Below are 288,358 nucleotides of genomic sequence, written 5' to 3'. Positions count from 1 at the left end.
AGTTTTGTCTTCTCTTATGCAACTGGATTTTATAGTCTTCAGGAATATAGGTTTCCCTCACCTAGGTTAACATGCCCTTCCAAGTAGCTATGGGGTTCTTACCCTCTTTTTTCCTCTCTTCTTGGATAAATTTCCACCAAGTTAAGGCTACTCCTCTCAATCTAGACTTAGCTAGCTTCACCTTTTGGGCTTCATTGATTCCATCACACTCAAAGTGATTCTCTATTCCTTCAATCCATTCCATAACTACTTTAGGCTCCATTTTCCCATGAAAAATTGGCACTCCTAAATATTTTCCTCCTAAGGCTTTGATTTCTTTACGGAAAGGTTCTTCAGGCATAACAGGGTTTGGTTTAGGTATCCTATCCTCTTCCACCGATTCTTTACCCTTCCCTTCATTGACCTTAGTTCTTACTTTCTTAGTTTTATCCTCAACTACGTCCAGTTTTCTCTCCAATTATAGCAATCTTTCTCTCAGGAGTCTATTCTCTTCCTCCTAATCTTCTACCTTCTTGGCTAACTCTGCATTGGTCACCATTTTATGACTATTTTCTCCTACATATTCAGTGTTTGTCATCAACAAGTTTCTTTCCAAGTCTTAACTTGCTCTGATACCATTTTGATAGGGAGATTCCTAATTTACCATCAACTAGAGTTCTTTGATGGTGTAATCCTATCCACTATTAGGTGCCATAGTCTTCTCCTATGTACTCCCCTACTAGTAGTTTTCTTGCACCTCCCTCTAGCTCACAAAGTAAGCTTGCTCACTATATCCTTATAGGGGAGTAGGATAGTCAACACTTGTTCTCTCTTTTCTGCAAAACCACCCTTCATGTTTGGTTTGGAAAACTCTCACTTTTTTGTTACAAAATGACAAGGTTCTAGGGCTAATAACCTTCTAGATCTTCTTCTAGTTCTCAATAGATTCCTCCCCTGCAAGTTATCTCCTTCACACTACTGACACCTAGCCGGACTATTACCAAGCTTGCTTAGGGCTAGTTTGTAGGAATAGCTAATGCCATCTCCTAGACTTCCACAAATAAAACCTACTATACATGATTGGCTTTTCTTGACCACCTCCAATGGTCATGTGGAGTTTCAAGCCAGAGCCAAGCTATTATTTACAAATAGAGAACCAAAACTGAAAAAGGAAAACTTATTTACAAATTTTGAGCTTATTCTTGGGTTCAACTCAGTAACACACAAAACGGAGAAATAAAGTGTTTACATAGACTGCAATAGTGAACTTAAAGGTTTTAAAACATTATTGCAATTCACAACAACAACTAGACAGTGAATGGAAACCAGAAAATAGACTTCTCTTTTTATTCAGGAAAACAGATGCATTCTCTGTGGCAAGTTATTACATTCAACAACAACAACCAAACCGTTTACAGATGCCTATTGGGTCTTTTATAAATTCCTCCCTCTTTCGGTAACTCCTCCTATTGGACATGATTGATTTTGTTACCAACGGTTTCTAGTGGCAACTGTTGGGAAGGTTCTATTGGAGCATCGGGGTAACATCCAAACAAGGTTACCGATGTCCAATGACACCCTCCAACTCTTTGCACTTCCCATCGGGTCATCAGGTGGCATGAAATTGCGCTGTTCCGATGGCTGATGTCTCCAAAGTTGACCTCCTTCACTTGCACTTTGTTATCGAGTTATCAAGGTAAAAAGAAAACACTTCTCCTAATACTCAATAACTCTTTCCCCGACTAGTACTTTCCTATCGTGTCTGCAGGATAGCTTGAAACTCTGTCCACTTTCCTATCAGGTCCATAGGATAGCTTGAAACCATTCTCCCCAATAGTCGATGACAATACTCTGCACCTTCATTTGCTCATCGGGTCATCGGGATAGCTTTAAACCACTCTCGCCAATAGCCGATGACAATACTCTGCACCTTGTTTTCTCATCGGGTCATCGGGGTAGGTTGAAACCACTCTCGTTGATACCTGATGGCTCCGCTCCAAGACAATGCTAACTCATTAGAGTAGGTTATCTCTATGCACTTATGGGATGCTATTTCAAACTGAGAAACATACCTTTGAACCTAATCACACCAAAATTGTAAAAACTTTGAAAATGCAACGAAAACTGGGTGCTCCTGCACAATACTCCCCCAATGAAAAAGAAGTCAAGTGACTCCTTGCAGCAACACCGAGGGGGGAATTCTGAGCTTCAAAAATTATACCTCAGGGACCCAAGTTGCCTTAGATTCTGGAAGATGTTGAGATTTAACTAAATGCTCCATATAGGCAGTAATCCTGGTCTTCTTGAGGACTCGTGAATCCAGCACCCTTTCGGCTTGTGGCCTGTTTGCTGGTAGTAAAGTTAGGTCTGAAGGTGCCTGTGAGACCTTTGAAAATCACTGACATTCTTTTGGAAGTGTACCCTTATACGACACCAAGTCTGTAACATTGAAAATAGGAGATAAAGCCATGTCTCTGGGTAGGTCAAGTTTGTAGGCATTGTTTTCATATTTGGCCAAAATCTTACAAGGTCCAATTCTCCTCATTTCAAGTTTGCTAGGGACACCTTTTTGAAGCCTTGATTTGTTCAAGTGAGCCATTACCAAGTCCCCAACAACAAATTGTAAATCTCTTCTCTTTTCATCTACTTTGTCCTTGATTTTTTGACAGTTGTCGAGTAAAGTTTGCCTAACTTGCTCATGAATCTCCTTCATGGATTGAGCCATGTCAACAACATGTCCACTCTATTGTACCATCTTCTCAATTTATCAGAGCTCCAAAACACTTATGGGATGAGGGCCATAAACTACTTCAAAAGGACTCTTACCGGTTGATCGATTCACATTGTCATTGTAAGCAAATTCAACTTGATGAATGATCTGATCCCAAGCTTGCCCATACTCCTTTGTCAAACATCTGAAAAGGTTCCCCAATGTTCTATTGACCACCTCTTTTTGGCCATCCGTTTGGGGATGATATGCTGAGCCAAAAGACAAGTTAGTTCCAAATCTCTGCCATAAAGTTCTCTAGAAATGTCCAATGAATTTCGTTTCTCTGTCTGAAACTATACTAATGTGTAAACCATGAATCCTAATGACTTCTTTGAAAAACAAATGAGCAATATGACTAGCGTCATGAGTCACCTTACACGGAATAAAATGGGCCATTTTACTGAATCTATCTATGACAACATAGATGCTATCAAATCCAGATTTGGTCTTGGGTAAACCCACTGTATACATATAAAAATGGCTATGAGCAATTAAATAAATAAATATATTTTAATGATTATTCTTCTATTAAATAGTTAATTGGAAAAGATTAATTTATTTGATTTATTTTTGTGTCTTTCTATTAATTAATATTTTATTAATTAATTCATCTATCTTATTCCTCTAATTAATTAAATATCTAATATTTAATTATTCCTCTAACCAAATTAATTAAATATCTAATATTTAATTATCCTTTTAACCAAGTTAATTGAATATCTAAATATTTAATCATCTTCTCCAAACAATTAAATATCTAATATTTAATAGTTATTCCCCTATCCTATAGTCTCAAATATTAAATAATTTCTAAATTATTTAATCCCTTTTCCAATCCACCTTCCATCTCCACTTCATCTTCCCTTTGCCAACTCATCAAACATGTGGCTAAGGAAATTAATATATCTCAAATATTAATTCATCATTTATCTCCAACCTCCAAATTTAATGAATATTGTGTACGTACACATATTTCATAACCATTTCCTATATTCTCTCCAACACCCCCTACATCTTAGGAAGGACTTAAGTGCATTTGTCCTATCATGCCTAAATTTCCTCTAACCATTCCTAGATTCTCTTAGTCAACAACCCAGTCAAGGTGAGATGAGTGACACTTGTCTTCTCCTTCCCACTTTCTCTCAACCTTCACCTTTGCTCATAGCCATTCAAATCTGCAGATCTGATCAGAACCAGTGATCTAAGCCACATCATCTAATCCTCTCAAGGTCTATAAAATTAAGAGCTTCAGTTGAGAGAGAGTTAGTATTCAAATCAATCATATGCATCCATGAGTTTTTGAAGCAAATAGCAAATAGTAATAGCAATAGAAACTATCATATAGGATCATAGCATAATCATTTTAGCATAATCATGTAGTATTTGCATAGCATAATCATTTTAGCATAATCATGCAGTATTTGCATATCATAGCATCAGTTAACTACAAGTTATCAATCCATTCTTCATATGCCATCTTGGAAGCCATCAGTACATTATCTGAGAGCACACCATATGAAACCAGGAATAGTGGAGTTAAGACACAATGAGACATAAACCATGAAGGTAATATTAGTATTTTATTTCATATGTACTTCATGTGGTTTCATTGGTTGAATTTGGATTTCCTGTAGTATTTCCATTTGTATTTTGTGAAACTAACTTATTGCAGGTAACATTCTGAGGATGAAATTCAAGTTGACACCATTTTGGCACCCACCGTGGGGCTCATAAACCTCGCATATACCTTTAAAAATCTTGCAAATAGTAAAATTAATGCATTTGTAATGCAGATTCAGGCATGTGTGAATTCTGACAATGCTTTTGTTCTGCGGGTTAGTGCATTTGCATCCTAGGTTAGCGCATTTGCCTTCTAGGTTAGCACATGAACATTTTAGGTTAGCGCTTTTGTCTTAAAGTCTATGCATTTGCTTTACAGGTTCATGCATTTTTGTCCTAGGTTAGCGCATTTGTCAAAGAAATCACGCTTTTGTATCCACAAAGCAGCGCTTTTGCAGCCTAGTTTGGTGCTTTTGACCTACAGATTAGTACTTTTGAGCAAAAAGATAGCACATGTGTTAAATTAGTGCTTCTATTTACAAACTAACAAAATTCCTTATAGGTCTGAATGTCCAAGAAATCATATTTTTGAAACTACTAACATGCATGTGCAGGATGGTGTTTAAGGCAAATTTTATGCATTTCCTCATCTAGTTAATTAAAAGTCTTCTTTTGGGAAGTAATATATCATATTTTGTTCATTTAATCTAACTAAGAGGGCAAATTGACAACATGCAACTTGCATTTTTAATATTTTCTCAAAAATAGTTGCACATAGAATTTTAAGAGGGCTAAAATAAACACCATGCTTGTTGGAGCAACATCTCCAAATAGGACTTAGCCAACAATTGCTCTGAAAAGGTTAAAAAGAACACTTGTATTCTGTGTCTCGAAAGTGGTGGGTATATGCTCTTCCCTTAATTGGGTGACCAAAAATCCAAACCCACTCTTTTATGCTTTCTTTACTTTCAAGTAATTAAATCTTTTAGAGGGCTTGCCTTCCCGAGCTGCCTTGAGGCGGCCAGTGAGAGGGGAATGACCTAAAGTGGAAATGAGCAAATACCAAGTCCTTCCAATCCATTATAAATAAATCATGTTTGTGATGAAAGTCCCAAACAACATGTGCTGATAAGTTCATACCGACACTATGTTTCCCCATAAACCCTATGGAGCGTAACCTCTATAGGCTAGGAACCTTTTGTATTTATAGAGCTGAAATTGCCACATGTATGGCCACATGACTAGAAGCCTTTACTAAAAACCACTTGTACTAGTTGCCAAAATCCTTCTAGTTGTTGGCGCAGGAGGTTGGACCTCTGAAGCGACTCACATACATACGGTTCCTAGTAGAGATATAAAGTTTGCCATTGGGAGTTTTCATGGAAATTGGTGCTTGGCTGCCCCGAAGAAGTGAGTGCCGAGGGTGGAGCCAGCGTGGTCAAACATCTAAATATCTGCTTTGAATAGCGTAGCCTTGGGGGAAATCCCATGTGAGATTCAACAACTATTGTCTCAGCCTGCCATAGGGATTGTACTTGCTTGTGCATTTTGTTTATTAAACATTGTGTCTTCTATGTCTGTAACATGTTCCAAATGGTCAAAAATTGAAGAAAATTATCATCTACAAGAGAGCAAAAATCCAACAAATTACTGAAAAAGTGTGATCAAAAGGGTAATACAAAAAGCATTCCAACACTTGAAACACCAGATCAAAAACAAAGTGTCAAAACATCAATATCAAAATAATTCTTGAAGTAGATTTGTCTCTAAATCATCACATATTTTCAAACTAGCTCAAACAACTAGGTCACTAATCCAAGAGGTTATTCCTAAAAAGTTCTATAAACATCAACATTCAACAAGCTATTGATTCAAATATCTTACGTGCAAAAATCGACATCCTTGTCAAGTCTCTCATCAGGATAATCAAATCCTCTATCACAAAGCTTGATCAATCTATACTAGGTTCCTAATCTTGGATATATCTTTCCTATTTTGAACCTAGGTTATATCAAAACCAGAATCGCACCAACATTGGAATCAAACAAACTTGTGAATTACCAAATGCTTATATGACTTTTAAGTATCACCTTAAGAAAAGAAAACCCAATTATAAAGCTACTTAGAAAAAGGATAAGATTCTTGTATATCAATCGCAAGATCTTATTAAAACATAGGACATTCCTACACCGTTTTTGTCACTACTTACGTGGCTACGGTACAGAATTTGACGGTGAAATTTTGCAAAGATGTGATTTTCAATAAAGAGATGCTTTATCACAATGAACAAACAATAGTGGTAAAATCAACAAAGCATATCTTCCTAAACCAATAATCACTTATTGACTTTGTCCATTGGAAATTTCAACAACTTTGAAATAAACACATGCCAGTTTGGACTAGAGCCCAACATGAACAACTTATAAAACAACAACAAATGGAGGAAGAAGATAATACTATATTCCAAACTTTTGGATTTACCGCTGTTGACAAAGAAGTAGTCAATAGCACCATTAGAGACCTTGAGCAAGATTTCAAATTTGACAGGCTAATGGAAAAATTGTTGGCAAAACAAAAAGAAAAATATCTATTGATGTTGGAAAAATCTGGAGCTAAACTACCACAAGACTTTAACATATAAAGTTTGAAACAAGATGTGGAGGCAAGTAACACCCAAAACACAAATGAACCAAATAATGAAGACATGAACAAATAAATCAATTAAGAAATAAGGAAAGAAAGAGATAACAAAAGAAAAGAGCGTAGTGATAAGAGAACTCACGAAGAAACAAGGAGAAACTATTTGGATAATCCATTGTCAAACCTTACTCAACAAAGACAAACTCTACAACAACAGATACAGGACATGCAAAATGGGACAAGCTCCAAGAAGTATTCATTAGAAGATATATGCCCATATCCATTAGATAAAAATCTGAATATGATACCATTTCCACAACATTGCGAGATTCCTAAATATGACAAATACGATGGAAAATATGACCCTCAAGATCACATTAGGGAGTTTTGTACTATGATCATGGAATTTTCGCATGATGAAACTTACCTTATGTGTCTTTTTCCTAGGAGTTTAAATGGACAATCAATGGAGTGGTTTTCAAGATTACCATCCGGAATCAAATCCTTTGAAGAACTTGTGAATAGGTTTATTTCACAATACTCCTACAATATAAGGAATGAAATAACAATGCTGGATCTCTGCAATGTTAAACAAAAGAATGGTGAATCCTTTATGATTTTGTTACAACGATGGAAACACATGTTTAATAGGTATCCCCGAGATGTACCTGATCAAGAAAAAATAGAAATATTCATTGATAATCTTATCAGTGAAATGAGTTATCGACTAAGGATGCAATGTCCTCCCTCTTTTGCCAAAATGATTGAGAATAGTCTGAAAATAGAGAACACAATGGTAAAGAAAGGAGAACTAAAACTTTACAATAATTCATACAACACCAACGACAACAACAATGACAAACCCAAGTTCTGGTCAAAGAATAGGAATGTCAGCAATGAAGGGAATGACAATAATAGCACTACAAAACAACAACAACCAATTTTTAATCTATCAAGTCAAATCCCAAGCAATAACAATCCAGAAAACAATAAAGCCAAGTCCATTTTCTCCAATCCTTGGAGGAAATTCACAAACATTGGAGAATCTTTGGAATCAACTCTAAAAACTTTGCTTGCCAACAAATTGATTATTTTACTAGAAGCAAGAAGTTATAAACTACTAGTCAAGCCCAATTGGTGGAATGACAATCATTTTTGCAATTGTCATCAGAATAAAGGACACCTAGCAAATGATTGTCAGAGATTGAAACACCTTATCCAAGATCTAATTGATAATGGAACCATCACAATAGATAGCCATAAGACAAACAAATCATACTTGGCTTTCAAAACTCCACTTCTGAATTATGAAAAAGGTGAATCATCCTAATTAAAATATGACAAAGGAAAAGCCAAAGTGAATTACACTTATACATACGATGATGTGGTAAATGTGATCATTGTTAACAAAAATTCATCTTCAGAACCAATCAATGTTATCACGAGAAGCAAAGCAAAGGTTACCTTTATAGGTATAGCAAAAGACCCAAAACCCAATCCACAATAATATAATTTAGTAAAGCAATTACAAAGAATACCTGCTCAAATATCAATTCCTAGAACTTCTCAAGGTTTCACCTATACATAAGGAAATTTTGGAGAAAGCTTTAGTGGAAATAGCAGTTTCAAAAGATTTGGATGTAGATCAGTTCCAAAACATGGTAGGACACCTTACAGCTCCTCATTGCTTATCATTTTCTGAAAATGATGACACATCATTACAACATCCTCACAATGCTCCCTTACATGTTGAAGTCTCCATTAATAAAACTTGTGTTAAACATGTACTCATAGATGGAGGAGCTGGCTTAAACATTTGTGCATTAAGTTTGATAAAAGCTTTGGGATATTCAGAGAATGCAGTAGACCCAAAAAACAAAATAACCATCAAGGCTTATGATGAAGTAGACTGTTCTTCTAAAGGAACTGTTGTACTACCCATAAGAATAGGACCTGTGGAAAAGGATACATTGTGTCAGGTTTTAGATTTGAACCTCTCTTACAACATTCTTCTAGGAAGACCATGGATTCACAAGTTGCAAGCAGTTCCTTCTACGTATCATCAATGTGTGAAATTTCCTCATGAAGGAAAATAAATCATTGTAATTGCAGATTCTAGTCAATATTGCAATAATTTGAAGCCAATACAAGATACAAGAGTTCCACATAATAGAGAATCAATATATCCTACCAAATAAATTCAAGCAAAGTTATGGGAAACTTTTGAAGAAAAGCTCAAATTAAATGAAGGAATGGGAAAATATTCTTTGTAAAATTTTCCACTTTCCCCTAAGTCATATGGAAAGCCTACAGATATTCAATCAAAGCCATCAGAAAGATCAAAACATATGTTTAAAGGAACATTTGTTAGTGCTGGAACTCTTGAAGAAGAAAATGAAGACAAAGACATCTTGGTTGGTTGTACAAGGATGAAGACAAAACTATAGCAATAGCAACAAAAGTCAATATTCCCATAAAACAATATGGCAAAGGATATGAAATCATGCAAAAGATGGGATATGGAGGGAAAGGACCGATTGGTAAGAAACATCAAGGTATTTCACAACCTATTTTTCTGCACTCACAATCCACAGAAGATAAATCCAGGTTGGGATATCTAAAATTAAATCAAAAGCAACATAATCATCAACATCAAAAGTGGAGAAAGAAATCAGTTTCTACAAAAGAAAATTGGCAACAAAAGCTACATCAAACGACCGAAATAGTAACTAATAAACAAAAGAAGCAAGAAGAACATAAAAAGAAAGAAGAGGAGATTACCATCAAAGGTGAAGAAAAATCTTGTCAAACAAATGCAAAATCTGAACAAGATATTCCAGAAGCAGTAAAAATAGAGATGACAGAAATCAGAGAACTTTTTGCACCATACAACATTCCAGTATGGTATAATGGAGTAATCTTAGATCATGATTCAGAGACAGATTCCAATGAGTATGAATGGGGTCCAGATGTCTTATCTACTACAACAAGTAAGGAACACAATGAAGACCAAGCAGCTATCACGAAAGAAGATTTGTCTTTTACAAAACAAAAGATGAAGTTAGAAAGAAGACAAGAGAAACTCAGAATTCAGAGAAAAGAGGCGTATACAAAAGGAAAAGGGAATGACAAAGACAGAGAAGTAATTACACAAGAAGCACAAACAAAGATCAGATATGGCAAAACCATAGAAGAATTAACAGATAGTCAAGTTGGATTGACTATTAGTCCAGAAGAAGTTGAATTTGAAAGAAGACAAAATCTAGAAAAAGAATCCTCTTTATCACATACACAAGTATGTCAACTCCAAAATGTAAATGAGGTCAATCAAGAAGGAATTTGTAGTATTAAAGATGTGTGTATTGATATAATCCATTCATTTAAGGGACAAATGTCTATTGAAGAACCACTTGAGTGTGAACTACAAAATACTAATATTAATTTTGTTAAGACTAATTTGGAAATGCTTGAGATAGACAATTATCAAAAACATTTAATCTATGATAGTAACTATTATACACCAAGCTATGATCATTATGTCATGAACATTGAAACACGTAATGATGATAGTGATTATGATTTACCCCTTCTTCATCCTAAACTAATTGATTGGGATAATTTAGACAACCCCGAGTTGAATGTCTTTTCCAATGATCATGACTTAGCCATGTACCTTAATGTTATTGAACCCATCCATCCTAAGATATATTTCATTGCAAAATCAAGTGATGTTTCTTATAGTCAGGAAAATGCCAAACTTTCCAGTCGCAAAAGTGAAATAAAACAAGGAAAGAGACCTATTGTTGAAAACCATTTCATGGCAACATTCAAAAGAGAAAACAAAGGACATATCTGATGGTGAAAACCTCTTTGAGGCTCCAGAAGATGGAAGGTTTGACATTCTTCTTGCATATTTTCAAGAGAGATCTGCTATCCTGATAGAACCAATAGAAGTAATAAACATTGGTACATCAGAGGATCCTAAAATACTTCATTTTGCTGCCTCATTATCAGAAAGAGAGAGGAAATAATACATGGAATTCTTTAAGCAAAGACAAATAAATTTTGCTTGGTCCTATGCAGATATGCCAGGACTTAATCTAGATCTTATCATGCATCATCTTAATGTGGATTTAAATGCAAAACCCGTTAAGCAGAAGCTAAGAAATATGCATCCGCACATTGCTCTTCTTGTAAAAACTGAGCTGAAGAAACTATTAGAAGTGGGTTTTATAAGACTAGTTGCTTATCCAGAATGGGTTTCAAGTATTGTACCAGTATCAAATCTAGACAAAAGCATAAGGGTCTGTACAGATTTCAGAGATCTAAATAAAGCATGTCCAAAAGATGATTTCCTGCTACCAAACATTGATATCACAGTGGACCTATCAGCAGGACATGAGATGTTTTCTGTAATACCCCGCTAGGAAACCCCGAAGGGTGAAAGCTAAAACACTCAAATGGAGTGTAATTTTTTTTTTTTTATAATAATAATAAGAGTGTTAATAATAAGACACAACAGTAAGATACATTGGACTTATCTAAAGCTTAGATAACACAACGGAAGACTAAACGAACCTAAGGAGTTTCCCAACGCGATTACGAAACCTTACTCCTAACCCAACTCGCGACATCTCATCCAATTAAGCTGGATTTCTTAATTACAAGTTAATACTTAAGACATGGATATGGTATGTTCGATGAATAGACATTTTGGGATTTAGGAAGCATTCATCTATTATGATTAGAGATGAGGCTAACATGAGGATATTTGCTCAATCAATTTAAAATGTAGGCAACTTAAGAATTCTCCCATTAAGGTTTAAATATGGTTAACTTGGTGAGCCATCCATTTTAGATACAATGCAACTAATATATCGAAGTTCATTTATAGGGGTTAAAATGTAATTAGCCATTTGAGTTCATTCATTGTAGTTAAAATATTGCTAAGAGATGAAGTTCATTCATTAAGGTGAAAATGTAATATAACCACATGAGTTCATCCAATTAATTTAAATTATGACTAATAAGAGGAGATTCTTTTATTAGGGTTTAAAATGTAAACTAACATAATGAGGTTCATCCATTAGGGTTAAAACATAACTAACTAATAAGTTGTAGTACATTTATAGAGGATAAAATGTAAATAGCCTAATGTATTCATCCCTATAATTAGAATATAACTACTATGATGCAATTCATTCATTAAGGATTAAAAATGTAAGTAACATAATGAAGATCATCCATTAGGGTTAAAATATAACTAACTTGATGAGTTCACTCTTTTTAGCTAAAATAATGTTAATATGAATAAATACATTTGCTAAGATTAAGATATAACAAACTAAATGAGTTCTCCCCCTTTAGATCAATTATAGCTATTATGATGAAGTGTATTTAATAAGGTTGAAATAAAAATAACTAAATGAATTCATTCAATTTAGTGAAATAAAGCGAATATGACGATGTTCATTTATGAAGATAAAAAGGTAAATAACTAAATGAGGTTCTTCCATTAGATTTTCATTTTAGATATTATGACAGTTAATCCAATATTTGTTATCCATTCATTACATTCCAATTACAAGCTTTATGACAAGTTAATCCAATAGTTGTAACCTAGTGAGTTTCTTTCCATGCTTATTTCTTTTCATTAACATTATCAAAATACTTTCCATAATCATATTAACAATCTTTTATGACCCTAATTACTACATTTAACAAGAGGACTTTATTCATACATTCAAGAAATAACTCCATTAAATCCCCATTATACACTTACAAAATGCAACCATACATGCTAGCTCTAAGTATAAAACATGAGAGACAAAAGCATCGCATAACTCAGATATGATCTCGGAGTTCACCCCTAGAGGGTTACATCTCCGGGTCTGCTCAACCGCAAGACTCCTCTGGCAATTAATTAAGTTAAGATTACATAAGTTTCATGCTATTTACATCTCTACCATTTAGGCGAACACAACCACTATACAACGACCACTTTGGTCAATAATTACATAATGATCCCTTTTTGAAGTGGATCCAACTATACACATCAAAAGAAAATACAAGGGTTTCTTGTCTGACGGTACCCTAACTAGGGACTTGACCCACTATGTCCAACCACAAACCCACCAGACGACAGGGTCCTAACAAGCGTATCAAGGTTTTGCCATTTCTTAACAAAACAAATACATAAATTTAAAACATCACCGAATAATAAATATGATTTAATTCAAAATCTCAAAGAAAAGAAAGTTATTCTATCTATTCCCAAAGGGTATTCCCTCGTTTATACAAATTCTCCAAACTTAAATATTAATCATTATATAATTATTAGCCCCTGGATAATAAAATATAAACAATTAATAATTTATTAATGGACGAATTTCAATTAATTGTTATTATTAATATATATATATATATATATATATATATATTAATCCCATTAATAATATATATATTTTAATAACGAATTGAATAATTCAAATATCTCAAATTTAATATTAATTAATATATATTTATTAACCCTTGTTAATAAAATAAATATTAATAATAATTAACATTAAAAATAAAATGAACTTTGCTTTAAAAAGAAATACATTATGCAATACTGAAAGTTTTATTTTCTTTAAGAAAAACTATCTTTTTTAAAATAATAAAAAAAAGGAAATGGGGGATCCACTGCGGGGCCCACCTCCCATCACGGGAGAGGCCCGCAGCTCCCCCCTATGGCCACCCTGCGGCCACCGCGACGCAGCTCCTTGTGGCTACCGCTGGCGCAGATCCCTGCGAGTGTAGATCGCTGCGTACCTGCGGGGAAGGAGGGGAAGGGGGCGGCGGCACGAGCCGAGCTTTGACTCCTCCGCCGTCAAACCCTAACCCAAAAATATATATTTTTTTTCAATTTCGTTTTCTCTTTTTTTTTTTAAATAAAATAAAAACCTTAGGATTTATTTAAAAAAAAGAAAAAAAACAAAAATATAAACTAAAATAAACTCCCACTTGTGAGGCCCTACCCCGATTCAGTTTGACATTTTCAGTTATTTGTATATTGAGACTATTATGGATGCTTTATTTTATGCATTATGGACTTAGAACTTATATGATACCATGATTTGGACCGCACTGACATTTGTTGATGTTTTATTTCATGCATGATGATTATGGAACCTTAGATATGTTACTAGAATAGAATTACATTATGATGGTGAATGTCATTTGCAGGATTTTATTTTGATAAAAGAAAAATGATGCATATTTATGAATGGTTCATTTTTGGGAAATTATGTTGTTTGCTTATGTGAAATTGAATGTGAAAACAAATGAGGAATTGAATTATTGTTGCCTAATGTATGAGTGTTTGATTTGCAATAGAATCCATGTATTTGATTATGAATAATTGTGATTATTTGGAGTTACTAATGTGTTAATTGAGATGCGCAGGAAATTATCCATGTGACCATGGAATTTATGGAGAATCAAGCCTAGACCAATGTGCGTTTGTTAAGCCGGGAGTTGTCTATTTGGAGAGACAACACCCCTCCCCTTGTAATGTATTTTATTTGTGATGTGTATAATGCTTGAGTGTAAAATTTAATTTATATGTAATTATGTAATCCTTCAAGAGACATATTCCATGTGTAATTTTTATATTGTATTTTTGTTGTGTCACTTGACACATGTGCTGATTAAGTGTCATTGATGTTGACTTGTCTCTTGGAGGGAGTTTTGTTTCTACCCAAGCCATTCAAAAACATGAGTGTGGTCCCAAATTTGTCTTGGGTAGGGAGTCATGGGAGTGGTCAACTCATGCTTGACCCGTAGGTAAACTTCAGTGGGGTTTCCAAAGGGTTTAATGGACTCCTAGGGTAAGTTTTTAGGCTTTTCCAAAGGTCCTAAGGGTATACCTATGGGTTAGGGGTGTTATGCAACATGTGGCTTCTCCCATGTGACTATGAAGTCACTTCAAAAAGTGGTGTTTTCAAGATGCACGAAAATTGAACTTAGAAAGTTCTTCCTAGGATAGAGAACCTTCCTTTTAGAAGTTAAACTCTCTTCCCCATCTTCTTCCACCTTTTCAGTTTCCAATTTGAGTAATGTGCAAGAGTTTGGGAAGGGCAACCAATGGGAACTCACACCTCACCCAAGGGGTTGGGAAGTGTGTGAGAGGCCTTCTTAGGCAAGAATTTGCAAATTTAGTGAGTAATCACCCACTCTCCTTTCTAGGAGATTTTGCTTGTTTTGGAAAAAGTTAGTAGGAGTTGGCATTTTTAGTGGAATTTTGGAGAAAGTTAGTGTGGAATTGGGCAGCTCATCCCCAACTAAAGTTAGCAAACCTTTTGGCAGAATAAGGTTGGTTACTCCCTTCTTTCTCTTATTATGTTGTAAATGATAATTTGTGTTGTTTTGTGAAATGAAAGAGTTGTTTGTAAGATTGTGCTTATGAAGTTTTTGGTTGAAGTTAATATGTGTAGTTTCTTTTCTATGTATTTGTTTGTGTTTCTTGTGGTTTTTTTGGGAGTGTCCAAGATCTCCTATCCTTGGGAGGGTAGGAAGATCTTGGGGTGGAAGGAGTTTGATAGCCATGGGTGAGAGGCTCTCCTTATGGAGAGTGTTCTCAAGGGAGTCCTTGGTGACCCTTGATGCATAGCCTTGTGTATGCATTTGGGGGTCATAAGGGGAGCATATATGGCCTTGAGCCTTTTTGGGGGGCATAAGGTTTGTGAAAGTATTTGGGTTGCATTTGTGTTGCCATGAGGGGGGGCTAATGTAGTATTGTTTTTGGCATGCATTCTCCCCATTGGTACTTGGTCCACTTCCACCCATGGAAGAGTCACCATGAAAGTGGTGAATGTGAAGCTTGGGAAGGGGAAATTTGATTGTAAATATGTCCTATGTCTTGTAGTGGTTTTGCATGTTTGTAACCCGTCTAGTGCTTGGTTCTCCAAGCTCGGGGGTGGCTTCTAGTAAGCCTAGGCTGGGAGGTGAGCTTCCCATGGTCAAATGTGTTTTATCGCAGGTTGCATGAGGAAGGGGAAAAGAAGAATCAAAGGGTTATGTTGCTGTTTTTGTGTTGCAGAAAAAGAAATGTTTAAACAAAAAAAAAAAAAAGAGTTGTATTATTTCCAAGTTATTATGTTTAAAAAAAAAAAAGCATTGTTGGGATTTCATCCCATTTGTATTAATATTTATTTTGTACCCTTATCAACTTTGTATTTATATTTGTCAATGAATAAACCTGCTTTTCCCTACTTGGTAGTTTTGCAAAAAAAAAAAAAAGATTAAAATGTTAGTTTGCATCTTGATTTTTAATGTTTTGCAAAAAAAAGTATGTATTTTTGAGAAACCTGAATATTATTATTAGCTGTAAATCCATGTTCCTCTTTAGTTGAACTTGCTGCTGTAAATTTATTTAAAATCAGTCTTTGTATTTTTCTGTTTATTGCAGAAATGAAACAAATTGTTATAATAGTCTATTCCTTGCAAAGAAAAGAAAGGAAGAATATTTAGCTTCTAGTTTATTAATTTAGGGACAAGAAAATAATGAATGAAGGAAAACTCCTTAAATGTATTATGTTGTTATTCATAAAAATAACACACTCATAAAAGAGTTTATGTGAGCTATAGTTAGATCTGAAAATAAGATATAATTATAAAAAGAGCAAAAGGGAAATATATTTAGGCATGTTCATCTAAACATATTTATCTCATTAACTAATAATCTGTTATGCTGTTATTAAGCAAAAAAAATATATATATATATATATTTCTGTTCCAAATAAAAGAAACAAAACAGGTCAGAATTGATTTATTAATCAGGTTATTCAAAAACTTATATATATATATATATATAAAAACTGCCTATTTTTATACAGTAAACATTGAGCATGTTAGTTCACCAAATCATATATATATATATGTATATATATATATGTATATATATATATATGTATATATATATATATATATATCCTTAATATATATATATACATATATATATATATATATAAATATATATATATAAAACCCTGTATAAGAAACCGCCTGTTTTTTTTACAGAAGTTATTATGCATGTTATTTTACTAGAACAGATATATATATATATATAAATATATATATATATATACATACATACATATATATATATATATATAATTTCTTTTAAAGCACAAAAAAAAACATGTTAAAAAACACATCACACATTTCGGGGTTTTTAAACCCGTTCTTAACATCATCGCAAGGGAATGTACACAGAAAAGAACGAACTAAACGCTAACTCAGGGGGCGTGCGGTGCTAGGCGGCGGCGGCGGCCGCAGTCTGCAGCACCCGCAGACCGCGGGCGGCGACGCCGCAGCCTGCGGCGACGCCGTCCGCAGCCGGCGGTGCCGCTGCCGGCCTTCCCCCGTTTTCCCCCCTCCTTGCCTTGACCGCGCTGCGGATAGATGTAAACCCTTCTCCACGCTGTGTGCAAGCCTTTCACCGCCGCGTGAAACGTTGCCCCGCTCGGCCTCCCTTCGCCGTCCAACCTGCACACGACACAAACAACAAAAAAAGAAAGAAGTATGGGCGTTATTCAGTTTGCCCTAACCCTAATCTTTGGGTTAGGGCAACACCCTCACCTTTTGTTTTTAAAAAAAAAAAGAAACATGTGAATATTTGGATTATAAGATTAAAAAAAAAAGAAATTCTCTTACATGGGGTTCATAACTAATATATAAATGGATATATAAAACTTATGTATATCTATGTGAATATATATATATATATAATTATATATATATATATATATATATATATATATATATATATATATATATATATATATATATATATATATATAAGTAGTCTAAAGTGATAGTTAATAGGGATTGAAATTAGTTAGTTAAACTAAGCCTTACAATTTTGACCAATGTAGGAGAAATTTTATAAAAAGGATTTTTATATCTAGGTGGAATAGATAAAAAAAAAAATAAAAAAATTAGTAATAATAAAGGGGTGAGACCACTAAGATTTTGGTAGGGCCAAGGAGGGCCAATTTAAGTATATGATTATTGCGTAGTTTTAAATTATGGGGAACTAAATTAACTAAAGTATTTTATTTCAAGAGGTTTGTATTTTAGTAAAGTATTTAGATGACGAGGTTATCTAAACTTAAAATTTCTAGCGGATGGGAAGATAAGCTATATTTTAAAACACCTAAATTTTGAAATTAGTCGTCACACTTGGACTTTTAATGATTTATTAATGATGCTTAGTGGTTTCCCTTTTTGGAAAAATATTTGCTCGTTGATAACTTAGTAAACCATGTTTCCCAAATGAGTTTAGTTACTTAAATAACACGAATATGGTTAAGACCTAATCCAGAATGCATTATTTAATTAAGTTAATCGCACTAAGTTGCATTATTTAAATTTAGTTAGTCGATAATTAGTTAAGTATTCAAAAAAAAAATTTATTCCGTTCGTGCCCAAAAGAGTGGGCATGACACCACTAAAAAAAACCCATCACTACCACAGTCATATATATATATTTTTCCAGAATGTTAAAACAATAAAATGGGGAAAATTTTCTCAACAAGATCATGATTCTCCAATACACATATGGATAAAATCCCATCTATCTATTTTTTTTTTAAAACAATCTTGGCTCAAAAACAAATCAATATTCTCAAACTAAAAACTTAAATCTTAAGAGCATTCATGGATATTTTAAAACCAGCATATCATGAAGAACAACCAAATACCATTTTTTTTAATTTAGCAAAGAACAAAAGGGAAAACCAGAATCCTACCTCTTTAGCATTCCTGGTAAGATTCGAAGAAGAGCCCCCAATCCTGTAGCTGTAGAAATCCATCCTTGCAAAAATCCCCAAATCTCCATCACAATATTTATCTTTTCCAAAAATTCAACAACCCCCAACAATATTTTTCAACCTAGGTTAAATGGGAACCAATTTTGACCTAATTTCTAATTTCAAAATTTAAGCCCTTTTAAAATAAAAAGAAATAATAATTCTTTTCAACTATTAAATTAATTTAACTTGATTTTCTAATTAATATACTTCTCTCTTATTTAATCTTAATTTTAATTTCTCAATATTAATTAAGCCAACATTTATATTTTGAACTATTGACAAGGGTAAAGTATTTAAATTAAATTAATTTCCAAAATCAATCTTTTACACTATATCAAACTTTACAAATTAAAAATGATTTTCTTTAAATAATAAAATTTACCCTTTCTTTTCCAAAATGCAAAAGTGGTTAAATTAATTATATTTCAAATAACTTTAAATATTTCCTTTTTAAAAAAAAATGCATAAACTAATTAAAGTCATTATTTAAAACTAACCATTAAATTAAATTCGCTACAACATAAATAAAGCGATCTTTTTAATTAATGATTAATCACCTAAAAGAAACCTATTTATTTTGATTTCTCAACTACTAATGTGTAAATGAACACATTAATTCAAATTACATACTTAAGCTTGCTACAAATATAAATAAAGTGATCTCTTAAATTAACGATTAATCATATAAAAGAAAACTATCTATTTTAAATTTATCAATTACTAATGTGTACATCCACACATTAATTGGAATTAAATACTTAGGATAACATACTCCATTTACCACACGCAAGGCACACAAACCAAGAAAGTCCACCAATCATACGACACGCAACCCAAATGACAAAGGAACCCTACAGACCACACACGACGCTCACTCGATCATGGCTAAGGCAAGATGAGAGTTTTATGACCACCTAATCCAAATCCTAAGGATGAAGAAGGTATACTCAACCCTACGAATCCCAATGGAGATGAACCTCGCACCTAGGCAGTATAGTACCTGCAATCTCCTACACCCATGAGTCACGCAAGCATACATATATATACATATTCAATGAAGGCGTTAGCTCGAGATTTATAACAAGAATTAGGGAACAATTACATTTACACAAGAATCGATGCAAAAGCACAATAATAGGTATGTACAATATTCATATAGTCTAATCCACAACATTACATAACGGTAAATCCACCATTCAAGAATGCCATGAGGAAGTCAACCAAGGTCAAATGGGTTTTACAAGGCCGACTAGGGTAGGGGCAATACATTTTCATTAATGGATACTTTCTCAGGATATAATCAAATAAGAATTGCACCTGAAGACCAAGAGAAGACAACTTTCACCTATGCATGGGGAACATATTGCTAGAATGTTATGCCATTTGGGCTTAAGAATGCAAGAGCAACTTATCAAAGGACTATGACGACAATTTTCCATGATATGATGCATACATTTATGGAAGATTATGTCGATGACATACTTGCAAAATCTCACACAAGAAAAGAACATTTGAACATTTTAAGCAAGATTTTTGACAACCTGGAAAGATATCAGTTGAGATTAAATCCAAAGAAATTTGCCTTTGGGGTAACCTCTAGAAAGCTCCTTGGGTACATTATATCAGCTCGTGGCATTGAAGTAGATCCTGAAAAAGTCAAAGCTATCACGGAGATGGAGTCACCTAAGAACATAAGTCCATTGCCATCTTTACAAGGAATATTGCAATCAATTAGGAGATTTGTTTCTCAGTTGGCCGATAGATGTCTTCCATTTACCCATCTTCTACATAAAAATGTTCCATTAAAATGGGATCTAAAATGTGAAGAATCTTTCTTCCAAATAAAAAAATATCTTATGAGTCCTCTAGTACTGATATCACCAGCCTAAGGGAAACTATTGTTGCTCTATATCTCAGCAACAAGTGTATCATTTGGCACTCTCCTAGCTCAACATGATGATGAAGGAAAAGAAAGAGTAGTTTATTATATCAGCAGAACACTTGTTGGCTATGAATTAAATTATTCCTCAATCGAAAAGATATGTCTAGCAGTTGTATTTGCAACTCAGAAGCTGCGACATTATATGTTGATTCATTCTGTAAAACTAATAGCAAAGATAGATCCTCTCAAATATCTATTGAGCAAGTCAACATTGACAGGGAGACTAGCCAAATGGGTTATGATACTGAGTGAATTTGACATAGAATATGTTGACCGGAAAGCTATCAAGGGACAAGTCATCGCCGATCAATTGGCTGATGCACCTTTACAAAATGACATGCCTTTGTACATCAAATTTCCTGATGCATATATCTTGACAGTAAGTACAAACTTTTGGGAATTGTACTTTGATGGTTCTTATACCCAATATGGATCAAGCACAAGAACCTTTTTTATCACACCTCAAGGACACACAATTCTAAAATCATATAGACTGCGGTTTCCATGCACCAATAATACTGTAGAGTATGAAGCATTGGCTATAGGGCTCAAAATGGCCATTGAATGGAATGTTAAAGAACTCCATGTCTATGATGATTCACAACTTATCATTAATCAAATAAATGATGAATACCAAACAAAGGATGATAAGCTTATGCCATACAAACAGCTAGTGGAGGAGTTTAAAGGACACTTTAAAGAAATCATACTCACCCAAATTCCTAGAAATGAGAATAAAGCAGCAGATGCAATGACTACAATAGCATCTCTCTTGCAAAATAAGGAGAATCAACAACGTTACGAGTTTCTCGTGGAAGATATCTTAACCCTTACCATTCAATCCCAGCATACCTATCGAATTTTCCATATATCAGGAACCAATCAATCCTTATACGGTCAAACCTACCAATATTTGAAAGATCATATCCTTCCTCTTGAATTATCTCATAATTAGAGATGAAATTTTATTCGTCAGTCCTCTTGCTATACTATAATTTCTGATATCCTATATAGGCGTGGTCTAGATGGTACTTTGTTGAGATGTCTTGAAAAAGATGAATTTGAGAGAGTTCTTAATGGCATTCATGCAGGTATTTGTGGGACACACTCACGTGGTTTAACATTGGCTAAGAAAATTCTTCGTATGGGTTACTTTTGGCCTACTATGGAAAGAGATTCATTCACCTATGCTAGAAAATGTAAACAATGTAAGATACATGGGAATCTTATTCATGCGCTAGCACAAGATTTATATCCTATGATAGGATCATGGCCATTTTCACAATGGGGCCTTTATTTGGTAGGAAAGATCAATCCCTCTTCTTCTCATGGACATAAGTTTATTTTGATTGCTACTGAATATTTTACTAAGTGGATTGAAGCAGTGCCTTTAACAACAGTGACAGGAAAACAAATATCATCATTCATTTTGAATTACATAATATATCACTATGGAGTTCCTATGACCATTATCACTGATAATGGAAGACCATTCAAAAATCAAGATGTGAAAGAGCTATGTGAACAGTTTCATATCCAACATAGGTTCTCTACTCCATACTATCCACAAGGTAATGGTCAAGCTGAGGCATCAAACAAAACTATCTTGAAAATCTTGAAGAAAATAGTCAATGAAGCTGGAAAGGACTGGCACATTCAGCTAAATCCTGCTCTTTGGGCATATCGAACTAGCATCCACACTCCAATAGGTGCAACTCCATATTGTTTGGTCTATGGATCAGAAGCTATATTACCTATAGAATTAGAGATACCTTCTCTATGAGTATCCTTGCATGGTTTTATACCAGAAGAACAACAACGAGTCTCTCGACTTCAGGAACTAGAACTGATTCAGGAACGTTGCTAAAATGCAACAAAACATTTGAAATTATACCAACAAAGAATAGAAAGAAAATATAACCACAGAGTCAAACCATGTATTTTCCAGATTGGAGATATAGTTCTAAGGGAGAATCCAAGAAATCAGCAAGACTAGGAAAAGAAGGGAAAATTTGAACCGAATTGGCTAGGACCTTTTGTCATAGTAGCAACATATGGATCAGGAGCATACAAGTTATCTACCCCTGAAGGTGATTGGTTTGATGAACCTATCAATTCTATCCATCTCAAGAAATTCTATCCTTGAGATATAAAGTCCTGAAAAAAAAAAAATCAACAAAAAGCATATAAAGTCCTGAAATAGTCATTAAAAAAAGCATATAAAATCCAAAAAATGCAATAAATTTAGATGGTGAAAACCTGGTAAAGAGGCGCTATCTAAGAAGTAGGTTCCTCCATCTATGAGATCACTTTGCGCACCTATCCACTCCATCCTATCACATCTATCACTTCCATCATATCCTAGCTTATTCATTCCATCTTTCACATCCATTGCTCTGAACCATCAGAAAAAACATGCAGCTTACCAATAGTTATCAATCTTTGACATACTTGTCATAGTCATTGTCTTAGATTTCATCAAAATCAATAATATCTGCATTTCTATTCGGCCATGGTTTGGATCTTGATCAATTTATACATCCATAATAAATTTTTGTTTCCGCTGGGGGGAAAATCCTAATTCCTTTTGCTAAGGTGATCTTTTGAATCTTTGAAAACCCAAAACATTCAAAAAACTTAGAAAAATACAAAAAACACCTAGGATTTTGAAACAGATAACGAGCAACAAAGCAATGAAGATCAAGGCATTTCATCATTAACTGAATCATGAAACTCAAAAACCAAAGAATCAACTAACAAGTAATAAAGGATTATCAAAGATCATTCGTCAATATGATTATATCAGTTAATGACCATAAGAACATGTGAATGACATACAAGATTCAGTGTTTCTATCTTGATTTTATTGCTAATCATGTACTCTATGCAACTCAAGGATGTCCATGACTAGAGAAGCTATGATGAGGCATGATTATTTTCTTTGATCATTGTCTGTGGTTTATCTCTTACTAAAATATGTACTTGTCTAAGGATATGATCGGCAAAAGATCAAGGAGGACGTTCCAAGTCATGCATGAAAGGAGATAATCCTTGTCTGTTCTGCATGCAATACTCAGGTCAACTTGATCCGTTATATCAAGTTGCTTGTATTAACTTGCTATATCAAAATCCATGTAAGAAATACTCAGGTCATCTTGAATCATTATGTCAAGTTGCTTGTATTTTCTTACAACATTTAAAGCTCAATGATGAAATCAAGCACTGTTACAAGATCACATATGAAGAATGGCAGTACAATTTTTAGTTAGCTCATTATTCAATTGCATTATAAGCATTCATTTGTCAGTTGCATTATAAGCATATCATTTCATTAACAGATCAATGGTCATAAATAAAGATTGAGTATACTTGGACAAACAAAAACAATTTGCATTTAATCATTATAGGTGCATTCATTTTAGAATCATTTTAATCATCATCCATTTTAATTTAGTTGTATATAAATCATTTGCATTAGTTTGCATTCAATTAAGTGCATTGCATTAATCATGTAGTATCATTATTATTTACATTACCATTTCATTAAAGATCATTTAGTTGCATCTTTGCACTTAGATTCATAATCATTATAAACATTACATATAAAAATCAAAAACATTTCATATAGATCATTTACATCATCATAAAATAAACCACATCAATCATTCATTTGCATTTCCATCATTACATTTTTGCATCATTTACATATCATTTCAATTAGTAATCATTTTCATTTACATCCAAAATCATCAAAATCGAAAAAAGAAGAAGAAAGAATATTTATCATTGCATTATCATATATAGTTCATTATCCATCGAATCACTGCATCATCATATAAAGCATCATCATCAAATAAGAGTAACATGCATATAAATCATCATCATCATCATTTAGAATCCATGTCTGCATATAGATCATCATAAAACAATAAAATTCCAAGTACACAATGATATCGAATAAACAATACAAGTGCCTCAAATCAAGTCACGACTATCCTATACTAGTACCACCTGACTCTGTCCATCTCTGTGGATGTGGGTGAGAAGATCCTCCAGATGCCTGTCTCCCATGGTTACTAGTCCTCTAAGGAGGTCCCATGACCCCACCACTACTAGTATCCATCAACACGGTGGTATGATAACTACCTGCTCTCTGGCTCTCTGTAACTACCTCCTCATATTGTCGTCTCCAGTGGGAAGTCTCCTTCCTAGCCCAAACTAATGCTCTAACAGTGTCAGTCGAGAGAGTACCTGATCCAACCCGCTAAATGTGATCAAGAAGGCCCTGAGTATCCTGATGTCTCCTAACAACTCTATCCCTCTCAGTCATAAGATTCTGCACTTGTGCTCGAAGCTGATCAATCTGTGCTCTTGGACTATCAATGGTATCCTGTTCTGGCACATCATGCACTGGTGCATCTTGCTCTAGCATATCATGCACTGGTGCATCTTGCTCTGGTAAATCCCATTGTGGTGCATGAACCCCAATCCTCTCCTCACCAACAACCTATCCAACTACTGGAATCTCAGTCTGAGTAACTCTCCGAACTCATCATCTAATCAAGGGAACATGATCCTCATCATCTCCACCATGTGCTGCAATAACCCTAGGGTCTAGCTGAATCTGTCCAAAATCAATTCCTCTCCCGCAACCCCCATCCAGCCGAGTCACCCTACCTCCTCCTATCAATGGCAACCCTATCGGTGATCTCATAACTGCTCTGCCATGCTCCCTCCCAATCCGTCCAACATCCCTCCCACCTATAGGACGTGGTCTCCCAATCCTGCCAACTGGTCCAAACGGTCCTCCATGGACTCTCAGTCGACCTCCCCTCCGTCCAGGTCTCCTACCACCACCACCTCCATCCCCACCCTCATCTCCACCTCCCCCAATCTCATGAGAAGCTCTGAGCTCTCGTCTCCATCTCCAGCTCCTAGAAACTAGATCATCTGAGTCATCATCCTCATCTCCTGAGCTAGGAGGAGGATCTATTGGATCAGTAATGTGAGGAAGTGGATGAGCTAATATGTACTGAGCATAATTTGCAGTAACCCCAGGATCAAGAATGTGCAATCTCATATCATAAGCCACTCTTGAAGTAGCAAGAAAATCTGCACGAGCAATCTCAAATGACAAAGAAGGTCCCCAATCTCACCTATCTTTGTACCGCTGAGCATATATCACCACACCAGTAGGCATAGGCTGGATGATACCAAACTGTCTCAAAATGTGACCAATCAACTGCCGCTCAATAATGTAAGGTGTCTGACCAATGAGATATCTACTCTACATGATAAATGGCAATGTTTGTGCATCATCCATCCATGGCTCACAATCAAATATGGTGTCCAAGTATTGCTATCCAATGAATCAAGAACCCAACACCAATACTCCATCTTACCCAGCTTATGCTGAGTAAGGATACCTACATAGAAATACACATATGGCTGCCTCTCTCCACGAACTCTGTGATGGATAGGGCACGTAATAGCAATGTGCTCCCAACACCAGATCTGCAATAAAGTGCATCTTGTAGACAAACTCGCACTCTCATCAAACACTACCTGGTGAAGATCATGATATAAATGAGCCAACATGCAAACACCCCAAGCATATCGAGTACGATGCTGCATCATACTGAGGAGAATCTCACCCCATCCAACCGAAAAACCTTTTTTTCACCTATCAGGACATGTACATCCTCCAATTAGACCAGTAAGAATAATGGGAAGAGCCTCGTAATACATCACCATATCAACCCATCAGATCTCTCCTCTGCCAATGCTATCATCAGCAAACATGACTCTGCAAGCCTCTGTACCAACACGATCCTGAAATCATACTGCACTAGCTTGCTAGTTACTGGAATGTGCAGAATCCTATAGACATCCTCAAGAGTCACACTAATCTCACTTGTAGGTAGGTGGAAAGTGTTATGCTCACTATGCCATCTCTTGGCTAACACCGTCAACAATCCTGTATTATGCGTAATCTCATGCATATACAACAAATGGCATAAACCATAGGCATCTATATGTCTAATCTTAGTCTGTGTCAACTCTGGCACTAAATGATGTATTGCTGGTAATTTATCCCGACACTGGAGAACATCAAGTTTCTCCTATTTATCAAGAGAAATAAATCAATCATGAAATCATCATCTATCTATCAAATCAAACTGAAGAAATATATGCTATCTATCTATGAAATCAAATTAAAGCAATCTATGCCATCTATCTATCAAATCAAACTGAAGCAATCTATGCTATCTATCTATCAATTCAAACTGAAGCAATCTATGCTATCTATCTATCAAATCAAATTGAAGCAATCTATGCTATCTATCTACCAAATCAAACTGAAGCAACCTATGCTATCTATCTATCAAATCAAACTGAAACAATCTATGCTATTTATCTATCAAATCAAATTGAAGAAACTTACGCTATCAAATCATTTTAAAACCTATCAATCATGGTTTTCTATCAATTACTGAGTTCACTCAAAACTCTGCTAAGCTCTTACATCAGAAACTAAATCGGTTTCTTAGAGCTACTCACACAATCAAGCTAATCAAAGCAATCTATCAATTATGCAATCAAAACAATCTATAAATCATGCAATCAAAGCAATCCTATCAATCAATCCAACAATCAAAGCTATCTATCAATCTATCAATCACGTAATTGCTCAATCAAGTCCCTATTTCATTATCAATAAGTATTAAACATGTTAAATCTAATCATCAAAGTGATTTTTAGCCTTTGCACTTATAAAAAAAAATCAAATTTGAGCAAAAGCGCTATCCTATTGAGCATTTGCGCTAAACTATAGCAAATGCACTAAATCTAAAGGCATTTGCGCTAAACTAGTGCATATGCACTATCTTTTTGAACAAATGTGCTAAATATACAAGCATATGCGCAAACCATGCAAAAGCGCTACCTTATTGAACAAAAGCGCTAACAAACGAATCATTTACGCTATCCTATGCAAAAGCACTAAAATCCTTAACATATGCACTAACAAAAAGACCATTTGCGCTAAAACATGCAAATGCGCTAATCCTAATTGCATATGTGCTAAAACAAAATGCAAAAGAACTAACCTAACGCCGAAAAAATTCAAAAAAAATTTAAAAATTCAAAAACGCGCCTAAAACATGAAAATTTTCGCAAAAAGTTGAAAATAAAGCTCGGGATAAGATACATACCGGATACCCATACTCAATAGGTCGTTGATATCGCCGAACACGCTCAAAATGATGGTTCTCCATGGGAATCACCATTTCGCCACCTCAGTAAGAATATTTTCTCCACAAGCTGACAAGTATAATAATGAAATTAAAATTAGCCTTGGTTAATTTTATATTTACTATTTAAAGAGTAATTAATTAATGGGGCAATTTAATTTTTTTTTTTTTACAAATGAATTTAATTGACTAAATTTTTAATCAAATATCATGAGATCAATCGTTCAAACTAGAGTTTTCAACAAATTCACGATCAATCTTCTGAGGGATTCCACAATCAGGATTTTCAATCTCCATCAGGCGCATTATCGAGACTTGATTTAATCTTTGAAACAATGTTGTCTCGACATCATTTCAAAGAGGGGCAAAATGTATACACATAAAAATGGCTATGAGCAATTAAGAAAATATTTTATATTTATTTAATGATTATTCTTCTATTAAATACTTAATTTGAAAAGATTAATTTATTTAATTCATTTTCGTGTCTTTCTATTAATTAATATTTTATTAATTAATTCATCTATCTTATTCCTCTAATTAATTAAATATCTAATATTTAATTATTCCTTTAACCAAGTTAATTAAATATCTAATATTTAATTATCCTTTTAACCAAGTTAATTGAATATCTAAATATTTAATTATCTTCTCCAGACAATTAAATATCTAATATTTAATAGTTATTCCCCTATCCTATAGTCTCAAATATTAAATAATTTCTAAATTATTTAATCCCTTTTCCAACTCACCTTCCATCTCCACTTCATCTTTCCTTTGCCAACTCATCAAACATGTGTCTAAGGAAATTAATATTTCTTAAATATTAATTCATCATTTATCTCCAACCTCCAAATTCAATGAATATTGTGTACGTACACATATTTCATAACCACTTCCTATATTCTCTCCAACACCCCCTACATCTTAGGAAGGACTTGAGTCCATTTGTCCTATTATGCCTAAATTTCCTCTAACCATCCCTAGATTCTCTCAATCAACAACCCAGTGAAGGTGAGATGAGTGACACTTGTCTTCTCCTTCCCCCTTTCTCTCAACCTTCACCTTTTCTCATAGCCATTCAAATCTACAGATCTGATCAGGACCGTTGATCTAAGCCACATCATCTAATCATCTCAAGGTCTATAAAATCAAGAGCTTCAATTGGGAGAGAGTTAGTCTTCAAATCAATCATATGCATCCATGAGTTTTTGAAGCAAATAGCAAATAGTAATAGCAATATCAACTATCATATAGCATCATAGCATAATTGTTTTAGCATAATCATGTAGTATTTGTATATCATAGCATCAATTAACTACAAGTTATCAGTCCATTCTTCATATGCCATCTTGGAAGCCATCAATGCATTGTCTGAGAGCACAACATCTACAACCAGGAACAGTGGAGTTAGGACACAATGAGACATAAACCATGAAGGTAATATTAGTATTTTATTTCATATGTACTTCATGTGGTTGCATTGGTTGAATTTGGATTTCCTGTAGTATTTCCATTTGTATTTTGTGAAACTAACTTATTGTAGGTAACATTCTGAGGATGAAATTCAAGTCGACGCACCCACAACAAAATCCATACTTACACACTCCCATGGCCTGTTTGGGATAGGTAAAGGCTAATACAGTCCAGCATTAGAAGACATTCCCTTATCTTTTTGACAAATTACACATTGCTCCACATATCTCCTGATATCCCTTTGCATCTTTGGCCAATGGTAGAATCTTTGAACAAGTTCCAAGGTCTTATTCAAACCAAAATGTCCACTCAAGAATCCATTGTGCTTTTCTTGCATCAAATTTTCTCTCATAGACCCTCTAGGTACACAAAGATGTCCTCCTTTGAACAAAAGTCCATCCTGCAAAGTGAAATCTGCATATTCACTATGAAAATGATTCCTAAACTCTTGGCAAACCTTGTAGGCAACAACAAAATCTTAATCTTCTTTATACAAATTCTTGAAACTATCCAGTCCAATTCTTTTGAGCTGCACTTCTTGCATTGTTAGTAATTTCCTACTCAATGCATTAGCTACCTTATTACATTGACCTTTCTTGTGTTTGATGGTGAAAGTATATGACTGTAAATACTCTATCCATTTGATATGCATATGGTTTGACTTTTCTTGAGAATTAAGAAAGCTAAGAGCTTGATTATTAGTGTAAACCACAAATTCCTTAGGTAGCAAATAATTCCTCCATTTTCTAAGGGACTGGACAAATGCATACAATTCCAAATCATTGAGTTTCTCACTGAAAAATGCAACTGGTCTATTGTCTTGGCTCAAAATTGCTCCAACCGCTATGTTGCTGACATCACATTCAATTGTGAAAAGTTTGTCAAATCTTGGTAGGATTAGTACCAGTTGAGTAGCCACCTTTGTCTTCAAGATTTCAAAACCTTTTTGTGCTTCCTTTGTCCATAAAAACTTGGTTCTCACACCTCACTTGATTGTTTCTAGTATAGGTGCACATATCTCACTGAACCCTTTGATGAACTTCCTGTAAAACTGAGCCAAATCGTGAAAACTCCTTACTTCACTTGTTGTTTTAGGAGTATGCCAATTGGTTATTTCTTCCACCTTTGAAGTGTCCATCTTCAAATCACCACTTGATATTACAAACCCAAGATACACTAATTCCTGTTTCATAAACTCACATTTCTCCAAATTGATGGTTAGCTATTCATCATATAATTTTTCCAATACAATTTCTATATGCTTAAGATGCTCATATTTACACTTGCTAAAAATTAAGATATTATCTAGGTAAACAATAAAAAATTTACCAATGTAGTCCCTGAGTACTTCATTCATAAGTCTCATGAATGTGATAGGGGCATTTGTGAGTCCAAATGGCATAACAAGCCATTGTGGTCTTGAAGGTTGTCTTCCATTCATCTCCCTCCTTGATTTGGATTTGGTGGTAACCACTCTTGAGGTCTATCTTTGTAAAATACTTAGCACCCCCTAAATAATCCATCAAATCTTCAATTCTGGGAATAGGAAATCTATACCTGATTGTAATCCGGTTAATGGCTCTCGAATCAGTGCATAGTCTCTAAGTACCTCCCTTATTTGGTTCCAACACTGTGGGCATGACACATGGGCTGATGTTTTCCTTATCAGACCATTGTCCAAAATATCTTGTATTTGTTTATCTATCTCTTGATTCTTCTATGGTTTCATCTTATAGGCTGCCTTATTAGGCAAAGAATATCTAGGTATGAAGTCAATTTGGTGATTGATGGCATGTTGAGGAGGCAATGTTGCAGGTGTTCCATCACTAATTATCTCCTTGAACTGGTTTAGTATCTACTATACTTCATTGGGAATGCATACTTTCTTCTCCTTGCTTTCTTTTTTTGGTTTCACTACAAGTGCAAACCCCACTCCTTCTCCTTCCTTGAGGGTGTTAATGAAATCCTTCTCACCAACTAGTAGCATATTGGAACCCTTAGGTTTGCTTCCTTCTTCATCTCTTAAGGACTAAATTTTGTAAGTAACTCCATCTTTTTGGAAAGTATAGGAATTCTTTTCTCCATGGTGTACTGCTTTCCTGTCAAATTTCCAAGGTCTACCTAAGAGTAGGTGGCATGAATCCATTGGCAAGATATCACACAAAATATTGTCTTTGTAACTTCCTATAGTGAACTCCACCCAAGTTTGTTCATTCACTAGAACATGTTGCTCCTTATTGAGCCAAGTAACCCCATAAGGATCACTATGTGAGATTCTTTGCAGGTTAAGTTTACTTACTACTTCTTCTGACACAATATTGTCAGTGGAACCTGAATCTACCACCACTTTGCACACTTTACCCATAATATTGCATTTTATCTAAACAAGGATCTTCTTTAGATAGGTTCCTCCTTAACCGGTTCTTTGATCAAGACTCTTCTCATCATGAGATTCTCTCCACTCTCAGAATCTAAACTCATTTTTGATGCCTTCACATGTGTTGCATCTTCTTGAATATAATTTACTCTTCTTTCACCTCCTTGGGATGAAGAAGACTTCTTAGGACATCTATAAACTACGTGTCCAAGCTGATAGCACTTGTAGCACTTCATTGTGGCAAAATAGGACCCTCTTCCTGATCCACTAGACCTTCCTCTATTAGAGTTGCTAGATCCCCTTCCTCTATATCTTCTCTTGTCGTTGGAATCCCCACTTTTCTCTACCAACTTGGATTCCTCTTGGGACCTTTTGTGTACACCTCTACCACTATAGCTACCTCTATGACCTTTGCTATCTCTTTCTCTACCTCTACCTCTATTGCTTTGTTCTTGTTTCTTCTTTCTCTTTTCCTCCACCTTCAGTGCCAATTGAAAGCACTTATTTGTGGTGTTAGGACATAACAAACTTAACTCTTCTTGAATATTCCACCTCAAGGCATTCAAGTATCTGGCTAACTTAATACTCTCATCCTCTACCACCTTAGATCTCAGACACAACTTCTGAAATTCCTTAGTGTAGCTGCTCACATCCAAGTCTCTTTGCCTCAAGTTTTGTCTCCTCTTATGCAACTAGATTTCATAGTCTTTAGGAATATAGGTTTCCCTCACCTTGGCTAACATGCCCTTCCAAGTAGCTATGGGGTTCTTACCCTCTTTTTGCCTCTCTTCTTGGATAAATTTCCACCAAGTTAAGGATGCTCCTCTCAATCTAGACTTAGATACCTTCACCTTTTGGGATTCATTGATTCCATCACACTCAAAGTGATTCTCCATTCCTTCAATCCATTCCATAACTACTTTAGGCTCCATTTTCCCATGAAAAAGTGGTACTCCTTCTAAATATTTTCCACCTAAGGCTATAATTTCTTTAAGGAAAGGTTCTTTAGGCATAACAGGGTCTTGTTCAGGTATCCTATCCTCTTCTACTAATTCTTTACCCTTCCCTTCATTGACCTTAGTTGTTACTTTCTCAGTTTTATCCTCAACTACGTCCATTTGGCTCTCCAATTGTAGCAATCTTTGTCTCAGGAGTCTATTCTCTTCCTCTTGGTCTTCTACCTTCTTGGCTAACTCAGCATTGGTCACCATTTTGAGACTATTTTCTCCTACAGATCCAGTGTCTGCCATCAACAAGTTTCTTTCAAAGTCTTAACTTGCTCTAATACCACTTTGATAGGGAGAGTCCTAATTTACCACCAACTGGAGCTCTTTGATGGTGTAATCCTATCCACTATTAGGGCCCATAGTCTTCTCCTATGTACTCCCCTACCAATAGTTTTCTTGTTTCACCTTCCTCTAACTCACAAAGTAAGCTTGCTCACTATATCAATATAGGGGAGCAGGATAGTCAACACTTGTTCTCTTTTTTCTGCAAAACCACCCTTCATGTTTGGTTTGGAAAACTCACTTCTCGGTTACAAAATGACAAGGTTATAGGGCTAATAGCCTTTTGGATCTTCTTCTAGTTTTTAATAGATTCCCCCCTACAAGTTATCTCCTTCACACTACTGATACCTAGCCGAACTATTACCAAGCTCACCTAGGTCCAGTTTGCAAGAATAGCTAATGCCATCTCCTGGACTTCCACAAATGAAAACCTACTTTACATGATTGGCTCTGCTTGACTACCTCCAATGGTCATGTGAAGTTTCAAGCCAGATCCATGCCATTATTTACAAACAAAGAACCAAAATTGAAAAAGGAAAACTTATTTACAGATTTTGAGCTTATTCCCAGGTTCAACCCAGTAACTCACAAAACGAAGAAATGGAGTGTTTACATAGATTGCAATAGTGAACTTTAAGGTTTTGAAACATTATTGCAATTCACAACAACAACTAGACACTAAATGGAAACTAGAAAATAGACTTCTCTTTTTATTCAGGAAAACAGATGCATTCTTCATTGTGCAACGGTCATGAGTTCACTTGTTTTAAATTTATGACAACTAGACTTCATTTATTTTTGGAATGATTTTGCGACACAGAGTAATTGCCTCATCTAATGGTTCCTTTTCCCTTTCTTCATTGTTTTGTGGCAGGCAAGGTGCTATTGTTTACTTTGATGAAACATTGCTCTTCAGCACCATCCATTTCTTTCTCATCAAAAGACCTTTTCTCATTGAACTCACCTTTGTTTCGGTGAGATTATTGTTTTCACCAATATGCTTTAAGTTTCCATCAAAACATTGTTTTTCATCGAGATGGGTCCCACTCCTTCCTATCCCGAATGGGTAATTCTAATGGTATTTTTGTCACTTTCCTTTTTGATGAATCCCAACTCGTCGTTATATTTTGAAATGATTTGTTCGAAATCTGAGTTTTCATCGATGAGTGGTCTTCTCATCTCACTCAATACCACCATTTCGATGAAACTCTTCATTTCGACAGGAGTAAAAAAAATTTCACCAATGATCAGTCCTTCTTGGATGTCCCTTTTTACTTTGTCAGCCTATTGCTGTATTGGTTCTTTGGGGCCCACATTTCTTTGAAATAATATAGCTACTAGCTTCTTTAATGTATTTTTCGATGAGGAAAAAGAATTCGGTGAATCCCTTTCTGGTCTACTCGTAGCTACAATCCCTTCGATGTTATATTTTATTGAGGAAGTTTTCAACCATTTCTTTGACATAATGGGAATGTCCTTTTTTGGTGGAACTAGGCCTTTCGGTGAGAGTTAGTTGTGCTTATCAGATAGTTGAGTTTGGCCGATAAGGGTTGTGAACCTAATGTCAATGAAATTTTCAATGGTCTTTATAGGAACTCTTAAAGGCACACTTAATCATTTTTTTAGAAAACTTATATAGTTTCAACATGAACTCATGGTTTATTGTCACTATAAATAAACTGTTCAACAGTGGCTCTGACTGGGGACAAAGGTATGTTACAAATGCCTTTGAGAACTCAGAATATCTGGTTTAGGGAGAACATACTAATGGAAAACTATGGTATCTACAATGGGAGGACATGTCCTAATCTACTGTACATGGAAAAATATCTTGTTATTAAGAAAAGAAATATTTTTGGAATTGTCCATGTACCGACAATTCTTGGATCTCTAGTATAGCACTCTATAGAAAATAGAAATCTTTCCTTGCTTTGTTTACAATTACAAATGGCCCTAGCCATAAAGCTTCAAATTTTTCGTGCTTTCCTTTCTCTTGATTTCTCGCATCCCACGTGAGAACCAAATCACCTACCTCAAATTTTCTATTTGTCATCCTTTTGTAATACAACCTCTTCATTTGATGTCATGCTTTGATATTTTGTTTATGAGCTTCCATCCCGATTTCATCTAGTTCTATTAATTGTACAAGTCTTTCTTGCAGAGGATCCTCAATATCAATTTCTTCTCGTATGATAAATTTATGAATAGGAAAGAGATTATCGAGGGGGAGTCTAGCCCTTTTGCCATAGACCAATTCAAATGGGGACCTTCTTGTGTACTTTTTTAATAGTTATCTTATCTGCCCAAAGTGCCAAACTCAGTTTTGAGTTCCATGCCTTCTTATTCTGTCCCAACACTTTCTTAATGATCTTGAGAATATTTTTATTGCTAGATTTGGCTTGTCTATTTCCTTCAGGATGGTAAGGGGATGAATGTGATACCCTAATGCCATACTCATCACAAAAAGTATTAAATTCTTCAGATCTAAAGCACATACCATTGTCAGTAATGATTCTCACAAGGACACCAAACCTGGAAATAATATTTTCCATCATGAACTTGATTACCACTTTACTAGTAGCTTGTCTAGTAGGGATTGCTTCTACCCACTTGGTAAGGTAATCAATAGCTACCAATATCCATATATGTCCTCCACTCGATCTATCAGACATTTCTCCTATAAAATCCAATAACCATTGTTGGAAAGGTTCTTTTGTCTACATGGGTCTCAATAGGAATGCTCCTTGGTATTTTATTTTTCCTGAGAACTTCTGGCAGGGTTCACACTTCCTAACATACTTATAAGAATCATTGAAGACATGTGGCTAGTAATATCCAACCCTTAGTATCTTATGGGTTGTAGTTTTAGCAAAGAAATGAACCCCACATACCCCACTATGCATTTCTTGCAAGATTTTTTTTGCCTAGTGCTCATCTAAGCAAAGTAGCAATATTCCATCTCTATTTTTGATGCAGAGGTTGGCAACAGTAGGGTGATAAACCCAAACACACACCTCTAGTCTTCTTTTTCCAGTTATGTTTCACACTTCAACGATGAAATCAACTTCTCACCACTAACCGGGCTGACACACACTCCTACCCACTTCCTAAGACCTATCAAGGTCTTCCACAATGCTTATTTAAAACACAAGACAAGTATTGGGTTTTGAGGACTAGACAAGCCCATCGGTATAGGTCTACCAGTACAGGTTTCATAGTTTTACCGATACTGGTTTCACAGTTTTATTCACAGAGTTATTGATACCAGTTTATCGATTAGTAGCCCTATTTCACTATCTTTTGGGACTTTTCTCCAAACAACACCAAACAAAATTTTACCCAAATTTAGGTTTCAAACACCCTTTTGGGACCACTATCATATTCAAAAAGATTGGATTTCCACCCTATTCCTGTACTCTTCAACACCTACTTGGTTATAGACCTAATTGATTAGGTTAGACCGGTCTCACAAAAGAGGTAGGGAGAATGGGATCACAAGAAGGTTCCAATTTTCTGGGAAGTTTCTCCTATGTTCAAATACCTAGTTTCAACACTTCAACTCATCTTTTCATCATTGTTCATTATCTATTCAAAGAAACTCATCTAATCTAATCTAAACCCTCAACCGATTTAGACTAGGGATTGGTGGTACTATACCAACCAACTCTTTTGACCTCACCCCTCTAGAATCTCAAAATACACATCCCTAACTAACATTCTACCCATGGCCATCAGATCCCAATGAGTAGATTGCAAATTAGGGTTTTACTTGCATTATAAACCTTGAAAATGGAGGGTTTCAACCTGCAGAAAATAAATGTTTGTAACTTCTACTAGACTTTACTTCGAGAGGTCAGACTTGGTGCATTGGAAGGGTGTTTTAGAGTTATTCCTAACCAGATCAAAACTTCATGAGTAATTCTCACACTCTATATGGATCATACGGAAAAATCTCTGTATGGTGAAATTAAATTTTGTCTTATTTACTTTCTCCCCCAAACTTTACAAAACCTTCGACCTACCTTCCTATGGTTGTCCACATATATATAAACCTCTTCCAATGTCCATAACCAACTTTTGAATAGTTAGGACTATTGGAGAAGTAGTTGTCATCCTACCGGCAACTTTGAAAAGTTGCTTGACAACAAATGCAAATTTTGCAATTTAGAACAACACCGGTTATTAACTACCTAGACCGGTCATTTTTTACTCCAACACCTAAGACAACATCCTAGACATATTAACTTTGACAAAATCCAAATTCCAAGCCTTCATGGCCTACTAGATCTCTAGGTTTATATGCTCACCTAAGAGATTATTGACCATACAAAATAGGCATTTAGTTACATCAAGGTTGATCATTGATCCAACCCACAATTACAACATAAATGAACTTGTAGACAACACCATGTGATTGAAAATTAGCTATGAAATAAAATGTGCTCTGTACCAATTTTTCCAATATTTCACCATTAACTATCACATACTTCAAGGACTACAACTCTCTTTTGATTGCCAGTCATACTGTCTGAACACTTCATGTATTTGAGGTAATACACAATGTCTTTATACTAAATTGTGTGTTCAATAGTAAAATTAACTTCTTCTATCCTAATTTCATTTATCTGTGATTCCTCAACATTTTCTTTAGCCAAGAGTCTAGCCAATCCCTGTCCTTTTATGACTTGTGAAATCTTAAACTCAATATCAAACTCTTGGATTTGGTTTATCCACTTACATCTTTTCCCCATGACCTCAGTTTGTCTAAATATATCCTTCACTGCTGCATTAGGGACATAAGCTATCACTTTTGCCCCTACCAGATATGGCCTAAAGTGTTTGACTTCTTTCACCAAGGCATAGGCCTATTTTTCATTTATATCATACTTTATTTTAGTAGGGCTTAATGATTTACTAAAGTATGCAATGGGTTGTTCACAACCATATTTATTCTTTTGTAATAGCACCATTGCTACTGTGTGACAGGAAGCAAAGGAAAATATAAAAAATGGTTTACTAAAATCTGGTGACATCAACACAAGTGCTTTAGTTATTGCCTTCTTGATGGCTACAAATGCATCCAATGCTTCAATAGTCCAGTCTATTCTAGCTCCCTTTTTCAACATCCACACTATAGGTTTCACAATATCTGCAAAATTCAAGATAAATCTTCTGACAAAATTTATTTGGCCAAGGAATGATTGAATAACTTTAATGATTTTTGGGATGGGAACTTCATTAATTGCAGACACCCTCTCTGGATCAATTCTCACTCCTTCCTTAGATACTATATGTCCTAAAAGCTTGCCCTCCTCAACACTAAAGTGACATTTCTTTGGGTTGAGTGATATTCCATATTCCAAGGCTCTTTTGAAGATTTTTTCCAAGTGATTACAATGGTCATCTTCCCTTTTTGAGTAGGCAATCATGTCATCTTGATATACCACCATGATTACATCAATAAGTTTTGCAAACACTACATCCATCGCCCTTTGGAAAGTGGCTCCCGCATTAGTCAACACAAAGGGCATTCTAGTATACACATATGTACCCCATGGTGTCGTAAAAGCAGTCTTGTACTCTTCAAATTCTCTGACCTTCACTTGGTTATAGCCTAAAAATCCATCCATCATAGATAGCAATTCGTACTGAGTTACTTTCTGCAATATCATATCCATGTTGGGCAAATGATAGTTATCTTTCAATGATGATATGTTTAGGTTCCTGAAATCCACACATAGTCTGATATCTCCATTCTTTTTTCTGACAGGTACCAAGTTTGAAACCCAAGTAGAATATCTACAAGGTTTAATTATCCTTGCATCTTTCATCTTAATTATTTCTTCTCTCATCTTGGGTAACAATGTAGGATTTATAGGCCTCTATTTTTGTCTGAATGGTTTAGCATATGATTTGAGTGGTATCTCATGCTGAAATAAATATTATATGTAGGCTTTAAGATCATCATAGGACTAGGCAAACACATGTTTGTACTTCCTGAGTAAGACCACCAATTCTTGTCCAATTTTTGGGGTTAACCTTTCCCCAATGTACACATGTCTTAGGGACTCTTCATTTCCTAAGTTAATCTGCTCAACATCATTTTCTTTGGCTGGAGATACTTTTGTTTCCATCTTGTCTTGTGCATTGAAGGTTCTTTCTAATTCCACTAGACCTCTTGGTAATTTATTGGATTTCAATTGTATGATTTCTTAACCAAACAAAGTTTCTTTCCCATTAGTCCTCTCGATAATGTCATTGAAATTAATGGCTTGTGCTTGATAATGATCGACACATTATAGGAAGTTTAGTAAATCAACATCATCCTAGAAGATCTGCCAATTGTACAAATTATCAGGAATAGAGGGTCTAACTTTGATCTCTACTTCTGATACTCCATTCAGAGTCATATCATTTTCTTTTAACACAATATTTGCTAAAAAGTCAGCCATTATATTTTTTGACCTATCAATTCAACTGATTTGGAAAGCGTCAAGCAGTTCGATTGTATCCCATACTGCATTCATGTACTGCCTTAGTCTGAGGTGTTTAGAAGAATATTTTTCTTTAATCTTAGACACTATCAATTCTGAATCCCCAAACACACTAAGAACCTTGATTCCACATTTAACTGCCAAATTCAATCTAGGGAGTAGGGCTTCATACTCAACAATGTTGTTCATGCACTCAAATGCTAGTTTGAATGAATATTTGAATGTTTCTCCATTCAGTGAAATGAATAAAACTCCAGCCCTACTCCCTTCCTTGCTACATGATCCGTCAAAGTAAATGCACCATAATTGGTCATCATTTTCTTGGATGCAAGATTTGATTGGGGTCGATTCTTCTGTTTTTGGTTTTGTCAACTATACTTTAAAATTATCCATATCTGATTGGATGAAACATATTTTCTCAATTGGTTCGATATCCTCAATGATGTGAGGAGAATGAGTCTCTCTTTCAATTTTAACCTCATGTCCATTTATTGGTATGGTAGCATATGAAAAATCCAATTGGACGTGCCCACCTATCAGAATTGACCACTGTTTGGACAACAACATCCCATAATTAGGAGGAACATCTAGTACTGTGATATCTATCTTGTAAGAGGCTTCAGGGCATGCTATTAACTTGAATTCTACATCTCTCATGACACCTACTACTGGAACATATCTGTTATCCATAACATAGCATTTACCAAATATAGTTTCTACATCCATTCTAAGTTCCCTCATGACTCTAATAGGCATAACATTTATTGCTGCCCCTGAATATATCATGCAATTCTTAATTCTTTTGTTATTGATTTCCAAAGTTAGATAAAAAGGGTCCACTTGAGTAGGGTTTTTTGTTATTGTAGATCCCAAATATATCATTGGGGCTTGATCAACCTCATTTCCTTTGTTGTTATCATTATTCTTGTGCCCTCTCACCTTTTCCTCTGGGATGTCTGTAATCATTTTCAATGTCTTTTCTCTATACTCTAGGAACTTCATCATATCGAGAAAAGGAACATAAAAATTCATTTGTGTCAGGGCATTAGTAATGTCAAGTGACATGGTGATGGGTACCATTGGGGATTTTATTGCCTCACCCTTTTCACTCCTTTGCAATTTTGTAGCTTTAGGATCTTTCTCTTTAGCCTTTTCTGAATTTTCTTCTTGGATCTTGTTTCTGATTAAGGTAAAAATAGGTTTTGAAGGGGCCCCAAAACTCTTTACAAATAGAGCTTAACAGAAAAAGCAACAAGAGACAAAAAGGAATAGGCCAACAAAAAGCCAGTAGAAAACCATAGAAAATTGACTAAAGCCCCACAAAGCCAGCAAAACTAGCCAGACCTAAGAAGAGAAACTAATTGATTTTTTTTAGGGCATTAGCCAGGGTGTTGCTAATCCCATGCAGATCTTTGATGTTATCCCTGAGATTTGGGAGACCCTTAGCAAAAGCAGCCACAATTTTCTTGACACTCGCCCTGGTCCTCTTAGTAGCACCACCAACTAGAGTAGCTTCACCACTGCCAATCTGCATAGTCTCGTCATCCATGTCAAGTTCCACCACTGGTTTAGGAAAGCTGGTATGATCAAAGACCTTAGCAATATCCTCCAAGTTTTTAGTGACAACTGACAGGATATTTGGGATAATGCCCAACAAATTTTTCATGGCCTCTCTCCCTTCTTCCAGTGATTTAACCTTCTCCTCCATATCCTGCTTCCATTTTATCTGCTCCTTGTCATCATTCTCCCTCTTCTCATCTATATTTTTCCCCTTTTTTCCAGGTTCTTTAAGAGTTCATACGCCCATCTGTCATAATCCAGTTTTGCCTCAGTGAGTTTTTTGAGGTTATCCAGGAATAACCCTTTATCTGCACTTTCCTTGTCCTCGCTTAAACTATCCTTAGTCATATCCTTCTTAGGTTCCTTTTTCCTTTCCCTCTCAGAATTCACATCTATTTCCTCATTATCCTTGTAATCCACATCCTCCATAGGATGGCAGTTGTCCTTGCCAGGGCAGTCACTGTGGATAGTGCTTTCATTGTTAGACTCATTATCACCACTATGGATCTTGTTCGGCTTAGTTGTTTGCTTGAGTATTTTTTTATCCTCTCTTAGGAACATACCAGAGGGATTTCCTTGTTCAGGGTTTATAATTATGTTCCTTAGATTATACGTCCTCTTGGCTTGTTCAACTACAGTTGCTGTGATTCTCTTTCTTTCCTCCTCAGTAGGGATCCTGAGCTTGACTTCATCTTCTTCATCCAAAAATCCTATTGTATGCAATATTGCTGACTGATTCATCTGGAGTTTACATCATACTCTTCTTCTTCTGATGAGTTATATTCTTCAAATGATAACATGTTTATAGTTTTATCATTGGCATACTCCTCATAGTTTTCCTCCTCTTCCTATAGCTTCTTTGCCACTATACATTAAGAAGGAAAACAAGTCATGTCACAAGAAAAACACCACATACCATCATCTATCATATGATTCATAGGTCTTTTCAACAGATCTGGGGGTGGTATGATATTTGCCTGATGCTTTTCTACCAGTTTTCCATCCTTCCATGTAGTATTGTAAGGCATGTCATGTAATCTGGGTCTGTCATGATGGTAGAACTGTTGTTTTTCTATTTTGTTCACCTTCATAGATAAGTCTTTCAAAGCACTCAATACTTTATCCATTTTGTGCTCCTCCTTATTTTTCTTGGGGGCTCATGGATTAAATAGTCTAGCTCATCTCTCTTTCCAACCCTTCCAGTAGCTTTCCTATTATTTTCTATAGTTAGAGAAACCTTCATTACCTCTTGAAGAGTTGTAGGGTTTTTTGTTCTGAGTTCATAATTTGTCTTTCTATCAAAAGAATTTATGTAGTAGAGGATGCTCACTTCAGGTACTAGTTTTTTCCTATTAGGAATTTTGCTCATGACTTTGTTAAATTTTTTGTTGAATTCAACCACTATTTCATTTTTCTCCTTCTTGATACTTATGATCTCATGTAATGCAAACTCTGGGCTATTATGATCCCTATACTTCTCTAGAAAAAGCCTTTTGAATTCTGTAAGGTTGCTTATTGAAGCATCAGGAAATGTTCTAAACCAATCCCTTGCATCTTCTATCAGTGATTGCATGAACAACTTCATTTTGACATCTTCATAGGGAAGCCAAAAATCCTCCATGACTGTATCAAAAGCTTTGCAGTGCACTTCCCTAGTAATAGTGTTGCTGCTTGTGAATTTCAGGATCGAAGTTCTGACTTCATTTGGGATGGGATGAGGACACAACATTATTCCTAAGAAATCAAATTGCTTGATATGTTTTGTTTTAACCACCCCAAAGATTCCTTGGAAGTAATTCCCATAGTTTTGGTTTGCACTGTTCTATGGATAAGTGAACGGAGGAAATTGATTTTGCTGCTGATAGTGATTTTGATAAGAGAAGTTGTTGAAATGATTATACCATTGCTCATAATGTATGTTATTGTTAACATGTGCAAAATTGTTCATCTTTTGGTGGTGTGTATGATACAAGGGATTGTCACATGTTTTAAAATTTTCACCCCCTGTATTTGCTTCACTTCTGGGATTCTTTTCTTGTTTCACCACTTGGGTTGTATTAGCAGTTGCAAATTCTTCTTTGTGTTTATTCAAATCATTATCAATGTCATCTTCATCAATTTTGATGCCTAACAACACAAAATTCAACAGCCTCTCGTGACCTCCTTGTATTTTTCATTTCTTTAGCCACCCCATAAAGCTGCTTCAAAAGTCCTGCAAAATGTTTAGGTGCATCTATCCCCCTTGAGCTGGATGAACTTGTTGAATTCATTCTTGAATTTGGTGATGGTTTCCAAAACTAGGAGGGACCTTGCTTTTTCCCTTTCATTCTTTGTTCACAGCTGCCAGATCTTCACTCCCTTGATACATAGGAAATACATTTCTTTGCTTGTTCCAAGATGAAGGTGGATTAGTCTTAGAGAAATATTGGTTATACCTCTCATACATGAAATCAACCATTTATCTATTTGGTGATTCTTTCTTTTGATTGTTCTGGCTTCTTTTTCTATTGAACTCCAACTGCACAATAGGATGACCTTGTGTTAATGACCTTTTTTCGTACATAAAATTTCTTATTTCAGAGTCGCCACCCTTCTTCTTGAAGGGAGAATTGTGTTTTATATATGATTTCTTTCCCACAGCAAAGCCTTTCTAAAATGAATACTGTCCCCAGCAGAGTCGCCAATTTGTTGGATCTGAAATCAACAGATTGGATAAGTTCTAAGGAAATTACAACTCCTATGATCAAACCCTCCAATTGGCAACTTATAGAGTGAACCTATTTGGTTACTAACTCCATCACTTTCGGCTCTGTAAGACCTAGGCGGGTATACCTATTCACTAGTCATTTTTGATGACTAATGCTTTTTATAGGAGATTGAGTATCTTGATCTAAATTTTTCCCTATCTCAGAATAGCATAGGTTCCTATGATAGGTGGCTTTTAGATGAGTTCAAGATTATTTTTGTGAAAGCTATTCAATCTTTGTGCTTGAAATTTGTATGTATACACTATTGCTAATTGATTCTATATATCCTACTCAACTATTCCTATTTGTTTAAAGTAAAGGTAATTGATATGGTAAAAAGTTATTGTTTATAAATGATTAGTGTCTTTCCTCTTGTTTGGGCCACAAAGTCTATTACTTCAATAGGACTTATTGTATGCTTCTATGAGACAATTTTGAAATCACCCCCCAAGTAGATCTGTCAGTTACCTTTCCTCAAAAATATCCATTTTAATAGTCTTATGCTATAATTTTCTCAAATGAATTTAACCCTTACTTTAAGAGACCATTCAAGGAAGACTTACAAGGAACAATTACAATCCACAAGCAAGCCTTTTATTCAAATTAATAGCAACAGGAAAATAAAATTCACTAGGAAGATACAAGCAACCTTATCTTCTATGAGACAATATCATAGAACAACTACCAACTAAAATAAACAACGCACAACACATATGTAAAGGAAAAAATAGCTGATTATATTGATAGTTTTGAAAGTTACAAAAAACAGCCAGAGTATATTGTACATCTATTCTTGAATTCCCTTTTTTTTTAACAAAAACCTCTCATATATATGAGAACAAAACCTATCCCTCACGAAGAGTCACGTCTCTTCCCAATATTAACAATTTGTTTGTACATTCTTGACAAAGCTAAAAAAAAATAAGTTAAGCATTCCTAAATGATTTATGTAATCATCCTCCTTGTAGCCCTTGGTGTTAGCATTCCGCTTCTTCAATTCTTCACCCATCGAGATATACTCAAAGATTATCTGATTGGTGGTAGGAGCCAAATCTTTGTCCTGGTCCAACCCTGAGATGGTTCATTCTTTGATACCAGCCAGCTCATTCCTCCATTTCTCTAGTGATATCAACTCTCCCTCCTTGTAGATTATCGGCATTCGTGAGATGCTCCCATCATCTAGTGCTTGGAGATCTCTACTCAAGGCATCTGCATATCTATCATGCTTCTCCAAGTATGCCATCCTCTCTACTCTATTTTTAGGTGTCATGGTATCCACAATGTTCATCACAACCTGTAATCATTCCTTTAGTCTTTTATGCTCCTTTTGAGCCTTGACAGTCCCAATATATACTTTCCGATATTGATCCACATGTATCAACATTGTTTTGAACCTGTGCTATGATTTACTTTAACCAATTTATTTGTTTTTTGCAAGACACTGTCCACTTGTTTGACTAATTTCTCACTCTTGGTCTTCCAGTAGATAGTGTTTGTTAGAGAATCCATGACCTTCTAGTCAGTCTTAAGTGCCATGTCTAGTCCATCGATGCTTGGAGCAGAGCTTTGTTGCAGTAGTCTCTCTTGTAGCCGTTGTACTTCCTCATTGGACTTTTCATATAATCCTTTATAAGTATTGTTCTCTCTGACTAGAAACTCAATCTGATCTTGATTGAGTTTTTCCACATCCAGATTCAGTTGGGCAGTAACCCTAGGACCAGTCTTCCTAGCCTACTGGATCATTAGATTCTCAAAGGCCTGATCAGTATCCGTGAGAAAGGGCCTTTGTTCATTGGGATACAGAGCCTACAACATAAGATCTTTCTGATCAGGATCATATCATGATCCCATAAAGATCTTACCCACCTCTTCAGGCACAATCTAATTGTCTAGCCCTTAGTTTTTAAAAAAAACCATTGAACAATAGGGCAGATCTCATATCCCATCCTAGGTATATTAGCACACCAACATCCTTGAGTAACAACCTTCCTTTCTTAGGTGTTGTCTCCTTCATGGCTCAGTCCACTTACTCCTGGAGTATCCCAAGCATCTCTTCTTCAATTATTCCTTTAGTGTTAGCCCTGACTAACACCCCTTTGTGCTGGTACAAGAATGTACTAAATTCCTTAGTATGAATAAAATTACTATAAGAAGTAAACTATTCATGCTCCAACAATCTAACATTATTGACTTCCTGGATGTCACATTTGCCAGTTGCTAGATTCATTTGTTCATAGTGTTCATATCTAGGTGGATACTCCTCCCTTGGTGAATCAACTGAAATAGATTCAGAGACAGATCGGGGAGACATATGTGCCAGAGGCTTTGTATCCTTGACGTTCTATTTTCCGTCCCTAAAAACATATGCAGAAACACCCTCTAAAATTTCCAACTCTTGTTCCATAAGTTTTTTGGCTCTAGCCAAGGGGTCTTCCATTCCCTGCATGATACCTTCATTTATCTTTCCTTATCCAAGTTGCCACTCATATTCTCTGGACACTGTCATATTTTGTCATTCTATCAATGGCTTCCTGCCTTTCCATATTCCTTATGAAATCATCAGGCATCAATGGGACATGCTCTCTAGCCTTTAGCTTTTGAGATTCTCTTGCCTTCTTTATGTAACCTTCGAGATGAAAGTTTGGCCTAGGATCACCCTCTACCGTTTTATAGTAACTTAACTTGTTCTACAACAATCCATAGCTCTTTTAAATCTTAACAATAAAATCTAAGAAAACCAACAACCTAGGCACTATGGACTGCTTTCCATGATCTGTCAAATGTTTTGGCACTGGCTATTGACAATTGCCTAATAATCTCAAGTTAAGCCACTCTATAAGGCACCATGAGAGGCAATAAATAGGGTTTTCCTTCAAACCCATACACCCTTATTTGAGTATAATCTAAAAATAAATACCAATCCCCCCCAGTTATGCGTAATCATGGTTTCTTCACATAATTCCTTGGGCCTGAGGAAATCTCCAAACCTCTAGAGATACAAAGTGATTACATGGCTTCCCCAATAATCTTCATAGTGTCTTAACAAAGAATTCTTTGAAATGCCAATACTGGTTGTTGTTGTACCTTCGATCCCATGCAAACAACCATAACTGCATGAGCTTTCTCACTTCGGCTTTTTCATAAGCTCTGACACACAACCCGTCTGGCCATAATCCGTTATCATGCCCAACTCTCAGTAATATGTGCATGAGGAAAGAGTAATACTTGAAGTGGACATTGACCATATCTCCCTTCAACTTTTCCAACCCGTAATTCACAACCTTGGATAGATAAGCAACAAAGTCAAACATCCTAGTATCTTTTGATTGTATGTCTGCATAGATTATCATAGCCATTATATCCATTAATGGGGGGGCTTAAATTCCTAAAACCTAGGCCACACAGTAATACGTATACTTGAAATATCAAAGGAAAAGATTGACATCAAAAGGAGCTTTATCTCCTCCACCAAATGACACTATTGACCCTGCAACTTTCGGTCTATGGATGGGGAGCCTCCACCTTTTATAGATATCTTCCATATTGAAATACTCCCAGGTGAGCTTGCTGGTATCTACATTTGCTTCAAACCCCCAATCCAAATCAAATACACTTTCTATAATCTACTTGGTGATGGACACTATTGGCTTTCCCATATAATCATATATGGTCTTTGTCTTGGGATCATAATTGTTAGCCAGATACTTCATAAGTTTGACATTCACAAAGACATTTGGTACTGCTAGCTTTCCAAGATTCAATCTCCATAAGTTATTTATAGGTTCTGGAGTATTTCTCTACACATACCCAAATATGAACAACTCGTTCCCTCTAATCTCTATCCAGATGTCTCCTAGGTTGTCAAATTTGTCTTCTAGGATTTCATCTTCTGACTTAATCTTTTTTGATCGGTAGCTTGAGGTAGGAAATTGATCTAATAGATCCTAGTCTAATGGGTGACCCTCCTTCTTTTTCCTCTTTGGCTTTTCCTCTGCAGATTGGGCTTCCTTCGGATTCCTAGCCCTAGTCTTCTTAAATGAAGAAGTTTCCATTATAATTTTAGAGACTAGGAATGGGGAATTTACTTGGTGCTATAGGCTTTCTGCTCTTCCTTGAAAAACTCTTAGTGAATTCTCTAGCCATTGTTGCCTAAATCGCCCTCTATCTTGCTGTTTTATTATGATCTTGCAATAGTTTCATCGGTTACATCCGTCTATTGTGCAATGGTCATGAGTTCACTCATTTTAAATTTATGACGACTAGACTTCATTTATTTTTGGAATGATTTCGTGGCAGGGAGTAATTGCCTCATCTAATAGTTCCTTTTCCCTTTCTTCGATGTTTTGTGGAAGGCAAGATGCTATTGTTTACTTCAATGAAACATTTCTCTTCGGCACCATCCATTTCTTTCTCATTGAAATACCTTTTCTCATCGATCTCACCTTCATTTTGGTAAGATTATTGTTTTCGCCAATATGCTTTAAGTTTCCATCGAAACATTTTTTTTCATCGAGATGGGTCCCACTCCTTCCTATCTCGGATGGTTAATTCTAACAGGAGTTTTGTCACTTTCCTTTTCAGTGAATCCCAACCCATCATTATATCCTGAAATGATTTGTTCGACATCCGAGTTTTCATCAATAATTAATCATTGATGAGTAGTCTTCTCATCTCGCTCGATACTACCGTTTTGATGAAAGTCTTAATTTTGCCAGGAGCAAAAAACCTTTCACCGATGATCAATCCTTCTTCAATTTCCCTTTTTACTTTGTCAGCCTATTGTTGTATCAGTTCTTTGGGGCCCACATTTCTTTGAAATAATATAGTCACTAGCTTCTTTAATGTATTTTTTGATGAGAAAAATGACTTCGGCGAATCCCTTTCGGGTCTACTCGTAGCTATAATCCCTTCATTGGTATATTTTATTGAGGAAGCTTTCAACCGTTTCTTCGACATAATGGGCATGTCCTTTTTGGTTAAACTAGGCCTTTCAGTGTGAGTTAGTTGTGCTTATCTGATGGTTGAGTTTGGCTGATAAGGGTTGTGAACCTAATGTCAATGAAATTTTTAATGGTCTTTATAGGAACTCTTAAAGGTACACTTAATCATTTTTTCAGAAAACTTCTATAGTTTCAACATGAACTCATGGTTTATTTTCACTATAAATAAACTGTTCAACAATTGGCAAATGACATCTGAATGGAGAGGGGGCCAACAATGGTCAAATCCACCTTCTAGCTACCTAGAGCCACCACAACAACCACAACAGCCTACTATAATTCTACCCCCTGCTCCTAATTCTACTCCACCTAAAGCTACTCAACTGCCATTGCAACCCATACCAAATCCAAATAGTAAACCCCAACTATAGAAACAATTATATTCTACTGATCCTAACCAGTACCTTGTATATTTTCTTAATATAAGCGATATTCATCTTAGATCAGGGACTAGTTTGCCTAATCCATCTGCTCTAGTCATTACTGAAGTACCATAAGAGAAAACAGTATCAGATAACCCACCAAATCAGCCAGCTTAGTCTACCCAATCTCAACAACCTATAAGTTTTCCTTCACTTAATAAAATAACTTGATTTCTATTGTCCTCGATTTCAGCACAGCCAAAATCATGAGGCAACCCTATAAAACTAGTATGTTTCATACCTTACGACCTTTGGGAGAGCTTGATCGACTCCATTGGTTAGCTCATTTATCTTTTCGCTTTTCATTTTTATTGTTTTCTAAGATTTTAAGATTTGTAGTTTTTCCTACAGGTTAGACTTTAAAGTCCAATTTGTGGGGTTCCTTCTTTCCAAAGGGAATTACACAGATGTGCAAAGGTTTGTTTTTCTCCTGCAGATTGAACTTTAAAGTCCGACCTGTAGGTAATCCTTCCCCTACAGTTCAGACTTTAAATTCTGATCTGTAGGTTGTTTGGTCAAAAAGTTGCATGTCAGACTTTAAAGTTAGACTTGCAAGGGTCTTATTCCTACATGTCAGACTTTAAAATCCAATATCCACAGCGTAACTAGTAATTAATGGCCGCATTAATTGCTAATTTAGGGGTTATTTATTAATTTTTTGGAGTTTATTTCTTCATTTTTGTTTGTGATTTCCCCTCTGCGCGTGCCTCCTCTTTTCTCCTTCATTTTCACTCGCCAACCTTGCAGATTTATCAAGTCTCCATTGAATTTTTAGATCACCGTAGCAGATTGAGGTAGGCTTATGGTTTTATTTCTATTTATTTTGGGTTTTTTCCCCTTTGCTTTGTTTTCTCTTTTCTTCTTCTCTGCCTTTTTCCTTTTGGTTTTTTGTCGATTATATGCATATCGAGCGAAGAAATCCATTTTATTTTCCCTTTTTCCTCACCTGCACGACAGGTTTTAAAACCCAATCCGTAAGCTGTGTGCGGAGATATCTCCGCATATCAGACTTTAAAGTCTGATATGCAGGATAGTGAACCTCGCATATTGGCCAAATGAGATTGTTAGATTGACATGTCGGGCTTTAAAACTCGACATGTCAATCGATTTCCCTTCTCCAGCACGTCAGAATTTAAAGTCCGATGTGCTGGTCTTTTTGCAATGTTCTACACCTGCACATCGGACTTTAAAGTCTGATGTGCTAATGATTTTTCCCAACTTGCACATCAGACTTTAAAGTTCGATGTGTCGATGACTTTCCCCAACTTGCACATCAGACTTTAAAGTCTGATATGAAAGTAAAGATGTTTTATCTTCGCACATCAGATTTTAAAGTCCAATGTGCAAATTTTAACTCCTAAGGTGCGGATTGGACTTTTTTCCCCGACCTGCCATTTTTAACAATTTTGCTCCCAAGCCTATTCTGAGTCCGATTTTCGAATCTGATTGATAAAATTTGGTTTTATTGATGATGATAATTGTCAAAGAAGTGAATCCTTGGTGTTGAATGCAGTCATTTGCAAATTTTAAAGCCCTCTCACGACAAATCAGAGCCTTCTTCAAGTTAGTTGGAATCTTCTCCGGGTAAAAAATCAGCAAAAAAGATGAAATAAAAGTATGATAAGTACTTGAATTTGTACCCGAAAAGTTCAGTAGATTCAAACATCAAGGAGATCAAAGATACAGAAATTGGACATGCCAGTATGCAGGAGTTTATTGATCGAGTTGAGAAAGCTCCTGCCTACCTAACAAACCTGATCAAATCCGAGTTGCATAAATATGCTTCCTTCCTAGTTGCAGCTCATGATCTAGATTTTGTACTTGCAGTAGCAGATCACTTCGATCCAAATACAAGATAGGTTAGGGATGATGATCAAAGTGTGATCATGACTCTGGATAGTGTTTTCTTCAATAGTGTTTTGAAAGGTTCTTCAGTCAAGGAAGTAGCCGACATTTCTCAAGAAAGTGCTCAGGAGTACTATGAGAAAAATGAGGTCAAATGCAAGAAAGTGATCAATACTATGTACCTCATTTCTGCCAAAATTGTTGACCTTCCTTGTTATCTATATGATGAAAATCAAAATCTCGTTACTAGTGATGCCATCACACAGGAATTTGTTTCCTTAATGGATCACTGCATGGGACAAGATTTCTCACTTGGTGCATTCGATAAGTTACTGGAGATCCAAGTCAATTTTGAGGTCCTCGCATCCATGCTAAAGGGTGGGAAAAAGAAATATGTAGAGGCTGAAGATATGATCTCTCGTGTTTGTGTGATCACAGATTCTACCTAGATGCCAAACCAAGTAGAGATGGAGGCCATCCTGACTAAGTTTGAGGAGTTCCACAAATCAAACGAGAAGGAGAAAAATGAATAAAGTGTCTCTTTTTGACATTTTCTTTTCATGTAGTTGCATTGTTAGATGTTGCAAGTTTTCTCGCAACTGCATATTTTCTTTCGGCTGTAGTTGTAGTCAAGTGGGACTATGTAGTTGAAATAGTCAACTCTGCCCACATTTTTCTCCACTTTTCTTATATATAAGGGGGACCCTCATTTGTATATTTTTATCTTGATTATGCTAAGCAAAACTTTGCCAAATTTTTGCCTCAACTAAGACTTTGAGCTTTTGTTGTGAATATTTGATTAAGCAAATAAAGAAAGCAATTTTATTTGATCCCAAACTTTGTGTTGTGTTTAAAAAAGTTGCTTATATGAGTTGATGTTCTTACGTTCATGACTTATATATGTTCTTGAATTTATTGATATAGGAAGTATTGTTAAGTGGATTAAAGAGCTCTTGAATTGTGAGAGTAGACTTTTTGCTCCTTGAATATTTGAGAAATTTTCTATTTTTAAGTGATTAGTAGTAGGATTTGTATAGCTACTATTGCTTGTAGTTTTTAGGATTAAGGAATTATACTTGAAGACTTTGAGTTGCAAGTTGAATTCCTTATCATTGTATGAATTAGTTTAGTTAGTGTTATATTCAAGAAAGGCTTTGTGCTTCTTGTTTGTAAAATCTTGATATAGTTTGTTGGATAAATTCGTTAATTTCCTTAAGTATCAAACTGATAGGGAAATTGTAACAAGGTGAAGGGAGAATACATTCTCTGAAAAAAAGAGAGTTATATGCCCATCACTAATCCACAAATTTTAGTTTCTTATTAATTAGAGAAGAGATTTCGAAGTGAACCTCCCCTTGATGAGAGGAGAGATTGATTTCTCAACATAGTTGTGTGTGAATCATATATTTTGTCATTGGTACGCTAGTGACAAAATATTCACACAATAGTTTTTTGGCGACTCTGCTGGGGAGCAACATGCAACCGGTATTTTCCCTTTGGGTTGCAGTGCTCCTTTCATTGTAATATCTATTTTTGCTGATTTTCTCAAAGAATCATAATCTGGCTGATCAAAGTTACACTCGTGGGATGCATTCTCCTTTACATTAGACATGAAGTTTTCCTCCTTCTACACGGTGATCTCCCGTACCAAGTGAGGCATCAAGTTTGCAAGTCTTATTTATTCCACTTGTAAGTCATTTTGTAATACCACCATATAATTTGTTAAGGATGGCTGCTGGTGGCCCTTGGGGTATTGCTTTTGCTCCCTTGAAGTTGACTACACCTTTGCATGAACTTCCCAAAAGTATGCAGAAAAATTTACCCAAATTTTTGGGGGATGGTTCTCAACACCCGGACGAACACATTGTTGCCTTCTACATCACATGTGGAGTCCTAGGTGTTGAGCATGAAGACGTTTCAGTGAGATTGTTCATTGAGACTTTGCATGGAGTTGCTGCTGATTGGTTCTATCATCTTCTAAATGCTTGTATCACAAATTGGGCTACTCTCAGAACACTATTTGAAGCAAGGTTCAAGTTCACTGAAGATGATCATGTGATACTAGCTCAATTAACTCAAATGAAAAAAAAAAACTCAGGAATCTATGCGTGTGTTTGTAGCAAAATTCAACAGATTGCACAATCCCATTTCGATTTCTTCACAACCAACCATTGGAAATTTGAAATCCTTATTTATCAATGCTCAATTTCCAGAGGTGAGCTTTCTTTTGCAATGGAATAATCCTACAGATTTGGTCGCTGTGCAACAATTGGCTATATTGGTTGAAGATGATCTTATCCTTGTCGGTAAGATAAGGAGAGATCCTAACAAGGTTAGGAATAATCAAATTGTTGATTCATCTTTTCCTTTAATGAATTTTGTTGATCCCATGATACAAAAGTTAGCAAATGAGTTGTTGGCACTTAAGAAGAAAATTTCCTCACAAGGAAATACTTCTTACCATGATGTTCCAAGAAGGACTTATCCAAATAATGCTTCCAATTACACCATGCGTAATCAGAATAAATTGCCTCCCACTCCAAAGAGGCTTGCGTTGGAAGCACCACCCAAAAATTCAGCTACAGGTTATTATGAAGCTGAACATAATGATCTTCCACTTTTTGGTGAAGAAGATGCCAATTTGCATCAAGAAGATGATGCATTGTTGGCTGGCGACTCTAATATCAGGTTTATGTAATATCAAGAAGATGATACGCTAGACACACGTGATGGGGATGTCTTTGCAGTATTCACCCATTCGTAGGCACAGGCATCTGAGCCACCTGTCATCACGAAGAGTGACGATCCTATTCAAATCAAGGATTCTCAATGTTTGCCAATTTATATTGCTAAGCGTGGGACTCACATACCAAATCCTGCAAAAGACAATGCTATCTCAATGGACGCTGCAAAGGGTAAATGTGTAAGTGATTCTTCGACTGCTATCAATTTTTCTGCACCTGTCAATTCTTCTAAACCTGCATCAAAGACTAGTGTACCTAATATTTTAAGTTCTCAAAATGAGAACCCAAATCAACCTTTGATGAATTCCTCTTACTCATTTGATATTTTAGACCATGCTAGGAAAACCAAAATACAAATATCTGAGGTTGAATTTTTAAGATCTAATCTAGATCAATTTGATTGTTTGGTCAAGTTTGTTAAAGAAAGAGATACTACCCCTAGTAATCTTCCCAAGTCTAACTTACTTCAAAATAACTTAGTAACTTCCCCTTCTCCTATAGAGAAGATAGAATCATTATATATCTCTTTGTTGATAAATGGTTATAAGCTTAATAACTATGTAATCGATTTTGGGGCATCCGGTAATGTTATGCCGTCAAAAGTTGCCAATGCCCTTGGCTTAACTTTGACCAAAAGATTTGGAAGATGTTTCTCTATGGATAACAAGCAAGTCACCTTGATAGGTTAGATCAAGGATGCACAGTTTGCTTTTGCTGCATTCCCAAAAAAGAAGATTAAGATGATAGTACTGGTAGCCGATGTGCTGGCTTCCTATGGTCTATTGTTGGGAAGAAATTTCCGTAGAGATGTGGGAGGTGACTTAAACATGGATATGATTGAGGCTCGTATTCCCATTAAAGGAGTTATCCAAAAGTTGCTTCTAAAAAAACAATCAAAATACACAATTGGCAAGTCTGATAATCAGCGGGTGCAGATTATTTTTGAATTATCAGGTATGGGTAATTATTTCTTGCATGCTGATGATGGTTTGGAGGTGGTTCCTGAGATTGCAGATGCCATTCCACTCAATGATGTTCCAATTGATTGTGAAAGTATTGTTATAGAATCAGAAAGATCTTCAACTTCACAACAAGAAATTCTCAATTTTGATACCATCAGCATTGGTAGTCTAGATGATGTTTGGAAGCTAGAATTTGATGGCAACTATTCTTCTGCTAGACCAGGAGCTGGTGTTGTGTTAGTTTCTCCTACTGGAAATTTCTTCCCTTTCTCCTTGAAATTGTAGTTTGGTAACACAAATAACACTGCTGAGTATGAATCTCTTCTTTTGGGGATGAATGCTGCCCAAAGGAAGGGGATTAAAAATTTACATGCTCAAGGAGACACTGAGTTGATAGTTTGTCAGGTCAGGAACATATATCAGACAAGGAGCGATAGGCTATGAGACTATCGCAACCTTTTATATGATCTAATAGAGGCATTTGATGCTTTTGATATATCTGTGGTTTCCTATCAATTTAATGATAGGGCAGACTCATTAGTGGTATCAATAACCTCTTTGGTTTCTCACAAATATTTGTCTAGATCAACATATATTGTTGAATTGGTCTTTCGACCAAGTGTTCCTGACAACTCTGATCATTGGCAAGTGTTTATTAACAATCATCATGTAATTAATTGTTTTGCAGACAGTTGACAATTTCAATGATTTGTATTTTGAAGGTAGTCACTACCCTTTAAAGGATGCAATTGAAAGTATTGGTGCAGAAATGGGAGAGAAATTTCTAAAATTAAAAGGAAACAAGATCCCCAAGGGTTTAGTTTCTTTAGAAAATCTTTTTGACAAACATGACCGTTATGTAAAAAAGCAACAAAAATCAGTTGTAAGATCAATGGAATATGAGCGAGTAAATATCGTGACTGAAGGCAATCCAAAAATGATCAACATTGGAAAGTATTGTTCACAAGATGAAAGGTAGAAATTTTTTGCATTATTGCAGCAATATGTTGACGTCTTGGCCTACTCCTATGAAGATCTAAAGTCTTTTCGTCCTGAAGAACTCCATCATGACATTCCATTAAAGTCGGGTATCACGCCTTTCCATTAGAAGAAAAGTCAATACAACCCAAAGATCTTCGATACTATCTTTGCTAAAGTTCAAAAGATGTTGAAAGCCAGGATAATTTTTCCCATTCATCATTCTTCTTAGATAGACAATATTGTACCTGTACGTAAGAAGAATGGTGAGATCCAGATATGTGTTGATTTCCAGAATTTGAACCAAGAATCCTTAAAAAATAACTACCCTTTACTTGTCATGGATCATGTCCTACAAGCTGTTATTGGATTAGAGATGATGTCCATGTTGGACAGGTTTTTGGGTTATAACCAAGTGGAGGTTCTTGAAAAAGATCAACACAAAACTACATTTACCATACCTTGGGGCACTTTTGCATATCACATAATGCCTCTTGGGTTGATAAATGCAGGAGTGACTTTCCAACGTGCAATGGACTTGGCCTTCCAAAGTTTTCTTGGTAAGTTCATTGTAGTCTATTTGGATGATTTGATTGTTTATTCTAGGAAATGTCAAGCTCATTTCTATCACTTGCAATAGGTTTTGGGTAAGTGTCATCAGCATGGAATTTCCCTCAATCCTGAGAAATTTGTCTTTGGGGTTACCGAAGGTAAGTTACTTGGGCATATTGTCTCAAAAGAAGGTATAAAAATTGATGCTGAAAGAGTGAAAGCTATTTGTGATCTTTCCATGCCAACGAGTAAGACTGTTGTCCATTCTTTCTTCGGCAAAGTAAATTTCTTGTGAAGATTTTTTCCAGACTTTGTTGAACAAACTCGTTACATAGTTAACATGATGAAAGGAAATTCTATTTTCAAGTGGACTCCCGAAAGAAAGAAATATTTCCATCAAATCAAGGAGGCCATGGCGAACACCCCAGTCTTGGTATGCCCTGATTATACAAAAGAGTTTATCATGTATAGCTATGCATCAGAGCATACCTGTTCGGCCATACTGATGCAGAAAAATCATGAAGGCATGGAATCACCTATTGCATTCATGAGTTATCCACTAAAGGCTCATGAGTTGAAGTACTCAGAAATGGAGAAGCATGCTTTTGCCATGGTAAAAGAGGTGAAACATTTCAGGTTTTACATTTGGAATTCACATGTCATCACCCTTGTTTCTGATGCAGTTGTCAAGTCAATTTTGACACAACAAGAGTGTGGAACTAAAAGGCACAACTGGGTTGCCAAGATTCATGAATATGACATGGAAATCAATCCCACTAAGTTGGTTCATGGAAAAGCTCTATGTCAGTTGATAGCTGACAATAAATCAATTGATGAAATGGTGCTGGAAAATGAAGGTATGAATCAAGATCTTCCCAAGGTTCTATTTGTCAGCACCACTGATGAGTGGTATTCTAACTTGGCATATCTCTTAACATATGGAGACTGTCCTACACACCTGCCACATAATGAAAGGTGAACCCTAAAGCTTAAAGCGGTGAATTTTGTCCTATGGGACAATGGTTTGTATAAGAAAGGTTTAGACGACAATTTCCTGCGATGCGTGGACAAACAATAAGTAAGATTACTTCAAGCTTTTCATGATCTTGTTTGTGGTGGAAATTTTTCTACCCCTGTCACTGCACACAAAATCATGTGTGCTAGATATTATTTTCCGGCATTGTTTAAGGACACATACAGTTGGGTTCGCAAATATGAGCAATGCCAACAATTTGTGGGTAAGCCTAAACTAGCTACACTCCCTCTTAAACTAGTTGTAATTGAAGAGCCCTTTTAGTTATGGGGATTGGACTTCATTGGACCTATCAATCTGACATCTAGTGCAGGTCACATATACATTCTCATAGCAATAGATTAATTCACCAAGTGGGTAGAGGCAATCCCAACTAAGCAATCTACCTCGATGGTGGTTTGTCAATTTTTGAAAGAAAACATCATTTCAAGGTTTGGTGTTCCTCATAAGATAGTAGCCAATAATGCTTCATGTTTTTCATCTTATGAGATCATTGAATTTTTCTTTGATCATGGTATTACTCTTTCACACTCATCTGACTATTATCCACAAGGAAATGGTCAAGCCAAGTCAAGTAACAAGAATCTAGTTACTATTATGAGGAAGCTTGATGATGAGAGACAACAGAATTCAGATAAAGCTCTTTATGATGCGCTATGGGCGGATCGTATAACTCAAAAAGGAGGAATTGGTATGTCACCTTTTCAACTTCTATATGGGTTAAATGTCAAGATTCCAATCACTATGGAACTTCCAGCATTAAAGCTTGCCAAGGCCATTGAAGATGAAACCTATCAAGATTCACTAGATAAGCGGATTATGTTTCTTTCTTAGTTGGAAGAAACAAGAGAAGAAGTGGTTGATAGGATTGTTGCACATGAAAGCCAAGTGAAGGTGTTGTTTGATAAGCAAACAACTTCCCATGAGTTCTCAGTTGGTGATCACGTCTTGTTATGGGACAAGAGGAGGGAACCAAAGGGTTTACATGGAAAGTTTGACTCCTTATGGAGAGGTCCCTTCACTATTCATGAATTATGTTGCAAGAATAGCTACTTACCTGCATATGTAGATGGTACCCCATTCTCGCTACCTCATAGTGGAGGACATTTGAAGCTCTTTACTCAATAAAGAGCAATGTAAAGGGAGTTGTACTTATTGTGAAATTTGTATAGTCTTTCCTTTTTACTCTTTTCATCGCCTGACTCTATAGCCCAATGGATACAGGCACTCAGAGTTTTGGATTCTACAAGCTTCAAGTGGTGTAGCTTGTTCCCCAGTCAGAGCCAACTGCTATCCTCAATTTCAGTGTGGCCAAAATCATGAGGCAACCCTACAAAATTGGTCATTTTCGTACCTTACGACCTCCAAGAGAGCTTGATCGACTCTGTCGGTTAGCTCATTTAGCTTTTCACTTTTCATTTTTACTGTTTTCTAAGTTTGTAAGATTTGCAGTTTTTCTTGCAGGTCGGACTTTAAAGTCTGACCTGCAGGGTTCCTTCTTTCCTATGGGAATTGCACATCGAACTTTAAAGTCCAATGTGCAAAGGTTTGTTTTTCCCCTGCAGATCGGACTTTAAAGTCCGACCTGTGGGTAATCCTTCCCCTGCAATTTGGACATTAAAGTCCAATCTGCAGGTTGTTTGGTCAAAAAATTGCATGTCGGACTTTAAAGTCTGACTTGCAAGGGTTTTATTCTTGCATGTCATACTTTAAAATCCGACATGCACAGCGTAACTAGTAATCAATGGCCACATTAATTACTAATTTAGGGGTTATTTATAATTTTTTTGGAGTTTATTTCTTCATTTTTGTTTGCAATTTCCCCTTTGCGCATGCCTCTTCTTTTCTCCTCCATTTTTGCTTGCTAGCCCTGCGGATTTGTTGAGTCTCCATTAAATTTTTATTTCACCATGGCGGATTGAAGTAGGCATTTGGTTTTATTTCTATTTATTTCGGGTTTTTTCCCCTTTGCTTCATTTTCTCTTTCCTTCTTCTTCGCCTTTTTCCTTTAGGTTTTCTGTTGATTATAGGCATATCAAGCGGAGAAATATCTTTTCTTTTCCCTTTTTTCTCGCCTACACGACAGGTTTAAAAACCTGATCTGCAGGCTGTGTGTGGAGATCTCTCCGCATATCAGACTTTAAAGTTCAATATGAAGGAGGGTAAACCTTGCATATCGGACTTTAAAGTCCGATATGCAAGGTGAGATTGTTCAACTGACATGTCGGGTTTTAAAACCCGACATGTCAATCGGTTGCCCTTCCCCAGCAAAGTTTGATGTGCTGGTCTTTTTGCAATGTTCTACACCTGCACATCAGACTTTAAAGTCCGATGTGCTAATAATTTTTCCCAACTTGCACATCGGACTTTAAAGTCCGATGTGCCGATGACTTTCCCCAACTTGCACATCAGACTTTAAAGTCCGATATACAAGTAAAGATGTTTTATCTTTTCACATCAAATTTTAAATTCTGATGTGCAAATTTTGACTCCTAAGGCGCAGATCAGGCCTTTTTCCCCGACCTGCCATTTTTAACAATTTTGCTCCCAAGCCTGTTCAGAGTCCGATTTTTGAATCTGATTGATAAAATTTGGGTTTTTTGATGATGATAACTGTCGAAGAAGCTAATCCTTAGTGTTGAATGTAGTCATTTGCAAATGTCAAAGCCCTCTCATGACAAATCAAAGCCTTCTTCAAGTCAGTTGGAATCTTCTTTGGGTAAAACATCAACAAAAAAGATGAAATACAAGTATGATAAGTACTTGAATTTGTACCCAGAAATTTCAGCAGATTCAAACATCAAGGAGATCAAAGATACAAAAATTGGACATGTCAGTATGCAAGAGTTTATTGATCAAGTTGAGAAAGCTCCTGCCTACCTAACAAACCTGATCAAATCCGAGTTGCATAAATATGCTTCCTTCCCAGTTGCAGCTCATGATCCGAATTTTGTACTTGCAGTAGAGGATCACTTTGATCCAAATACAAGATAGGTTAGGGATGCTGATCAAAATGTGATCATGACTCTGGATAGTGTTTTCTTCAACAGTGTTTTCAAAGGTTCTTCAATCAAGGAAGTAGCCAACATTTCTCAAGAAAGTGCTCAGGAGTACTATGTGAAAATGAGGTCAAATGCAAGAAAGTGATCAATACTGTGTACCTCATTTCTACTAGAATTGCTGACCTTCCTTGTTATCTGTATGATGACAATCAAAATCTCATTACTAGTGATGCCATCACACAAGAATTTCTTTCCTTAATGGATCACTGCATGGGACAAGATTTCTCACTTGGTGTATTCAATAAGTTACTGGGGATCTAAGTCAGTTTTGAAGTCCTCGAATCCATGCTGAAGGACAGGAAAAAGAAATATGTAGAGGCCAAGGATACGATCTCCCATGTTCCTGTGATCACAGATTCTACCCAGATGCCAAACCAAGCAGAGATGGAGGCCATCTTGACTAAGATCAAGGAATTCTACAAATCAAATGAGGAGGAGAAAAATGAATAAAGTGTCCTTTTTTGACATTTTCTTTTCATGTAGTTGCATTGTTAGATGTTGCAAGTTTTCTCACAATTGCATATTTTGTTTCTATTATAGTTGTAGTCAAGTGGGATTGTGCAGTTGAATTAGTCAACTGTGCCCACATTTTTTTCCACTTTTCTTATGTATAAGGGGGATTGTCATTTGTATATTTTTATCCTGATTATGCTAAGCAAAACTCTGCCAAATTTTTGCCTCAACTAAGACTTTGAGCTTTTGTTTTGAAAATTTGATCAAGCAAATAAAGAAAGTGATTTTATTTGATCCCAAACTTTGTGTTGTGTTTAATAAATTTGCTTATATGAGTTGATTTTATTACATTCTTATATATGTTCTTGAATTTATTGATATAGGAAGTATTGTTAAGTGGATTAAAGAGCTCTTGAATTGTGAGAGTAGACTTTGTGCTCCTTGAATATTTGAGAAATTTTCTATTGTTAAGTGATTAGTAGTAGGATTTGTATTGCTACTATTGCTTGTAGTTTTTAGGATTACGAAATTATACTTGAAGACTTTGAGTTACAAATTGAATTCCTTATCATTGTGAGAATTAGTTTAGTTAGTGTTATATTCAAGAAAGACTTTGTGCTTCTTGTTTGTAAAATCTTGATATAATTTGTTGGATAAATTCATTAATTTCCTTAAGTATTAAAGTGATAGGGAAATTGTAACAAGGTGAAGGGAGAATACATTAACTCTGAAAAAAGAGAGTTATATGCCCAACACTAACCCACAAAATTTAATTTCTTATTAATTAGAGAAGATATTTCAAATGGAACCCCCCCTTGATGGGAGGAGAGATTAATTTCTCAACATAGCTGTGTGTGAATCATATATTTTGTCATTGGTATGCTAGTGACAAAATATTCACCCAACAATTTCCTCAAAGGTAAAAAGCTAAGGAGACTGAGAAAAGTGAAGACATAACTTTTGATCTCATTGATCAGCTAAAACACATGTGTTAAGATTCCATTGTTTCAAGCTATCAAGGATGTTCCCATCTATAGTAAAGTCATTAAGGAAGCATGTTTGAAGAAACCTAGTAGGAAAAAGAAGGATGCACAAACAATCCATTTGATGGGACAACTACATGGTATTATGTTGGGCAAGGTTACAATACCTAATTACTATGATCTAAGTATCCCTATTGTGGGAATAGTCATTAATGGCACTCAGATTAAGAATTCTCTAATAGATCTAGGAGCAGCCATTAATGTCACGACTAAGGATATCATGAAACAACTTAATATAACCAGTCTTTGACCTACTCCCACAGTCCTGCAGATTGCTGATAGCTCTACTGTCCGACCCGATGGTATGGTAGAAGATGTTGTAATTACTTTGGATTCTTGGGAATATCCAGTAGATTTCATGATATTATCTCCTAAGTCAACATTGGTAGGATATTTAGTAATCTTAGGAAGGCCTTGGCTTGCTAAAGTTGATGCATACATTGGATTACGGTTAGGAGATATGACCGTTTTAGATGGAAATTCCACTAAGAAATTAGCTCTTTATTCACCTGCACAACCTCAACTTGACCAAGAATAGGTCATGTGGCTTGATGTGGGGGAAGAGACAAAAGAAGAAGTCAACTTTGTTCATCACCTTATGATGATAAATAGAGAACCGTTTATATAGATTCAAGATGAAGATCAATTTCTTTCCAATATTATAGAAAATCATTATGGCTCAGAACACCAATCGCATGAGTTTTTCTTTCCTCCCTGCTCATCATAACTTCTTGCAACCATAGATATATTTCACACTTTGTTACCACAAGAGGTTCACACTTCTCTCATTGAAGCGGCTCAGATTGACCTAACCACCAAGGAAAAAGTTTCTCTAGACAATAATTTAAATATTAATAGTCAGCTCACGAAGGCATAAAAGGCAACCTTGGTTGATCTACTTAAGCATCATAAGAAGGCTTTTGCATGGGACTATCGAGACATGAGGGGTTTTGATCCTAAGTTGTGTACCCATAGGATATATATCAAGGAATAATGCAGACCATTTAGACAGTCACAAAGGAGAATTAATCCAACCTTAAGGGAAATAGTTAAAGAGGAATTACAAAAAATGTTAAATGTTGGATTTATCTATCCTATATCAGATAGCTAGTGGGTGTCACCTCTAGTTATAGTTCCTAAAAAGGGAGGTAAATGGAGAGTTTGTGTGGATTATAGGGAACTCAACTCAACAACTAAAAAGGATCATTTTCCATTACCGTTTGTAGATCAAGTGTTAGATTCCCTGATAGGGACACAATACTTTTCATTCTTGGATGGATTCATTGGTTATAATCAAATTAGAATTTCTCTAGAAGACTAGGAAAATACCACATTCACTTTCCCTTGGGGAACATATGCTTACTCCATTTTTCCATTTGGGTTATACAATGCTCCAGCTACCTTCCAAAGAGTTGTCCTTAGCATATTCTTAGACATTTCAAATGATTTCATGGAGATATACATGGATGATTTCACCACTTATGGCTCAGAGTTTGAAATGTTTCATGATGATGCAAGAAGGAATTTATTCATGGGACATCATATTTCTAAATCTGGTATTTAGGTTGATCCAACAAAGATAGAGGTTATTCTTAAACTTCCCATTCCAACCAAACAAAAGGATATTATAATTTTTCTTAGACATGTTGGGTATTATAGAAGGTTTATCAAGGACTTTAGTAAGATAGCTGGGCCTTTATATTATCTCTTGTTTAAAGAAGCTGAATTTGATTGGACCCCAACATGTGATGAAACTTTCCTAAAGCTTAAAAAAACATTGACTTAGGCACTAGTCCTCAAGGGCCCAAATTGGTCATTTCCCTTCCACATTCACATGGATGCATCAGACTATGCTATAGGTGCAGCTCTAGGACAGAAAGAGAATAATTTATAAAATGCAATTTATTTCATCAATAAGAATTTGCAGGGACCAAAACTCAATTCCATCATTCCACAAAAGGAGATGTTGGCATTATATCATAGGATATGAGATTTTTGTTCATACAAATCACATGACAATACAATATTTTATGAACAAGTCTTCCATCACAGGAAGATTGGTTGGATGGTTGTTGATAAACTAGGCAAAGCCAATGTAGTGGCAGATTACCTTTCTAAGCTTCAACTACAAGAAATTTCTGTAGCAATAGATGATTCCTTCCCAGATGAGCACCCGTTCTTGATAAATATATAGACTCCCTGGTATGCTGATATAGCGAATTATTTGGCTTCTAACATGATTTCCTTCTCACTTTTCTCCAAAAGAGAGAAGACTCTTGGTTGAGAAAAGCTTCAATTTCTCTTGGATTGCAGACTGTCTATTTTACACAGAACCATATCATATCCCAAGAAGGTGTGTTAGAGAGGATGAAACCTATTATATTCACACTTGCCATGATGATCCATGTGGAGGACATTTTGCTGCCAAGAGGACAATAATCCATGTGGAGGATATTTTGCTTCCAAGATGACAACAATCAAAATTCTTAATGCAGGATACTATTGGCCAACTTTACATAAAGATGTAGCTAAATACAGTAGAAAATGTGATAGGTGTCAGAGGATGGGTAAGCCTACCAAATTTGATGAGATGCCATTATATCCACAATTCATGGTTACACCATTTGACAAATGGGGATTAGACTTTGTAGGGCCAATTGACCCTCATTCCAATGGAAGATCCTACATAATAGTATGCATTGATTGTTAGAATTTTGAGTTTATTGGCATTTTGCATAGAGAATGCATTAATGATATGTTGTCATTGATGTCAATTGAACAGGTAAATGGTATTCATGTTATTGCTGATATTGTTGTTTTTGATATTGGCTAGTAACCGATAAGAAGAGAGTTATAGATGATGTTGTAATCGATATGTAAAGTTTGTTAGTTGAACTGGTGAATCATTGTAAAGGGTCAAACCTTTCCATGTAATGTAACCGGTAAACACTATCAGCTGTTAAACCCTAACTGATCAAGTTTGTAGGTTTATTATCTGATGAGCAATAATGATGGAGACATGTGTAATCATTGTATGAGGATAAATTCAAATTGGTTTGGTGAATTTTATTTGTCTAGGGAAGGAGAAAAGTGGATTGCATTAAATGCACAACGTGTGATGAGCTACAAATTCCAAGGGAATAGTGATCATGGAGTGGTTGGAATTGTCTTGAATAATGTGAAGAGATTGTCATAATTTCTAACAGTCAAGATTGAACCAACTTGTTTGTAATCTCAATGATAAGAATTAGGTTTTTGTTGTGTTGCCGACCTAATTGATTTGTATTTAAGGTCAATGAAGTTGTTTGTAAAGGTTGTTGGAAAGGTTGGTAGAAAACCTATTGAGTGTGTGGTTGCCTAAATAGTGAATGGATCTGCACTTTGAGTGAAGGAAAATTGAAGCTTAGAAGGATCTGATCAAGAAAATGTAGTGCTACTCAGACAGATCAAGAAAACCTGTTGTTTTCTAACAATTATAGCAGAAGTAAAATCCCTTAACCGGGTAAGCTCTAACAAGCTTGGTTACTCATTAAATCCTCTAACAAGGTGGTCCATTAGCTTAGATTCTTAAATCCTCCAGCGAGGTTACTCCTAACAGGGTATTGTGCTTCTAACAAGGCATATTTGGAAATCCCTTAACCGGGTGATTCCTAACCGGAATTAGTTCTTAACAGGACTTATTGTAAATCTCTAATAGGTTTTGGCTCCTAATATGGAAAATTGTGAAAGAGTTCAGATAGCTATCCTTGTGATTCCCATCTCACCATGGTTTTTAACTATTTGGGTTTTCCACGTATAAACACTTGTGTCAAGTGGTGAATGCTTTTTGTGGTTGTGATCTTATTTGTTGATTTGGTTAACTTCTGATAAGGCATGTTAAGTAGAAGCATTGAGAGATTAATAGGTTGAGTTAAGATTAAGCATTGTTGATGTTTACAATATTGAAGGTGTTTACTATTAAAAGTTGTCATAACAGTTAAACCGGTTAATATCAAGTATTCCTAAGAATATTAATCTTGACTAAGATATGTTTACTTTGTTTGACTAAGTTTGAGCTTGGGAACTTTGTATCATTTTTTCAATATACTGATTCACCCCCCTCTCAGTATTATACCAGATACTTATTCAATCATCTTACCATCAATTGGTATTAGAGATATCCAGGTCCTCTTAATCTAAAAGCCCAACAACTTGAGGAAAATATCTTGTAGATCATGATGAAGAAATAAGGTCTCAAGTTTAACAAAGATAACTATAGAATATGGAGTGACATAATGAAGATTTATATTAAGAGTCTTGGTAGTCAGTATTGGGATCATATAGAGCATAAGTATACTACACCTAGTGGACCCCTGACTAATGATCAGAAGAAAGAACAACAAGAAAATCACCAGGCATTAGAAGCTATTATCAGTTCCTTGTCTGATGTTGAATATGTAGATGTTCATGATCTTGAAACTGCATATGAAGTATGGAAGAAACTTGAAGATATCTATAGTGGTGATGAGCATGTCAAGATTGCTAAAGAAGAGAGTTTAAGAGGCAAGTTTGTTGACATGAGAATGTTTGAAGGTGAGAACATCCAACAGTATGGTCAAAGGATCAAAGAGATAGGTGGAGAGATAAAGAGTGCAGGAGGGAAAGTGGAAGATGCCACAATAATTAGTAAGGTACTGAGAACCTTGCTACTAGTCTATGCTATCCGAGCTGCAGCTATTCAGGAGCTAAAATCCATTAACAAGACAAAGGTAACTCTTGACTCTATTATTGACAAACTTACTGCTTTTGAACTAAATGGCTATGATGGTAGTGTACAAAAATCAGAATCTGCATTCAGAGCTTCTGTCTCTAACCCATATGTGAGAAGAAGTAGAGATACCAGTAATAGCTATGAATCTAGATCCAACAGAGATGCCGATGATGAAGACAACTTAGTGGAACTTGAAGCATTGTTGGAAAAATGACTGCCTAGAGGCACTGGTAAATATAGAGGTAAGCTACCTTTAAAATGTTTTGCATGCAACAAGATTGGTCATATAGAAAAAAACTTCCCTAATAGTGAAAATGATTACAAAAGAGACAAATTTAAGAAGTACAAGGGTAAAGGCAAGAGATATTGTCTTGTAGCTACTGACAGTGGTATTACTGGTGATGAATCTGATGATGATGTTAGTGAAGATATTGTGTTTGTAGAAATTAAGGAAGAAGTATCAGATCAGAAGGCAATAGTATCCAGAATGGATAACTCTAATGATTGGATCATTGATAGTGGTTGTTCACATCACATGACCAGTGATTGGAGAAAAAATATTTTCCTAAAGGAATTTGATGGCAATGTTGTCATATTTGGCAATGACTCACCCTGTATGGTAAAAGGTAAGGGAGTTATTTCTCTTAATGAGAAGAGTAGTGCTAATGATGTCTATTGGGTTGAAGGCCTAAAGCACAATCTGTTAAGTGTGGCACAACTTAATGACAGAGGTTACCCACTAGAGTTTAGAAATGGTATATGCAAAATCTTTGACAACAAAGCTGAATTAATTGCAACTGGGAAACAGACCAGAGGTAATCTATTTCACCTTAGTCCTAAAGTTAGCAACTGTTTGATTGCAAAAATAAATGATAGTTGGCTTTGGCATAGGAGATTTTATCATATACATTTTGACAATATTATTAAAGTTAGCAAGTCTAAGACAGTAAGAGGTCTGCCTTAGCTAGAAAAACCGGTTAATGCTCTTTGGAAAGAATGTCAACTAGTAAAGATGACTTCTTCAACTTTCAAGAGCAAGTCCTTCTCAATAGAGAACTTGTTATATTTGGTTCATACAGACCTATGTGGACCAATAAGAATAAGAAGCATTCAAGGTGACAGATACTTCATGATCTTCACTAATGATTGTTCAAGGATGATGTGGGTCACATTCTTGAAGGATAAGAATGAAGCTTTTGGCAAATTCAAGGCATTCAGAGCCTTAGCTGAGAAAGAGAGTGGAAAAAAGATAAAATATCTAAGAACAAATCAAGGTGGTGAATTCACTTCCGCAGAGTTCACTAAATATTGTGATGATAATGGTATGAAGTGACAAATTTTTGTACCAAGGACACCACAACATAATGGTATATCAGTGGTTGAAGCTGCTAGAACTATGTTGATACAAGAGGGTGTATCAAAAACTTTTTGGAAAGAAGCTGTAAGTACAACTGTCTACACAATGAACCGAGTTTTGGTAAAAAGAGGTAAGGACAAGACCCCATATGAGTACTGGTATGGGAGATCACCCGATGTTAGCTATTTTAAAATATTTGGTAGCAAATGTTTTATTAAAAGAGGTGACTATAGAAGCAAGTTTGAAGCTAAGAGTGATGAAGTCATATTTCTTGACTATTCCACCAAGAGTAAGGCCTATAAATGATTCAACAACTGGACACATAAAATTGTTGAGAGTGCTGATGTTCATGTAGATGAGTGTCCTAAAATTTCAGAAGGAACCAGTTCAAAGAAGAAGGATGAAGATACTTGCATTTTGATTTTAGAACCTAAAACTGCTAAACATATACCGGTAAAGAAAATCTTGATGTACTTGTTCAACCAAAACAAATAAATTCAGAGGAACATGACAATGGAGAAGATGAACCTGAAGAGAATGATCATGTTATTCCTAGGTATGTGAGATTGAATCACAGTCCTGAACACATAATTGGGGATAAGGATGCTAGAGTACTAACTAGAAGGAGAATACAAGAGAACTCTTACATGATATCCACCTTTGAACCCAGAAATGCTAAAGAGACATTTGGCGATGGTCATTGGGTGAAAGATATGGAGGAGGAGTTGGAACAAATTGAGAAGAACAACACTTGGACCCTAGTACTCTGATCAGTAAATAAGAATGTTATAGGTGCTAAATGGGTATTAAAAAATAAGTTAAATGAAGATGGTGTTGTAGTTCGCAATAAGGAAAGATTAGTATGTAAAGGTTATGCAAAAGAGGAAGGAGAAGACTATGGAGAAACTTTTGCACCAGTAGTAAGACTGGAAGGTGTTAGAACACTACTTGCATTTGCAGCTCATAAGAAGTTCAAAGTATACTAGATGGATGTCAATTCTGCATTCTTGAATGGGATACTGGAAGAAGAGGTTTATATAGAGTAGCCTAATGGTTATGCATTGACAGATAAGGAAGACATGGTATGCAAACTCCATAAAGCTTTGTATGAATTAAAATAGGCACCCAAAGCATGTTATGAATGACTTTATACTCATCTGATGAAGATAGTATTTGCTAGAACCAGTGATGACAACAACATTTATCTCAAGTCTGAAGGAGATGATATACTGGTCAATGAAGTATTTGTAGATGACATTATATTTAGAGGAAATGATGACATGAGTAATTGTTTTGGAGATGAAATGAAGAATGAAATTGAGATGTCATTAGTAGGGGAAATAATTTTTTTCATAGGCTTACAGATACAACAGATGAAAAATGGTGTTTTCATTACTCAATCCAAGTATGTGAAGAATGTTTTGAAGACTTTTGGTATGAGTGACTATAAACCAGTTGGAACCCCAATGGTTACAGGTTATAAATTGTCCAAGGAAGATGCATCTAAGTCTGTAGATGAAAAGGAATTCAGGCCAATGATTGGTAAACTACACTATGTTATTCACAGTTGATCGGATATTGCCCATGCAGTTGGTATTGTGGCTAGATTTCAGAAGAATCCAAAGGAGGTAATGAAGCATGCTAGAGATAACAAAGTAACTAAATTCCTCTATGAAGAAATATTTATAAGATATGGAGTGCCTAGGAAAATTGTTACAGATCAAGAAGCACAATTTACCTCCACCTTAATCACAACTTTGGTGAATGAGTATAATATCAGGCATAGAAAGTCTACCCCATACCATCCTCAAGCGAATGGTCAAGTAGAAGTCACCAACATGGAGTTGGAGGGTATTCTAACAAAGACAGTAGCTCTACATAAGAGATATTGGTCAAGCAGGTTGACAAAATCTATTTAGGCATATACAACTACATGGAAAACAACTAATGGTTTTACTCCTTTTGAAATGGTGTATGGGAAGCTAGCCATGATGCCCATTGATTTTGAACATAAAACTCTTATGATAGCTCTATAGCTGAATATGAATCTATCTGAGGCTCAAATAGCTCGGATCATGCAACTGAATGCCTTGGATGAGATAAGGAAGATGACCCTCTAGCACACAAAAGTTGTTCAAAATCAACGTATTAAGTGACATGACAAGTACATTAAAGAAAGAAAATTCAAGCCTGGAGATTGGGCACTTCTATATGATTCTCATTATAAGGATTCAATGGGGAAGCTACAAACTCATTAGCTAGGTCGATATGAAATTGTTGAAGTCTTTCAAAATGGAGTAGTTCAGTTAGCAACTTTTGATCCTGTTCAATTTAAGCTTTTGGTCAACAGTCACAAATTACGCCTATATCACAAACCTGCCACCATAGAGGAATTCCTACAATAGTTTGCCATTCAGCCACATGCCACAATTCCCACAACTCATGTAGGGAGACTCTCTATCTGAAACCCTTGAACCACTCTTTGCATGCAACCATAATAAATATTCCCACTTCTTGTGGGAATACCTTTCTCCATCAATAAATTATCCATCTTCATGTCATCCCATATCTTTTCTACCTCATTTCACTTCACTTCACCTCACCCCACTTCAATTCATGATTACGTGACCCTTCGGTTGCTGTATTAATTTGCACGATTTCAGGTACACACATTCTCCATTATTCTTAAACATGAATTTATTTATTCCTTATGATGTTATCATCTGTGATTCACATAGTTAATTATGACACACAAGGTGATTTTCCACATGTGTGGACACATGTGTCACCTTAGGTTGGGGGGGAGGTGAGTTATTAATGTGAATTTACAAGTTTACAAAACCCTGATTGTGTGTCTTGTCCATGTCACTTAAGTTCATGTTGTAAATTTTGTTTTCAAATTTTGGAACCATTTCAAAGTGAGTTTAGAACTGATGTAACAGTTCACAACAATTTACACCTGAAAATATTTTCCAAGTGTGTTTCTCTTGCTGCCATTCTTAATGCATGGTACTATGGGATAACTTGCAATAAATATTTGTAATGAAAATAGAGAAGGCCATAGGATATGGTAATGTGAATTGGGAGGGAAGTTGGCAGTTTTTTTAGTTTCACAGTGCTCCAACATTCTGCATTTTTTTAGCATTTTGTCAGGAACTTCTTTGTTTAAGTGACCATGGGAGGTGCACCCATCCAACATGAACCTATTGTTCATGATGCTTTGATGCAAGATTAATTGTGTTAACCTTACTTTCAGAATTATGGGTGGTTGGGTTATTTCTTGAAGCTAACAAATTTTAATGAAGAAATGGCACAAGAGTTCACATAGACATTCAACAGTGGTGAAGCTACAGTTAAGGGGCTATGAGTTGTCGCCATGGAAGAGAGAATACCAAAAGTTATAGGGTTGTTGAGGGATGGTGATTTGTTTCCCAAAACTAAAGATGCCTGAAGCGCAAGCATAGAATTCACTCATCCATAAGACATACCTCTTATTTTACAAGAAAGGGGTGAGGAGAACATCTCTTCCAGAGACATGACAACTAGAAGCACAACATTTGATGAAGTATCTAACATGCGAGGGTAGATATTCCAATTTTCATTCCATTCATTTTAAGTTATTAAGTCATTTATGGCATGGGCAAAGAATGAATGTGCCAAACATTTTGTACAACCTTCTCTCTATCAATGCCGAGGAAACACAGAGAGGTAGCTCATGGTCTGTAAGTCATCATGGTTTAATTAAATTGCTGGTAGAACATGTTGGTCATTAGGAGGAATTGATTATGTGTTGCATTGATGTTTTGTCATTGATGTCAACACTATCTTTTTTGGCTGCTTTACTGGTATCCTTTTGGTCCTAGTAAGTTGTTTGGTTTCTGGTTGGATTAGATCATGGTGATCCGGTATGCTCCGATATATTTTGGCTTTTGGAATTGGCTTAGATATTCTATTCATGCTACTTAGATTCATGTCTAGTCAGTTGTTTTGATTTGGTGATCAGATGCTATCATGTATGCTGGTAAACTTGGTTTGTTGATTCGGTGAGGGTTTCACCACTAGAGATTGGTTGAAGATCTTTGATATTATGCATAAGTAGTGTTTTTGTGGCTTTTAGTAGAGGTTCATGATGTTGATAGTGATCGTGTTTGAGACTTGGCTGATTGGGATCATTGCTTTAGTGTGTGTGGACCTAAATTGGGTCCGGTTCTATCTAGGTTTTGCACCAGGTTAATGTAACGTGTTGATTAGACTTCTCGATGTGTTTTCGGGATGACTTATAGATTGGATATTATTTATTTGGTCTTAGGCCGACATGTTTTATAATTATGTAATTATTTTATTATCTGGTGGCCGACCTTATTTTTTGTGGTCGAGGGTTTGTATATATATGATGTAATATCTCATTGTAGATCATATGAGAATGGTAAAGGAGCAAATAATGTAATAATAATTCATATAGAGGATTTGGGCGATCACTAGTGATCGAGTTGGGTTTATGTAGGAGGATTTAGTCCTCTAGTATTGGGCTTAATCAGAACTGTATTTAGGCATAGGAGATGCTATCATTATAGTTCATTCTTCCTTCTGAATTGTAGTCGGGATTTTAATATAGTCAGTGGGACTCCCTTTATAATGAGCAGTGTGCTCTACGCTACTGTCCTTCCTGCAAGTGAAGGCCCCTCAATTTGTAATCACATACTTACTATAGAAGTATTATCTAACTGTGGCTAGGCTTCTGACCGTGGTTTATCCCTTTACCGAGTTTTCAACGTACAAATCTTGGTGTCATGTGGATGGTATTTATTCTCTAATTGTTTCTTTTTCTTAACTGGTATATCTACTATTTTGGTAATTGGTTTATGTATTCTGGTATTGATATTTTGGGTTCTGATATTAAAGTTTTAATTTCTTAAGGTTCTGGTAATCTGGTGACAACTGATTCACCACCCCCTCTAAGTTGTCTTTTGGTTATTTGAACTGTCTAACAAAATGGTCTTTAAGGGATGTTTCCCAAATGACCTGGGGGGAATTTGAACACATTAGAAGGATCGGGGAAAATAATGCCTCTGTTATAGGAGAAATTCTAGATCAAGAAGGGGCCATCAAAGGAGCCTCATCATCTAGGGTTCCCATGACTACAGATCCTCTTGCTATTGAAGATGTTCCACTAGGCATAGGTGAGACCTCAAATGAACCAAGTGCCAAGCCTTCATCAACTCCAATTCAGACTAGAGTTTTTGCCCATAAGGAGAAGGAAAAAGTGAAGAAAATTTCAGTGAAAGGAATTGATGAGAAACAAAATGTTGTACAAGCCACTCTTATGGCCAAGAAAAGGAAAGTAGAGAAAGATTATTCTCGTGCAATTGACCCTCTTACAACCACAAAGGAACCATCATTAAAGAGGAGTCATAGGATTAGACAGAGGTTGCTGACAAGAAAAAGTAAAGAGGTGACTACTTTTGTTGAGTCACCTGAGCGAGGGCATGATAGTCTATCAGAAAATTAGTCGTAGAAGGGTCAGGGTTCTGAAATATTGAGAAACCTAGCTAGTATTGTAGAGAAATTTACATAAACAAGCGACGAGGGTCTGAAACGCTTGGTAACTACTCACAGGCCTCCCTCTTCTATTTCCAATCTATCTGTTGCTCTTTCATTTTATAGGGAATGGGAAATAGAGAAAGCTAGAATACAGGAAATAATTGACAAACAAAACAAGGAAATTGAGGAGAAAGATAGATAAATTGTTGAATTGCAGACCAAAGTAGATACCGTGGTAGAAATGATTCCTTAATTAAGGCAATGTAGGTGTAGTGTCATAAAATTGTGACCCCTACAATTTTAACCACATTTGAGGTGCTCACCTTGGTGATGATATCTTCCTTCCCAACCAAGACCTCTTTCTGCATTTTCACCTCATGAACCCTTCTAGTTTGAGCCCTGAGATAGTCTTAGGACTCTATCTGGGCCCCAAGATAGGGAAAGATAGAGGCATGGCACACCTATCCCCACCTCTTAGGGTGGCCCTTAGATGGGTCTGCACGATCCCCTTTGCATAATTTGTTCTTCGGGGATTGCACTCCTCTTTTTTGACCTTTGGTGGATGAAAATTAATCCTCTAAGCATATATAAAAGGAAATTCAATCCTCTCATTCAAAGATAGATGACAAAGAGAGGGATATTGGAGAACAATACAATAATTCAAGTAAAAGGTCTTCATCAAGCTTTCAAGCATTCAATTCTTCTTCATTCATCCTTTGGAGAAACATTACAACATTCATTTGCAAGCATGTGTGTGTTAGTTTTTTGTCATGTTACTGTTATATAATTCAAATAATCGGAAGACAACTGAGAGGGGGGGGGGGTTTGAATCAGTTATCATAGATCACCAGAACCATTAGAAATTTAAACATTAATACCAGAACCAAAAACCTTAATACCGGAATAGCAGATAAACCAATTAAGCATAAACAATAATCATAGAATAAATACCATCCACATAGCACCAAGATTTGTTTGTGGAAAACTCGGTAAAGGGAAAAACCATGGTGGGAAGCCTACCCACAGTCAAATAATACTTCTGCAGTAAGTATGTGAATTACAATTGAGGGGCCTGCACTTGCAAGAAGGCCAACAACCTAGAGTGCACTTCTCATCATAAAAGGAGCCTCACTAACTACATAGAAATCTAGACTACAATCTAGAGAAGTGTTGAACTAGAAAAGATAGCATCTCCTATGCCTGAGTACAGTTTCGGTTAAGCTCAATACTAAAGGACTAAATCCATTAGTTTCTAGTCTTCTTCTTGTCATCACTTCTGGTGCAGGTGCACCCAAGCACACTATCAAGACCATGAAGAGTTATGAATCAAGACAGGTGAATTGGAGTGTTTTGAAGCCAATAATGTCAATTTGTAATGATCAATATGATTTTAAAGTTAAATGTCTTGAAGGTCTTAATAAGGGCTTTAGGACCAAAATTATGTAAGGGAGGCCAATAGTGCCTAAATAGGATTTGGATGGTTAGATAAGTTTGTTTGGATCCTAGGAGTAATAAAACATTAAGTTTGATAGGTTAGACTTTAAATTATTCAATAAACTGTAAGTTAGAAATTCAATTTTTGAATTCTAACAGTTAGTTGTTTTTAGGTGGGAAAATGGATTTTAGAGTCTAAACAAGTCTATAATGATAAATAACTGATTAATTTCGGTTTTGGGAGTTGGGGGAAGGTATTATAAAATATTTTAATTCCATTTTGGTGTGGTTGGATGCTATAGTACGGATGTTGTACGGATTTAACAGAAAAAGTGGAAAAAACCTTCATTTTCTTGCAATTTCTTGTGTTTTGTTGCTTGAAAGTGATTGATCTTTCATGGTATAAGCCTTGGGAAATCATTGAGCATTGTAATAAGTATTTTTGAATTCTTTTGTAGAGGTTTTTGATCAGATTTTTTCCATTTATTGCTGACTGTAGTTAAATTTCTGGGTTGTGTCATTGGCATTGAAGGCCCAAAATGCAATTTGGAGCCCTTCTATGGATGTAAGGTCCTGTTTCTCATAGATGTGGCTCTATCTAACATGTACCATATGAAACTAACAAGTTCCATGCAGGAAAGTTAACAAAAATTGGGTGTACACCATTGGAAAGTGCAGGTTGAGAAGGGGAAAGTGGTGACTAACTTGTAGCAGCAGAAGATCTACCCGAAGGAGGCATACTTTTTATGAAAAAAAGTCAAATATAAGGTTGTATACATGCTATATGACCTTTGGTTGAGGTCTGGAAGTGAAGGGAAGTGCCTAAACAAAAAGGCCCTTGATTTTGGAGCAAGATGGTGAGGGGTTTGGGGTTTGCACATAAAACAAGATCATAGAACCTAAACAATTGGATTTTCCTTGGTTTGGAGTAAAAAAAAACTACTTTTGAAATTTGTAGGGTTTGAAGATAAGTACTTCTTATACTTGCTTTGTAAAAGTGGGGTTCTTGCATAGGAAAAATAGTCTCAGTCTTAGGACAGCAGAGGCATGGTCCAAAACAACCCTATCTGATTTTGATATATGTTGTAATACTCCAAAATGGGTGTTTGAAAATATAATTTGTTTGGTGAGTTCTTTGGGAAAATCTAGAGAAAACTAATTTTTTTCAGTCTCAGGTGGCCTAGTAAGGGCTAGTAGCCTAATTGAGGCTTAGAAGGGTTTGAGTGTTTATTGGTGGGCTAGAACTTTGTAACCTATTGATTATTGTTGAAATAGGTGTGAATAGGTGTTTGAAACCATTTGGAACCATTGTAGGGTGTTAAAGTGAGAAAAGCCTTTCTTTATCCATTAAGAAGCCTTTGAAACACTAGGTGAATTCAAGAAGTTGGAAGCATTGAAACAAACACATTGGCTTAGATCAATTTGACCCCTGGACCCTCTGCATCAACTTCATTTCTCTTATCCCCAATGATTTGATCTTCTAAATGATTCAATCTCACATACCTAGGTGTCTTATGACTTTCAGTTCCTCTTCCCTGTTCTTCAGTTACTGTAGAATTCTCTAATACTACTGGAGTAATTGGTTCAAATCTCTATTCTAGTAAAGGTGCTATTGGTTCAGATATAATCATTTCCACTATCGGTTCCTTCTCATAAACTTTGATTTGACTTCTGTTCAGCTCATCTACTTTGACATTAGCACTCTCCACAATTCTCTACAATCTCTTGTTATAACATCTATATGCTTTTCTTTCATTAGAATAAACAAGAAATATGCCTTCATCACATCTAGGATCAAATTTCCCAATAATATCATCTCTCCTGATATAACATTTACTACCAAAAATTCTGAAATACTTAATTGTAGGTGTATTGCCAAACCATAACTCATAAGGTCTCTTACCGGTTTCTCTTTTGATATGTACTGTGTTGAATGTATAAACTGTTGTACTCACTGCTTCTCTCTAGTATATATGAGGTAGAATAGCTTCCATTATCATTGTTCTAGCAACATCTAAGATAGTTTTGTTCTTCCTTTCCACAACTCCATTCTGCTGAGGTGTCCGGGGAGCAGAAAATTGTCTTCTTATACCATGATTGTCACAAAAGTTGTTAAACTCACCGGATGTGAATTCTCCACCATGATCCGATTTGAAACATTTAATCTTCAATCCTATCTCAATTTCCACTTTAGCCTTAAAGTTTTTAAACTTTTCAAATGCTTCAAATTTTTCTTTCAAAAAAGTAACCCACATCAGTCTGGAATAATCATCACTGATTAGCATAAAATATCTATCACCTTGAAAACTTTTAACTCTAGCAGGGCCACATAAATCAGTATGAATACGATCAAGAAAATCATTTGACTTATCTTGTATACTCCTAAAAGAGGTTCTGACCTATTTACCCATTTGACATTCTTTACATATCGGATTATAGGGCTTCATAATCTTAGGTATATCCCTAACTGCCTTAGTTGAATTGATCTTCACAATGCAATCAAAATTCACATGACACAACCTTTTATGCCATAGCCAACTCTCATCAATGTGTGTAATCGAACATGCCTTCTCACTGGAGTTCAAATGAAATATATTACCTTTTGTCTATGTGCCAGTTGCAATCTCCAAACCATATCTGTTAATGATTTTGCATTTTCCATCCTTGAACTGTAGTTGAAATCCATTATCTACCAATTGTCCTACACTCAAAAGATTATGCCTCAAACCTTCAACATAATTGTCAATATTGTTCTTACCATCCAATGATATAGCTCCTTTTTCTCATACATGCTTTGTCATCTCCAAATCTAACTAGACCACCATCAAATTCTTGCAAAGACAAAAACTTCCCTTTTTCTCCAGTCATATGTTGTGAACAACCACTGTCAATTACCCATTCATCCTTATCTTCAATTTTAGCAACAAGTGCATTTATTCAGGTACATTCTCTTCCAGTGCTGAATCATCTTCCTTGATAGCTAGGAATACCCATTCCTTCGCATTGTTAGATCCACCAGTAGAGTCTTCTATCGATTCATCATCAAAATCAGTAATGCCTTCCTCATCCACTATGTAGCATGATTTGTCTCTATTTTTCTTGTATTTATACTTGTTTTGATATCCAGGGCTAGGCTTAAATGATCTTCTAACTCTTTCTTCAAATCTTGAATTTCTTTCAGGATATCTAGATGCAAAATGACCAATCTTATTACATGCAAAACATTTAAAAGGTTGTTTTCCTTCATACTTACTTCCTACTAGTCCTTTAGGTACTCTTTGTTACAATAACCGGTAGACAACTAAGAGAGGGGGGGGGGTTGAATCAATTTTTAACAGATTATATTAATCAAACCAATTTATAACTTTTAACCAGAACACATAAACATTAAATACCAGAATAGCAAAAATGGAACTGGTAAGCAACAAAACTTAAGTATGAAACAAAGAATCAACACAATGCAACCATAGCACATAAAACCATGATTTGTACGTGGAAAACCCGGTAAAGGGAAAAACCACAGTGGGAAGTCTACCCACAGTCAGATAATACTTCTACAGAAAGTGTGATACAATAAGGCACCTGCACATGTAGGAAGGCACACTACCAACAACATACTACTCATTACAAAGGAGTCTCACTGACTACAAAGAAGTTATAACCACCTCAATATAATTGGACACCAATCTAGAAGAATGAGCTGCCAATGATAGCATCTACCATGTCTGATTTAAGCTCAATACGGGAGGTCTTTGACCTCTTACACAAACCCAATCCGACCACCTATGATCGACCAAATGTCCTTCGCATACGATCTTTTCATTATTGACACATTTCATTCCATGACATAATCTACAAAGAGATCTTACATCAATTTATACAAACCCTAAGGCCTAAACCAATTTGGTCGGCCACTTAAAAGATATTACATTAAGATCATTACATACATCCACATTACAATGATATACCATGTTGGCTTTAGACAAAAACAACATTAACCAATCCATAAATCATCCCAGTAACATGTAGAGAACACTTAATAGCACGTTACATGATACCAGTCCATAACTTGGACCCAAATAGATTCACCATGCCAAAGCAATGTCACCAATTAGTTGAGGGATGAACAAATATCACCTTCTGCATCCTGAATTCTATCTAGAAGCTGCACCATCACCACTTATGCATCTTGTCAAAGAGTCTCAGTAAAAGCTCTGTTGGTAAAACCCTAAACCCTTACCGGTATAGGCTTACTAGAGTGTATGATAGCATCCGATCATCAAGTCAATACCAAATAACCAAAAAATACTTGAGAAACATGCAACACATTAAACCAAACATATTCCATTGATCCAAACATGTCAGTAGTATCCAATTGGTAGTCCCTTCTGTCGGTAACACTAGTTCTTCTACTGGTAACCAAAATATGTTTGTCAGTAACCAATCATAACAGCTAGTGTTGACATCAATGACAAAACATCAATGCAACATATAATCAATTCCTTCATATTTCCAACAATCTCCCCCTTTGGCATGATGGCAACACTAGATGTGAAAAAGAAAACATCTAAGTGCCAAGAAATGCCAAAAAATTCTCATAGAAGATCTAACAATGAAAACCTGAAAAATCCCAACAACTCCCCCTAAGGAGTGCAATCCAATTTGAAACTAATCTAAATCTCTCTCCCATATGACATATTATGAAATTATTTTTTACATTATGTATCTCTCCCCCTTTGACATCAATGCCAAAGATATGACATAGATATCAAAATCCTGTGAATCTCAAAGATGATCAGTCCCCCTGAGGAGTAGCACCACTACATCAATATGAAGCAAAGGATAAAGTTGATAATGCATACTAAAATGATTCTTTGCTACATCAATTAAGTTTTTTCTGGAGAGGTAGATACCCCTAACCTATTTCTCAAATACTCAAATGATTCTTTAGACAATGATTTAGTGAATATATCTACAATCTTCTCTTTAGTGTTCACATAAACCAATTTCACTTCCTTTTCTTCCACCTTTTCCTTTAGAAAGTTATATTTTATTGATATTTGATTAGTCTTAGAGTGAAATACTGGATTCTTAGATATGTCAATAGCTCCAAAGTTATCAGAATAAATAACTACTAGTTCACTGTAATTTACCTTGATATTCTTCAACATTTGTTTCATCCACAAGACCTGAGTGCAATTAGTTGCTGCTGCAACATATTCAACTTTTTCAGTAGATAAAGAGATGCATGACTATTTTTTTCTGATCCATGAAACTAATTTCTGTCCAAGAAAGAAAGCTCCACCAGAAGTGCTCTTTCGGTCATCAGTATCTCCTGCCCAATATGCATCTGTATATGCACATAAAGTAAAGTTATCATCTCTAGAGTACCATAAGCCATATTCTGCTGTTCCTTGCAAATACCGGAATATCCTTTTTACTACACATTCATGGTTTTCTTTAGGATTAATTTGATATCTTTTACTGCATTCATAATATTTGATCTAGTCTGAGTTAGATATAACAAGTCACCAATCATAGACATATACCTTGTCGAAATTATCAGTGCAGATATGTCTTTGATAGATAATTTCTCACTTGTCACCATAGGAGTACTTACCGGTTTGAAATTATCCATACCAAACTTCAAAAATTCCCTTAGATACTTAGTTTGACAGATAAAAATGCCTTTGTCAGTTTGATTAATCTGCAAACCTAAGAAAAATCTCATCTCACCAATCATAGACATTTCAGATTCATTCTTCATATTATTAGAGAATTCCATGCACAATTTATCTTCACCTTCAAAAATGATATTATCAACAAATACTTCAATATTCATAATATCATCATCAGTGATCTTTTAATATAAATTACTATCAACACTGCCCTTAGTAAAACCAAGCTTCAAAAGATATTTATCCAACCTTGCATACCAAGCTCTAGGAGCTTGTTTCAATCCATATAATGATCTCCTTATCCTGCCCATATATTTGTCATCTATTAGTGAAAATCCATAAGGCTGATCAATGTATACTTCTTCCTCAATTTTGCCATTCAAAAATGCACATTTAACATCCATTTGATAAACCTTATAGTTCGTGTATGTTGCATAGGCAAGAAATAGTCTAACAACTTCAATTCTAGCTATTGGTGCAAATGTCTCACCATAATCAAATCCTTCCATTTGAGAATATCCTTTACAAACTAGTCTAGCCTTGTTTTTTACAACTTGACCATCCTCATTTAGCTTATTTCTAAAAACCCATTTAGTTCTAATAACATTCTTATTTTTAGGTCGGGGAACTAAAGTCCAAGTCTTATTCTTCTCTATCTGATCTAGTTCATCTTCAATAGCTTTTAACCAGTGTTTATCTTTACAAGCTTCAATAACCGATGCCGGTTCAATTTGAGAAATAAGACATACCTCTTCATTTTCCATTTTTCTTCTTGTCATAACTTCCTTGTTCATGTCTCCAATGATTTGATCTTTAGAATGATTTAATCTTACATACCTCGGTGTCTTATGAACTTCAGGTTCTTTATTCTTATCATTAGTCATAGTTGAATTTTATGATTGTACTGGTGTAACCATCTCAGTCTCTTGTACCGGTTGAGGCATTATCGGATCAGTTATGATCATTTCCACTGCTGGTTCTCTGCCATATGATATAGATTGATCTCTGTATTTCTCATCGACTTTCACATTTGTGCTCTCCACAATTTTCTGCAATCTTTTGTTATAACATCTATATGCTTTGCTCTGAATTGAATATCCAAGAAATATCCCTTCATCGCATCTAGGATCAAACTTCCCAATTGAATCATCCCTTTTGATATAACATTTACTTCCAAAAATTCTGAAATATTTAAGAGTAGGTGTATGTCCAAACCACAATTCATAAGGAGTCTTATCGGTTTCACCTTTGGTATGAACTCTGTTGAATGTGTAGACTTCTATACTCACTGCTTCTCTCCAGTAGATGTGAGGTAATTTGGCTTCCATCATCATGGTTCTTGCTGCATCCAAAATGGTTCTATTCTTCCTTTCCACTACTCAATTTTGCTGAGAAGTCCGAGGTGTACATAACTGTCTCCTAATTCCATTTATCTCACAATAACTATTAAATTCATGAGATGTGAACTCACCACCTTGATCTAATCTTAGACATTTGATTTTCAATCTAGTTTCTATTTCCACCATTTCTTTAAAGATATTGAATTTCTCAAAAGCTTCAGCCTTCTCCCTTAGAAAAGTCACCCACATCATTCTAGAATAATCATCAACTATTAGCATGAAGTACCTATCACCTTGAAAGATTCTGGTCCTTGCTGGACCACAAAAGTTAGTATGAATCAAATCAAGCACATCATTATATTTATCATGTATTCTCTTAAAAGAAGTTCTAATTTTCTTTCCCAATAAACATTCCTTACATACCAGATTATGAGGCTTTATAATCTTAGGTATATCTCTAACTACCTTTGTTGAACTGATCTTAAAAATACAATCAAAATTAACATGACACAACCTCTTATGCCATAACCAACTCTCATCAAAATGAGCAATCAAACATGTCTTATCACCGACGTTCAAGTGAAAGATATTACCTCTAGTTTGAGTACCGGTTACAATCTCCAAACCAGTTCTATTAATGATTTTGTATTTTCTATCTTTGAACTAAAGTTGGAATCCCTTATCCACCAATTGATCAAGACTTAAAATATTAGGCTTTAAACCTTCTACATAGTAGACATTATCAGTATTATGCTTACCATCCAGAGAAATAATACCTCTACCTTTGATCATACATGCTTTGTCATCCCTAAATCTGACTTGACCGCCATTGTATTCTTGTAGGGACAAATTTTTTCTTTTATCTCCAGTCATATGATGTGAGCATCCACTATCAATTATCCATTCATCCTTGTCTTCAACTTTTTTTGCCAAGGCCTTTTCTTCATTCTTTATAACTAGTTCCGGTTCATCTTTCTTTATAGCATAGAACTATTGGCATTGCACACTCCAATGAGAATTGACGGTGATTGAAGGTGTTTTCATTGATGACAACCTTGCAATCTTATGGCACTGGCAGACACCAGCACCGATAGACTCTACACCGGTAAACACTTCACCGACAAGTGACAACAATGTTCACCTGTATCCCAGCCGACATGAACAAGTTTTGTATATTGTATTTAACTGTAATATCTTTTGTAAGCCGACATGGCATATTGTAATAAGACTCATATATGTATGAGGTCTTGTAAATCATTTTCATATGATAGAGGACATGATAGGATAAACATGATGAGCGAATATTAAGGCATATTTTGTATAAGGGTTTATGGTTATTGTATGAGCTTAAATCGGTACTGAACCTGGCATAGCAGATGTTGTTTTGTAGCAATACATTATATTGGATTCTCATAATCCATTTTGTAAGTCAATGAGACTTCCTTTTGTATTTGAGCTGTAAGCTCTAGGTAGTTGGCCTTCCTACATGTGCAGGCACCTCATTGTAAGTAATTTCCATTCATTGGCTAGTGAGTGAATATTGTGGATCACAAATCCCATCGAGATTTTTCCCACACCGAGTTTCCTCGCCAAAAAAAATCTTGTGTTATGGTGTACTTTCTATGTTGTCTTTCTTGTTCATATTTACTGCATTAATTCTTGTTTACTGGTACATTGTTTTGGAATGCAAAATATATAATAAGGTCAAATATTTTGTTAACTGGTTAGATACTGATTCACCCCCCCTCTTAGTATCTTTGGGACTATCATCAATCCTAACAAGAACAACCATTCCTTTCCATTTCCAGATCCACTAGTAGAGTCTCTTGTTGGTTCATCATCTGAGTCATCACTTACTCCTTCCTCATCCGCTATGTAGCATAGTTTTTTTTCTTGAATCTATATTTGTTCTGATTAGGCTTAAATGATTTCTCAACTCTTTCTTAAAATCTTGTATTCCTTTCAAGATATCTAGATGCAAAATGACCAATCTTATTACATGCAAAACATTTAAAAGGTGCTTTTCCTTCATACTTACTTCTTGCTAGTCCTTTAGGTTCTCTTCTAGCAAATAAGGCTTCAAGTTGCTCAAATTGTTCACATATCTTCCAATTCATTTGCATATAGGACTTTCCAATCACTTTTGCTGGTAGATGATGATGCATGAAAAGCAAGTTCAGATTTTGCAGTTCCAGAGGGTCCAAATTCTTCAAGCTCAAAAGCAGATAATTTCCCAATCAGAATGTCTTTGTTGACTGAAGTGTTTGCCATTGTTCTCAATTCATTAATTGTTGTAGCCTTCATCTTGTAAGCCGGTTGTAGAGCTCTCAAAAATTAGAAAAATATTTCATCTTCACTCAGAGATACTCCACAACATTGAATTCACATGACAATCTCATTTACTCTTTCCATAAATGTAGCAATTCTTTCATTATCTTCCATCTTCAAGTTTTCATATCTTACCTAGTAACCATGAAGTTTAGCAATTTTGACAGTAGGTTCACCTTCATTCAGAGTTTAAAATTTACACCACATAACCTTTTCAAATGATTTATCAGTCAATCCCATGATTTTCTGATCAGTGAGTGCACACAAGAGGGTTTCTCTTGCTCTGCAATCATTTTGAATATTTTTGTCCAAGTCTGCTGGATCAGGATTGCCGTATGTTGGATCATAAGGTGCATATCATTTCTTAGTGATCTCCCAAATATCCTTGCCAAGAAATCTAATATGAGTCTCCATTCAAATTTTCCATATCCCATAGTTTGTTCCATCAAGCTTAGGGATTTCTCTTCTGAAAATAGTTGCCGATGGATTTGAATTATTAGTTGCCATAGGATCTACCTCAAGCGATTAAGCTTCTGCAAAAGAGGACCAAAGCTCTGATACCAATTATTAGAATAACCCATGGACAACTGAGAGGGGGGTTGAATCAATTTTCAATAGATTATATTAATCAAACCACTTTATAACCTTTAACCGGAGCACATAAACATTAAATACCGAAATAGCAGCAACAGATATTGGTAAGAAATAAAACTTAAGTATGAATTAGAGAATAAACACAATGTAACCATACAACATAACACCATGATTTGTACATGGAAAACTTGGTAAAGGGAAAAACCACGATGGGAAGCCTACCCACAGTCAGATAATACTTCTGCAAAAAGTATGTGATACAATAAGGGGCCTACACATGTAGGAAGGCACACTGCCTAGAGCGTACTTCTCATTAAAAAGGATTCTCACTGACTACAAAGATGTTATAACCACCTTAATATAATTGGAAAACAATTCAGAAGAATAAACATCTAATGGTAGCATCTACCATGCCTGATTACGGTCCTGGTTAAGCTCAATACTAGAGGCCTTTGACCTCTTACATAAACCCAATCTGATCACCTATGATCAACCAAATCTCCTTTGCATATGATCTTTTCATTATTCGCACATTTAATTCCATGATATAATGTACAAAGAGATATTACATCAATTTATACAAAGCCTAAGGCCTAAACCAATTAGGTCAACCACCTAAAAGATATTACAATAAGATCATTACATACATCCAAATTACAATGATATACCATGTCAAATTTAGACCAAAACAACCAATCCATAAATCATCCCAGTAACATGTAGAGAACACTTAATAGCATGCTACATGATACCAGTCCATAACCTAGACCCAAATAGATTCACCATGCCAAAGCAATGACACCAATCAGTCGAGGCATGAACAAAGATCACCTTCTGCATCTTGAATTCCATCTAGAAGTTGTACCATCACCACTTATGCATCTTGTCAAATATTCTTAGTAAAAGCTTTTCCGGTAAAACCCTAAACCCTTACCGGTATAGGATTACTAGAGTGTATGATAGCATTTGATCATCACGTCAATAACAACTAACCAAAACATACTCTAGAAAAATGCAACACATTAAACCAAACATATTCCATTGATCCAAACATGTTGGTAGTATCCAACTGATAGTCCCTTCCGCCGATAACACTAGTTCTTCTATAGGTAACCAAAATCTGTCTGCTGGTAACCAATCATAATAGTTAGTGTTGACATCAATGAAAAAACATCAATGCAACACATAATCAATTCCTTCATATTGTCAACACTCTTCTAGCAAATAGTGCTTCAAGTTACTCAAACTCATCATCTTCTCTCTTCATATCTTCCAATTCCTTTGCATATAAAGCTTTCCAGTCTTGCTTACTGGTTGTAGATGTAGATGAATGAAAAGTAGGTTCAGACTTGACAGCTCCAGAAGGTCCAAATTCTTCAAGCTCAAAAGAAGATAGTTTCCCAACCAAAGTATCTCGGTTGATAGATGTATTAGCCATTGTTCCTAACTCATTAATAGCAACAACCTTCATTTTCTAAGCCGGTGGTAGGGCTCTCAGGACTTTAGAAACAATTTCATCTTCACTCAGAGTTCTACCACAATATTGAATTCCCATAACAATCTCATTTAACCTTTCCATGAATGCAATAATCCTTTCATCTTATTCCATGTTCAGGTTTTCATATCTCACCTAATAACCATCAAGTTTAGAAATCTTCACTGTAGGGTCACCTTCATCAAGAGTCTCCAACTTATCCCATATAGCCTTTCTAGATGAATTTTCAATTAATCTCATTATTTGTTGATAAGAAAGTGTGCACAAGAGGTCTTATCTTTCTCTAGAATCATTCTCAAGCTCCTTGTCTAGGTTTTCCGGAGGAGGATTGCTAGATCCCAAATTATACAGTGTGACACCATTCTATGTGATCTCCCAAATCTCCTTGCCAAGATGTCTCAGATGAGTCTCCATCCGAATATTCCATACTATGTAATTTGTTCCATCAAGCCTCAAAATATCCCTTCGAAAGGTAGCTCCAAAATAACTAAATGAACTTGAACTATTAGACACCATAGGATATTCCTCAAGCGATTAAGCTTTCTGCAGAGAGGACCAAAGCTATGATACTAACTGTTATACAGTTCAAATAAGTAGAAGACAACTCAGAGGGGAGGGGGGCTGAATCAGTTGTCACAGATTATCAGAACCATTAGAAATTTAAAATTTAATACCAGAACCAAAAACATCAATACCAGAATAGAAAATAAACCAATTAAGCATAAACAATAATCACATAATAAATACCATCCACATAACACCAAGATTTGTATGTGGAAAACCCAGTAAAGGGGAAAACCATGGTGGGAAGCCTACCCACAGTTAGATAATACTTTTCCAGTAAGTATGTGAATTATAATTGAGGGCCCTACACTTGTAGGAAGGCCAACAACCTAGAGTGCACTACTCATCACAAAAGGAGCCTCACTAACTACATAGAAATCCAGACTACAATTCGGAGAAGTGTTGAACTGCAAAAGATAGCATCTCCTATGCCTGAGTATAGTTTCAGTTAAGCTCAATATCGAAGAATTAAATCCTCTTACATAAACCTAAGTCAATCTCCAATGATCGACCAACTCCTCTGCTTGAATGATATTACATTATTCACACATTACATTCATTGACCATGACCTCTAAAATAACCATGATGATCTACAATGAGATCATACATTATTTATACAAAACCCTCGACCATAAACAATCAGGTCAGCCACCAGAAAATAAAATGATTACATAATTACAAACCACGTCAGCCTAAGACCAAACAAATAATATCAACACATAAGACATCCTGGAAATACATAAATAGGTCCTATCCACACATTATATTTAAGTCAGTCCATAACCTAGACCCACTATAGGTATACATGCCAAAACAATGATCTCCATCTACCAAGTCTCGAATATGATTAGCAATAGCATCCTGGAACTCCATTAGAAGTTGCACCAACACCACTTATGCAATTTATCAAAGATCTCCACCAAAAGCTCTGCTGGTGAAACCCTCATCGGAACCAGAAACCAAGCTTCTAAGCAAGCAGGGTAGCATCGATCTCCAGACCAAAACCAACTAACCAAATATGAGCACGAGTATCATGAATAAGCCAATTCTATCACCAGACTATACTGGAGCCTACTGGATCATGCTGGATCCAAGTTAACTAGAAACCACTCATCCAAACAGCTAGTGTTGGCATCAATGACAATACATCAATGCAACACATAATCAATTGCACCAAATGGCCAGCAGTTACATGCTATTTCATGCAACATTTGTGATTACATTCAATAAGAATAACAACCATCATCAACAAATTTCTAGATCTACAATGTATACATTTCCATTGTTTACATTCAAGCATTTACAATTACTTTCTTTCAAGGTTGATTCCTCAATAGGGGTTTGGCTAAGGCAAACACCTATCCATAACCCTTCTTCCCTTCTTTCTATGTGTAGGTTGGAGGTGCGCAACTGTATTTTCAGATTTGGACTCCATTTACAGAGGTGGAAAAACCCTTTTCATTTCACGGATTTTGCGGATGACCATGTGCACTTTCAACATGGTCCCGCCAAATTTTCTCCAAATTTGTAGGGCATATCCGTATCAGTTTGAATATCTCATATCTGAAGTTAAAGTGTGATCCAGAATTGATAGCTCCTCATTTCACTCATTTTATCTCTCTTTCCTGCATAGTCAACAAGTCAACTTTCTCATTTACAAAAGAGGGAAAATCACACTTTAACCCTTGCAATCCACTTGGAATTCACATCCTTGTTTCCCTTGGATTTGGATCTAGTGGATTCAAGCCCCTCTTTTGAATGTAAAGTTCCTCCAAGCGAAAATCACCCTAGTGACTTCCTTTCTCTCTCCTAGGTGAAGAGTCAGTAGGGTCGAATTTTCCACTTTACATTTTGGTGAACCCGACGTCTTACACATTAATTTTGATTTCCCATTATTAGATCTGATTAAGTGAAATTTGAATTTGAAAAATTCATTTCCAAGTTTGATCTATTTGCAGATTTTAGAGGTTAATTGCATCGAAACCCTATTTTTTTTCATTTTGAGGAAATTAAGCTTGTGAAGTGCAAAATTTTAATTGCTTGTTTCAGATTTGGTTTTTATTTCAAAATTGCAATTCAAATCTACCTTTTTATTCTAAAAATTCAGTGGTTAAAAAGAAAAACACTAATTTTTAAGATCCTTCTATTTTCGACCTTTGACTTCTTATTTGATCGATCTAGACATCTTCAAATCAACTGTTATTTTGGATTCTTCAATAAAATCATAATATTTATCATCCCTGAAAAATCTCAAAAAAAGTTGGTCAGACCATGTGCACTTTAAACATGCTCCCTGACTTTTTTCCCGAAATTTCAGGAGACGAAATTGCCTGTATTTTTATGCTTGAATCCAAAAAATTGGCATACTTTATTAATTTTAACACCTCCTAAGGTCGAACACAAATTAAAATTTCATCAAATTTAAATTTTAAATTAATTTTCATAAAAGATCCTAATTTTAGATCTTCTTTCCTAGTAAATTAAGATTTTAATTAAGAGACTTTCAAGGGCAATTAATAAATTGAATTTAATTTCTCTTTCGCATATGATTACATTGTTTTTCACATATATTTATTACAATCATGTGTCAGATAAAGGTTTCTTTCATTTCATGTTGTTTCTCTATATTCATAGAACTTGATCATATTGTGTTGTTAGGATTTCCAAATTATTCTATTTTCAATTAGATCTCAAAGCTTTCATGTATCATTTATGTTGCATTATGGTGATGTTGTTAACAAAATGTATTTCCTATGTTAATCAGCTTAAATATTTTGTAGATCCTAACTCGTGTACCTCTCCTAGGGTATCTTGCATGGATGAGATGAGACCTAATGCTCTCTTTAAACAAGTGCAAGCATTGGAAAGTGAAAGGGATCCATCTTCTTCTACACATACCCTTGAGAAAGGGGGGCAAAATAAAAACATTAACATTCTTACATCTTTAGATACTCCTTATTCTCCTAAGACCTATCTTGAACATTAAAGTATATGTAGGGAGGATTATGTCATGCATTTTATTCATGATCTTTCCCCTCGCATATAAATAACTAAAATGAGCTTCTAGATGATGAATATGTTCATCCCCAATCTCCCAAAAAGGATAAGCTTGATAAATGAAAGGAGATTGTGATTTTGCATGATACTCCTTCTTCATCCATAAATCCTTTTCTTCCCCCTTACACATCATATTTCAAATAAATTCATAATCTTATTCCTCCATCTAGTCAATTGTAACATTCTTATAGTTGGGGCTTTCATATGATAACAAAACAAGGTTTTAAAGGACAAGGAATTGGGAAATTTGAGAAAGGAATTCATGTCCCTATAAATCCTCCTACACAAACTACTACAAAGGTCCAAGAAATGATGCTCCTCTTTCTATGGATGAATTCCTTAGGCTCCAAAATTTTAAAACTTATCTTCAAATACAACAAATCAAAAGAGCCCGCAAGAATTCTTCTTCTTCAAAATGTCCTTTTTGCTCATTTCATCAAACCCATGACCATAATCCTGCTGATTGTCTTGATTTTCAGAAATCTATTCAAGATGGAATAGACAGTGGAAAAATTAGAGTTGTGGATAATAATCCTTCTTTTTCTAACATTCCTTGTTCTTTATGTCAAGATGATATCTATCATCCTGAAAGACTAGCTACATGAATTTATTGAAAATTTAAATATGATAGGAATATTTCCTTTCCTCTTTAAAATAATCTTAAGCAAGTGAAAGGTATTGAATATTGAATTTTTCATTGTTCACACTCACAGTCTCTTGGGAAATGTTATGCATTTAATAAATTTGTTCAAAAGCAATATGATCTTGCACGAATTTCTCTTACAATAGATCTAGCTATCTTCATTGACATCAAAATAATGCCTTAGCCCTTATTTTCTCTTCATGTTTCTCCTCACCCTTATCACATAAATAGTCAACTTAGTTGGGGGATTTGTATCATTTGTGGTGGTGTTGTTTTAAGTTTACATACTTTGGGGCAACAACATGAAATTCATCTTTCCTCATTCTTTCCATATATTCATCTCTATCTTGGTGCATTATTAATTATTAGATGTGTTTTCTTGCATAAGAACCATCCCTATGTGAGCATATAATTGTTCTTGAGTTTTCCTCATTTCTTGAGAGATGTTTCTTTAAAGAGTAGTGCCCTTCTTCTCTTTTATTCATTCTTTTGGAAAACTTACTTCTTTTATGGTCTGGATTATTTGCAAGTAGGATATGCTCCTTGACATGGAATGATCTCTTGAGAAGTATGTATCCCTTCCTTGTGAGGATTTTCTCCACTAGGAAGGCATATCACTTGCCAATAATCACCATCAGAAGATATGTAATGTTTATCCTTGTTCTCCTCACTGGGGGGCGTGGATTTTTACTATTTCTTTCCTTCTTTTTAACTCATGTATCATTGTTTCCTTTAGGGGCTGCATTTTTCATATGTGATTATCATTTCTTACAATGGTATGTTTTTATGATTAATCCCCATTGGGAAATATGTGATTCTTTTTCTCTCCTCCTTTCGAAGATTACCACTTCTTAAGACGTGCCTTTTACATATACTAATGTCTTTCCTTCCATGTATTCATGAAAGTGCATTGTGCATTTGATTATGTTTAATGTATCTCTAGAAGATTGTGTAAGTTCTTCTCATTTTCCCTTTGCTTGGGAGGCAATGACCCCTCTCTCTCTCTTTTTTTAGGGATCCATTTTTCTTTATTTTGTGAATGGTGTGAGTTATATTACTTGATTTCATTCCTTGTGTGAAATTGTTGGTGGTTTGCTCAAGGGTTCTCTCTCATATAAGAGGTGTAAGTCCTTGACTACAACTTCTTTCACACTTGGTAATGTACATTTATAATAAATTCACCAATCATTCTTGGGGCTAAAAGTGAGTCATCCCTCATCAAGAATCCCTTTCACCTAGGAATAGGAGGAAGGATTGCATTCTTGTTCTCTCCTTTTCTTTGTTCTAGAAGATGTTATATTTGTCTAAGACAACTCCTCTTGGAGGAAGATGTCTTTTGAACAAAGATCTTTTCTCCTCCAAGGACCCCCTTTACACTTACAACAAGATATCTATTTTCAACTATCCTATATTTTCTTGAAGAGTATTCCCTCTATTGATTGGATTTATGACATTTTTGCATATTGAATATCTTCTTTGTGTTGAAGGTAGGTATCCTTGTTCTACTTTCCTTAAGATATCCACATCAAACTATATTGACATCCTAAGGGGGGGTACCCACACCGCTCCTTTGTACTATACTTCTCTCCTACATTGTATAGTGAGACATTCCTCAAACCAGAGGGTAGCCTCTTAGAGAAAGATGTCATCACTTTTCTCTTGTACAATGAGAAATTCTTGGATAAAGGGAAAGCATCTTAGAGAAAGATGTTGTCACTTTTCTCTTGTACAATGGGTCATTCTCAGAACCAGAGCAAAAATCTTAGAGAAAGATGAAGCTTCTTTTTCCTTGTATAGTGGGTCATTCTCAGAACCAGAGCATAAAATCTTAGAGTGAGATGTCTTCACTTATTAAATTCTTGTATAGTGGGTCATTCTCAGAACCAAAGCACAAACTCTTAGAGCAAGATGATACCACTTTTCTCTTATGCAGGGTGATTATTCTTAGAACTTGAGCACAAACTCTTAGAGAGAGATGTCATGCCTTTCTTGACACTTTTACTATACATTATATACAAGTTGTAGTGTACTCGGGCATAGACTCCTATGAGGCACTTCAAAGCTCACTTGCACACACACGCGATTAAGGTTGGGTGGAACTAACGGTGCTCTCACTCTCCTCCCTTACATGGATCACCTAGACAGATTCTGGGAGCTAGATTTCCATGTCCTTTTCTCCATGGATCACCTATTTTTAGGGGTGAGATGTCCATGGTTTCTCTCTTGTTTTCCTTTCTTCTCATGGATCACCAAAGTGTGTATTCATGTCCTCTCTCTCCTTCCTCTCATGAACCCATAGTTTTTCTATTGATGGTTCATGAATGATGTTATCTTTTCTCTTTTATGTGATCACTTGTGTTTATGAGATGGCATTTGTTCTTGTGTTTCAATTAGTTATTGGGACATTTGAGTATTGAGGTATCTTCAGCTAACTGATTTGTGGTCTTGATTCTTGTGTTTGTTGTGTGTCTTTTGTGCTTGGTCTTTTTTTTTTGTCTTGTTCCTTTTTGTTTTGTATGTTTTTAAATATCTGAGAGTGAGTTAAGATCCTAAGATTGGGGGCCTCGTTCCTCAAGATTAGTGATGTCTTATACTCCTTGTGGTATTTCTCTGCATATTTAATCTTCATCTCTCTTCTCCTTTACCGACAATAGTGGCATAGGTCATACTCCCGCTAAAGTGGGGGCTAAATGTAGTGTCATAAAATTGCGACCCCTACAATTTTAACCACATTTGAGGTCCTCACCTTAGCAACGACATCTTCCTTCCCAACCAAGACCTCTTTTTGCATTTTCACCTCATGAACGCTTCCTATTTGATCCCTGAGATAGTCTCAGGACCATGTCCAGGTCCCAATATAGGGTAGGATAGGGGTGTGGTGCCCCTGTCCCCACCTCTTAGGATTGCCCTAAGATGGGTCTGCCCGGTCTCCTTTGCATAATTTGTTCTTCAGGGATTTCAATCCTCTTTGTCAGCCTTCGGTAAATGAAAATTAATCCTCTAGGCATGTATAAAAGGAAATTCAATCCTCTCATTCGAAGGCAAATGTCAGAGAGGGGGATATTGGACCACAATATAGGAATTCAAGTAAAAGGTCTTCATCAAGCATTCAAGCATTCAAGCATTCAAGTCTTCTTCATTCATCCTTTAGAGCAACATTACAATATTCACTTGCAAGCATGTGTGTGTTAGGGTTTTTTCATGTTACATGCCATTTCATGCAACATTTGTGATTACATTCAAGAAGCAAAGCAACCATCATCAACAAATTTTAGATCTACAAGGTATACATTCCCATTGTTTACATTCAAGCATTTGCAATTACTTGCTTTCAAGGTCGATTCCCAACTAGGATTTGACTGAGGCAAACCCCTATCCACAACCCTTCTTCCCTTCTTTTTTGTGTGTAGGTTGCAGGTGTGCAACTATATTTTCAGATTTGGACTCCATTTACAGAGGCAGAAAAACCTTTTCATTTTGCGGATTTTGCGGAGGACCATGTGCACTTTCAACACGGTCCCGAAGAATTTTCTCCAAATTTGTAGGGAAAATCCATATCAGTCTAAATATCTCTAATCCGAAGTTACAATGTGATCTAGAATCGGTAGCTCCTCATTTCGCTCATTTTATCTCCCTTTCCTACATAGTCAACAAGTCAACTTTCTCATTTACAAAAGAGGGAAAATCACACTTCAACCCTTGCAATCCACTTGGAATTCAGATCCCTGTTTCCCTTGGATTTGGATCTAGTGGATTCAAGCCCCTCTTTTGAATGTAAAGTTCCTCCAAGCAAAAATCATCCTAGTGACTTCCTTTCTCTCTCCTAGGCGGGGAGTCACTAGGGTCCAATTTTCCACTTTACAGTAGGGCTCCACCAAAGGTTTATGCTTCGTATTTAAAAGAATAACATTTGTTTTTAAATCTAACAAGCATTGTTAGAGAATTAATTCCCTCTTTGGAGACCCCACAAGTGTTTTATCATGCTTATCAAAGTTCTCCTGCAACCATTAGAAATTTACCGTGTGAATTGTATTTGCACAATTATGTTGTTCCTTTTGATACTAAATGGAAACCCCTATTATACATTGGAGATATTCATTTGAGGGTGTTAATGTCTTGGATACAAAATGAAATCAACATGCAGGAAAAGTCTAAGGCACACCGAGATATGGAGCTTAATCTTCCACTATCACTTAGAGATGAGGCCAAGAATCCATGACTGTTGTACTATGATTGGTAGGAATTGTTGTACCAATCTAAGAATAAAGGATGAATTTTGCCTCTAAGGGAGGATGCAGTCCAAGAGTATGCAAAGATGATTGAGAATGAAGGTGACATTGTAATTGGACATTTGGTCTAATGATAGAATTTTCTTTGTGGAGAACTTAAATAGGTTGAGCCCCATTCCTTGCCTAATTATTATGCGACAATACACGGAGCCCTCAAATATATCCATTTGGGCATAACAAAAGAGAGTAGGTTACCTTTAATCTTTTAGCTACCCATTCTCATGTGGCCACTCATAGGATGCAGGGCTAATATTAAGAAGAAGTCAGGTAGACCATATTGGAGAAAATGAAAGAGTTCTATTGGAGCTTACCTACAAGAGGCACTGGATAGGGTACCATTGGTAATTTTAGAATTAGTACCCATGTGAGGAATTTTCCTATTACTGGAAGACCAGCAAAAAGCTAGGTTGGGGGCAAAATGATGAGCTGAAATAATAGCTCTTTTGTGTTCATATCTGTTATGTTTTTCATGATTTAAATTATATAATTGGATAATGTCGAGGGTATAGGATGTGTCTATCAGATAATCTTGCTATAAGTTTTGATCCTATGCATGTTGGGCATTAACTAAACTTTGTATTATTTTGGCTAATATATTCTTGTACCTATGCAAATTATTATGATAACTTTATATGTGGATGAATGAATATTATGGTTGATAGAAAATGGATATATATGTGTTTGTGTGCGCTAACTCATGATGTAGGAATTATTAAGTAGAAGGAGACGCAATCAAACCATGCGAGGAAGGAGGATCATGCCATTCAAATCATTAAAGGTTAAGTCGAGGAGGTTGGAAGCATTGAAGATAGTGAGGGAAGTTGGTAACTAAGTGGCTGAAAGATAGAAGAGTAGTTCAAGAACTTATTTATGATTGTTCTCAATGAGAGGCAATCTAGCAGGAATCATGTGCTATATTCTTGGAAATATAATGATAAACATCCCACAATATTTGTGGTTGACTCTCTCCTCTTTGTTTATTGTAATAAAAACTTCCATCTATTCTTTTGGGTCTAGTCTAGGTAGTTAGTAGTTTTATTATAATTTTCATATAAATAGTGTTTCAGACCTCCTCATGGGGGTAGATGAAGTTTTGGAGAAGTAGATAAAATTTCTCTCTATTTTTCATAGACTGTAACAACTTTTGAGATGATGGATAAAGTGATGGTGTTTTAAACATGTGAAGGTATTTGAGTTTTGGACATGCTCATCCAACGGGGCCCACTTGGTAAGCAATCTTGTGTATTTGTTACGTTAATTTTCTTTTTCTATAGTTGTTGTTCTAGCAGTTGACTATAGCCACTGGAACTAGAACCTGTGACTATTCCTGCAGCCAAGATAGACAAAGTAGTTCCTATTTGTTAGCTTTGAACATTGGTGATAGTTAGTTGCTTAAATTACCTTTCATCATTAAGATTTCCTATAGCATTCTAGTCATTACATTTCTGTATGTTTATTCCAATAATTTCATTTGCTACAGTAGAATATAATGACTTTTTTTGGAACTTAGTGCACAAACCGTGCTAGCCCATTTCAAGTAATATGTCCCTGGGTTGACAAGTAAATGGAACCTCAGCCATAAGAATGCTAGCTATTCAAGATGGATGTCCAATCCCTGAGTTAATATTTTAAGTCGAGTTATTGTTTTAATTGGGAAGGTCGACAGACTCCATACATCTTGATTTTTTTCCTACATCTTCCCTTCATGATTGGAGAGACTTCATGGATACACCTTTGGTTTTGTTTCTATCATTGGTACAAATTATACCTTGAGGGGGGGCTACTTGGTCTCTCTTCTTCTCTCTTATGGGGGAGGAATTTTTCCTCTCATGGGGTTTTTTCCTTCTCATTCTTCTTTGAGAATTCTTGTATTTTATTCTCTCTTTTGGGGGAAGTTTCTTCCCACGTGGTTTTCTCCCTTTATTCATTTTTTAGAGATTGCATTGCATTTTTACATGGGTACCTAACATGTCCTAGTAGTTAGGACCCATCTTGAATTGTTAGCTTGAGTCTACATTCCCCTAAGTTGTACTTAAGGCAGGGGTATTGTTGTAAATTATGTCACATAATTACACTTTACTTAAGTTGACTTAGGGTAATACATTTCATAGTAGCTTGAATATGAGACACTTAGGGAAGTGTGCACATAGGGAAGTTACTTGTAGGAGAAATTCCACCTTTTGTGATCTTATCTTGTTGTTATATTCCACCTTTGATGGATGATCCACCTCTTGTGGAATACTTTATTATTTCTCCTACCTACCCTCACCTACCCTTGTTTCTCATTGAGCCACATGTTATTATCATGTTCTCACATATCCATATTGCCTTGCCTTTATTTAAGCGGGGTCATCTACATTTTATTAATCCAATTGATGGTATTTTGCATCTTGATTAGAATACAATTTATTCTTATCAGTATTTTATCTCTCTTAATTGTGCTATTCGTTGAGCTCTTGATCTTGGCTATTTTTGACAAATTCTTTTAAAAATAATACACAGAACATTACCTATCATTCAAATATACACCTAAAAGTGGTAGACCAATACACTAGGCAGAATATTCCGAACATGTGTCCTACAACCTAAGACTTCAAATCCCATATCTAAATGCTCTTCAAAAGTGTTAGATAGGTGAAGAATCGATATAGTCTAGGGGTATCCGCTTGATAAAAAATTAGAACTGTAGGTGTCGGTTTGCACTTTGCAACTTTGAACGATCAAACTTGTAATCTACACACAAAAAGATGGGAAAAGTGTTGTGATGTATAGGGGCATTAAATTTCACATTCATATTTTGTATTCCTTATTCTAAACCTCCATGAGGGACAATCATATATGTCATGGTTGTCCCACTCTTTGTATAATCCATAAAATACTAATTGGGTCTTCCATGTGTAGTGTTGTAAATTATATCTATAGACAAATTCCATCCTCATCTTGTCTTCGCCTTGGTGTTCTATCTCTTAGTACCTAATGTTTTCTTTGATCCTATTTACACCTTCTGAAAAAATGTATTTACAACTCCCCTTATATCTCCTGTCTAAATCTGAGTCCTGATTTCCAAGACCAGAGAGCTAGAACACCATGGTCCTAGCTCAATGATGAGCTTTAATCATATTTTTTGCTTAAAACTTTTAATACTTTGTAGACTAATATTTTTGGTGGTAGATTTAATGCATGCATATTTGCTCTTTGATGCTATTATATACTACTAATTAGGAAGTATATTAGAAGTAATATCTTGTGATTAAATGATTCACTTTTTGCTTATTAATGTGGATGAATGGCCAAATATTCAGAATAATTATAATTATATTTTGTTCGATTTTCTCAAATGCATTTACGAATGTGTTTGAAGCTAACAAGAAGACAAAGAGTTATGAAGTCTAGTTCAACCACTGTGCGGATGATGATCACTCTTGATCATTCTATCTACAGATATTTCCTTAATCTCCTCTATGTCTATTTTATTGGTTGTCTCTGTGAACGTCAACTTCTATTTGAAGTTATTAATTTGGTGTTATATCTTCTTCAGTTCAGTTTTTAGTCATTACTTTGTTTTAAGCGGGTAACCTAGTTTTTGAATTTAAATAAGGATATGTATAAATATCCCCTCACTTTCTTTAGAAAGCTAGCTAGTTGGTGTTGGATATTGTTGGTCATTGCTACTTCTACAATATGTTGTTGTCATTGTTGTCAACATATTCCTATGTATTGGTCCAGTGATTTCAGATTGGGAAGATCTTATGATCTGGTTTCTAGTGTTCTTTTGTTGATCACTATTTTTGCAGAGTTTGGTTTATCCTCCGGTATATTTTGGTGTGATCATATATTGTGTTGTCATTTTGGGATATTATTTGGGATGGTCTTGTGTATCTTTATTTTAGATGGATCATGATTCGGTGCTCCACACATTATCTTTCTCCACACATTATCTTTCTTTGTGACAATTGTTGATTGGTTGTGTACTTGAGCTTTAAGATGTTGATGGATGAAGATTTAATAAGTAGTGTTGGTGCAACTATTATTGATGATTCTAACGTGATTTCTTGTGTTTCCTAATCGTGTCCTATTTTTTTTTATCTACATTTATTGTTGTGTGATTTTTTGGTGGTTTCCATCAACTAGTAATGATTTTCATGTTATGCAATTTTCTTGGTGATGAAGCATGTTGCGGTTGATCTTGGAGTGATTTTCGGTGGAGTTGAGCATTTGGAAATTTGAATTAGGTCCATTTTATGTCATTTAAATCATTGTATTGGTTCGATGGTTGATATTTGTATTGTGTGATGTAATTTTGTATTTGAGGATTGAGGGTTTAGCCGACCTTGTGATCAAGGTTGATGAATTGTATATATAATTGATATATTCATGTAATTTAGGTGTTGTTGTTATGTCTGTTGGCATTGTGTTGTCATTGATGTCAACCAATATAGGATGGAAACTGGTATGGGAGATTGATGGGTAGTGCTAGCATTGATGAATACTGGAAATAGTGTGTAATCAGTAAGGAAGAGGTCATCTATTATAGTGGCCATTGGAGTCACCGATACAGAAGTTAATGTTGATTTGTGTTGAAGACATAAGGACTACAAATCAGTGACATATTGGCAGTGCATTGTTGCCAACCAACAAGAGAGAAAGATGTTGCGCTGTTGATTGTGATGAAGAGGGGGAATGTTACCTAAATCACATCAACACTAGAGGTGAAGTATGTGCAGTCCACTGATATGCTATGTGGATGTGAAATAGAAGGACTCCCACTAGATAAAGATGCAATCACCAAATGAAGAGTTGAATGACAGTGAATGTGCTCAACTGGTTCACATGTGCCTATTTGAAGATATGCTGCTCAAACAAGGAAGCCACATTGGTGCAATGTAGGATGTAGATGATAAGGATCCACTTCCACTGGTAAGTGGAGATTAACTCCTATTATGCATGGAATGCATCATAGTCCTCTGAGATAAGAGAGAATAGTAGAAGGAAGGTGATTGAAGGCTCACACTAGATGAACTAGTGAAATAGTAAGTTGCCTTAGGTGCATGAGATCAGGGATAAGCACTGGATCATATAGGTAGACATGATGAGTTGCCGGTAAAGAGATTGAGGGATATGGTTGTCACTTTGACAAACATGTTATTAGCAAAACTGATCTATTGATGAAGAAGGCAAGGTTGAGCAGTTGCAGACAAAGGATGTTGCCAGAATGCAGATGAAGTGTGGTGCCAGCAGTGTGCATGGTATCTTACCAGTATACATGCAGAAGAGACCATTGGCCATTTGGTGGAATTGATTATGTATTTCATTGATATTTTGTCATTGATGTCAACACTAGCTATTTGGATGCTTTACTGGCACCATTTTGGTCCTAGTAGGATTAGTGGTTTCTAGTTAACTTAGATCTGGCATGATCTGGTAGACTCCAATATAATCTAGTGATGGAATATGTTTGTTCATAATGCTTATACTCATATTTGGTCAGTTAGTTTTGGTTTGGTGATTGGATGCTATTCTGCTTGCTTAGAAGATTGGTTTTTGGTTTCGGTGAGGGTTTCCTTGGTAGAGCTTTTGGTGGAGATCTTTGATGAATTGCATAAGTCGTGTCGATGTAGCTTCTGATGGAGTTTCAGGATGTTATTGGTGATCATGTTTGATACTTGGCATTTGTAGATCATTGCTGAAGCGTGTGGACCTATACTTGGTCCTAGTTGATCTAGGTTATGGACTGACATTAATGTAACGTGTGGATATGACCTATTGTTGTATTTCCAGGATGTCTTATGTGTTGATATTATTTGTTTTGGTCTAAGGATGACATTTTTGTAATTATGTAATTGGTTTATTGTTTGGTGGCCAACCTGATTGTTTATGGTCGAGGGTTTATATAAATAGATATAAGATCTCATTGTAGATCATCATGGTTAATGTAAGAGGTCATGGTCAAGGAATGTAATGTGCGAATAATGTATTATTATTTAGGCAGAGGAGTCAGTCAATCATTGGAGATCTAATTGGGTTTATGTAAGAGGATTTAATCCTCCAGTATTGAGCTTAACCATAACTATACTCAGGTATAGGAGATGCTATCTTTTGCAGTTCAACACTTCTTAGGATTGTAGTCTGGATTTATATGTAGTCAGTGAGACTCCTTTTGTGATGAGCAGTGTGCTCTAGGCTATTGGCCTTCCTACAAGTGCAGGCCCCTTCATTGTAATTCATATACTTACTACAGAAGTATTATCTGATTGTGGGTAGGCTTTCCACAATGATTTTTCCCTTTACCGGGTTTTCCACGTACAAATCTTGGTGTTGTGTGGATGACTTTTATCATGTGATTATTGTTTATGCTTAATTGGATTAATTTCTATTCTGGTATTACTATTTTGGGTTCCGGTATTAAAGTTTAAATTGCTAATGCTTTCGGTAATCTGTGACAACTGATTCACCCCCCTTCTCTGTTGTCTTCTGGTTATCTGAATTGTCTAACAATTGGTATCAGATCTTTGGTACTCTTTGCAGAAAGCTTAACTGCTTGAGGAAGATCCTATGGTGACTAATAGTTCAAGTTCATCTAGTTCTTCTTGAGCCATCTTTCGAAGGGATCTACCAAGGCTTGAATGAATAAATTACAAAATATCAAAGATTTAGATGGAGACTCATTTGATATGTCTTGGCAAGGAGATTTGGAAGATCACACAAAATGGTGTCACACCTTATAATCCAAGATCTGGCAATCCTCCTCTGGAAAACCTAGACAAGGAGCTTGAGAATGATTGTAGAGAAAGAGAAGCCCCCTTGTGTGCACTTTCTGATCAGCAAATAATGGGATTAATAGACAAATCATCTGGAAAGGCTATATGGGATAAGTTGCAGACTCTTAATGAAGGTGACCCTATAGTGAAGATTGCTAAACTTGACGTTATATTCAATGACAATCCCAAAGACATTGAGAGGGGAGGTGTGAATCAGTGTCTAACTAGCTGATTAAATATTTGAACTTATTTATTACTTTGCAACCCAAAACAATGTACCGGTAAACAAGAAATAATGCAGTAAACATAAATAATAGAGACAAAATAAATGCACGCCATAACACAACATATTTTAATGAGGAAACCCGGTGTGGGAAAAACCTCGATGGGATTTTTGACCCACAATATTTACTCACTAGCCAATATGAATAAATACTACTTACAATAGGAGCTTGCACATGTAGGAAGCCCAACTGCCTAGAGCGCACTACTCAAAAGAGTTTCACTGACTACAATATGGATATTTAAATCCAATACAATGTACTGCTCAAAATCGCATCTCAAATGCCTGGTTCAGTATCGATTTAAGCTTAGTCAAAACCTTCACTGTCCACTATATCACCTCATACAATAATTTCCTATTGCATTCAACCATCTTAAAATGACCTATGAGATCTCATACATATATGAGTCTTTACAACATACCAAGATGGCTTAGAAATAATTAATTACATTTACAATATAAATCTTATAAGCAAAAATTTATCCCATGTTGGCCTGAGTGTCGGTATACTTCATTTCTGGTGTGATCTGGATGTCAGTGAAAGTGTTTGCCAGTGTTGGTGCCTGCCGGTGCATGTGTAGAAACCTGTTGCCGGTTGGTTGCCTGTTGGTTTCCATCAATGACAATATAAACTATTCTCATTAGAGTGTAGAATGCCAACAATCTCTCCCTTTGGCATTGATGGCAACACTCATGAGAAAAATCCAAAACTACTATCAAAGAAGAAGTGTGCTCCCCCTGAGCAAGTGATCTCCTTTGTGCATTTATTTTATTTCTCCATACTATTCCTTGTTTTTCTCCATACTACTACTCCCCCTTTGACATCAATGACAAAGGATGTCAAAAAGAATCAAAGAATACAAAAATGCTATCTCATCGCCTGTAACCGGTTGGTTACAATTTGAAAAATGTCTGCCAAAACTAGATTTAGGCTCTACATGAATTTGTTGTTGTCGAAGAGAATGGTCTTAGTCTGCTGGATCATGTCGGTTAGATAGTGCATTTGCTTCTCTGGTAATCATTCTCCTTGAATTGTTTCCTTTGGTAGCTCAACCCATTGAGTAATGAGATAGTCCAATTTTGAACCAAGTTTACTTTTGAGTTCCTAGGCTTTTGACCTTATCCTTGCTTTCTCTTTCTCAAGTTTCTCTAACTTATCTTCGGAAACTGCCATTTCCTGCTCAAAAACTGAGATGTCCCGAAGAACCTATCAAATTATTTGCAATATCATCAATTTCTTTTAGTGTCTTCTTGATTTCCTCATCTATATCCTCTATCAAACAATGAGGTTTACATGCTTCTCTATTGAGTACTGCTATTAATGAATCCATATGCTCATTACAGTTTTTGATGGTTTTCTCAAAGAATTCTCCTTTCTTTATTTACTCTTTCCTTTATAGTATCCTCATTCACCTTATCTATAGTTATGACATTATCAGTAATGAATTTGGACAATGTTTCCAATTTACCTAAAGAATCATTAATGCGATCTATCTTACAAGTAGGTGCAATCATTTTTAAGATAGGTATTGTGTTATCAATAGCCTTAAATGCTAAGGCATTACAATCTGTTATCCTCTTGATAGAATCCAATAGAACCTCTATTATGTTAGTACATCTAAATTCACTTGTAGATGTGCTCGGTTTTGCTATGGGTTTCCTCTCAACAGATGCTTGCCCAATTACCTTTACTATTTCCTCCTTATTTCCATCAGCTGCTTCCACTTTACTTACATTCTCTACTGGTTCCTTTGTTTGTGTTTGTACTTCTGCTTTTGATTTTTTAGTCTGTATCAGTACCTCTTTAACTGTCAATTTCTCTAATTCAAGTTACTCTGTGTTAGTCACCTTATCCTTTGTTGGTTTCTCAATCTAGTTGCTCTTCTTGTGTCGGTATCTCATTTTTCTGAGAGTCAATAGTGTGTGCTAGTATCACAGAGACCTTACTATCCTTAACATCATCTGCCTTAACCTTTGTAGTCTCTTTATCCACAACAATGTTTATGTCCTGTGTATCCACATTCATGGTGAATAAGTATTTCAGACTTTGGGTTAGTATCATCATGAGTTACTTCATCAGTTGCCTTATCCAGTTGATTTTCTATATGTACCAGTGGTACTGAAGTTAATGGAGGGGTGTCCTGAGCTGGTGGAGGGATTTTATCTATTACCTTTATAGCAGTTACACCACTAATCTTTCCTTTCCCTTTGTCCTTTTGGTACACCTTAGCAAAAGATTTGTCTATTTTTTGTCTTTCCTTTTCCTCTTTCTTTTCCCTTTCAACAAAAAAAGATATCCCATTTGTCTACAGTCTCATCAACAATCTCCTTGATGCAGAGGTCTACTCAAACTCCTAATGACAAGCCCAAACAAGGTTAGGCTAGTGACCCCCTAACTACACACAAGGGTCCTGAAAGGAAGGACTCTACACCTTGGATGAAACTACACACTCATTCACTATGATTAGGCCTACTCAAGATGAGTAAAAGGCTTCAACTCCCCATACATGCTTTACCGGTGACCTCTACTCCTTGAGATTTTGAAGTTGGACAACACATGTCATCTAAAGACTATTTCAAACACTAGTTTTGGTTCATGGCACCAATTCCTTATACCTCCTTTGTAAACCTACCCCCTCGGCTTATAGCCCTATTAGACGATAGAATGGACCTTAAATCAAAAATATTCCACACACCCATACAAAAAATTTATCATTTAACACACCCTTTTGGAAGTTGTATTCATCCCCCAAATGTTTTGGAAAGATCTATAGATACAAGGTATGTTCCCTTCAAAGGCTAAGAGACCCAATATGGGCAATTAGCTCTATTTTCCAAAGCAACTACTTCTACTAGTACACCAAATGAAAATTCAACTCTGTGGGCATCTAGGGGGTAGTTAGAAACCTTTAATTCTAGGGTTACACAACTGTAATCCACCACTATGACAACTTATGATGACTGTCCTAAAACTTCTCCTAGGTAGTCACATAGAGATGCCTACCTAATCTTGCCCCTTTCTCCTCACAAAAACATTTACCCTATAGAAAGCCATGAGAAAAATAAATTAAAGTGTCTTATCTTGCATCCCTCCAAAGGAAGAGTCTTTTAATGGACTGGAGTGCAAGAAAAGGCCATTTTATTCAAAACCCTCTCCAAACCCTCAATTTTTGGGTTACAATTAGAAGAATGGAGGGTTCTCTCTACTCTGAAAAAGTTAAGACCTAAAACCACCACCAAAATAAGTATATTTCATCTCCCTATCTACTCTATGGATGGTGGGGTTCCACTTAATCTGTATAGGCATGTACAACTCTTGCAAACTCAGAATTTCTGAGAAAACTATAGTATTTTGTGTATTATTGATTCTCAAACTCCAACTCCAACATCAAAAACCTTGGTAATCATTCCCACAAGGATTATAAAACTCTCCAATAGTTTCCCACTAAATTTGGAGTAGTTTGGAGCCATTGAAAGGCTTCCCCAAACTGATTTACAAAAAAATACACTTTTGCACCAAAAGTTGCATTTTACAAAAGTTGCATTTTTTGCAATTTTGCACAAAAAGTTCTCATACTCTCTAAGGTTGGGATCCACATAAATGAACCAACCAAACACACATAAAACATGTCTAAAACCTATCAAACATAAATCTAGACCATCTATTACCCCTTTTTACCACATTGTCCCAATTGGCTTCTCAAATTGCCTAATTGATGACATGGGCTTACATGGTGGGGTTTATTGCATACTAGAAACACAAGACACACTAAGACATCCTAATGATCCTAGTATTCATCCTTAGGGTCATGAATATATTTTTGATGAGGTGCTCCTACACCATACTCCATTGGAGAAGAGATTTCAAGCTCACTTGAGATCAGAGTTTGTAAATTTGTACCATGATTAGATATTTGTTCACTTGTCATCCAAACCGCCTCAAAGTTTGGTTTGTCTTGCCAAAGCACCAAGTACTCAATGTACTCCTTGTTCCTTGTCTTCTTTGTGACTCTAGTATCTAACACTTTTCTCAACTTAGGTGATTCCTGCCTTGGAATGTCATTGTCTTCTGCAACCTGCATTGGTTCTTCTTCCTCATTGCCATCACCATTGAAAAGTGTAAGATCACACACATGAAAAATGGGTGATAATCCAATATTAGGAGGAAGTTGGATCTCATAGGTATTCTATCCACACTTCTTCAATATCTAACATGGTCCAATCTTCCTCTGCATGAGTTTGGTGTATTTACCTTTTGGGAGTCTCTCCCTCCTCAAATGTACCCATACCAAATCCCAAACATTAAATTGTAAATCTCTCTTCTTCTTATCAGCATGAGCCTTATACTTCACTGTATATTGTTAGAGATGAGACTTGACATGGTCATGCACCTCCTTTGTGGTTGATGCAAAAGATTCACCATCTGCACTAATGGCTTCTTGTTTGGGTAAATCTCTTAACTCCAACACTCCCCTTGGGTGGATTCCATAAACAATCTAGAAAGAAGATTTACCAGTACTCCTATTGATGGTGTTATTGTATGACAATTCTGCCTATGACAAAATGTTATCCCACTTCTCTCCATGTTGCCTTGTCAAACACCTAAATAGGTTTCCCAATGACCTATTGACAACTTTAGTTTGCCCATCCATTTGAGGATGGTAGGCTAATGAGAAAGTTAGGTTAGTTCCCAACTTCTTCCAAAGAGTCCTCCAAAAGTGACCTATGAATTTCACATCTTTGTTTGAAACAATGTTTAGGGGCAATCCATGTATCTAGACTATCTCTTTGAAGAATAGGTCTGCAACATATGATGCATCACAAGAAGTCTTACATGGCAAGAAATGAGTCATTTTACTCAACCTATCCACCACTACAAAGACACTGTCAAATCCTCTCCTTGTCCTAGGTAGACCCAATGCAAAGTCCATACTTATGCTCTCCCATGGCCTAGAAGGAATGGGTAAGGGTTGATACAAACCTGCATTTGTAGACTTCCCCTTGGCTTTCTGACATATAACACATGTCTCCACAAAATTTCTTACATCTACCTACAACTTAGGCCAAAAATAATGTCTCTTCACAAGGTCTAGGGTCTTGTCAAGACCAAAATGACCTGCCATGGCTCCACAATGCGTCTCCCTAATAATATTCAACCTCATGGAACACTTAGGAATACAAAATTGCACTCCTTTAAACAACAATTCATCTTGTATCAGAAACTCAAAAAAATCAATATGATACCAGTCACCAAAAGTTTCACATACCTTGTAGATCTCTCCAAAGTCTTCATCAGCAACATACATACTCTTCAAGGAATCAATACCAACACTTTCCATCTTAATTTGGTTGACAATTAAGACCCTCCCATTCAAAGCATCTACAACTTTGTTCTTAACTCCCTTCTTGTGTTTGAGGGTGAATGTGAAGGCTTGCAGGGTCTCTATCCATTTCATATGTCGGTGGTTTATCATCTCTTGGCTATTTATGAAACTGAGTGCCTGATTATAAGTAAAAACTATAAACTTCTTTGGTAATAAATAGTGCCTCCACTTCTTCAAAGACTATACTAGATCATACATCTCCACATCATAAGATTAGTATCTTTTCTTAGCATCATTTATCTTTTAATTGAAAAAAGCAATAGGCCTTCGTTCCTAACTGAGCATTGCTCCATTAGTCATGTGGCTTGCATCACATTCCACCTGAAATATCTTATTGAAATATGGTAAGGCAAGGATTGGTTAATTTGCAACCTTCTTCTTCAATGTCTCAAATGAATCATCTACCTCTTTCGTCCAACTAAACCTGCACTTTTGTCCTCCCTTTACGGTGTCAAGCATGGGTGCACAAACATGACTAAATCCTCTTATGAAATTCCTATAAAAAGTTGCTAACTCATGGAAACTTTGGATATCATTCATAGTTATAGGTGTAGGCCAAGAAATTATAGCACTTATCTTCTCTTGGTCCATTTTCAACTCACCTTGTGAGATTACAAAACCCAAGTAGATGATCTCCTCTTGCATGAGCAAAAACTTATCCAAATTGATTATTAATTTCTCTTAATGTAACCTGTTGACAACCATATCTATGTGTTTGAGGTGCTCTTCCCTTGAGTGACTAAAGATCAAGATATCATCTAGATATACTATGATCAAATTTCCTATGAATTCCACCAAAACTTCATTCATTAACCTCATAAAGGTACTAGGGGCATTGGACAACCCAAATGGCATGACTTTCCATTCATACAACCCTTCATTAGTTTTAAAAGTTGTCTTCCATTCATCCCCTGGCCTTATTCTAATATGATGGTATCCACTTTTTAGATCCATTTTTGTAAAATACTTGGTACTCCCTAAGCAATCAAGTAAATCCTCTATTCTAGGGATTGGGAACCTATACCTTATGGTTATCTTGTTGATGGCTTTTGAGACTGTGAAAAGCCTCCAATTTCCTTCCTTCTTGGGTGCAAGGACTGCTAGTACTGCACATGGGCTTAGACTCTTGCCAATCAGTCCTGACTCAAGCAACTCTTCAATCTGCCTTACCATTTTTGCATTCTGGTCTAGGGTGAGCTTGTAGGCTGCTTTGTTTGGCAATGTAGATCTAGGGATTAGATGTATGCAATGACTAATGTCCCTTACCGATGGTTTGGACCTTGGCATTCCATCTAAGATGATGCATTGATACTTATCAAGTAATTGTCTGACTTCTAGGTCTAAGTGCTTGGGTCCTCCTTCTTTCTCTTCTGCAAACTGATCTTTCCTTGTCACCTTGGGACTAGGCATGAGGGCATAGAAAAATGCACCTTTCTCTACAATCTCCTTCATGAACTGTTTTCCTTCTACTATCAACACTCTTGTATCCTTCCCTTTTGATTCCATCTCTTCCTCTATCAGAGGTAAGAATTCTATCACCTTCCCATCTTTGGTGTTTGAGTAGGTGTTTCTCAACCCATCAGGATGAGATTTCAAGTCATATTGCCATGGTCTCCCAAACAAGAGATGACATGCATCCATTTTTTCTATGTCAAATAGCAATCTATCCTTGTAAGATCCAATCTGAAACTCCACCCAAGCCTGCTCTTCCACCACTGCTTGTTGACCTTGGGTGAGGCATGAGACCTTATAGGGATAAGGGTGAGGCAACTTCCTAAGTTTAAGTTTTTCTACCATTTCAAGTGATACAAAATTTTCAGTGGATCCAGAGTCTATCAGAACCTTGCATACCTTTCCTCCTACCTTGCAAGTGGTTTTGAAAAGAGATATCCTTTGTGTAGGATCCTTATCAGGTACCTTCATAGTGGTTACTTCTCTCCTCATCATTAGAGCCTCTCCTCTTTCAAGATAGCCATAGCTATCAGGAGCATTAACACTTTGATAAGTGTTTGCACTTGCCACACTTTGACAATCAGATTCCTGCACCAAATTGCTTCTCCTTTCTCCCATGGAGTTAGAAGCCTTCTTTGAAAATCTATTGGCCATGTGCCCTTCATGATTATAGTTGTAGCACCTAGGAGGTCCTCTACCTTGGGATCTTCCTCTAGAGGGTGTTCTCCTACCCCTAAAGCTTCCTCTTGGATTGTAGCCCCCTCCTTGGTTGTAACTGCTCTCTCCTCTATTGTCTTCTTGGTTAGAGTCTCCCTAGTAACCAAAACCATTTACTCTACCTCTGAAAGGGCCTCTTCATCTTCTTTGATTTCTCCCTTTACCTCTGCCATTTTGCTCATGCCTTCTTTTCAACTTCTCCTCCACCTTGAGTGCCAATTGAAAGCACTTTTGGACTATCTCCGGGGTGTGGAAAATTAAGTCTTCTTGGATTGTAAATCTCAACCCATTGAGATACCTTGCTACCTTCTCATCTTCACTCTCTTTCACCTTAGTCCTCACACACAACTTCATGAAATCCTCGATATGGGAACTCACATCCATCCCCTTTTGTTTCAAATTTTGTCTCCTCCTATGCAATTAGATATTGTAATTCATTGGGACATAGGCTTCTTTCACCAACACCAACATCTTCTTCTATGTAGCTAATCTTCTCTTTCCCTCTTTCACTCTCTCATCCTAGATGAAAGTCCACCAAGTTAGTGCAGACCCTTTCATCTTGGATTGGGCCATCTTCACCCTTAGATGGTTAGGTATGTCTTCACTTTCAAAAAAATTGTCCAAGGAGTCTATCCACTCCATCACTGTATCAGGCTCCATCTTGCTTGCAAATACTGGAAGATCCATCTTCACATCCATTTTTCTTCTCTTGATGGACTTGAGGACACTCATCAGGGGTCTCTAGTGTGCAGGTACCTCTATCTCTTCCTGCATAGGGATCTCCTCTTCATCCCCTTCTTCACTAGAGTCTCTCTCTCCCCTCTCCACTTTGTCCTTCAACCGATCCATCTTATTTCTCAAGGAATGATTCTTAGCCCTGACTGCTCTTCTCTCTACCATATTCTTCTTCACTAGGACATTCAATTCTACATTGGTCATTCTTGATAGTGCCTCATGGGATCCTTATTCTATCGACATCTTATCTTCTCCTTCTCTTCCAAAGGACACTCCCAAGCTCTGATACCACTTGATGAAGAGGCCTACTTGAACTCCTAATGACAAGCCCAAACAAGGTTAGGCTAGTGACCCCCTAACTAAACACAAGTGTCCTGCAAGGAAGGACTCTGCACCTTGGATGAAACTACACACTCATTCACTATGCTTAGGCCTACTCAAGATGAGTAAAAGGATTCAACTCCCCAAACATGCTTTACCGGTGACCTCTAGTCCTTGGTATTTTGAATTTGGCTAACACATGTCATCTAAAGACTATTTAAAACACTCATTTTGGTTTAGGTCACCAATTCCTTATACCTCCTTTGTAAACCTACCCCCTCATCTTGTAGCCCTATTTGACGATAGAGTGTACCTTAACTCAAAAAATTTCCACACACCCATACAAACAATTTATAATTTCATACACCCTTTTGGAAGTTTTATTGATCCCCCAAATGGTTTGGCTAGATCTATAGATACAAGGTATGTTCCATTCAGAGGCTAAGAGACCTAATAGGGGCAATTAGCCCTATTTTCCAAAGCAACTATTTTTATCGGTACACCAAATGGAAACTCAACTGTATGGGACCAACCAAAAACACATAAAAAATGTCCAAAACCTATCAAACACAAATCTAGACCATCTATTACCCCTTTTTACCACATTTTCCCAATTTGCTTCTCAAATTGCCTAATTGGTGACATGGGCTTACATGGTGGGGTTTATTGCATACATGAAACACAAGACACACTAAGACACCCTAATGATCCTAGTATTCATCCTTAGGGTCATGAATAGATTTTTGATGAGTTTGTCCTGCACCACTCCTTAACTCTACCAGCCATTAGGCTTACTTGTCGACATCCACTGACAAAAATTGACCGGTTTGCCTCGTAGATTAACTCATCAATTTCCTCTCTAGAGTTTATAGGGTGCACTTCCAATACTAATTCAACTTTTATCTTTTTATCCAGTTCCATTACTGACATTCTTTTAGCTTCTAGCCTTAAATATAAGTCATTCGGTAGATCCTCTACAACTTCAATCAAAACCTTTTTATAGATATCTAAATGTAAAATTATATTGGCCTCTATAGTGTCCTTGTCTGAATATTTGTAGGAATGATAGTACTTATTCACATTGCAAAAATTTTCATCCTGTGTGATTTCATTTACCAGTTCCTCCAGTGTCAGGGTATCCGGTGTCTTAGTTTTTTTCTTCTTTGGTGTTGGTTTCTTTTTAGGTTCCCTAACTGCCTGTTGCTTCTTCCTCAAAGTTCTAGTCCTTTTGGGAGAAGGAGAGGGTATCGATGAATATTTTCTCTTCCTCCTTTCTACTCTTTTGAACTCTGCAGCTTTCCCACTGTCAGTATCTGAAGAAGTAACAACCGGTGAAACATGAGCTTCTGGTTTTAATCCTTCTAAATCACTGACAGATATACCACTTATGTTCATCACATTTTCTTTGACCTCCTTGGCCATCTTGGATGCATCTCTTATAAGATTTTCTCTTCTTTTTCTTTGTTTTTGCATTATAACAACACTCTCAATGGTCTCAACATTTCCAAAAATTTCTTTAGTTGGTTCTCTAGGTGCTTCAAGTAATGTTTTTGCATAATATTCCAGAATGTGTGAATCAACTTTATAACCCATTTCAGTAACCCAAATATTTCTAGGGATAACTGCTTCCATCCATATCTCATCATGTTTAATTACAAAGCAGATTTGCTTTCCATACTTGTCTACTATGCTCTGGGGTAACCTTTCTCTATCTCTCATCTTATTCTGAAAGTTTTTGAAGTAATCTGTTATAATATTGTCACTATTAGAGTCCATACCGGTGATAGCTTCCTTGATTTGTTTGCCTACCGGGATGTCATATCCAAATTCCTTATGGCCAATGTTGGGTATCTCTTTGGTGAAGTAAAGAATTAGACACACAAGAAGGTTTCCAAAATGAAATGTCCCTTTCTTGTCACCCTTAATATATTTTAGGTTGTCTATTAATTCATCTTTAAGCCATTCACAAACATCAATCTTAGCATTGTTCTTTACCATCTCATATGCATTATGAATACATAGGCTGGAAACTGAATTCAATCTATTAGCATGAGTTACTTTGTATCCAAGTACCATACTCACATATCTCACATTAGGATCAGTAATGTCATTAACCCTAAGAGATCTATTATCAGAAGTAGCTCTTGTTAACTCCATAACTCCCTTGTTAGGTATCTTCTTAGTTTTGTTGGGCCTACTACTGGTTGAGGATAAAATAGTAACTACCTTGATTGCTTCCTTAGAGATTTTAAAAATAGAGTCAAGCCACATGAACTCTCCATGAACTCTACTCAGAACTAGATGGACTACCTTGTTAGGAAATTCACATATGTTTAGTATCTTAATGAATCCTAGGTCTTCAACTATCTTATGCTCCGGTTTGATTAAACCTTATTTGTCAATAATGCCACCACTATACATGTTCTCCAAATCATCGATTCCTAGGTTTTCTATGTTGCAATGAATGTAGATTCTAGGGTCTTCGGCAAAAGTGACCCCCTTCAGAATTTTCAAAATCCTCCGATAGAATCATCTTGCTTGGCAATTTTAGGGATGATTTTAAACATGGGCCTAGGGCACTTAACGTTTTCTACCATAGTAGGGTTTGCAATAAACTCAGGTGTAGAAGATAAAGATGCCATTTCAAAAGATAAATACCTATTACTCAAAATTTGAATGCTTGAAAATCACTTCACTACTTCGACTTAGAATGCCTTTGCTCAATTTAATGCTCTCTGAATGCTTGAATGCTTGATGAGTCAAAATGAGGGTTTTATGGTGTTATATAACCAAAAAGTTCTTCAAAAACCGTATTAAATGCTCGCCGGTTAAGTGAAAACTTAACATATCTGTCGATAAAGAAGAAATGTGTCTTCTTCCCATAAACCGAGGGTAAAATGCATGATTTTGAATTTTCTACAATAGCCCCTAAGGATTATTCCTTAGTTAGATGAAGAATCTCATACCGGTGGAGGGTTACTTTGTTCTACCGGTACAAAGATAGATTCATCAACTTTATGATCTCCCTTCTTAATCCATTGTTTTGAAAATTATTGCTTTATTTCATTTACCTTTTCTTTTCCCTTCACACTAGATCCTTTATTGTTCATCAGTATAGTGTTGCTTCTACAAAATTTTGCAATATGTCCAATCTTGTTACATTCATAAAAAGTTGCATTATTCCTCTGAATAGCTTTTCCATATCCTTGACCACTTTGTGTTCTGCATTGATTAGATAAATGCCCAAATCTACCACAAACATAGAATTTCACATTCATTCTGCAACTTTCTGAATTGTGACCAACTTTATTGCATTTGGAACATTGACTGGTGGTAAGTTTGTATTCTAATTATTTCTAAATCTACAGTGATTTTCTCTATGACCAAACTTGTTGCAATTAAAACATTTCCCATTAAATTTATAAGCATTAGGTTGTCTTACCGGTTTACTGTGATCTTGATTGTTTGCAGTCCCGGAAATTTCTCCATGTTCAAATCCAAGTCCAATTGTATCTCCATCAGGTTTTTGTCTTTTTAGCATGTCATCAAGTCTTTCTAAACTTTTCTTGAATTTGTCTTTGTGTTCATTTGCAGTGATCAACTCATTTTGTAGAATTCCAACTTGTCTCACAAGCTCATCTTTATCATGTTGCATGTTAATCAGATTTGTCTTTATCATATCAATTTCATGACAAAGTCTCATATTTTCATTACCTCCGTCATTAAGTCTCCTAGTTAAGTCTTCTTCATTCTTCTTTCTATCTTTAAGATCCTTACATAGCCTCATGGTTAAGTCTTGCATTTCATTTCTCATGTTAGTGTTCTCTTGCCTCAACTTGTCTGGAATATCACTAAGTGTTTCCTTTTCATCGTCATCATGAATTCCTTAGCAGTCCTCAAATCATCTTCAAGTTTGATATTCCTTAGTTTTTTTGCATTAAAATCTTCAAGAGCTCCTTCCAATTGTTTTCTTAAATTCTCCATTTGTACCGGTTTGAGAATATTCCTCAAGTTGTTAGGCTTTTACAAATAGAGGACCAAGATCTGATACCAATTGTTAGATTCAATGACAGTCCCAAAGACACTGAGAGGGGGCAGTGAATCAGTGTCTAACTAGTTGATTAAATATTTGAACTTGTTTATTACTTTGCAACCCAAAACAATGTACCGATAAACAAGAAATAATGTAGTAAACAGAAATAATAGAGACAACATAAATGCACATCATAACACAAGATATTTTAATGAGAAAACCGGTGTGGGAAAAACCTCGGTGTGATTTGTGACCCACAATATTTACTCACTGGCCAATATGAATAAATACTACTTATAATAGGGGCCTTCACGTGCAGGAAGGCCAACTATCTAGAGTGCACTGCTCAAAAGAGTCTCAGTGACTACAATATGGATATTTAAATCCAATACAATGTACTTCTCAAAATAGCATCTCAAATGCTTGGTTCAATATCGGTTTAAGCTTAGTCAAAACCTTCATTGTCCACTATATCGCCTCATACAATAATTTCTTATTGCATTCAACCATCTTAAAATGACCTATGAGATATCATACATATATGAGTCTTTACAATATACCAAGTTTGCTTACAAATAATTAATTATATTTACAATATAATTCTTATAAGAGAAACTTTATCCCATGTCAGCCTGAGTGACGGTATACTTCGTTTCCGGTGTGATCTGGATGCTAGTGAAAGTGCCTGTTGGTGCATGATGTCTGTGATGTCGGTGCATATGTAGAAACCTATGGGGGATTGGTTTCCAGTTGGTTGCCATCAATGACAACATCAACTATTCTCATTAGAGAACTTGATGGTTACCAGGTGAGAAATGAAAACCTCAAGATGCAAGAAGATGAAAGGATTACTGCATTCATGGAAAGAGTAAATGAGATTGTTATGGGAATTCAATGTTGTGGTGGAACTTTGAGTGAAGATGAAATTGTTTCTAAAGTCTCGAGATCCCTACCACTGGCTTACAAAATGAAGGCTACTACTATTAATGAGTTGAGAACAATGGTTAATACATCTGTCAACAAAGATACTTTGGTTGGGAAACTATCTGCTTTTGAGCTTGAGGAATTTGGACCTTCTGGAGCTGTGAAGATTGAACCTGGTTTTCATGCATCTACATCTACAATCAGTAAGAAAGACTGGAAAGATTTATATGTAAAAGAATTAGAAGATATGAAGAGAGAAGATGATGGGTTTGACCATCTTGAAGCACTATTTTCTAGAAGAGTACCAAAAGGATTGGTAAGAAGTAAGTATGAAGGAAAAGTACCTTTTAAATCTTTTGCATGCAATAAGATTTGTCATTTTGCTTCTAGATGTCCTTGAAGGAATTCAAGATTTGAAGAAATAGTTAAAAGATCATTTAAGCCTAACCTTGGAATCAGAACAAGTATAGATTCAAGAAAAATAGAGATAAATCATGCTACATAGAAGATGAGGAAGGTATTACTGATTTGGATGATGAACTAACAGAAGACTCTGCTAGTGGATCTGACAATGTGAAAGAATGGGTATTCCTGGCTATCAAGGAAGATGTTTCGACACTGGAAGAGAATGTACCCGAGGAGAAGGAACTTGCTCCTAAAATTGAGGATAAGGATGAATGGGTAATTGACAGTGGTTGTTCACATCATATGACTGGAGATAAAGGGAAGTTTCTATCTTTGCAAGAATTTGATGGTGGACTAGTTAGATTTGGAGATGACAAGGCATGTATGATCAAAGGAAAAAGAACTATATCATTGTATGGTAAGAACAATACTGACAATGTTTATTATGTTAAGTTTTGAAGCATAATCTTTTGAGTGTAGGACAATTGGTAGATAAGGGATTTCATTTACAGTTCAAGGATGGAAAATGAAAAATCATTACCATATCTGGCTTGGAGATTGGAACTAATACACAGACAAAAGGTAATATATTTGATTTGAACTCTAGTGAGAATACATGTTTGATTAAACAAATTGATGAGAGTTGGCTATGGCATAAAAGGTTGTGTCATTTGAATTTTGATTGAATTGTGAAGATCAGTTCAACTATTGTTGTTAGAGATATACCTAAGATTATGAAGCCCTATAATCTGGTATGTAAAGAATGCCAAATGTGTAAACATGTCAGAACCTCTTTTAGGAGTATACAAGATAAATCAAATGATGTTCTTGATCTTATTTATACTGATTTGTGTGGCCCTACTAGAGTTAAAAAAATTCATGGTGATAGATATTTCATGCTAATCATTGATGATTATTCTAGAATGATGTGGGTTACTTTTTTGAGAGAAAAATCTGAAGCATTTGAAAAGTTTAAAATCTTTAAGGCTAAAGTGGAAACTGAGATAGGATTGAAGATTAAATGTTTGAGATCAGATCATGGTGGAGAATTCACATCCGGGGAGTTTAATAACTTTTGTGATAAACATGGTATAAGAAGACAATTTTCTGCCCCCCAGACACCTCAACAGAATGGAGTTGTCGAAAGGAAAAATGGAACTATCTTAGATGCTGATAGAACAATGATAATGGAAGAAAATCTACCTCATATCTACTAGAGAGAAGAAGTGAGTACAATGGTTTACACATTCACGAGAGTACATATCAAAGGAGAAACTGGTAAGACACCTTATGAATTATGATTTGGCAATACACCTATAGTTAAGTATTTTAGAATTTTTGGTAGTAAATGTTATATGAGGAGAGGTGCTACTATTGGGAAATTTGATCCTAGAAGTGATGAAGGCACATTTCTTGGTTATTTTAATGAAAGAAAAGAATATAGATGTTATAACAAGAGATTACAAAGAATAGTGGAGAGTGCTAATGTCAAAGTAGATGAGCTGAGAAAAAGTCAAATAAGAGTTTATGAGAAGGAACCGACAATGGAAATGATTATATCTAAACTGGTAGCACCTTTATCGGAATAGAGAGTTGAACTAGTTACTCTGGCAACATGAGATAATTCTACAGTAACTGAAGACAGGGAAGAGGAACAAATAGTTAGAAGACTTCTAGGTATGTGAGATTGAATAATTTTGAAGATCAAATCATTGGGGATAAGAGAAATGGAGTGATGACAAGAAGAAGATTGACAACTAATGAGGTATGTTTAATTTCACAAGTTGAATAGGTATCAGTAATTGAGGCATGTAAAGATGAACATTGGTTAAAAGATATGGAAGAAGAATTAGATTAGATTGAGAAAAATAACACATGGACTTTGGTTCCTCGACCGAAAAATAAAAAAGTCATTGGAACTAAATGGGTTTTTAAGAATAAATTGAATGAGGATGGTCAAGTTATAAGGAATAAGGCTAGACTAGTTTGTAAAGGATATTCTCAGAAAGAAGGAATTGATTATGGAGAAACTTTTGCACAGGTAGCTAGGATTGAATTTGTAAGATTATTTCTTGCCTATGCTGCTTATTAAAACTACAAGGTTTATCAAATGGATGTTAAATGTGCATTTTTGAATGGGGATCTTGATGAGGAAGTTTATATTGAGCAACCTGATGGTTTCTCACTATCAGATGATATTGATATGGTTTTCATGCTAAGGAAAGCTTTATATGGATTGAAACAAGCACCTATAGCTTGGTATGCAAGGTTGGATAAATATCTTTTGAAGCTTGGTTTTACTAAGGGCAGTGCTGATAGTAATTTATATTATAAAATCAATGATGATGATATACTAATTGTCGAAGTATTTGTTAATGACATTATTTTTGGAGGTGAAGATAAATTATGCATAGAATTTTCTAAGAATATGGAGAAAGAATTTGAGATGTCTATGATTGGTGAGATAAAAAAATTTCTTAGGTTTGCAGATTACTCAGACTGACAAAGGTATTTTTATCTGTCACACTAAATATGCTAAAGAATTGTTGAAGAAATTTTGTATGGGAGATTCTAAACCAATAAGTACACCTATGGTTACAAGTGATAAATTGACAAGAAAAGATGTTTTTGTACTGATAAATCCTACAAGATACAAATCTATGATTGGAGGTCTACTTTATTTCACTCAGACTAGGCCTAACATTATGAATGTTATTTGTATTGTTTCAAGATTTCAGAGTGACCCTAGAGAAAATCATGAGATGGCGGTGAAAAGGATTTTTAGATACTTGTAAGGTACATCAGAATATGGTTTGTGGTACCCTAAGGATGCTAACATTACTTTATGTACATATACAAATGCTGATTGGGCTGGAGATGTTGATGACAGGAAAAGTACTTACGGTGGAGCTTTCTTTCTTAGAAAGAAGTTGGTTTCATGGATCAACAAGAAATAGTCATGTACTTCTTTATCTACTACTGAAGCTGAGTATGTTGCCATTGCTACTAACTGTACACAAGTTTTATGTATGAAGCAAATTTTGAAGGATATAAAGGTGGATTGTGATGAACCGATAGTTATTTACTATGATAACTCTATTTCTATTGATATATCAAAGAATCATGTATTTCATTCTAAGACAAAGCACATATCTATCAAGTATAACTTTTTGAAGGAGAAGGTGGAAGCAAATTAAGTTAAACTAGTTTATGTGAACACCAAAGAACAAATTGCAGATATTTTCACTAAACCTTTATCCAAGAAAGCATTTAGGTACCTAAGAGATAGATTGGGAGTTTTTGCCCCTCTAACATAGACTTGATTGATGCAATTTGGCATCAGTCTAGCATGCATTATCAGAGATACTGTTCATTTTGGCACTAATGTGGGATGCTACTACTCAGAGGGAGTAGTTAGTTTTGAGATTCATAGGCTTATATTTTTGCTTTGATATTTCTGTCAGATTTTTGGCATTGATGTCAAAGGGGGAGTGAAATTAATGTGAAAAAGTTAAAGATATAAGTCAAAGAGGGAGAGATTGATATTCAGAGCTATATGCAGGTGATTGTTGGTTGGCTTCCACAGGGGGAGACTTGTTTGGCATTTCTTGGTACTTAGATGTTTTTCACATCTATTATTGCCATCAATGCCAAAGGGGGAGATTGTTGTCCATTTGGTGGAATTGATTATGTGTTGCATTGATGTTTTGTCATTGATGTCAACACTATCTGTTTGGATGCTTTATCGACACCCTTCTGGTCTCGATAAGATGAGTGGTTTCTGGTTAACTTGGATCTGACATGATTCGATAGACTGGTATAATTTGGTGATGGAATTGGTTTGTTCATAATTCTTATTCTCATATTTGGTCAGTTGGTTTTGGTCTGGTGATTGGATGCTATTTTGCTTTCTTAGAAGATTGGTTTCAGGTTTCGGTGAGGGTTTCACCGGTAGAGATTTTGTTGGAGATCTTTGATGAATTGCATAAGTGGTGTTGGTGCAACTTTTGATGGCATTTCAGGATAATATTGGTGATCATGTTCGAGACTTGGCATTTGGAGATCATTGTTGAAGCATGTGGACCTATACTTGATCCCGGTTGATCTAGGTTATGGATCGACATTAATGTAACGTGTGGATAGGACCTATTGTTGTATTTTTGGGATGTCTTATATGTTGATATTATTTATTTTGGTCTAAGGCTGACAAGGTTTGTAATTATGTAATTGATTTATTGACTGGTGGCCGATCTGATTGTTTATGGTTGAGGGTTTGTATAAATAGATGTAAGATCTCATAGTAGATCATCATGGTTAATGCAAGAGGTCATGGTCAAGAAATGTAATATGCGAATAATTTAATATAATTCAGGCAGAGAAGTTGGTCGATCATTGGAAATTGAATTGGGTTTATGTAAGAGGATTTAGTCCTCCGATATTTTGCTTAACTGGAACTGTACTCAAGCATAGGAGATGTTATCTATTATAGTTCAATACTTCTTTGTATTGTAGTGTAGATTTATATATAGTCAGTGAGACTCCTTTTGTGATGAGCAGTGCGATCTAGGTTGTTGGCCTTCCTGCAAGTGCATGCCCCTTCATTGTAATTCACATACTTACTACAAAAGTATTATCTGACTATGGGTAGGCTTCCCACCATGGTTTTTTCCTTTACGAGGTTGTTCGCGTACAAATCTTGGTGTTGTGTGGATGGATTTTATTCTATGATTATTGTTTATGCTTAATTGGATTAACTACTATTCTAATATCATTGTTTTGGGTTCCGATATTAAATTTTAAATTGCTAATGCTTCTGATAATCTGTTGCAACTGATTCACCCCCCCTCTTAGTTGTCTTCTAGTCATCTAAATTGTATAACATATACTACTGGTATAGATGCAAAAAGGCAAGCTAACAATGTGCAAAAGTGAAAGGCTCCCATATATTGAAGAAGTGCTAAGGTAGGTTAGAAAGTGTGCTAAACAATTGAGTGTTTCACTAGAAGAGAAGAAGAGTGCAAAGTTGAAAGAAGACCTATTAGGATATAACCGATAGGGTTTGTGAACCGGTCGATGAACCCGGTTATGTGGTTCGTCGATGATCCCGTCTGAATCGACATAGAGGTCTAGCTAAGGTGGATACAGATAGTGATGCCATGTGGAGTTGAAGTGGCAAGCATGCATGAATAAGTTGGTGTGGTGTATTGGTGAAGTGTCTGTCAACGTGGTAGATGGTGGTAGGTCAACATTTGTCTCTTGTGTGATTCATGGGATGTGTAGTAGAGATTTGTGGCTCGAGGTCAAATAGACAACAGAGATCTTGGATAGACTAATTGACTAGATCAAGGTAGGTGAAGGAAACTGCAAAACCATTCTTGGTGATCGACCATGAGATCAGCTTATAGATAAAAAAGAAGATTGCTAAATATCGAAGGCATATTCTAGAAGGCACGACAATGACAGTGTTGACTGATGTGTTGCATATCATCAATCAAGGCGATCAGATCTAATGAGATCTGATTGGATTTAGTTTTCCTCGACGTCAATGAAGAAACCCTAACCATTCAAAGTTTCAATTGGCTTTTGGTGGGAAGACTTGTTTAGAAATATGCAAGTCTAAATTGATGAAGCGGTTGTTGAATGATAGTGTGGTGTTGTTGGTAAAGAAGTGAAATCATTCAAGTGCTCAATGAGAAGAAGAAGAAGAAGAGACTGAGTGTGAGAGAAAAAATGTTTGAAGAGTTCAACTGACAACAATATGGCAACTAGTAGTCTGCCATTGAGTTTGAGAGAGGAGTACACTGGTGGTGACTAAACCAATAGAGAAGAGGAAAATAGGATTATAGAAAAGAGAAGAGCACAATGTGAAACATAAGAGAATCGGTAAGCTGAGAATTGACAGTAATTAGATATTGAATATTTGACTGAGTGAAGAAGATCGGTGATGATAAGCAGCAACATAACTAAGAGGAAGGAGAACCGAAAGAGAGAAAAATCGACAAAAAAGAAAAAGAGGTTGAAACTGTAAGGTTGCAGCAGGAGATAAGGCTACAATAATGAGAGGGTGAGTAGAGAACTGGTAGTGAATTGGATAGAAGATCTAGTGAAGAGATTTGTAGAAGAGTTATAAATTTCATTTGGAAAAAAGGCTATTAATTTTGTAATTGATTATATTCATTAAAGATCATTGAGTTGGATCTCAGTGTAGGGGTTGGTGCTCCTTTGGTTGGCTCCCTAAATCTGGGGTTGGTGCTCCTTAGGTTGGTTCCCTAAACATTGTAATCAAATTTCATTGTGAGGTTGGATTGGAACAATAGACTCTAGCAGCGTTTCTCCCTGAGTTTTTTCCCATCTTGGGTTTTCCTCTTATTTATTGGTGTTATGTGATGTTCCCTTGTGTTTGATTTCTTTGTGTCATTCTCCCTTCTAACCAAGATGTTTTCTTTATGTTAGATCTATTAATCAGTTTACACACATAGGTTAGAAAAGGACTGAGATTGGAATCCATCGATTCAGCCCCCCCTCTTAGTGGCATATTATGTATAACAATTGGTATCAGAGCCTAGGTTACCAGTTGATAAGCTTTATCCACCTTGGGTGGATTCTGGATTAAGGACACAATGGTTTGTTTTGTGTCAATCCCAATTCCGATATTTGATGGTTCAAGCTATTCCATTCAGAGTTGTAGAATGGAAGTCTTCTTATCTTCTCTAGGGTATGATGTTTGGATGTTAGTTTTTAATGGTCTCCCCAGTCATGTTAGTCCTCCCACTGACCTTGAAGTAGAAAGAAGATCTAGGTTCAATGAAGAAGCCATGAAGGCTATATTCAGTGAAATGTCTAGTGATGTTTCTTCAAAAGTGGATAAGTGCAGGTCAGCTAAGAGCTTGTGGGATAGACTGAAGAAACTCTATGGTAATGAGCCTACCATTGTTGGAGTAGATTGTGAATGAAAGATGAACAGTGCAACAGATACATGTGTAGGTGTAGAAGGTGGATCAGTGAGTAGTTGCAGTATTAATGATAAAGAAACTCATCTCTGCATGGCCCAAGAGACAAAAAGTGAGTAGCACATATCTGAAAGTGATAAGGCAAATAGATCCTAATAGCAAGATGTGTTTGGCAATGATAGTGAAGGTGAAGAAGAAGTAGAAGTTGATCTTGAAGGAGAACTTGTAAGTGCACTCGAAGAACTTAGTAGAGTGAGGAATGAGTACAAGTTATTCAAGAATGTTGCAATAGTGGAGTAGAACCAGTTGATCAGATGCCTTGAAGAATCTGAGAAATGTGTCTCAAAATTAAAGACTCAACAAGAAGACACCAAGGTGTGTCAGTGTAATGATCTAGAATCTGAGCTAGAAGTCAAGGATAAAGAATATCTACACCTGGTAGGAGGAATGGAGATTCTCCAAAATGACCTTGAGAAATGTCAGGATGAGATCAAGGTAAGAATCCGATTTGATGACAGCAGTGATTCCTTGGACAAAATGTTGAAAAAGAGAAAGCATGCCAAGGATACCAGTGGATTAGGAATTGGTGTCGATGAATTCTCCACCAAAAAGAATGTCCCCCATAATGACATTTTGTTTGTCTCCTCAAATGGAGATAACATGGGTCAAACCTTCACTGTTAGAGATGTTCCCAAGAAGAAGGTTGATCTAACCACAACTGATGAAGACATGTAGAAAAGGATGAAGATCGGTGCTGCAAGAAAGAGAAACAATACAGATCCCAAAGGAAAAGGGAATATGGGAGAAGGTAGCTTCATCGAAAGAAAGAGCATAAGAAGACAACATAGAAGAGAAGGAAATACTACCCCCCACAAGACAAAGCAAGTGTGGGAAAGGAAAGGATTAGATGGAGGAATTGTAGAAAGTGAACATCTCGAGGTCCATCCCCGTAGAAGTAGACATGGAGTTTCCAAACCGGTAAGATCTCCACATGCATGGCAGAACAAATTTGTAAGTCATATGTCATTCTTTACTGGTTACTACTTCTCTTGCAAAGATTATGGTCATAGGGTAGATGAATGAATAAAAAGGTTTAGAAATAAAAATGCTATCTATCCAAGAAGTAATACATATGGCCATAATATATCAAGATGTAGAAACATGCATAGATATGCTCTTATGCATAATAAGATGAGTTCATTTTCTGCTGCCATAAATGTAAACTATGTATGTTATAACTGCAATAGATTTGGCCATAGAGAGTTTGAATGAAGGAAGAAGGACTTGCAGCCATATGGAAACCTGTATAGCAACTATTCTCAACATGGAAATAAATATAGAGCATACAAAAGTTAGAGGTCTGCATGGAACCAAAGGAAAAATGTCCCTATAGGATCAAGAGGTCCACCAATTCTAGTGGCCGGTCATAACAACATGACCAGAAGAAGATGGTCTAACCGGTTTGATAGAAGGTACCCAAATCATTTGATTGGCATGTACGTTGTTTTCTTCTACAGAAATACTTCCATTCATGTGGAAGAATCCGGTAGAGTAAGGATCAATCAGCAAAATATGGTAAGACCTGCTCCCAAGACTAAAAAATGGGAAGAAAAGTGAAGTCATGCAGGTATGCACAAAGAAAGAAGAGAGTAGGACCTTGAACCGACATTGTGCATTTAGTGAATATGTAATATCTCCTAAGGCTTAAAGGATATGCAAGACCTTAGGGGGAGTAGTACACTGAACTTATCATTCACCCCCTTAGTGGAAGAGGACAAATAGAGGAACATGATGATGTTGGTATAAAGGAAGAAAATGAGATGGCAAGTGTGTGTAGTGGTTGCCTTGGCTACACATCTACATATGAAAGATGGATCACTATTTCATATGTTAATGTATGGAAAATTTGCAATTGGGATCAAATGCTATTGACACAAGAAGATAGGAGCTACAGGAAGGTTCTTCGATAGTGATGATGGACTGGTACAAGAAACCAGCATGTGCAGAATGTTACTAGTATGAATGCTAATAGGTACTTGCTAGTTATGTAAGATAATAAGGTTTGAGATCATTACATTACCCCTCGTAGCATGGAATGAGGAGTTTATGTCTCAAGTAGTATTGAAGATGACCTGAATAACATATGTTGGCCCAATTGTTGATCTTATATGCACGCATACTTTGTGGGCTAACCAGTTTGATTTATGGAATGATGATGATAATGTATGGCATTGTGTACCTCTAGGATCATGTCATAGGTTGTGGTAGATATAATGGAACCGATAGATCATTAGATTGATCACTTATGCACAACTCAACCAGTATAAGGTAAATATTGGAGCTCCAGTTTTGAACCTGACAAGCAATGAGGTCCTGATATGTATGACTCAGGGGGAGTTAAAGTGCTCATGATGCAGAACCGGCATGCTTGAACTTATGGGTGTACTAGTTGCATCAACTGCAAAAGATGGAAATTATTGTAGGAATACCCAAGAGAATTTCATGATTATGAGTATCCATTTTCCCAACTGGTAACACTCATAATAAAATCACATTTTTATTCTTAAGAACAATTGGTATCAGATAGGTGTGTTGCAGTTTGACCGATGACTGGTGTATGATTCCTCCATTTCAAATTGTAGTGAATCGAGAGGATACAATGTATGATGGTCAAAGAAGGAGAGCATTTGGTAGAGAAAAAGGGAGAGATAAAATTGTGTTAGTCCCCTTTTCCATTGTTATCAAAGGGGGAGAGAGAACCTATAGTTGTTAGACAATTCAAATAACTGGAAGACAACTGAGATGAGAGGGGGGTGAATCAGTTGTCAGAAATTATAGGAACCATTAACAATTTAAACTTTAATACCAGAACCCAAAACATTAATACCAAAATAGTAGATAAACCAATTAAGCATAAACAATAATCACAGAATAAAAGCCATCCACATAACACCAAGATTTGTACGTGGAAAACTTGGTAAAGGGAAAAAACACAGTGGGAAGCCTACCCACAGTCAAATAATACTTCTACAATAAGTATGTGAATTACAATTGAGGGGCCTGCACTTGCAAGAAGGCCAATAGCCTAGAGCGCATTTTTCATCACAAAAGGAGCCTCACTGACTACATATAAATCTAGACTACAATCTAGAGAAGTCTTGAATTGCAAAAGATAGCATCTCCTATGCCTGAGTATAGTTCCTGTTAAGCTCAATACTGGAGGACTAAATCCTCTTACATAAACCCAATTCAATCTCCAATGATAAACCAACTCCTCTGCCTGAATGACATTACATTATTCACACATTACATTCCTTGATTGTGACCTCTAACATTAACCATGATGATCTACAATGAGATCTTACATCTATATATACAAACCCTTGACCATAAATGATCAGGTCATCCACCAAACAATAAACCACTTACATAATTACAAACCATGCTGGCCTTAGACCAAACAAATAATATCAACACATAAGACATCTCAAAAATACATCAATAGGTCTTATCCACACGTTACATTAAAATCGGTCCATAACCTAGATCAATCGGGACCAAGTATAGGTCCATACGCTTGAACAATGATCTCCATTTGCCAAGTCTCAAACATGATCACCAACAACATCCTAAAACTCCATCATAAGCTATTCCAACACCACTTATGCAATTCATCAAAGATATCCATCAAAATCTCTGCCGATGAAACCCTCGTCAGAACCAGAAACCAATATTCTAAGCAAGCAAGATAGCATTCAATTACCAGACCAAAATCAACTAACCAAATATGAGCATAAGTATCATGAACAAGTTGATTCCATTATCAGACTATACTGGAGCCTACCGGATCATGCCAAATCCAAGTTAACCACAAACCACTTAACCTACACGGACCAGAAGGGTGTGAGTAAAGCATCCAAACAACTAGTGTAGGCATCAATGACAAAACATCAATGTAACACATAATAAATTCCACTAAATGGCCAACGATAGTATGGTAGATCCTACATGTGTTGACATCAATGTCAAAGGGGGAAATTGTTAGCATTGTGTTGTCATTGATGTAACCCAGTATAGGATGGCAACTAGTATGGGAGATTGATGGGAAGTGCTGACATTGATGAATACTAGAAATGGTGTGTAATCGATAAGGAAGAGAAGGTCATCTAACATAGTGGCCATTGGAGTCACCAATACACAAGTTAATGTTGACTTGTGTTGAAGACATAAGGACTGCAGATCAGTAAGTGACATGTTGGTAGTGCATTGTTGCCAACCAATAAGAGAGCAAGATGTTGGGTTGTTGATTGTGATGAAGAGGGGGAACGGTACCAAATCACATCAACACTGGAGGTGAAGTATGTGCAAACCACCGATATGCTATGTGGATGTGAAAAAATAGGACTCCCACTAGATAAAGATGTAGTCACCAAATGAAGAGTTGACTGACAGTGAATGTGCTCAACTAGTTCACATGTGCATGTTTGAAGATATCTTGCTCAAATAGGGAAGCAACATTGGTGCAATGGAGGATGCAGATGACAAGGATCCACTCCCACTGGTAAGTGGAGATTATCTCTTATTATGCATGGAATGCATCATAGTCCTCTGAGATAAGAGAGAAGAGAAAAAGGCAGGTGATTGAAGGCTCACACCTAATGAACAGGTGAAACACTAAGTTTCCTTAGGTGTATGAGATCGGGGATAAGCACCAGATCAACCAGGTTGACATGATGAGTTGTCGGTACAAAGATTGAGGGATATGGTTGTCATTTTGACAAACATGTTAATAGTAGATTCAGTCTATTGATGAAGAAGGAAAGGTTGAGTAGTTGCAGATAGAGGATGTTGCTAGAATGCAGATGGATTTTGGTGCCACCAATATGCATGGTATCTTACCAGTATACATGAAAAAGATACTACCGGTATAGATGTAAACCGGCAAGATGACAATGTGCAGAAGTGAAAGTCTCCCATCTTTTGAAGAAGTGCATAAGGTAGGTTAGCAAGTATGTTGACTGATTGAGTGTTCCATCGGAAGAGATGAAGAGTGAAAGGTTGAAAGCAGATTGGTTAGGGTATAACCAGTAGGGTTTGTGAACCAATAGATGAACCCGGTTATGTGGTTGGTTGGTGATCCTATCCAAACTGACACAAAGTATAGCTAGGGTGGATATCGACAACAATGCCATGTGGATTTCAAGTGGAAAGCATGCATGCACAAGTCACTGTGGTGTGTTGGTGAAGTGTATATTGGTGTGGTAGATGGTGGAAGGTCAACATTTATGTCAACTGCGTGAATCATGGGATGTGTAGTAGAGGTTTGTGGCTCGAGGTCAAATGGACAATAGAGATCCAGGACAGACTGATTCACCAGATCAAGGTAGGTGAAGGAAACCACAAAACCATTTTTGGTGATCGACCATGAGATCAACCTACAGATTAAAAAGTAGATTGCTAAATATGGAAGGTGTGTTCTGGAAGGCACGACAATGGCGGTGTTGACTAATGTGTTGTAGATCATCAATCAAGGCCATCAGGTCTGATGCGATCTGATTGGACTTAGTTTTCCTTGAGGTCGATGAAGAAATCCTAATTGTTTGAAGTTTTAATTGGTTTTTGGTGGGAAGACTTGTTTAGAAATATGTAATTCTAAATTGATGAAGCAACTTTTGAAAGATAGTGTGGTGTTGCTAGTGAAGAAGTGAAATCAGTCAAGTGCTCAATGAGAAGAAGAAGAAGAGACTGAGTGTGAGAGAAAATAGTGTTGAAGAGTTCAATTGGAAACAATGTGACAATAGGTAGTCTGCCATTGAGTCTGAGAGAGGAGTATACTGGTAGTGACTGAACCAACAGAGAAGAAGCAAAGAGGATTGTAAAAAAGAGAAGAGAATAGTGAGAAACATAAGAGAATCGGTAAGCTGAGAGTCGATAGTAATCAGATAGTGGATATCTGACCGAGTGAAGAAGACTAGTGGTGATAAGAAACGGTGTAACTTAGAGGAAGGAGAACTAGAAGAGAGAAGAACTGACAAAGAAGAAGAAGAGGATGATCTAGTAAGGTTGTAGTAGGAGATAAGGCTGCAATAGTGAGAGGGTGAGAAGATAATTGGTAGTGAACTAGATAGAAGATCTGGTGAAGAGATTTGTAGAAGAGTTACAAAGTTCATTTGTAACAAGGCTATTACTTTTTTAATTTATTATGCTCATTAAAGATCACTAAGTTGGAGCTCGGTGCAAGGGTTGGTGCTTCTTGGGTTGGTGCCCTAATTCAGGGGTTGGTGCTCCTTAGGTGGGTGCCCTAAACATTGTAATAAAATTTCATTAAGAGGTGGATTGGAGCAATAGACTCTAGCAAAATTTCTCACCAAGGTTTTTCCCATCTTGGGTTTTCCTCGTATTTACTAGTGTTATGTGATGTTCCCTTGTGTGTGATTGCTTTGTTCCATTCTCCTTTCTAACTAGTATTTATACTTTATGTTAGATCTATGTTAGATCTATTAACCAATTTACACACATAGGTTAGAAAAGGGATGAGATTAGAATCCACTGATTCACTCCCCTCTCAGTGGCATATTGTGTCTAACAGTGTCTACATTATGAGAGACGGGTTTATGTGCGAACAAGGTTTCATCTTTTAGTATTGTAATTATAGAGAGATTGGAGTTGCAAAGTAGATAATTGTGCATAATTAGAACTATAATTAGGTATTTGGAGATGCTATTCTTTCAGTTCATTCCTTCTGGATTGTAGTCTGAATATTATTGTAAGTCAGTGAGACTTCCTTTAGGGTTGTAGCCTTCCAGTCCATTATATTTGAGCAGTGAGCTCTAGGCAGTATGCCTGAGTGCATGTGCATTCCCCATTGTAATATTTTCACATACTACTACAAAGTATCATCTTACTGTGGGTAGGTTCCCACCATGGTTTTCCCTTAACCAAGTTTTCCACATCAAAAACTTGGTATTCTGTGTTTTCCTTTCAATTTGTTTATCTATCTTACTACTGCAATTTATCAGATCTATTTTGTAGTTAAATTTGCTGATCCAGGGAAAATTGATTCACCCCCCTCTCAGACTTCCTTCTTGGTTGCTTCCAACAATTGTTGTTAGAGCTAGATCCTTTGGTAGAAGGTTAACCACTAAAGGAGATCCAGGATGGTAGCTTAAGGTGTTATCTTTAAGGACAGTTTGAGATTTGATGAAAGTAACTATGCTATATGGAAGAACTAGATGGAAGTGCACTTGAAATGTCTTTGAGAAGATAACTAGAAGATCACAAAGAATGCCTATAGAGTTCCTCCGATTGGACCTATTATTGATGAGATCAAGGAAGATGAACATAACATTAGAGTGAAGGAAGCATTTCTTAGTTCCCTGACAAACTCTGAGATGAAAAATGTAATGAGACTTCAGACCACACATGAGATTTGGGAGAAGCTTGAGATCCTATATGAAGGTGATAAATAGGTGAAAGTTGCTAAGATGCAGAAAATATGAGACATTGAAGATGAGAGATGATGAGAACATAGAATATTTCACGGCTAAGGTGAATTACCTTGTCCTAGGTATCAGATGTGTCGATAGAACCATTGAGGAAGATAAAATTGTTGATAAGGTGCTAAGATATTTTCTTCCTACCTACAAACATAAGGTTTATGCTATTGATGAGATCCAGAGTGTGACTATAGTAACAAGAGATATGATGGTTGGAAAGATTGCTTCATTTGAGCTAAGAAAATTTGAAGAATCACATGGAAAGTCTGAGACAAAATTTAAAGAATCAACATCTATATCCAATAACCAGAAGTATGATCCCGATGAGTGAAAAATATATAGATATGAGAGAGAGATAGGAGAGATGGAAGAGCAAGAAAGAGAGCTAGATGACCTTGAAGCACTAATTACCTAGAGATTTCCTAAAGGAGCTGATAAGTATGATGGAAAGTTTCCTTTGAAATGTTTCTCTTGTAATAAGATAGGACATTTTTCTTCTAGATGCCCAAGGAGAATGGATAAGCATGATAGGAATGATAGATATGAGAAGTATGACAAACCTTACAAGCCTAACTGGAAGTTTAGGAATCAAAAGAACTATTATTATGTTATTGATGAAATAATTATAGATGAAGAATCTGAAGGAGATGAAGTTGTGTTTATTGTCATTAAAGAAGATAGACTTGTACTTGTTGATTCCACAAGCTACACTATTGAAGAAAAAGCATTAGCTGCTAAAGTTGAAGAGATAGATGAATGGGTAATTGATAGTGGTTGTTCACATCAAATGACTGGTGATAAAAGAAAATTTGTGAGCATGGAAAGATGTGATAGTGGAATAGTTAGATTTGGAGATGACAAAGCCTGTGTGAGCCATGGGAGAGGTTCTATTTCGTTTGATGGCAAGCATAACATTGATGATGTCTTGTATGTTGAAGGTTTGAAGCATAATCTTTTGAGTGTTGGATAGATGGTTGCTAACGGTTATGATCTACAATTCAAGGATGGAAAATACAAGATCCTAAATTGTTGGGATCCAAGAACACTGAGAGGAAGGGTGAATCAATGTTTTGTCACAATGGAGAAATTTAACCTTATTAATACAACAACTCAATAATCGGTAGACATAAAAGCATATAAAAATAAGAAACAATGCAACCACAAAGATGAACACCACAACACCACAAATTTATACATGGAAAACCTCAAAGAGGAAAAACCAAGGTGGGATTGGAGACCCACATATCTATCCACTGATTAGATGAATAAATATTACAATAAGTTTCCTGCACATGTAGGAAGGCCAACAACCTAGAGGACACTACTCATCACAAAAGGAGTCTTGCTAACTATAGAAAACATCAGACAACAATCCAGAATGAAGATTGAACTGCAAGTAGCATCACCCATGCCTAAGTACAATTTCAATTAAGCTCAATACTAGAGGCCTTAAACCTCTTCCACAAACCCAATTCAATCACCTATGATCGATCAAAAACTCTGCATATGATTACAAAATTATTCGCATATAGATAATCCCATAACCCATACCATATATGATCTCATAATCTACAAAGAGATCTTACATCATATTTATACCAATCCGGGACCTAAACAATTAGGTTGGCTAGATAAAAGATAATACAATAAATTCACAACTTAAACCCGCAATCTAATGATAAACCAAGTCATCCTAAAACCAAAACAACATAATCCAATCAATGAATCCAACTGGTAACACATCAGGAGCATCAACCCACATGTTACATAAACTGGTCAATAACCTAGCAGAATAACACCAAAACCAAAATAGGCCACCATAAGCCAAATGAAACACCATCAAGAACTAGAACATGAACATGATAACCATCAGCATCTCGATAACCTTCTAGAAGTCACACTAACACCACTTATTGGATTCATCAAAAGATCTTCAACAAATCTCTACTGGTAAAACCCTTACCGGTAACCAAAAGGATTACTAGAACAAGTGATAGCTTCTGAATTATCAAATCCTGAACCAACTAAATGTGATACACATCAGGAACACATGAATAACCAATCCAAACCAATTCCACAGACCAAAGCATACCAAGGCATACTAGATCAACATGATCTTATCAACCAGAAACCAATCATCTTACTGGGACCAACCGGATACTGGTAAACAACCAAAGCAATGAGTGTTGACATCAATGACAAACATTATTGCAACACAAAATCGATTCCTCCAAATTGCCAACATAAATGCCTTCGGTATAGAGATTGCATATGGAACTAAGACTAAAGGTAAAAATTTTCATTTGAATGTTGGTGAGAAAAGATGTTTGGTTGCTTAGATTGATTAGAGTTGGTTGTGGAATAGGAGAATGTATCATGTGAATTTTTATTCAATGATTAATACCTTTTCTACATAATCTATTAGAGATCTGCTAAAGATTGTTAAGCTTACTAATCCAATATGTAAGGAATGTTAGTTGGGTAAGCAAAAAAGGATTTATTTCAAGACAAAATAGTATACATCAAAAGGAATGATAGATCTTGTGCATACTGACCTATGTGGACCTACAAATGTTAGAAGTGTGTAGGATGATAGATATTTTATGCTGCTAATTGATGATTTTTTCAGGATAATGTGGGTTGTCTTTTTGAAGGAGAAATCAAAACCATTGGACAAATTCAAGATATTCAAAGAAAAGGATGAATTGAGTCTAGATTGAAGGTGAAGTGTTTGAGATTTGATAGAGGCAGATAATTATGTTCCGATGAGTTGAATTCATTCTGTGAGAAGCATGGGATTAGAAGACAATTTTCTACTCCTAGAACCCCGCAACAAAATGGAGTTGTTGAAAGGAAAAATAGAATTGTCTTGGATGCTACAAGGACTATACTGATTGAAGGAAATGTTTCAAAAATTTACTAGAGAGAAGCTATTAGCACTTCTGTTTACACATTCAATATAGTTCACATCAAAGGTAATACCAATAAGACTCCTTATGTGCTTTGGTTTGGTCATGTTATTACTGTGAGATATTTCAGAGTTTTTGGTAGCAAATGTTATATCAAGAGAGATGAGGATATAGGGAAATTTGATGCTAGAAGTGATGAAGGAATTTTCTTGGGATATTCTACAAAGAGAAAAGCCTATCGGTGCTACAATAAGAGACTAAGAAAGATAGTGGAAAGTGAAAATATGAAAGTGGATGAGAACCTTGGGAATGAGATCAAAGCATGTAGATATGATGATGGACAACATGTTATTTTAGCTCCTATTCATATTGAAGAGCCTAAGAAGAATGATCCGGTAGAGATTGTTAATCTAGATATTCTTGTTGCCAATGAAAAGGTGAAGGAACTTGAAAAACAGAACAATCAGAAGACTCTGAGGTATGTAAGATTAAATCATTCTGAAATCAGATTATTGGTGATAAGAATAAAGGTGTAATGACTAGAAGAAGGTTACCTACTGAATAAGTATGTTTGATTTCTAAATTTGAACCTAAAGATGTTGCTAAAGCTTGTAAATATGAAAGTTGGATGAGATCTATGGAAGAAGAACTAGATCATATTGAAAAGAATAATACTTGGGAACTTGTTCCTAGACCTAAGGATAAGAATGTTATTGGTACTAAATGGGTATTCAGAAAAAAACTAAATGAAGCCGATGAAGTTGTCAGAAATACAACTAGAATAGTTTGTAAAGGATATTCTCAGAAAGAAGTAATTGATTATGAGGAGACTTTTTCTCCAGTGGCCAGACTTGAAGTTGTTAGACTGTTTCTTTCTCATACTGCTTATAAATATTTCAAGGTATATCAGATAGATGTCAAATCTGCCTTTTTGAATGGTGATCTTAAAGAAGAAGTCTACAATGAACAACCTAGTGGATTTTCATTATTAGATGATGGAGACATGGTATGTAAGTTGAAGAAATCTCTTGATGAATTGAAGCAAGCCCCTAGAGCCTAGTATGCTAGATTAGATAAGTATTTATTGAAATTAAGATTTACTAAAGTTGCTATTGACAGTAATCTGTACTTTAAGATAGAAAATGATAATATATTGATTGTTGAAGTCTTTGTTGATGATATTATCTTTGGAGATGATGATGACTTGAGTATGAAGTTTTCTGGTGATATGCAGAAAGAATTTGAGATGTCTATGATCGATGGGATGAAAATTTCCTTAGGTTTACAGATTTCATAAACTAGAAAAGGTATATTTATATCTCAAACTAAGTATGTGAAAAAATTGTTGAGGAAGTTTGGGTTAGATGACTTTAAACTGGTTGGAACTCCTATGGTGACTGGTTGTAAATTGTCTAAGAATGATGAATCTATTGGGACCTATAAAATTTTGTTAGTTTGAGAGGCCCATTTCAAAATTTTGCTCTGCACTTTCAGAATGGCACTTGATAAATCAACCTGAATCGCTTGGTTTGAAGGCATGAACAATAGAATCCATCATCTTCCCCTTGCATGCCTGTGAAAGGTGAAGGCATTTGAATTTTTCAACCAAATGCAATGGCAAGTATAAAACTATTTTCTCCTTGCCCGTGGTATGGTGTGGCTTTTAAAACCTTCAGGCAAATTCATTTGGCAAGTGTATTGCCAAATCCCCTACGTACTAGATGGAAGGTAAAAGAAATTTCAGAGAAAATGCAATCAGTCTATGTAAGGCATTTTTACTTGGGCACCAAAGACGGCTTTAAAAGGCCAGAGAAACTTCCATGTAAATGCCACCAGACATGAACATTTATCCCACATTGGTTGTGCAAGGGGCATTTTTTTTATATTTTAATACAATTCCGCACACTTCTAAAGTGTCAAAGCTTAAGGGATTTTGGCAAGAGGTAGCTTGTGGCCCAGTGGACCCTGCATGTGCACACATCTCAAGGTGTCCAAGATTTGGGATAGGCTGGTGACCAAATGGTGGGACTTGGTAGGCTGGAAACAAAGTTGAGCAAGATAAAGGAAGATCAAACAATGGTGAGAAAGATCCAATGGTGGTCGTTGATCCACGATCGAAAAGTTCTTGTTGGTTAATCCTCGTGGATCAGCATCAAAGCACGTGCAGAAAAGGGGCAATTTAAGGATCGAGAAAGATAGAGAAGATCCAATGGATGTCGCTATACCATGATGAGAAATTGCTCATCGGTTAACCATTAAGACTTGGTGACAAGGCAAGCCCAAGTCAAGTAGTGGGTCCGGCAAAGATGAAGTGGCGGGTCCAAGTGGCAAGACAGGTGGATCCACAAGTGGGTCGTAAGCTAACATGTGGCATGAGATGGATGAAGGATAAAGAGTGCGCAAGTTTGATGAAGATCAACAGTCGTCGCTGATCTGCTATGCGAAGATGCATGCCAGTTATCCATCACGGATCAGCAACAAGGTTGTGGTGGGTCCAACAAAGGTGAGGTGGTGATCCAATGGAAGTCATGTGGAAGGTTAGATGGTGGCTAGCCAGATGCACAGACAAATCAGGAAGTAACACGTGGCATAGAGAAGTGGGTAAAAGTGATTAATGGGCGAGCAAGTCCAAGGAAGATTGACGGTGGTCGTTGATTCACAATTTGAAATAGCTTGATGAATAACCCTTGTGACTTAGCGACAAAGAAGTGGAAGGTCCGGCCTAAGGCACAGTGGCAGTTAGGGTGGTACTTATATGGATCCAAAGGCAAATCAGAGGTTGACACATGGCAGGCCCGTGCAGAAAAGGGGTGAGTAGCTTAGCTGAGATAAAGGTCGAGCAGATCAAGGAAGATCTAACGGCTATCGCTATTCTGCAATGAGAAGTTACACAATTAATATCCATTACGGATCAGTGAGAAAGAATGGCTAAGGTCCGGCGGTGGGTCCGACCATGCTCAGGTGGCAGGACAGGTGGCACCCAAAGGGACTCACAACCAAACCAGTGGTGCCACGTGGCAGAGTGTAGAAGGAGGATCAAGGCAAAAGTCAAAGTTAAATGATATAGTTTTAGACTATAGTGTAAAATGCAGAAATTTAAATTATTGTTGTGCAAAGAGAGTTTAATTCACTGGCAGGTTATTTTTTGCCCAAATATACAAGTATTATATATCGTTGGAAAGATGAGGAGTTTGTTTCTGCAGTCAGTTGTAGCACACATCAAGTATCTCAAAAGAAGTTTCCTCGGGATTCCAAAAATATTTTTTAGTTTGTTAGAGAAGATTTTTTGTAGGCCAAGTGTGTGAGCAATTAATGCAGAAAGATTTGGGATGGTTGTCATTGTCATTAATGAAATCTGAATTCTCCTTTCTTCCTTATTATTCGAAGGTCTTCTCATTTCTAATGGGTTCCAGAATTTTTTAGGGGCAGAGCTATATAATTCTATGTTTCTAGCTTTGAGTTTTTCTTCCAGAGTTTGTATAGTGTAATGTCTTCTTTCAAGTAATGGAGTATTTTTTCTTGTTGTAGGTGTTTTTGTTGTAGGTTTATATGTATGTAAGGCATGCATAAATTCACACTGAATTGTCTTTGAAATGTGTTTTCATTTTATTCAAATCAAACTCTCAAGGAAGATCAAGTTTGTCATTAGTAGCAATGTTTGTGAGTGTAATGTTTGTTTGTAGGCATTCTTCAAGGAAGAATTTAAACTCTGTAAGCAAACATTAATAAAATGGGGTTCATATTTTGGATTTGATATTTCTGTGAATGAGCTAAGGAATGCATTTATGTAAGACATTAATGCAGGAATATTCAAAGATGAAGATGGATTTGCAGTAGAGGTTATCATTTACAATTTGATGTATGACTCAATGCCCTTAGATAAGGCACTGGTCTTGCAGATTCTGGGGATTCTCAGAGATTTAAAAAATCAAATATCCATTTACTTTTATGTTTGTAGTTTTAGTTTGTTCCACCTATCTCATGCTTCAACTTAGTTGAGATGTCAATGTAGATCTAGCCCATCTGCAGTAACCTCCTAGTTGTTAAGCCTTATGACATCTCTCTGCTTTTATTGATACTATCATATGTGGGTAATGAGTCTGATTCAATGCATCAAAGGTACACCCACCTAGGTTTTGCAGAGCCTGAAGAGTAGAAGGATTCAAATCCTTGTTATGTTGTTCAAGTCCTAAAGTTCTTCGTCGTATGAAGTTGGATATTTCATAGATAGATTGCAGGTGAGCTTGGGTTTCTCATTTTTTAGAACAACAGATTCTTTGAAAGCTAATTAGAGCTTGAACAGATCTATGGCTGGTGGACTGTTATATCTTACATAGACTAGGTTGAACATTATGCATGTTGTGTGCATGGCTAATAGATATCAAGATGATCCAAAAGAGAGTCATGTCACTGATGTGAAGAGGATATTCAGATACCTGAAGGGAATTGTGGATTACGATTTGTGGTATTCGAGGAATGATGATTTCATGCTATGTGGTTACACTGATGCAAATTGGGTTGGTGATGTTGATGACCAAAAAAGTACTACCAGTGGAGCATTCTTTTTGGGTAAGAAATTGGTTTCATGGGCAAGTAAGAAACAAGATTTAGTGTCCTTATCTATTGCTGAAGTTGAGTACATTGCTGCTATTAGAGTATTCAGGTCTTTACTTGATTAATTAAACAACATTTGTTTAATTATTTTAGTTCCCTTTATCTCTTTTACACTTAAGATAACTTTAGGTGCATAATAATTAATTTTTTTATTAATTATTATGTGCAAGCCTAGGTTTTCCTTTTTAGGGTTTCTTGACCTATTAGAGGTTAATTCTTATCATTGTATTGATGGATGATCGCATTACACATTTTGTGAATATTGAGCTCTCATCTTTTTGAGCATATTTTTTGTGTATCTATTTTTCTGTTATTGCTTCCTTTCTTCTACTTGTAATAGGTTTTTTAAACTTGCAGAGATCTTTTGCGCTTTTGTGGTGTTGTATTTCTCAACTCTCACATGGTATCAGAGCTTTAGATCTATAGCTATCTGTTCTTGTTTTGAGATTTTTTTGCATTGGGAGTAGATCTGGGGTTTTTCAGAAGTTTTTTATGCACATAGGGTTAGGACTTTTTTCTGAGTACTTTAGGCCTAAACAAACCTCACCATCATGCTCAGAAGGCCCCAAAACCCTTACATTCATATAAAACATGACCTTTTTTGGCTCGTGAGCCTTTGGGAGTATTTTTTTCTCCAGAACCAAGCCGTACGACCCTAGCACGCAGTTCAAGAAAAAAATTTAAAAATGTCTTTTTACGACAATGCAGGCCGAATGATTTTTTGTTTGAAAAAAAATAAATTAAAAAATCAAAACAAAAATAAAAAATAAAAATGCGTAGTTGTTTTTTGGAAAAATCAAAAAAAAAATTTGGGGAGGTTTCCCCACGATACGCAGGGTACTGTGGGGCCCCTTGGCTACCATAGGCCTATCAAAGTGGGCCCCTACCACCACCGGCCTCTGGCCCCCTCTGAGATCCGTTGACACCTACCCCGCCAGCCGCCACAATACCCCCGCCAGCTGCCACAACAGCCCCGCCGGCCGCACCCATTGCCACCGCTTCGCTCGCGACCTGCCTCCGCTCCACCACCACCGGTGCTCTCCCTGCCGTCAGCGCCCTTCACCGCCCTCAACACTTTTTGGCTGCTGCCTATGCCCATTGGAAACCACCACCCAACCACCGCTGCACCACCCGTGCACCTCCACTCGCCTGCCACCATACAACCACCCTTTTTGCCTCTTTTTGGGGGGATTGGTTTTTTTGTCATAACTTGGGCAAACGGAGTTGTTTTTTCAAAAATGAATAGGTGTCAGAAAGATGGTTCTGAGCCAGACCTCGTGGTGTTGGAATTTTTTTCCAATTTTTCTGTTTAACTATACTTTTTCCAGTCAAAGTGAGGTCTCTTTTTTGCACTTCTGGGGCCGTAGAATGAGCATCTGAACTCTATTTTTTGAAAACTTTATATCACTGGGAAGCTTGTTCTATGTAATTTCTAGCCATATAAGTTTTCTTTCTAGATTATTCTTTAGGAATATTTTATTCATTTTTTTTCTTTTCAGCATTCTGACAATCAACACCCACACCTCTTCTCAAACAACCACCCCATTGTGTGTTATACTCCCTTGCTCAAGCTTAACTCCTCAATGTTGCTCAAATCCTCCACCATAGGCCCACACCCCAAAATGGTATCTTGATTGTCATTATTGATCTAATTAGGCCCATTATGTGTATTTCAACTATCCCACCCAAGTTTGGAAGGTTCTAACACCATTTAGGCAATCGGGTTCACTTTTTAGTAAAACAGGGCTAAAAGGCTACTAGCTCGTGGAGCCCTAATTGGAGTGATTTTGCTTGTATAGTGCAATGATGGTTAAAAAAACCTTGGAACCTAATTTGGAATGTGTCTACAAGGTCCAATCTCAAATATTTTCATGGTTTTAGCTCCTGAGAAGATGGTATTATGACTGCCCACAATTTTAGGCAAGAAAAGAGGGTTTTGAGAGGGTTTTGCTCAAGTAACAAAGGATGTCTCCTCTAAACCACAAACCAAGTTCCTAAATTATTGTAGAACCTCTTCCCCATCATTTTGAACACTTCTTCAACATTTCCTTACATGGTATTTCATCAAACACTTGCTATGCAAACTGAAACATGACTATTAAATGCACTGTCACTGTCAAATTCACTTTTTTGCTACACTTTGAAAGGGTTGGAACTTAAATAAAAACTTCACCAAGGTTTGCAAAAGTCTCCAAACACTTTTTCAACACTTTCCACAAGATTCTAAAGCATGAACATGTTCATTAATCAACTTTAGACTCAAAAGACATTAAATTCCCCAAAACTGGGTACTTGATGTCAACTATAACTCAACGCACTTGCAAGGTGAAATAAGCATTGTTTAGAGCTCCAAATGTTTCTAAAACTCTAAGGAAACTAGTGCAGACCTCTTCCTTAAGTTTGTTCACTCAATTGACCTTTGAGTACAAACTTGTTTGAGTCTTTGTTCAATTTACTAGCCAAGTCCATCACCAACTTGCCTAGTATGAACTCAAAAGCACTTATTTTGCACAACCCTAGCCAAAACATGAATTATTTACACTTTACATGAGAAATAAAACTTGTGTAAGTCCATCCATGGGAGCTCTAACCTGGAATTACATAAGTTGATGCATTTTGGAGGCCAAAACCCTTGACAGGGTAGCCAAGGAGCAAAAATGAAACTATTTTTGTACAACCAACTTCCAAAAACAAAACCTACAATCTAATTACATTAAGATAATTGAGTATACATTATAATCACTGCCCAAAAGGTACAATATGAAAATGATAAGCTACAGTATAGACTGTTGTACAAATGAAGCTCAAAACATGAGAAAAATCATAAAATTGCTGCCCTTTTGATTAATTATGGTAGAAAGTACAAAAGACAACCCTATACCAAGAAGAGGGAGGAATATATATAGAATTTGAAAGTGGTTATTAATTCTTGTATGGAAATAAGGCATTTTTTTGTCTTTTGTTTACAAAAAGTGTCCAAAATGACAACTTTTACAAGCAAAAATGACAACGTTTGTTGCTCCAAGTGACAATTTGAGCAACCTAACTCAACCAACCTTCCAAAATCACATAGGAATGAATAAAAAAAAATTCTAAACATTTTTCAATTCTTTCCAAAGCATGGCTAAGCCTATAAGGCGATTTTCCACTTTTTAGCCTTATTTGGCCTAGAAGCACAAAATTGACAATTCAAGCTCTAAGAAGCAAAAATTGATCTCTCAAGAACAAAATGAGATCAAACACTTATGAAATGACTAAATACAACCTATGAAAACATTTAAAAACTAACAAGACACTTAAGCATGAAAAATACCAAAAAAAATGGAGAGTGAAGCATGACTAGGTGCTCCTGCACCATACTCCCTCAAAGACAAATAAGTCATCTGACTCCTTGAGGCAGCAAAGAAGAAGGAATTACAAACTTAGAGAAATTAGATTCATGTACCCAAGTGGCTTTCTGAAAGTGGTTTTTCTTTCCACTTGATGAGATTCTCCATGTACACTTGATGGCAAGTCCTCTTGTAAACTCTTGAGTCCAACACCTTTTCAGCTTGAGGAATGGATGGAGGAGGCAAAGACAAGTCTGAAAGTGACTTGTGAACATCTAAAACTTTATCATCCTCCTTAGGAAGCTAACCTTTGAATGCCACCAAATCTGAAACATTGAAAATAGGAGACAAAGAAAGATCAGTAGGTAAATCAATTTTATATGCATTAGAACCATACTTAGCCAATATCTTGCAAGGACCTATCCGCCTCATTTAGAGCTTGCTAGGAACTCCCTTTTGCAATCTATAATTTTTCAAATGCACCATCACAAAGTCCCCAACTGAAAATTTAACATCCCTCTTTGATGCATCCACTCTACCTTTCACTTTTTGTGAGGTATCTTGAAGAGTATTTCTCACTTGCTCATGAACTTCCTTCATTGATTGAGCCATGCCATCTATTGTACCACTCTTTTTATGTAGGTTACCAAGATCCATTAACTCCATGACACCCATTGGTTTCATCCCATAAACAATCTCAAAGGGACTCTTACCAGTTGACCTGTTAACACTATCATTGTATGCAAATTCTACCTAATGGATGAGCTGATCCCAACTTTGGCCATATTCCTCTGTTAAACACCTTAAGAGGTTGCCAAGAGTCCTATTCCCCACCTCAGTTTGTCCATCAATATGTGGTTGATAAGCTAAACCAAAAGAAATATTAGTACCCAATCTTTTCCACAATGTCTTCCAAAAATGGCCAAGAAACTTAACATCTCTATCAGAAACAATGCTAGAATCCATGGATTCTAATCACTTCCTTGAAAAACAAATAGGCTATATGACTATCATCATGTGTAGTTTTGCAAGGAAAAGAGTGTGCCATTTTACTAAATCTATCCACAATCACAAAAATGCTATCAAAACCAGCTTTAGTCTTAGGTAAGCCTACCACAAAATCCATGCTAACACATTCCCAAGGCCTTGTAGGAATTGGAAGAGGCTGATAAAGAGAATTAGAAGTAGTACCTTTTACCTTCTGACAAATTATACATTGTCCCACATACCTTCTGACATCATGCTGCATTTTAGGCCAATAATAGAAACGTTGCACCAACTCCAATGTTTTGCTGAGACCAAAATGTCCACTCAAACACCCATTGTGTTTTTCTTGAATCATATTCTCCCTCATTGATCTTTTAGGAACACATAGCTAACGACCTTTAAACAACAAACCATTTTGCAAAGTATAATCAGCATATTCACTATGAAAATAATTATCAAATGCTTGGCAAACCTTAAAGATGGCTGCAAAATCTTCATCATTGGGATACATTTATTTGAAGCACTCTATGCCAATACTCTAAACCTATACTTCCTGCACTGTTACAAGCCTTCTACTCAAAGCATCTACTACTTTATTGCATTGTCCTTTCTTGTGCTTAAGAGTAAAAGTGTATGATTGTAAGTACTCAACCCATTTAACTTGCCTATGATTTAACTTATCTTGTGAATTCAAGAAACTCAAAGCCTGATTATCTATATAAAGAAACTCCTTTGGAAGAAAATAATGTCTCCACTTTCTAAGTGCTTGAACTAAAGCATAGAGTTCCAAATCATAGGAAGAGTACTTCTTTTTAGCATCATTCAACTTTTCACTAAAGAAAGCTACAGGTCTATTATCCTAACTCAACATCGCACCTACTACAATATTACTAGCATCACATTCAATAGTAAATAATTTGTTAAAAATGGGAAGTATAAGCACTGGTTAAGAAGCAACCTTGGTTTTCAAAAGTTCAAACCCCTTATTTGCTGCATCTATCCACTAAAAATTTACCTTAGCTCCACCTTTTATATTATTAAGCATTGGTGCACAAATTTCACTAAACCCTTTGATGAACTTCTTGTAGAATTGTGCTAAACCACAAAAACTTCAGAAATCACTTGTTGATTTGGGTGTAGGCCAATTTGTGATGGCTTCCACCTTGGTTTTATCCATTTTCAAATCTCCACCTGAGCCAAGATAAACCAATTCCTGTTTCATAAAATCACACTTTTCCAAATTGATTGCCAGTTGTTCATCATATAACTTGTTCAAAACAATTTCAAGATGCTTCAAATGCTCTTCTTTAGCTTTACTGAATATTAGTATGTCATCTAAGTACACCACTACAAATTTACTAATGAAATCATGCAACACTTCATTCATGAGTCTCATGAATGTACTTGGGGCATTAGAAAGACCAAATGGCATAACTAGCCACTCATAAAGATCCTCATTATTTTGAAAGTTGTTTTCCATTCATCACCTTCTTTTATCCTAATATGGTGATAACCAGTCTTGAGGTCATTTTTTGTGAAATACTTTGCACCTCACAAACAATCCATCAAATCCTCAATCCTTGAAATAGGAAATCTATACCTAATAGTGATTCTATTAATGGCTCTTGAATCTGTGCATAATCTCCATGTACCTCCTTTCTTAGGTGCTAAAATGGTAGGTACTGCATAAGGACTTATACTTTTTCTTATCAAATTTTGATCTAGGAGTTGTTGCACTTGTCTTGCCACTTCTTTGTTTTGTTTAGGTGTCATCTTATAGGTTGCTTTGTTTGGTAAAGAGGAAAGAGGCTCTTGGTATGAAGTCTATTTGATGGCTAATGTCTCTAGGAGGTGGTAAGGTTGCAGGTGTTCCATCCCTTATAATTTATTTAAAGTTATCAAGTATTTGTTGCACTTCTTGTGGTATTTCAACCTTCTTCTCCTTCTTTTCTTCCTTGGGTGTCACTATGAGTGCAAATCCAACTCCTTTACCCTCTTCAAGTGTGTTAATAAACTCTTTCTCATTCACTTTTAAAATATTATGATTCTTTAACCCGTTGTCCTCTTTCTCTCCATTTAAAGACTGAATTTTGTATGTAACACCATCCTTTTGAAATGAGTAGGAGTTCTTTTCACCATTGTGTATGGATTTCCTGTCAAATTGGTCTACCAAGAAGTAGATGGCAAGCATCCATTGGAAGAATATCACATAAGATCTTATCTTGATACCCTCCTATAGTGAATTCTACCCATGTTTGTTCATTGACAAGAACATGTTTCTCCCTATTCAACCATGTGACTCTATAGGGATGTGTGTGAGGGATTCTTTCTAGTTTGAGTTCCCTCACTACTTCTTCTAAAACTATGTTATCTGTGGATCCTGAATCAATGACCACCTTGCATACCTTTCCCATGATCTTGCACTTAATTATAAACAATAACCTTCTTTGAATAGGTTCCTCCTTGATTGGATCCTTTATCAAGACTCTTCTCATCATCAAACTCTCACCATGTTCTGATGTTAAACTCACTTCATGAGCTTTGCTGCTTGGTGCACTTTCTTGCACATAATTCACTTTTCTTTCACCTCCTTGTGATGAAGTGGGTTTCTCTAGACATCTGTAGGCAGGGTGCCCCAACTTTTGATAGTTGTAGTATTTCATGGTGGAGAAGTAGGACCCTCTTCCTGGTTCACTAGATCTACCTCTACCTAGATTGCTAGATCCCCTTCCTCTATAGCTACTCTTGCTATATAAATCCCCACTTTTCTCAATAAGTTTGGATTCTCCTTGGGACCTTTGATCTCCTCTTCCACCAAAACTTCCTCTATGGCCTCTACCATCTCTACCCCTACCTCTGCATCTATTGCTTTGTTCTTATTCTTCTCTTCCACTTTGAGTGCTAGTTGATAACACTTGTGAACTGTTTGTGGACATAACAAACTCATCTCTTCCTGTATGTTCCATCTCAATCCATTCAAATACCTTGCTACTTTTATACTCTCATCCTCTACTACCTTGGATCTCCTGCATATTTTTTGAAACTCCTTAGTGTAGCTACTGACATCTAAGTCTTTTTGTCTCAAGTTTTGTCTTTTCCTATGTAGTTGGATCTCATAGTCTTCAGGAAGATAAGTTTCTCTAATTTTGGTTACCATTGCTTTCCAGGTGGCTATTGGTTGTTTACCCTCTTTCACCCTTTCCTCTTGGATGAACTTCCACCAAGTTAAGACTGCCCCTCTCAACCTTGATTTTGCTACTTTAACCTTTTGTGCTTTAGTTATTCCATCACATTCAAAATGGTTTTCTAGGCCTTCAATCCATTCTATAAGAGCATCTGGATCCATCTTTCCACTAAAAAGAGCCACTCCCTCTAAGGTTTTACCACTCAGCTCTCAAAGCTTTCAAGAATGGTTCTTTCTCAAGAACAGGATCAGGTATAGGAACCTCATCTTCTATTGCCACCATTTTGCCCTTATCTCCAACCTTATCATGAACTTCTTCAGTCTTAACTTCAACTAGTTTTGTTGCTAGTTGCTCCAACCCCTCTCTGAGTGCTCTATTTTCTTCTTCTTGGTCTTTGACCTTCTTGGCTAACTCAACATTAGTCACCATGTTTGCTTCTAAGGATTCTATTGATCCTAAGTCAACTTGTTTTCTCTTTTCACCTAAATCTTACTCCGACTCTAATACCACTATGATAGGGAGATTGAGTCAGAAGTTGCTCAATTAGTCTAAATTGGTTTAACCAATCAAATTGACCCAAAATGATATGCTTTTTTTTGTGTTCAATTAGTGTTTGCAAGGTCAAACTTCAACACCCACACCTCTACCATAGGCCCACACCCCAAAATGGTGTCTTGATTGTCATTATTGATCTAATTAGTCCCATTATGTGTATTTCAATTGTCCTACTCAAGTTTGGAAGGTTCTAACACCACTTAGGCAATCGGGTTCACTTTTTAGTAAAACAGGGCTAAAAGGCTACTAGCCCGTGGAGGCCTAATCGATATATTTCGATGTGATAAGATCTTGTGCTGTGATTTTGGGATATTGTTTGGGATTGTCTTGTGCATCTTCATTTTAGATGGATCATGATTTGGTGCTCTGCACGTTATCTTTCTTCGTGACAGTTGTTGATTGGTTGTGTTCTTGGGCTTCCAAATATTGACAAATGAGGATTTGATAAGTAGTGTTGGTGCAGCTATTACCGATGATTATAATATTCTTGTTGGTATTTCCTAATCATGTCCTTCTTTTTTTGTCGATCTGCATTGATCATTGTGTGATTTTTTGGTGGTTTCCATCAAATAGTGATGATTTTGTGTTATGCAATTTTCCTGGTGGTGTAGCATGTTGCAGTTGATCTTGACATGATTTTTGGTGGAGTTGAGCATTTGGAAATTTGAATTAGGTCCATGTTATGTCATTTAAATTATTGTATTGCTCCAATGGTCAATCTTTGTATCGTGTGAAGTAATTTTATAATTGAAGATTGAGGGTTTAGTCAACCTTGTTATCAAGGTTGATGAATTGTATATATAAATGATATATTCATGTAATTTAGGTGTCATTGTTATGTCTGCATTATCAAGGAGATTTTTATGTGTGAACAAGGTTTCATCTTTCATTATTGTAATTGTAGAGAGATTGGAGTTGTAGAGCAGACAATTATGCTTAACCAAAACTGTAATCAAACATTTGGAGGTTCTATTCCTTCAGTTCATTCCTTCTAGATTATAGTCTGAATCTTATTGTAATTCAGTGAGACTTCCCTAAGGGTTGTAGCCTTTCAGGCCATTATATTTGAGGAGTGAGCTCTAGGCAGTGTTCCTGAATGCATGTGCATTCCCCATTTTAATATTTTCATGTAATACTGTAGAGTATCATCTTACTATGGGTAGGTTCCCATTGTGGTTTTTCCCTTAAGTAGGTTTTCCACATCAAAATATTGGTGTTGTGTGTTGTGATTTCAATTTTCTTATCTGTCTTATTACTGTAGTTTATCAGATATGTTTTGTAGTTCAATTTTTTTATCCGGGGAAGATTGATTCCCCCCCCCCGCTCAATCTTCCTTCTTGGTTGTTGCCAATAGTTAGACATTTAGTAGAGTCTTGCATTTTTTTAATCTGAAAACCTATTTCACTTCCTTTTGGAAGTTCATCTCAATGAAAATTTCAAGTTCATCCAAGAATAGTTGTGTTACTGATCTCACCAGAGGAAGAGTAGGGCCCACTCGGCCGAAGGGAGGTGATCTCTATTTGATTTCATTTCTATTTTAGTTTTGTACATTGATTTCATTACATTTTATTCTGTTTAATTGTGATAAGTTTCAAGTAGATAAGAATTGATATTAGAAGTTGTAGTTGTCCATCTTAAGTAGTAGTACTTTAATGAATGCATTGTTAAAGATTGTAGTTTCAAATCTTTTTTAAGTTTCACTCAGTAATATATTTTATTTTTGTAAGTGAACGTTAGAATTTTATTTAACAGTAGTTGTTAAAGATGGTGTAGTTTGGAAACAAGTTTAAAGTTGAAACTCAATAAGATTGACTCATGGAATTTAGCTTGTTTTGATGCTCACTAGAATAGATTTCATTTTCTGCAAACGTAGAATAGATTTTATTTCCTGCAACCTTAGAAGAAATTTCATTTCTTAAAAGCATAAATTAGATTTACTTTTCAGTATGCAACTTAGATTTGAATTCATAAGAATTTAAAGCTGTTTCAGTTTGAGAAGTAGATAATTCCTTGAATGAGTCTTGATCGTGTATTGTTTTGATTCTTGGAAAAAGAGCCAAAATCCTCCTTAGAATAGTTTAGTTTCTTTAACTTAGGTTCAAAGAATATCCTTATTTAAAAAATTTATTCTAGAAAAGAGATCCTGATAGCTCTTGACGAATCATGCCCAAGCCTAAGTAATTGTTTTATGGTGCAAAAACCCCCAACCTTAATCAAATCCCTATCATAGATAGCTTTAAGACACACTTGGTTCAATATTGAGAAGAAATTAAATGGTGCAAGTTGTGACATCAATGACCTTGCCCACCATTTTTGGCATCGTTGTCAGGGATTTAAAAGATTTAGTTACCAATGTTGAAGCCTTAGTGTTGATAGGGAAATAAATAAATAGTTGATGAGAAGAGCTAGAGATCCTTTTGGAATATTCCTTCCAAGACATTGCAATCTGGATCAATTGCAAGAAGAGCAACAAAATGATCTTGAAAAAGAAGCTAAATAGTTTGAACAAGAACAAGAAGAATAAATGGGTGATTGAGTAGTAGAAGACCCCCCACCAAATATGACATTTTCATATCCTATTAATTTGAATGTGAGAGATAATGAGCACCCAATGAAAAATATATCACCTTCAATTTTATGCACTTTTTGAGGAAAAACTTATGAGGATCCTGATCAATTTATGTTTGAATTCAAAGTCCTTTGTTAGACTTATGACTATACATCTAATAATTAGAATTTGAAATTATTCCCTTCTACCTTAAAGAAATTAGCATTACAATGGTTTATGGGTTTACAAGCTGGTTCTATCTCAACATGGTAGGAAATGGAAATTGTATTCTTGGATAAATACCAAGATTTTTTTGTGTAAGAGATATGAAGGAAGAATTGTTTTGAATGAAATAGATGGAAGATGAGAGTTTAGAAGATTATGTTGATCAATTTATGTTTATGTATAAGAGGTGTGCTAAGGGACTCAATGGGGATATTAGCAAGACAATTTGATTGAGAGAAATCGACGATGAATCAAGAGAAGCTTTGAACTTAATGGGGAAAGGAGATATCAATAAAATCCCCCTAGAGGAAATTATTGATATCTGTAGAAGCTACTCTAGGACTAGAGTTGGGACTAGGGATTTTAGGAGAAATAAGGCTTCACCACCTGATGTATCTAAAGTAATGGAGGAAATAGAAAAATTGAAAATTGATTTACTCCTCCATCTTAACACTCAGGTAGACAAGAAAAACACTGAACCCTTAGCCATTTAATGTTCCAAATGTAGGAGAAAATATCTTTTGAGGGAATATCCATTATATCAAGTTGACATTTTTGAGATATGTGAAAAGAACCATCCAACAAGCTCTTGTAATATCTTACCAAAGATTAAAAATTATTTGAAGAAACCTCCAATTATTGAAGAAGAGCTTAACTATGTTGGACAAAGGTTTCAAAATTTTGGATACAATGCTTATTCAGGTCAATTTGGTCCTAGGAATAATTGGAATTCAAATCAATGGAAAAATCATAACCAGTGGATCCCTCCTTATCCAATGTAGCCACCCCTACATCTTGGGGACCTTTAGAGTGGATTAGCCCATAATGGAATCAACCACAATGACATCAAAACCAACCACAGTGGCAATCAAAGTGGTAGTGAAGTCCACAACCATGGCAACAAAATCAATCTCAATTTTAGCCATGGCAAAATCAAGGCCTAAAACAACCTTGGGGATAACCTCCACCTCTTATCATTGGACCAAATATTGCTAATGAATAGGTGAATCAACCTCAAATTTCAGTTGAACCAGTTCCAAATCCAAAGAACAACCATCCTCAACAAACATTCAATGTTTATTATAATCCTCCTACTTTGAATGTAATGAAAGTTGATGATATTCAACTGAGGAAGTGAAACATTCCTTCAAAACCTATTACTTTGGACAAGGAGGGGGAGAGAACAAAGAATCCCAAGGCAATAATAAGAATTCTAATAAAGTCAAGGAAGTAACTAATGAAGCACCATATCTAGAGAAATTGAGAACATCGCAGATAGTTCCCAATTCCTCCCTATCAGATAATATTATCATGGAAGACTATCCACTCCTCTGTGAGTTGAAAAAGATCAACCTAGAGATTCATTTGTTACAAGCTATCAAGGATATTATAGAATTTAATTAACTTGTTAAATCACTTTAAGTAAAAATACTTGGAAGACAATGAAGTTTCCTCCCACAATCCAAGTAGGGACCAGACTTATTGATGTACTGTCAAGAAGATTGCTTCCTCAGAAATATAGTGACCTTGGGAGTCTTGTGATTACTTTAAGCATATGAGGAGTTGAGATACCTAATGTGTTGATTTATCTAGGAGCAACCATAAACGTTATCACTATTGATACAATGGAGATGTTGAAAATGTCACAAATTCAACCCACAATAGTTGTACTTCAGTTAGCAGATCGATCTACTGCTAAACCTGTAGGTGTCTTGGAAAATGTGATGGTTACTATTGATACTTGGGATTATCCAGTTGACTTTTTAGTGCTCAAAGCTAGGAAGAGGGAATCAAGATACCCAATCATATTAGGAAGATCTTGTCTAGAAACTATAACAATATTAATCAATTATAGATCTAGAAGTATGACCATTTCTAATGGACAAAAATAGAAGGAATCCACCCTTTATCCTCCATCAAAGACAAAATTTATTTTTGATAATCAATTTTGGATTGATGGGGAAATGAATTAAGAAGGAGATGGAGTGGTTGAGTTAGCTATGGTTACTTTGCCTGAACATGTTGAAGAATATGAAGGGTATGTAGAACAAGGAGAAAAGTTGGATGGTAGTAAATTGCTTAATCAAGAAGACGAAGAGTACTCTCCTCATGAAGAAATTAGGAGAAAGAGTGAGAATAAAGTTCTACATGATAGTGAGAAACATCCTTATACTCTTAACACACTTATTGGAGATCCATCTGAAGGGAAAAATGACACAAATTTTTTTTTGGTTTCAACTGATAAACCTCTCTATATTAATTCATCCTTGCTTCTAACACAAGAAGAGAAGTTAAAACTCACTTTGGAGAAACATACAAAAGAATTTTCTTGGGAGTATAAAGACATCAGAGGAATATATCCTTCCATTTGTACACATTATATTTACATTGAAGATGTTAAACCTGTAAGACAAGGACAAAGAAGAATCAATCCAGCTTTGAGGAATTTTGTTAAACAAGAAATAGAAAAATTATTGCAAGTAGGATTCATTTATATAATTTTAGATAGTCACTGGGTTTCACCATTGGTTATTATACCCAAGAAAAATGGGAAGTGGTGCATTTGTGTGAATTATAGAGTTAAACAAAGCCAATAAGAAGGATTAATACCCTCTACTATTTATTGATCAAGTTTTGGATAACCTAGCTGGCAGTAATTATTTCTTTTTCTTAGATGGTTTCAATGGATACAATTAGATACAAGTAGCTCCTCGGGATTAGGATAAAACAACATTCACATATCCTTGGGGAACTTATGCATATAGGGTCTTAACATTTGGACTTTGTAATGCGACAACTACTTTTCAAAGAGTTGTGTTGGCTATTTTTATAAATTTAACTACTTCATGTGTTGAGGTGTACATGGATGATTTTACAATGCATGGAAAAATATTTGATGGAGCACTGGTAAGTTTAGATAAAGTAATACAAAGATGCAAGGATCATAGATTATCATTAAATCATGAAAAATGTTCTTTTATGATGACAAAAGAATTTTTTCTAGGACATCATATTTCTAAGGAAGGTATTAAATTTGATCCCAAGAAGGTGGAAGTCATTCAACAAATTGAAATTCCAAAAACCCAAACTGACGTTAGAAGTTTTCTTAGGAATGCAAGATATTATAGAAGATTTATTGAGGGATTTAGTAAAATTGCGGAACCATTGCTTATGTTGCTCAAGAATGATTTAGAATTATAATGAATGGATGTTTGACAAATATCATTCGAAGCTATCAAGTATTCCTTGACTATTTCACCTATATGGGAGAACCATTTCACATACATACAAATGCATCCAACTTGGCTATTGGAGAAGCCTTGGGACATAAAGATGAAAATGGAGCAATGCATGCCATCTATTATGTTTGTAAAAACTTGAGTTCAACAAAGAGAAATTATACCACAACTAAAAAATAATTTTTAGCTTGAATTTGATACTACCATCATGGATAAGCTTTGGAAATGATAATGTTGTTGTTGATTTTCTCTCAAGAATGGTTTTGCAGGGAAACAATGAACTAGTAAATGATGCATTTCTAGATGACCACTTGTTTGCCATCTCAATACAATCATCATGGTTTGATAATATTGCAAATTATCTTGTAACAAGGAAGTGTCTGAATCATTTCAATCCTAAGCAAAAGAAAAGATTAATTCGTGAAAGTTCTAGATTTCAATGGATTGATGAAATTTTAATCAAAATATGTCCTGATCATGTTTTTCATAGGTGTGTACAAGATGTTTATGACATTATACATGAATGCCATAATGATCCATGAGGAGGATATTATTCTACTATAATTAGAACAATTCACAAGATCTTGGGTGCAAGCTACTTTTGGCCTACCATGACTAAAGATGTTTCATTTTATGTGAAACATTGTGATGTGTGCAAATGCATGGGGAGACCAACAACAACAATGGAGATGTCACTTGAACCGTAGATAGTCCTGGAACCATTTGAAAAATGGGAAATTGACTTTATGGGGCCTATTGATCCTCCTTGTAGAGGATATCACTACATTTTGGTTTGTACAGATTATGTTATAAAATGGGCCTATGTAAAAGAATTACCAGTAGCAAAAGAAGACAACGTAGCTAATTTTCTATAAAAACATATTATTCAAAGATTTGGTGAACCTAGGGAGATAGTAAATGGCAGAAATTCATGTCCATCATGATGGAAGCCTTCATGCATAAGTATAGAATGACACATTGGAAGTCTTCACCATACCACCCAAAGTCAAATGGACAAGTGGAAGTCACCATTCGTGAACTAGAAAACATAGTAGCAAAGACTGTTTCTTTACGAAAATCAAATTGGTCAGATAGATTGGATGAGGCAGTATGAGAATAGAGTACAACCTAGGAAACTACAACATGATTCTCTCCATATGAATTAGTGTATGAGAAGACCCCTGTTATGCCAATTGAGTTTGAATTTCATACATTGAGAACAACATTAGAAGTTGGAATTAGTCTATCTAAAGAAGAGAAGACAAGAATTTTGAATCTGAATAGATTAGATGAAATGAGAATGGAAGCTTTCAAGCATACAGAGATGATTCAGAATTAGAGAAAGATATGGCATGACAAGCATATTGCTTCTAGACAATTTAAGAAAGGAGACCAAATGCTATTATTTGATTCTTGGTTTCAAGAATTCAAAGGAAAGTTTCATACAAGATTGTTAGGATCATATGAGATAGATCAATTTTTTGACAATGATTGAATTTAGCTAGTGCCTATTGATGGAGAAAGAAGGACTATGTTAGTTAATGATCATCATCTCAAGTTATATCATAATTCAACATCTAAGGAATAATTCCTTTTAGAGTTGTAGTCTAGAATTGAAAATTTCATCATGGAAGACATCACTTATGTGGTGAAGTCTAGTTCTAAATAATTCCAGCAAAAAGACAGAATAAAGGAGGTAAATTGAAAATCATCAATGGTGGTTTATCTCCCTAAAAAAAAATTGGGGATGATTGAAAACCATAAATGGTGGTTCATACCTAAGGAAAAAGTTGAAAACCAAAAACGATGACCTTTTCTAGATCAACTATAGTTTTCTCTTGATGACTCATGATGTCTCTCAATTCTCCAAAAATAAGTCTTTTGTCAGTTTTGTGGTCATGTAGCTCCTGATTGTTCATGAAGTAGAAATTTTATTTGCAATAAATCATCTCATGTTATTTAATGCTTAATTAGTTCATGCAGATAGAGCTCAAAGTAAATCCTAATCAATTTGTTAGTATATTAGTGATAAGTTGATACCTATGCTCTAGATAGCTCCTGATCAATGTGCCTCTTTGTCTTTTTGGAAAGATGGTCATTTATGCATGATAGCTCCTGATTGTCAAGCAAATTAATTAGTTCATTGTAGAAGCTCCTGACAAGTATTCATTGAATAAGTAAAAGGTATACATTTCTTACGTGTATTATTTTTGAAATATTGTTTTCTAATTTTGTAGATATAAAGTAGAAGTGATAAATTTTGCTTGTGTGAAAATCTCTACTAGCTTATTATTAAACAATGATATTATAAGTGTTGGAGTTATCTTTTATTAGCTAATAATTATTTATTTAATTATTAGTCTATTATACTCCATGCTTAAGCTAAACTTAGGAATCTTATAATTCTTTAGGGTTTTCACCTGTAGGGTTTTGAGAATCCTTTTATAAGGATTCTCTCTTTGTATTTTCACAATATTAGTAATTATTGAATTGCATTCTTGTTGCACAATCAATATGACTCCTCTTTTCTGGATCTTTGAATTTTGGCATCCATAGCTTTTTTTCTTCTCTCCTTTTATGACAGGTTTGCATTCAGGTGATCTTTGGGAGCTATAGAGTTGATTTTTCATCAACTCCAATATGGTATTAGAGCTCCAGATCGACATGCCCCTGTTCTCTTCATGAGAGATTTTAGGCCTTGTTCTTTAGATCTGTGTATTTGGGGGTTTGTGCAGTTGTGTTTTTCCATTTCTAGGGGTATCTGATTTTTTGGTACATGTTGGTGCCAAAAAGACCTCATGGTTGGATTCAGGAGGCCGTTTCCATGAATTTTAATATAAAATTTGATGTATTTCGGTGTCACATGTTCAGGAGGCAAAAATATTTAAGGCCCCAGACCGTACTATTGGCATATGCATACTCCAATGAGACACTGTAGGTGATTGAAGGTTTTGTCATTGATGGAAACCTTACAATCCTATGGCACCGACAAGGGATTATATCGACAAGGCATTACACCGACAAGATAGTTCACCGGCATCAACAGATCACACTCTACCCCGACACTCAGACCACCAGCACCGACAAAGAAAGGAAGTATACCAGCATAGAGGCCGACGGGATTTTGTTTTATTATATTTTGTTTATTATTGTAAAAACTTTGTAAGTTGACTTGGCAAGCTGTAAAATGACTCTTATATATAAGAGAGATCATTGTAGACATTTCATAAGTTATGTAAGTGAAGTAAGAGAAAAAGAAAAATATAAAGGTAGACCTATTATGCGAAATATAGGTTTAAGGGTTTATGTAAGAAGAAGAGCAGCAACCGGTACTAGATCAAGCATTATAGATGCTATTGTAAAGCAGTACAAGATATTGGATTTGTATAATCTACATTGTAAGTCAGTGAGACTTCCCATTAAGCAGTGAGCTCTAGGTAGTTGGCCTTCCTGCATGTGCAGGCCCCTCTTGTAAGTAATATTCTCTTATTGGCCAGTAAGTGGATATTGTGGGTCACAAATCCCACCAAGGTTTTTCTCACATCAGGTTTCCTCATTAAATCTTTGTGTCATGGTGTGCTTTTCATGTGGATGTTTTTAATTCTGTTTATTGCATTATTTCTTGCATATCGGTACACTGTTATAATATGTTCTGCATGTTTTAAGATAAGAAATTCTATTCACCGGTTAGATATTGATTCACCCCTCCCTCTCAATATCTGTGGGAATCCTAACACGTACAGCCTCGGGCACGCAGATTAAAAAAAAATTAAATGTTTTGGGCAGTTTAATGGCTTACCTAGACCAGATTTCCAATTTTTATTTTTTTTGCAAAAACCTTTACACAAAAGGTTAGTTTTTTTTTTTATAAACAAACAAAAAAGGCTTTTTGGGGGGGGTAGGTGACCTATGCAGGTCCATACACCATGTAGCAGGTCATTGTCCCTATCACTACCTACACAGACCCTCATGCCTTGGCGCTGCCCAAGCCCTACTCTCTCTGCCCTCTGCTGCGTGCACGACCACTAGCCCGCTTTGATGACTCTAGGCCCTGCTGGCTGCTAGGTCCTACCAGTCGCCAAGGCCCTGATGCTGTGAGGCCCTCACCGACCATAAGGCACCACCTACCAAGCTCTTGTTTCCCGCCCGCCACCCGCCAAGCCCCGCCATTGAGTGACCACCACTTGTCGCCCCACCATTGAGTGACCGCCACTCGTCTCCCTACCGCCTGCTCTGCTCAACCATCACCTAGCCACCGCCCTTGCACCACTCTCATGCTGCCCAGGAGGCGTCGACCTATTTTCGGCCCCTCCCTTGTTTTTCCAACATTTTTTTTCTAGGAAGATTGGTTTTTTGGTGGTGATGGCCATACAGCCGTCAAATCTATGCTTGTAGACAGATGACATCAATAATGTGTAGGTAGCCTTCAGGCCTCTTTTGGGCCCATCTAGAGACTTTAGTTTTTCGGACATACCTTGGGCATGCAGAGGCATTTTTTGACAAACCTTATATCGTCAGAAAGCTCTTTCCGAGATATATCTAGATCTGGAGGTTTGATCTTTTGATATTTCTTTTTTAAAGGTGGTTTTTTTCCTTCAAAGCCAGAGGTTCATTTTTACACTCCAGGAGACATAACTTGAGCATCTGAACTCCATTTTTCAAAAAACTTAATATCGTTGGAAAGCTTGTTCTGTGCACTTTCCATTCATATGAGTTTTATTTCTAGATTATTCTTGAGGTATATTTTATTCAGTTTTTTTCTTTTCAGCACTCTAGTGAATATCTTGGATGTTTCAGGTCCTGGGATCTCTTTCTTTGAGTAGGATGTCTCATCTTTGGTTGTTCTTTCTATATTTCTAGTCTTCTATCTCTTCTAATATTTGCAGCATTTTATTCATGCAAACGCACTGAGATAAAGTGCCACCATGCATTGTATACTTGGGATCTTGCACATCTTGTACCTTATTGTACATGCACTACTTATAAAGTGCCATGGGGGGGTTGATGTTTTCCTTTGTTGGCCATCTACCTTTTTCACGTGAGTGTTCCTTCCACAAAATTATCCTCATGATGTGTGTCAAGTGAGTGTTCCTTCCACAACACTATGTACTTTCTCTGCACCTTCAATGTTCCTGGTTCTTTGTCATGTAGTTCTTGTTGCCCATTCTTTTTAGTGTACCTATCCCTCTCCCTTTTCAGCATTATGGGGAGGTTTGTCCTATTGTTCTTATGCTTCCTTTCTTTGATTGATCAGCTCTTCAGGCTTTGTTGTTTCATGCTATCTGTATCTTTGAGTGTAGTTGTTTGCCTTTGTTTGCCATCTGATTCGAGTAGTGTCATTTAAGGGCACTCATGCAGATTAAATTCTTCTCTACCTAGTCATGTTCTATTTCAGTGGAGGTTCTTTAGATCAACATTTACTAGATTCAGTAGTGTTTGCAGCTATTTTCATGCTTTAGTGGTGTTCTTCTTTCTCTTTTTTGGTTCCTATCTTCTGGAACACTCTTATTTGGAGGCTTCTTAGTCCTTCACTTGATCTTTCATCTCTTCTTCGAGAGGATTTTTGTTCCCATAGGGTTTTCTCCTTTTTCTCTACTTTACAAAGATTTTATTGCACTTGGGTACCTCATCAGAACTAGTTGGCGGGACCCATTGTTGCTTTCCTGCATTTTTTACATGCTTTTTAGTCCTTAGTTGTTGTTTAGATAATCTCTAAGTTCTGATGGTATGATGAAATAATAAGTATGCGGTAGAATACTAAGAGGGGGGGGTGAATCAGTATACTAAAAAATTGGTACAAAGTTCCTAAACTCAAATTCAACACACAAAGTAAACATATCACAGTCAAGATCAATATTTATAAGAATACTTGACATCAACTGGTTTGACTATTATGACAACTTAACAGTAATCAACTTCAATCTTGTAAACATCAACAATGCTTAATCATATCTCAACATATTCATCTCTCAATGCTTCTAGTTATCATGCCTTATTAGAAGTCAATCAAATCAACAAATAAGATCATAACAACAAAAACATTCACCACTTGACACAAATGTTTATACGTGGAAAACCCAAATAGGTAAAAACCATGGTGAGATGAGACTCACAAGGATGAACTCTTTTAAAGTTCACCCTATTGGGAGACAAGCCTATTAAAGCTTTACAAAAAGTCTTGTTAAGAACTAATTCTAGTTAGGAATCACCCAGTTAAGAGATTTACAAATATGCCTTGATGAAAAGCATAATACCCTATTAGGAGTAACCTCGCTGGAGGATTTAAGAATCCAAGTTAATGGACCACCTTGTTAGAGGATTTAATAAGTAACCAAGCTTGTTAGAGCTTACCTAGTTAAGGGATTTCACTTCTGTTGTAATTGTTAAAAAACAACAGGTTTTCTTGATCTGTCTAAATAGCACTACATTTGTTTGATCAGATCCTTTTAAGCTTCAATCTTCCTTTACTCAAAGTGTAGATCCATTCACTAGTTAGGCAACCACACACTCAATAGGTTTCTGCCAATCTTGCCAACAACTTTTACAAACAACTTCATCAACCTTAAATACAAATCAATTAGGTCGGTAACACAACAAAAACCTAATTCTCATCATCGAGATTACAAACAAGTTGGTACAATCTTGACCATTAGAAATGATAACAATCTCTTCACATTCTTCAAGAAAATTCCAACCACTCCATGGTCACCGCTTCATCGGACTTTGTAACTCATCACACACTATGCATTTAGATGCAATCCACTTTGCTCCTTCCCTAGACAACAAACAAACGTGCCAAAACAATTTGAACTTATCCTCATACAATGATCACACGTGTCTCCATCATTACCTCTCATTAGATATTAAACCAACAAACTTGATCGGTTAGGGTTTAACAACTGATAGGGTTTACCGGTTACATTGCATAGAAAGGTTAACCCTTTACACTGGTTTACCGGTTCAACTCACAAACCTAACATATCGGTTTACAACATCTTCCTCAAAGCTCTTCTTACCGGTTACTAGCCAATATAAAAAAACAATATCAGCAATAACATGAATACCATTACCAGTTCAATTGACATCAATGACAACATATCATTAATGCAATCTATATGCAAAATGCCAACAAGTTCATCTTAAGGGGGGTGTTGGAAATATCTTTTATTAGCTAATAGTTATTTATTTAATTATTATTCTATTATACTCCATGCTTAAGCTAAACTTAGGAATCTTATAATTCTTTAGGGTTCTCACCTTTAGGGTTTTGAGTATCCTTTGATAAGGATTCTCTGTTTGTATTTTCATAGCATTAGTAATTATTGAATTGAACTCTTGTTGCATGATCAATATGACTCCTCTTTTCTGGATCTCTAACATCTGGCCTCCATAGCATTTTTGCTTCTCTCCTTCTATCACAGGTTTCCATGTAGGTGATCTTTGGGAGCTGTAGAGTTGTTTTTTTCTCAAATCCAATAATAAATTATATATTTAAATGGAGAAATAAGGGATAAATTTGGTTGATGTCATATGTCATTTAAATTTTTGAAAAGTAATGATTATGATGATAAAGCACACATGTTATGACCGTTGCCAACTCAACAAATCAAGAAACAAAGTACAAGTTGTGGGGAGTGGATCGTGCAAAATGAGTATAAAATTAATGAGCCAAAGTGTGTGTAATTAATTGATATCTGAGATAAATATTTTATTGAAATGGAAATTATTTCATTACTTGTTTTATAAGTTGAATCTCATAGTTGTAGTGCAAAAGGTACATTTCTCTGAGAGGTAAAATTGTGGAACACGATAATAACATAGCCGAAAAATTTCAATTTAGACCCATAAATAGAGGATTGTTGCAATAGGTGGGTTGGTTAAATTTTATCAAAATGTATGAGGGATTTGAGCCCAGAATAGTAGAGGAATTTGTCAAAAAATTTCATGTAAATGTTACCCAATTTGGTGAGGAGGTGATAGAAGTGACACCCCAAGTAATTAGTGAATTATAAGGCATTCCAGCTAAAGGGGAACTAATGAACAAAGGTCACATAAATTTTGATGATGTAATTGAGGAATTTCATGAAGGAGAAGAACCCCAACTTGAGTTACAAGTTCACAAGGGTAGCACAAAATGTGTTAATAGAAGCACTTTGGAAGAACCACAAAAAATAGCAGTTCTTTGGCTGATGAAGTTCTTCACTTATGAGGGACAATATGGTATTGTTTTGGGACAAGGAATATGGCTATTTATTTATGTAAGGTATGCAAATACTAGGCCACAAGCCAAAGCCAATCATCATTCTTTATTGTTTTCACAAATTTCTTCCATTATATCTAGGGTAAAAGAAACAGCTAGTCAAATTAAGAGGCCTAGTTTGATTCACTTAATCGTCAAACATCACTTTTTGAAAAAAGAGTCTAGAAAGGAGAAATTGTTAGATTTTTATCCTCCTGCCAAAAAGATGAAAAAGGGACCTGTAATAAAAGGGTAAAAATGGAAAAATGAGAATCTTCATAAAATATGTCAAAATGAGCAAGTGGGGAACCCAAGCTAACAGAAGGGAATACATAAAAGAAAAAGTGGAAGATAGAAACTGATGAGCCCAGAACCTAAAGAGTTACCCATAACTCCACTAGAAGGGTTAGTGAGGAAGAAACAAAAGAAAAACCTATCCCTCCTGCTAACACCCATAGGGCTCCTAACGACCCCTCTATTTCACACCCTATTGAGCCTATTTAGCTAGTTCTTGTGCAGACCCCTCCTACCTCACATACTCCTAAAGATCCACCATTTGAGTCAACACAACCCAGTCCCTCAAACATTGAAAATGTACCACAAGATGAACCAAGTTCTAAGAAACTCCTTGCACAATTACTGCCTAAAATTATCACCATTGATGATAATTCATGGGATGATTTTAATATGAAACAATCCCTTCACTCTTCTACTCCTTTAGGGGCTGATACTAAGATACTGGAACCTCCAGAAGAATTTGTGACTGACCAAAGTTGGTCGTTTCCTTCTCAACCTCATGAAACCCCATTTCCCTCTTCACCTTAGCAGTTTGTTAGAAGAGAGGGAAAATAAATTTAAGTTGAAGAAGAGGTTCCTTAGGTAAAAGATGAAGGAAGGGAAGCGGATGATGTAAAATTACTTAAAGTTGTAATATTGTCCAAAGTTGAAACAAAACTCTCTGAAACAAAGAAGAAAATGTCATTTTTAGAAGAATTTTTTAAACAAAAAGATGAGGAAATAAAGAGAGCCACTATGAAAGTTGAGCAAAAGAATAAAGAAGCAAGTGAAAGGAAAAGAACATGAGAAATAAAATAAAATAAACAAAGGAGACATTGCATCAAGAAACTACCCAAACATTGCATAATGATGAAATAATAAAGAAGTTAAAAGAAGAACTGAAGCAAAAAGAACAATAATTAAAAAGCCAAAAGATCCAAACTCATGATCTTGGAATTTCAATTTCTTTTGCTATCCCATGGAGTCTCTCTTAGAATATTAAAGAATGTAAGAAAGAGAATGCTCAGTTATCAAAATAACTAGAAGAGATGAAAAATTAGAAAGAGCAAGATATACAAAGGTTAGAACAGGTAGCAGAGCTACCTGTAGCTCTATTAGCAATGAGAAAGCCTTCAGAGGTATATGCTATGTTCCTCAAAGAGAGATTTATTCAGTGGAAGATAAATCAATTAGTTCTAGATAGAAATATAGAGTATGAAGATGATTACGATTTCCTTGAGGACTTTGGGAGTCATCCTCTGTATCAAAACTAGATGTGTGAATTTTATTTACATGGTTTTCTTCTAGGACACTACTATCAATCTTTTCTAAACATTTATGTTGGTGAAGTTCAAGTGAGAGATTTTGTTTCTTTGTTAAAAAACCAAATTGAATGGGAGGATAGAATGAACCAGTATAGGGAACAACCAAATAGATTGGAGCTTCCCATAAGGGATGAAACCCCCAAATCCTTAGCATTCAGATCAAAATTTATTTGTATTTCCTAGCTTGAAAAAGTACTGTATACACCTAAAAATGTTCTGAAGATAATTAATTGAATAAGCATTTATTTAATTAATTCCCCTTCCTAATTTAATTGAATTCATAGAAATTTGATTAAATTCTCCCATTCATCTACTTATTAATAAATCTAAGGATTTATTTAATAGGTTCATTTCAATAGTCCCCTTTGATTAATTAATTCAAATTAATTAATCCTCCTCCCATTAAATTCATTTCTTCTAATCCCCTAATTAATTTAAACAAATCAATTTATGAGTTGTTGAAAATTAAATAGTCTTTTCCTATTAGTTGAAATTTTAAATTCAAATTACCCACATGAATCCTAAATTCTAACCACCTAACCTAACCATCCCTCTAACCTAACCCATTCCACCTAACCTTGGGTTTAACTAACCCTATCCTATCTTGCACATCCTAACCTCCTTATCCTAACCTCCTATGGTGTGGATATTCTCCCCTTGAGACACATGGCACTTTGGCCACATGTCTCCTCTCTTGGACACTTTCCCTCTCATGAGAAAGGCTCCTTGACACTGGTCACAACAGAGATGACAAGTGTCCCTCCCTCCAACCTACTCCAATTTCACCCTTGATATCTTCAAACTCAAGCTTGACCATTGATTTATGCCACCTCACCCCTGGCCTTGGAAATCCTATAAATATCCCCCATTTTGGAGCATAAAGGATCCCATCTCATATCAATTTAGGCATTGTTACTATAGGAATATCCATTCTAGCATATCATTTGAGAATTGTTAGTATAGGCAATTTCATCTTAGATCTAGTTTAATTTGATCATTTTCTAGTATAATTATTGAATCATGTAGTGTAATCAATATCTTTTCTAGCTTAATTTCATCATAATTATAGCTTAATCATACATATAATTAGCTTAATTAGACTCTTGGATCAATCTAGCATAATTAATCTCATCTAGTTTGCATATCATCATGATTTCAAATCCTTCGTCTAGGTGTAGTCAAGTCACTAGGATTGCTTATCCAGATCTGAGAGAAAATCCACACTCGCATCTCTTAGGAGGCAATAGGTCACTTTGTCATGGTTTATATTTCATCTACTTTTAATTTGCTAACCATGCTTGTAATGATCTATTGAGTGTTTGTGTTGCGGCTGCAGGTACCATACTTCACAGGCACAACATTTTGGCACCTACTGTGGGGCCGGAAAACTCATTTTTGGCCTCTTAGCATCATCAAATTTTCAATCTATCAGGTTTCTGGTCGGGTCTGATTCAAAATCTCGTACAAATACCTTTTTAGTATCGTATGAGTTTCTTTGTGTACTCGTACGGGTATGTGAGAATAGGCGTATGAGAAGGTGAGAATATTCATATGAATTTCTGCTTCTGTGTTTTCAAAATAGATTACATTTTAGGGTTTTCATGCTTAAATTTGGCTATTACTAGTGCTAACCCTGGTTTGTTTGTGAATTTTCTAGCAGCCTAACTAGTTTTTGTAGGATGATTGTCAAAGATTATGCTTATCAAAGATTTATTTTATCAAAACAACATGACTACTAATGTATCTATTTTGCGGGTTGCCTAAGAGAGCTCAACCAAACTTTGTGTCTTCTTAAAGTTTTCTAGGCACACTTATTTTGCTAATGGTAAATGAATATCTTGTTTTCTATGTTTGAGAAGTTGCCTGAAATGTAGGAGAGTATTATCTTGTCCATTTGGATAATCAGAAATCCTAACCCTTGAAGCACTTCTATGTTTGAGATTTGATTACCTTTAGCGGGACTTTCACAGTGGGAAAAAGTAATCACCTTATGAGAACTACCCAAGTGAGTACATCTAGACCTAAGCTTTTTGACTCACTCTAAAAAATAGGCCTCTCAGGATTAAAGTCTCAGAGGATGGGGTTATTTGAGTCTTCTCTTTTGAGATCTCTCATATCATACATTTAGTAGGGCCTCACGATCTCAATCACGCTTGTGTGACTACTTCTTGTTTTAGTACCTTGTTGGGCTATAGGCCTCAATCGTGCTTGCGTGACTACAAGGGGTAATTTCAAATGGAAACCCTTACTACAAACCCTAAGATAGAAGCTACCCGATTCACCTTTGAAAGGGGGATAATCTTTGTGTAAGAGAGATAGTAACTCTCCCAAGACACTTAACATATCATGCCCCCATTAGCATTTGGAGTCATATAATATAGCGTTGAGAATCCATTGCGTGAAACTTAGTGGTCATATTCTAATTAGCTATTGGGTGTGTACCTAAGTTTATAAGAAAAGGTTTTCTCTCTTAGCCAACTTCCATAGGATTTAGCATGTTGTGCTTGAGGTCACTTATCATATCATGTGTTTTTGTGTCTTCATCCCTAAAACAAATAAATAGACATCTATAAAACTAGAAAATAGAAGAAAAACATCAAACTTCATTGATAAAAAAATATGTCCAAACAAAATTTTGTCTTTGTTCTGTCCTAAGTCATACGAGCTTTCTAGTTTGTTGTACAAGAAATCTAGTTTATCATCTGGTCCAGTGAGAATTGTCGTATGAGTCAATTTAACAAAGGATTTTGTGTTATCTTTTGTCATCTAGTTCTGTGAGATAGCTCGTATGATTTTATGCCTTTGTTGTGCAATATTTCTAGTTTGTCATATGAGCCTGTCTAAATTGTCATCTGGGGTTGTCTAAACTATCGTATGAATTTATGTCTCTATCAGTCCAGAGTTGTCTTCTTGCATGTCTTTGTCAGACTTGTCATATTTTCTTAGTCAATTTACAATGAGCATAAACACCTGATATTTGTCATTTTGTGCTTAGATTGTCTTGTTGGTTTGCTTGGTCAAGTTATCATCTGTCAAACCGGATTCTAGAAATAGACACCTCAAGATTTTCAAGTATTCTCCTTCAACAAGTTCAAGATATAAACATCTCAAAGTGCATTATCACCCTCTTTGATAAACTGATCACTCAAAACATAGTTTCTCATCAAGATCTATCATCCTCTATCACGAGGCTACAACGTTTGGTTAGGATAACCTTGTCCCACATCGTAGGATATATCATTCCTATTGGACTTGGTTTCATCAAAATCATCATTGCAATCCAAAACCGAAGATCGAAAGACTTGCAAACTTTTAAACACTTGAATTATCTTTTCGTGTCATATCACTATATCATATCTACATTTACAGTTGATCACTTATCGAAACAACTTTTAGACAATCGAATCCTTGCACAATATCCAACCCATGTATATGCTCATTTTAACTAGAGCGTAGAGATGTAAGATCGCTAAAACAAAAATTAAAACTTTTGAAATAGCTGAAGATCATAGCAACATGGCATACCAAAGAAAAATGCAAGAAGAAGATATAACAAGTCAACATACCAAAGAAATCAAACAAGTCCAAAATCAAAATCCAACTATGTCAAAACCTCACAAGGATTCAAATACATTTCCAAATAAAGGTGGCTCTTTTATGCAACTTTTAAATAGAACCCTAAGGGATTTTGCTAAGGAAGGTCAAAATCACGCACCTATGTCTAGCAATGGCTCATCCCCCCATAAGAAAATTAACTCTCCAAAGGCATATATTCCTACACCTCTTGAAAACTTCCAAGAATATTCCATAGTATCATAACCAAACAATACACCCAAAGATGAAGTTCCCCAAGGGATATCCATAATGGCCATCAAACCTATTTCAGAGGATCATATTCAAAGCCCATCTCCTTCATATCCAATCATTGATTCCTTGCAATGTCCCCATAATTCTTCCTTGTAAATTAAATTTATCATTCATAGAACACTCGTTAAATGTGTCCTAATAGATGGGGGAGTTGGCTTAAACATTTTCTCTTTGAGTCTTGTCCGTGCTCTAGGTTATTTAGAAGATGCAATGGATCCCCCAAAAAAGATATCAATAAAAGCATATGGTGAAGAAGAGTTTTTCTCTTAAGGAATTGTGATATTACCCATTAGAGTGGGACCTTTGCACAAAGACACAAAATGCCAAGTTCTAGACTTGGACTTACCATACAACATACTCCTAGGAAGACCTTGGATAAATGACATACAGGCTATTCCATCAACATGTCATCAGTGCCTGAAATTTCCATACAATGGGAAGGAAATTATGATCTCAACAAACTCGAATCCTTTGCAGTGCTATATTAATCTAAAACTAACTCAAAAGGTCATTGTTCCACATAATAGAGAGGCAGCATCTTCAAGCACACAATCCAAGGAACAACCATTTGCATCAATTTTTCAAGCATGGAAAAACAAATGCAACTAAGAGATTGAGGGAACAAACAATATTTGTTATCATGGAGAAACAAACAAGAGAAAATTGCAATTGAAAGGGAAGAAGAAGATGTGAGTGTCAATGTAGTTCATACGTATGCAGGGAAAACCTTACCAACTAGCCCACTTGAATCGGAATCACATTCGACTGATTTGGACTTAATCGAAGACGATCAAGAAATCCTTGTGCGAGGTCATTTTGATGAGAGTATCATTCTAGACATTGAAAGGCATATTGAAAGGTCTAACATCTCTATCATGACCCCTAATATCTTTGAAATAATTCAACTTGATGATCCTTTACCCTTAATCCATCCTGAACTATGGACTGGGAAAATGAAAAACTTAGTACCATTGATAACTTTCCTAATGACCATGTCATATCCTTATATCTTATTGAAATCAAACCCACAATAACTTCTACCATGGATTTTGTTAATGTATCTTCAAGTCAAGTGGGTGCCAAATCTCCTAGTCGCAAAAGTGAAAATAAAGAAAACAATATCAGGTCTATTGTTGAAAACCATTCATTGGCAACATTAGACTGAGAAAAAGTAAAAAATAAAGGACGCATCTAACGGTGAAAACCTCCTCCAGCCATCGGAAGATGGGAGATTTGACACCTTACCTGAATTTATTAAAAGAGGTCATCTATCCTAATAGAACCAATAGAGGTAATTAACATTGACACAACTGATCTATATCTAGCAACTTCTCTATCAAAACTAGAAAGGAAAAAATACTTGGAACCCTTCAAAAGATGGCAAATCAATTTTACCTGGTCATATGCAGACATTCCAGGGTTAGATCCATATCTTATAATACATCACCCAAATATCAGTCCAGGAGCAGGCATCAATAATGGAACACAACATGGATCAGGAGCAAGCATTCTACTCATCACGCCACAAGGTCATACAATTACAAAAGCGTACAAATTAAGTTTTTCATGTACCAACAATACAACAAAATTTGAAGCTTTGGTTACAGGTATCAAAATGGCTATAGAATGGAACATTACACAACTTCAAGTCTTTGGAGACTCTCAGCTCGCCATCAATCAAATCAATGACGATTGTCAAACAAAGGATGAAAAGATAATGCCTTATAAGAAGATGGTTAATGATGTCAAGAAATATTTTGTAGAAATAAATTTTCAGCAGATTCCAAGGAATGACAACAAAGTAGAAGATGCCATGGAAACACTTGCTTCTCTCCTTCAGACACAGGAAAATCAAGAGCGTTATGAATTCTTGGTGGAAGAGTTATTTTACCTTGCACATAATTATCCTAGTTCCCAAACTATTTGTCACCTTGTTGGGCATGATTCCTCCTGCTATGGCCAAACTTAGACATATCTGAAAGATAATATCCTCCCTGGTGACCTATCAAAGAAACAAAAGAGAAACTTTATTTGCCAATCCTCCAATTATACTCTCGTCGCTGATACCCTTTTTAAATGAGGTCTGGACGGTACTCTTTTAAGATTTCTCAAATAAGAAGAATTTGAGAAGGCCTTAAATGAAGTCCATAACAACATTTGTGGCACTCATTCAAGTGGTCTTATCCTTTCCAAAAAACTCATACGCTTGGGTTATTATTGGCCAACTATGGAACGATATTATTTTCAAATAGCTAAAACATGCAAACAATGTCAGATCCATGGGAATTTGATTCATGCACCAGCACAAGAACTTCATGCTTTGGTAGCATCTTGGCCTTTCTACCAATGGGGTCCTGATCTAGTAGGAAAGATAAATCCTTCTTCATCCAATGGTCACAAATTCATCCTTGTAGCTACATAATATTTCACAAAATGGATTGAGGAAATACCTCTCATCAATATCACAGGAAAACAAATTGCTACATTTATCTTGAACTACATCATCTGTCACTATGGAATACCCATGACCATTATCACTGATAATGGGCGACCATTCAAGAATTAGGATGTCTAAGAGATATGTGAGAAATTCAAGATCCAACACAAATTTTCCACACCCTACTCTCCACAAGGGAATGGACAAGCAGAAGCATCAAACAAAACCATTCTGAAAATCCTCAAAAAGACCGTGAATGATGCTGGCAGAGATTGGCATATTCAATTAAACCCTTCTCTATGGGCCTACCGTACCAATATCGGCACACCAACAGGTGCCACACCTTTCTCATCTATGGATCAGAAGCAATACTACCAATAGAATTAAAGATACCTTCTCTACGAGTATCATTAAAATGCCTTATCCCAGATGAAGAACAACAAATATCTAGACTACAAGAACTAGAATTGATCCATGAACAAAGATAAAATGCCTTTGATCATTTAAAGGTATATCAGCAAAGAATGTACTGTAGTTACAATCACAAGGTCAAACTAAGATCATTTCAAGTTGGGGAACTTGTACTAAAATAAAATCCATGCAACCAAGCAGATCAAGAAAAGAAAGGGAAGTTTAAACCAAACTAGTTAGGTCCATTTGTGGCTAGAAGCATATCAACTATCAACATAGGATGGGGATCAGCTCGAGGAACCCATCAATAGCATGCATCTAAAGAATTTTTATGTTTCAAAAAGAAGAAAAATACAAAAACAATGAATAAAGCAAAAAAAATTCAAAAACAATGGAAAATCAGAAAATACAAAAACAATGAAAACAATGAAATTTAAAAAAACAAAAAACAAATATGAGAAAAAGTGCAATAAAAATAGATGGTGAAAACCTGGCAAACAAGCGATATCTGTCCGCTATCTCTTCCATCTATTATTTCATGCATCCTTCCGCTTGCATTCATTTTCCATCAACGCTATTCATATCCATAATAAACCTTTGTACATATGCAGGCATCGCAGCTGATTTCTCACCATGGTTTGGATCATTGGGTATATCATAATGACTTTGTTTCTAGGCTTGGGGCAAAATGCTGTACCTAGCTGGGGGCAAAAATTTTGATCATTTTGAGCTTCACCAAATAGGAAGAACAATAGTTAGGCAACTCTTGTCAAGCAAAAACCGAGATACATCCAACGTTGAACATGAGATTAAATTGTCAACCATCAAACTATCACATGTCAGTCTAAGCACATCACACACTTTTCAATGGATGATATCTTTTGGATAATGCTTTTAACACTTTGGTTCAACTTTTCTATCTTGATTTTTTCTATCATGATTTTTGAGTGATTCCATGATGTCTTTGACTAGAAGAACAAGGAAGGAACACAATATTTTTCTTGTCTAATATCTGTAAATTAATCATTAATATGTGCAAATTTGTCTCAGGACATGATCATCAGAGTATCATCGAAGACATTTTTGATTTGCATATAGAAATGGTTAATACTCCCTATTTTACACAAGCAACACTCAGGTCATCTTGGTTCAATTATACCTCGATGCTTGTGCTAACTTGCAATATCAAAATCCAGGAAAGTAGTACTTAGGTCATCATGGTTTATTTATACCATCGATGTTTCCACTCACTTCCCACATTTTAAAAAAGCTCAATGATGACAAAACGCAATAACCTAGTGATTGGTCCAATCGTAGCCTTGCATTTGCATTTGCATTTAGCTTGCATTTCATTCTTGCATGGGATCCCACAAGCTCATCTTATCCAAGGTTAAATCTATCATAAGAATAATCAAAGCATCACCATAAGTGTATAAACAATCATAATGATGACTCATCTCTCTCCAAATATTGTCGACCTAGCACAAATTTTATGTTACCCCCTCAACAGAACCAACATCAGCATATCTAAATCTTCCTACTGCTGGTATTTTGGTATGGTTTTATCATTGATGTCAACACCTACTAAAACACTAGCACTTTAGAGATCCAACAACATTCACCGACAAGCAAGTAACTATTGTACAATTACTGGTATATAGTTCACCGACAGGATATAATAATCACCGACACTTGGAATGATATGGAAGACACTTGGTAATGTCAAAGACATCATGTGGACACTTTGTTTTGAAGAATTAATCATTGGTATATTCATATTTGCATATTTGCTTTTACCAACAAATAGGTCCAGCGTTACCTAGGGTTACACTGACAGGTTTATCTTTTCTAGATCAGCATGGCACGCTATGGAGATGATTAATTATTGTTGTAAATGCATTAAGCCGACATGTTTAATCGGTTATCGCATCAGATATTATATTGTTTGTAAAATGTTTTATTATAATATCTTGTAGAGTCGACCTACTAAAATTGGTCTTAGGTTATGGTATAAATGTAAGATCTTATTTGTAAGATCGAATGAGGAATGCGAAAAAGAATTGTGTGAAGGTATATGCAAGATTAAGTAGAGCTATACATGAAGACATCATTTGAAGGTGAAGATAGGTTTTTGTGGAAGCATATCAGCATTACACCGGTACTGAATCTAGCATATGAAGATGTTATTTTGCACAGTACATTTTTATTGGATTTAACCATCCAACTGTAGTTAGTGTGACTCCCATTTTGTGATTGAGCAGTGAGCTCTAGGCTGTTGGCCTTTCTACATGTGCAGACCCCATTTATGTACACTTACTAGCTGCAGTAGTATCATCTGATTGTGGGTAAGGTTTCCCACTATGGTTTTTCCCCTTACAGGGTTTCCACGTACAAATATTGGTGTTATGTGTTGTGGATGAATTTGTGTTTGTGTTTCATGCATTAATCTTTACTGGTATAAAAATTAACTATTAACACTGTCTACCGGCATACTTAACTGGTTTACCAGTATTAAGCATTAAGTTGGTTAAGTTGTTTTTGGTTTGAATTTAGTTGACAACTGATTCACCCCCCCCTCTCAGTTGTCTTTGGGACCTAACAATTGGTATCAGAGCTTAGTCCTCTTTTTGCAGAAGTTTGATAACTTGAGGAGATCCAATGTCTACTAATTATTTTAGGAAGGACAGTCCTAAACTTGATGGAACCAACTATGGCATATGGAAGATCAGAATGTAAACACATCTGAATTGGATTGGTAAAGACATCTGGGAAGTTACAAAGAAAGGTTACATTGCTGTTGTAGCTAGTCAACCCAGTCCAACTACCTTGGCTAAAGATGAGGAAAATGATTGCAAAGCAAGAGAAGCACTTTTAAGTGCTTTATCAGATCAACAAATCATGGGATTATCAAATAGGTCTACTGCTAAAGCTATTTGGGATCATTTGGAAACACTGAATGAAGGAGATTCCATAGTTAAAATTGCAAAATTTGAAAGCTTTCGGGTCAGGTATGAACATCTGAAAATTGAAGAAGATGAAAGGATTTTTGCTTTTATGGAAAGAGTAATTGAAATTGTTTTGGGTATTAAATGTTGTGGAGGAACCTTAAGTGAGGATGAAATTGTTTCAAGAATCTTAAGAGGATTGCCATCGACATATAAAATGAAGGTTACTACTATAAATGAGTTGAGAACAATGCCTAATACATCAGTAACTAGGGATACATTGATTGGAAAACTTTCAACTTTTGAAATTGAGGAATTTGGTCCTGTTGCTACTATAAAGATAGATTTGGCCTTTAAAGCATCAACATCATTTATCCAAGAGAACTTGAAGAAACTAGGAAGGCGAATGAAGAACTTGAAGCACTATTTGCAAGAAAAATGCCTAAAGGTCCAGTTGGAAGTAAGTATGAAGGTAAAGTACCCTTTAAATGTTTTAACTGCAATAAGATTGGTCATATGGCTTCAAGATGCCCTGATAGACATGCTAGACTAAGAGAAGAAGCTAGAAGAACATACAAGCCTAATCCTGAATATCAGAGATACAGATTTAAGAAGAATAGAGACAAATCTTGTTACATTGCTAATGAAGGTGTGACTGATGATTTTGATGAGGATCCGACAGATAATGGATGGGTTTTTATTTATATAACAGAAGATCAACCGGCACCTACTGCTCAACCGATAGAACAATCCCTAGCAGCTAAAGTTGAAGTAAAGGATGAATGGATCATTGACTCAGGATGCTCACATCATATGACAGGAGACAAAGGTAAATTCTTGAACTTTCAACAATACAATGGAGGTTTAGTAAGATTTGGAGATGACAAAGCCTGTTCAATCAAAGGTAAGGGTACAATATCTCTTGATGGTAAGCATAACACTGACAATGTCTACTATGTTGAAGGATTAAAGCATAATCTTTTGAGTGTTGGTCAATTGGTTGAGAAAGGATTTTAGTTACAATTTAAGAATGGAAAATGCAAAATCATGAATAGAACTAGTTTAGAAATTGCAACCAGTAATCAGACTAGAGGTAATATCTTTCATTTGAATAACAGTGAAAAGACATGCTTGATTGCATATATAGATGAAAGTTGGTTATGGCATAAGAGACTCTGTCATGTAAACTTTGATTGCATGGTAAAGATCAGTACTTCTAAGGCAGTTAGAGATCTACCTAAAATTGTCAAACCTCAAAATACAATATGTAAGGAATGTCAATTTGGAAAACAAGTTAGAGCTAGTTTCAAAAGTATTCCAGCAAAATCCAATAATGCTCTTGATTTGATTCACACTGATTTATGTGGTCTAGCTAGAACTAAAAGCTTACAAGGTGATAGATATTTCATGCTATTTATTGATGATTATTCTAGAATGTGTTGGGTTACTTTTCTCAAAGAAAAATCAGAAGCACTTGGAAAGTTCAAACTGTTCAAAGCAATGGTTGAAAATGAAACCGGTAAGAAAATCAAATGTTTAAGATCAGATCAAGGAGGTGAATTCACATCTAAGGACTTTAATACATTTTGTGAAGTGAATGGAATCAGAAGACAGTTATCAGCACCTCAGACACCATAGCAGAATGGAGTTGTTGAAAGGAAAAATAGAACTATCTTGGATGCAGCAAGAAGTATGTTATCTGAAGAAAATTTACCACATGTATCTTAGAGTGAATCAGTCAGCACAACGGTCTATACATTCAACAAAGTTCACATCAAATGTGAAACCGGTAAGATCCCTCATGAACTATGGTTTGGTATTACTCCTACTCTTAAATATTTTAAAATTTTTGGAAGTAAATGTTATATTAGAAGAGATGAGTATATTGGTAAATTTGATCCTAGAAGTGATGAAGGAATATTTCTTGGTTATTCATCTAAGAGCAAGGCATATAGATGTATTAACAAGAGATAGCAGAAAATTGTTGAGAGTACAAATGTAAAGATTGATGAACAATTCAGAGGAACTTCAAGGTATATAGACTCTAAACCGGTAACAGAAATTGTGACAAATGAACCTACACTAAATCCACTTGTACAGAATGAAGATCCAGTTACCCCGGTACCATCTGAGGATTCCACAGTAATTGAAGAACAACAGCAAACTAAGACACCCTAGTATGTAAGATTGAATCATTCTGAAGATCAAATAATTGGAAACAAACTTAAAGGAGTTATGACAAGAGGAAGATTGGAAAATGAAGAGGTATGTCTTATTTCTCAAATTGAACCATCATCTATTAATGAGGCATGTGAAGATAAATTTTGGATTAAAGCTATGGAAGAAGAAATGGAACAAATTGAGAAAAATAATACTTGGACATTAGTTCCTCGGCCTAAAGATAAAAATGTAATTGGAACCAAATGGGTATTTAGAAACAAACTTAATGAAGATGGTAAGGTTGTTAGAAATAAAGCAAGGCTAGTGTGTAAGGGATATTCTGAGAAAGGAGTTGATTACAATGAAACCTTTGCACCAGTAGCTAGAATTGAGGAAGTCAAATTATTCTTGGCTTTTGCAGCTCACAAGAACTAAAAAGTTTATCAAATGGATATTAAATTTGCATTCTTGAATGGAGATCTTGAAGAGGAAGTCTATTTTGAACAACCTGATGGATTTTCTTTGATAGATAACAATGATATGGTTTGCAGGTTAAGAAAAGCTGTGTATGGACTGAAACAAGCCCCAAGAGCTTGGTATGCAAGATTGGATAAGTATCTTTTAAAGATAGGTTTTACTAAAGGAAATGTAGACAACAATTTATATTACAAAATAACTAATGATGACATCTTGATTATAGAAGTATTTGTTGATGATATAATCTTTGGAGGAGAAGATGGATTATGTAAAGAATTTTCTATTTAATTGCAGCAAGAATTTGAAATGTCTATGATTAGAGAAATAAAATTCTTTTTAGGATAGCAGATTTCATAGACTGACAAAGGTATATTCTTGAGTCAATCCAAATACTTAAAAGAGTTACTAAAGAAATTTGGGAGGGAGAACTCTAAACCGGTAAGCACACCTATGACTACAAATGACAAATTATCTCAAAGGGATGAATCTACACTTGTTAATCCAACTAGATACAAATCTATGATAGGAGGTTTACTGTATTTGGCATAAACCAGACCTGATATTATGAATGCAGTATGTATTGTTTCAAGATTTCAAAGTAATCCTAGAGAAAATCATGAATCAGTAGTAAAAAGGATTTTCTGGTACTTACAAGGCACTACAAATCTTGGATTATGGTATCCTAGAGATGAAAATTTTGATATATGTGCATACACAGATGCAAATTGGGCAGGAGATGTGGATGATAGAAAAAGCACCACTGACAGAGAATTATTGCTTGGAAAAAGATTAGTTTCTTGGTTGAGTAAGAAACAGAGTTGTACATCTTTATCAACAACAAAATTAGAATATGTTGCAGCAGCAACTAACTGTACACGGGTACTATGGCCTAAACAAATGTTGAAAGACATAAAGGTAAAATGCAAGGAACCTATTATTATATATTGTGATAACACTGCAGCAATTGATATATATAAGAATCCGGTATTACATTCTACAACAAAACATGTTTCTATCAAACTAAATTTTCTAAGGGAAAAAGTTGAAGAAAAAGAGATAAAATTGGTTTATGTGAATACTAAAGAACAGCTTGCAGATATTTTCACAAAACCTTTGCCTAAGGAGACTTTTGAATATCTTAGAGATCAGCTTGGAGTCATACCACCGCCGGTAGAGACTTAGATAGTTGATGATTGTCATCAACCGACAGAATTAAAAGACAAATCTTTTACTCCGGTCTTTGATGAGGAAGCTACTTCTCAGGGGGAATAGTTGGTATATTGAATTGATTGGTATTTTGTACTTTGGCATTTTATGTCAAAGGGGGAGAGATATCTAAGGAAAAACACATTATCTTTTAATGAGAGATTGGTATTGAAAAACTTTGGATAACACATGTTGCTCCCAGGGGGAGAGATTGTTGTTTAGGAGAGATTGTTGGTTTTTGGTATTTGGCATTTCTGTTTTGGCACTTTGATGGTTTTTCCATCTTGTGTTGCAATCAATTCCAAAGGGGGATATTGTTGCTATTTTGGTATGGTTTTGTCATTGATGTCAACACCTACTAAAACACTAGCACTTTGGAGATCCAACAGCATTCACCAACAAGCAAGTAACTATTGCACAGTTATAGGTATATAGTTCACTGGCAGGATATAATGATCACCGGCACTTGGAATGATATGGAAGACACTTGGTAATGTCGAAGACATCATGTGCACACTTTGTTTTGTAGAATTAATTATTGGTATATTCATATTTGCATATTTGATTTTACCAGCAAATAGGTCTAGGGTTACCTAGGGTTACACCGGTAGGTTTATCTTTTCCAGATCAACATGGCACGCTATGGAGATGATTAATTATTGTTGTAAATACATTAAGCTGACATGTTTAATCAGTTATTGCATCAGATATTATATTGTTTGTAAAATGTTTTATTGTAATATCTTGTAGAGCCGACCTACTAAAATTGGTCTTAGGTTATGGTATAAATGTAAGATCTTATTTGTAAGATCGAATGAGGAATGCGAAAAAGAATTGTGTGAAGGTATATGCGAGATTAAGCAGAGATATACATGAAGACATCATTTGAAGGTGAAGCTAGGTTTTTGTGGAAGCAAGGTTTTTGTGTAAGCATATCAGCATTACACCAGTACTGAATCCAGCATATGAAGATGCTATTTTGCATAGTACACTCTTATTGGATTTAACCATCCAACTGTAGTTAGTGTAACTCCCATTTTGTGATTGAGCAGTGAGCTCTAGGCTGTTGGCCTTTCTGCATGTGCAGACTCCATTTATGTACACTTATTATCTGCAGTAGTATCATCTGATTGTGGGTAAGGTTTCCCTCCATGGTTTTTCCCCTTACAGGGTTTCCACGTACAAATATTGGTGTTATGTGTTGTGGATGAATTTGTGTTTGTGTTTCATGCATTAATCTTTACCAGTATATCAATTAACTATTAACAGTGTCTACCAGCATACTTAACTAGTTTACCGGTATTAAGCATTAAGTTGGTTAAGATGTTTTTGGTTTGAATTTAGTTGACAACTGATTCACCCCCCACCTTCATTGTCTCTGGGACCTAACAATTGGTATCAGAGCTTAGTCCTCTTTTTGCAGAAGTTTAACAACTTGAGGAGATCTAATGTCTACTAATTATTTCAGGAAGGACAGTCCTAAACTTGATGGAACCACTATGGCATATGGAAGATCAGAATGCAAACACATATGAATTGAATTGGTAAAGACATTTGGGAAGTTACAAAGAAAGGTTACACTGCTGCTGTAGTTGGTCAGCCCAGTCCAACTACCTTGGCTAAAGATGAGGAAAATGATTGCAAAGCAAGAGAAGCACTTTTAAGTGCTTTATTAGATCAACAAATCATGGGATTATCAAATAGGTCTACTGCTAAAGCTATTTGGGATCATTTGGAAACATTGAATGAAGGAGATTCCACAGTCAAAATTGCAAAACTTGAAAGCTTTTGGGTCAGGTATGAACATCTGAAAATGGCAGAAGATGAAAGGATTTCTGCTTTTATGGAAAGAGTAAATGAAATTGTTTTGGGTATTAAATGTTGTGGAGGAACCTTAAGTGAGGATGAAATGGTTTCAAAAATCTTAAGAGGATTGCCACCGGCATATAAAATGAAGGTTACTGCTATAAATGAGTTGAGAACAATGCCTAATACATCAGTAACTAGGGATACATTGATTGGAAAACTTTCAGCTTTTGAAATTGAGGAATTTGGTCCTGTTGCTACTATAAAGATAGATTTGGCCTTTAAAGCATCAACATAATCTACTCCATCATTTGACAAATCAGTTTGGAAAGCCTTTTATGCAAGAGAACTTGAAGAAACTAGGAAGGAGAATGAAGAACTTGAAGCACTATTTGCAAGAAAAACGCCTAAAGGTCCACTTGGAAGTAAGTATGAAGGTAAAGCACCCTTTAAATGTTTTAACTCCAATAAGATTGGTCATATGGCTTCGAGATGCCTTGATAGACATGCTAGACTAAGAGAAGAAGCTAGAAGAACATACAAGCCTAATCCTGAATATCAGAGATACAGATTTAAGAAGAATAGAGACAAATCTTGTTACATTGCTGATGAAGGTGTGACTGATGATTTTGATGAGGATCCGGGTGAAGTTAAAGGTTCTATTGAAGCTATTCTTGGTGTATATGGTGAAAATGGATAACAATAATAACAATATTGAAAGGCTAAATGAATTCAACCACAAAACCCTAGCCTAACAACAACAAAGATCCACCACAACATATGAAGATTACCTAAGACAATGCAAATCAAACGAAATCACAAAAATTATACCATCACATGTCCAATAGGGTTTTGATCTCCATTCTTTCTATCTCCATTGATCTTGCTTAATATATTTGCTCTCAGATTTTATGTGCACAAGAGCTCAACAAAGAACGGAATGTGGTTGTAAGGAAGATCGTAGTGTATTCAAGGGCATAAAAGATGATTAGAATGCATAGAACGATTAGGGTTTGATAATGAGGAAAGCATCTCCTTATATAGAAGACACAATATGAAATGGAGGGATAAGATTGAGAGGTGTAAAAGGAGGTCGTCTATGATTAAAGGGTAGGTAAAAGAAATAATAAAATAATGAAAGGGGTAGGTAGTGTATGAATTAAGAGATGAATGACATGTGTCATGGGTAGAAAAAATCTAATGAATTAATTAAATAAATAAAGATTTATTTAATTAATAGAGCAAGTGGGATCAATTAAATAAATAAAATATTTATTTAATTTAGGAAAAAGGATAATTTAAATAAATAAAGGTATTTATTTAAATGAGAAATAAGGCTAGAAGAGGATAAATGAATTAATTAAATAAATAAAGATTTATTTAATTAATAGAAGAATTAGGCTTAGATAATTATTTTATTAGACTGGACAATTTTGGGTGTCTACATTTTGCCCCTCTTTGAGACAATGCGGCTTGTCGCGTTGTTTCAAAGAAGATAAGATGAACTGATATAGAGTTGCCCCAAGATGGGAATGATATGCCCCCTCGAGAGATTGGATGAAAATGTTTGGAAAGATTGCAGATAATCTCTCGATAAGAAAGAAAGGCTAGAATGGACTGACCGGATAAAGTGACAGAGTCACGGGATAATGAAGACTGACTCGGGAAATGAGGGCTAGGGGTAGGGTAGTCTATAAGATAGACCACGGCGGAAAATACATCCTCATTGTCATTTACACATCCATGAGAGCAGAGTGTAGAGCGAAAATAGAGCAGCAACAGTCAGCAGTGATGGCCTTCATTCATAGATTCGACTGTATTCGCCGATTCCAGAGGCCAACAGAGGCAGGAGAGCCGGTAAGTACCACCAAACCTCCTCATACTTCGACAAATTTAATATTGTCATTAATGCATGGTAGGTAGAGAAATAAATGCACTTAGAATAGGGTCCCAAAAAATGTCAAAAATGTTTAAGCGCATCTGCGTTGGTGCCAGGTGCGTCTATGCTCGTGAGGCACGTCTATGTTTGTGCCAAGCGCATCTGCATTTGAAATCGTGTCTATGTCAAATGCGGTCGCGTTTGTGATGGTCAGGTGCATCTGTGCCAAGAAGGCATGTCTGTGTCACCCAGGCACATCTGTGCAAAGCATAGGCACGTCTGTGTTGGTCAGGCATGTCTATGTTTTTCAGGCGCGTCTGTGCAGTCTTTGAGCGTGTTTATGTCAAGTAAGCGCGTTTGTGTTTAAAAATGTAAATTTTTGTCTTCTAGGTCAAATCGGCAGTTCTGTGATGAACATACACTGTCGATTGGGTAAGCTGCTGAGAGGATACACTCAAGCAGGTCCTCTAGGGAAGACTAGAATAACAAATAGGGCTAGGATTGATAATTCTATGATAGAACATACGTTGCCAATTAGGAAACTTCTCAAGAGGATTCACTCAAGCATAGGCCCTAGGATAAGATAGATCAAGGCACTTTGTGATGAACAGTGAGTACCAAGATATAGTACTTTGTGATGAACAGGGAGTACTAAAATATGAGTAGCACTTTGTGATGAACAGTGAGTGCAAATGTGAGCAACACTTTGTGATGAACAGGGAGTGCCACACACGTAGTACTTTGTGATGAACAAGGAGTACGACTAGGATAGAAGCAACACTTTGTGATGAACAGTGAGTACCACTAGGATAGAAGCAACACTTTGTGATGAACAGTGAGTGTCACTAGGATAGAAGCAACACTTTGTGATGAACAGTGAGTGCCACTAGGATAGAAGCAACACTTTGTGATGAACAGTGAGTGTCACTAGGATAGATAGCCATATGCATTCAGATAAAAAGTAGCATTTTGTGATAAACAGGGAATGCCACGATGACTGACATGATTGATTTGCCGATGCTGGAGTCACGGGAGAGATTCCTGTCTACTTAGAGATTGCGACCTGAGCTGACAGTCGAGGAGCGAGCTGCTATCGAGGCTATGGGATTGAGACATGTTCTATATGTGCCTGAGTTTCGGGTGAACATGGGACTGTTGACTGCGTTGGCGGAGAGATGGCACTCTGAGACATGTACTTTCCATTTGCCGATGGGGGAGATGACAGTCACCCTTGAGGATGTATATAGGATCCTATGGATACCGATCGATGGGGAGCTAATCCCATACAATCAAGATGGAGATAGGGAGGCCCTGAGATGAGTGTTCCAGGACCCAGGACTGGAGATGAGGGCAGGACATGTGGCGTAGGATACTATGACAGCTATAAGGCTAGCACTGCCAACAGTGGTAGGGGGAGCGATCAGTGGGTTCTTGTGTCCAGATAGGACGACACGGGGGTTGGTTGTGGGCTGGGGAGGAACACTGGAGACACTGGTGACACAGCACACCAGATATGCTTGGGGACCGTGTGTGCTGGCACACCTCTACTATGAGCTGCATTAGTTCGTGTACCATGGATTAGTGGGATTAGGCTGCGGGGTGACATTGTTGCAGGCGTGGGCTTATGAGCATCTACCAGTGACGAGGCCAATACACTTCAAAGGCAGGGGTTATGGATGTAGTTTTGTTCACTTGTATGACATGATCACGTCACAGCCACAGATTGGCAGGTTAGAGCACTAGCGGCGGGTGATAGATGATATGGATGTGGTCATATGGAGGCCATATCTCGGATGTGAGCAGTGGGAGGATGATGTTGTTGAGCTTCCTTACACCTTCTGGAGCAGGTATCTAATTGGGTGGAAGCCCTATGTGCTGGAGAGGCAGCTAGTGGACAGGGTTGGCTGGTAGTTTGGCAGGATCTAGAGGATGCCACGGGGCTCAAGCATGTATGCACGGACTGTGAGAGATCAAGCGCAGTTTGGGCCCTTGTTATCATATGATCAGGTTGTTACGCAGCTAGTAGAGATGATGCCCCTACCCTGGGACATGTGGCCAGAGATTAAGGATGCCAACATGGATGTCGAGTACACAGCATACTGGACGAAGCATCCATTCCCATGCCTGACGGATCCAGGAGAGGCATTAGATGGAGACAGTGGTGGGGATGATGATCATGGTGGAGGTGATGGGGGCAGAGGCTGACGGAGGAGGAGGGGAGTAGTTGGAGAGAGGAGGGTTGCACCATGGAGGGAGGGTGGTGAGGAGAGGCAGGCTCGGGTGGTGAGGGGTCATGGTGGATTGCCACTACAGGTGTCAACAGCACAGGGTCCCAGATAGGTACAAGTATAGGGATAGGGACAGGGACCAATACAGGCACCCACACAGGTAGAGGCACAGGCACAGGGGCAGGCACCCGTACAGGGGGAGCCATAGGCAGAGGCTGAGGGAGCTGACACAGAGGAGGATGAGCTGATAGAGCTGAGGGAGATCTGCCAGGGATAGGCAGATGAGAACAAGGAGTTGGAGAGGGAGAGGGATTGGCTCAGGAGGAGGCTCAGAGATACTGAGCGGGAGCGAGATCGGGCTATTCAGCGTTATACAGAGGTTGAGACAGCACTGAGGGCTGGGAGGCAGGTAGCAGAGGATACAGGGGTAGGATATGCTTATGTCCTAAGGGCAGGGGAGGAGATTTCCTACTGGCGGGATCTCTATTATGGTGCAGTGCTAGCGGATCAATAGGCGAGGAGCTTCCATAGACCGTCGCGTACAACGACAACTACGGGAGGGAGTCAGAGGAGATAGGCATCGAGTGGTGGGGTTATGGGTCCTCCACCACCACCAGATAGAGGAGACAGGTGGGATGATCCTAGGGTAGGTCCTTCAAGGGCTCAGATTCCATCGAGGCCAGGCGGCTCCGAGGGAGGGAGTTCATCATAGCCATAGAGGGCTCCCTATGTATCATTATTATACCATTTTTGTATGATGATGTAGACACCTGCAGGTGCTTTTGTAGCCATATGATTTTGACATCATTGTATCATGACACTTTATGATTATATATATGAGATGATTCATTTTTGCGACAGCTAAATGCATATGTACCCATATGATGAGATGTTTTTATGTGATGTTTGTTTTATGTTATGGATGCAAATGTGTATATGATGCAATGCAGTATTTTTGCTCTTTTATGTTTTATATGTTATGCCAATGCAAATGTGAGTGTATGAAATGCAGATGAATATGATAATGCAAATGTAAATTGTGCTAGTAGGTGTTGTGTGCAGGATGTGATGCAATTGTGATATCTATATGTATGTATGAAATGCTTATATGTGGTAATGTAGGTGCAACTACATGAGACGCAAATGTTTTTGGTGTGTCATTATACTCAGTCATGTGATAGCAAGCTACGCGGACTTGAGAAGGACAATGGAGGTCAATCAAGAAAGGGGGATGAAAGATAGAAGATATGAAAGTGAAAGAGCTTCTTGTGCATTATCATCATTGAGCTTTATTATGGCAACTAGGTTATGACAATCGAGGCATATGTTCAACCTAGAAAGTCATTGTACCTGTTTGCATGGAGATAAGATAGTCACAAACAAGGAATGCCCCAGTTCACACTAGACTCTTAGTGTCCTCATATCCTTGGACAAGTCATAGCATTACTAAGAGACAATCCACAGATAGAAAAATACAAATAGGTGACGATACCCCATCCTTGCCTTTCTAGTCAAAAACATCCTAGAGATCGAATCTCTAGTCAGAGACATCCCGAAAAAACTAAAAGACATGTCACCAAAAGATAAAATCAAAAGAAAACCAAGACTCGACACCAACATCCACTGTAGTCCTCAAATTTAGTGTCTCTTGTCATTCGTATAAGTCTTATTTGATTGTGGTCATAATGTTTACTTTCACAGAAAGGATAGATAGCACTGAACCATAATGTTGTCTGAGTCTGTTGAAAGATTTGATTTGTTGAAGCCTATTGTTGCTGCTGTGTCTCATCTGAAACTGACTGAATCTATGAAACTGATACTTTATTGTGGAGAAGATGAAACTTTATTACGGATCTATGATGCAAATGTTGCTTTATTGCGGATCTGTACGCGGATAGACTGAAGGAAGTTGGAAGAAACTGTACTCCTCAAAACATGTGATATTCTTAGTTCCACACCCATCACTAGACATAAGATTTGCCTTAGCCATAGATAGGATTTGACTTATTATGAATGGAAAGGGGTGAAAAGGGAGGTTTATTATGAATGGATAACCAATCTTGGGTAGATCAATAACAAGTCATGATGGGAATGGGTAAGTTTATTATGAATGAATAGGTTGTGAGTGTGTGCAAAGTGAAAGGATGAAAGAGAATCCTAAAGGAGGGAGGAGCAATGTATCTACACATGGCGCTAGTGACCCAGTTTTCACCATGGTACCTGCCCAGGGTGCCACTGAAGTGGTTTTCACCATTGGACGAAATTATTTCTCTTTACTTTTTTTTATTTTTCAATGTTTTTTGTGTCACAAGGCGCCTGTTTGCCAAGTTTTCACCAAGTAACGATTTTTTTGTTTTATAATTTTTTGGTATTTTTGAATTTTTTTGATTTTTTTGTATTTTTGAATTGGGATACTGTGAAGAGCTATGTGTAGAACCTGCGAAGGTGCATACTGTTGATAGGATCCTCCAAAGGTTCACCTTATATAGTTGAGAGCTGATATGCCCCAGATCCATATGTTGCTGTAATGATGTAAGGACCAAGCCAATTTGATTCGAACTTGCCCTTCTTCTCTCTATCTTGCTGATTTTTGGGATTTTCTCTAAGAACCAAATCACCTACCTCAAATGTGTGAGGCTTGACCTTGTAATGGGAAGTCATCCTTTGGACAAGCTTTGTTGATGTCTCTGAAATCCGTACAAATTCTAATGCTGCGATCTGGTTTACTGATAGGCACTAAGTTGGAGATCCATTCAGGATAATCAATTGGGCATATGAATCCGACATCCAATAATTTCTCAAGTTCTGCTTTGACTAGAAATGCCACTTGTGGAAGCATTTTTCTTAATTTTTGTTTTACTGGCTTTACCCCCGGTTTGACTGTCAAATGATGCATTACCAAATCCAGATCCAATCCAGGCATATCAGCGTATGACTAGGCAAAGTTGATTTGTCGTTCTTTGAAGAAACTTATGAATTTTGACCTTTCTGACTCTATCAATGATTGAGCTAGGAATATGTTGTGTGGAACCTCTTCTGTACCAATGTTTGTTTTGATAGTCTCCTCTACCAACATGGATGACTTTTCCTCATATGATGCTGGGAGAATGTCGAGCCTTCCATCTTTGGGTGCCTCAGAGAGGTTTTCACCCTCAGATACATCCTTTCTTTTTACTTTTTTGGGGTCAGACAGTGCCACAGTGTGGTTTTGGCCATAAGACCCTTGATTTGTTCTTATTTTCACATTTTTGCCACTGGAAGGTCTGACACCCTCACCAAAATAGGCCATGCTATTGAGTTCTATAGTGTATCCCACTTTATGGTCCCTAGGAGGAAGATCATCTCATATGCCTAGATAGTCAATAAAAGCTTCATCATTTTGGAATGTGTCAAACTGTGCAGGTCCTTCATGATCCCAGTCAATGAGTTGGTGGTGAACAAGGGGAAGGCCATTAATGTCTTCGAAGTTAACGGGGCTAAGAGTGAAGATGCAGTTATATTTGAGTATGTCAAGGTAATTATCAAGGTCATCGATGGCACTCTCCTCATTAGTCTCGATCGTAAATGAATCCAAATTATCATCACTAGTAGCGCATTCTGGGATAGGTGTTCTCATCCTATGTGATTTCAACCTAGAACCTTGAGACAAGGACTTTGTGGAATCCTCATGGGTTATTTCTTGACCAACTCTAAACTTGTTATAAAATTCCTCTTCTTTTGTTGGTTCATCTGACTCTCTGAATGTCTCGGTGAGCGTGTAGTCACTAGAGGACTTGTCTGAACCCCATTCCCATTCGTCAGAATCTATGGAATAGTAATCCTCTTGTTGAATTCTGGCGGCTTTGATTTGCAAGGCTTCTTCTGTCCTTTGGGTGTGGACCTTGGAAGTTAAGAAACCAAGTCCTTTTGAGTGTTCCTTTTTGAAAGTCAATTCAGGTTGTAAAGGTTCAATGATGCCTTCCTTTCGTAACCCAAGAGGGCTTTTTCCATCATACTCAAATTTTTGTAGAATTTTGAAGCCTTTGCCATATTTCTCATATGGTAGACTGATGTGATCTTGTGTGTCCTCTTCATTGTCTTTGTAAAGCATTTTGTATAAATCTTCCTCTTCTAGTTCACCCCATCTTTGAAAGGTAGTAGGGTCCCATTTGAGTATCATGATGGATACTTGCTTGTTAGGATGTGGTCTTCCATATTCTTTTGGGGAACTCATGACTTGTCATAAGTACATGGTCTGATTTAAGGTGTATTCCCCCATGCCCTTGTCTTGAAACTTGCCTTTAATCTCACCTTGTTTTGATGTTGAAGGTTTTAATGACTCAGGATCAATGTATGCCGATGAAGGAACAACCTCACGATTACTGGGAATGATGGTCTCAGTCTTTGATTTTAGGTTATTGCAGTATATGAATGGATTAGGATCACCATTAACTATTACTTTCACTCCATTATGAGGAAACTTAATGCATTGGTGATATGTGGATGGGACTGCTCTCATTTCATGAATCCAAGGGCGTCCTAGTAATATGTTATAAGTGAGATCTAGATCTAGGACTTCACAAACCACATCCTTCGTAACTGGCCCAGCTCTGAGAGGTAAGGTGACTATGCCCTTGGATGAACGCTCTTCGTCATTATATGCCTTAATGGTGATTTGATTTGTAGAATTCATAGCTTTGTCAGAATATCCCAATTGTGTAATAGTGCTCAATGTGCAAATATTTAGACCTATTCCTCCATCTATTAGGACTCTTTTTATTCAATGTTTGTGTATGAAGGCTTCGATGTGTAATGGTGCATTATGTGGCTGACTTACAGAGGTGTCATCGGCTTCTTTGAATGTAAGTGAATGTGGAATGGAAAGGTATCCCACCATGGCTTGAAACTGGTCCACATTCAGATCAGTAGGAACAACAGTATCTCTCAAGATTTTGTCAAGAATGGCTTTATGTGCGGGAGATATGCGTAAAGGCTCAAGAATGGAGATTAGCGCAGGTGTCTTCCCTAACTGTTCTACAAGGTCATACTCAGGTTTGGTTGATGAAGAAGCGGTGTTTTTGGCTGGAGCACCTTGCAAAGTGATTTTACCTCGACGGGTTATAACATGACATTCAGAGTTAGGTTCAGAAGAAGATCCAACACCTTTTAGGACAATCCTGGGTCTCTGAGTAGAATTCTCAGACGCTTTGTCCTTGATGATAATGGTAGAGACATAATTTTCCATTGAGATGTGATTGATAGTTGAATCATAGTTGTAGGATGCTCTGGTATAGTTGGTTTGATCCTCTATGGCTTTAGCTTTTCCCTTGTCATGTTTTGGGAATGGTTCCTTAAACATCTCATGTTCTTGATTGGATGAGTGTCCTTCAATTTCAATATCACCTCTATCAATGAGATCTTGTATGATGTTCTTCAGTCGATGACAATTTCCTGTCTTATGAACCTTGCTCTTATGAAATTCACAATACTCATCATCATTCCACCAATTCGGTTTGACCTTCGGTTCATATGGAGGAAAATCTAGAATAGTGATTACCTTGTTTGCCACAAGCTTCTTGAAAACTGACTCAAGTGGTTCTCCCAATGGAGTGTACTTCCTTTGTGATTTGGGAGTTGTTTGAGTATTCACTTGATTGTTTGTAGAACTTGATCCTGAAAAGATGAATTTGGGTCACACTATGTTGGCATCAACAACACCATCATTGACTATGTTCTTGTTTTTATTCCAAAATCTTGGCTTGTCTTTTCCCTTAAAGTCATCTTTGTTTTCCTTGAATATCTTAATGACTCCTTGTTCAATTAGGACCTTCTCTATTGCTAAGCCTTTTTCGATGATGTCCTTGAAGGTGGACAAACAAGCTTTCCTTAGATCATAGCCAATGTCTTTGTTAACATTTTGGGTGAACATTTCTACCATTTGTTTTTGTGGAATTTCACAAGAGCATCTGCTAGCTAGATTCCTCCATCTTTGTAAAAATGATGGAAAAGACTCCATCTTTTTGCTTGGTGTTGCACAAAGTAGTGACTAATATGTCTGTCTCTATGTTGTAGGAGAAATGTTGGATAAATGCCTCTGCCAAGTCACCCCAAGACTTAATTCCAGGTGGAAGTTGGGAGAACCATTCCATAGCTTGATCACCTAGGCTTTGTGGGAATAATCTCATCAAATATGTCTCTTCTACTGCTACCTCAATGTAAGCTGTGAAAAACTGTCTTATGTGTGCCTTAGGATCCCCTTTTCCTCTATACTTATCAAATTTAGGCGTCACAGAGTGTGTAGGAAAAGGAGGCATTGGAATGCTCTTGTCAAATGGATAAGGACATATGTCTCTCATTGTGTATGTTGGCTTCGATGTATTTATGTCCTCCATTTTCTTTTGTAAGTCCCTGATTTGTTGTTCCAAATTGCTCTTAGGTGGAGATCGACTTCTTGGACCATACCCCATGTTTGAGGCACCAATTGGAGGAGGAGCATGTTGCATATATGGATGATATTGATCATACACATGTTCATATGGAGGAGGTCTATAGTGATGTTGTGTATATGGATCACTTGGTATAGATTCATGTTGAGGAACACCATATCTATTTTGTGCATGTATACCATACTCTACAGGCATGTCATGTTCTAATGTGTTGCCCCCAAATTTGACGCGGGGTTTCCTTGTGTCCAAATTTTGAGCATCCCTTTGAATATCCAATTGCTTTGGTGTTTGATCCTTAGCATTGGTATGTGATTGAGCATATCTGTCTGCATAAGACCTCCATAATGGTCTGCGAAGGTGAGTATCATATGCTTGACCATGTGTGTATGGGACCTCTGGTTTTTGAAATAGAGATGATGGTGATTCATGTACCATATGTGGTCCTCTATTGCCTCCACTATTAGGCCTTCCTTGATCCATGTTGGAGTGAGTTTGTTGCAAAGGTCGATTTTCCATGATTTGAGACGTCAAAATCATGAGGTATCTTGGCTCCACTTTGTGCCATCATTTGTAAGAAGTATTGTCTATCCCTCCTCATTATTTCCTCAACCAATCGATTGAAATCGGGATTCATAATGGATTCTTCCACATCTGTTGAATGTATGGAAAAGTTGTCCATATCATCATTGTGTGTATCATTGTTGTTTGTAGTGTCCATGTTCTCAACATTTGGAATGTTTCTATAGGCATCCATGTCAGGTAATGTGGTATGATCAGAATTGAAAAAGATATCATTCTCATACTCATAAGAACTCATGTTTGTGGACTCTTGAGCCTCTTTAGTTTCTCTCCTAGATTTTTGAAGACGGGTTTCAACCATGAACTACGTATTGACCAAGATGTGTGAGACTAGATGAAAATGGAAAAAGTATGGAAGACCAAGAGTTGGATGGAATGTAAATGAATCTGAGGTGTACTTGCAATGTCCAAAGTGTAAGACCAAGTATGTATGTAGTAGAGTAGGTGTGACTTCCAAAGAGAGGATAGTTTCTCTTGATGAGGTAAGTTGACCTTGACTCTAAGTAAGACCAAATGAGACCCAAAGGTAAGAAACCTTGATGAGGGACCACTTAGCAAAGTGTTGTTGTATGTAGTATGTTGACAAAGTATGATGAGGACAAGCAAGTGACCTTTTGACTCAAGTTTAGACAATTGTGAATGTAAAGTGAGATGTGAAGCAATGATGGACTTTGTGAGACCCAAAGATAGGTTGAATGCTAAATGAAACCCTGAAGAAATGACCTAGGAAGCTCAAGAATTCCAAAACTAACTGTGTTTGTTTGTTGGACTGTAACAGTTTTTCAATTCTGAACACAGACGCGCCTGTACACTTCACAGATGCGGCCGCATCCTTGGTAAAAGTTGTTCAGTTAAGTGTTATTTTTTATATTTTGAGTAGAGGGCGTGCTATGATAGACTACCCACCAATGAGTGTTTTATTACACTTTTTGAAAGTTCCTAACTATCCTAATAGTCACTGGTCAGTAAATAGTGGATGGAAATGGGCAAGTTGTCTTGTTGAGGTTGAAAAAGATGTAAACAAAAAAATAAGAGAGTCAAACTTTATTGCATTGTCTTTAGACAAAGTTATGATAATAGATAATACTTTGTGGGTATGCATGCATGCTTATACTGTATAGAATCATTCCCACCAACCTCATCTTCTATATGTTGCTAAAATGAAGGATAGTGCGATAATGGAACATTTATTTCAACTAGTAAAGAGTTTTTTAATTGAATATGGATATATGGATTGCATGATGATTGTCAAAAATTTGGTGTGTGTTGGAACAGATGGAGCTTTAGTAATGCAAGGTCATAGGAATGGTCTTTGCACAAAGATGGAAAATTCTTATGCACCCTACATTGCTGCAATTCACTACATGGCCCACATAATGAATCTAGCTTTTGGAACTATGAGAAAGTATGCTCCAGTAAAAAGAATTGAACATTTACTCAGAGAGATCTACTCACACTTTTATCGAAGTCCCAAATGATTTATGGAATTTCAACACTTTGTTGATGGAATAACCAATTAGAACAAGCTTCTTAAGGATAATGATGTTGGCATTTTTGATGATTATGTTGTGATTGTCATTGACGGACACACACTTGCATTGAGATCATTTTTGTATGTATTAGTTAAAGCTCAACTGGTACATGTTCCAACTGGTATGATGCATTATAGTCCTTAGACTATTGGTGTTTTGTAGAAAATGATTACCAATCTGAAGTGGTATGTTGACCCCAAGCAGTTCGAGGATCTTAAGAGGTACAAAGGATCAAAGCGATGGAACACATATTTCCCAGTCTTCATTTTGTCAAACTAGCAACCGGTATTTTGTATGAACTGGTAATACTCTGTGATGAGTTACCAACCAGCATTTTGTGATGAGTTACCATCCACCGATTGTTTGATAGTGCTGACACTTTAGCGGTGCTTTTTGTGTCATGTTACAAAATATGTCTAGATGCATTGAACCTAGGAAATTGTATTGTAATCCTATTGGACCGACATGAAATCAAATTCCTTTATAAGGACATCATGTCTAGGGTTTTAGGTTGTTGCGATCAATGTTGTTGCTAGGGTTTAAGGTGGTTGAGGAGTTGGAGAGAGTATGAATGTGTAGAAGACTGAAGTAATGTTGTAATGTCTTAGGAACGAGCTATCAAGGATCTAACCAAGCAATCTATGCTATTTGCTAGATCACTCACTTGTTGATTACTCACATCTTCGACAAGTCTGTAGCCCTTAACCGGGTAGGCCCAAAAGCATCTTGTAAATCCTCTAACAAGGTGGTTCACATCTATGGATCTAAAATCCTCTAGCAAGGTAGTCTTTAGTCGGACTTATCTCCTAACAGAGATTGAAGATTCCTAACAGGATCTGTTTTGGTAAAGAACATTGTAAGACCTTAACCGGTCTGGTTCCTATTCTGCAGATAGTTACTTGTGAGTTCCATCTCACCGTGGTTTTTCCCATTTGGGTTTCCATGTCAAAATCTCTTGTGTTATGGTGTTTGTGCTTCTGTGGGTAAATGTATTATTTTCTATTTGGTTTGCATGTGTGCTAATTGGTTTGTCTGCTAAACTATTTTATAGGTTTACTGTTTGTCTAGCAAAGTGTTTAAGTGCAAAGTTTTTTGGCATACTAATTCACCCCCCCTCTTAGTATCATCAATTGGTATCAGAGCCATCCTTTCTATAAGTTTAACCACTTAGAAAGAGATATGGGGGAATACACATTGAGAAAACTTACTCATCGGTTCACTTAGTCTGAGCAAGCCTATGATGATCTTATGGTCAAATATAAGGCCTCTCAAGCAAAAAGGAGAGAACATGCAGAAAAGCTGATGGAGCTATTTGAAAATAGTTCCTTTGATGAAGCGGACATGGAAGCCCTGATTCAAGAAGTAGAAAAGTTGAATGAATCCAATTCCAACCTAAGAAAAGAATTGGAAGGACTAACTATTCGAATGTGTTAAGAGCTTGAGAACTGGAGGAAAGCTGAAGATCTAGTCAAAGACAAAGATCATGAAAACTTCGAGCTAAAGCAAGAGGTCAGTGCCCTAACTTCTCAACTCCATGTGAGAAAAGTGGAAAAGGAAGACATGCAAGGAGAACTGAACATTGCCATCTCTAAGAATGAAAACCTGATGGAAACAAATGCTGCTATTTCCAAAGAACTCTCTGAGTCAAAGGAAATACTTGCTAAGTTCAACAAGAGTACTATCAAGCTAGAGCAAAAGCTTGAATCTACCAAACCTGTCAAGAATACTGATGGACTTGGTTATTCTGATCATGAGGAAGGTGAGACCTTTGGTGAAAATGCTAGAACATCAAAGAATCAACCTTCATCAAAGGATAAAGGTAAGCAAAAGCTTAAACCTATTTTTTTTAACAGTCTTAAAGAAGGACATACTGCCAATATGTGTAGGAGTAAGACTTACAATAATTTCCCTTATTTTCTAAATGATAAGCCTAGATCCTATAAATTCAATGGTAACTATTATGCATGCAACAAGTTTGGGCATAGAGCATCTGAATGCAAGTCTATTATGAATAACACTAGAAGATATCCTCAAAGGACCCAATGAGTTGGTCCTGAACCTTTTGTGAACCAGAATCACAACCGATTTAATGCCTTCAATCATCAGTTAAGAAGCGGTGGCTATCAAGCAGCAATTGGATGGAGAGAAAACTGTTTGATTTATCATGATCATGGTCACACTACTGCAACATGCAGGAGGAAGAACGACAACATGAATAATGGACCTTGGAGAGCACCTGGATTGGTCTGCTATCACTACAACAAACCGGGTCACATTGCCAGATTCTATAGATCAAGAAAGAACATATATGATGATATACCAGTCACTCCGAAAGGAAATATTGATGTTGACACTGTTCAAGCGGATATGAACAAAACCTGGAAGAAGAAACCAGTGGTGTTACAAGAAGAACCGGTTTCTGCACCTAGTGTGGAAATATCAAAACCAACAAACTTAGCATCAGAAAAGCTTAGGGGGAGCAAATGGCAAAATTTTTTGAACCCCCAGTTTACACCGATAAAAGACCTTAACTGGTATACAATACCTTTCATTTGGCAGAAGACCAGAAACTGTAAAAGGCAAATTAGGGTTTATGCCCTAATGGTGGAGCATTAATTGCGGTAGGTGAGGAATATGTTTAAAAGGAATTTTCAAATCATCTCTCACTATCATTTTTTGAAGCGAAGAAGGTTTCCAGTGCAGAGCGATGATAAAGTGATTGTTTAGAGAAAGTTGGAAACCTTGAAGGAGATTCAAAAGCAATTATCAAACGGTCAAGAGAAGAACTCAAACCAGTGATTTAGCAACCGACGAAGTGGAAGGCGAAGTGGAAGTTGCAAAGCCTTAAATTCTCAATTTTTGAAAAGTATTTCTCAAGCTTTCTATTTTGACATGGCTTCCGTATCACATGATAGTTCTAGTGCAACTGTCGATTCTATAGATTTCATTCAAAGAAAATCAAAATATAATGCTTTGTCACAAGTTTCAGCTAGGGTTATAGTAGAAGAAGGGATTTTAGATTATATAGACTGCAAAATTGAAGACCTAGGGTCTCTTGTGATCCATTCGCAGCTAGGTCTATTCTATGGGAAGGATAAGAAGATCAAACTGGAGTATAGCATTTTGGAGAAGAAGAAACTTCACAATACAGTTTACTTCCTAGAGTATTTCACAGATGATCACATTAGAATCATTCTAAGCATTGTTCATGGTGACAAGATGTACTTGGAGAGAACACATGATATCACTCCACGAGCTATTCATGCCATCATAGGTTTCTGCAATACAGGGGAAGTGCCAGCCCTAAGGAAGGTCAGCAAGATGGAAATGTCCAAGATCACCAATTCAATGAGTGACTCGAGGAATGACTATTAATTCCATCAAGGATGACCTCATGAAATATGCATGTATGGTGATTGGATACCGGATGTTCTCAACCAGCAGAATTAACTCTGTGTCTACTACAGTGGTAAATGCCACTTACCAGATTATCAAGGAAGATGCATCATTTGACCTCTGCACCGGTATGCAAAGGCAACTCCTGTTGAACCTTAAATCAATCAAACAGGATAATGCACTGAAATTCAAGTTTGGTCAGCTACTAGTCGGATTATTCTTTTATTTTCAAGGTTACTTCCCAGGAGTAGGAGACATTCAGTGGTCTGTGGACCAATCGGTTACCAAGCAGATCAAAGAAAGTCTGCAAGCAGTTGGAACTGACTACCCTAATTTTTTGAACAAGTACTTTGATGAGTTCAGAAGCAAGATGAGCCTAAGGACAAGGATATCCAGTGACATAGTCAAGAAGTATGAAGATGATATCTGTTTTATCATCAAAGTTGATCAATGCATAATGGAGGCCATTGAGCCTAGATAGGAAGAAGTGGAGCCTATGGGCTATGAGGTGATGTATGATATGCTGGATGGGTATACCTCTACCCTAATTGCCTCACCCCTAGATCCCAAGGCAAAGAGAACTAACACCTATCTGGAAAGGGTTGCACCGGTTGAAGAACCTCCTGAAAAGAAAGGAAAGGCAATGCCTTCGACATCAGCACCGGTTACTGCAGCAAGTCCCAAAGTGACCAAGTGGTCACATGCAAAGAAGAAACTGGTAGCAGCACCTGCCAAAGTCTTCAAGAGAAAAAGGAAGACAAGGAATGCCTCACCGGACTCGAAAGAAACTATATCTGAGGAAAAGCCTAAGAAGACAAGGCAAGCAAAGAAAAAGACAAAGAATGAACCGGCATCATCGGCACTAGTAAATATTGACATCTCCTCCTATAAACCTTTGACACATTGTCAAAGAACTATCAAAAACATTAGGACAAAAGTGTTGAATGATTTGATTGATTGTTTAGATGATTTCAATGATGATGAAAAAGAAGCAGTTGAAAAAGAAATCATTAAGTATTTATGTGTTAATGACCAGTCACCCTGGATTTTTTGTATAAGTCCCTAGATAATAGATAATAAATGGCTCAGTGCCATAGAGAAAGAACAGGAAATCAGGGAAAAAGTTTTTGCTGAATACTTTCTTGACCTATCAAATTCAAAGTTATTTGATGTCATCAACCAAAATAAAGGACTCTTCTTCACTAGAAGAAGAAGACTCTAGTTGTTGGAAGGAAGAATTGATGATGTTGAAAAAGACACTCATCTAGATATGACAACAATTGTTCATACACATAAAGTGCTTCAAGCTAACAAGAAGGCTAAACAAGAACCGGCAGTGACAAAACTGGATGAAGTGTTTGATGATGAAGGAAATCCGGTTGTTGAACCTATCGACACTATTGATATTGATGCTCTAGATGGAGAGGATGTTGCTTAGGGTACACCATCGGAAGCAATAGGACATGAGAAGTAGGCAGAATAGTAAGTAAAGCAAAAGGAAACTGAGGACAAAAAGGAGGAAGCAAAGAAGCAAGCGGAGAAGAAGAAAATAGAAGAGGAGAAGAAGAAGAAAGAAGAGGAGAAGAAGAAGAAGGATGAAGAGGAGAAGAAAAACAAGGATGAAGAGGAGAAGAAGAAAAAGGAAGAGGACAAGAAGAAGAAGGAAAAAGATGAGGAGAAATGGAAACAGGAAGAAAAGAGAAAAGAAGAAGAGAAGAAAAGAAAAGAAGAGGAAGAAGAGAAAAAGAAACAAGAAGATGCAAGGAAGAAGAAAGAGGAAGAGGATGAGAAGAAGAGAAAGGAAAAGGAGAAGTGGAAGGAAGTAGAAAAGAAGAAGGAAGAGGAAGATAAGGAAAAGGAGAAGAGGAAGGAAGCAGAGAAGAAGAAGGCAGAGGAGGACAAGGAAACAAAAGCAGCAAAGAGCATGCAAATGGAGACTCCTAAGGCAACCGGTAGTCAAGCCAAACCAGCTGACCTCACCAGTCCCATTGACCTCTAGTCTGCAAGTGAAATGGAGCTACTACAGAGATTCAAGGTTGCTCAAGAACACCTTGAAGTGATACGGAGGAAAAAGGAGCAAGATGTGATCCAAGCGGCGGTGGACACTCTTACCGGTTTGTTACCTGGCACAAACCTCCCCAACACTGACTCATCATTGGCCCAATTGAAGCTCCTATGCACAGTAGTGGATGATCAAGTGTAGATCTTAGAGGAGGTAGCAGAGGCAAATGCCAAGAAAGAGCATCAAAAGGCTCTCAACATTGCCCTAGTGAAGAAGCTTAATGAGCTCCGGTCTGAACTGCAAAAAGCATAGAAGGATATAAGGAATGCTCTAGATGAGGGGAATCTTCTACTCAACAAGATCTGTCAACCCCATCTATTCTATGATGATGTGATTGCACATAAGCAAAAGCTTCAATCTGAATTGCAGGCATACATGAGCACCTTCAAGCCACCATATAACTCCTTTACAACTTATGGGCAAACTGTTCACTGGTTTCATATCCAGTCTACTAAAATAGAGCATGAGATCAACACCCGGTCTTGAGATTTGCAGGAGCTACAACTAGTTCTACTCCCACATCTACAAATACTTTAGAAGTGCTATCTTAATCTAGATGCCTTATAGGCAACACAAGAGATGAGCATAATAGATGCCATGGAAGAACATGTCTCCCAGATGCAGACAAAGAAAGAAGTAACCACCTCCCTACTTCAGTCCTGGTCTTTATCTATGAAAGAATTCTTGCAGGACTTTAAATCTATTTTTGACAAGTTTTATTCTTTACTATCATAAACACTTATCATTTTAATGAAACATGGGTTAGTCTGTAATATTATTTTTATCATTGTTGGCAAAGGGGGTGAAGATAAATTTTGAATGTTTTGATGTATACTTTCATGTTATTTATGTTAAGTAGTATACATTGTATTTTCTGCAAAAGGGATAGTGTATATGCTTAGGGGGAGCAATTTTGATTCAGGCATATTTTTGTTGTAAAACACTTAGATGTCAAAATTTCCTAAGTGTTGCCATCAATGCTAAAGGGGGAGTTTGTTGGAATTTTTGATGATTATGTTGTGATTGTCATTGATGGACACACACTTGCATTGAGATCATTTTTGTATGTATTAGTTAAAGCTCAACCGGTACATGTTCCAACTGGTATGATGCATTATAGTCCTTAGACTATTGGTGTTTTGCAGAAAGTGATTATCGATCTGAAGCGGTATGTTGACCCCAAGCGGTTTGAGGATCTCAAGCGGTATGAAGGATCAAAGCGGTGGAACACATATTTCCCAGTCTTCATTTTGTCAAACCGGCAACTGGTATTTTGCATGAACCGATAATACTCTATGATGAGTTACCAACCCGCATTTTGTGATGAGTTACCATCCATTGATTGTTTGACGGTGTCGACACTTTAGCGGTGCTTTTTATGTCATGTTATAGAATATATCTAGATGCATTGAACCTAGGAAATTGTATTGTAATCCTATTGGACAGACATGAAATCAGATTCCTTTATAAGGACATCATGTCTAGGGTTTTAGGTTGTTGCGATTAATGTTGTTGCTAGGGTTTAAGGTGGTTGAGGAGTTAGAGAGAGTATGAATGTGTAGAAGACTGAAGTAATGCTGGAATGCATTAGGAATGAGCTATCAAGGATCTAACCAAGTAATCCATGCTATTTGCTAGATCACTCACTTGTTGATTACTCACATCTTCGACAAGTCTGTAGCCCTTAATCGGGTAGGCCCAAAAGCCTCTTGTAAATCCTCTAACAAGGTGGTTCACATCTGTGGATCTAAAATCCTCTAGCAAGGTAGTCTTTAGTCGGACTTATCTCCTAACAGAAATTGAAGATTCCTAACAAGATCTATTTCGGTAAAGATCATTGTAAGACCTTAACCGGTCTGGTTCCTATTCTGCAGATAGTTACTTGTGAGTTCCATCTCACCATAGTTTTTCCCATTTGGGTTTCCACATCAAAATAACTTGTGTTATGGTGTTTGTGCTTCTATGGGTGAATGCATTATTTTCTATTTGGTTTGCATGTGTGCTAACCGGTTTGTCTGCTAAACTATTTTACTAGTTTACTGTTTGTCTAGCAAAGTGTTTAAGTGCAAAGGTTTTTGGCATACTAATTCACCCCCCCCCCCCCTCTTAGTATTCATCAAATAATACCAGATGGATCTCTTTGGATGGTCTAGAGCATCAATTTTTTTTAGAATATCCATCCTTGATTGGACTATTTCACATAGTTCACGATGAATTAGAGAAACCAAAATTTCCTAACCTACTTCAAAGGTTAAGTGATATAGAGACACTCTTAACTTTAGCAGCTCTTCTCCCCATGCTAGAGGAAATGAGGGATATTATGAAAAAAGCCTAGCAAAGAGTTATGTATATTGAAGAATATTCTAAGCGATGTAAGATGACATGCCTCTCCCTCTATAATCTCTATTGATCTCAACCAACATTATCCGAAGAAAAAATTGCTAAGTGGTAGACACTCACAGATTTGAAAAATACTGATAAATTTTTATAAATCAATGCAAATAGGGAGATATGTGCCAGTGTATGTGGAGTTGAGATACCAATGCATGTCTTTGCCATAGACGAGCCTGAGGAATTAGGAAAGCACCCCAAGAAGCAACTAGCAAGAGTTACAAGGGAAGATTTTAGCAATATTGTTGAGTTTGTAACTGTTTCTATGACGAAAATTACCTATGATCTTTCCTCATAGATTAGAACTATATTCCCTCCTGAGAAACTACTTCAATCCATGTCTATTGTGTTTCCTCAATATTGGAACTTCAACAGTGCACCTGATTATCAAGCTAAGATATTGACTTTGATAAATTAATTTCGCAAATCCATAGAATTCAATGGAGTATCTATAAATGGATTTTTAAATGAAACTCTTCTTAGAGAGAAATCATCCCATTTTGCATACACTGTGAGGGAACAATATGACAGAATGGAGAACCCCCACGAAGAGGGATCAATAACAAGACTTTGGATAGATCTAGGTAAGAACGAAGTATTGTATGATTCAATATCAGAATATTTCAAGCTTGATGATTTATGTCTTACCATGATATTGGGTTTGGTGGAGGATTAGAGAGTTTTCAGTGCTTTGGGGTTCCTAAAATCAAAGCTAATAAACAAACTAGACAAGAATTTGGAAAATTGCTTGAGGATCTATACATCTAGGTATGATGTCCACACTTTCCTTACGAAAGGGCACTGAAAATATGGAGGTTGAAATGTGAAAGAGGAGATTTGGGAAACAATTCAAACCAAAGTGCCAATGGGACAATTGAGTCATGTACTAGACCTACCGGTAGCATTGAGATGTAGTCAACAGAGGTATGCAAACTCAAAGTGAAGAAAACACTAGCAAGGATCATGGATGCTCTGATTTTAATGAGGAATAACAACTGTAAGAGATTTAGGACTACCAGTTCATAGGTATTTATTAATCTTATTACTGTATCTCATCATTCATATTACAAAAACATACTATTGTGGTTGATAACTTGATGATATTTATGTGTCTATCAACTTTTTGCAATTAAAATTTAATATTGAATTGCAATTGCATTTTTCAACTTTCTATTTTCAGATAAAAAATAGAATAATAAAAGAGCATAATGTGTTTATTGATAGAGATATGTTTATTTAGACATGTTGAGATTTCCATTAATTCTTTCAAAATATAGCCATAAGATACAATTCATTCAATACATAACTCTGTGTGATTTTCAATGCAAAAGTCAATACCAAATTTCAGAACCCTTTGCAAATGACCCTGAATTCCCTTTTATAGAAACAAGGGAGCAACAACAGCTTTAGGTCAGTTTGCAACATGTGAAAACTCAACATCAAAATCAATTACTAAGGCACTGAATCTATTGTCCCATCGGTATCGAAAACTCAGTACAAGTTTACAAGGCTGAAGGTATCTATGACCATCAAATGTTGGATTAGCAATTTAGCAACTTCTACATGTCTCCTGAGTCCCATTCAAAAAATAGAATTGAAACTTAAAACTTAATTCAAGACATGACAAATTAAATATTCATAATAACAGTGCACAAAACCTAGAAATCAGAAATAGAGAAATGCACAAAAGTTAAAACCTGAGAGAAATTGAGAATACAAATTTACAAGGTTGAAGGCGTGCATCATAGGTTGGATTAGTAATAGTGAGTGTTGCATTTTTCCTATTTATAAAACAATTATTTCAAGCAATGCCAAAAGAAGAAAACCTTGAAATTAAAAGTAAAAGAAGAAAACTATGCAATACATACTATGATTCATGAGATCTTTGCGCCAGTTTTTGTAGGGTGCTCCAATCTCCATCTAATGGAAGTCCAATTTGTTTTAAAGTATAGTAAGTCAACTACAAATTCATCAAAATTCCATATTTGGAAGAGTGACTTGACTCCACTATTTCACCCAATACCAGATTCAAATTTGTCAATGGTTTGATGAAATCCAAAAAGCTGTGAGGAGTTGTGTCCTTAGGAAGCAAGTCTAAATCAAACTTCATTTTGTCCTCCATCCTTTTTTTGAACTTCTTTTGCAATGAATTTATTTGATGTGTCAACACTCTTTGACAAACCAAGATTTCACAAATTGGTTGTCTTTTGTTGCATCTTGAATAACTTTTTCTCATCTTTATCCAAAATTTAATGTTCTTCCCTTAATTTCTAGCATTTTTGAATGATAGATGATGCCTAAACTGAGGCACCATTGCGGCTCTTAATTCCCTTGGATGCCAAATAGTTGTCACTGTTACTGTAGACTTCTTACAAAATTTGTTTTATAATATTCTCTTTTGAATTAACATTTTTGTTCTTCTCAATGTGCTCTTTGAGCTTCCCAAAAAATATTCTCAGACTTTCATTCAATTCCAACCATTCACACAACTTGGCACTCCTCTGCATTATTTTCCCCCAGATGTTTTATTTTATATACTTCACTGTATTTTTCATATTGTCCTTCAATGTGTCTTCTGAACTTTTAATTTTATTATTTGCATTATGCAGCTCTTCTTTCATTTGTGCATATTTTTTTCTTTCTTCCTTTGCTTTCTCTTCCAAATGTTTTGCTTTTTCTGTCTCGTGCTCCAATTGGTTCTATAAATTTTTGTTTAAGGAAGAAACAGACTCCAGGTTTTTGTATAATTTTGTTGTAGAGGCTCTTTCATCATCAATTTTCTTTCATCCAATTTTTCCCTCAGTTCTTTCAGTTCTACCTCCATCTGTTCCTACACTATAATTGTTGAGGTAGAGGCTGAATTTTTTATTCTTTTCTGCAATTCATTACACTTGTTATCTACTTCTTTCCTCTTTGCTTTTTCATTTGCCATTTGTGCCTGTAAATTTTCCATTTGTTTCACCACCTTATTTTTCTCTCTCTCCATCTTTAGTAGTGAAGTGTAGATCACTTCATTGGTCTTTTTTGAATACTAATTTTGTCCACATTTTGACCTTTGGAAAAATCCATTTGGAGGGTGCTAACGTGAAATTAAGAGGGATCTATCTAACTTTGTGGTGGATTTTTATCTTTATTAGGGGGAATAACAACCATGAAAACCATCATATATTTATTTGGGTCATATGTGGGAAATACCTTGTTCGATGTAGGTTGTTCCTCTAGAGCTGTAGTAAGGCACCCATCTTCAATGCCTTCTTTTTTTCTTTATTCATATTTGTTGTTTGTGCAAATTTATTAAAGAAATCATTGTAATGAAGATCTGGGTTTACTAAAGAAATTGAATGTTTGAAAGGTGAAATAACACTTGTAGTGATATATGAGGCTCCAACTATGTCTGTGGTTATAACTAATGCATTTTGAGGAGTACCAAAAGCCATTCCTAATCCTGTCCCACCGTCACTTGCAAGTATAGTTTTTATACTCTTTTGAGGGGTTTGTTCTCAAGGTGTTTTTGTACTCGTTATTGTTTTCATAACCTTTTTCTTCTTCATATTCATGTTGATGATTTTTTTGACACACCCACCAACAGGCAGGTAGCCAATGTGAACACTCACCACCTCTCCTGAAAAGCAAAAAGTTTAGGAAAACTCACTACTCCAAGGTATCTATAGTTGGGTCACGACGATGATGGGCATCCCAATGGTTGATGTGGTTGTACCTGTTAAGGGGTTTGTTGGTTGAAACTAAATCCCACTGATCATTGATGGCTTAACTTCCTCTTTTTTTGTATTTTTATGATTTAAGATTCTCTGGAAAATAAACTGCAAAGAGTAAAGGAAACAAGAAAAAAACAAGGAAACCGGTTCAATAACAACTTAACAAACTACTCGGTTACCTCCCTGCAATCCAAGAAATTATCAAATATTATTCAAATTAGCATTCAAAAACAGACCTCCAGTAAACTTGCAAAATCATCAATTTCACAGACATGGAAATAAAATCATCAATAATAGCGCCTACCATGATAATTCTCATATACCACTCACATGCACAATATGATTCATAAAGCAATAAATAGAAGATCAAACCACGTTGCTAATTCCAAATAAAAGATATTACCAAATTACACAAAACAATTTCGTAGAATATAGATGTAGATTAGAAAATCTAGAAGATGCTTCTTGTATTAATTTCAAAGCATGTGTAACAAAAATAACTCAAATTCTTAACAATCTGCAAAGTAATCTAAAAATCTATAAGTGGGCCACAAATCATCAAGCTAGGGACCCTTACAAATGAATCCAAATTCTCAATTTATAGAAGTTTTCTGCCCTACTATCTAGGAAATAAATCTAACCTAAATTAAGAGCTCAAAACTAAGAGTCGCAATTAACTTGCAAGTTTATACCTTAATACTCCAGTTAACTACTACAAAATGGAGGTTTCATGAGCACTACAAAGACCATGTTGGGTGAGCCAAGCTTTCATAGTCATGCAAAATTTTGTTCAAAATTGGAATGTGAGTTAGAGCCACAACGGAAAATATAAAATTGGGAGTCATGCAAAAGGCCTGCTATCTTTAGCAGCTATGTGTTCATCTTTCACTTTTTAATAAAAGATCTATAATTATTGATAATGCATGCAACAGATTGAATAGGAGGATCAACTACATGTTTAATTCTAAATTTGTATTTCATCAAAACTTCCTTTGCATTCTTCTTTCCTTTCTCTAACTCCCCTATTGTCTCTACCACCTCTTGACATTGGCTAATCAGGTATGTATATCTATCAATGAGAGGGACATTAGATTGAGTCAGAGGTCCCAAATGTTGGGCCTCATATGCATCCCACTGATTCAAAACTTGCTCTTCCTCCATTATCTAGGTGTTGGTTAATCCTAACCCAAAATCTCTGAGCATATGCTTTACAAAATTCTCGTATTTCAAAATTTCTCTAAGGAGAGGGACTCGGATCTCTGCCATATCCTTCACATACTACTAAAGCATTTCAATCTTCAGTTCCAAAATGTATCTGTAAGATTGCAAATTCTTATAGCTATCTCCTCCCAAGAGATCCTCCTCCATTATTACCTCTTCTCCTAAATGCAAAACTTTATTCAAAATTCAAAATTGGTTATTAAAAATGCTTAGTTTCCATTCCCATTGTGTAGAACAAGAAACTAATGCTCCACCTTCCTGTACTTCCTTTCAGTATCCCCAAGGTATCCTGCAAAATAATCTAATTTTAGTTGCATTTATTTGCGCCTATGATTTAGCTGCAGCGGCCACCCGTCTCACCTCCACTAATGCCTTCACTTCTCCCTCTAGCAGTGATGAGGTTGATAGTAGGTTGTCATCCCTACAAGAGTCTAGAGGTTTTCTCATTTCTAATAATAGTTGCTTGCATTTCCATAGCCGTTCTTTAAGCTCCATGTTGGAGGTATGCTCCTTCTCCACGTGCCCCTTGACAACACTAGTAGCTAGTTCTAGATTGTCCAACTCTCCCCACTTTGTTTGTTTACCCAAATTCACTTGGGATACTTGATATTTAGGAGAAGCTTGACCTTCAACCTGGAGTGAAACTACCACATCTGCAACCACTTCACCAGAACCTATTCTTGATAAGTGATGTACAATTTTTGACTTCTTAACCTTTGGGGGCTCCTCTGTGATTACCTACTGCAATGTCACCTTAGAGAGCTCTACCTTTCTCTTCTTCTTTTTGAAAGTAAATTCAAGTAACTGTGGTATGTCTTGATCTTTGTCACCTTGATGTGACACTATGTCAACAGTTACAATATGCACCTCTACTTGTTCCTCTGCTTCATCCCTCTCTTATGCATCTATTTGTTTAAGATCATGAGGTGAAGTGACTTGATGGGCCAAATTTGTTTGGAGAGCAATATTAGTATTCATCTATTGCTACTTGTGCAACTCTCCTAACTTATCACTGACTTCTTCATTTAATGTTATCTCCTTGTCTAGTTTCGCCTCTATTCCACCTTGCTCAGCAACTATGTCTTTAAAGAGGTCTTCTTGGTCTTGAGGAGTTAAGATTAATCTCTCGTTTAGCAGATCTTCTGCTTCATCTTGTTATTTCTCCTCTCCAAGTGGCCAATGTTTCTCAGGCTGATCCTCTTCCTGATCTGGATCTGATTCTACATTTATAATAGTCACCTCTTCAGTGCTAGACCCTAATCCTTGTATCCTCGGTTGCCCTATTGTTACATTAACTGATGGTGGTACAAGGGTGCTGGTAACTAGAACATCCACCGTAATTGTTGGAGGAGGTTGAGTGGGTACATATTTATCTATCTCTATTCCTTCCTCTTGCTCCTGATAACCTTCTCTTATTGTCTTCCCTATAGTTGTCCTTGGTGGAAGGACTTCGGTGAGTGGCATCGCTTCTAATCCACCTATTACCTCAGGTCTGCAACTTTCTTTAATAATTAAGACTCCCTCATCTTCTCCTTAAGATTTCTCATTAGATCCTCATTGCTATCATGGGGCCCCACTTCTTCATCAGGGTCAGTAGATGTATTCTTTCTTGAGTTTGATCTTGTCTTTCAACAATACTCCTTATAACCCCTTGACTAAGGTACCCCTGAGGCAGACTCCTTTTGTTTTCCCTTTGAGACACTCGGCCTGACCTTTTGACTTAGCCATTGTTTGGTCCTATTGATGACTACTTGGGAAATCTTTTCTATATTCATTTCCTCATTCGTAGACCACCTTATTGGGGATAGGGCCGTTTTATCAATTTCTAGCCCTTTGTAAGAAGCATCAAGCAAGTCCCCATCATCTCTCGGGTCTTTAGGGAGATTGGTTTCAATTTCAAAATCCCTTATTTGGGGTACTAATAACCTGCTATAATTTTTCTCTCTCACTTCAAAAGTGTCTTGGAGGTTGGCCCAAAAATCCTCCAGACTAGGCTCATGTCCCTCATATGCCTTAGGCATAGCTTGCTTGATATTCTCGTAGGGATCATAGAATTCCCTAGCATAGTCAAATTCTTTTAGGTTCAAATCCTAAAGCTCTGGCTCTGTCAACTTTACCACCTGTATCTTGGAGCATGAGAAGTATCCAATAGATACTAAAAAATAAATGCGTGTTTTGTGCTTAGATGATAGGAGGGACTAGAGGCCTAGTAGTTGCCTGACATATTCTAACAAAGTTATCATGTCATTACAGTACCTAGAGAGTAGCATTGGGTTTCCTATAAATCCACTGACCCTAGGGTTTTGGATAAACCAACACACCCACTCTCGAATAATAGCCATAGCCTCCTGACTAATCAAATATCATGTATCTCCCATTAGTTTAATTATTGCAAGAAAAATGAAGGCATCATTGATCCTTTTGAAATGAGCCTTTGCATTGGCTAGGGGGAGTTAGGAATAATATTCCCATACCTTCTTTTGTCCTTCTTGTTCTTCTAGTTGACCTTCAACCCATAGGCCCGATAATTTTCCAGCTCTTGCGGCCACCCAGATCACATAATATGTGAAGAATAATTTCTTGGTCTGGTGGACCTCCTTCATTTGCTTGCAAATGTTGTTTGAGGATCTGAGGCCAATCAAAATATTGCTTTCCCACCAAGATGGTAGTCATGAATTGAAACATCCATGAATGAAAGTCTTTACAATCGGGCTTGCCAAAGGCCCTTCTTAGGATGATAATCAAGTCTCTTTGAGGCTCCTTAAAGTCTGGTCTTAGGATTTTTGTTGCCTTCAGGCCAGTTTTCCTTTCTTCCTCCAACCAATTCTCATTCATATGCCTTTTGTTTACAGTGACTTTTTCATCCCATAAATTTAAGGCTTCCTCTTCCGTGGAGAGGAATATCTCATCTCTGGATGGGATACCGAACATGAATCTTGGCATGTCAGGAGACAAATCTATGACTATTTTTCCCTATGTGTCAGTACACTTTCTGGTTTCAGGGTCAAAAAATTGGGAAATCATCATTATGAAATCAGGTGCCTACACCAATTATGGAAAGATGGTCACCTCTACTAGGCCTGACCTTTTAATTCTCCTCTATGGGGCCTCTAATCTTGGCTTATCCAGCTGGGTTGTGATATCCTCAATTTTGACATGGCCAATTTCAGTGTCAATGACCCATTTGACTTGATCATCCAATTTTGATGCGTAGACCTATTCTTGATAGTGGTATTTCATGGTTGCTAGAAGTCGATCAATATCCTTTCCTCTCTTGCTAGAAGATGAGTCCATCTAAATGCTTGAATCTACAAGAAGAAAAACAAGTTTCAGTTCCTTATCCAAAAAAATTAAAAGTTCATTCACCTCGGGACTTCGGGGTTCCAGAGTTCCAAGGTAGGAAATTTTCTCTTTTCTAACAAAGATCTTGGAACTTCAGAGTTCCGGGGTACTGGGATAAACAATTTTAAAATAGGATTCAAAACTTTGGGGTTCCAGGGTTTTGGGCAGGGTATGCATGTATGAAGTCCAGAACTCCTTGGTTCTGGGGTAGGAAGTTTAGGCTCATCTCGAGACTTTGAGGTCCCAAGCCAAATAAAAGATACCCAATAGGATTCAGAAAAAGAAGGGCTTGTAAGGATGGACCTTAGAGCTTCGGGATTCTGGGGTTCCGGGATAAGTGGTAGCACTTCCTCATAAAAAAGGATAATCTAGAACTCCGGGGTTCCGAGGTTCCAGACTCATGAAAGGTAGGCTCAGCAAAAACCTCAGAACTCCAGGGTTCGAAGTAGGGAAAAGAAATCAAACTAGAACTTCGAGGGTCCGGGGTTTTGGGGTTGGAACTAGGACATTCGGGGACACGTAAGAAATCAAAAAACAAGAAAAGAAGAAAACAAACAAAACCCATGACAAAAAAGAAAAAATATCTAACCTACAAATGACAAAGAGGGCAAGAAAAATCACCGACCTGGTGAAATAAAATGCCCAAGAATGAAAAGGAAGCATGGAAGTTTGGAGGCACACAGTTAGGAGGGCAAGGAAGAAAGAGCAATGCATAAATGATCTTTTAATATTTCACTATTCATATTTATACCCCCCACCAAAAAAAACTCATCCGTATGAACACCTTAAAATGGACCCTAGGACTTTGAGGTCTCGGGGTTCTGAGCTCGACAATGAAAAAAAAGAACAAAACATCCCACCTTAGGACTCCAGGGTTCCAAGGTAGGAAATAAAGCAACACACAAGGATCCACCTCAGGACATCGGGGTTCCGAGGTTGACAAAACACAACATACCTCGGGACTCTTGAGTTCCGAGGTAAAGAACTGAAAAACACACCTCAGGACTTCGGTACTCCGGAGTTCTGAGGTAAAGAATACAAAACACAAGACAAAGAGACCAACCTCAGGACTCCGAAGGTCTGAGGTTCTGAGGTGGACAAAGAAAAGAAACAAGGAAAGAGACCTCGAGACTCCGGGGTTCTGAGGTGAAAGAAACAAAAATCAAAATAACAAAGAAACACAAGGCAAAAATAGGGGACCCATATTTCAACAAAAGGAAACTAATGGGGGATAGATATGCAGAGCATGACAATTCCCTTGATTAATAGGATTTTGTATAGTATCTACTACTATTGTCCTCTTGCGAGAGATATCTTGTTGTTGTATGGTATCTGTTGTCAGTTGTCGTCTGTCCCATTATAAATAGGATTTAAATATGAATTAAATAAATTAAATATATAACTTAAATATGTAATTTCAAAACTTGCATGATATTTCTTTTTTTTTTAATCTATAATTTTTTTATTGTATTACTTGGAAATAAAATATTACAAATATGGAAGTATAGGTGGTATAGTAAAACCACTAGAGTTCTGCCAACCACCATTCCCAGCAAAAAATGAAACCCTACTAAATGCAAAAACCTTAGAATTTCAATTTGGTGTACCAAAATTGTGAGCAAACATCCCCTCATACATACAAAATTGGGGAGAAAATGGGCATGGAACAAAAAGATACAAATAGACAACACCAAACACCACCGACCATAGCATGATTAACCCAGAAACGACCTATACTCTAGGTCATCATAGAATTATGAGAGTTGCTTCATTTCCTGGGTAGTCTTGGGTCTCGACCGCAACTCTCAACCCACCTCTTCTCGTGCCACTTCATGAAGGACACTCAAAACCTCATCAGACTGCATCAACCTTGTGAACATTTTGAAGGCCTGCCACTCACGCCAAGAAAGAGCTCTACATCTTGCCTTCAAATCATCATCAGTCCATCAAATGAGTGGTAGTGGCACCACTAGACCAACCACCCCTTCCTCAAGAACAATACCCACCTTCGGGACTACACAAGCACACACACTATCCAGATTTAACAGATAGTTTGAATCAATTACAACTCTCAGGGCATGTTTTACCTTGTCCACCTCGTCCTCAAACTGGAAACCCCAAGCAGAAATCAATGAATATGCCTCCATTTTCATCATGTAGCAATGACCTACATGGACAATTCCCTCTCCCAACAACATTTTCACACTCTCGTACAACCGCTCATCCTTAAACAAGAACAAACCTTTCAGCCTCTTACCCATAAATCGTTCAAGAAATGAGACTAATTTCTCATCAGTATGGAAGAAGAAATTGGTTTCCATGCTGCTTAAGAAATCCAAGACACCACTGCAAGTGCTGACAATATGATACCAATAAAATGGCAATCCAACTACACTCTGTGACCCTTTAGCTTCCAATTCACACAAGCTTTAAACACCTCACACTCAATTCGAATTTTTGACATCCAATGACGGCGACCATTGGCATTAATCACCAACTCTTCCATCATTCATCCGCATGTACTAGTTCAGCCACACAATTCGTCTGCACAAGCCAACATTAAAGCCGCCTAAAGGCTAAATGTTAACCATTCACTTTCAGTGGCATCCATACCATAAGGCAATATCATCGCATATCCGTTGTCGATTCCCGTGGGTCCCATTATACATAGGATTTTTCCCACCCAAACTTCATGTCACCTAACACTTCATCGTCCCATTGGCCATAGCCTTTCTTTCGTGTCGATGTTCAATAACATGTGTTTTCGGTAGAATTTTGTAAAAAAAATTATCGTTCCCACATTTGGCCCAAAATACACCTTACGTTGTTGATCTAAGCTCATCCAACGGACGACAGTATCCCTTCCCGAGATTATATATGAAGAGTAATAGTATTGAAAATGTTAATAAATAGTTTTTAAATTATATTGATTATATTTTATTTTTTAATATGTTGAAAATTATAATGGAAATAAATAGTTAAAAGTATTCCCAATATTTATAAATTTATAATAGTCATATTCAAAGTAGTGACTAGAAATTAATCTGTTTAAAAAAAAAACGGATTAAAAAGATTGAGAATGAAGCAATATACTTCAAAATAAATATAAAATAAATTAATATATTAATTTATTTATCATTAATTAAATTAATTATAATTTTAATTATAAATTACAAGCATCATATGATATAAATATTTTAAACGCATTTATGTATAAGATATTAAATATATTTCCATCTTTAAAATCTTACATTCAATAAAGTTTTAACTTTTATTTAACAAAATATTTTATTTTATTTAAGAAGTGTATTATTTAATTCTAGATATTTATTAATGTATAACATTTATATTAAAATTTAAAAAACATATTAAAATATGTAAATCAAATTTCTATAATCTTTGACTTTTTCTTTTTTTTTTTCAAAAATTGTCCCCAAACTTCAACATGTAAGCTCTCTACCTACAAAGTAGAGGTAAACAACCTGCCAAATAGAAGCAAACAGAATAAACACAAATCTAGCATGATAGTTATGACAAAATTCCAGTAGCCGACTCTTTATAGTTAAAAAAATCAGTATCACTTACACCTAAATACTGACAAAACTTAAATTTAATCTTCATCATCTGCCTCGTTCTCAATAATGTTGAAATAACGTAGCTCATAGACATTATGCTTTTTCAAATACTTCTTTGTCAAGCACTTCAAATATATTTTAGAAAAGGTCATCTCAGAAGTGACACTAAGTTTGTTCTTTAACTTTAGATAATAAATTAGAGTAGACCTGCTATGTTCGACATTATCTTCCCTCCTTTAATTACTATCCCATATCTTGAATCTTATAATTCCAACTTGGAGTCACATTTGGAATCTTCCTTTCTCTCTGTTCAAGATTTAATTTAATGAGATTTGAAATTTGTTTAAAATTTTATTTTTTTCAATGGTGAAAATTAAATTTTATATCCACACAAATTAATAGCTATTTAAGCTATTTCAGAGCATAATGATTATGCTAAGTATGGCAGGAACTAATAATACAATGAAATAGAAAACATTTTAAAAACCATAAAAGGAAAACTGAAAAGAATTGGAATTTGAAAAAAATTCATTAATATGTTGCGCAAATTTACAATTTTCAATTGTCGGAGTCCCTGTCCCTCCAAAACTTTAAATCCAAAATGAGGGAGGTTACGAGGAAATAGCCAAAAAAACAAAACTACGAGGAGCTAGTATTGGAATTACATGAAGATTGCATTAATGAAGTATAGTGTTGTTATTGATGTCAATAGTAACCGGTAATGGAGTTGTATTGCAACCAGTAGTGATGTAGTAATGCAACCAGTAGTAGAGCATTGAAGGAAATGGGTATTGTATTCAAGCAGAATGATCAACCAGTAACACTAACTTGTTCATATGCCAAACCCTAACCGATGGAGATGCCACGCATGCATGGTGCATGTGATGAGTTTCAAAGTGGTTTCGACGCGTAGAGATAACTATTTAATCTTGGGAATGAACAAATGCATAGTATGAAGTGAATAACACGTGATGAGTTACAAGATCCAATGTGCAGTGATCTACAAGTGGTTGAAGTTGTCTTGAACAATGTGTAGCTAATTGCTATGTAATCCAATGATCATGTTTGAACCGATATGTTTGTAATCTCTATGAGATCTTAGGTTTTGTGTTGTGTTACCAACCTATTGTATTTCATTTTAAGGTCGATGAGTTGTTTGTAATTATGCTGGTAATTTTGTTAAGTGTGGTACTGTGATTGATTGCCAAACCAAAAGGTGTATCTGCAGAATGTGTGAAGACAGATAGGAGCATAACAGGATCTGATTAAGCAGAGTAGTGTGATTACCAGATCAGCAAAGACCATGTTGTTCTCTAACAATTACAATAGTTAACTCCCTTAATCGGGTAAGCTTTAATAGGCTTGGTACTTTCTAGATCCTCTAACCAAGTGATCCATTAGCTTGGATTTGAAATCCTCTATCGAGGTTACTCCTAACAGGGTATTGCCTTTAACAGGGTATTGTAGTCAATCCCTTAACTAGGTGGTCCTTTATCGGATTTGTTCCTAACAGGATATTTTTGTAAAGCTTCTAACAAGGCTTGGCTCCTAACAGGGAAAACTTTAGAAGAGTTCAGAATACTTGTGGGTATTCATCCCCACCATGGTTTTTCCCATTTGGGTTTCCACGTCAAAAATCATTGTGTCAAGTGGTGAATGATTTTGTGGTTATGTTTTGATATGGTTAATATGTTTAACTAATAAAGCCACTTAGATGTGATTAGATGACCGGAAGAGATCTAAAATGAGCTATTACTAATGTTAGTAAAGTGGTTTGATATTTTGGTTAAATGGTATATGAGTTTCAAATCTGTTACACTGTTATATTGATGTTCTAGTCAACTAGTAAATTTGAGAGTGTAGTTGCAGTTTTGGTACAATATCTAAACCAGTTAGTTTTGCAAGTTGTGTATGAGTAGGGATTAAGTTTGGTAAAAGTTTATTTTGTTTTCTATCTACTGATTCACCCCCCCTCTCAATAGTTGACCAGATCCTTATTGAGTCATCATATCATTAATTGGTATCAGAGCATTTCAAGTCCTCTTATGTTTAAGCCTAACAAATTGAGGTAAAGATCTAGGAGAATATGATGAAGAAAGAAGGTTCAAAATTCAATAGGGAAAAACACAGAATCTGGAGTGATAGGATGAAGATATATATCAAAAGCTTAGGAAGTCAATATTGGGAACATGTTGTTACTAAATATAAGTTGCCTAGTGGGATTTTGTCAAATGATCAAAAGAAGGAGCAGTGGGAGAATAATCAAGCATTGGAGGTTATTATCAGTTCCTTGTCCAATTCAGAGTATGTTGATGTCCATGGATTGGAGACTACTTTTGAAGTACGGAAGAAACTTGAGGATATCTATAGCAGTGATGAGCATGTGAAGATTGCCAAAGAGGAGAGTTTGAGAGGTAAATTTGATTATATGCGGATGGTTGAAGAAGACAACATTCAATAGTATGGTCAGAGGATCAAGGAGATAGTTGGTGAGATCTAAATTGTTGGTGGTACAGTGGAGGATACCATAGTGGTTAGCAAGGTGTTGATAACCCTTCTACCATCCTACGCTATCTGAGTTGCACCCAATTCAGGAACTCAAGTCTATTGATAAATCAAAGGTAACTCTTGACTCCATCATTGGTAAATTAATTGCATTTGAATTAAATGGTTTTGATGGAAGTGTTAAGAGATTGGAATCTGCATTTAGAGCCTCAGTTTCAAACCCACTGATAAGGAAAAGAAGAGAAGCTAGTTACAGTCATGAGTCTAGATCCAAGAGAGAGGTTGATGATGAAGACAGTCTGATTGAGCTTGAAGCATTGGTGGCCAAGTAGTTACCCAGAGGTATTGGTAAGTACATAAGTAAATTAACTTTGAAGTGTTTTGCATGTAACCAGATTGGACATATTGTTGCTAGCTGTCCAAAGGGAGATAATTAGCAAAAACGTGAGAAGTATAAGAAGTACAAAGACAAAGGTAAAAGAGATTGTCTCATTGCAGTGGATGGAGGAATTATAGATGAAATTTGAAGAAGATGCAGATGAGGACATTGTCTTTGTTTCTATCAAGGAAAAGACATTAGATTAAAAGGCATTAGTCTCTCGCATGGATAACTCTGATGATTGGATTATAGACAGTGGTTGTTCACACCGCATGACCGGTGACTGGAGTAAGTTTCTTACTTTGAAGGAATTTGATGGAGGTATTGTGAGATTTGGGAATGACTCACCCTGCGTGGTAAAAGGAAAGGGGACCATTTCTTTGAATGGAAAGAGCAGTGCAGATGATGTCTACTAGGTTGAAGGACTAAAACACAATCTTTTGATTGTTTCTCAACTCAATGAAAAAGGTTATCCAATGGAATTCAAGAATGGGATGTGCAAAATCTATGGAAGCAAACATGAAATGATTGCAACCAAAAAACATACAAAAGGTAACTTGTTTCACCTAAGTTCTAAAGTCAACAATTTTTTAATTGCAAAAGTAGAAGATAGTTGGCTTTTCCATCGAAGATTTTGTATGTAAATTTTGATAACATTGTAAAAGTCAGTAAGTCCAAATCAGTAAGAGGTTTGCCTCAGTTGGACAAACCAATGAATGCTCTATGTAAGGAATGTTAGTTAGGGAAGATGGCATCCTCAACTTTTAAGAGCAAATCTTTCTCAGCAGAATATTTGCTAGATTTTGTTAATACCAACCTTTGTGGACCAATAAGGACTAGAATTATTCAAGGTGATTGGTATTTTATGATCTTTACTGATGATTGCTCAAGAATGATGTGGGTCACATTCTTGAAGGACAAAACATAAGCCTTTAGCAATTTTAAGGCATTCAGCGCCTTAGTTGAAAAAGAAAGTGGAAGAAAGCTTAAGTACTTAAGAACTGATCAAGGTGGTGAATTTACTATAGAGGTATTCACTAGATACTGTGAAGACAATTGAATTAAGAGACAAATTTCTACACCTAGGACACCACAACAGAATGGTATTGTAGAGAGGAACAACTAGTTAGTTGTTGAAGCTGCAAGGACTATGCTAGTACAAGGAGGTGTAGCTAAGACATTCTGGAGAGAAGTTGTCAGCACAACTATCTACACAATGAATCGGATGTTGGTTAAAAGAGGTAAGGATAAAAATCCTTATGAATACTAGTATTGTAGATCACCTAATGTCAGTTACTTTAAGATTTTTGGTAGCAGATGTTTTATCAAGAGACGTGATTATGTTGGTAAGTTTGATGCTAAGAGTGATGAAGACATATTTCTTGGTTACTCCACCAAGAGAAAAGCCTACAAATGTTACAACAACTAGACAAAGAAGATCATTGAAAGTGCTAATGTCCAAGTGGATGAGTTTCCTGAAGATTCAAGAGAAATCAGTGAGGAGGAGGAATATGAACCTTACATTTTGGTTTTGGAACTAGAACTAGTGAAACCAGAAGTTGGTGAAATGAATACTGCAACACCAGTTCAACCTGAATAGGTAGAATCTGTAGAAGATGAAGAAAGTGAAGAAGAAGAAGAAGAAGAAGAACCTGAAGACCATGATCATGTTATTCCAAGGTATGTTAGACTCAATCATAATCCTAATCAGATGATTGGAGATAAAGATGTTGGTGTGTTAACCAGAAGAGGAATAAGAGAGAATTCTTGTATGATCTCCACTATTGAGCCTAGAACAGCAAAGGAAGCTTTTGGAGATGATCATTGGATCAAGGCTATGGAGGAAGAACTTGACTAGATTGAGAAGAACAATACCTAGTCATTGGTACCCAGACTATAGAACAAGAATGTAATCGGTACTAAATGGGTATTCAGGAATAAACTGAATGAAGATGGAGTAGTGGTCAGAAATAAAGCCAGATTGGTATGCAAAGGTTATGCACAAGAAGAAGGTGAAGAATATGGTGAGACATTTGCACCAGTTGCAAGATTGGTAGGAGTTAGGACTCTACTTGCATTTACAACATATAGAGGATTCAAAGTATATCACATGGATGTGAAGTCAACATTTCTAAATGGAATATTGGAAGAGGAAGTCTACATTGAACAACCAGATGGTTATACTTTGACTGAAGCAAAGGATATGATGTGCAAACTACACAAGGCACTATATTGTTTTAAGCAAGCACCTACGACACAGTATGAAAGACTACATTCTCACTTGGTAAGGATAAGTTTTTAGAGAACCAGTGAAGACAACAATATATATCTCAAGATGAAGGAGATAAGATACTAGTTAGTGAGGTATTTGTGGATGATATCATTTTTGGAGGAAATGATGATATGTGTGGTGACTTTGCTAATGATATGAAAAGTGAATTTGATATGTCTCTGGTAGGAGAGATAAAAGTCTTCATAGGTCTACAAATCCAATAGATGAAGGAAGGTATTTTTATCACACAGTCCAAATATGTTAAAGAAGTATTGAAGACATTTGGAATGGGAGATTGTAAACTAGTTGGAACACCAATGGTTATAGGTTGTAAACTATCCAAGGAGGATGATCCTGTATTAGTGGATGAAAAGGAGTACAGGTCAATGATAGGTAAACTACATTATGTTGTCCACAATAGACCGGATAGTGCTCATCTAGTTGGATTAGTTGCCAGATTTTAGAAAATCCCTAAGGAGACACACATGGTATCAACTAAAAGAATTTTAAGATATCTGAAAGGCACAATTGATTATGGATTATGGCATCCATATGCAGGTAACTTGGTTTGAAAGTCTATACAGATGTAGACTGGGCAGGAAATGTTGATGATAGGAAGAGTACAACCGAAGGAGCTTTTTTTATTGGAGGAAGACTTGTATCTTGGAGCAGCAAGAAACAAATTTGTATATCACAGTCAATTGCAGAAGGTGAATATGTTGCAGCGTATATGAATTGTACTCAGGCAATCTGGATGAAGCACATTCTGGAAGGTTTCATGTTGAAAATCTTAGAACCAATAAGGATTTTTTGTGACAACACCAGTGCAATAAACATTTCAAAGAACCCAGTGTTGCATGCTAGAACCAAGCATATTGAGCTAAAGTATCATTTCTTGAGAGAGAAAGTGCAGAGTAAAGATGTGTCACTAGAGCATGTATCTACTAAGGAACAACTAGTAGATATCTTTACTAAACCTTTGCCTATGGCTACTTTTGAGTATCTTAGAGGTCAGTTAGCGGTTGTGTCCGTACATGAGGTCAATTAATTCGATGTGGAAGAAATCAGTCTTGGAGATTATTGAAGATCTTGAAGCAAGATTAGTGTAGAGTGGAGCTATTCCAGAGGGGGAGCAACAAGTTGCAGATCATTGTTGGAGATCGGTGAAGCATGGAATGGTTAGCTAGCTAGCTGATATTGATATTTACTTTAGCATTATTGTCAAAGGGGGAGAAGAAGTGTATATAATCGATAGCCATTTACCAGCTGAAGACATGGATACACAGTTGAATGAGATTATGTGATTGGAAAATGTAAACTAGGATTCCTATACCTATGTATGTACATTACTCTCAATCATCACAATCAAAAGGGTATTGATATTTGTATTGCCCTCAATGCCAAAGAGGGAGTTTGTTGGCATTACATGAAGGTTGCATTAATGAAGTATAGTGTTGTCATTGATGTCAATAGTAACTAGTAATGGAGTTGTATTGCAACCGGTAGTGATGCAGTAATGCAACCAGTAGTAGATTAGTGAAGGAAACCGGTATTGTTATTCAAGCAGAATGATCAACCGGCAACCCTAACCTATTGATATGCCAAACCCTAATCAATTGAGCTTGGTGAATTGGTTGTATTGATCTATGATCTAATGGTGATCAGAGATGGAGATTCCATGTATGCATGGTGCACGTGATGAGTTTCAAAGTGGTTTTGGCGCATAGAGATAACTGTTTTATCTTGAAAATGAACAAATGCATAGCATGAAGTGAATAATGTGTGATGAGTTATAGGATCCAATGTGTGATGATCTAGGAGCGGTCAAATTTGTCTTCAGAATAATGTACAACTAATTTCTATGTAATCCAATGGTCATGTTTGAACCGATATGTTTGTAATCTCTATGAGATCTTAGGTTTTGTGTTGTGTTACTGACCTATTATATTTCTTTTTAAGGTTGATGAGTTGTTTGTAATTGTGTTGGCAATTTTGTTAAGTGTGGTAGTATGATTGATTGTTGAACCAATAGGTGTATTTGTACAATGTGTGAAGGCAAATAGGAGCATAAAAGGATCCAATTAAGAAGAGTAGTGCTATTACCAGATCATCAAAGACCATGTTGTTCTTTAACAATTACAACAATTAAATCCCTTAACCGGGTAAGCTTTAATAGGCTTGGTACTTTCTAAATCCTCTAACCAGGTGATCCATTAGCTTGTATTTAAAATCCTCTATCGAGGTTACTCCTAACATGGTATTTCCTTTAACAAGGTATTGTAGTCAATCCCTTAACCGGGTGGTCCTTAAGTGGGTTTGTTCTTAACAGGACATTTTTGTAAAGCTTCTAACAAGGCTTGGCTCCTAATAGGGAAAACTTCAGAAGAGTTCAGAATACTTGTGGGTATTCATCCCCACCGTGGTTTTTCCCATTTGGATTTCTACGTCAAAAATCATTGTGTCAAGTGGTGAATGATTTTGTGACTATGTTTTGATATGGTTAATATGTTTAACTGGTAAAGCCACTTAGATATGATTAGATGATCGGAAGTGATCTAAAATGAGCTATTACTAATGTTATTAAAGTGGTTTGTTTTTTTCATTAAATGGTATGTGATTTTGAGATCTATTACACTATTATATTGATGTTCTAGTCAATCGGTAAACTTGACAATGTAGTTGCAGTTTTGGTACAATATCTAAACCAGTTAGTTTTGCAAGTTGTTTATGAGTTGGGATTAAGTTTGGTGAAATTTTAGTTTGTTTTTTATCTACTTATACCCCCCCCTCTCAGTAGTTAACTAGATCCTTATTGATTCATCATATCATTAGCTAGGGCACTGACACTGGACAATGGACCAATGGTATCCAAAAAACAAGACAAAAACTAAAACCCTTCATGGGTAACCCTATGGATCTTTCCCTCCATCTAAGTAGAATTATTCAGAGATGAGAAGCTCTAAGAATTTTGTTATCACTGTTTAAGAAATGGGTTTCCTTTTCCCATAATTGGCTAAGTTTTGATTTTTTTGGGTCAGGTATGCTATTAGGTGCTTCAAATTTGTTCTAGGTCTTTAAGGGTTAAGGGTTTTGTTTTTAATCGCTCAAGTGCCTGATAAAAAACCCTCTAGCTTCTATTTCTGCATTACTTTATTCACTTAAGTAATGGGTCTCTGAGTCATGTAAAGTGTCCCCGCTTGTTACTTGCCTAGGCGATCTCTGATTAATTAAAAATTTTATGCCTATCGCTTATGCCTTTTCCTAAATGTTGTTGGGTCCTGTAAGTGTCGCGCAACATTCAGATTAATCTATGCCTTTCGTTGTTTTGTTAGGCGAAGTTGTAGGTGCGTTAAGCTATGCGAAATAGCAAAAATCAAAAGCAAGCTTGATTGTGTGTATTGGCGGCCAGCTTAACGAGACCCCATCTCAAGATTGATCCAACGAATCGCATTGATTCACAACCGAAATAAGTAAGTAATTTACCTTTCACGAAATGGCGAAAAGGTTTGGCGGGACCCAGCGGTGAAGACTTTTCCACAGCTAAAAGGCGATCAAGTTCAAAAGAAATCGACAGCTCTCGTTGTTTCGCAGCCAAGTAATGTTCACTGTTTATGCTTCGCGAAATAGCGAAAGGTTTTTGGGTTTGGGCAAAGGAGGTTCCTAAAAGGCATAGTAAACATGCAGGTCCCCGAGATGTAACGGCCAGCACTGTTTTGTAGGAAGAAGGTGCTCACAAGATAGCTTTCACAAAATGGCAAAATGACATGGCATTCCAAGTGGGAAGTCCAGCTAGCTGAGATAACAAATAAGAAGTTGACACGTCAGTTCAAGAATGACCAAATGCCAAATGGATAAAGCTGAATCAGAAGATCCACATTTGCCAGTTTTAAGTAAGTTGTTAAGTATCATGCAAGTTCTTGAGATCTGATGGCTAGCACGGCTTCATGAAAAGAAGATGCTCGGGTTTAAAGCTTGCAAAATGGCGAAAGAGCTAGTGGGCCCAAAGGACAGGTAAGGCATAAATTTAAAGGCCGATCAACTCCATTTTGATCCAAGGGTTCTCATTATTTCATGACTATGAACCAACTGAGGATTAAGGCCCACGAAATGGTGAAAGACAAATAGAGGTTCTATCAGACATGACGTGGGATGACATTTGTTGCTTTGTGTGGGGCTTGATGGTGATGTGTCAGATGACACATGGTTTTAAAAGAAATTAAGGGCCCACCAAGGTGTAACCGATGGTTATGTGGGAATAGCGAAATGAGACAAGTGGCTGATTCAGAACTGAACCCAGAGGAGCTTTCAAGGCTAATAGCTGAGTGCCACATTGCATTTGTTAACTGGTAAACAAGTGGGGTATATAATACCCGGATAACGGCCCCACTTAAAAGGTGTTCATCTCAAGATTGATCCAATGCTTCTCGTTGTTTCATGGCTCAAAGACAGAAGTGGATTAACCCCTACGAAATGGCAAAAACTGTTAGCCGTCAAGATGAGGCATGGTTAGTTAAATGGGTTGACAGTCCCGGTCTTGACACCGGTAAAGATGGAAAATCTGATGAAGCAATTGGAAGGAGCTCTTTCGGACTATGATACAGAGAAATTGAAAAATATCAAACTAGAAGATGATTTAAGGGCAGCTCAGGATATCATTCAGGCACTTTAAGAAAATCTTACTGTTGCAAGAAATAAGAGAAGAGAACTTTGTGAAAAGTTGCAAAATGAGAATGATGAAAAGGAATCACGTAATGATCAGATAAGCAAGTTGAAACAAGAGAACATGACAACAAAGAATGAGATGTAGGATATGACTATGAGATTTTGCAAAGAGATTGAGGATAGGAAGAAGAATGAAGAAGAATTGACCAGAAGACTAAGTGATGCAGCAAATGAGAACACAAGACTTAGCTATGAAAATGACATGTTGAAGACAGATCTGATGCATACTTAGAATGACTCAAATGAACTGATGAGATAAAAAGAAGTCTTGGAAAGAGAACTAGAAACTGCAAATCAACACAAAGAAAAATTCAAGAAAAGCTTAGAGGAACTTGGCACCTTGCTGAAGAATCAAAAACCTAAAGGTGACACTTCAGGAATTGGCTTTGAAGTTGGTGAAAGCTCTGGTACTACAAATACTCAGGATCACAGCAAACCGGTAAGACAACCTAATGCTTATAAATTGAATGGAAAATGCTTTAACTGTAATAAGTATGGTCATAGAGAAAATGAATGTAGATCTAGAAATCATCAGAATATCAACACACCCACCCGTCAATGTTCTAAATGCAATAAAGTTGGTCACAACTCTGAAAAACTACAGAATGAATGTGAGATGTTATGTTTGTGGAAGATTTGGACATTTATCTAATCAATGCAGAACAAAAACTGGCATAGGTTATGGGAAAGCTATTCAGAAGAATAATGTAACTTTTTATGCATGTAACAAGATTGGGCATATTGCTAAATTTTGTAGAAGTAAAGGAACATCGATAGACAATAAAAGTTCTAGCTTGAAAGGTAAAGAAAAGGTTGAAGAGGTTAAGCAAGAATTCTCAAAACAATGGATTAGAAAAGTTGATCTAAATATTGGGAATACCCCTCCACCGGTAGAACCAGTCAATACTCCACCGGCAGAACAGAGTGATGCTTCACCGGCAAGACAGAGTGATGCTTCACTGGCAGGACAGAGTAGTGCTCCACCAGCAAGAAGTTCTTCATCTAATTGAAGAAAGTTTCCTTGAGGGTTTGGAAATCTAACGACACATATGCTATTATTCTCTCGGTTAGAGATAAGAAGTTGGGAATTACTTCTTACTGGCAAACAATGTTAAGTGAACACTTAACCGGCATGCATTTAATGTGGTAGATGGCGAAAAGACACTATATAATTGAGGTTTTGGCTCCATTTCATTTCATCAAGATTTCAAACCTACGAAGAGTGTGAAGATTTTGTGCTAAGGTATTTCGAGCAAGAAGCAAGAACACTCCAAGCAATCATCCATCCTAAAGGCAGTAAAAAGTATTTAATCATGGCATCCCCCTCTGCAATTGAATATATAGCAAACCCTACTATTGTTGAAGTGATAAAAAGACCTAGGCCCGTATTTCAGTTAGTTCCCAAGGTAGCTAAGAAAGATGATACCTTAGGTGCTTTTTCTCAAATTCCCAAGGGAGTTGTTTATGCTGAAGACCCCAAAATGTACATCCACTGTAACATTGAGGAACTAGGAGATGAAGAAATTAAGACTATGTTTAAAACTGTGATATGTGATAAAATCGGCAATGTAAAAGATGAACACAAGATCATTGAAACCCTAGGATTTACAAAGATCCTTAGCATTCCTAAATTCCCCAAGGATGTGATTAGGATAGTATTAAGTAGGGTACATGGTGAATTTTTCTGGTTAGATGCAATCCACAAAATCAATAAAGGAAGTTGTGAAAGCTGTCACAGGGTTATCGATCATCAGTAAGAGGCCAAATAAAACCAAGAAGGTATCCAATGGCCTAGTTACAAACCTAACTGGTGCAACATTCAACAAGAGGTCCCTAAGAGTTAATGATGTAATAGACATTAATGTAAGATTTATCAGCATGATATTAGGGTATAAAGCTACTCATGCAAATAGACTCAATTCAATTTCAAGTTTATGCATTAAGAGTGCTTATGATATGGTCACAGACAATGCAAAGATTGATATATGTGAGTGGTTAAAAGATGAATTAATTGACAACCTTGGAAAGATTAAGAAGGACAAGAAAGGAACTTTTAGGTTTGGAAAACTATTAGTATGTCTGATGCTACACATAACCAAACAGGTTCCCGGTATAGGCTACAAAGAACTTGGATATGATATACCGGTAGGCAAACAGTTAACAGAACTATTCAATAACATGGGAGAAAACAAGGAAAACAATATTCATGACTTCTTTCAAGCATTAAAGGCCAAAATGAAGAAAAGACTCAAGTTATCACAAAAGATTGTCGACAAATACAAAGATGGCATATGCTTTGTAATCAAAAAGGATGAAATTTGGATGGAAGCAATCATCCCTAGGATAGTTTGGGTAACCGAGATGGGCTATGAAACAAATGATCATATAATTGAAACATATGCTAAAGCACTTCTTGAAGCCCCCAGTGAACCTAAGGAAGAAGTATTTGGTAGTGCTGAGGCTATAGAAAAACAAATACAATCAAAGAAAACAGTGAAAAAGGTTGAGGCATTTGTAAGCAAAGGTTCCAGACAAGCAAAAGCCATCAAAGAAGATGTGTTAAAGAAAACCGGTATAACAAAGGATGAGTTAGCAGCTCCACAACCTAAAACTCACTTGTCACTGGTAGGTACTTCTTCAAATTGACATGCCTACAACTTTCAAAAGAGTTGTAAGGAAAAGAGATCCCTCATCGGCAACCACACCCTCACCCAGGAGGACAAGACAAAAACAACAAGCAGTGAGATCTTCGGTAAGAAAGGCTACACCAAAGAAAAAGAAACTTACACCCAAAAAGAAGAAGAGGACAAACAAAGACTTGGCCCCTCTTGATATACTGCTGAATGAAATTACAGAGTAAGGCAAACTGAAGAATATAGAGAAATTGTATGACACTTTGACTGCAGATGAAAAAGAACAAGTAGAAAATAGTGTTATATTGCATATGGACATGTATAAGAAATTTTTGATGGAAGTAATAGATGATGTACCAGATGAACTGTTTAAAAGACTAGAGGTAGGGAGACAAGCAGTAATAGAACTTGATAAGAAAATCAAAATAGAAAAGTTACTAGTTGTTTATCCAGTGAACTCACCTAAAGAGATTGATGATTTAATTTCTAAAGCCAACTGGTCAGTATTCTCTACTACACACCGACACATTGCATTAATGGTAGGAAGAGTCAATGAGGTGACTGAGGAAACAAAAAATGGATGGGATATATTCCTAGTTGAAAAAGAAAAACAGGAAGAATACAAGAACCCCAAACCCATAAAAGTTTATTAGAAAGATAGAGACAAGGGGAAAGGTAAAGTTGGTGGACCACCTAGTATCAAGGTTAGAGACAACTTACCCCCACCTCCTTTGATTACTCCACCAGTAAAAACAACAGCTACAGATGATCAACTGGCAGCTAAGAGTATGGATGTAGAGGATGGTAATCCTAATCCTGAAGTCTTATATGTTGTGGATGTTGATGCTCAAAAGATCAACATAGTGGTAGACAAAGATACAGCTAATAAGACTGATATGGCTAGTGAGCCTCCAGTAGTTGAGGAAACTAATAACACATAGGAGAAACCGGCAGAAGATAAAGAGAAAAAGGTAGAGATTCAGACTGAGATAGAGAAACAAACAGAGCAAAAGGCTCCAGAATAGGAACAATAGCAACAAGAATAGGTACATAAGGAAACACTACCACCGGCAACTGGAGAATTAAAAAAACCATTGCTTAAAGAAATGCAGACACAAACAGACCTACAAGAGGTCAATGCAAGATTGGTTATTTCCACCGGTACTCAGAATGTTGGTTCATCATCGGGCTACAAATCAACAAATGTGACTGAGGTACTATTAGACTCAATCAAGAAGATAACCGACTGCAGCTCACAAGCTTACAAGGTAATTGATGATACCATACCAATTTTGAAGGTAATTGCTCCTAACTGTAATATAGACAATAAAGATTCTTTAGGACAACTTGATACACTGTGTAAATATATCATAGAAAACATTGAGAAAATAAAGGAAGAGTCATTGAAGGATAAAGTAGAAATTGAAAAACAAATATTCTTCGAGCAGCAAATAAAGAAGTGTAACAAAGATTTTGACACACTTCTACTGGAATTATGTAATTTATTGAAAGAGTACAAAACTCTGTACAAAGACACTTGTAAGACAAATTTTTTGATTGTAGATATAGACAAAAAGATGAGCAAGGTACAGGAAGAGATCAATAAACTTCTAGATAATTTTGTTAACTCACCTCATACACTATTAGTTTTTGAGGAAAAGATAACAAATTTTGAAGAAGAATTACTTAAATTGGAAAGAGAGAGAGAAAGAATAGTGAATAAGGCAAAACATTTGAGATCAAAACTAAGTCCAAGATTGGAATATCTAGCATCACTATGGAAGGAAGTATCTGAGGCACTAATATAGGGAAATAAAACACCAGCAGAGCATTTGTAGCATCTCACCGGTACAGTGAAGAGAATAGAGACAACAATAAAGGATAGCAAGAAGTTTATGGATAGTATAAACTTGATTTTGGGAGATCTTTTTCAAATTGTAACCACCCAGTTACAAGGTTGAAACTACAAACTCTACTGACATCTTAACAACCTTTGTCATTGATGCCAAAGGGGGAGTAGTGGGATGAGAAAATTCAATATCATAGGAATCATATGCTCAGGGGGAGCACACACATTTTTGGTAATATTTTTGGACTTCACATTTTTGGATACATTTTTGAAATTTCTCATGAGTGTTGCCATCAATGCCAAAGGGGGAGATTGTTGGCATATGCACACTCTAATGAGACATTGTATATGATTGAAGGTTTTGTCATTGATGGCAACCTTGCAATCCTATGGCACCAGCAAAGGCATTATACTGGCATCACTAGATCACACTCTACACCGGCACCGGCACAAAGAAAAGAAGTATACCGGCACAGAGGCCGATAGGATTTTGTTATATTATATTTTGTTTATTATTTTGTAAGCCGACTTGGCATATTGTAAAATGACTCTTATATATAAAAGAGATCATTGTACACATTTTGGTGAGAAGATTAGTAAGCGATAAAGAAAATATTAGGTAGACCTATTATGCGAAATATAGGCTAAGGGTTTATGTAAGAAGCAGAGCAGCAACCGGTACTGGATCAGGCATTATAGATGCTAGTGTAAAGCAGTACAAGATATTGGATTTGTATAATCCTTATTGTAAGTTAGTGAGACTTCCCATTGAGCAGTGAGCTCTAGGCAGTTGGCCTTCCTGAATGTGTAGGCCCCTATTGTAAGTAATATTATCTTATTAGCTAGTGAGTGAATATTGTGGGTCACAAATCCCACCGAGGTTTTTCCCACACTGGGTTTCCTTGTTAAATTCTTGTGTTATGGTGTGCTTTTCATGTGGATGTTCTTAATTCTGGTTATTACATTATTTCTTGCATACCGGTATACTATTATAATATATTCTGCATGTTTTAAGTTAAGAAATTCTATAAACCAGTTAGATACTGATTAACCCCCCCTCTCAATATCTATGGGATTCCTAAATTTTTAGGTCCCAGAGACAACTAAGAGGGGGGGGTGAATCAGTTGTCTAATAAATTCAAACAAAAAACCAATTAACCAACTTAATGCTTAATACCGGTAAACCAGTTAAGTATGCTGGTAGACAGTGTTAACAGTAATTTGCTATACTGGTAAAGATTAATGCATGAAACATAAACATAAAGTCATCCACAACACATAACACCAATATTTGTATGTGGAAACCCTGTAAGGGGAAAAACCATGATGGGAAACCTTACCCACAATCAGATGATACTACTGCAGATAGTAAGTGTACATAAATGGGATCTGCACATGCAGAAAGGCCAATAGCCTAGAGCTCATTGCTCAATCAAAAAATGGGAGTCACACTGACTACAGTTGGATGGTTAAATCCAATAAGAATGTACTGCACAAAATAGCATCTTCATATGCTAGATTCAGTACCGGTGTAATGTTAATATGCTTCTACAAAAACCTAGCTTCACCTTCAAATGATGTCTTTGTGTATACCTCTGATTAATCTCACATATACCTTCTCACAATTCTTTTTTGAATTCCACATTCGATCTTACAAATAAGATCTTACATTTATACCATAACCTAAGATCAATTTTAGTAGGTCGGCTCTACAAGATATTACAATAAAAAAATTTTACAAACAATATAATATCCGATGCAATAACTGATTAAACATGACAGATTAATGCATTTACAACAATAATAAATCATCTCCATAGCGTGTCATGTTGATCTGGAAAAGATAAACCTACCGGTGTAACCCTATGTAACCCTGGACCTATTTTCCAGTAAAAGCAAATATGCAAATATGAATATACCAATAATTAATTCTTCAAAAAAAAGTGTCCACACAATGTTTTTGACATTACCAAGTGTCTTCCATATCATTCCAAGTGTCAGTGATCATTATATCCTGTCGGTGAACCATATACCAGTAACTGTGCAATAGTTACTTGCTTGTCGGTGAATGTTGCTGGATCTCCAAAGTGCTAGTGTTCCAGTAGGTGTTGACATCAATGACAAAACCATACCAAAATACCAACAATCTCCCCCTTTGGCATTGATGGCAACACAAGATGGAAAAACCATCAAGTTGCCAAAATAGATATGCCAAATACTAAAAACCAACAATCTCTCCTAAACAACAATCTCTCCCCCTGGGAGCAACATGTGTTTATCCAAAGTTTTATTTTCAATACCAATCTTTCTACCAATCTCTCCCCAAAAGATAATGTGTTTTTCCATATATATCTCTCCCACTTTGACATCAAATGCCAAAGTTACAAAATACCAATCAATTCAATATACCAACTACTCCCCCTGAGAAGTAGCTTCCTCATCAAAGACCGGAGTAAAAGATTTGTCTTTCAATTATGTCGGTTGATGATAATCATCAACTGTCTAAGTCTCTATCGGTGGAGGTATGACTCCAAGTTGATCTCTGAGATATTCAAAAGTCTCCTTAGGCAAAGGTTTTGTGAAAATATCTACAAGTTGTTCATTAGTATTCACATAAACTAGTTTTATCTCCTTTTCTTCAATTTTTTCCCTTAGAAAATTCAGTTTGATAGAAACATGTTTTGTTTTAGAGTGTAATATTGGATTCTTAGATATATCAATTGTTGCAGTGTTATCACAATATATAGTAATAGGTTCCTTGCATTTTACCTTTATGTCTTTCAACATTTACTTAAGCCATAGTACTTATGTACAGTTAGTTGCTGCTGCAACATATTATGATTCTGTTGTTGATAAAGATGTACAACCCTATTTCTTACTTAACCAAGAAACTAATCTCTTTCCAAGAAAGAATTCTCCTCCTGTGGTGCTTTTTCTATCATCCACATCTCCTGCCCAATTTGCATCTGTGTATGCACATAGATCAAAATTTTCATCTCTAGGATACCATAATCCAAGATTTATTGTGCCTTGTACCGGAAAATCCTTTTTACTGCTGATTCATGATTTTCCCTAGGATTACTTTGAAATCTAGAAACAATCCATACTACATTCATAATATCAGGCCTGGTTTGTGTTAAATACAGTAGACCTCCTATCATAGATTTGTATCTAGTTGGATTAACAGGTGTAGATTCATCTGTTTGAGATAATTTGCCATTTGTAGTCATAGGTGTGCTTACCAGTTTAGAGTTCTCCATCCTAAATTTCTTTAGTAATTCTTTCAAGTACTTGGATTGACTCAAAAATATACCTTTATCAGTTTGTGAAATCTGCAATCCTAAAAATAATTATTTTTCTCCAATCATAGACATTTCAAATTCTTGCTGCATTTTAATAGAAAATTCCTTACATAATCCATCTTCTCCTCCAAAGATTATATCATCAACAAATACTTCTATAATCAAGATGTCATCATTAGTTATTTTGTAATATAAATTGTTGTCTGCATTTCCTTTAGTAAAACCAATCTTTAAAAGATACTTATCCAACCTTGCATACCAAGCTCTTGGGGCTTGTTTCAATCCATACAGAGCTTTTCTTAACTTGCAAACCATACCATTGTCATCTGTCAAAGAAAATCCAGCAGTTTGTTCAATATAAACTTCCTCTTCAAGATCTTCATTCAAGAATGCACATTTAATATCCATTTGATAAACTTTGTAGTCCTTGTGAGCTGCAAAACCCAAGAATAATCTGACTGCCTCAATTCTAGCTACCGGTGCAAAGGTTTCATTGTAATCAACTCCTTCGTTCTAAGAATATCCCATACACACTAGTCTTGCTTTATTTCTAACAACCTTACCATCTTCATTTAGTTTGTTTCTAAATACCCATTTGGTTCCAATTACATTTTTATTTTTAGGCCGGGGAACTAATGTCCAAGTATTATTTTTCTCAATTTGTTCTAATTCTTCTTCCATAGCTTTAATCCAAAATTTATCTTCACATGCCTCATTGATAGATGATGGTTCAATTTGAGAAATAAGACATACCTCTTCAATTGCCAATCTTCCTCTTGTCATAACTCCCTTAAATTTGTTTCCAATTATCTGATCTTTAGAATGATTCAATCTTACATACTGGGGTGTCTTAGTTTGTTGTTGTTCTTCATTTACTGTGGAATCCTCTGATGGTACCGGGGTAACTGGATCTTCATTCTGTACCAGTGGATTTAGTGTAGGTTCATTTGTCACAATTTCTATTACCGGTTCAGAGTCTATATAACTTGAAGTTCCTCTGAATTGTTCATCAATCTTTACATTTGTACTCTCAACAATTTTCTGCAATCTTTTATAAAAACATCTATATGCCTTGCTCTTAGATGAATAACCAAGAAATATTCCTTCATCACTTCTACGATCAAATTTGCCAATATACTCATCTCTTCTAATATAATTTTTACTTCCAAAAATTCTGAAATACTTAAGAGTAGGAGTATTACCAAACCATAGTTCATGAGGGGTCTTACCGGTTTCACCTTTGATGTGAACTTTGTTGAATGTATAGACAGTAGTGCTAACTGCTCCTCTCCAATACACATGTGGTAGATTTGCTTCAGATAACATACTTCTTGTTGCCTCCAAGATAGTTATGTTTTTCCTTTCAACAACTCCATTCTGTTGTGGTGTTCGAGGTGTTGATAACTATCTTTTGATTCCATTCACTTCATAGAATGTATTAAAGTCTTTAGATGTGAATTCTCCTCCTTGATCTGATCTCAAACATTTGATTTTCTTACCGGTTTCATTTTCAACCATTGCTTTGAACAGTTTGAACTTTCCAAGTGCTTCTGATTTTTCTCTGAGAAAAGTAACCCAACACATTCTAGAATAATCATCAATAATTAGCATGAAATATCTATCACCCTGTAAGCTTTTAGTTCTAGCTAGACCACATAAATCAGTGTGAATTAGATCAAGAGCTTATTGGATTTTTCTGGAATACTTTTGAAACTATCTCTAACTTGTTTTCCAAATTGACATTCCTTACAAATTGTATTCTGAGGTTTCACAATTTTAGGTAGATCTCTAACTGCCTTAGAAGTACTGATTTTCACCATGCAATCAAAGTTTACATGACATAGTCTCTTATGCCATAACCAACTTTCATCTATATGTGCAATTAAGCATGTCTTTTCACTATTATTCAAATGAAAGATATTACCTCTAGTCAGATTACCGGTTGCAATTTCCAAACCAGTTCTATTCATGATTTTGCATTTTCCATTTTTAAATTGTAACTGAAATCCCTTCTCAACTAATTGACCAACTCTTAAAAGATTATGCTTCAATCCTTCAACATAGTAGACATTGTCAATGTTATGCTTACCATCAAGAGATGATGAACCCTTACCTTTGATTGAATAGGCTTTGTCATCTCCAAATCTTACTAAACCTCCATTGTATTCTTGAAAGTTCAAGAATTTACCTTTGTCTCCTGTCATGTGATGTGAGCATCCTGAGTCAATGATCCATTCATCCTTTACTTCAACTTTAGCTACTAGGGCTTGTTCTACCGGTTGAGCAGTAGGTGCCGATTGATCTTTTGTTATAGCAACAAAAACACATCCATTATCTGTTGGATCCTCATCAAAATCATCAGTCACACCTTCATCAGCAATATAACAAGATTTGTCTTTGTTCTTCTTAAATCTGTATCTCTGATATTTAGGATTAGGCTTGTATGAGCTTATAGCTTCTTCTCTTAGTCTAGCATGTTTATCAGGGCATCTCGAAGCCATTTGACCAATCTTATTGCAGTTAAAACATTTAAAGGGTGCTTTACCTTCATACTTACTTCCAACTGGACCTTTTGGCATTTTTCTTGCAAATAGTGCTTCAAGTTCTTCAAGCTCTTCATTCTCCTTCCTAGTTTCTTCAAGTTCTCTTGCATAAAAGGCTTTTCAGTCTGATTTGTCAAATGATGGAGCAGATGATGTTGATGCTTTAAAGGCCAAATCTATCTTTATAGTAGCAACAGGACCAAACTCCTCAATTTCAAAAGCTGAAAGTTTTCCAATCAGTGTATCCCTAGTTACTGATGTATTAGGCATTGTTCTCAGCTCATTTATAGCAGTAACCTTCATTTTATATGCCGGTGGCAATCCTCTTAAAATTTTTCCAACAATTTCATCCTCACTCAAGGTTCCTCCACAACATTTAATACCTAAAACAATTTCATTTACTCTTTCCATAAAAGCAGAAATTCTTTCATCTTCTTCCATTTTCAGATGTTCATACCTGACTCGGAAGCTTTCAAGTTTTGCAATCTTGAATGTGAAATCTCCTTCATTAAGTGTTTCCAAATGATCCCAAATAGATTTAGCAGTAGACCTATCTGATAATCCCATGATTTGTTGATCTGATAATGCGCTCACAAGTGCTTCTCTTGCTTTGCAATCATTTTCCTCATCTTTAGCTAAAGTAGTTGGAGCAGTCTGACCAGCTACAGCAGCAGTATAACCATTCTTTGTAACTTCCCAGATGTCTTTACCAATGCAATTCAGATGTGTCTCCATCCTGATCTTCCATATCCCATAGTTGGTTCCATCAAGTTTAGGACTATCCTTCCTGAAGTAATTAGTAAACATTGGATCTCCTCAAGTTGTTAAACTTCTACAAAAGAGGACTAGGCTCCGATACCAATTGTTAGGTCCCGGAGACAACTGAAAGGGGGGGGGCTGAATCAGTTGTCTAATAAATTCAAACCAAAAACCAATTAACCAACTTAATGCTTAATACTAGTAAACCAATTAAGTATGCCGGTAGATAGTGTTAACAATAAATTTCTATACCGGTAAAGATTAATGCATGAAACATAAATATAAAGTCATCCACAACACATAACACTAATATTTGTACATGAAAATCCTGTAAGGGGAAAAACCATGGTGGGAAAGCTTACCCACAATCAAATGATACTATTGCAGATAGTAAGTGTACATAAATGGGGTCTGCACATGCAAAAAGGCCAACAGCCTAGAGCTCACTGCTCAATCACAAAATGGGAGTCACACTGACTATAGTTGGATTGTTAAATCCAATAAGAATGTACTGCACAAAATAGCATCTTCATATGCTAGATTCAGTACCGGTGTAATGCTGATATGCTTCTACAAAAATCTAGCTTCACCTTCAAATGATGTCTTCATGTATACCTCTGATTAATCTTTCATATACCTTCTCACAATTCTTTTTCGCATTTCACATTCGATCTTACAAATAAGATCTTACATTTATACCATAACCTAAGACCAATTTTAGTAGGTCAGCTCTACAAGATATTACAATAAAAACATTTTACAAACAATATAATATCTAATGCAATAACCAATTAAACATGTTGGCTTAATGCATTTACAACAATAATAAATCATCTCCATAGCGTGCCATGCTGATCTGGAAAAGATAAACCTGTCGGTGTAACCCTATGTAACCATGGACCTATTTGTCAGTAAAAGCAAATATGAAAATATGAATATAGCAATAATTAATTCTTCAAAACAAAGTGTCCACATGATGTTTTTGACATTACCAAGTGTCTTCCATATCATTACAAGTATTGGTGATCATTATATCCTGTCGGTGAACCATATACCAGTAACTGTGCAATAGTTACTTGCTTGCCAGTGAATGTTGTTGGATCTCCAAAGTGCTAGTGTTCCAGTAGGTGTTGAAATCAATGACAAAACCATACCAAAATACCAACAAAGATGAGGCACGGTTAATTAAATGGGTTGACAGTCCCAGTTAGAGTTAAAGGCTGAGTGGTTAGAGTTCCATCTAATGCTTGGCACAGCTTAGGGAAAGGAAAGTGCTCGGGGGTTAAAGCCCGCAAAGTGGCGAAAAGAAGGTAGGGCCTGGAATTAAGGTAAAAAGATCAAATGAAAATAAGGACCAAACAGGTTCCATTTGATTGGACAATTGGTATGGCTTCACTGGTTTAAAGTGCACGTTGGCTACTCTCTGCGAAGTAGCGAAAGGATTTTTAGCTCGTTGCCGAATGAGGAAAAGTAAAAGGGTAAAAGCATCGCAAGTTTGATATGATCTAATGGCTAGCGCAGTTTGGCTAGATGAACATGCAAGGATGTTATGCTCTGCGAAATGGCGAAAGAGAAAAAGAGAAAATACACAGGTGTGTTAGGACCCATTGGAGCGAAATTTTTTGAATTCTTCTATGAATTCAATTCTGAAGGGACAGTCGAAGCATGCGGTATTAATGTTGCAGTTAAGAGCCCGACTACCATATATGATCTTGTATCAATTGACTGAAGATATCATTTTGAAGAGCTGTTGTAGAGAAGTGGGTGCAAAGCAGATTTTTTTAGGTGCAGAGCGAAATTTTTCGAGCCAAGAATAGGATATCTTGTACTCTTGTTTAGCAATTACTTGACAGTTTGTTTCACTTAGGGTTTTAATTTATTACAGAATTGTGTAATTAAGTTGCTTGCCTAGTAATTTTAAGATGGCACCTAAAAGGGAGTTCTCAGGAAAGGTTAATTACCAAGAAAGAGCGATTTGTGATAATTTCCTAGAACAGTTGACCTTGTCAACTAATGTGGCTGCTAAGGTAAAAGAATTAGTGCCAAGAGCTCCTCGCCTGAAAATAGGAGAAGGATTGTACAACAAAGGCAATTGGCTAAGAGACCCTCAGATAGGATTGTCTAGGTTGGGTCTTTTCAAGGTTGGATTCGGCATGAGACATTCAACAGCCCCAATGAACAGCATTTGGGAGTTAGATGTAGGAAAATTGGTAGTTCCTGTGGTGTTCATGGATGTGGACCTTCTAACTTAGGTTGCACACAATTATGACCCCACTACAAAGAGTATTAGAGACATAAATGAAAAAATCCTCATTGAGATTAATAATGAGGAGTTCAGAAATGCTTTTGGGCTTAGTGAATTTTCCAATTTTTTAGAACCCATCAATTTTAAATCACTAGCTCAGGTTTACAATGCACAGAGGAATCACCTTAGGAGTGGGCTCTTAAAGAATTCTTTGTGAACATAGGTGGGCTAATAGTTGTAGGACCCAATACTATGGAGCCTTTCTCCTTAAATCTGTTCACCCTTAGAGCCAAGGGATTATATTGGTCACTCTACCAAATTTTAGGAGAGGATAGTCAGGCAAATATGCTAACTCATTAAATGTTAATGATTGCTCAAATTTTGAATCCTTCTCTAGCAGTGACCTTTGATTATGCTTCCTATGTTACTGATGCCATCCATGAAGGCTTGATAGGGATAAAGAATGGGAAAGTGGATAGACCTTTTGGATGGTATTCCCTCCTCATGCACTTATTCTTGTTCAAGCGTGGTGACTATTTCGCAAATGGAATGGATCTTGTAAAAGAAAAGGATGGAGAGAAGATGCCAGTTCAGTTATGGAGTACAGTGCTTTCATGGGACAGAGAGGACACTAGCTACTTGAGATTTGATAGGTGTTTTGCATCCAAGATTAGGACTCTTATATGTTTAGAGAATCCAAGAGTCCCTAAGGTTCTTTTGGAATTAATTAGGCCAAAAGAGTTTACTGAAAACATTAAAATTGTCCACAATTGGGGTGATATGTACCTATACCCTATCTCCACAGTTTTCAGAGTGTATGGTTTCAAAGGCACTCCATTTTTGTTGCCATATTAGGTCCCTCTCAAAGTAGGAATTGTAGAAGTTCTCAGGTAGATTGGTGGTGTGCAAGAGGCAGAGCTAACAGGTAGAGGTAAAGGGACTATTTTCCCTACAGTAACTATAGCACATCAATTTGTGATAACTAAAGGAGGTTGGAAGTGTTTTGAAGATTTTCTTCAACCCTATCACTTATCAACAATAGTATCAAGGTGTGTCGACTCTAAAGATTTATTCAATGGTATATTCAAAAAGAGGGCAGTATGCAGAGGTACACCTCACCAGTTTCAGTTCCCTCAAGACCTCACCAAGAATGAGTTTGACTTGGATGAGCAAGAGATAAGGAAAGAAAAGTGGGTGGCCTATAAGAAGGCCCTTGATTTTGTGCACCAATTTGACACCAGCTATGATCCCTTGTCCAGTTTCCACCCCTTTGAAGAAAAGGTAAAATTCTTAATTCTTTGTTTTGAAGATGTAATGCAGACATTGAAAGAAAAGAGGGAAGTTGTGATTAAGAACAACCCTGAGAAAGCAAGACTAGTTTTAACTAGGTCTACAGCTGCCAAAGAAATCCCTCTAGGTGATTACATGTTACATAAGAAGTCCAACTATAGTGTGTTGATGACAACAATAGGGGAGCCTTCTACCTCAAAAGGAAAGAGGAAGATATAGGATGTCATTGACATTCAGGAGAGCCCAAAGAGGAAAAGAGTGCGAAAGGAAGTACAATCTAATGAACCCTTGTATTGCCCATCTCAATCCCCTATTCGTATAGCAGACGAACAGGCAGCAGCTGAGCAACTGTTACAATTAGGCAGTCTTGGAGAGATAGCCTACACCTATGATGAAGTGGAAGAGGGAATACCAAAAGAGCCCCTTAATGTCGAGATGAATATAACCACTAGTGCGTTCAAAGGCCAGGAGTTGGATCCTGAGATCAAGCAAGCTAGTGAAGATTTCTTGGCTGATAATAACTTTGTCACATTATGAGCTTTCAAGTAATTCATGTGGAAGCAGAATATTGATCAATTTAATGCAAGGTGTGAGAAGAGGAAAGGTGAGCAGCCCCACAAGGATCTGTCTGTGGTGGAGGAAGAAACAAAGCAAGAGATGATTACTGAGATCAAGACCATCACTCTTGTGCAAGGAAGAGACATGGTGGCTAAGGCTGGTGTACTCATTCTCCCTGAATGGGACATAGTGGATGCCTTTGTTTTAGAAGCAGTGAGGAAGGAGACTAAACCTATGGAGGGAGTCACTTTCAACAAGGATAATTCTGCCCTAGTTATGTGGTCTTTAAAAAGAGATGAAAATAGAAGGAATAAGGACACCCCAAGGTCAAGTTACCTTGGAGGTATGATAGTGAAAAGAGTACAAAACACTGGGGTGGTAGAAGCTGCAAGCACAATCCTAGAGACTGCAAAATTTAATGTTGCGGAAGCAGAAAGAGAGGCAAAGGAAAAGGCAGATCTCCAAGTTAAGTTGGAGATAGTTTTAAAAGCTTACAACAATGCCAAGGAAGAGGTAAGAGGTAAAGATACCATCATTGCCAAGTTGACAAGTCAGTTGGCAAGACAATACCATCAAGGTGAGTCTTCAACATTGATGATCTCTTCTTCTCCTTCAAGGCCTCCACCTACTAGCCCCATTATTGAATTCCCACCATCTCCAGCACCTTCTAGTTCCTAGTTGATTGAGATCACTCCCCATGAATTGGAGAAGCTAAAGCAGGCTCAAGCCCTGTATGCAAAGAAATGTGAAGAGAGAGTAAGGGTTACAGTTTTAAGTTTTGCTAACACCATATGGTCCTCACTAATGTACAACAACATGAGTAAGATTTTAGAAATGTGGAATGAGCTAAATGGAGACAAGGCTGTTATAATGCCTATTTTTGACAAGTGGAAGCCTAGAGAGAAGGATATAGAACTTATTTGTGTATCTTATGATGAGGCAAGGGTTGACCCCATTATTAAATCTACCAATGATATGACAAAGGATTTAGTAAAGTTGGCAGAAGAAGTAGATAATGTAGATAGAAAGATCAACTTGTACAAGAAAGAGTACACTGATCAAGTTTTTGGATTACTCCCAGGGGGTTTTGCTAGTCCAACACAATTAAAGGATAAACAAATATGGCTTAAGGAATTAGAAGCCGAATTGTCATTGAGAATAAAAGGAATTATTAAGTCAGAGGATGCCTCCATATTTATCAAAACAATTAAGGAGATTGAGAAAATCAAATCTCATTATGGTTTTCTAAACTTAGAGGTCAACAAAATGAGGAACTCTTGGAAAATATTAGCCAAGACAAAAGGAAAAGTGGTTAACTTCTCATGGCCTACTGATGATGTATACCAGAAATGGACAAGAAAATATGCAGTATTGGATGTGGAGCAGTTAGAAGATGTTGCAAAAGAACAACAAGTAGAAGAAGCTGTAGATGTTGAAAAAGACTTGTAACTGTATTTGGAAAAGGTTTTGTAACTACTTCTTAAGAGAAGTAATGATTGTAACAAACTCTCCTAGGAAAGTCCGAAGCTTTGTATGCATCCATGTTATTATAAATGGATACCAGGACTAGTAAAAAAGGGTTCACAAGGAATTGTAAGGAAACGCTGCAGAAATTTATCTAAGCTTTTTCTAAGTCTTAATGGAGAACATTCAAATGTTTTTGTAATACTTTCTAAAATAATATCAATATGCAGACCATCGATTTTGAGCTTAAAATTTGTGTTGTCTTCAATTATGTTTGGCAAATATTTACTGTTTCATTCTGAGTAATCTAGGGTTATTCCTTTTTGAATATGGGTTGTAAGGCGACTTCAAGTAGATGTTCTTCTTAGCTTTTCTCTTCAGGAGGGGAATTAAATACACGGGAATCATTTCTATCATTAAATTCTTTGTGGGATACTTTGAATTTGATAAATGCAGTTTGGTTTGGTGTGAGTAAAATTCTTGTGTGTGTCAGGCATATATGGGGATCTGTGGAAACGGAGCTGATAGGATGTGTGGGGATATTTGATTGTGGGAGCATTGCCTAAACTTAGATGACTCTGTGGCCAATGGATAAGGCAGCGGTATCTATTGTGGTTGTCTTTTTACATAGCTTGTAGGTCAATACTGAATATGAGTACAAGTTTTATTTCTTTGTTTCAGTTGGTTTTAAGGTGATAAGATCCACTAGTTTTTGGACTGGTTTACTGTGGATTTGTCTTTTAACAATGTGAACTCAGTTCACAAAAGGGTATACCCACCTGAAATTTGGACAAGTTCAAAGTGTAGAAGGTTAATCAAACCTTGTCATATGTTGTTCTGAAAGTTTCCTTCTCTTTGATCTCTCTTCTACAGACAGAGTTTATCATATTACTATAAGGGTCCTAAGGGGAATTAGATTTTGAGAACAAAAAAAGTGGTGACTCTACTAGGGAGAGTCATAGTGAGAATCCAAATGCAGATCTGGGCTTAAAATTATAAAGAAAATCATTGTGTGTTTCTGCAATAGATTGGTGTTTCAGTGAATATACATGTGGTGTCGGTAAGTCTCTATTTGAAAGTCCCCTTTATTTATGTTGATATATGATTTTGGTCTGAAGTTTTGCAAGTTTTTACTCAAAGCTTGTTTTCATATTTCCCACAAAAGTGGGTGGTGACTCTGTTATTGTGTAACCAGTCCTTGTGAAATAAATATAATTCTAAAAGGGAGACAAGCATAATGCAAGGAGGAAAAAACACCAGATCATTCATGAAGAATCATCCTCGTGAAATCTAGCAAGAAGGTTTGCCTGAGTAGTCATGAAGGGGTCAGAAGAGATCAGTACTCCATGAACCATCAAATGTTGCTTGGGTGCAAAAAAACAATAGTACCGGTAAGGCACCTAATCGACCTGTTTATGCAAAATCTAATTCTTCTTCTAGAGAATCTGAACATGATATATTAGGTTTCCACTCCAGATTGTTTGGAAATATAGATAATGTTCATACTTTAGATCAAGGTATATCTCATGTTAGCCTTTCTGGGAGAGATAGGACTAGTTCAAATGCAATCAGACATTCTGTGCCTAGAACAATTGATGGAAACATCAGCTTGATTGATATAGACCAAGTAAATGTATCTGACTCTGATGAGAATTTCCCTGATGGAGATAAAGTGTCACAAGAAATAGAATATTTAAATAGAAAGGTTCATCACTTAATCTCCTTAAGAGCTCAAAAGGAAGCCAATAGGGAAAAGGAAGTCAAAGCAAAACTAATGGAGAGAGATAGGCTTCTTAGACAGATAGCTGATCTTGAATTGTTGACCCAGGAAAAGGGAAAGAGTGATGATGAAGGTCCTGTGATTAGACAAATTCTAATCCCTAAGGCCAAGCCAACATATAGGTCAGTAATCCAACCAAATAGGGAAGTGCTTAGTGATCCACAACCTCCTAATAATAATGTTGATAAAGGGAAGCAGAAGTGGGTGGATGATGGAACTGGATCTAGAAATACAGAGGAGATCTCTCATAGATTATCAGCACATGAGAGAGAGCTGGAAATAATGAGGAAGGAAAAGGAGGATCTACAAATGGAGTTAGAGAAAGGTGAGTTGGAAGAGGCTAACCAGGAAATTAAAAGAAAAATTAGTTATCTAAAAGCTCCCCCTATCATTTTTCCATCAGAAGATCTCAGTAAGCCTAATTCTCGACAAATTTCCGTCCCCCCGGTTAAAATTCAGCCTACTATGCCTATTAATGCAACAAAAATTAATCAAGCCCCTGTAAACAATCAGCATAACCAAATCTCTCAAACCCTGATCCCCAATGTCAGAATGAACATGGGTAATAATAATGTTGTTGACCCTTTCCAAAGGAGACCCATCAATTTAGAGCAGTATAGACAATTGTTTTTTGATGGGATCCCAGGATACCCCAACCATGTTCCTACTGAGTTAAGGGATAGACTCCATAAATTTGCTGGAAACAATGCAATTAGTGCTAAGGAGAATTTAAAATCTTTTAGTGATTTAATAAATGATTATGAGATAGTGAATGAATATGTTATAATGAAATTATTTGTTCAGTCCCTGGTAGATGATGCAAGAGATTGGTACAGAGGTCTCCTAGCTAATAGCATTGGGTCTTGGGAGGACTTTAAGAATTGTTTTCAAGAACAATATGGTGACAAAACTAATGTGAGCTTCATGCTAAATGAGTTTAATAACATTAGAAAATCTGATAATGAAATGGTCATCGATTTCAATGCTAGATTTCAAAAGCCATGCATAGATTGTATCAGGTTATGAGGTTAGATGATAACATGTGTCTGAATACCTATTATAATGCATTTGATTCTAAAATGGCTTATATCTTAAGGGATAAAAATCCACATAGCCCAAGGGATGCATTTAGAATTTCTATTAATGTAGAGAGAAATAGAAAAGCATCCAGAAAGTTAGGGAGGAGAACTGATGGTAGGCTATGGCAAGAAGCGAAACAGCAACCCAACAAAGCTACTAAGGAGGAAGACAAGATAGAAAATTTGGTTACTACTATGAAGGATCTAACTGCCAAGGTAAATAAAAATGACAAACCTCATTATAATTAGCAAGATAGACCCCCTAGGCTGCATGATATGCCCTATAATACCAACTGGAAAGATGGCAAGCTGCAGAATGAGAAGCCTAAAAATACTCAGAGTCAGGATACCCCAGATCCCTTAAAAGGGAAAAATATCCATAATATAGAAAGCACTCCTTGGTGTATTGCTTGTGATGGGCCACATTCTCCTCATTAGTGTGCAGTAGCTCAAGCCCTTGAAGAATCCATGAGACAAGAAGTTGAGCTTGACATTAACATGTTTGAGACCATTGTAGAAAGTGATGAGGAATCTGAACAAAGTGAATTTAGTGATGTGTTGGATAATGAAAGGTCTTTTCAAGGACAACTAACACTGGATTGGCATCCTACTCTGAATGTGGTAACTATAGAAGATGAAGAAATTCATCTTAGAAGGCCTAGTGAGGAAGAAGTAAAGAATCTCATTAAAGCTGCTATAGCTAAGGCAAAGCATTATTATAATCTAAGGAGCACTAAAAGGGATAGTGATCAGGGTGAACCAGGTTCTATGTTTATAAAAGAGGCTCTTCAAAAAAGGGCTACAAGTAGTACTACTTCTCCTCCAATTGGTCAAGAAAAGAAAGAGCAAATTAAAGATGCACCCAAGAGTGCAGATGATAAAATTACCAATGATATACAAGGAGCTGCCATAGCAAAAAGGGCGAGTCAGCTTAAGGCAGAAACAATTAAAACTAATGCTAAGTTGAGCAGCAATTCCACATTTGATATGGCTCAGGCTCTTACACAGATGAAAGTTACTATCCCATTAATAGAATTACTCAAAATAAAAGAACATAGGGATGTTGCCTTGTCTTTGTTTTCTAATATATCTGACAGTGACACAGTCTTACCTACTAGTTTAGTTAAAATTGGAAAGGATCAGGAGTTCCACACCCCAAAGGTTTATGTCGGAACCACTATTACTCAAGAGCCTTCACAGGTAGATCCTTTTTATGTTACTTTGTTATTGAATAACCGGCTGATAAAAAACTATATGATAGACTCAGGGGTAGCTGCTAATATAATGCCTTATGGTGTTATGAAAGAACTAGGATTGTCAGTAACTACTGTATATGGAAAATGCTATGCTATGGATAATAGAGAGGTACCTATGATAGGTACAATGAGAGATGTTGAGGTGAAGATAGCAGCATTTCCTGAGGCAACTTACAAAATGGATGTTATTGTTACTGACACTAAGCCCCATTATGGCATGTTGCTATCCAGGCAGTGGGCAGCAGCAATAGGGGGAAATGTCCAATTAGATTTATCTTATGCCACCATCCCAATCAATAGGAATCAAGTCAAGTTGTACAGAGAACCACGTGCTCCTAGAGTAATTGAAAAGGTGGATCCTAACATGCTCAATTGTATGATAGATGTTGATCTTGATAACTTTAGAGTGCAACCAATTTTGCCCCAGTTGAAGAATATTGACTCCATTATGATTGAATAAGAGTCACAACAGCATGGTTTATGGCAAATGTATTTTGATGGAGCTTTCTCCAAAGAAGGGTCTCAAGTAGGATTCCTTTTTGTATCCCCATCAGGTATAACTTTTAAATATTCTTTTCTATTACCCTTCCAGTGTGCAAACAATGCTGCAGAATATGAAGCCCTGTTATTGGGGCTTGAAGTTGTAAAGAGGCATGGGATACAACTATTGAAAGTTTTAGGAGATTCAGAATTGGTTGTCTCTCAGGTAAGATCCAAATATGCATCCAAAAATGATAGGTTAAAGAGATATAAACATGCAGTTTGGGATGTCATTGAGCATTTTAGTGCATTTTCTATTAATTGGATAGAGAGATCAAAGAATATCATGGTAGAATTTTTAGCTAATGTTGCATTGAAAAATGATGATGCAACACTAACCAGCATATCCACTGTGGAAATAAAATCTAGGCCTGCCATCCCTGACAATGTGTATAATTGGCAAGTTTTTGTCAATGATGAAGATATTCTTAGGTTCATTCAATGTGTTGATGATTATGATGGACAGAAGATTGATTGCAATGCATTGGTGGAAGTGGTTGACAACAAGGAAACAGTGTTCGAAAACGACTTGGTCCAGTTGGAAACAAATGAGATACCTAAAGGGTTGGTAGAGCTAGAGAGCATGTTCAGCTACAATGATAGTCACTTGCATCAGTAGTCTACCACCAAATTGGAAGAATTGGAGGTAAACCTGGGGACTGAATCCTCCCCTAAGTTAGTATACATTGGGAAGAAATTACCCCCTCATGTCAAAACTAATCTTATTAATTTATTGAAGAGACATAAACATGTTTTTGCTTGGTCTTATGAAGACCTAAAGGCGTATAGACAAGACTTGTTTCAGCATGAAGTCCCTTTAATTCCAGATGCTAAGCCTTTAAGAGAAAAGCAGAGACCTATTAACCCCCTGTTAGAAACCAAGATGCAGCAAGAATTGACTAAGTTAAGAGAAGGGGGGATTATCAAACCTATAAGACATTCTTCGTGGGTCTCCAATTTGGTCCCAGTAAGAAAGAAAAATGGGGACATAAGATTGTGTGTGGATTTTAGAAATTTGAATGTTGCTTCTTTAAAAGATAATTACTCTTCCCCCAATATGGAAGCCATGCTGCAGAGAGTAACTGGTTGCGATCTTTTGTCCATGATGGATGGTTTTTCAGCATACAATCAAGTGTTGGTGAAGGAATCTAAACAATTCAAGACTACCTTCACTACTCCATGGGGAACATATGTCTATGTAAGAATGCCATTTGGATTGAAAAATGTTGGAGCTACATTTCAGAGAGCTATGGACATAGCCTTTAAAGAATTTATCAACATTATCATGGTGGTTTATCAAGATGATTTAACCTGTTTCTCTAAAAGGGTCGATGATTACTGTGGACATTTGGAAAAGGTGTTCAGTAAGGCTTTAGAATTTGGTGTGTCATTAAATCCCAAGAAGTGTCATTTTAGTGTCATTGAAGGAAAATTATTAGGGCATATTGTTTCCAAGGAAGGGGTAAGAATAGACCCTGAAAGGATTGAAGCAATAAACAATGTGCCTGCACAAAAAAATGTCAAAGGTATCCAATCTTTTTTGGGTAAAGTTAATTTTGTTAGAAGATTCATTGCAAATTTTGCAGAGATAGTGAAGCCCATTGTAAAGTTTCTTAAGAAGGATACAACATTTTGCTGGAACCAAGAAGCATCAAGGGCTTTTGATGAGATTAAAAGGGCCATTCAGGAAGCACCAGTGCTGAAATCTCTTGATTACAGTAAGCCCTTTTCTTTGTTCTCTTTTGCTTCATACCATACAGTAGTTGTAGTGTTGTTACAAAAGGATAATGAGGGATATGAACATCCCATAGCTTTCTATAGCAAGTCTTTGCAAGTAGTAGAATTAAGGTATGAAACCATGGAAAAACAGGCTTATGCTTTAGTTAAAGTTGTTAAGGTTTTTAGGCCATACCTTGTGAATGCAAAAGTTACTGCTTATGTCCCACATGTTGCAGATAAGGATATTTTCTCCCAATTTGAAGTTACAGGAAGAAGGTGTAGATGGATTAATAAAGTCCAATAATTTGACTTGGAAATAAAGATCACCAAATTGGTGAGAGGCTTAGGCCTAGCCAAGCTTATGACTAAATCTGATCTTCTAGATGTTGAGATAAATAATGTTGAAATCAAAAGTGTTTCACTCACTAGTATTGAAAATCAACCTTGGTACTCAGAGATAGTGCCTTTCTTAAGGGATGCAACATTTGCAGAAGGGATGACACACAATCAAAGAAGAACCCTGAAATTGAAGTCTCAGAAATATGTTCTCATTCAAGGTGACTTGTTCTAGAGAAATAGAGATGGAGGGTTACTAATGTGTTTAGATGAATTCCAGGTGAAGAGAATGTTGATTGAAATGCATAATGGAATATGCAGGGGTCATTACTATGCTAAGACAACTGCCGGAAAAATAGTCCAAGTTGGGTATTATTGGCCTACCTTATTTAAGGATACTCATGAATACGTCAGGAGATGTGACCCATGCCAAAGGTTTTCATCCAAGCTAAAATATGAAGGAGCTCTGCCCTTGAATCCAGTTACAGTAGAAGCCCCTTTTGTCCAATGGGGGATAGACTTTATTGAAGAGGTTGTTGAAAAATCAGGAAGAGGTCATAGGTGGATTATAGTAGCTACAGATTATTTTACAAAGTGGATTGAAGCTATTCCCACCAAAAGAGCTACAAGTAAAATTGTTATTGATTTCCTGATGGATTGTATCATAACTAGATTTGGGGTTCCTGTGAAATTAGTAATGGACAATGCTATGAGTTTTAGCTCAGAAGAGTTTGTCAATTTTTGTACTAGTCATGGGATACTCATGTCTTATTCCTCACCCTATCATCCTTAAGGGAATGGACAAGCAGAATCCAGTAATAAAAGCCTCTTGAACATTATCAAGAAAATCTTAGAAGAAAACAAGAGGTCATGGGATCAAAAGTTGAGACTAGCTTTATGGGCAGACAGAATCACTATCAAGAAAGCCATTGGAATGTCACCATTTGAATTGGTATATGGTGCACAGGCTAGAGTGCCTATAAACAATCTTCTTCCAGTGTATAAGTTCTTGCAAGCTGAAGACATGGAAATGTCAGAGCCTATGGAGGACCGAATGATTCAGATGGTTGAAGTGGAAGAAATCAGGTCATTAGCCCATGAGAGGAACTTGAAGTTCCAATTGTAGTCTAAGTATCTCTTTGATAAAAGGACATCATTGAGGAAGTTACAAATCGGTGATGTTGTTCTTCAGTGGAATGCAAGAGGACAGGACAAAGGAAAGCATAAGAAATTTGAATCATTATGGATTGGCCCTTTTGTGGTATGTGATTTAAATGGAAAGGATTCATATTTCATGAAAAATATGAATGATGAAGTACAGGAATTTCCAATACATGGACAATTCCTAAAACATTGTTTCTCTTGAAGTCCATGCATAGTAGGTCCTCTATTTGTATATATTTTGTTTGCTTTGTGTTGTTGTTGTTTGGGTTTGTGTTTTGGTCTATTTCTCCAGAGTTTCCTGAGTTTCTTGTGTTGATCTTGCGATCAACCATTCCCAATCAGAGCCGTTGTTATCACTGTTTAAGAAATGGGTTTTCTTTTCCCATGATTGGCTAAGTTTTGATTTTTTTGGGTCAGGTATGCTATTAGGTGCTTCAAATTTGTTCTAGGTCTTTAAGGGTTAAGGGTTTTGTTTTTAATCACTCAAGTGTCTAATAAAAAACCCTCTGGCTTCTATTTCTGCATTACTTTATTCACTTAAGTAATGGGTCTCTGAGTCATGTAAAGTGTCCCCCCTTGTTACTTGCCTAGGCAGTCTCTGATTAATTAAAAAATTTATGCCTATCGCTTATGCCTTTTCCTAAATGTTGTCAGGTCTTGTAAGTGTCGCGCAACTTTTAGATTAATCTACGCCTTTCATTGTTTCATTAGGTGAAGTTGCAGGTGCGTTAAGCTATGTGAAATAGCAAAAAGAAAAAGCAGGCTTGACTATGTGTATTGGTGGCCAGCTTAACGAGACCCAATCTCAAGATTGATCCAATGGCTCACGTTGATTCGCAGCCGAAATAAGCAAGTAAGTTACCTTTCGTGAAATGGCGAAAAGGTTTGGTGAGACCCAGTGGTTAAGACTTTTCCACAGCTAAAAGGCGATCAAGTTTAAAAGAAATCAATGGCTCTCATTGTTTTACAGCCAAGAGATGTTCATAGTTTATGCTTCGCGAAATAGCGGAAGGTTTTTGGGCCCAGGTGAAGGAGGTTCCTAAAAGGCATAACAAACATGCAGGTCCCCGAGATCTAATGGCCAGTGTTGTTTTGCGGGAAGAAGGTGCTCACAAGATAGCTTTCACAAAATGGCGAAATGACATGGCATTCCAAGCGGGAAGTCCAGCTGGCTGAGATAACAAATAAGAAGTTGACACGTCAGTTCAGGAATGATCGAATGCCAAGTGGATAAAGCTAAGATAGAAGATCCACATTTGCCAGTTTTAAGTAAGTTGTTAGGTATCAAGCAAGTTCTTGAGATCTGACGGCTAGCGCGGCTTCGTGAAAGGAAGATGCTCGGGGTTTAAAGCCTGCGAAATGGCAAAAGAGCCAGTGGGCCCAAAGGAAAGGTAAGGCATAAATTTAAAAGGCCGATCAACTCCATTTTGATCCAAGGGTTCTCGTTATTTCATGGCTACGAACCAATCGAGGATTAAGGCCCGCAAAATGGCGAAAGACAAATAGAGGTTCTATCTGACATGACGTGGGATGACATTTGCTACTTTATGTGGGGCTCGATGATGACACGTGGTTTTAAAAGAAAGTAAGGGCCCACCAAGGTGTAACCGATGGTTATGTGGGAATAGCGAAATAAGACACGTGGTTGATTCAGAACTGAACCCAGAGGAGATTTCAGGGCTAATAGCTGAGTGCCACGTGGCATTTGTTAACCAGTAAACAAGTGGGGTATGTAATACCCAGATAACGGTCCCACTTAAAAAGTGTTCATCTCAAGATTGATCCAATGCTTCTTGTTGTTTCGTGGCTCAAAGATGGAAGTAGATTAAACCCTGCAAAATGGTGAAAACCGTTAGCCGTCAAGATGAGGCGTAGTTAGTTAAAAGGGTTGATGGTCCCAGTCAGAGTTAAAGGCCGAGCGGTTAGAGTTCCATCTAATGCTATGCACAGATTCATGAAAGGAAAGAGCTTGGGGGTTAAAGCCCGCAAAGTGGTGAAAAGAAGGTAGGGCTCAGCATGAAGGTAAAAAGATCAAATGAATATAAGGACTGATCAGGTCCATCCGATCGGATGGTTGGCATGGCTTCACTGGTTTAAAGTGCACGTTGGCTACTCTCTGTGAAGTAGGGAAAGGATTTTTAGCTCGTTGCCGAATGAGGAAAAGTAAAAGGGTAAAAGTATCGCAAGTTTGATATGATCTAATGGCTAGTGCAGTTTTGCTAGATGAACGTGCTAGGATGTTATGCTCTGAGAAATGGCGAAAGAGCAAAATAGAAAATACACAGGTGTGTTAGGACCCGTTGGAGTGAAATTTTTGAATTCTTCTATGAATTCAATTCTGAAGGGATGGTCGATGCATGGGGTATCAATGTCACAGTTAAGAGCCAGACTACCGTATATGATCTTGTATCAATTGAATGAAGACATCATTTTGAAGAGCTGTTGCAGAGAAGTGGGTGCAGAGTAGATTTTTTGAGGTGCAGAGCGGAATTCTTCGAGCCAAGAACAAGTTCTCTTGTACTCTTGTTTAGCAATTACTTGACAGTTTGTTTCAACTGGAATTTTGATTTGTTACAGAACTGTGTAATTAAGTTGCTTGCCTAGTAATTTTAAGATGGCACCTAAAAGGGAGTTCTCAGGAAAGGTTAATTACCAAGAAAGGGTGATTTGTGATGATTTCCTAGAATAGTTGACCTTGTCAACTAATGTGGCTACTAAGGTAAACGAATTAGTGTCAAGATCTCCTCGCCTGAAAATAGGAGAAGGATTGTACGACAAAGGCAACTGGCTGAGAGACCCTCAGATAGGATTCTCTAGGTTGGGTCTTTTCAAGGTCGGATTCGGCATGAGACATTCCCCAGCCCTAATGAACAACATTTGGGAGTTAGATGTAGGAAAATTGGTAGTTCCTGGAGTGTTCATGGATGTGGACCTTCTATCTCAGGTTGCACACAATTATGACCCCACTACAAAGAGTATTAGGGACATAAATGGAAAAACCCTCATTGAGATTAATAATGAGGAGTTCAGAAATGCTTTTGGGCTTAGTGAATTTTCCAATTTTTTAGAACCCATCAATTTTAAATCACTAGCTCAGATTTACAATGCACAGAGGAATCACCTTAGGAGTGGGCCTCTTTAAGAATTCTTTGTGAAGATAGGTGGGCTAACAGTTGTAGGACCCAATACTATGGAGCCTTTCTCCTTAAATCTGTTCACCCTTAGAGCCAAGGGATTATACTGGTCACTCTACCAAATTTTAGGAGAGGATGCTGAAGCAAATATGCCAACTCATTACATGTTAATGATTGCTCAAATTTTGAATCCTTCTCTGGCAGTGACCTTTGATTATGCTTCCTATGTTACTGATGCCATCCATGAAGGCTTGATAGGGATAAAGAATGGGAAAGTGGATAGACCTTTTGGATGGTATTCCCTCCTCATGCACTTATTCTTGTTCAAGGGTGGTGACTATTTTGCAAATGGAATGGATCTTGTAAAAGAAAAGGATGGAGAGAAGATGCCAGTTCAGTTATGGAGTACAGTGCTTTCATGGGACAGAGAGGACGCTAGCTACTTGAGATTTGATAAGTGCTTTGCATCCAAGATTAGGACTCTTATATGTTCAAAGAATCCAAGAGTCCCTAAGGTTCTTTTGGAATTCATTAGACCAAAAGAGTTTACTGAAAACATTAAAATTATCCATAACTGGGGTGATATGTACCTATACCCTGTCTCTGTTACTACTTATCAAGTTGCCATTAGTTTTAATATTCAAAGTCATACTATATATTCTAGTCGGTTAGCACTACCAAATCATGCAGTCAGTATAAACAGAGAAGTCGGTATGCACAGTCTAGTCGGTTACAGAAGAAAGCAGTCACAGAACACAGTATACACCGAGCTGTCTACCGAGTATCGTTTTGAGACTACCGAGCAGTAAAGTTAACACACCAAGTTGATATTCACTGAGTGAAACGTGTTACTAGATACATTGAACCTAGACATGCATATGAAAATGTGTTACAAGATCGACGCACATCTAACCGTTATTACATTGGAAATTGCACCAGAAGATTGCGTATGATTACAAGGTCAATCTAACCAATGATGTATTTTGTTTAGTTATTGATTCGAGGAATCTTGTTTGTAAGACCGAAGCAATGAATTGGATCGACGTTTTAAGAGATCTATTTATACAGCATGAGTTTAGAGTTAAAGGTGTGTGCATGCATGAAGGAAGACTATTACAGAGACACAAAGGTCACCGACAAGATTTTTAGAGAATAGTCGAAGAACAGAGTAAACAAAAAGGTTTACCGAGTTACTATATGGGTTACCGAGGTATGCTATAAGCAAGGTAATCTTATCCTGAGCACATAGAATTTACTATAACATTTCAGATGTAAAGTTGCAGATGTTTGTAATGATTTTATTGTAGTATTGTGAAGTTGAAAGAGAAACCTTTAATAGAGTAAAAGACTCTAACCAAGTCTATAAATTGTAAAGCCTCTAACCAGGTGCAGCATTCAGAATAAATGTTCTAAAATCCTTTAGCAAGGTAGATCTAACAGATCTTGTTACTCCTAACAGGGTATGCTATCAGAAATAGCTAAATGTAGCTCTAACCGAGCATTCTTTATTATTGCAGTAGTGAAGTTGTGGGTGCCATCCCCACCGCAGTTTTTCTCTCTAACCAAGAGTTTCTGGGTAACCAAAATATATGTGTTATGGAGTGAATCATGTATGATTGTTATCTATTTGTTTTAACTTTATTTTATGTTACTGCACTATTCTGTTTATGCATAACAGTAAAGTTATTATTCAACAAAAAGTTTTGGAGTACTGATTCACCCAGCCCTTCCCAGTACATTATCTTTCCATATTGGGCCTAACAGTCTCCACAATTTTCAGAGTGTATGGTTTCAAAGGCACTCCATTTTTGTTGCCATATCAGGACCCTCTCAAAGTAGGAATTGCAGAATTTCTGAGGTAGATTGGTGGCGTGCAAGAGGAAGAGCTAACAGGTAGAGGTAAAGGGACTATTTTCCCTACAAATACTATAGCACATCAATTTGTGATAACTAAAGGAGGTTGGAAGTGTTTTGAAGATTTCCTTCAACCCTATCACTTATCAACAGCAATATCAAGGTGTGTCAACCCTGAAGATTTCTTCAATGGTGTGTTCAGAAAGAGGGCAGTATGCACAAGTAGACCTCGCCAATTTCAGTTCCCTAAAGACCTCATCTGGAATGAGTTTGACTTAGATGAACAAGAGATAAGGAAAGAAAAGTGGGTGGCCTATAAGAAGGCCCTTGATTTTGTGCACCAATTTGACACCAGCTATGACCCCTTGTCCAGTTTCCACCCCTTTGAAGAAAAGGTAAAATTCTTAATTCTTTGTTTTGAAGATGTAATGCAGACATTGAAAGAAAAGAGGGAAGTTGTGATTAAGAACAACCCTGAGAAAGCAAGACTAGTTTTAACTAGGTCTACAGCTACCAAAGCAATCCCTCCGGGTGATTACATGTTACATAAGAAGTCCAACTATAGTGTGTTGATGCCAACAACAAGGGAGCCTTCTACCTCAAAAGGAAAGAGGAAGATACAGGATGTCATTGACATTCAGGAGAGCCCAAAGAGGCAAAGAGTGGGAAAGGAAGTACAATCTAATGAAACCTTGTATTCCCACTCTCAATCCCCTATTCATATAGGAGATGAATAGGCAGCAGTTGAGCAATTGTTACAATTAGGCAGTCTTGGAGAGATAGCCTACACCTATGATGAAGTGGAAGAGGGAATGCCAGAAGAGCCCCTTAATGCCGAGATGAATATAACCACTAGTGAGTTCAAAGGCCAGGAATTGAATACTGAGATCAAACAAGCCAGTGAAGATTACTTGGCTGATAATGACTTTGTCACATGAGGAAATTTCATGCAATTTGTGTGGAAGCAAAATATTGATCAATTTAATGCTAGGTGTGAGAAGAGGAAAGGTGACTAGCCCCATAAGGATCCATCTGTGGTGGAGGAAGAAATAAAGCAAGAGATGATTACTGAGTTCAAGACCATCACTCCTGAGCAAGGAAGAGACATAGTGGCTAAGGCTGGTGTACTCATTCTCCCTGAATGGGACATAGCGGATGCCTTGGTTTTAGAAGCAGTGAAGAAGGAGACTAAACCTATGGAGGGAGTCACTTTCAACAAGGATAATGCTGCCCTGGTTATGTGGTCTATGAAAAGAGATGAAAATAGAAGGAATAAGGACACCCCAGGGTCAAGTTACCTTGGAGGTATGATAGTGAAAAGAGTACAAAACACTGGGGTGGTAGAAGCTGCAAGCACAGTCCTAGAGACTGCAAAATTTAGTGTTGCAGTAGTAGAAAGAGAGGCCAAGGAAAAGGCAGATCTCCAAGTTAAGTTGGAGACAGTTTTAAAAGCTTACAACAATGCCAAGGAAGAGGTAATAGGTAAAGATAGCATCATTTCCAAGTTGACAAGTCAGTTGGCAGGACAATACCATAAGGTGAGCCTTCAACATTGATGATCTCTTCTTCCCCTTCAAGGCCTCCACCTACTAGCCCCATTATTGAATTCCCACCATCTCTAGCACCTTCTAGTTCCCAATTGATTGAGATCACTCCCCATGAATTGGAGAAGCTAAAGCAGGCTCAAGCCCTATATGCAAAGAAATATGAAGAGAGAGTAAGGGCTACAATTTTGAGTTTTGCTAACACCATATGGTCCTCACTAATGTACAACAACATGAGTAAGATTTTGGAAATGTGGAATGAGCTAAATGGAGACAAGGTTGTTCTAATGCCTATTTTTGACAAGTGGAAGCCCAGAGAGCATGATATAGAACTTATTTGTGTATCTTATGATGAGGCAGGGGTTGACCCCATTATTAAATCTACCAATGATATGACAAAGGATTTAGTAAAGTTGGTAGAAGGAGTAGATAATGCAAATAGAAAGATCAACTTGTACAAGAAAGAGTACACTGATCAAGTTTTTGAATTACTCCTAGGGGGTTTTGCCAGTCCAACACAATTAAAGGATAAACAAATATGGCTTAAGGAATTAGAAGCCAAATTGTCATTGAGAATAGAAGGAATTATTAAGTAAGAGGATGCCTCCATATTTATCAAAACAATCGAGGAGATTGAGAAAATCAAATCTCATTATGGTTTTCTGAACTCAGAGGTCAACAAAATGAGGAACTCTTGGAAAATATTAGCCAAGACAAAAGGAAAAGTGGTTAACTTCTCGTGGCCTACTGATTATGTATACCAGGAATGGACAAGAAAATATGCAATATTGGATGTGGAACAGTTAGAAGATGTTGCAAAAGAACAAGTAGAAGAAGTTGTGGATATTGAAAAAGACTTGTAACCGCATTTGGAAAAGGTTTTGTAACTACTTCTTAAGAGAAGTAATGATTGTAACAAACTCTCCTAGGAAAGTCTGAAGCTTTGTATGCATCCATGTTATTACAAATGGATACCAGGACTAGTAAAAAAGGGATCGCAAGGAATTGTAAGGAAACATTGCAGAAATTTATCTAAGCTTTTTCTAAGTCTTAATGGAGAACATTCAAATGTTTTTGTAATACTTTCTGAAATAATATCAATATGAAGATCATCAATTTTGAGCTTAAAATTTGTGTTGTCTTCAATTATGTTTGGCAAATATTTACTGTTTCATTCTGAGTAATCTAGGGTTATTCCTTTTTGAATATGGGTTGTAAGGCGACTTCAAGTAGATGTGCTTCTTAGCTTTTCTCTTGAGGGGGGGAATTAAATATGCGGGAATCATTTCTATCAGTAAATTCTTTGTGGGATACTTTGAATTTGATAAATGCAGTTTGGTTTGGTGTGAGTGAAATTTTTGTGTATGTCAGGCATATATGGGGATCTGCGAAAACAGAGCTGATAGGATGTGTGGGGATATTTGATTCTGAGAATATTGCCTAAACTTAGATGACTCTATGGCCAATGGATAAGGCACTGGTATCTATTGTGGTTGTCTTTTTACATAGCTTGTAGGTCAATACTGAATATGAGTACAAGTTTTATTTATTTGTTTCTGTTGGTTTTAAGGTAATAAGATCCACTAGTTTTCGGACTGGTTTACTGTGGATTTGTCTTTTAAAAGTGTGAACTCGGTTCACAAAAGGGTATACCCACCTGAACTTTGGACAAGTTCAAAGTGTAGAAGGTTAATCAAACCTTGTCATATGTTGTTCTGAAAGTTTCCTTCTCTTTGATCTCTCTTCTGCGGACAGAGTTTATCATATTACTATAAGTGTCCTAAGGGGAATCATATTTTGAGAACAACAAATTCTTCGAGCCATCTGTAGTCTTGAAATTCATCCAGGAGAAACCATTTCCAAATTAAATCCCTTCCAATCCACACCCATTTCCTATGTCGTGTCAACTGCTCAGCATTCAGGTTCAAAAGAAAAGGTTGCCTGGCCACATTTTGGTCAAGGAGGAGAATCTTGGCTAAATGACTCACCCAAGGGATCCCCACCCCTACTTCTACAAAGATGACAACATTAAAGTTGTCCCTAAGGAATTCTTCTTTGAACATTCTCCTTAATGGCATCAACATATCCACCTTTTCTCCTCCAAAGTCCAGAAGAGGCGACGAGAACTAGGATGTAATGTCTGTGTTAACACAGTATCTATTATCATTTTTCAAAAAATCTTGGCCCAGCACCATCCTCATAGCCTTGTTAGTGAACATCCCGACCTCCTTACAAACTGATTGGAGGGTTGGGTCTTTGATGTATCCCAAAAAGTTCCTTTGGTCCTCCTTAGATGTGGTTCTCAACCAGATAGGAGTGTCCATCTTCAGAAATCTGAATACCAAATTATACAGCCTAAAGACCTAAACTAGAGGCAGAATTTCAACCATCGTTAGCTCCAACAATTTATCTGCCAAAGGAAAATTGAAGAAGAAAGAAATGGAGATCGTCTATAAATAGCTCTTGATACTAGCAATTCCTTCACTAATCATATTAATTTATTTATCCTTTAATTTTTTATAAATCTTTTGTATCTCTCAGTAAATCTTTCTCATAAATACACGAGTGTGTGAAATTGGTAACAACCGTAAACCACTACCAATTACCAAATTGGAAGTTGTGCTTGTTGAGTGGATCGTAGTTAGAGAATGTCAGTGACAAGAAATTAATAAATGTCGATACTCGATTAGATTTGATACGTGTCTACCATCTCCAATTCCATTCTGGGAACTTTCTAGAGAACTACGTTCTCTTCAGAAATTTGGGCTGAAATAAAACTTTAGCCATTTATCTACGATCATCGAACAGTTTTAAATCATTGATGGATTTTAGGTACGTGTGATGTGTCGATGAGGTCACATTTATCGATACATCGTGCAGAGTCCGAACTCAACATGATGTTGCATTAATTAGATGATGAAATGGCTATTAATAGATAAGGAAAATGGCAATGAATTTATGAAATTGCCAATAAAATATTTATTTTTCCATAATTAATGAAATATTAGCCAATAAATGTAAATAATTTTCGAATGGTAGATAAAAATCGCCAATACACTTAATTTTTTTCCTTCTGAGTATAAATTTTCGCCCATACACATATATTTTTTCCTTTAAACAAAAAACATTCGCCTCCGCCATTATGTATTCTCCCCACACAATAATGAATCATTCGCCAGGAGTTTATGGAATTTTCATACCCTAAAAAACATCGGCAACACAAATTAATTTTTTTCCAAATTTGAAAAATATTTCGCCATCAATATGAAATTTTCCACTCGAAAATAATGTATGATTCACCAGGATTTTACACTTCTGCTCGAGGGGTGGTTTCTTAAAGTTATCCCTGCTTGTGATTAAATGTTTCATGTTTTGTTTATTAATGCAGATGAATTGCCAAATATTCAAAATAATTATCATTATGTTCTATTCTATTTTATCGAATGTATTTACGAATGTGTTTGAAGCTAACAAGCAGTCAAAGTGTTATGATTTCTAGTTCAACCACCATGTAGATGATGGTCACTCCTAATTGTTCTAGCTTGTGAGATTTCCTTAATCTCCTCTAAGTCTTTTTTATCGGTTGTCTCCATGAACTTCAACTTCAATTTGAAGTTATTAATTTGGTGTTCAATCTTCTTCAATTCAGTTTTTATTCGTTACTCTATTTTAGGTGGGTAACCTTGTTTTTTAATTTAAATAAGGATCATATGTATAAATATCCCTTCGCTTTCTTCAGAAAGCTAGTTAGTTGGATAGTCAGTAGAGTCTCTCATTTTTGTAATCTGCAAAATTGTTTCACTTCCTTTCAGAAGCTCATCTCAATGAACATGTTCAAATTTTATAGGAGCGAAAAGTGGAGGATTAGGGTGACCTACCATCTTGGTCTCCAGAATTTTTCCTAATCTTTTGAATTTGGATCACGTGCATATTCTTGATCTAGAAAAGATCTCATTTGCCTGTCTAGAAGCTACAAGACCAAGGTGACCTACCATCCTAGTCTCAATAATTCAACCCAAATTTTTAGCTATAGGTTTCATATTATTTTTCTTGCTTAGATCTCTATTTGTGGCTCTTTCTAACATCTGGAACATTCTATTATTTTTGTTTTACTCCATTTCTTTACACTAGGCAAGGATGTAGGCATAGGAATAGAATGGTTAACATGGCTAGTAGGACTTCAACCAAGGACTTCAACACAACTTTTGATTGATGAAAGGAGGTATATAATAATTTTTATTAATAGGAATTCCATAAAATATTAATTGTACACATGTTAGTCATGGGGGAAATCCTATTAATCAAAATTATTATATACCTTCTTTCGTGAGTCTTCCATTTGTTTCACATCCATATCCCATACCAACATACCATAATGTTCCCTCTCCTTATTCTCAACCTCCACTTAAAACAATGTTGCTCCTTTATATCAATCCAATATGTCCAATTCTAATTCATCCACTAAAGCAACTATTAATAACCTAGCTCAAACCATTCCATCCTTTCAACACCAATTGGCTTCTTTAACTCAATCCAAATTAAATGTTCCCACATTTGATGTAGTAGGCCTAATATCTGATGAGATTGTACATGTGGTTCCTCCTAAGCATGTGGAAATTCCCCAATTGGGGTTATATGATGGACAAGGTGACCCCTTGACTCATGTCAAGACATTTCAAACCTTATGTAGTGATTTCTCTCATGATCAAAGAATCATGACAAAATTATTCACTCGAACCTTTAGAGGTAAAGCCTTGCAATGTTATTGTTGTGCGTCTCCATATTCTATTACTTCTTTTCAACAATTGGCTAATGCTTTCATTGAACAATTTCAAGATAACATTGGTCCTAAGATTACTTTGACTAATTTGATTCATTGTAAGCAAGGAGTTAAAGAAAACGTAATTGATTTTATTGGTAGATATAAACATTTGCATTCACAAATCACTTATCTTGTGCCTGATCATGATGTTCAAATAATTTTTATCGCTCATTTACAAAAGTATATTAGAGATAAGCTTCTATTTTCTGATTTTATTTGTTTTATGCAATTGTGTGTAGTGATTCATATTATCAACTTCAAGTGAATCAATTTGAATCATCCTCTTCAATAGATTTTGTTGATAAGAATGAGAGTGCTCAACAATCGTTTATGATGTTCAAACACAACAAAATTTTCAACAAGATAAATGATAACATCAACACTCAAGTGAAATCCATGACACCAGGTGTGGCCCCTTTATCCAAATACTTTAGAAAATTAACTCCTTTTTTTGAGTCTTTGCATAGTATAATGTTGAGATTGATGAATGCTAATGTGTTGCAACTTCCTCCCATCAAACAAATTGAATACTCTACACAATTTATGTTAGGGTTCCCATAGATACTGAGAGGGGTGGGGGAATCAATATCTGACCGGTAATGAAATTTTCTTAAGAAAAAACATGCAAAACATAAAGTAACAGTATACCGGTATGCAAGAATTAATGTAATTAACAGAATCAAAAACATCCACATGAAAAGAACACCATAACACAAAATGTTTGACGAGGAAACCCGGTGTGGGAAAAACCTTGGTGGGATTTGTGACCCACAATATTCACTTACTGGCCAATAAGAGAATATTACTTACAATAGGGGCCTGCACATGCAGGAAGGCCAACTGCCTAGAGCACACTGCTCAGTAAGAAGTCACACTGACTTACAATGAGGATTAAGTTAATCCAATATTCTGTATTGCTTTACAATAGCATCTTCAATGCCAGATTCAGTACCGGTTCTTGCTCTATTGTTTACATATACCCTTGACCTATAATTCGCACATTAGGTCTGCCTAATAATTTTCTTTATACTCACTATTTCTATCTTACAAATGTCTACAATGATCTCTTTTATATACAAGAGTCATTTTACAATTTGCCAAGTCGGCTTACAATAATAAACAAAATATTACATATCAAAAATCTTGTCGGCCTCTGTGTCGGTATACATCTTTTCTTCTGTGCCGGTGCCGGTGCCGGTGTAGAGTGGTCTTGCTGATGCCAGTGCACTATCTTGCTTGAATAATGCTTTACCGGTAGAATGTCTTGTCGGTGCCAGAGGATTGCAAGGTTGCCATCAATGACAAAACCTTCAATCACACACAATGTCTCATTGGAGTGTCCATATGCCAATAATTTATAGCTTCCCATGGTTCTAAAGCTTTTTGCCAATATCATTATCATCTAGGTCATGACACTAATGAATGTTACCAGTTGAGGAATAAGATTCAAGGCTTTATTGATAACAATACTATATCCATGGCTAGTGTGAATGACAAAGGGAATAAGTTTGTATCTCTTCCTAACCAAAACCTCTAAATCTTTTCCATTTTGCTACCTTCTCATTCTACCAATGTTGTTGAGTCTAAGCCACTTGCCTCTTCTCCTAATGACCCTGGTGTAGAATCTGATAATTTTGTGAACCTAATTGACAAACCTAAATCTACAAAAGACCTAAGCATTACCTTCAATCCTAGTGAAACTATTGTTGCACTTGATGACCCATTATATATTATTTTCAAGATCAAAGGCAAACTCTCACAAGGGACGGTCATTGATTTTGATACATGGTGAATGTGATTACTAAAGGATATCTTTGTACTCAACAATCACATCAAGTAACATATGATAAATCTGATGCTATGGTTAAGGTGTGATGGTTTTATTGCCCTACTATTGGTATTATTACTCTTCCTGTTAAGGTTGGTACTATTGATCCCCAATTGGGTTCGAAGACCTGAAGTGGGGCAGTCAGGAAGTTTGATAGGGGTGGTACCAATTGCATCCTATGAAACAACCTTCAATATTTTAGAAGTTGACTCTTCGTTGTTTAGGAAGGGGGGTTGGAAAGGGGAAATAAGGTATCCTAAGCCTAACCTAATTGGAAAATATAAAGGAAACTCATAAAATAAGGGAAATCTTTGGGAACATCTGTAGACAATGGGTACTAAGATTGACTATTAAGCAGAAAAAAGACACAGTACATCATTATTCCTTAATATCAAAAAGTTCAAGGCATTCAAAGTAACTTTGACATAAGATGCAGCATTCTAATCTAGTTAAGGGAGGGTGCTTGTAAAGGTGGAGCTTCAACAATTAATCTTAGAATTCCTGATAAGACCCTTTTTGATTTCACAAAGGTGGTATAATCTAAAATTCATTTTATGAACATGAAGGAGTGATCTATGCACATGATTCACAGTTTCATAAAGAAGAGAATGAAAAAAAATGCAAATAGAATTCGGCAAGTAAAACTTATAATACCCTAAAAATGGTCATCTAAACCATGAGCCCCTAATCTCGACAACGTCACCAAGGTCCTAACCAAAGGCAATTAAATAAATCTTAAGCACACAATTAATTTCTAAAATCATCAATGTCACATGGCAAAATTAATTAAATATTTATTTAATTAATTAAATCATTCCAAGTAAATCATTTTAAATAATTATCCTATTTATTTTATTGAATATCCTAGCATATTTAATTAAATAAATCAATTTGCCATTAAATCATCAAAAAGAGGAATTAATCTGAAAAATAAATAAAAATTGCCATAAATCTTCAAAAAAGGAAACAAATCAAAAAAGGAATTAATTGACAAAAAAAGAATTAAAAATTAAGAAAAGAAATCAATTGGAGATAATCTTGAAAAACAAATTAAAAATTGATAAATAATCTCAAAGAAAGCAATTAAAACAATTAAATATTAAAATTGAATGAAATAGAGAATAAATCAGTTTTTTTCTTGATTTTATCTTAATTTTAGTTCAATTTCCTTTAAAACTGAGAAAAGCATCCAATCACATCAATTCATCTAGATTGTGCTTCCTCTTGTAAAATCTTGACCGCTCATCATCATTTGATCTCAACCGTTGGTTTCTTTATGAATTTTCCATAAATTCAAGCTCTCATCTCTCATTCAAAGATCCTGGCGAATATATTGTTATTATATTGTTTTTGCTCTAGGTTCATTGAGAATTTGCATTGAGATATTGCATATTAGTTATTTCATATTGCTTAAATCATTTAGCTTAAATATTCATATAGCTTACTATTCATCCATCTAGCATAATCTTGCATCTATTTAGCTTCATCTCATGCTCATATAGATTAAATCCTTCGTCTTGGTGTAGTCTAGTCACTGGTATTGCTTATACAAAATCTGAGAGAAATCTTATACTCGCATCTTTAAGAAGGCAATTAATCGATTTGTTATGGTTTTATTATTCATGCTTATATGTGTTTAACCATACATCTAATGACTTAATTGAAGTGTTGTGTCTTGCAGCTTACATACTTAGTCCACTTTTCACACACACAAAACTTAGCACAAAACATTACTAATAACATCAAGAAAGTCAACATGGCACAATTTTCTATCCAGAATAATATTAAGGCTCAATTGTCGATTTTGAGACTTTACAAAACCAAGTCAGATTACCTGATTTGGTTATTAGTTTTACAAGATGTTTCAAAAAAATCTTAGCAATTATAGATATTCAATTATCTTTCCAAACCTAATACATTTGATTTTTGAGAACTTGGAAGAAAAGGGATCTTATTAGATCATATTCTTTTTCAAAAATAAATCTCTCTCTAAATCATCCTCTATCTCTGGTTTTTATAGCCTTTTCACTGTAGGGAGGATATAATCTTCATTTCACTACCATTTAGAAAGATCTGATTTGGAATGATAGTGCCTGACCACTTGTGTCCTGGAAAGCTTATGAATTACTGATCTTCTCAAAATCCTCAACATGTTGGACATGTGGTTTGTGTCGTGTTTTTGTATCGGTTCGTGGTAGCCTCGGACTCTGCATAACTCTCCTTCGGAGACCCAAAGATATCCACTAAGAAATGTCGAAGTCAGAAATTGAACACCCACCATACATGGCACACAATTGGAGAGTTAGGGAGCCCCTCATATTGTATGACCTTCTTTCTTTGTTGTGTCAATATGTTGTGGGCCATCAAAGAAAATTTGGGGAAGTAAGGTTTTTACTTGTAGAGATGCACAAAATCACGCGTCTCGTGAGGCTCATTGTACAATTAGTTAAAGAGTTATCCATCCGAATGAAAAAGGTTGGAAGGCTGACCAATGTAAAAGGATTTATAGTTTTGGCAACTCATAGAGGACCTAATCCAAATATCTCTAGTTTCGTAGACCAGTGTGTCGTATACTCCCAATTGGATCGACGAATCTTGCTATGAAGAGTCCAAAATGTGTAGCTCCGAAGTTCTCTGAAACATGAAGTTCCTGCCATAAGAGATAGTTGTAAAAATATTTTTCATGAAAATTTTCTATTTTTGCAAAAATGTAAACTTACTATACCACAGCCTGCATAAGGTCGAATGTTAGTTGGAAACATTTATTTAAGCATATATCAAAAAAGGTAGGTGAAGGAAAAGATAGGGGCACTCAGGCCAAGATTTTGGTGTAGAAAGGAGAGAAATATATGCCATAAGACAAAAGAAAATATCGTTAGAAATAATATCTTCTTTTACAATATAAAATTAGGATTTATTTTTGGGCCCTTAACTCGTTGTAATAAACACCCAAAATTCCAAAAAGTCGTAAGTTATGGTGAGCTTTCCCATTACTTGTGCATGTGCATTGTGGTTAATTATTTCTCCTTAGGTGAAGATAGGTAGAACAATAAATATTGAAATTATAATCTATGTGATTGGACCCATCCCCCTAAAGCCAACTAGATAGAGCATTGTTGTCAATCAAACATCTATAGCCCCAACAAGGATATCGCTCTGACCCCCCTCAAACATTGCTCTACTGTCAAACAGGCGTCTATAACCCCAATACAGTTGTCCACATCACATATTTACCTTTGGATAATTCTAAATTCCTTTCTTTTCTTTCTTCATTTTCTTTTTGTATTATAAAGAGGTAGGGTATCAGAGTGGTAGTAGGAGTGGCCTTTAGATTTTTCACTTATCCAAAGAAGTATTAAATTGCCACGTCATCATCTATGGAGGTATTAAATGTAAGTTTATCATGTGAGCTTTACGAGATCGCCACCTGTCCACGATGAGACATTCTGAAAGATTACATATCATATAATCATGAGTTAAGAATGACAACAAGATCATCATAGATTTTATATTGCAAAAGATAATATTAGAACATTAATACTTACTCTACCTGAGGTGTACGATCCACCTCATCCCTTGCTACCGCACAATGAAATGTTAACTCTGAGTGCCCACTATCATTGGGAATATTGCTAGACAGCATTTGATTCTTGAGAAAATCAAATTAAATGAATGGCCCTAATAAAACCTACTCGTGTAAGAAGTGTGGTTGTCTATAAAATGGGGCCCCTGTAAATTATAATTATCATTCAAAATTAGCAAAATAGAGTGATTAATAGAATTCCCTTAGAGATGGATACTCCTATGAGGTTGATAAGTTAAAAAAACAAAGAATCTTTCTGGGGCAGATAAGCAATGCTCACCTTGAGTATTTGCTTGGGACCAACAATGACCTCATCTTAGTGGCTGGAAAATGGATACTGGGAGCTAACTTCCTAGTTAGTGAGGATAGATATCGAGTGAACTCAGACATCTCATCCCACTTTGTAGGTTCTTTGCTAGACCTAGGAGAGCCAAAGGATGACATGGGGTTTGTTTGGGAAAGAGTATATTGGCGGTCTAGAATAAATTTTGGAGGTGGCGCAATATGGAATTGGGTTGCCTAACACCATTGACTTGAAAGCACGCCTAGAGCCCTGACATCATGGTGTCTTGGCACTAACTTGTCACCAATTTACACACCATGAGCATAGGGGAGCACCGAGACCATTCTGGTACGGCCTGTGGGTTCCTTCACAAGATTACAAGAATAGACCTTGCCTTCGATGTATGTTGGATTGAAGAGTTCCAAGTCATGGTGGATGGGATAGATGAGAGTGTGAGGAAGGAGGAGGCCCTAGTGGCAGAGGACGAGGAGGATGACAACCAGAATTCATCCAACTCAAATGAAAATTAGCTCTCTAGTGTTGTGTTGGTGCTAGTGTTGCTGCTCAAAAGATGAATCAACAATCTTTTTGTTTTTTGTTGTTTTGAAGATGGTGAATGTGAATTGTAAATATAACTTGACATATATATAATATAATCTAAGTATTTTATAGAATCATCTTGTGTATATGTTATTTTCTTCTCGTGTATATGAAAATTTAGTAAAATTTCTTTTTTCTTTTTATGCACTATTGAAGGTTGTGATTGGCTTGAAGGGAAGCACATGGATTGAGGATCACCATTTCCTCAAGCAATCCTAACCCTTCCTCAATCAATTGAATCTCAACACTTCATTTGACCATTTTCTTTATAAATAGGGCTCATTCCTTCATTGTTGAGGATACACACACACATAGGAGTTATCCTTGCATTATCATTGTTACTTAGAATTTGGATGTTTTTTAGGAAGCCGTTGTATTAGGTTCCAGCTCTTCCACTTGTTGGAATTGCTATTTAACCTCTAATACTTCATTTGCATCCCCATTATACTCTCCACAATCATCAACCACTTACCTTCATTTTTCATCTTAGTGTGAGTGCTTAAGCTGAGGGAATACTTCATGTACCCACGAGATCTTGAAGAGGAGAAGGACAAGGAAGAGCCAACATCATCAAGCATAGGGAGAAGTATTAGAGTTATCTAGTTCTTTATCTTTCTATTTGCTTTGTTACTAATCTTTCTTGATATGCTTTGAATGGATTTATCTTCATGTTATGTTTGTGGTTGAAAGTTTACTAACATGATTTTCATTGTGATTATCACTAAACCCCTTTTTCATTGCATCATTTGGTAAACCCGACATGAATGGTAGTAGTCAGATGAATGTTTAATATTATGACTTTTTTTTTATAAAGAGTCGTAACTTTTCTTTATGCCAGAGAACTCATGATTAATGATCATTTGTATGTTTAGTAATGGTTGCTAATGTTCTCCATGTTAAATTTGCTTGATTTTCTTAATCGAGTTGTTGCTATGTTATTGATTGCACTCTTTGTATGGAACGTTATAAAGCCATTTCAATGAATCCATTTTGTGCATACGCTACAATTATGGCGTACCATGAGCTCGCATTACTTTGAGGCAGCCTGTAACATAGTTCATATACCTTGCCTGTGATTCTGCATAAGGCGAAAGAACATACTACTCGCCATTGATTCTGTATTATGTGTTTGGGCTAGTCAAGCTGTTAACCAACACACTTCTTAAAGGCACTTCGAAGAACCTTTATCCTTCGGTAGTTACTATTTTGACACAGGCAGTTACTATTTATGCATGTTTGTGAACTCTGCAGTTTACTGCGTTCCTTGAAATGACATCTTTGTGAGGCATTCTGTCATGCCATATAATCTGTCTTTGCACCTCTGATGCAGGTACTTGAAAGTTTCTAACAGTCTTTTTCAGGTAGCGCTTTCTGCTGCATATCGTGCCTATTGTGCCAATCACAACATTCTCTGAGAAAACATCTCTTTGAGGCAGTGTCAAACAGTCGATGTGCCATGATTGCACTTGCTTGAAAGTTTCTAACGCCCATATTCCATTTGTAAGAGCACCACATCATGGCAGGTGGGACGAAAAGATGGAACATTGTTTAATTGCATCGGCTTGATAGTTTCTAAAGCTTTTTCAACAAATACATTTATGTGGTTTCCCTGCAAAAATTGGGTAGCACAAGGTTCATTAATACATGTTGCATCCTTGTTCCATCACATAAAGCCCCTTTAGCATACCTTCCTTCGATCACATCACTGCTCACACCTTGTGCAGGCTGTGGAATTTGTATTTACACCTGCCATTTGGATTAAGTTGAAAGTTTTTAAATCCTTATTCAAGATATCTATTTTCTGATTGTTGATTGCATGTTCTTTATATTTTACGTGCAGGCTTTTACAGCATTTCAACTATAATAATATATCGGCCAAAAATCTGTCAAACACGTATGCAATACCCTATTCCATAGCTCCCTGCATCAACGCACAGGCAGGGGAGGATGTTGGACAGCGTTTGTGAATGCATTGAATTTACTTGAACTTTTCTAAAGTTGTATCAACAAAACAATTTCATGCAGATCCTGTCATCAATGCTTTTCATGAGATCAATGTTTCTTTAAGACTTTTTTGGAAAGTTTTTTTTAATAAAAAAAGAGCCTTTTTCAGAACCCACGCGGGGGCTAAGGAAGTAGGCTTTTTTCCTTTTAAATTAGTTTTCTTTTAGACTGGCTTTTTTTTTAACTTAGTTGTTTAAATTAGTTTCTTTTTTAGAATAACTTTTTAAATTAGTTTTTAGAAATTATTTTTTTAAAATAGCTTTTTTTTTAATTTATTAACTTTGTTTTTAGATTAGCTTTTTAAAGCAGTTTTTTTAATTAGCCTTTTAAAATAGACTTTTTTTAGTTTCTTAAATTAGATTTTTTTAAGTTTCTTAAATTAGATTTTTTTTAAAGTAGTTTTTAAATTTGTATTTTTTTACTTTAGTTTTAATTTAGATTCTAATGTAGATTTAATTTAATTTTAGTCTTGTTAATTTAGTTTTAAATTAGTTTTAATTTTGTTAGTTTAAGTGTGGTTTTTTTATTAGTGTTTTTGTTACTTTGTTATGTGAAAAAATTGTTGATTTTGGAGATTAATTTTGGGCTTGCATCTTGTGCAGGACCTCTTTCTAATGAATAGTTTTGTTTTTTTTGCAAGTGTTGAAGACTTCAAATTTGCAATATTCTTTTTAATCATGTTTTAATGGCGAAAATTGATCAATCCTAGGATAGGAAAACTTTGTTTTGCACAAGCACATGGTTTAAAACAAACAAACATTTTGTGATATCGGTTAAAAATGAACATCCACATTGTCTTATTTGATGCAACAATTTGGTTTAAAATGAACAATCACTTTGCGGTCTTTGTTTAAAAAGAACAATCAACTTGTCATTTTGGGATTGAGCTCACACTTTTTATCTTGCAAGTGGTAAAAAGAACATTACACTTTTCGTTCTTCATTTCAAGAAAATGACATTATCAATTTTATGCTTTCTTACAAATAGTAAAAAGAACAACTCATTTAGCGATGTTGGCATAAAAAGAATCCTCATGTGTAATTGACAACTACAAACTCACATTTTGCAATATGGTTTTAAAATGAACTGACGTTTTGCGATGAAGGATTAAGTGAACACTTGGTTATCGTTCTTGTAAGTGATAGGTATATATTCTCCCCTTAATTGGGTGATCAAAAAGCAAAAATCACTCTTATTTTTCTTTTTTTGCAATTAAGATAACTCTTTTAGTAGGCATGCCCTCCAGAGAAGCCCATATGGTTGGTGAGAGGGGAACGACCTAAGTGGGGAACGACTAATGCCAAGTATTCCAATCCACTATAATCAAATGTGGATTGTGATGAAAATTACATCCAATAGTTTTGCTCATTGATTAGCCTTTCCCCAGTATTCTTGAGATACGTAAAGTCTTTGTTCTAAAAGTTGGGAAGCCTCTTGAGGAAATTTATCGGTGAAGACTAAACAAAAGTCTTACTAAAAAACTTTAAGAGTAGAAGCCAAACTAAGTTAGTTATCCAAACATTTGTAATATCATAGTGCAAGGGTGGGAAATAATCCGCCCCTAAAACACTCACCATACATCTCCCTGTAAAGCGGAAAATAATCGAACCCTAGTTGCTCTCCCCTCTTCTAACTCCAAAGACAGAGAAGGGAGGTTACTAGGGTTGACGGTTTTCACTTAGGGGAGACTTTACATTCAAAAGAGGGGTTGAAACCCACAAGATCCAATCCCACACAATGCAAGATTGGATTCTAAATGAGTTTCAAGGGTTAAGACAGCAAGGCTACCCTCTTTTGTAAAGAATGTGCATAGAATGATCAAGCTAGGAATGCATAGAAAGTGAGAAAGATTCGCTTATAAACTGAGATAGGGATATAGGATGAAGCTGCGGACCTGGAATTAGCAGTAAAATGTTGATACGGCGCTGTCTTGCAAATTTGAACAAAAGTTGACGGGATGATGGCGCTCGGCGTGCATATGGTCCTCCGAAAAATCCGCGAAACGAAGGGGGATCTGTTCGTCTCTGCACAAGGATTCCAGATCTTCAATTTCAGCCGCGTACCTGCAACCTACACACAGAAAAGCGAAGACGATTGGGGGGTTAGGGATTAGGGGTTTGCCCTTAGGTCAAACCCCGGTTTTGGAATTAACCAAGAAATGAGAAATGCTGTAAACGTCAATGATTGTAATGTAAAACAAGTACTAATACCTTGTTGTAAGGATGTTTGTATCCTTATGTGCGAAGGTATAGATGTTGTTGTATGTTGTATGTTGTATGTTGTATGTTGTATGTTGTAGTATGTGATCTCCTCTTCAATGGTTGAATCCTTGTCTTGAATGCAACACTTAGCCTTGAATGGAGACTTAGAATGATCAATTGCTTGAAGGAATGTTTGAATGCTTGAATGCTTGAATGTTTGAATATCGTTTCCACGCTTGTACACATATGTCCTTTTTTCATCTACCCAAATGGGAGAGGAAAATGTAGTTTATATACTTGTCAATTAGGGCTGATAGACTGATTTTCCCGACCTTAGGCCGACCAGGAAATGTTATTTTCCAATTTGCAAACAAAAAGACCCGAAGTCCCATAGGAGACCGGGCCCAAAATAGGGCCAGGGACCAGGGCACTGGGTGCCATGGTCCTGGGGGACCAGGGCGCTGGGCGCTTTGGTCCCACCTCCCGGGACAGTAGGGTGCAAGGAGGGATCAGGCCAGGGTGCTGGAAAAATGCAGTTTTTAGTGTCATGGACAAGTTTCGGGGTCTCCATTCAGGTTCCGTGTTGCGTTGCCATCGTGAAGACCGAAATGCAGTCGAAATTGCAAGCGTCACAATTTTAGGATGCTACACTCCCAAGAAAATGATCCAATTAAGAAGAAATTCTCTTTGGTTCAACTTCTAGTAAAAGGCAAAAAAGTGGGCGCACCCTAAGTTGTGATAGGGTTGTTTGAGCTGAAGGAGTATCACGATGTGGGTTGTGATATTAGGAATGACCTTTTTGACCTTAGAAGAGTCTGACTGATTTGTATTTTGCTTGTTCAAAAACCTATGAAAAACAAAAGAGGATTTGAAAATATCCTAAACATACACATTTCATCGAAGTCAAATCAAAGTTATCAAAGAAAATAAGTGTTTATGTGCTTGTGTGCTTGACGTGTCTTCTTGTCAAAGGGAACAAATATTTGAAACAAAGTTACACCCTAACAACAATCTAAACAAACAAATCACCACAATATTTACAAATGCATCATATCATCAAGCATATTAATAAATTCATATATCGTCGTCTTGAGAAGAAGAAACCGAGTCAAAAATAGATCTTAAAGAAGAACAAATTTCTTGATGCAGGAGCATCACCAATTCTTGGCAATGTTGCATCAACCAAAAACATTTTCTTTTGTTTTACAGTTTCAATATTTATTTCTGCATTTTCTTGCATTTTCTCACTAGATCTTGTGGAGCTGGATTTTGCTTGTGAACATGATCATGTTCCCTAGTCTTAAACCATGGAGCATTTGGGTCATTTACTAGCAAGTTATCGCTTCCAGATTCTGAGATAATTTTCTGGCACCAGAATCGCTTGGACCTATTTTCTATTGGCAAATCTTGCGGATCCTTTCTATAGCTTGTGGAGCTCAGTTTGTTGATTCCTATGTTCCTTAGCATGTGGCCAACCCTCCCTTTGATCTGCACTTCTTCCTTTGAATTTTTTGGAGGATTTTCATTGGCGGAGGTAGACCTGGTGGTTTTGCATGTTTGATCATGTTCTTCATTGTTTGATTCTTTTTGGGCTGACCGGATCCCTCTAGACCGTATAAATCAATGTAATTAAGCATCATAAATCATCAAAGAGAATGTAGAAGATATATCTTAGGATTTAGAGGTCTAGAGTTGACCGATAATGTAATTGAGCACATATGTAGCAAGCTAGTGAGCCGAATCTTGTAACCCAAATGTTATTGGTTGTCTGTAATCATTTTTCATGATCTAATTCATTAAGTTCTACATTACCTCCATCATATCCTCTTATTTCCATTGTGTTGATCCGAGTTGATCTCTTTGAGGTCCCTCTTAATCAGCAACTACACCATTTCTCGACATAAACCACAAACTCTTATTCAAACATCGAACCTTCCTTCACCATTTTCACGATTATCTACATGGTCATGGACATGAGTTTGATGAGGACTCTTTAAAAACACATTTCTTTCAACAAAGATCCGCCTTGTCCCAATCTCTCAATAGAAGTGGTAAAATCTCATTGCCATATCTACCTTAACCAAAAATCACCTATTGAGTCATTTTCTATCTAGGGTAGTCTTTCATCAACTCATGTTCTTAATCTCATCCACTATCTTATTTTTCCACAACTCACAATAATTTAGAAGAAATTCGAAGGTTTCACATTTCATATTCTCCATTTTTCAATCAAAATACATCTTCCATATTTTCCACCAAGAATCAAGGTTTTACACCCTTTCCAAAACATCTAAAATCCATTCAACTCTAAAACAAAGAGGTTTTGTTCTTAGTTCTTTTGGATATTGCTAATCATACCAACAAAATTACTCTCTAGTGTGTCTCTACATCTAGGATCAATCATCCTAAGGGGCATTACTAATCATCTAGATAGGTTAAAACTAGTTCATGGGTGCATCTTCTCATAGATAGGTATCTTGTGCTTGTAACAACACAAACCTTGCTACACCTCAACTCATAATTATTGAAAACCAAGAAATCAATATTAAAAAGGACTTTGTTAAGATCCAACCCTTAGTAAAATGATCACTCATCCATAAACACCTCAAACTCATCATCACCATCATAAAATCTTGGAATCATAAGAAGGAGATCAACCACTCACTTCTCACCCAACAAACTTCAAGCATGGCTAGGACCAGGTCTCAAAGTTGGAGAAACCCGCAAAATTAAATATGGGAAGACGAAGAGGACATCAACCCCTTTGGATCTCTTACACAAGAATAAATAGAGGAAGCAATTAGTAATCCCAGGTTCAATAGGCTCTTAGAAGAGATTCTTAAGGGGAATGCTAACACTCATTTCCTAAGACTTTCTCAAGAGGGTGCAAAAATCCTCGAAGACTTTGATATATCACAACTTAGGGATGCACCAAAACAAGCCCAACACATTCATCAACAAGAACTAAATCAAGATGATAGGAGAGCAAGGAATATTCCCAATTATGACAACAACAACAACTATCAACATGGGAACCTCCCACCTCCTCCCACATAAATGGATATGTTGAGACAATAAATACAAGACCTTGCCCAACAATTAAATTCGGGAAGGCACAAAAGCGATATGCTCTCGAACATATTTGTCCTTATCCATTTGATAGGAACATGGTCATGCCCCTTTCCCATGAAATTCCAAAACTCCAAAATTTGACAAGTACAAAGGAAAGGGAGATCCAAGAGACCATGTGAGAGAATTTTACTCTGCATGCTTAGAAGTGACATACGACGATAATGGCGAAAAAATGGTGAATGATAGATCAAGAGAAAAACTACCCTTTCCCTCAAATAGATGAGAGAGTCTCACTATTGATTACCCTTCAAATACTTTACACCATGTTACATTTGGAAGAGGAGAGGATAATTCACTAGATTCAATCACTCCACACGAAGATGGTAGATTGAATTCCAAATGAAGTGGGAATGATAAGTTGATCCCCTCTTCCTTGTTTGAAATGGAAAGGAATTGGTTGAATTATGTAATGCAAAAGTGACAAATAACTAATTATAGCATGAGATTGGAATATGGGATGAATTTGTGCACTTGGATCTGGCAATAATATGTCGAGACAAAGTCGCCCTACGAATTTGAGGAAAAGTTGCCTGGACCGTGGCAGGAATGTACACGGTTATGATTTTTCCATTATGAGGAAATTTCAAACACTTCTGGATTGGAGAAGAAATAGCCTTCATGGAAGATAGCCAAGGATAGCCAACTTCACACGAAATTGCTCAGAAGAGGGTATGATAACAAAGTCAATATCCATGGATTTAGTATGAACTTCAATAGGAAGAGTGATAGAGCCAATGGTAGGACAAGAGAAGCCATCAAATAATTTCACAACCACATTAGAAGCCTTGTATATTGGTTTATGTAATTGTAGAGTGAAAAGATACTCTTTAATTATGACATTAACCATGCAACAGGGATCAATCAAGGCACCACGGCAAGGGATATCCTTAACCTTTACAGCTATGTATAAAGGACCATCAGGTGCTCTAATGGTCTCGCTAGGGTGAAATGTAATACAAGGATTCTTAGGAAAATCTTGTGTTTCTACCATATTAACCAAGTTTGGAGCCATAGAGGCGAATTCTTCATAAGAGAGAGAGAATTAGGCACAATCTCAATAACGTTAGAGGTATGAAATGGCAAGGGATCAATGAAAATCTTGAGATTTTGATTAGGAGGAGCTACTAATATATTCCCTTTATCATTCACACCTGCCATAGATATAGTATTATTATCAATCAAGTCTTGAATCTTATTCTTCAATGCAAAAAATTTCTCAGTATCATGACCAGGTTGATGATGAAATTGGCAAAAAGATTTTTTATCAAAATAAGGGGATGCAAATTTAGAATGATCAATTTGTTTTATAGGAGGAAGTTTGATAACATTTATGTGCAACAACTGAGACATAATACTATGTAAAGATTCATTTAAAGGAGTGAATTGTCTTTCTCTTTGAAGATTTTTTAAAATAGAAGGCACACCTGTTGTAGCATTCACATTGTTGTTGTTGATTGGATCATTGAACTTGATGAAGTTTTTTATTGGTTTGAACTTCGCAAATGGTTGTTGAACACTCTCCCCCTTATCACTCAAAGCCATAGGAGTGGATTTCTCCATTTGACACGCAACCAGTTGATAATTGTGGAGTGTTGTGCACAATTGCGGAAAGGAAGTAAACTCAGACAAAAGAAGCTTTTCCTTGATATCTTTTTGTAAATTAGAAATGAAGATTCTTTGAATATCATTATTAGGTACATGAAAAGAAATTTGAGCACACAAATGCTTATATCTAGCAATGAAATCAGTCACTTTTTCTTTAACACCTTGTTTACAATGCATTAAATCGGTCAATGTGATTTTAGGGCCAATGTTGTTTTGAAATTATTGGATGAAATCATTTGCCAATTGTTGAAAGGAAGTGATAGAATAAGAAGGCAAAGAGCAATACCATTGTAAAACCTTATCTCTTATTTCTCTTGTAAACAATTTTGCAAGCAATCTTTGATCATAAGCAAAATCAATGCACAAGGTTTGAAATGTTTTGACGTACATGCGTAAGAGGATCACCTTTTCCATTATAGAGTTCCAATTGAGGGATCTCCACATGTTTAGGTGGCATAACTTTAACAATATCAAGATAAAGTGGGCTCGCAACATCAAAGGTGGGCACACCAAACTCTGATTGACTCATAGAAGCAATTTGTTGTTATAAAGAAGGCAATGTTTGAGCAAGATTGTTAATTGTCACTTCAGTAGAAGAATTGATGTTAGACATAGGCAATTGGGAAGGTGGTGTGATGTTATTGAAAGAAGGCGTGGACTGAGAATAAGGTGGTTGGATATTATGGTAAGTAGGCATTGTTGGTGTAAATAATTATTCATCATGGATATTATTACACTATACTTAAGTTTACTTAGGAAATGCATTTCATAGTAGTTTGGGTATGAGACACTTGGGTGTTTGTGCCACATTGGGATAGTGTGTGTAGGAGAATTTCCACCTTTTGTGGACTTATCTTGTTGTTACATTCTACATTCAGTGGGTGATCCACCTCATGTGGAATGTTTTATTGTTTCTCCTACCTACCCACACCTATATCCTACCTACCCTTGTTTCTTATTGAGCCACATGTCATGCTTGTGTGCTCACATATCCATATAGCCTTGCCTATATAAGCAGGCTCATATTCTTTGTAACAACAACTATTGATTATTTTCTATTGATGAGAATACAGTTTATTCTTGTCCTATATTGTGTCTCTATTTTGTACATTTCATTGAGCTCTTGATCTTGGCAAAAACTCACATGGTATCAAAGTCATTAGAGTGTCATTGATTCATCCTTGAAGAGGCATTATTGCGATGTCAAGAGGCAGATCTGAGGAGAAACATCTTTTGGAGGCATCCTAGACCAGATCTAACCTTGTCATTGCATCTAGGTGGTCGTTTCCATGAATTTTGGTTATAAAGTCAACCTATTTTGGTGAGAAATTTTTTTTGCCAATTTTGTTATATTTGTACGAATTTCAAAACAAAAATATTTATATTACTGCAAAAAAAAATTCTTTAAAAAAAAATTCTGCAGAAAAAAAAAAAAAATCATTTTCGTCAAAAATTTTGATAAAAAAAAATTTCAAAATAAAGATCATTTTGGGGGTCCGAAGACCCCCCCCAACCCGCAGGTCTACAGGGCTCCACCACTGGCAGCTTCACCGCCCACCGCCAGCACCTCCGCACTCCGCAGCCACCAACAACCTCTGCCAGCAGCTCCCCCGGCAGCTTCGTCCACCGACAACGTCATCACGCAGCCGCGTCACCCCCGCCGGCCCCTCTGGCACCGCCGAACCCGCCAGTTGCCGCCTCTAAGCACCACTGGTGACTCCCGCCGCTAGATTCCAGTGACCACCACCTTCCTTTCGGAGGCTACCCACGAGAACATTGGTGACTGCTAGCAGGGCCCGCCTGAGCGCCACGTCAGCAAACTGAGCCCAATCACCTGCCACATCAACAGCCTAGTTGGCTGCCAAATCACTTACACAGTCAACACCATGTTAGCACCTAGTCAACCATGAATTTTTGGTGATGGCCATACGGCCACCAAATTTAACCCCACAATTTTCTGACGTCATCATTTTTCAAAAAATTTGCAAGCCCCTCTCATTGAGCTTTTTGATTTTGCAGTTCAACTTCAAATCGCCATATCTTGCTCAATTTTGCTCCTTTTTTGGTGAATTTTTTTTTGAAATGGGATAGAATTTTGTGTACTTTCATCTGGTGGAATTATTTTTTGATTTTTATGGACATATTTTTCATATTTTTCAGTTTTTGGTGACTGTACCTATCCAATCCTCGTTTCTACAACTTCTGGGACTCCGTTTGGGCTCATACGAACTCCTTTTCAAGTGCCATTTTTTTTGAAAGTGCATTATTTTTTGTCTATTCTCAGAATATGCTATCATTTTGCAAAAATTGTGGGTATAAATTGTACTTTCATCATATAGTCTTATTTGGCCAATTTGGCATTTGTATTGCATAGATCTATCTTTCTAATCTTTTGCTTTGTAGTTTTCAGCCTATTGGGGCAGTTGTAAAACAAAATCAGAAGTCCACCTTGCCATTTTTTGCAAGTGGCCTATTGTACACGCACTACATATAAAGTGCCAAAATCATCATTTTTGGGGGGGTACTTTGATTGAATGAATTTGGGGGGTATCTCTTGTGATTTTTGTGCTCTTTTAGTCCTTCTTTTTTGCTACTATGGGTTCTTCTAATTTTCCTCTCTTAACCCCTCATAATTATGCTACTTGGAAAATTGATGCATGGAGTAAACTTATGGAAAAAGGATTAACTCATTACATTGATGGAACTATTGTTGCTCCCATTGATCCTAAGGTTGATCTAGTTGGTCACTTGGATTGGCTCACTAAAAATATCATGGCAATTGGTACCTTAAGAAAGTATGTATCAAAGGATCTCATTTTTCATATTGAGAAATGTACTCTAATCAAAGATGCTTGGCAAAAGTTTCAAGACTTGTATGGTCAAGTTGATGAGATTAGGGCATATCAGATTGATAGTGATCTCACCATTTTGGATCCCAAGAACTTTGATACTATACAAGATTATGTCACTAAGGCAAATGAGTTGAGGGCACAACTCAAAGATTGTGGCATTGATAAGAAGGATACTCAATTGATCTTCAACTTGATGGGCAAGCTTCCACAAGAATATGCAGCATTTGTTTTTTGTTTCCAAACCCATAGGATGACAATGGGTTCAAGCTACACAATGCCTACATTTGATGCTTTCACTGAAATGTTGATGATGGAACAAACTAAGTTGATAAGCATGGGCATTCTTAAGGCTTCTAAGTCTCAAGTATTAGTGGCAAATCAAGGGAACAAAGGAAATCAAGGAAAGGAAAACTCAAACAAGAAGAAATGGCAATCAAAGCCTAAGGACAAAGTACCATCTTCTCCACAACAAGGAGATTCATCCTCTTCCAAGAGGGATAACCCACCAAAGAGGGAGAGACCTACTTGTGCCTATTGTAAAAAGCTTGGTCATGAGGAGCGTCGTTGCCATTCTAAGAAGATTGATGAGCTCACACATATCCTCAAAAAGCATAGCATTGATTTGCCTAATGTCTACAAGGAAGATGATTCATCAACTTCCACTTCCACACATTCAAAAGGAAAAGGGCAAGCATTCATGGCTTCTACAAGTGGGAAGACTCACTCTTTTGGGACAAGAAAAGGAAAATCTCTTTGTGCTACTACCAGTCATGATTCAAAGAGATGGCTTCTCGATTCAGGGGCTTCTCATCATATGGCATCTTCACAGTCTATGTTCTCTACATTTGAGCCTTGCACCATGCCGCAGATTTTGATGGGCAATCATACATACATGGATGTGATTCGGAAAGGATCTATTCCCATTGGGGATAACTCCTTCAATGATGTGTTGTGTGTACCGCACACCTTGTAGCTGGTCACAACATTAGGTTATGCAGTAGATTTAGTGGATGCCAGCAAAAAGATAACCATTAAGGCATATGATGATGTTGAGAGTTCTTCCAAAGGAGTTGTTGTATTACCTATGAGGGTTGGGCCGATGGTGAAACATATAGTTTGCTAGGTTTTAGAACTTCCTCTACCATATAATCTCTTGTTAGGAAGACCTTGGATACATGCCATGCAAGCAGTCTCATCTACCTACCACCAATGTATCAAATTTCCACATAATGGGGTAGAGATTACAATCCTTAGTGATGCAAATCCCTTTACATATTGCAATAATATTAACCATCAACTAGAGATCATTGTACCTAACAACAGGGAAGCTATTCCTTCCTCGTCATATGTAAATCCATCTTCTCTTCCCAGCTCACTAAGCCCTACACCAAAGCAAGAGAAATTGAAAATGAAAATGGCTGAGGAAGGTCCTGGGGAATATAATCTTAGCCAACTCTTTTGTGTTGGGCAATTACTCACATCCCCTAGAACTCATGGCAAACCCCAAGGTTTACTTCAACCACCACTGGCCAAAAGCACTGGCACATTGGCACAATTTACTCCTGGAAAAAGTCAGGAGGAAGAAACCATGGATGAAGACATAGGAGAATGGATCTACAAAGACCCCATCGACAAAGAAATCCCAAAAGCTACGCTCCCCACAGACAAATATGGCAAAGGCCTTACTATCATGAAAAGAATGGGCTATGATGGCCATAGTGCTTTGGGACCTTGCAAGCAAGGATGACATGAACCCTTACAACCAAAGTTAAAACCCAGAGACAAAACTGGAGTTGGTTTTCAAAAGGAATCTCTTCCTAAGCTTAGATTCAAAGGGAAACCTAACAAACCCCTATATCAACCAATTACTCTAAGGAGGCCATCCTTGATTGTATCTGTGGCACCAAAAACACCAACTACACCAACAAAACTAATAATACCATCAGTAGCACCAACTTCACCAACAAAACTGATAATCCCATCAGTAGCACCAACTCCACCAACAAAACTGATAATCCCATCAGTAGCACCACCTACGCCAATAAAAACACCTATAGCACCCACAATCCCATCAGCAACACCAATAATCCTACCTACAGCACCAATAATTTTACCTACAAAACTGATAACACCATCAGCAGCATACTGCACCAATAATCCCATCAGTAGCATCAACAGAACCGATAACACCATCAGTAGTACCAGCAATACCACCTCCAGAAGTGCATAAACCTGTGACCAATATACTCTTCAACTCACAAGATATCTCAACTTGGTACAGTAATCAGATGCTAGAGAGTGATTCAAAGACAGACTCACATGAGTGGGAATTTGATTCAGTGCATCTAAATACTTCAGACAAGGAAGACACATCACCCCTTCCACCTCACAAAGATATACCTGTTTATGGAGAAGCATGGATTAAAACCTTTTGGGTTCTTGCACTAGAAGCACCTTTCACAGACCCTGTGACAAATCCTACACCAGAATTTGACGGGGAGAGTACCATTAATGACCTTCACACCACTGTATTAACCCTCACTGATGCCTCCCACAAACTTAATTTAATTGATGAGGTCATGCCTACCATCCATCCTGAACTCATTGAATGGAATCAACCAAATCCCCCATGCCTTGACCATTTCCAAAACTATGAGGCGCTCATAGACTTTTTGAAATTATGGGATAATATACCAAGCGGGGATCATAAAGTTGGATTTGCCATCGAACTTAACAGTGCAACATACTTTGGGGTAGATGCCAAACCTTTCGACTGCAAAAATATCACAATAAAACATGGATCTTCTCGTGAAAACCACACAGTGGCACATGTTGATCCCAAAACAGTAAAAATAAAGAGTGTATCCAAAGGTGAAAACCTCTCTGAGATGCCTGAGGATGAAAGGTTTTACATCCTCCCCTCTAATACTAATCAGGAGAGATTGACCATCCTCATAGAGGAAACAAATTAATTCAATTTGGGGACCCCTGAGACTCCTCACCAAATACAATTGGCATCTCTATTAACTCTAGAGGAACAACAAAATTTGCCAAATTCTTCCAGAAGCGTCAAATCAAGTTCGCATGGTCCTATGCAGAGATGCCTAGCCTAGATCCTGATTTGGTCATGCATCACCTAACTATAGTAGAAGGAGGTAAACATGTTAAACAAAATATTAGAAAGATGCACCCGCAGATTGATGTGCTTGTCAAAGGTGAACTCAAAGAGCTCTTAGATATTGGTTTTATCAGACCAATCGATTATGCTTATTGGATCTCTAATATTGTACCTATTGGTAAACCTAATGGGGGCATTTGTATCTGTACCAACTTGACCGATTTGAACAAGGCATGCCTTAAAGATGACTTCCCCTTACCAAACATCGACATGATTGTCGATCTAACAACAGGACATGCAATGCTTTCTCTTATGGATGGCTTTTCAAGGTACAACCAGATTAAGATTGCTCTAGAGGATCAACATAATACTGCTTTCACATGCTCATGGGGAACATACTGTTGGAATGTGATGCCTTTTGGTATGAAGAATGCAGTGGCAACATATCAAAGAGCTATGACTACCATATTTCACGACATGATGCACACTATAATGGAAGATTGTGTCGATGATTTACTAGCTAAATCATTAACCAAAGAAAGTTATCTAACAATACTGGATAACATCTTTGACAAATTAGAGAAATATCATGTCCGTCTCAATCCAAAGAAATGTGTCTTTCGAGTAACCTTTGGGAAGCCCTTAGGATACATTATCTCAAGAAAAGGAATTGAAGTAGATCCAACAAAATTCAAAGCAATCATAGACATGCCACCTCCAAAGAACATTAGTCAGTTAAGGACAATACAAGGGCAGCTAAAATCGACTTGGAGATTCATTGCACAATTGGCTGATAAGTGTCTTCCCTTCACACATCTGTTACACAAGAATATACGCTTTCAATGGGATTCAAAATTCCAGCAAGCATTCCAAATGCGTAAGGACTATCTAATGTATACACCATTGTTGATCCCACCAGATCCAAGAAGACCTCTATTGCTATACATTTCAGCTACAAATACGGCATTAGGAGTACTGTTGGCACAACACAATGCAGAAGGAAAAGAATGTGTTGTATACTATATCTCTCACACATTGGTAGGATATGAACTCAATTACACACCTATTGAGTGAGCTTGCCTAGTAGTTATCTTAGCAGCCACCAAATTGAGGCACTACATGTTAACGCACAAGGTACAACTCATTACCAAAATAGATCCACTCAAGTACCTACTCAACAAGCCAGCATTCATAGGCCGCTTGGCCAAATGGGTTATGATCTTGATTGAATTTGACACAGAGTATGTGGACCGCAAAGCCATCAAGGGGCAGGTTATTGAAGATCAGTTGGTTGATGCACCACTCACAGGTGACCATCCTCTTGTTTCTAATTTTCCAGATAAAAAGATCTTCATGATCACAGCTACACAACCTTAAGGATGATAAGCTCATGTTGTATAAAAGGATGGTGGATAGTTACAAAGAATCATTTATAACTATAACATTTGAGAAAGTACCCATAGATCAAAATCAAGCTATTGACGCAATGGCTACAATCGCATCTCTCCTGGATCTTTCACAAAATTCAAGACGCTACGAGTTCTTGGTAGAACAACTTTGGATCCCCACATATGATATCCCCAAAAATGAAATGATATGTCACCTTGTTAGTTCTGAATCCCCATGGTACGGTGAGTTCTTCAGTTACCTCTGTGACCATACACTTCCTCCCACCCAATCAAATAACAAACGAAAAACCTTCATCCACCAAACCACTCGATACACCATCATTGTCGAAAACCTATACAGGCAAAGTCTTGATGGTACTCTCCTTCGATGTTTGGAACAAGATGAGATAAAAAAGGGCTTGGAAGAGGTAAATGAAGGAATTTGTGGGGCTCACTCAAGTGGCCCTTTGCTAGAAAACACAATCATGCGAGTCAGATACTATTGGCCTTCCACAGAAAAAGACTCCTACTATTTTGTCAGAAATTGCAAGAAATGCCAATTTCATGGGGACCTGATACATGCACCAGTACAGGAATTGCAACCAATCACAACACCATGGCCCTTTTGTCAATGGAGACTTGACCTTGTGGGTAAAATTCATCCATCTTCATCCAACAATCATAAATTTATCATTACTTCCACTGAATACTTCACAAAGTGGATCGAAGCCATTCCACTTACTCAAGTCACCGGCAAGAAGATCGCCTCATTCATCCTTAATTACATCATATGTCTGTATGGTGTACCCATGTCCATCATCATAGATAACAGGTTTCCTTTCAAAAATCAGGATGTTTGTGAGCTCTGTGAGAAGTTTGACATCGAACACCGCTTTTCCACTCCATATTACCCACAAGGCAATGGTCAAGCCGAAATATCCAACAAGAACATACTATGGATCCTCAAAAAGACAGTCAATGATGTTGGTTGTGATTGGCACATTCGATTAAATCCAGCACTATGTACATATTGAACTAGCATTCAAACCCCTATAGGCGCAACTCCCTACTCACTGGTCTATGGAGCATAATCTATCCTGCCTATTAAGGTTGAGATACCATCTCTATGGGTCTCTTTGCACAATCTGATAGAGGATGAAGCATATCAAGTCTCATGTCTTCAGGACTTGGAACTGCTTGATGAAAGGCGATAAGCTACCTACAACCACCTCAAAGCTTATTAGCAGCACATGAGCAGAAGCTACAATCATCGAATAAAACCTTGCACATTTGAGGTTGGAGATCTTGATCTCAAAGAGAATCCTTGCAACCAACCAAACAGAGGATATCAAGGCAAGTTTGAATCCAATTGACTAGGTCCATATGTTATCATTGTTGTAATTGGGTCTAGGGCATATTAGTTGGCAACTTCAGAAGCAGAACCACTTGCAGATCCAATCAATAGCATGCACCTCAAACGGTTTCATACATAAGTTGTACAGGGCATCAAACTCCTCGAAATACATCAAAAAATACTAAAAACATTCAGAAAAATGTCTTGAATAAAATACCAAAAAAATCAAGAAAATAGTAAAGAAAAATCATTCATCCAAATGGTGAAAACCAATATGGTGGCACCTTGGGTAAGTACGATGGTGAAAACTTGGCAACTAGGTGCCACTCATAAAGGCTATGGCTCCATTGTCTTTTAGACTTGGTGCGATCATATCCATTGCATCCATTAATCTATCATTCAAACCATTGCTTGTTGTTGATTTGCAATCAGGGTTAGTACTTCATATGTCCCGTGTCATGCTTTTATAGCACCACCTAACTAGGGTCAATGTTCTTATACCTACTGATGGAAGTGGATTCTACATTAATTGTGATTCATTAAGTTTCTCATATCTTGAAATAACACCAAAAACATTCATAAGAACTCAGAAAACACCAAAAGCATTCAAAAATACTCAAATCGTCAAAAACATCAAAAATCAATCAAAAACTCTGCACCATAAATATTCCTTGTACATACACATCACAAAACAATACCAAACAAAACATTTTTTGAGTTACTCAAATGAGGATCGCTTATCAAATCCACCAACCAATCAAAACATCTATACACAACTGTCTTCACAAGGATGCATTCTTCCTCATAGACAAGACATGGTAACATTTTCTTTGACAAGAAAATTTTGTTAAGCTGATAAGCACTTGGTCAATTTGTTATTCATTTATTTGTTTATATCAGGTTCCTATGCTACTTTGGGATATCCACAAGTGATTAGAGTAGTCAGGATGGTTCCTAATATCTTTTTCTTTGTTTGTTGTCTACATATTGTTCCAATAAAGTTTTGGGGCATGTACTAATGGTGTCTACGTGGGAAGTTCACTAAGCTACGTGATCCTATGCAAAATATAGTCATGGATTATTATGGCTTACTGACTACAATGTATACCTCAACCATTTGCGCATGAACCATAATGGAGGGGAACTTTCCTTGTCTGCAATGCCTGCTTACAAGTGAAATGCTCAAAACTTGGTTTCTGCTACCCCAGCCAAGATCGATAATACCATACTCGATGATGAAAATTAAGCGCTATGAATAATCTATGGATCATCCTTTCATCTCATCTTTATATATTGCATTCCATTGCATTCCAGAAATTCATACATCCATATTGTTGCATATCATTCATACATAGTAATGACCATGGATACTCTTTTTTTTCTTATCCTCTTCCACAAGAATGAGTCCTAGGTCCTCCATACCTTCTATCTAACATTGAAACCCCCCCTCAACCTTTCTCTCTAGTTCATCATCATAAATGTATACCCTACATCGTTTCCCATCCTAAGTCATTCTATAAGCCAAGTCAGTTACTCTATCTACACAGGTACATCGAATCATACACACCTAGACTATCAACAGATACTTTTTTATCAGGTATCTTCGGGTCTCAACAGGTAATCGATTATGGAAATCCTAGACTACAACATACATTTATCACAATGACCTAGTCTGAACGGGGCTTCTATGATTCACCACAAATTAACCTACAATGCAAACACTATCAATTGATCAACCAATCAAACACAATCATCAACGGACAATTACATTAATTGTCTAAGTCTCCACGAGTATTTTTCTTCAGATACCTTGACTTCATCAAGCAATTACATCAATTGTCTAAGTCACAATAGGTCACTTTGACTCACTTACTCATAGTTTATCTTGTCCAAGCGACCAACGGACATCAACTATCACACTTTGACTCAACCGAGGCAATTTAACCAGTTGCATAAGATTGTCCAACCAATTTTGATCAATTGTACAATATCAATCAATATGCACACACTACCTTTGCATCGTATCTCCTACATGACTTAAGGGTACTCATTGACTTCCCCTTTCTTTGTATTAACTCCATTAACCGAGGCAATTTAATTGATTGCACCAGATTGTCTAACCAATTTTGATCAATTGTATAGTATCAATCAAGATGCACACACTACCTTTCCACTGTATCTCCTGCATGACCTAAGGGTACTCACTGGCTTCCCCTTTCTTTGTATTCACTTTGTTTTCTCCCATTCTTTCACCATTATTTCTTCTATTCTACCTCCCTCCAACCTCCTTCTCTTTTTCGTGAGATCACCTGATTTTTTGAAATTTTTTGGCTCATCTCTCGAGGGGGCATACCACCCACTCAATTAACATTTATGGGGCATATCTCTTCATACCTATTTTTCTTTCTTTGAAACGACGTGATAAACCACACCATCTCAAAGAGGGGCAAATGTAGTCACATAAATTTGTCCACTTAATTTAAATAAATATTTACTATTTATTTGATTATTTTAACCATCAATAATCAGTTAATTTAATTAATATTTAATTAATTTCATCCTCAACCTCTTCTTCTATTCACTAAATAAATTATTCAATTTATTTAAATTAATTCATTAAGCCACACTCTAAATTAATTAAATGAATAAATCACGTTTATTTAATTTAACCCCCTTTCCTCATTTAAATAAATAAATATTTATTTAAATCCCTAAACTACCCCCCCCCCCCCCCCCCCCCCCACTTGCATTCTCCTACAAATGCAATTTGCACCTATTTGGTTGAAATAAAGTTATTTTATTTTAATTAAAATCCTATTTTATCTCACCCACCAAACCCACTTGCATCCTAAACCCATTCTAGATTCTTCTAAACCATTCCTTATTAGCCTAATCACCCTCCCTAATTATTGCCACATTCCTAAGAAACTTGAAGTCACTTCTCAAAGCCTCCAAAGTCTTTGAAAAGCATTAAAGGTTTTATGTCTTCAACAAGTTAATCCCTAAAGTCTTCCAAACCATTAATGGTTCTTACATAACCATTTATGGCTCTTACATAACCATTAATGGTTAAACTCAACTCACCCACATGGTTAGAGACTTTCCCTCTAACTCAACCCCCAATTAACTCATGAGTCTCTTCAAGCATTCATTGCTTTGACCATGGTTATCCCCACTAACTCTTGCACAAGATTTTGTCCATTGGATAAAGGCATTATTCATTGGATAAAGGCTTTATTCATTCAACTCAACACTAACCTTACCTCCTAAGGTAACCTTCATGTCATCTCAAGCATTTAATGCTTCTTCCCTCTCTCCTCAAGACATCTCATGTTGACATTTTTCATCCTAGGATTGGGTTGAAATCTCTCACATGGATCACAAACCCATCAATCCTGGCCCTTGTTGAGATTACTCAATCTCAACCATCCATTGCTCTATTTTCCTTATAAATAGATCTCATTCCTTCATATCCAGATCTAGAAATTTTGTATGCATCAAACTTATACCAAATGCAAGAGAGCATGTAGGAGCACTTTTCTTTGTTATTTTTGGATAAAATTAATATAGATTAATTAGGCTTTCTCATATTTATCTTGCATTTGCATAATTAGTCATTTTTTATAATCTTGAATCTCCATAAGACATCCATAATAGTGCAAAAAGTTGAGGGCTACACTCATGTGGAACTTGGAGAGGAGAGGAACAAGGGAGGAGCAGCGATGAACATTTTGGAGAGCATTTGGGAGGGTTTAGTGTCTTTCCTCCATTTTTGTGTTTTCTATAATATGTTTGATATCTCTCTTGATATGCATGCTTAGGATTGTAGTTTCATTTCTCTTTCCTTTCTGATTGATACTAACAACATTGACATTTGAAATCTTGTGTTTCTTGAGTCCTTTTTGAAGTGCATCAGTAAGCTCATGTTTAATACCAAAAAAAATCAAATAACCATTAAGGGTATGTGCAGGGTCATGGTGTGCCAAAACAAGCCCTTAAGTGGCAATGAAATTTCAAAAAATCAGAGTTATGCAACTTGACATGAACATTTGAATAAGTTGTGAACATTATTTTTAAAATATGTAAGAAGAGAATCTATAGAAAATTGAAAGTAGTTTCTTAGCTACTAGTTGTGTTTTGGAAAAAAAAATCCTATTTGATGAAAATTTCAAATTTCAACGCAGTGGTACTAAAATTCTAGAAAAAGATAAGAAGTAGATGTATGCCTGACCACCGTAATCACAATCAAATCATAATATTTTTTTAGAATATTTATAATATAAGTATTAGACTCAAGTCTGGATGTGACACATATTTTTTATAACTTTTTATAAAGTAAATAATTATTTATGAATTTTTTACTACAACTTTTTAGAAATTCAGAAACTCCTACATCTGACCACCTTAACTTGGTCAAACCCTTGTGAAATTTTTTTTTTTTTAATTTTTCCCTATAGTAGACGAAGCATAGGATGTGATGCATGTTTCGGATTAATAAAAGGTTATACCATTTGAAAGTTATGAGTGTTTTTCAATCAGTCTATCAATCAGGACTATTGTGAGAATTCAATTAGAAAATGAATAATAATTATTTATTAAAGTCGAAATAAGACAAGCCTTATATTGTTGGAAAGTTGAGAACATCCTTAAAAAACCCTTTTCATTTTATCAATTTTGGCTACAAAATAAGTCGTCAACCACCAATGTAAAGTCTGGAAAATCAAGGAATACTGAAAAACACGTTTTTTCAGATGACTTTCTAGGCTTGTCACTTCCAAGCCAAATCCCAAAGTATTCCCGAGCCAAAATTTGAAATTTGAAAATTTTACAACAAAAATTGGATATCCAATTATATCCGATATCTGATTTTAATAAGTAAATTCACTAACTAAATTTGCACATAATTAATCTAATGTTTATTAATATATTAATATATAATATTTTAATATATTAATTTATAAATAAATTAGTATATGATATTAGGGAGAGGGAGAGGGAGAGAGAGGGGGGGGAAGGGAGAGAGATTAGGAGGGAGAGAGAGAGAGAGAGGGAGAGGGAGAGAAGAGATTAGGGGAGAGAGAGAGACATCAGGGGAGGGGGGAGAGAGATATTAGGGGAGAGGGGGAGAGACAGATTAAGACACCAAATTATGTCGTTATGGGTCATATGATGTCTTAAGGGGTCGTAGGACACAATATGACCCCTTAGGACACCATAGGACCCATAGCAACCCAATATGGTGTCAAAAGGGTTCATATTGTGTCCTAAGGGGTCATATGATGTCTTAAAGGGGTCATATGACACAATATAACCCATTAGGACATAATATGGCCCATAATGACATAATTTGGTGTCTTAAGGGGTCATATGGTGTCCTGAGGGGTCATAGTACACAATATGACCCCATAGGACACCATATGATCCCTTAAGACACAAAATTGTGTCGTTAGGGGTCATATGGTGTCCTAAGGGGTCGTAGAACATAGGACCCAAAACAATCCAATATGGTGCCATAAGGGGTCGTATGTTGTCCTTAGGGGTCATATTCTGTCCTACGACCCCTTAGGACACCATATGACCCCTAACGATATAATTTGGTGTCTTAAGGGGTCATATGGTGTCCTAAGGGACACAATATGACCCCTATGGACATCATAGGACTCATAACAACCCAATATGGTGTTATAAGAGGTTGTATGTTGTCCTTAGGGGTCATATAGTGTCCTATGACCCCTTAGGATACCATATGACCCCTAACGACATAATTTAGTGCCTTAAGGAATCATATGGTGTCCTAAGGGGTCATAGGACACAATATTATCCCTCTGGACACCATAGGACCCATAAAAACCCAATATGGTGTCATAAGGACTCATCTGTTGTCCTTAGGGGTCATATGGTGTCCTAAGGGGTCGTATGACACAATATGACCCCTATGGACACCATAGGACCCATAACGACCCAATATGGTGTCATAAGAGGTCATATGTTGTCCTTAGGGGTTATATGGTGTCATATGACCCCTTAGGATACCATATGACCCCTAACATCACAATTTGGTGTCTTAAGGGATCATATGGTGTCCTACGACCCCTTAGGACACCATATGACCCCTTAAGACACCAAATTATGTTGTTATGGGTCATATTGTGTCCTAATGGGTCATATTGTATTATATGGCCCCTTTAAGACATCATATGACCCCTTAGGACACAATATGACACCTTAGGACACCATATTGGGTCGTTATGGGTCCTATGGTTTCCTAAGGGGTCATATTATGTCCTACAACCCTTTAGGACACCATATGACCCATAACAACACAATTTGGTGTCTTAAGGGGTCATATGGTTTCCTAAGGGGTCTTAGGACACAATATGACCCCTTAGGACACCATATGACACCTAACAACACCATATGGTGTCATAAGGGATTGTATGTTATCCTTAGGGGTCATATGGTGTTGCATGACCCCTTATGACCCCTTAGGACACCATATGACCCCGTATGACACCATATTGGGTTGTTATGGGTCCTATGGTGTCCTAAGGGGTCATATTATGTCCTACGATCCCTTAGGACACCGTATAAACCCTAACAACATAATTTGGTGTCTTAAGGGGTCATATGGTGTCCTAAGGGGTTGTAGGACACCATATGACCCCTTAAGACACCAAATTGTGTCGTTATGGGTCATATGGTGTCCTAAGGGGTCGTAGGACACAATATGACCCCTCAAGACACCATAGGACCCATAGAGACCCAATATGGTGTCATAAGGGGTCATATTGTGTCCTAAGGGGTCATATGATGTCTTAAAGGGGTCATATGACATAATATGACCCATTAGGAAACAATATGACCCATAACGACACAATTTGGTGTCTTAAGGGGTCATATGGTGTCCTAAGGGGTTGTAGGACACAGTATGACCCCTTAGGACATTATAGGACCCATAACGACCCCTTAGGACACCATAGGACCCATAACAACCTAATGTGGTATCATAAGGCGTTGTATGTTGTCCTTAAGGGTCATATGGTGTCCTACGACCCCTTAGGACACCATATGATCCCTAATGACACCATATGACCCCTAAGGACAACATATTCTCTCTCTCTCTCTCTCAAATATGAGTAATAAAACCAGATATTGGATTTTATCAGATATTTGATTTATGCCATTACCATTAATGTGGCAACAGTAAAAAAAAATGGTGGCAACGGAAAAACAATTTGGGACCACAAATTTATACATTAAAATCGAATATCCAATTTTTGTAAATAAAAAAGAGCCTTGTGGGCCATTTTGTGGATTCCAACGGCCCACAGTCTGCATATTCTATTTTATGTTGACAATCATTGGTTTTTAGACAAGTTGAGACAAATTTGTGCGTTTGAGAGATTCTTAAAGTCAAATCTTACATTGTCAATCATTTAGGAGCATCTATGTGGAGGTAAATGGGGAGTAGTAGTTGTCGAAAGTCTAAACGCAAAAGAAAACTTTCAAATGACCAAATTAAAGTGTATAGAGAAAGAAATAGAGAAGGTCATAGGAGGAGAAGACAAGGTATGTTAAATATTGCTAATGTTACTTCAAGTGAAGAGGAAATTGAATTTGAAAATGTGTCACAAGTTATTGAAAATGAAAATGTAGATTTTGAAAGTGAAAATTTTAAAAATGTTGAAAGTGATAATGAAAATGCTCGACATGTGGAAAATTTGGACATTGGAGGTGAACAAGTGGAAAATTTTGACATTGGAGGTGAAAATGTGGAAAACTTTGACATTGAAGGTGGAATTTCTCAACCAAGTGAACCATATGTAACACCTAATTACTTTATAAATGAAGACCCTCCCATGGATGAAAGAAAAATTCCAAATCCAAGACCTTCAAGAACCCAAAAATGGTTACTTGAAATCGATGAGAACATTATGGCGAATCTTGAAGGCAAGAGGTCAACAAGAACCGTTCGGTTGTGGGCTACAAAAATTTTTGACCAAAATTTTAGCAATAAGACATTGACTGAGAAATGCTAACTCTTTGTTCAATTTCTAAAGATGATAAATATGAGACCATTTCTAAACAAATTGAACATTCGTATGAACGAGAAGATGGAGAGAAATTCTATTATTGTCAAAAATCTATTTGATGCTCTCAATTCTATTGGAAAGAATACCAAAGAAAGAGATAAGAGAGCCACTCAAAGAGTGATTACAACCTCCTTAGTAAACCATCAATTGAGGAAGACTCATCAAATGAGACAAACTTGTGTTGATTTTAACATAAACCGTAAAACTTTGGATAGAGCACTTGCATGAAGACAAAGACTTGACGATCCACTTCAACAAGATACATGGACTTTTGGTGGGAGGCTTCCATGTGTTGATAGAAAGTTGACTAACAATGTGAAGGAGGAGATTCAATAATTTTGGCACTCTAATTCTAGAGTGTAACCCAATGTAAAGGACGTTTTGAAATTAAGAATCGGCAACTGAGACTGCACACCACATCCCAAACATTTCTTCGAATCAAGCCAAACAATGTTGTACAAAAAAAATTGTGAAGTACATCCAACTTTTCAAATATCACAAAGGGCCTTTGAATCTTTGAAGCCATTTTATTGCACTCCTCTTAAGATTCGTAATACTTGTTGTTGCATGTACCATGCAGAGTTTTCAATGTACCATGAACTTTTATGTCATATTCATTCTACGATACATACTAATGAGATGTTGCAGGAATGTGATGCAATGCTATTTCTGAGATCATCAAGAGACTTTCAAGATCTATTTTTATGCCCTAGAGATGATGGTTGTTATTTCTATAGAAATGATTGTTTGAATGAGAAGTGCTCAAAATGTGGTGGGTTGTCAAAGTTTGTTTCATGTTTTCATGAGGGCAGTGAACATGAGTTTGGAAAGAATTATGTTGAGAAAAAAAAATATGAGACGGTGAAATATACTTTGAAGAGTGGAGGTGAAGGTTTTAGATGTGAATTAGTCTC

This window comes from Cryptomeria japonica, chromosome 2, assembly GCF_030272615.1.
Source record: "Cryptomeria japonica chromosome 2, Sugi_1.0, whole genome shotgun sequence".
Lineage (NCBI taxonomy): Eukaryota > Viridiplantae > Streptophyta > Pinopsida > Cupressales > Cupressaceae > Cryptomeria > Cryptomeria japonica.
Note: the sequence above shows the minus strand (reverse complement) of the source record.